Here is a 288,358-nt window from a genome sequence, read left to right on the forward strand (position 1 = left end):
AGCATGAGTCAGAGCATAGGTTACAGCACCCCTGGAAGTCAAGTCAAGTCAAGTCTACTTGTATAGCTCATTGTCTCAAAGCAGCTTAACAAAAATGTTAAGGGTTAAGGGCAGTGTTCGAATTGGGGGGGGGGGGGGGGATCCGGGACCCCCCATAAGGCATTAGGGACCCCCCATGACAAGTATAGATAGACGTAGGTGTCCCCCCAAGATTATTATAGTAAAATATATATGAATTACACATTAACCCCCCATTAGACTTGACTCAATTTGAGCACTGGTTAAGGGCCTTGCTCAAGGGCCCCAAGAGTGGCAGCTTGGCAATACCGGGGTATACTTGATCTTCCACTCTCTCGGTAACCACTGAGCTATCACTTTCCTCAATTTTGATAGGAAAAAAGTGCCTTTCCCCAAAATTATTACTAATGTATTTAGCATATCCTTTGATCATATGTGGGTTGAGGCTTTGACTTAGTGATCGGGCCAATCAGGTTCCAGGGTGATTGTTGCCCAGGGAACGTCATGGAGTAGCTGGGAAGAGGAAATGGCCTGTACGGGGCTTGGAGCTCTGTGGTCAGGGATACATGGCATTTCCTGTCAGTGTAAACACACACACACACAGGGTGGCTGCAGTGCGTGAGCAGTGAGCATGGCTGTGTTTAAGTGAGCAAGAGCAGCACGCCGAGGAGCGTTTGTGTTGTAGTTTCTTCTCTCCATGAAACGAAGCGCCGCTCTGCGTGCTGATGAACGCGGCGGTGGGTTGACGACGCGGGTGTGTGTTAGCGCGCTAACATGGACCTCGGCTCGATGCTCTACAACAGTCTCAAAGATGTAACATGGAGCACGACAACTCTGCCTCTGGACCGCCTGGTGAGCGCCTACAGACTGCCCCAGATTGTAAAACTGGACAACGGTAAGTTGGATTTATGAATAATAATAATTAATACATTAAAAAAAAACACTAAGTTTTTCAAGCCTCTGTACTGATGATTTTTCTTTCAAAATGGTTTTATGTGTTTTAAAAATAAATAATAAAACTCCGCAGCAGAGCAGCGCGTGGGTGGCAATGTTACTCAGATGGAATTCCAACTATTAGCCAGGCAGCTAGCGTTAGCATTAGCATGTAATCTGGCTAGTTTGGGAATATTGTTATTATTATCGACTACGCTTCCAGTGGTGAGCTATAACAGGGTATAATTTGGGGAACAGGGTCTTTTTTATTTTTGCTAGCTAACCCCTTTTTTATTCTTAAATAAATATATAAAAATGGTGCTAATACGTGTGAGCTAGCCTAGCTGCAAAGAGTCAGCTGTATGGCACTGAACTGCAGTTTTTGCAAGGAGTTTGTTAGCTACTGCAGGACAAACGCGACTGGTTAGCAAGGTGTGTGTGTGTGTGTGTGTGTGTGTGTGAAAAAATCAAATAAATGTTTAATCCATTGCCTGCTTCATATATAAAACCGAGCTAGCAAATCTTATATAAAGCTTTTCATACCTTATTCATTTAATTAGCATATTGTCTTGTGTATAGTTTTAGATTGTTGAATAAATAAATGGATATAGTTCACATAGTTTAAGGAAACAAAACACGTATTTACTTTAAATATGGTTACTTTTAGACTTGGTGGAGTGGTTGGTATATGCCCTCTGATCACTCTCTGTACATGTAATAGATTTTGGGATTAGCAAAATTTGGGACAGAGCTCATATAGTAAACACACTTTTTTTTACTCTTATGTGGACACACATTTACTGTTTAATGATTAACAAGGACCTGAGAGCACTGGCACCTCATTGTCCTTGACATATTTAGGCTTTGCTGATATCAGAGCTCATGAAGAATGTGTTTCTGGTGTGAAATATTACATACATGCTTGGTCTGCGTGTACGGTCAAACCCCCTGATAATTCACGGTTCGTAAAATTTGAGGGGTTCTCGTTTCGAACCTATCGAACAGCAAGTTGCAGATTATCTTAAAATTCAAAAAAAAAATAAAAAAAGTATTATTAAACGATAAACCCAACTCACTGGTGTAATGTCCAGATGAATTTCACTGAGGTGTAGAATAGGGGCTGTGTGAAAATTCTTACAGCATAAGAACGTAATGTGTTCTGAGGGACCACTTTGTATGTGGTTCTGTGCAATGAACTGGCATTATGTCTTGGGTGTATTACCCCAGCGTGACCCTGATCAGGATTCAGTAGTTAGTGAATCCGCCATTAATAACTGAAACATACGACGGTCATATTTAAGCAAGTTGGTATTGTTGTTTGGAAAAGGGGGCTTTTCAGACCACGCAGAAAATTCTACCGTATAGTGTTTAAAATATGAAAGGGAAATAAATGACGCATAAGCCTGTGTACAGGTCAGATTACTTGGTGCGTCTAAGAATCAATTATTTTTTCCATCCTTACCGACCAGCTAATGACTGTAATAAAGCCCCTAAAGGTACAGCGTTCGTGTGATATACTGCCAAGTACCTTTTTTGGTTAGGAGGTTAGGATAATGTCCTTAAATGCACTGTACAGTCTCTGTTCTTAATACTTTCCGGTGCTGATACGATACAGTGTCCCATTTCCATGTTGTTGTGGATAAAGTGATAGGACTGTCATTCTCTCCAGGGGAATCTGTGGAAGGGCTAAGAGAAAACGACTACCTCTTGATTCATTCGTGTCGGCAGTGGACCACGATCACCGCTCATAGCCTGGAGGAGGGCCATTATGTCATTGGGCCGAAAATCGAGATCCCGGTCCATTATGAGGGTGAGGCTGTGCTGCACTTTTATTTTTTTGATTTTTTTCTCAAACCCCCCCCTTGTTCTTCTCTGGCTGTGACTCTTAACTGTGCAATCCCTTCTTTCATGGAACGAGTTGCGATATGAAGCAATGTTTGTGGTGTAATATTCACAATAAGAAAAAAAAGCAATGAGATGATCTAAATGAGGAACCGGACCAGCAGGTTCTTCTACCTATCTATTTATCTACCCATTCATCCATCTACGGCATTTCCCATCAGTTTAGTGCTGGCAGGCAATTTTCTAATGGCTCTCACTGTATTGATGTAACTATTAGAAGGTTATTAAAGTACTTCAACGCTAAGGTAAGGCATCGAACGATTGCCGACGTATTCAGTTGTCTATAATTAAATGTGAAGAAAAAAGAGTTTAATATGTAGAGATAAAATCAACCCCGTTGTGATTTAAGCCCCAGTAATGCTGTATAACCTTTCACTCATGATAAATGTTGAATACTGGAATAAGTCTCTGTTGGCATCTGGCAGTGTTGATGTGTCCTTTGTATCCAATCTCTGTTTTGCCTTCCCTCAAAAAAATAAATAAATAAATCAACAAGGAGGAATGTTTTTGCAACTTGACCTGTCTGAGAGAAACGTCACTAAACATGCACTCAGTGTTGAGTTTATTCTTATCTTCACAAAGTCAATATTAATTGGATAACAGCAATCTAGAAGATACTTGCTCCATAAGTTCAAGTCTAGATGACTCTGCAGCAAAAACGTTAAACAATCAAGGACTACTTCAGAAAGCTATTGATTTGCTACCTCAGTTTGTGTGGACGTAGAAGGCAGAAAGGATTTATTTATGAATTGTATTGTTTATTGCGCAGGTCAATTCAAACTGCTGGAGCAGGACCGAGATATTAAAGAGCCGGTGCAGTATTTCAACAGCGTGGAGGAAGTGGCCAAAGCTTTTCCTGAACGAGTGTATGTCATGGAGGAAATAACATTCAATGTTAAGGTATGTTTGTTTGTTTTTTCTTTGCTTTCTTTCGGTTTTCTACCTACATGTTTTTATTCCCTTTGTTTTAACTTCTGTTAGCATAGTTTCTAATCACTTATCATTGAAATGCCAGAGGACATGTAATACTGTTCCTTATTGGGTTTGTTATTTATAATCTATTTCTTGTGCTCTATTAATCCCGATCTTGACCGGCAGCATTTTAACAACATGGCAAGTGGGCCATTGAATCGGAAACAAACTGTTCATTGTCTTTGGAGCTGAATTCACAATGCCATTGCCTTGTCCAGTCTGCATAGTCCCATTTGTCTTCGAGTGAAAGGTTATATTTGTGTTGTCTGTGGTTGCCTCTTAATTTCTGCTGATAGAAAAAATATTTTGAATGCCTACGTTTATGTAGATTCCGCTTGAAACGAAGTTTCCGTTTCTAATGCTAGCGTGTCTCTCTCCCCCCCCCCCCCCCCCACAGATGGCGTCAGGAGAATGCAACGAGGAAACCGAGGTGTACAACATCACCCTGAACACGGGAGACGAGTTGACGCTGATGGGTCAAGCTGAGATCCTGTACGCAAAAACCTCGAGAGAGAAATCACGCCTGAACACCATCTTCAGGCGCATCGGGAAGCTGAACTCGATCGCTCGTCCAGGGCGGGGCAAGATGCCGTGTCTCATCTGCATGAATCACCGCACGAACGAGAGTGTGAGCCTGCCATTCCAATGCCGTGGACGCTTCAGCACATGCTCGCCCTTGGAGCTGCAGATGCAGGAAGGCGAGCACAGCATTCGTGCCATCGTGGAGAAGACGCGGCTGCCCGTCAACGTGACTGTGCCCGCGTGTCCGCCGCGCAACCCGCATGACCTGCACCCGATCCGAGAGGGTCACAGATACAAGCTAGTCAATGTGCGTACCAAGACGGTGGTGGTGTGCTGTGTACTTCGCCCCAACGCTGTGCTGCCTGTACACTTTCCGTTGCATGTTGCCACAGCGATGCCTCGCTTGCTGGTACCCGAAGGCCTGCTGCACGGAGAGGCATGGCTGGAAAGTGTAGTCCATCGCTGGTTTGCGTACTGCCAGGAACAGTTCGATATCGACAACTACTCGAGAGCAGTTCGTGACGTGAGGGCTGACTGGCCTGAGGATTCCAAGAGTCCCAAGAAAGGCACCAGTGGAACCGGATGCAAGGTCGGGACTGGAAACGGAGGTGGAGTTGGCACCAATGGCTGCCCTGCACATCTGCCCAGTTCACTCAGCTCAGCCCGGGACGAGCTCACGCAGTCATTCCACCGACTATCCGTCTGTGTCTATGGGAACAATCTACATGGCAACAGCGAGGTGAATCTGCAGGGTTGCATTAGCCTCTACGGCGAGTTCGTGCCTCCGGAAGCACCAGATGCGGATTATACATTTCCAGAGCTGCTAGACAGTTCATCTGGTCCTTGTAAAGCGGATCTGCCGTACGAGGAACTGTGGTTGGACCACACACAGGCGCACAGTCCTGCGCACGAGCAGGAGGCGGTCCGAGGAAACGTTAGTATCTCCAGCTGCCCGCCTTGTCTGCCATACCCCACTGTGAGTTCCACAAGTGCTGCCTTCCTCAGTGCTGACATCAGTCTACCTCCACCCCCTGTGCCTCCAAAATCTGAAGCTGTGAGTAAAACTTCCTTGTTAAATAAAAAAAAAAAATAAATATGTAACCATGTAACATTAAATGTCCAGAACAATAGGCATGTGGACGTAACCTTGCGTCATGGTTTGTGACATTGTCCTGTATTAGAAATCTGTCGAAGGGACACTGGATTATAGTGGCATATAAAGAGTGATAATCTTGTTCCTGGTGCTTTGTGTTGTCAAAATACACATACAGATATTTATGATTAAAAGTGTCAACATTATGTTTGACCTTTAGTCGGTCATTTCGAGAAAAAACAAACAAACAGGTACTCGGCAAATTATTGCTTGAGGACACGTACCACCGTATCGTTAACATCGCAGGATGTTAGTGAAAGTAGGGAATAAAATATTAGGATGCACGCAGAGATGATTATATAACGACAAATGTTTTAGTTACCTTTTAATATTATGGGCATGTAATGTCGTCTTTTTTTCTCAGATGAAGCTAATAAGACTTAAAAATTAACTGTAAAACAAAACCTCGTTTATTGAACACTTTCCCCCAGGTGGAAAAAAATAAAGGAATGGTTTTACCTCTAGGTGTTACACAGAATGATGAGTAATATAATAAAATAAATAATTCCTCACATAAAGCACCATTTATTACATTTTTTTTACCTGGGGGAAAGGGTTTTGTTTTACAGTTAATTATTAAGTCTTCATCAGAGAAAGGCTGTTCTATAACAAAATGATAAAGAAAGAAAGATAGAAAGAAAGGTGGTTTATACGTCACATGTATTTTACAGTAGAGTGAAATTCTTACTTTACATGTTAGGAAGCTGGGGCCAGAGCACAGGGTCCACCATGTTACCCCTGAAGCACAGTTAAGGGCCTTGCTCAAGAGCCCCAAAAGCATCAGCTTGACGATATCCCGGGGCCTGAACCACAGACCTTCCGATCAGTAAACCAGAGCCTAATCTACATGATCAGATTAGTTTGTAGCTGTGAGATGCTTATAAGCATGTAGTTATAAGTAGTCTTATTGAACAGTTCAACAGCGCTGTGATAGAACTATATACCAAAGGTCATACATACCTCATAGAGCAAGTCCTCAACGTTCTCCAGCCAACAAGAGAAGAAAAGAACAACTCAGGAGAAGCTCCCTGGCATGTTAATGTAGTGAGTCTTTCAACATGGACTTATTTCCAAATATACTCATCCTGCCTTTCACTTTTCAGCCCTGGTTAGAATAAAGTTTCTCCTACGGATTTCTAGGTTCCTCCAGAAACCTGTTCCATCAAATGAGTTCATTCATGACACTTTGATAACAGCTTGAGTGTGCACTGGACACGCATGTTTAACCTAGAAGTTTTATTTACTGTGACTAGCAAAAAGTACACATTAAAACGAATTGATTTCAGAATCCATGATCTGTATCCTGAGCCATAAAAACATAGTAACATACTAAAAAAAAAAAAAAGTAAAGTGATTTATTAACAAGATAAACTGAAACAAGAGGAAAACCAAATGGAAACGACTATGTTTAGTTAGACTGTATCTACTAATACAATTTAATATTAAGAATAGATGGTCCACAGTAACACAATCATCTGGTCATAGCCAGTCATGGACCTCTGTGTATATGCAGATAGCGATTCATTTTAATGTGTTTTAGCTGCTCTGTAACATAGCATGCTCTGAAGTTAAAAAGAAAAGGCAGGGCTGTGTGTGTGTGTGTGGGGGGGGTATGGCTGGCTGGCTGGCTGGCTGGCTGGCTCCAGGGCTAGAACTGGTAAATGGCCAATAATAGACACAACAATATTCGCCAAGAAACCGCAAATTAGCCAGACTTTCTGATGTCCTCGTAAAGCCTTTTTTACACCATTAATGCCAGGGTGAGGGGTGAAGGATGGTGTTCTACTTATGGCAAAACTAAAAACAGAAATGTCACCTAGCAGCGTGCATACAATCGTAAGCGCAGCTTAAAGCATGTCGTCAGGCAGTAATAGAAACAGGCCAGTTGAGACCTGGATGAATGTGTGCAATGAACAGTCTATATGCAGAGTTTCATTAAAGTTCAACCAGGATCAGTGTTCAGACTTTTCAAACCGTTCCACACACCCCTTTTATCATGAAAAAGAACGCTATTGCTTAAAAGCTGTGAGATTTAATTTTCAACCAGTTATGACTTATTAACCCTGATCCCCATAGGTGAAGGAGGAGTGTCGGTTATTAAACGCTCCTCCAATTCCTCCGAGGAGTTCCAAACAGACAGCCCAGAGCTCCAGCAGCATCCCGGTGCCATATCCACCCACAAAACCACGGCAGCCAGATACGCGTTCCCCGAGCCCTACGCTGTCTTACTACTCTTCTGGTCTGCACAACATGTGAGTATTAATCACAACCAAACTGGAATGTATTTAAATTGTTTAATAATAAACTTTTTTATTTTGGTATTCATTTTTGCAGAGGAGGAGAGAGTGAGTCCTTAAAAGAGATGGAGGAGCAGAACAATGCATGTTACCCATGCAACTGGATTCGAACGGACGGCAACAAAAGCACCAAACCACCCCCCTGCCTAGGCCCCTCCACCGACACTGCTCTGTCACGTCTCTCCTGGCCAAACGACTTCTGCGGGCCTGATTTCCACAAAACCGAGGACTTCTCCTCAGTGCATTGCCGCAGTTACTCCAGCTACCCGAGGAAAAGGACCCCTGGAACCCCTAAGACTTGTCCCTCAGGCCTCTTTGACTTTGACAGAGGAGAGAGGAGCACTACAGCTACAAAGGCTCAACAGCCAGCCCAGTTTTGTACTAAATCAACTAGCTATACCCTGGATATGTATAGTGAAAAGCCCATTGAGGAATGCAACACTAAACAGAGCAGATCCTGCCCTATCTTGCCACCAAGAACCCCCAAACCCAGTGACTCAAAGAAAGACAAGGAATGTGCATCAGCAAACGTGGCATGCGACGACACTACACAACATCAGGTGGACAAAGGAAATCAGGGAACTCCACTGTCCTGTCCTTCTGCTGTAGAACTACAATGGCAACCACCAAACAACATCTCAGGCCTTTCCATAGAAGAGGTGTCCAAATCACTACGTTTTATTGGTATGTCAGAGGACGTGGTCGGGTTGTTTGTTCGAGAGAAAATCGATGGCAATTTGCTTTTGCAGTTAACAGAAGAGATTCTGTCTGAGGACTTTAAGCTGAGCAAACTCCAGGTCAAAAAACTCATGCAGTTTATCGGTGGCTGGAGGCCCAAAATGTAAAATTGAGCAAAGCAAAGAAAACAAAACCCCAAAACAATACGCTACATAACAGTACAGCCTTCAGTATTGCGGTCGACTGTTTTGTATCTATACGCTATGCACAGTCTGAAGCCTTGTAATGAATTTACTGGTTTGTAGAATATATATGTATGAATGGAATATAGGGTGCTTCGTGTATTAACTTCCTGCGTCTTGACCTGTACCCTTGTCTCTATGTAATCTCTTTCTCTGACCTTATGGTACCTGCACAACACACTTAATATTTTGCAAAACCAAAGCCTTTCAAAATATGAATATATTTTGTTTAAACCCAGCCCTGCCTTTTAGCCTGTTTGGATGAACATCTGTAGAAATGGTGACCTTTAATACAGTTCTCTATTTAGACAAAATAGCAGACACAACCGTAACACGTCTTGTATGCATTAGATTGGACGCAATTGCTGGAGGTATATGGATACACACGTAATTCAACAGGCTACTTTTGCAAAAAATATTTATTTAATGAATAACAACAGTAAAACACGAGTAATCTTTTTCAGCCAGGCATCAATAGTTTCTACATAACCAAGCATTTTTTTGCCATTTAAACACGTGATGCATGTCGGTAACCACCTCCACTCTCCATAAACATACCACATGCACAATGCAATGATGTAATGATACAGCATGAAAATGAGCCAGAAAAAAAATGCTGTATATGCAGGATGCAAACCTCTTAATTATAAGGTTATGAACAGCTCAGAGTTGAATCTCGGAGCAATTAGCATAAAAACATCAGAATTCCAACATGACGTGCCATCGCTAAATGCACTTTCGTATTTTTTTTTTTTTTAGATGTCTATCTGTTTCTCTGCACCCTTTATTTTCTTATGCTCTTTTATATAATGTTGACAAAAGCGAAACAGGAAGTTGCAACTAAACTTTGCCATCGCTGTCAATCGGATTACCTCACACTCTTTCAAGCTAACGACATTTCTTCCTGTAAATAATTAACATGTAGAACATGAAGGTTTTGTTCCTTTTGTTGAAATTCCTAATTAGTTTTTAGAGCTGGACAGTTGTGTAAAGTGTTTGGTTGTTCGTTAGAGATCGTGCGTCAGTGGCCAATCAGTTACAGCATTTTTAAGTTGGAAGTAAATCAGGATCATCATTCAGATATTCATTACAAACCTTCATTTTGCCCACAGTGCCATTTTTGTGTGGAACTCCAGTACCCTGATCTTTTCCTTCACCAACATAGAGACCAATTATTATACCTCAATAATAAAAAACATTCACTACAAAGGTGTACCACCACATTGTAATCACAAGATTGTTGTGACGGATTTCATCCAGAACTCTAGTATAACGGATCGAACTTGACACTACAGTATATGTAAAGCTCCTTACATCCAGGGTTCCCAGCCAGTGAAGGTCCTGCCAAGTATATTGGCATCTGTCGCCTGGTCAATAAGACAGTTCACCTGCTCTTCCACACTCAGGCCTGTCTCTCCAAGCCGAGCACGGATATTGTGTTCCTCGGTTCCTCGAGCCACCTCCAGCATGCCTTTAAACGCGGAGTCCTTCTCGAAGCCGAGACGCAGTTCCTCACTAATGGAGAAAATATCTGTTATTACTAAAATACTAAATTTTATTTTTAGGATGGCACATTCCAAATGCAATCAGTACAACATTCCTACCGCATGTTTGGGATTTTAATGCAAAAATGTAGCCTTTATAGTGCAATACTTTCTTTCGGCTTCTCCCATTAGGGGTCGCCACAGCAGATCATCCATATTCATGATCCGCATGTTTGATTTTACACGTTTTTACGCTGGATGCCCTTCCTAACGCAACCCTCCCCATTTATCCGGGCTTGGTACTAAGAGTGCACTGGCTTGTGCAAACCTAATGGCTGGGGTTGGTTCCCTGACCGGGGTTCGAACCCAGGCCGCAGCGGTGAGAGCGCCACATCCTAACCACTAGACCACCAGGGAACAGCCTTTATAGTGCAAAAAGGGTGCAAAAGGTATTTTAGAAGTTTGGGTTTACAGATGTTCCTGTGTGGTTCCCATAGTTACTTCTCATACAAATCTCTTAGTGTTTACTGCCAAAAATAGTACAGTTTTGGTACAATTATTTTCATCATTATGAGTCTGCTGTGCTGTGAAGGAAAGAATCTATAGTACTCCTTATTGGATTTACTGCTAAATGTGTAAAAGGATAAAGTCGACTGAAAAGTTCATTTTGGGGAAAAAAAAAAGTCATCTGGGATGTAAAGTGTCTGATGCTTCCCACTGAAATGAAATTACCTTTTGCATACAAAAGCTAAACGGTTAAATCCAATGTAGTGGACCATTAACCCAAGTGCTGTAACGGAGCCCGGCTTACCTGGTTATAACCGAGGGGTTAGCTCCCTCTAGCTTCCTGCGTGCAAAGTTGATCTTTTGTAGAGGGTACCAGTTGATCTCAGTGGTATCTACACTCTCAGTCCAGGTGCCTCCTTTCTTAAGCTGCTTTAGTGCAAAATTCTAAAGAAATTAGGAGAAAGAGACTTTTGAACCCGGGAAGTTTGGTAGTCAGATTTAGACGTGGCCAAGCCCACCCAGGAGTATTAAAGATTAGTGATCAGTATGGGGTAGTATACTGTAATTTGTTAACAATTTACTCTATTGTACTGTAAAAAAAAAACTGTGTGTATATATTATATAATATTATATAAACCCAGCTAGGAAGTATTATAGTATTAAAAAAAAAAAATCTATATACATACATACACACACACACATTCATTGGAAACTTTATTAGGTACACCTTACTATACCGGGTTGGACCCCCTTTTGCTTTCAGAACTGCCTTAATCGTTCGTGGCATAGATTCAACAAGGTACTGGAAACATTCCTCAGAGATTTTGGTCCATAATGACATGATAGCATCACGCAGTTGCTGCAGATTTGTCGGCTGCACATCCATGATGCGAATCTCCCCTTCCACCACATCCCAAAGGTGCTCTATTGGATTGAGACCTGGTGACTGTGGATTCCATTTGAGTACAGTGAACTCATTGTCATGTTCAAGAAACCAGTCTGAGATGATTTGCGCTTTATGACATGGCGCGTTATCCTGCTGGAAGTAGCCATCAGAAGATGGGTACACTGGTCATAAAGGGATGGACATGGTCAGCAACAATACTCAGGTAGGCTGTGGCGTTGACACGATGCTCATTTGGTACTAATGGGCCCAAAGTGTGAAAATATCCCCCACACCATTACACCACCACCACCACCAGCCTGAACCGTTGATGCAAGGCAGGATGGATCCATGCTTTCATGCTTTCATGACGCCAAATTCTGACCCTACCATCCGAATGTCGCAGCAGAAATTGAGACTCATCAGACCAGGCAACGTTTTTTCAATCTTCTATTGTCCAATTTTGGTGAGCCTGTGCGAATTGTAGCCTCAGTTTCCTGTTCTTAGCTGTCAGGAGTGGCACCCGGTGTGGTTTTCTGCTGCTGTAGCCCATCCACCTCAAGGTTCGACATGTTGTGCGTTCAGAGATGCTCTTCTGCATACCTCAGTTGTAATGAGTGGTTATTTGAGTTACTGTTGCCTTTCTATCAGCTCGAACCAGTCTGGCCATTCTCCTCTGGCATCAAGGCATTTGCACCCACGGAACTGCCGCTCACTGGATATTTTCTCTTTTTCTGACCATTCTCTGTAAACCCTAGAGATGGTTGTGTGTGAAAATCCCACTAGATCAGCAGTTTCTAAAATACTCAGATCAGCCCGTCTGGCACCAACAACCATGCCACGTTCACAGTCACTTAAATCACCTTTCTTCCCCATTCTGACGCTCGGTTTGAACTGCAGCAGGTTGTCTTGACCATGTCTACATGCCTAAATGCAGTTGCTGCCATGTGATTGGCTGTTTAGAAATTTGCGTTAACGGGCAGTTCGACAGGTGTACCTAATAAAGTGGCCGGTGAGTGTATATATACAAATTATAGTTTATACAGTACAATAGAGTAAATTCACAAATTACAGTATACTACCCCATACTGATCACCAATCTTTAATACTCCTGGGGCTTGGCCACGTCTCGACTTGCGAGATTTTCAAGCTACAATGGGGTCATTTAACGCATCTCCATCGTAAGCCAGGGACTTCCTGTATTCAGTTTGAATGCTACCCCAGTTTATATAGAGCGCTACATTGGAATGAGCATGATGATAGGAAGGAAAAATCAGCGGTGCTTGTGAGGATCAGCGTTCCCCGTTCACAGAATGTAATTTTTTTTTTTTTTTTACTTTTGCTCAGATGCACGTGACTTTCTCATACCTTCCAGTCCAGAGAAGGTTCTTTGACGAATACGTCCATGGTGTTGAGGAGGAGGTCAGGCTCATTCCTGAAAGCCCTAAGCGAGTGTACCATCACACTGTGGATCAGGCCTGACTCCGCCATGGGCTTCATCAGACTTATAAACTGACGCGTAAGCCGGAAAGGCATCAGCTCGGGCACTGGCAGAAACTGAAGATAAAAAAAACAAACGATGTTTCAGTTACACCTAATGCAGCATGTATGCAAACTTCTGGTTCCTGAAGGAAAATGCAATCAGGAGAAACGCAAGTAAAACTTGCAGCAAACCTGAGTAGCCGATCCAAAAGCATGTCCGAAATCAATGCCAATCATGCCACCCGTCTCAGTATTGATCATGAAGTTAGAGAGGTGCCGGTCTCCGATACCCAGCACCCACTGACTGATGCAGAGCAGTGCATGAGAGCTGGCAAAATGAGAGCGCAGGGAGAGGAAAGCCTCCGGTGTTGTACTCATCTTCACAAAGGCTCGTCTGGTAGGGACAGAACAATAAACAGCAGTTTTGTCACATACATATACATATTAGACTCACCCTAATACCCAGGTACTGTATAACAACAAGACTAGTCGGCTCTCCGCACGCCTCCCTCCATCTGAGCTCCTCGTTCTGTTTATTTTCCACACAATATAAATAGTCTTTAGAGAATAACAGAACTGTTATAGCAGCATACCTCAGCAGATCCTCTGGTACACTCTGCTCAATCCGTGTAAAGTTATTTACAGTGTCTCTGCGGCTGGCCTTTCTGTAGTAAAATGACATCACACACAATGTTATGCAGTCGGTCTTTCAGCAGACAGAAAGACCAAGGAGAACATTACGGCACCACTGGAGCAGGGAAACGAGCAATAACGTACTTGTAGGTTTCAGCGTATCGTCTCATTCCCTCAATCCTCCCAGCAATTTTACTGAGCCAAGAGTCGTAGATCTGCATGGGCCTGAAACGTGGTGCAAAAGAGCCAATACTGATCGTAAGTACATCAGGGAATTCGAGTGCAGTAGTAAATCCATCAATACGTGTTAATTAAACGAAACGTTTGCTGATGAATCCCATGTATAATAATCACGATGCCATTAATAGAGAGAGCATACATGGTTATGTTCTGCTGCTCTTTATCGGTTGCTTTGCTGGCCAGGAATTCTTTCAGTGTGCAGGTGTTTTCCATCCACTCTATCAACCCAATTCTGCAGACAAAAAAAAAATCAACAAACAAGATTTTTAAAAGGGGGATCAAAATCTCAAACACAAGATATGTTTCCCATTAATAATCAATTAATGCTTAAGGGAGCTTCCCATTCGTTTAAATTTTTTTTTAAAAAGATCCAGACATAGATCTCCTACCTGCTGGTTATTGGAACAACCTGGTAGGTACGGAGTGTCAGGCTGCGTTGTGAGCAGGCTGTGTCCTGGCTGAGAATGATGTTCATGACTCCAAAGAGCTGCTCGATACGCTGGTCCTGCCGCAGGTCCTCACCACCCTTCAACAGGAACGGATGGTCCCTTTCATCATTGCCTCGTATGATGAGACGTTTTGGACGGCGAATGGAAGTCATGACCTTTACCTTGAGTGCACAATAGAATTAAAATCGATACCGCTTAGCCGGCTCGGCCTCATGTTAACCTCGCACCAGAGCTGGATGTGGTCTAGAGGGGCTAAGAACTTTTTTCTTTCTAATCAATTTGCTGCTGTACTCTAGCAAATCTCTAAAAGTGGATTATTTGGAGTTTAATTTAATTGGAGCGCAGGGGGTCGATTCATATAACCTACGACTGGGAGTCAGGTTAAGTAAGTACACTTGATGAAATGCCCCTGGAGCTTGTCTAAATGAAGATTAAATTAGAAATTTTTCGCACACTCATCCGTTGCACGTCATCAACAGTGAGTAAGAAGCACGTGTAAAATACAATAGCTAGTGTAATAAAGATGAATGAGGTGGATCGCTTTCTCCATCATTGATTTTCTAATATGGCTTAAAAGTAAATAGACTAAGTGCCTATTCTCCAATCAAAGTAAAATAAATCAATTCAGGGATAAATCACCATGCCTATAGTGAACATATTAATGATTTCTCTATGCCAACTCAGATTTACACGTCATTACTATTTGTTAGCTGTTTTGTGCTTTTAGATTAGATTTTCTTTTCATGTTACCTGGTGTAATACCTTTAAGAGACCACGTGGGGGCATTATAAAGCATCCTGTAAATACAATTGAGCTCCATCATTCCTCTGACACATAATATGGATGATACACGAGACTTTCACTGGAATTCTTTATTAATTTTTTTTTTATTGTTAATAAATTGATCCCAAGCCTACCACTGAAATAAGCCCCTTATCCTTGAAAAGGATAAATGTGTTTACTTGAAATAATGCAATTTTCTTTTCCAAGTAAATGAGAAAACGTTAAAATGAAAAAAAACATACGTATGAAATATAGGTTTAAAAAAATAATAATGAAGACCACCATTTATAAGTACATACCCTTTCATCAAACCCTGTAATCTTCGCATGGTACTCAGGCAGAGGCTTGGATCTTCCATCATACTGTCCTAAATTTGGAGAAAAAGAAGTCTTTATATATATATATATTTATATTTATTTATACACACCCACACTCCCACACATTATATTGCCAGAAGTATACTCTCAACTGACTTCACATGCAAATGAACTTGAGTAACATCTGATTCTAAATCCATAGGGTTTAATATGATGTTGGCCCTTTGCAGCTTAAACAGCTTCAACTCTTCTGAGAAGGTTTTCCACAAGGTGTAGGAGTGTGTTAATGGGAATCTTTGACTATTTTTCCAGAAGTGCATTTGTGAGGTCAGACACTGATGTTGGACGAGAAGGTCTGGATCGCAGTCTCTGCTCTAATTCATCCCAAAGGTGTTCTATCGGGTTGAGGTCAGGACTCTATGAAGGCCAGTCATGTTCTTCCACCGTGCTTTGTGCACTGGTGGGCAGTCATGTTGGAACAGGAACGGGCCTTCCCCAAACTGTTCCCACAAAGTTGGGAGCATGAAATTGTCCAAAATGTCTTGGTATACTAAAGCATTAAGAGTTTCTTTCACTGGAACTAAGGGGCCGAGCCCAACATCATAATCCCTCCCTACACTAAACTTTACACTTGCACAATGCAGTCAGACAAGTACCGTTCTCCTTGCAACCACCAAACCCATACTCGTCCATCGGATTCCCAGACAGTAAAACGTGATTAGTCACTCCAGAGAACCCGTCTGCACTGCTCTAGAGTCCAGCGGCGGCGTGCTTTACTCCACTGCATCTGATGCTTTGCGTTGAACTTGGTGATGCACGGCATGGATGCGCCTGCTCGACCATTGAAACCCATTTTCTACACGCATTGAAACCAAAGCTCTCTACACGCTGTTCTTTAGCTAATCTGAAGGCCACATGAAGTTTGGAGGTCTGTAGCTATTGACTCTGCAGAAAGTTGGAGTGCACTATGTTGCCTTTCACTTTGTTATAATACCACTTCCAGTTGACTGTGGAATATTTATTTCGAGGAAATTTCACGACTGGAATTGCATGGGCGGCATCCTGTCACGGTCCATGCTGGAATTCACTGAGCTCCTGAGAAAGACCCGTTCTCACATTCTAACCATGGAAGTGATTGGAACACCTGAATTAAATTATTTGGATGGGTGAGTGAATACAATTGGCAATATAGTATAGTTTATATATATACAGTGAGGAAAATAAGTATTTGAACACCCTGCTATTTTGCAAGTTCTCCCACTTAGAAATCATGGAGGGGTCTGAAATTGTCATCGTAGGTGCATGTCCACTGTGAGAGACATAATCCAAAAAAAAAAAATCCAGAAATCACAATATATGATTTTTTAACTATTTATTTGTATGATACAGCTGCAAATAAGTATTTGAACACCTGAGAAAGTCAATGTTAATATTTGGTACAGTAACCTTTGTTTGCAATTACAGAGGTCAAATGTTTCCTGTAGTTTTTCACCAGGTTTGCACACACTGCAGGAGGGATTTTGGCCCACTCCTCCACACAAATCTTCTCTAGATCAGTCAGGTTTCTGGCCAGTCGCTGAGAAACACGGAGTTTAAGCTCCCTCCAAAGATTCTCTATTGGGTTAAGGTCTGGAGACTGGCTAGGCCACGCCAGAACCATGATATGCTTCTTACAGAGCCACTCCTTGTTTATCCTGGCTGTGTGCTTCGGGTCATTGTCATGTTGGAAGACCCAGCCTCGACCCATCTTCAATGCTCTAACTGAGGGAAGGAGGTTGTTCCCCAAAATCTCGCAATACATGGCCCCGGTCATTCTCTCCTTAATACAGTGCAGTTGCCCTGTCCCATGTGCAGAAAAACACCCCCAAAGCATGATGCTACCACCCCCATGCTTCACAGTAGGGATGGTGTTCTTGGGATGGTACTCATCATTCTTCTTCCTCCAAACACGTTCAGTGGAATTATGGCCCAAAAGTTCCATTTTGGTCTCATCTGACTACATGACTTTCTCCCATGACTCCTCTGGATCATCCAAATGGTCATTGGCAAACTTAAGACATGCCTGGACATGTGCTGGTTTAAGCAGGGGAACCTTCCGTGCCATGCATGATTTCAAACCATGACGTCTTAGTGTATTACCAACAGTAACCTTGGAAACGGTGGTCCCAGCTCTTTTCAGGTCATTGACCAGCTCCTCCCGTGTAGTTCTGGGCTGATTTCTCACCTTCCTTAGGATCATTGAGACCCCACGAGGTGAGATCTTGCATGGAGCCCCAGTCCGAGGGAGATTGACAGTCATGTTTAGCTTCTTCCATTTTCTAATGATTGCTCCAACAGTGGACCTTTTTTCACCAAGCTGCTTGGCAATTTCCTCGTAGCCCTTTCCAGCCTTGTGGAGGTGTACAATTTTGTCTCTAGTGTCTTTGGACAGCTCTTTGGTCTTGGCCATGTTAGTAGTTGGATTCTTACTGATTGTATGGGGTGGACAGGTGTCTTTATGCAGCTAACGACCTCAAACAGGTGCATCTAATTTAGGATAATAAATGTAGTGGAGGTGGACATTTTAAAGGCAGACTAACAGGTCTTTGAGGCTCAGAATTCTAGCTGATAGACAGGTGTTCAAATACTTATTTGCAGCTGTATCATACAAATAAATAGTTTAAAAATCATATTGTGATTTCTGGATTTTATTTTTTAGATTATGTCTCTCACAGTGGACATGCACCTACGATGACAATTTCAGACCCCTCCATGATTTCTAAGTGGGAGAACTTGCAAAATAGCAGGGTGTTCAAATACTTATTTTCCTCACTGTATATGATCCGGAAAAATTTCTAATTGCATATTAGAAATTTCTATTGCATATTTCATTAGAAGATCTTGAAAAGCCTGATAGATTTTTTCTAACCTGGCACCTCAATCTCGTTCCCGAGTGTGTCTGCGCTGAAGTTACTGAGCCAGGGTGAATACTCCTTCAGATTGCACGGCTCCTTCTGGAAACCTCTCATGGACAACGCCAGATTTTCCACTTTATTAATATATTCCTTATCCTTACGATTGTCATATAGCTTTAAACCATCCGAGCCAAAAAGCTTCTCCACTTCTTTGGAGAATTTCTTTTAAAAAACACAGACAACAACAGAAATTAAAGATTTCACCTTGTACTCGTACTCATACAATGAATTAACGATTGGGCTGAGAGCTGTAACTGAGAACCTGGGCGAATTTTTTCCGGAAGGATCCAATCTCTTTGTCTTTGGCGTTGCAGAGTGACATTTTCATTTCTTCATACAGTGTCCTCATCATTTTCTTGTCCATGCTGGGCTTCTCCAACTGACTCTTAACCTCATCCCACCAATCCTGCAAAAGAGAAATCATGGCATGGTGTTGGGTCAAAGATGAGAAGTGATGAAAAACTGCCTCTCTTGATTGCATTTGTTAAATTTCATGTAAAACTTGTTCAGTACTTTAAAGAGCATTTCAGGGTTGGTGAGCTGCTGAAGAGCATCAATAAACTTGTGAAAAACTCCTCCTCTATCCAGTGTTGTCTTGAGCCTAGAAAACGCACAAACGGTCACATAATGTGTTTCTTGTTGATGCATTTATTAAAGCACGAACAATCCAGTTCAACATACTTTGCAACAAACTCTTGATTCCTTTGACCAATAGCAGACTCTTCAAATGTGTAACCATCACTGCTTATCATGAAGGGGTAGATGATTGCTTGCGGGTAGTTTTTCGCGATCTCCTCTACCGCATGCTGCACCGCGACCGCCTCTGGCTTGTCCAACAGAGCCATCATCTGACTGATCCAGCCAATCAGCTGCCAGCAAGGCACGCTTTCCACCTATTTAAAGACAACGTGGCTACTGTTAGAACTTAGGCACGTTTAATGACAAACTATAATTGAGCCTAAAACAACAATTCAACACTTCTTTTTTTTTCTTCTGGGCTTTGTGTTAGTTTGTTGAGTCTACAGCTCTAAATGTGGTAGTGCTGTGGTAGCTCAGTAGATAAGATCAGAAGGTCATGGGTTTAAATCTCACAACCATTAACCCATTGCTGGGTGCTTGAGCAAGGCACCTAAACCTTAACTGCTCAGCTGTAAGACACTCTGGATACTCTGCCAATATCCAAAAATGTAAATGTCAATCTACCTCTTTGGTTATCAGGTCCAGGGTTTCAGCAGAGTAGAGCTCCACCAGCTGGAGTAAGCGAGGGAACTTGAGTCTGGCTTCCTCTGAATTGAGCTTTAATGCTTTTAGCATCATCTTTACCATGTGAGCAGGTAAACTCTGCATGTTCGGAGAACTGATCACTGCAAAAAAAAATACCATGAGCATTAGTATACAAGCTTTTATAAAAATAACAAATAACAAATAATTGGGAAAATGTCATTCTGTTGAATAGATACTGAATATCTGCCAGCAGGTGATCTGATTTTATACATGATCTAATACGAAACAATACCCTAAATTTTATAGCTTTTATATGGTTCATTAAACATGTATAGAAATGTAATGTTTTGGTATGCAATCCAAGATTTACTCTTTTCTTTTTGCTCTTCCTCCCTCAGTCTGCGGTCACAGAAGTTAGCAAGAGTCATGTAGGCCTCCACAATGCCTAATGTGTCTGCATGCTTTTGGCTGAATGACTGCTCCTCCTCCTCGGCCTTGTGTGCAGCACTGTGTAGGAGCTCTAGGGCACGTACCTGCAGGCCCTCCACCACCTAAAGTTTCAAAGAAGAAACAGATCAGAAGAACAAGAAATAATAAGAAATAAAATAATTATAAAATGTATACAGTATGTTTATTCATTTTTAGCAACAGCACACACTATTATACATATGTGGCCAATCATATGCAAACCCCTGGCTGTTCACATACTAGTGCCACATAGTCATAGGCAGACAATTGCCTTCAATTTCTGTATGTTAAAGCAAAGAAAAAAAATATCCTCAGTTGAATCATTTTACTTCACTGGCCCAGCATGACAATAAGTGTATTGATGCATTCATGTTTGGGGGGGCAGCACATTCTAAAATATTTCAGCTAAAACCAACAGTAAAAGCTACCTGGTCCCTGGAAGATGTCCGGGAAAGTTCTAGTACTCTCTGTGCTTTTTCTTCTCCGAGGACATCCAGAACAGAGGGACTGCGTTGCATAGCACCAGCCAAAAGACCAAAGGTGGTGCCCAAAAGAATCCTCTGGTCTCTAAACATCTTGCCAGTGAAGGCTTCACTTTGCTTCTCAATATCCTCTATACAACACAAACACATAAATCAAACTGAAGAGCTGTCTGTTATTTACCATCATATTTCCAGACTGGAAAAGCAGCATCCAGTTTGTTTAATACATTCGAAAGTCTGCTTAATTCAGAACAGTTTCTACCCAGCAATGGTACGGTCTTGAGCAGGGAGCTGATCTGCTCGGCGGCCCCCTGGCTCTGGCACCTTCGCTGGCTGAAACGGCTGAAACTGTGCACCCATCGCTGTAGTCGATTTTTCTCAGCCTTTGCCTCTCTATGAAGCTCTTTTAACAGTTTGGTTGCCACAGAGAAGTTGTTCTAGTGTGAAGGATCGTGGAAAGAAAAAAAAAGCAACATATCCGATACATAAAAGAAAATCAATGAATTCTTTCAAACAGTTTTGGTGGAAATATTGATGGTCCATTTTTTACAACATATAAATAAAAACATCTAAAATGAAGACCATGGTATGATTTTGAATTACCTGTTTCCAGGCACTATCTGCCATGCTCAATTTCATATTAAACTTGCACTCGTTTACTAGAGCCCCCAACTCTTCAGCTGTGCTCTCCTGCTCTGCTCCATCCACCTCCATACTGTGTGCAGGAGATGAGCACAGCTTCTCGTAGATCTTATCCAGGAAGAAACACCTGGAACATTAGATGATATATTACATTTCCCACACAAAACCCAGTATGAAGGCAAAGTTGTGACTGCAAATCTCATTGATTTTGTCCAATGCTGACTCACCGGGATGTAATGATGTCATCCCACACGTTCATTGGGTCAATTTTAGCATCGGGGTAACGGCTTGTCCATCTCTTGATCAGATTTTTTAAAGAACCCACAGACACTGGTACAGAGAAGAACATTAAGAGCTATGATAAGAGCTGCAGTCTAATATGTAAGCAACAGCCATCCAAATCAATCTTGATTACCAACAAATATGGATATATGGTTTTATTAAGTGTTCTTAGGCGGCTCACCCTCTCCTGTGACGTAATGCAGGAAGTCCTGAATTTCAGTGAGAGCTTGGACAGACTGGAGCATGGTCAGACGACTGCGATTCAGTAGAGGATCAATGCTGGAGTAGTTCTGCACAATACAATAGCATTTTGGATTTGGCTCATACATTTTTCTTAAATGTGTCTATCCAACCAAAGATAATCTAGCAGGCCAAGGTAAGAAGATTTTGTATCCCAATCTTGGAAATCCATATATATATCTGTTAAATAATTTAGCTGGGCCAACTTGAGTTGATTTTAATCTAAACGTTTTTGGCTGATCTTTACATTCCTGGTATCGGAAAAAAAAAAGAAAAAGGTAAAGCTCAATAAAAATCTCAATAATATTTATTGTGGAAACCAATGGGTGACCCTCATTGCTCATCAAACTCCTCTCTTGGATTATTCAAATCCAAAACTGACCTGCATGAAGACCTGCATGCAGTTGTTGGCATAATATTTAGCACGGTCATAATCCTCTTGCAAGATGTACAGAAGACTGAGTTCTTGACTGTAGTGCGTCTCCATCACCAGTTTCCGTTGTTCCACCTTCATGGCAGCATCCACAAAGCTTAGCAGTTTCTGGTCTCTCTTCCCCTGCTGCAGCTGCTTCAGCATGCTACGCATCATGTGCTGCAGGTAGGTTTCCTGTTGGAAATTCAGGATTCGTAGTTAGGTTATTTATGCCTGACAACATTATAAACCCTAAGGGTCTCGTTTATATGCATTGTGTGGAATAGGCTCCAGGTTGATTGTTATTTGTTATAAAATGTAAAAGTTTTTTGTGGGCACAAAAAAAAATGTCATTTAAAAGATGCACATGCAGGTCACATGTCAGTGTATAGTTGTCATAGGTGTGCACAAAACTGCTTAAGCAAATACAGATATTCCCCAAACAATGTGAGTGGCTTATCAAAAGGTACTTACAAAAGACTTTTGTTCTCTCATAATGGATTGAGAATTTTTTTGTGTTTGTCATTACTAACATGTAATGATTAACCTTAAGAAAATGCATGTTAAAAAAACCGGTGCATATTCACATCCTTATGAAGATTGTGGACCTTTAAAGCGCCAGTTGGATTCCACCTCATGTGGAGTTTGGACATTGGACCTCTTTAAATGTGTTTAAAGGCTCTGGCATGGAGAAGCTGGTGTTGGATCTATGATGATCTCGTATGTTGCACTATTTTATGAGTTGCTCAGTAGTTACTGGTTCCATAACCTCAAATGACTGTATAAGACTTTAGAAATGATATTACTCATAATCTTACATTCCAGTGCTCATGTTAGTTCTCACTCTCCAGTGTTCTGTATTGTTTAAAGATTTATTATCACACTTTTTATCACCCAAATGAGGATGGGTTCCTCTTTTAAATCGGGTTCCTCTCAAGGTTTCTTCCTCATAACATCTAAGGGAGTTTTTCCTTGCCACAGTCGCCCTGAGACAATGTCTGTTGTTAAAAGTACTATAGAAATAACCTTGACTTCAGTAAAAACGACATGGACTCGAAGGATTATCAGGTACCTGCATGCAGCAAATCATTTTAACATTTGCACATTTTTGCTTTGAAGTGTACAAATCTCTAAACTTTCAATAAATAAAAAAATGCAGGTCTCTTCCGTACCAGAATGTTTCGGATAATGAGTGTTTAGCTGTGACACAATGTGCAATTCAAAATTCCCAATCTGCTTTAGAACCTGCGCTTAGATAACATTCAGACAAATTTCACCTGATAAAATGGATCTTCCCACATCTTGTCCAGGTTAATGGGGGAGCTGTTGTCTATATTTACAGTAGCACAGTACTGTAAAGACTTCCACTCAGTCAGGTGATTGTAGGCCTCCAGAGCTGCTACTTCCCAGAAATCCTTCTCAGTGTCTGTAGGCTCACCATCCATCCACTCCTCTGTGTTCAGTGCCTGAGGCAAAGAAACACAGGCCCATGATTGTTAAAAGCAGACATTTAATATGACTAAGTTATCACAAAGAATGTGGGTGAAGTCTCTTATACATATCAGAGCATAGAATAAACCCTACTGCTGAAAATGTGCTTTGATCAGTATGTATGTATATATGTGTGTGTGTGTGTGTGTGTGTGTGTGTGTGTGCGTAGTCTTGGGGAAAAAAAAAAAAAACCTTCACATGTATTACTGATTTTCCTGAACTAAAACATGTTACTTCCACATTTATTTGCACATCCACTATTTGGCTACTATCCATTGTAAAAAGGGAGAAATAACACTGATCATCTCTTCACCTGTTAGTAGGTGGAATATTTTAGTCAGCAAGTGAACATTTTGTCCTCAAAGTTGACGTGTTAGAAGCAGGAAAAATGGGCAAGCATCAGAATTTGAGCGAGTTTGACATGGGACAAATTTTGACGGCTGGACGACTGGGTCAGAGCATATAAAAACCCTATTTTGGCAAAAATCCTTTTTTTTTTTTGCTGTTACACAATATGCAAATATTATTGCAAGAGATGAAGATAATGCCTACATATCATCAAATTTAGTCACTCATTTTAAGTATTTTTTTATATTCAGAATCATCTCCTTGACAGTGCATAATCATGTTCAATTCAGTTTTATTTATAAATCACTTTTACTAACTAATATGTTCACAAAGCAGTGGCAGATCCCTAGTGAGTAAGCCAGCCAGGACAGTGGCCAGGAAACTGAGAGGCAGTAACCACGAGAGAATTATATTATAATAGTTATATATATAAATGCAGAATAAGTATAGTTTTAGAACACTTGCCTGTTAAATGTGTTGAAAGGATGCTTAATATGAATAGACGTATAAAAAAAAGTTGTGACTATAATAATGAGTACACAGTTCTAATAGTTTAGTTTTTTTTATTAAATAAAGGAATGTACCACAAAAGTATGCAACCAAAACAGAACAAACAAACAGATATTTTACCTCATTGTAAAGCTTTACTGCCTCGGCAAAGTCTCCTTTTGCTTCTGACTGCAGTGCAGTGCATGTGATGGATTTTGTTCCCATCTTTCCACCAAAGATGCCCCTCACAACATCATAATCCCCCAAAGACCGATACAACCTGCCACACAAGAGCAATTCATTCCACTTCTAAAGATGACCATCATAAACAAATATGCTGTACTGACTTAAAAAACTGGAAAAGACAACACAGTGGGGGGGAAGCAGCTGAACTCACTTGGCTAAATGAATCCAGCGGTTTGTGTCCGGGGGAAGCTCCTTCCTGCCTCGTGACCGTTTGGATGGAGGTTCCTCGGGCACACTGGTGCTGTGTGAGAGGCTCTGTTCCAAGAGGAGGATGCCCATGGGCTGCTGCAGACTGGCCAAACAGCTGGCACTGACACTGGCAGGCTGCACATCCAGTAGAGCAGAGTGTTGGTAGCACATGTCCTGCACAGAAATCAAATATATATTTATTACATTTAAATAAATAATAATAAAAAAATGGTACATGATTCAAACTACACTAACATTTATCTACACATTACACATTGCAACTGTGTTTTTGTGTTTATAGACATCTCTTATACTATGAAAGAATACCTTAATGCTTTTTTTGACAACTATACTGTAAATACTATTCTTCTATATTTTATATATATATATATATATATATATATATATATATATATATATATATATATATATATATATATATATATATATAACAAATAACAATATAACATTATTGCCAAAAGTATTGGGTCCTGACCTTTCCTGCAATATGTAGTTCTTTTTCAAACTGGTACCATAAAGCTGGAGGCACTCAATTGTGTAGGACATCTTTGGATGCGCTATAATGCCCCTGTGCACAAAGTGAGCTTCTTGACCTCACCTACATCATTACCTGCCTTTCGTAACACCCTTGTGGCTGATGAACACAAATGTCCACAAGCTCACTCCAAAATCTAGTGGAACATCTTCCCAGAAGAGTGGAGGAGCAAATTGGGACTAAATGTGGAATGAAATGCTTAAAAATCACATACCAAACTTATGACCAGGTGACCCAATACTTTTGGCAATAAAGTGTATATATTCAGCAGTTATGCATCAATTAAATAAAACAATAAAATATATATATATATATAAACCACAAATTGTTACTTTATCAGTGCATTGCTTCAGTATTAATTACTCGTATGCTATACACAGGACATACAGTACACAGTTACAGTAACTAGAGATTTGATTTAAAAACCCATTTAACTAAATCTGTATTTATAGTTGCTGAAACTGACACAGATGCAGCCAAGTCTAATGCCCCACTTATAATATACTGAATTCATAATATCGTTATTTCTGTAGTGGAATGAGCACATAATTATACAGAATAAAATCCTGATGGAAACGAAATCAGACTGTCCACATACTTGCACACAAGCAATAAAAGGTGGAAAGTATGTAGTGCTTTTGTGCAGGAAGTTGTTCATGTCCTGTAATATATTTTTCAGGATTCCCTCCCTCTCTTTAGCAGGCTTGGATTGCTCCATCTCTACCAGCACCCCAGAAAACAGCGAGCTGAACAGCTGCTTGGCGAGGGTGGAGTCTCTCTGTGAAGTTGCAGTTGAAAGAAAGATGATCAGTTCCAAGCACATACAGAACTATTACTTAATGGGAAGCTTTATTTTGATTAAGGGTCTGATTAAGTTCTTACCTGTGCAAGGGCTTGTAAAGGTGCGATTAGACTGCCATACTGGATCTGAATGTCGGGCAGGTCTCCTACCCTGTAGCTACGATACAAGGTCACCTGAGCTTCTCTTTGTATTTTCTGGGTGGCCCTTTTTTCCTGAACAGCATAGAAAATATGAGCTGCAGTTAAAACGGTGCATAGTCACAAATAGCTGCAACAAATTAGTTTTCAGTTCTTATTTTTACCCTTTCAGTTCTTTGTGACTGGATTTCCCTCTTGGCAAACTTTCTGTTTTCTTTCTCTTTGTCCTTCAGGAACCGTCGTCTCAGTCTTAGGATATCAGCACGTCTTTCCCGTTCAGCTGTACGTAAATATACTTTTCTTTTACTGCAATATATACAATGCTATGGTACTCAAGTAAAGTCAGGAAGCTTTCATTGTCCTTTTAACCATATATAGCTGAGGCAGTTTACATTGAAATGAGACAACGTTTCTCCAGAACCCTGGTGCTACATAAAACAACATAGAGCTTCATAAAGGACACAGAGATAAGCACTAAAGTAAGTTGGCCTAACCACTAAAAGTGCATTGTGTGCAAACAGACAACACAAGACTGTGTAGAACAGATACACAAAACAGCACCGATCAGTATACCTAGTGTTTAATATGCTATACAGCACAATGTGCTAAAAAAAACAACAACCTAATAACCAGAGTATACCTGTAAACAAGAACACAAATTGTTGTGCATAACAGCAACAGCAGCAATGAAGAGGAAATTAAAACAGTTATAATACTTATAAGTATAAACATAATATGGGTGGTGCCCTAGACATGGATGTGTGTGAATTAAAATGAATATTGAGTGTGCGTTTGAGTTCAGATTTGCAAATATATATATAACTGACCTGTACTTCGACTGTCTGTCTCATCAGTAGGGTTTGTGAGTCGTTTAGAGCCAAATTTGGCACCTGTGGCTCGCCAGGCTGTGGGCCTCTCTGCTCTCTTCTTCTCGAACACCAGCAGAGACGATACAGAATCAGACAGGGAGTAATCTGCGAGTGTGTCCATACTACTTCCAGTTAACCAGTTATATGCTGAACGCCGACCTGTAAGCAAAAATCAACCATATTAGGGTTGGTAAGATTCAGCACTTCGCATTGGCAAGTTTTAACATATTTGCGTCTGTGATTATTGATATCATTATAATAAATGTGATTACTTTTATTATTTAGAAAGTGAACAATATGTTATATGTAGATTGATTTCTCAAGCATGTTCTCTCAGCACCACTGCTGCTACAGGAATATGAGGTATCACAAAACTACAGAGACGGAGGCGTGTTCTGAGAGTCACATAGAGTATAAACTAACATGGCAGAGGTAGAGCTGCGTCTTCCAGGAGCCTGAACAGGAAAAGAAAGTCTGGTTTTATTTCATATAATTTTTTTTTTTGCACTACAAAGGCCTGTTTGTGAAAGGGCCATGCAGAAGAATTCAGAATGCACTTAAGCACATTTAGGATTTTATGTCTGTCTGGACCAAACTGATTTGTATAGCATTATATTTTTTACATTGCATCGTTTTACATTAAATCACATTGTGTTAACTCAAATAAAAACTGCATCGTAATGGGTGAATCGTATCACATCGCATTGGTAGTTGCTTCAAATGTGTGTATAATATGTATATATGTGCGTGTATGTACAGTACAGACCAAAAGTTTGGACACACCTTCTCATTCAAAGAGTTTTCTTTATTTTCATGACTATGAAAATTGTAGAGTCACACTGAAGGCATCAAGGGCTATTTGACCAAGAAGGTGAGTGTTGGGCTGCTGTGCCAGATGACCTGGCCTCCACAGTCACCAGACCTGAACCCAATCGAGATGGTTTAGGGGTGAGCTGGACCGCAGAGTGAAGGCAAAAGGGCCAACAAGTGCTAAGCATCTCTCGGGGAACTTCAAGACTGTTGGAAGACCATTTCAGGTGACTACCTCTTGAAGCTCATCAAGAGAATGCCAAGAGTGTGCAAAGCAGTATTCAAAGCAAAAGGTGGCTACTTTGAAGAACCTAGAATATGACATTTTTCAGTTGTTTCACACTTTTTTGTTATGTATATAATTCCATATATAATTCCACGTGTTAATTCATAGTTTTGATGCCTTCAGTGTGAATAGTCATGAAAATAAAAAAAATCTTTAAATGAGAAGGTGTGTCCAAACTTTTGGTCTGTACTGTATATTATATATACATATACATATATACATATACATATATACATATACAGAAAGGTACATATGTTGTGTGTTCAGGAGACCAAGTGATAAGGGAGTAAGGCCAGGAACATTGGAGGTGGGTTTAAACTGTTTTATTATGGTGTGGATGGAAAGAGAAATGGTGTAGGGGTGATTATGAAGGAAGAGAACAGTAAGAGTGTAGTGGAGGTAAAGAGAGTTTGGGGTAATGAACGTAAAGCTGGAAGTTAAAGGGGTGAAGATAAATATCATCAGTGCTTATGCTCCACAAGTGGGTTGTGAGATGGAGGAGAAGGAAAAATTCTGAAATGAGTTAGATGAAGTGGTAGAAGGTGTACCTAGGAATGAAAATTGAAATTGGGGCAGACTTTAATGGGCATGTAGGTGAAGGAAACAGAGGTGATGAGGAGGTGATGGGTAGGTATGGTCTTAAGGAGAGGAATGTGGAAGGTCAGATGGTGGTAGATTTTGCAAAAAGGATGGAAATAGCAGTGGTGAACACTTATTTTAAGAAGGAGGAGGATCATAGAGTGACGTATAATAGTGGAGGAAGGTGCACACAGGTGGACATTGGAGACTGTAAGGTGTTGGCGGGGGACAGTGTAGCTAGACAGCATCGGATGGTGTTCTGTAGGATGGTTGTGTAGGAGAAGAAGAAGAGAAGGAGAGTAAAGACTGAAAGAAGAATAAGATGGAAACTGAAGGAGAAAGACTGTAGTGTGAGATTCAGGGAAGAGGTCAGACAGGGTCTCTGTGGTGGTGAAGAGGTGCTGGAATGATTGGACAACTACTGCAGAAGTGATCAGGGAGAAGTATTTAGTGTAAAACCTTAAGTAAAAAGCCAGAGTATAGCACATAAATGTAAACAATTCTATTTATATGTATATATCTAGATAAATAAAAGTATAAATAAATACATAACAAAACACACCACACCGATTAATTTTACAGTTGGATAAAACTGTAGAGCAAAGCACCTGCACCAGGAGCCTGAGTCTGGGAGAATTCCAAAGAGGCCTGGGTAGCTCGGATTTGGCCCTTCATGGCAGGCTGCATCTCAGCACTATCTGCCCGCTGTGTGCCTCCTGCCTGGCTCACCTGAGTCTCCATGAACATTGGAGTGAGCACTGTGCTCCTCAGACGCCAGTTAGAGTCAATCGTGTAATCCTGGATATTACACCAAAAACAATTGTAGACTGTAACAGAGAAATCATGTGGCAAAAAAAAACAAACAGCAATAGCAATACAGCAAGAAAATAAATAAATAATTTTTTGTCTAACATACCAGAAATTTGCACTCGGAAAGTGGGAACTCGAACATATTGCGTGTGTAGTCGGGACTCTGACTGGTCATTTCCAGCAGCAAGTCTGTAGCCAGGCTGAGGAAGCGTTTCTCGATTCGAGCTGAGTAGAGAGAGCTCAGCACCATCAGCAATCTCTCCAGTGTGGCAGGAGGTAAACGCTTCTCATGACTCCAAAAGTTTCGTACGTACAGCCTTAAAAACAACAACAACAAAAAACACGCATGCATAATGAATCAGTTGCTAATTTTAGAATGGTTAACTGGAGGTCATCATTGTATTAATACAGATAGTGTTGCCCCAGACTCACTGTAAGCCCTGGTTTTCATCAGTCAGCCCTTGTAGAAGTGTTTCTTTAGCCTCATTTAATACCTCCACACATGTGCTATCTTCTCTGCTCTCAGCATCACTGTAAACACACAATTACAACAACAGGACCCACAAAGCAACAGAGATTAAAACAAACAACAACAACAACAACAACAACAACAAAAACGCATGCAGAAAATTACAGAAGTCAATGAAGAGACGCCTGAGCCAGCAGTAGTCACCTGTAATTGTCCTGTATCCACATGAGAATGTCGTACATCGTCTCTCTGCATGCAGGGGAGGGGTGAGAAACAAAGGCACTGACTGCCCTCAAAATTTCCTTCATCTCCTCAGGCTTTAGAATGGACAGGATCTTATGTACAATGTCCAGACACACTCTCTGCCTTGCCTCATCTCTGAGAAAGCAGACGTATAACAATAATCAACTACTGTGAAAGAAATATAATTAAAGTTATAGAGGATACAGAGAGCCATGACCACTTGGTTGTTTATTTTCCTATAACCACAGATGATATTTAAAAAAATAAAAATACCACAGCATATTTTCTAAGATTTTTCTTTATTTGTTAATGACGCGTACACTGACCAGGCATCAATTTATGACCTTATAACGTTATGCCTGATGAGTAAATAATAAATAACACTGATTATCTCTTCATCATGGCACCTGTTAGTGGGAGCGATATATTAGGCAGCAAGTGAACATTGTGTCCACAGTGTAAGGATTTCAGCGAGTTTGACGAGGGCAAATTGTGACATCTAGACGACTGGGTCAGAGCATCTCCAAAACTGCAGCCCTGGTGGGATGTTTGTGCTCAGTATCTATTAAAAGTGCTCTAAGGAAGGAACAATGGTGAACCGTAAACCCAAAGGCTGGTCCGTGTGGTCCGATCCAACAGACGAGCTCCCGTAGCTCAGATTTCTGAAGATGATGTTAATGATCGACGGGTCAGAAATGTTTTTTCAGCAATACGGGGATCAACACAATATTGGGCTGGTGGTCATAATGTTATGCCTGATCAGTGTATGTTAGTTACATGGAATGTTGTGGATCATCCCAAAAACAATTCGGTTCCTGTTTTTTACAGTAAGTACAAACAGTGTGCCCTCACTTTCTCTTCAAGGCAATGAAACAGAAAAATTGAGAAATGGCAGAATATGGTGTCTTACAAAGCACTGACACTGGAGACTCCTTCTCTAATAATATTAGGTTCAGTATATCAATAATTATACATTTGAACTTTTTTTTTTTAATTAGATAATCTGCCATACAAGCCCGTTTTAATTAGGAATTACTGAAAATGCATTAAAAAAAAAAAAAAAAACAAAAAAAAAAACAGTGTAAATCTGTATTTAAAAAAAATTATAATAAATTTAAAACATACAGTACAGACCAAAAGTTTGGACACACCTTCTCATTCAAAGAGTTTTCTTTATTTTCATTACTATGAAAATTGTAGAGTCACACTGAAGGCATCAAGGGCTATTTGACCAAGAAGGAGAGTGATGGGGTGCTGCGCCAGATGACCTGGCCTCCACAGTCACCGGACCTGAACCCAATCGAGATGGTTTAGGGGTGAGCTGGACAGCAGAGTGAAGGCAAAAGCGCCAACAAGTGCGAAGCATCTCTGGGAACTCCTTCAAGACTGTTGGAAGACCATTTCAGGTGACTACCTCTTGAAGCTCATCAAGAGAATGCCAAGAGTGTGCAAAGCAGTAATCAAAGCAAAAGGTGGCTACTTTGAAGAACCTAGAATTTTACATTTTTCAGTTGTTTCACACTTTTTTGTTATGTATATAATTCCATATATAATTCCACATGTGTTAATTCATAGTTTTGATGCCTTCAGTGTGAATCTACAATTTTCATAGTCTTGAAAATAAAGAAAACTCTTTGAATGAGAAGGTGTGTCCAAACTTTTGGTCTGTATTGTACATCAGTGTACAAAAAAAAACAAACAATAAAAGCTCTGAGGGTTTATCAATGTAAGAACTAACACATTCATTTCTTCACATGAAAGGGCAATTCGAGGTGGAAAAAAACAACAAGAACATACAAAACTGTAATCTGAGTTCTGGACTAAAATCCAGACGAAGACAACGTTACTTGTGAAAATTACAAAGGGTCTCCATGCCACTGGTTACCTAATTACACAATGTAGCTACCTGTGGGACATCATCTGGGTGAAGCCCTTTGTCTTGAGATGCAGGAAAATATCAGGGATGAGATCGGCACGGCTGAGCACACAATCCAGGCAGTGTGTTTTCAGCACACCGTGTAGTTTTGGCAGCAGGTAAAAAACATGGGTCACGAATCTGTTGTAAATACACACACAATTTCCCATTGAAAATCAGATTTTTAAACTTGCATAGCTAGTCGCTAATGATGCATTAAATGTCCACCTCAACCTACCGATCCACTATTGGTGGGAAGTGCTTAGACAGTTTGCACAAACAAATAACAAATTTGTCATCCAGATCCTTTTTCTTCAAATCCATCAGTTTGGTCACAGCTGCATTCAACAACGGATCCTTGCTTTGCTACATAAACACACATCGAAAACACACAACAGGATTTAACTGCGTCCATACTTCAGCTTTACGGCATAAAAGATTTACGGCGAATGGATTTAACTCACGTTTTCCTTGTCGGTCATGTATTTCAGGATTAACCCGATGATCTCTGCTGCAGCAGAGTAGATCTCTTTATATCTGATAAAGGTCAGGTTGGTGGCCAGGGCCTGAAAATACCTGCCAATTCATATTGGTTGAAAAATTGATAATTGTTGACTTTTTAGATTGAGAAAAAATAAGCAGGAAAATGAGTGCGAAAAGAAGTAGTGACGAAATATATAAAAGTCTGTGTAGCATTAAAATGCATCTGAGAATTGTCCATACAGTTATTCATGACACAGAACAACATGAAGCTATTTCTATTTTCTCCATTACTTTCTATAAGAGCATAGAAATAAGAATAATATTGCTCTTAAAAGACACTAATTTTTATCTAAAGGTAAGTCTTATTTATATATTTAATTTAGAATTATTAATGTGTAAATGTGTAAAAGAATAAAAAATAATACACATTAACATTGAAAAATTAGTAACTAAACTAAAGCGTTATTGTCAGTGATGTAGCCAGTGATGTAACATCCAAAACAGTTCAGATCACACACAGAACCTAATATAATTTTTTTTTTAATACTGAAATCTGGTGGTGATAGTTGCCATTGCTGTTGTTGGCATGATGCTCACCAATGACCTCACATAAACTTTCTTTTGGCTTCTCCCGTTAGGGGTCGCCACAGCGGATCCGCCGCATGTTTGATTTGGCGCCCTTCCTAACGCAACCCTCCCCAATTAATCCTTGCTTGGGACCCGCACTGAAAGTGGCTGGGGTTGGTAACCTGACCGGGAATCAAACCCGGGCCACAGCGGTGACAGTGCCGCATCCTAACCACTAGACCACCCAATAGCCCTCCCAATATCTTCACTATATTACTCAGCCAAAACGGCCACATTTTTTGGGAGAACTGGGATTTCGCATATTTTGTTGGTAAATTGGTTACCAAACAGATGACATCATGTGCCATAACTCCATAACCAAGCAATCAAATCTTCCCACTGTGTTGAATGTTTTGATATGTGTCACTATAATACCCAGAATGCAACTTCCCACACTGAGCTGAATTTTATTACTATGTTACCTGTCTATGTTGTAGTTTTGAGAGTCAGCTAATTTTGTTGTTACACATATTGCACTTATGCTTATTTAGAGAGGGGTATTGGCCTCTTGCATTAAGAACTAGCATTGTTATGTCTAAAGCCTCTGAGAATTAATCATACAAATAATCTGAACAAAAATAACTGGGAGTAAAACAAAAAAAGTCTTGTACCTGTCATGTTCAATTCCACAGGTAGGGTCATAAGGAGGAAGATCATTAGCCAGCACTATGCCTAAGAGCTGCAACCCAACAGAGTTGTCTTTGCTGTTAGGGTCCTTTCCAGAGTAGTACCCAAATATCAAGCTGTTAGGAGAGAAAGAAAGCAAAGAATACACACTATCCTGGCAGTGAAGGAATAATTCATGAAAACCACTAACGTCAGAATACATGGTGGAACAAATCGTACAACGCTGTAGTGAGCGTGTAACGGTATTGTAAAGAAATGTTACCGAATGCGATCCTTTTTTACGTGCGGATCATAGTTAAAAACCAAGTTCCCTCACAAACATTAAGTGGCAGGCTGCAAGTTTGTTTAGTCTCCGCCTCGCACTTTGAGCACTGTCACCGTAGTTACTCACTCTATCCCAGACACATGATTTTTAGTTTGCATGTGCAAAAACTCATATTTTGATTGGTGCGTGAGTGAAATCGCACTTTTCGGCATTTTGTTTTTCGAGAGACTATGGATTCTTTTGCGTTTTATGTACAGCTCCAAGAAATTCATACAAATCCTGACAATCCTGACAATTTCACATATTCAGGAAGTAAATTAATAAAATATGGAAGAAATAAAGACATTTGTGAAAGTGGGCTAAAATAGATAGAATAAATAAGTAGAACATATCTTGAAAATTATATCTAGAAAATTAATTTCTTAAATGTAAAACACATATACACACACAAACTTGTTTATTACCCAAATTGGGTCTAACAAATGTTAAATATTTTATTTTTAATTTTTCCATTTGTTTCATTTTATTGAATCAATTGAAATTCTGCCAATTTAATTGATTACTCAATTTAATTAATATAATAAAAAAAATGCATTGCATTAATTTGATTTATTATATTATATTCAATTTATTTCATTTATTTAATTTCAAACAAGCAGGCATTTTATTTAAAAACGTTTTGAAAATGTAAAATGATGATATTTTCCAAATGTTAATAATGAACAGTGTTAAAAAAATGAAAAAAAAAAAGGAAAAATTTTTTTTTCATGTTTTGCATTTCTTCCCCCTAATTGATCCGAACTGTGACTTAAAAAACCGAGGTACGTACCGAACCGTGAGTTTTGAGTACCGTTACACCTTTACAATGTAGATAGATATTCTCTGCGTGATTTGCACTATATGCCATCATATAGATATTATATAATAGTATTTATCTATTTTACCTGCCAGAAGTAAAATTTAAATACAACTGAAAAGACAAAGGATTTAAAATGTGCTATTCCATACTTGTATGGTATGTGCAGACAGTCTTTCCAGCACTCCACTACGGTGCGGATAATCTCCAGATTGTGCCTGAATACTGCTCTTTTAGAATGAAAACAGTTTTTCATTAGAAACTCCATTAGACGATTGGCCAGAACCTCATCTCTGGTGTTTCCCTGAAAAACCATGAGAAAGACACCACCATAAAGCTGAACAGCATATAAAAAAGTAATGTAAAAAGTGATAGTCAACAGGCTTATGTTTTTCTAAAAATGAGACACAATCTCTAATCACTAGATTATATTTTTATCACACCCTTATTATTAGATTATCATCAACCGATTTTACCTATACTAATAGGCATTATCCTACTTGCCGATAACCAAGAAATGAACCGATGATTTTTAAAACGGATACTGGAAAAAAAACATAAGCACTACACCCGATGTAATTAGTACTGAACATATATATATACACAGTGAGGAAAATAAGTATTTGAACACCCTGCTATTTTGCAAGTTCTCCCACTTAGAAATCATGGAGGGGTCTAAAATTGTCATCGTAGGTGCATGTCCACTGTGAGAGACATAATCTAAAAAAAAAAAAATCCAGAAATCAGAATGTATGATTTTTTTACTATTTATTTGTATGATACAGCTGCAAATAAGTATTTGAACACCTGAGAAAGTCAATGTTAATATTTGGTACAGTAACCTTTTCGATTGAAATTACAGAGGTCAAACATTTCCTGTAGTTTTTCACCAGGTTTGCACACACTGCAGGAGGGATTTTGGCCCACTCCTCCACACAGATCTTCTCTAGATCAGTCAGGTTTCTGGCCTTTCGCTGAGAAACACGGAGTTTAAGCTGCCTCCAAAGATTCTCTATTGGGTTTAGGTCTGGAGACTGGCTAGGCCACGCCAGAACCTTGATATGCTTCTAACAGAGCCACTCCTTGGTTATCCTGGCTGTGTGCTTCGGGTCATTGTCATGTTGGAAGACCCAGCCTCGACCCATCTTCAATGCTCTAACTGAGGGAAGGAGGTTGTTCCCCAAAATCTTGCACTACATGGCCCTGGTCATCCTCTCCTTAATACAGTGCAGTCGCCCTGTCCCATGTGCAGAAAAACACCCCCAAAGCATGATGCGACCACCCCCATGCTTCACAGTAGGGATGGTGTCCTTGGGATGGTACTCATCATTCTTCTTCCTCCAAACACGTTTATTAGAATTATGACCCAAAAGTTCTATTTTGGTCTCATCTGACCACATGACTTTCTCCCATGACTCCTCTGGATCATCCTAATGGTCATTGGCAAACTTAAGACATGCCTGGACATGTGCTGGTTTAAGCAGGGGAACCTTCCGTGCCATGCATGATTTCAAAGCATGATGTCTTGGTGTATTACCTACAGTAACCTTGGAAACGGTGGTCCCAGCTCTTTTCAGGTCATTGACCAGCTCCTCCTGTGTAGTCCTGGGCTGATTTCTCACCTTCCTTAGGATCATTGAGACCCCACGAGGTGGGATCTTGCATGGAGCCCCAGTCCGAGGGAGATTGACAGTCATGTTTAGCTTCTTCCATTTTCTAATGATTGCGCCAACAGTGGACCTTTTTTCACCAAGCTGCTTGGCATTTCCCCGTAGCCCTTTCCAGCCTTGTGGGGTTTTTTCAATTTTGTCTCTAGTGTCTTTGGACAGCTCTTTGGTCTTGGCCATGTTAGTAGTTGGATTCTTACTGATTGTATGGGGTGGACAGGTGTCTTTATGCAGCTAACGACCTCAAACAGGTGCATCAAATTTAGGATAATAAATGTAGTGGAGGTGGACATTTTAAAGGCTGACTAACAGGTCTTTGAGGGTCAGAATTCTAGCTGATAGACAGGTGTTCAAATACTTATTTGCAGCTGTATCATACAAATAAATAGTTTAAAAATCATATATTGTGATTTCTGGATTTTTTTTTTTAGATTATGTCTCTCCCCTCTTCTAAGTGGGAGAACTTGCAAAATAGCTGGGTGTTCAAATACTTATTTTCCTCACTGTATATATATATATATATAATAAACAGTACTAAATCATGAAAATGTGTTAAAATGTAATAAATACGAATATATTATTTAAATATAATTATATCATTATTGAATTCTAAACAATAAATATAATATAGCGCTCTCTGTGCATTGTGCTCTCTCCGTGCAGCATGCGGTCTCACGTGTAAAAAGAGACAGCACATGGGGTCAGTAAACCGCCTCTAGAGGCCGCTCTTGTAGCGACACCGGACCTTCTCAGTAAAAACCGTTAGAAAACTATGGATTTTTTTCAATCAATCAGCAATTAATCAGCAAAACTGATGAATCAGTCAATCTCTATTCCATTACCAGAAACACATGTACACCTAGACATTCATGAGCTGCTGCAACATAAATGAGCAGAGAGACAGGTGTTTCTATTAGCAGTTGCACCTATGAATATATGTATAAAACATATGAATATGAAAATAAGAGTAATCTGAAAATAAAATCTGAAATATCTTTTTTTAAATCCCATTTTGTTCATTTAGGCCATTTTGAAAACTTACATACCTTCGGAGTGGCCAAACTGATCCAGGAGAGAAGAGTGACCACTATATCCACCACCATAAAGTGAATGCCCTCTCCACCATTGTTCCCAGAAACTACCAGCTGTAAGAGTGGACCCAGCCAATGCTTAGCGTAGGGTCGGAACACCTGTGCAGGAAAAATCAAACATGACAGTATATTAAGAGCAGAGAACTACCAAATAAATCAAAGTTAATCTTTAGACCGTTGTTTAAAATAGAATAAGAACAGTGACCTCCTCAGTATTGATAATGAGCTTGGCAATGAACAGTCTGATGTTCAGAGGAGTGGCTGGATTACCCAGTTTCCCATGCAGAAATTTCATCCAGGGAGGAAGATCACACAGTACCACCCCCTTCAAAAAAAAAAAAAACAGGTAACATTAAATTCTAGGTGATATTGAGTAAGGTTCAGTATTGTGAACAGATGTCTAAACTTTCTTTACACACTTCCTCTGCTTTAGGGGTGATGTTGTTTCTCTGCATGTGGCGGAACAGGGCGGTCATTGAAGCCATGCATTCGTGCTGGTTCAGCTCATCCATCTCCAACTCAACACTCTCGTCCTGAGATGGAACCTCCGCATGCCTCTAATGGAGACAACGGGGATATTACTTTGGAATCTTTCTCACAAGCATACACATATATAACATATAGACAGACTCTCTCGGTTTACCCTACCCTTGCTCTACTAGTGCTGCCTTGGCCCTGGGAGTTGTAAGAGAAGCTCTGCACCCCGGTTGAGAAGTCAAACTGACTCATCTCCTCACTGAGACTACTGTCAGCCATGTAGGACTGAGAAGAGAGGTATACTGTTGCATCTGGGAGAAGATGTACAATAATATCGTTGCATTACATAAATACACAAATATTCTAGTTGAATAAGGTGAGGTGTCAAAGTGGTTATATTTAGTATTAGGCAGCAATTCTTGACTCGACAGCTCACCTCCGTTTTCTCCGCTCACTTCCTTTCTGATCATGACATATTTCCTCTTCCTTTCAATGGGAAACTGAGAACACAAACACAAACGAATCCATATAAAAGATAAACAACTGAAAAGAATAACAATATAAATTTGCTGCTGTTATTGAGGGTATAAATTACTTACATCAATCTCTATGGGAAAATCGTATGTCCTCTGGGTGTCAATCAGGTTGGCAAAAATATACTGATTCTATGTACAGGGGGAAGGAAAACTTAGTCAGATAAAAATAAAAAATACAAGATATACGGAGTCTTTGATAAATACATGAAGTTACTTATACAATGATAATGCAATACTGTACCGAAACAATGGTTTAAGTATAAACTAGTCTAGCCAAGCTCCTATTAAATGGCTCAGGTGTACACACTAAGTAGCGAACATCCTGAGCCCACCTTTTCAGGTTTCTCAGTAAAAAGGAAGCCCTGGTAGAACTTGGTCTCGTTAAAGCTGCAGCTGATGACAGCGATGGCGCAGTTGTAAGCGGAACAGTGATACAGCCTCCTCAATTCAAGCAAAGCGCTCTCCCCTGCCATGTTCTCAGTGAAAGCTTCAAAACATGACCTGCAACACAAAGACAATGTAAATGCACCTTTAAATCATAAGGGCTGTAATAGTGGTGCAGCAGTAGCTCTGTGATAAACCTTTTATTCAAGTCATAAATTAGTTTAGCACTTAAAAACCCTAGAAAATGTTTTCTACCCTCCAGTGTTATATTATTATTGGTTTTGTGGTTTTTTTTTATTAATTATTATTTTAATCTGTTGTGAATTTCTGGGTTCATTTAATGGAAATAAGTTTTTCATATATTTTATTTTCAATTTTCCATTCAAGGAAAAGGGAGAAGAAGATTGAAGAGATTTCATTGATCACTTTCTCTTTCTTACCATAATAATATAATTATTATTAATTCTTCACTCACTTAAGTAGAGTCTTGGATAACTCATTCCCCTCTGACTTGACTGGGCCGCAGAAGGCCTGGTTGATGGCAGAGTCTTTAGAGTAAACCTCGTCTTTAGGCAGACGAGAGTAAAGCAACTCTAAAAGCTTACAGCAGCCGATCTTCATGATGATTTGAATCTCGAATGCAGACTCAAGGGACTGAGGCAAAGGAAAGTCATACAGAATTTCTGCTCATGGGTAGATCTTTGCTGTTTTGTAATGTTTACTTACGATTATAAAGGCGCTACTTACTTTCGTGAAGCGTGCCTGTAGACTAGTCATGATGTTAGCCACATTCGAGATAAAAAACTGAGACAGTGCATTAGTACTACAGTGAATGGCCAGTGGAACCAGCACTCTGTCCAGCAAGCCCAGCAGCATGGAGTTCTGAGAAACATCTTTATCTTGGAACATCTGGTAGACGGTGCAGAGAAGAACGTCACAACGTGGCCTGTTAGAATAGATTTACAGGCTGAAGGGGAGGATTTGAGACATACAAAACTCAGAATGAGAATGTAATTGTTTCTCTGCTTACTGTCGTGCAATTTTCTGGAAGCAGGTCTGAAAGAGGTCTTCCATGATGTGCTTTTTGTCACGACACAGTACTTTGGTCATCAGTTTCAACAGGAGAGGACTCTGAGATAGCTCCAAAGCATCTAAAAACTGAAATTAGGCATAAACATCTAAATGAGAAAATGTTAACCGTATAAATACAGACCTACACTATTAATTATATATCTCAATCATTTTAGGAAGTATTTAAAGAAAATACATGCAACATTTATCAAGAAATTTCCCCACTGTGGGACGAATAAAGGTATATCTTAAGCTGTCAAGAGTTACACACCTTTCCCACTAAAAATCTTTTTTTACATGGAAACCGTATCTTCATTGAGCTCATTTTGTGCATAGGGACACTGTCATGCTGGAACAGTTTCGGGTTTTGGAAATTGTAATGCCAAGACATTTAATATAAATGTGTCCCTCCAACTTTGTGGTATGGTTTTACAAGACCGGCGTCCACAGTGTACATACGTGCATATAAGACCCTCCCCCACCTTACAAACGAGTTACGGTTCGTACCATGAATTTGTTCGTAAATTACTGTGTTCGTTATTGACTACGCATATCTCCTAATGATGTAAGAGCTATAAATACTGTCAACAAACAATAAAATATATGAAAACAAATCGAAATACTGTATACAATATTTTGTATTAAGTAACAAAAAAGAAAAATTAATAAAAAAAGGAAAAGATTCTTTTAAAAAAGAAATCCCTTCGCCCTTATTCATGCGCATCATCTCCTCCGCATTGAATTTTTTCGACTCCAAACAATTTTCACTTTGAGGACAGGTTTGTTCGTATAATTTATTTGTTTGTTTATCTATTTCTGTTAAAACATTTAGTCTAATCTCTTTAGAATAAAATTTTTTTTAGCTTAACTGTACATGTAGACACCCCTACAAATTAGGGAATATACAGTATGAGGTCATTAAGGTGTTCACGTTTAACATGACACGCGTTTACCTTACGAACACAATCCATGTAATTGTTGCACTGGAGCGATCCACGTGGGAACTCGTCCGACTGCATGGGGAAATGAGCAGCTACTAAAGCCTCCAGAGCTCTCTGAAGCTCGTCCAAAGGACCACTGGGTAACGTAGTGAAGAATGGCAGCATGATCAGAGCCTGGCTCTGTGGGTTGCAAAAATGATATTTAAATGTGTTTTCAATATGAAATATAAACAGAATTTGACACAGGCATTTAAACATTATTACATAACGAATTCATTTAACTCACTACCTTTAGATTTAAAGGCAGAGCTGCATCTGTGATGAGGGTGGTAAAGGTAGAAAACACAGCTTCAAATGCTGGGTGACTAGTATTTGTGCTTACTGAAGAGTCAATCTGGACAACAAAGATTATACAAACTACATAAACCAGGAATCAATCAGGTATCATTAGTTTTCTGTACATATGTAAAGTGTCTAATGAGCATTGACACTTTACTGGTACCTGCAGAACTTTGGAAACCAGTGTAAAGGTTGAAGTTTTGCTCTCCGGTGAGGAGGACGGGCCCGTCCACCAGGGTTTCAGCAAGTTCCACTGCTTCAGTACTTGCTCTGCCAATCTCGAGCCTTGAGTCTTCCTGACAGAACGCTCACGGAAACTGTGGTCCAACATGCCATTGAGAAGGACACTAACCTGAGAAACAACAAATATCGCATTCCAACATACACTAAAAGACAGCGAATGATAAGGAAAATGAAGCCCAACAAAAGATTACTAGGTTGAGCTGAAGGGGTTGGGTTTCCTATTAATATCAAAGAGTTCAAACCACATACAACTCGTTCTACATTAGTATAACAAGTGGCCCAGCCATTTTTTTGCAAATAAACTGATAAAATGTACAAAAAATATATATAAAGATTTATAGCCTAACCATAATCTTATCCATTCAAGATTTAGACATGAGGTTATATGCAACAAGGAAACAAATAAGGCCTGATTTCACTAAGGGAAAGGGCCCCAACACCGAATTTCATTTATTTCATGAAGGAAATCTTACCATGGCAGGGTTCTGCGTGGCTGCAGTAAGCAGCAGAGGCACCGAGTGGTCCAGCTGCTGTAAAAGTTCTGCATTGGTGACGTTTTGGAAAAGGCTGTAGAAATATTCTCCATGGGAGAAGCTGAGAAAGTGAGGATTCAGGCTACCAGATAGAGGCACGGACAGAGTGATCGAGTTGAGCAGCAGACCCACCAGCTGCTCGGTCTGTGTCGTAAAAGAACAAGCATTTCATTCGTTTCATTATTGTAGATAAAATTATTATCTACACTATTATCTTAAAATTATAAACAAAAATTCTGAAAAAATGCTGTTTGGGTAGAAAAAATTAATTTAAGAAAATACAACCAACAAGCATGTTTACCTGATCACCCAGTGAGAAAGCCAGCTGCACAAGACCATTAGCCAGCTTTCTGCTACTGACATCCATGGAGGGAAGAGTCTTTCTGTTCTCACCAGGTGCAATGCCTTTGTATACAGCCATAAGAAGTCTAGAACCTAAAGAGCTGCTGTAAGCCAAATCCTGGACAAACCAAAAAAAAAACAAAAAAACAACAGATGCCAAGTGTAAAGGGATCAAAAGCACAAACAATCTGACTTGAAATCAAAGAAAAATGTAGGTTACCTGGGTGTGTAAAACAGAGCTGAGAATCCCACTCTGGTGAAGCTGTTTAGAGGCTGAGAGTACAAGTTCTAATTTGGCATAGCTGTTTTGAGTGTCTAGATCATAAAGATCTACATCACACAACTCCTCCACACTGTTTGGGCAAACATAAAAACAAAAAACAACTATTTATTCAATAAATCAAGTTTAAACTAAAGTAACATTAGTATTATAAGCAGTAGTAGTTGCACCAGACCATTGGGCAGTTATCTTCTGTCTAATGCCATTCTCCAGATTATTCCTGTAAGGTGTTGCGGCCAGAGCTTTCAGCAGTGGTACGCACACCTCTGGCAAACGAGTCATCACCTCCAAATCAGCCATGTTGAAACCAATAGAAGAGGGTTCACATACAGTCATGCTGACCAGTGTGAAAAAAGTGGCAGTGAAAAAGTCCTGCTCCAGCAGCTGAAAGGAGATTTCCACACAATGCATTAGACGATTTATGTCCCAGTATAGCCCAACAAAATGCACCATTTAGAAAAGCATCAGACCTTCCAGACGTCCTTCTGGCATTTCAGCAGCATGGTGGAGAACTCCAGCAGGCGCACTATGATGGTGCACTTGCTGTAGTTGTAGAGCTCTTTCTCACGAGGGCTAAAGTGTGACCAAGTCGAGTCATCTGATTTGAAGAAGGCCCTGGCAGCTTTCAGGTCGTGCAATGCCAGTTCTGTCAGGAAGAAACGGAGAGCTGGTAGGAAGCGGGACTCCTCACGTGAATCTGGAAAAAAATAAAAATAAGAAAAAATCTGAGACAAGTATTTTTAGTGAAGTAGTTAATAGTATAAGAACAGGTTTAACATAGCATTTTACACAGACTAGGCATAACATTATGACCTGTAAAGTGAATGACACTGATTATCATGGCACCTGTTAGTAGGTGGAATATTTTAGCAAGTGAACATTTTGTCCTCAAAGTAGACATGTTAGTAGCAGGAAAAATGGGCAAGCGTAAGCATTTGAGAGAGTTTGACAAGGGACAAATTGGGATGGATTGACGATGTTCCCGGTCTACAGTGGTCAGTGTCTATCAAAAGAGGACCAGGAAGGAACAGTGGTGAACCAGTTCCAATCCGACAGATGAACTACTGTAGTTTCATTTGCTAAAAAGGATTATGCTGTTAATGCTTGATGGGTCAGAACTGTTTTTGGCAGCAAAGGGGGACATTATTAGGGAAGTGGTCATGATGTAATGAATGATCGGTGTAATAAAGGCCATAAAGGTATGCCTGGTGGGTGTATATTATGAATTGTCCCAATGAATTGGCTATTTCTAAAGAAACAATGACCTTATACAATGATACATAAGTGCATCTTTGCTATTGTCATCTGACTATTGTCAGAGCTACAGAAAATTGCAGTATACCACATTAAATTAAGAACCTTAACAGCACTGGATTGTTCATTTAGCAGTTTTCTGATCATTATTTGTTCCTACAATCTATAATCTTGAACACTGGTAAGTATGGCTACTCAGGCCTACCCAGAATTCTTTGGGGCTGCATGAGCCGGAGGCTGGTGAAGGTGTTGTAGCAGTCAAGAACTGCCAGTAGAAGATCCATCCACTGTAGGGTGGCCCGAACGCTGAAAGGGGCTTCCACTTCTCTCAAAGTGGGTTGGTAGAGCAATCCTCCTCCTTCCAGACGTGTAATTAAAAAAATCTGACCCTCATTTTTTACTTGCTCCTCCAGCCACTGTGCTGCAGTAGTCTTACCTGAGCATGGGGGGGGGGGGGATTTATTAATACAAAAATCAATGTGAGTCTGATATCACACAATTACATACAACTCTTGGTCCTCAATTTGAGCAAGACTGGTAATTATATTATCAGTGTATGAGGAAGACAACCTGGCAGAAGTGGAACAAACTCGTAGAAAAGCTTAAGGCACTTGTGACGACATTCGGTCTGTGGACGTCCACATTGGGTCAGCAACCATGTGACCATTTCACTGAGACTCAGAGACTGATCAGGAGGGAAACCCCTGTGGACAGTACAAAAATGTTATCATCTGGGTTAGAGGTTTAGGCGATCAGTCATTATCGGACATACTCAGACACACGATCTCATACCGTACCTGGGTATGCGTCTCTTGATGTTCTGATTCAGCGAGTCTGCCTTTTGTTTGATTATCCTTTTAACATGGTCCAAAGCACTGCAGCACTGCTGTATAGTTCCTGTAAGGATTAAACCAAACATAAAATATGACACGTAATCAGATCAACTATATAAAGAAAAAAATTGCAACAAGCAAATCTCTTACCCAGTGATTTTTCATCGGAGTGTGCTAAAGCCAAGCTCTCCACAAATACCACCAACACTTCAAATACAAACTGCTGCACCAGAGAGTTTTCTTCTCTGAAGGAGAAAGAGTCAAAAACATAACATTTTATTCATTAGACTCACTATTATGCCTAAAATCCTTAAACCAGGTTCCTATACATGCCATTAGGTTCTCTATGGTCAGTGTGGGGACTCATTGTCCCAGTCACATTGAAGAATATACACACCTGAAGTGTCTGTAGATGTTGTTAAAAGCCAGTGCTGCTCCCAGTCGCTTGAATACGTTAGGGTGCAGCGCAAGACTATAAATGCGCTTGAACATGGACTTGATGTTGGCCGGACTCTTTTTCTGCTGCTCTGGGGTGGTCTGTTTGATCGACCACTTCACAAACTCTTGAATGCAGCGGCCACTAAAGTCCCTCAAGGTGCTGTCTAGTGGGTCCACCACTCCATCCTAGAGTTCAAAACCACCACAGACATCATTTAAAGGATACAATATACTTAAACAAATCAAATTACTTTCGTATTAATCAAAAATATCAGGATTATTTTATTTTCATAAAAATCCATTGGAAGGTTTGGATGGAACTGGCCCAAGGGGGAAAGTAGGTAAATTGTGTATTAACCCCAGACCCAAATTACTATGTAAAGAATAAAAACATGTACATGGACGATACAACATATAATTTAATAATTCATAGTTGTAAAAAAAAAAAAAAAAAAACAGACCCCTGTAAAGACCCTCGGTCTTTAGCTCTGTTGTAAAGAGAATGCAAAGTTAAAACTTTAGATAAAACTGTGGACTGCTGCATAATAGACAATCGTTGTACTAATGTAAAAAAAAAAATTCTTGCTGAAATGACTGACCTTCTGATTACAATTTTCAATTTGTTTATATGCAACGTCATCATACAAGTCTCTATAGAAGTTTCTATAGAAACAACTATGACAAATAATGTAGAAGAATGAGTGCCTTGAATATATTCTGTGCATCATAACAGCCACTGATACCTTTAAAGCATTTTCTCTTCAAATAAGATTTGACAACATTGATATTTACCAGAATGGCTTCCAGGACAGCGACTGTGTCCTGACTCTCAAACTTTTTGTTGTTGGTGAACCAGTGGATCAGCTGCATCACCAAAGGCTCAAAAAGCTGCCTAGTCACCTGAGAGAAGTGAGCAAGTACACACATTAATCCTAACACTATTTATTGGACAAAATCCACAAAAGATTAAAAAAATAAATAAATCGCTATAATGAGCTGTAAAATGTAGTTAATTCAAAGTGATATATTATGTTCGATCATGTGCTATTAGTACTCACCTGGTCGACATCACAAGCTAAGCGTAGTAGCACAGGGAAAACTCGTTTGTGCAGGTTGTACATGGGTGGACTCGACTTCACACCCTCTGCCATTTGAGCTCCTCTCCCCACCATATACACCACCAGACTGTGGAGAAGCTCACATGCCACCACCTAGACCCACATAGGGGAGAGTGATCTCAAGGAGTCATCAATGAATCCATAGAAGGCCATAAAAGGGTCTGTAATTCAGCTATTATCTAATCACGTTTATTTATGCCTGTTATGCTGCTCTCTGATTCAGAGTTTAGCTAAAGGACTAAAGGAAGAAGACGTTCATAAACCAGATTTTCCGAACTTCTTATCCATCTAGTCCACTATCTTATCCACAAGTCCACTTTCCTTTGTATATAATAACATTTATAATTATATATACTATGCAAAATGCACCCTTTAGCCATTAGCTTCTTGTCCTGACAATTTTCTATTTTACAAACTTTAAATACCCCTGTACAATATTATATGCTTATTATATGCATACAGACATACTTTAGTTTGCCTATCACTAGAGGTGAGTGCAAGCTCAGTGACTCTCGGCAGGAATGGGTCCAGGTAAATCACAGGCTTAATGTCCTTGAATGGTACCGCAAAGCTCAACCTTTTCTCGCTGTCCCATGCTACAAACTGTCTCATCATGTCCTCTGCAGAAATGGCTTAAAAAAAAAAGAAAACAAGCAGCAATCCACCATGATTACAATATTTGCAACAAAAACACCCTTTGAGACTTTTTCTAAATCAGCTCACCTGTAACCAAACTTCTGTTCAGCTGTCCTCCAAGATGGCCTAAAAGCCGCACTACACGTCGTCGTACTGCAGCGATGGGACTCTCTTCTCCCTAATACAACAGATTTACCACCAGATCAGCACTTTTAGTTTGCTCAAAAAATATTTAATGTATAATAAATGTATATGTTTTACAAGACCCTCTTACAGAGAGAGAAATTATGTAACTATAGTGTACCAACTTGTGAATGAATGGTGCTTGATTTAAGACTTGCAGTCTCGTTTACACGATTAGCTGTCACCAAAGCTACAAGCAGCGCCATCTTGAGAGAGAGAAATTTCAGCCCTATGCCATCCACCGGCTCGAAAGGGTGTTAAGAAACAGCCTCCAAGACCATAGACAGATCCCACTGAGGCACCATCCGCTTAGACATCGGCCTATTACGGCGTGCTCCTTTCATAAAACGACTAATAAAAGAGTTCCGACCCACAGGTTCGTTACCAAACCTGACATGACACGGAGAAATAGCTGCCAGATATACTTTTAAAAGTAGAAAAAGCTTTCCCATTATCCAGCAAATCCTGGAGAAAACACAATATGTCTCCCACAGAACACTGGAAAGAGACAATGTGACTATGGCCACACCACTCCTTAAAGACTCACCATTTGTTGTCATCAAGTGTGCAAGTAGGTAAGGCTCTGGCACTCTGAATAGTGTGTATAACCGATGGGGGTAAACCTGCCACACTCAAGTATCAGAACCAGTGACAAGCCCAGTTCCCTGACCCTGGCTAGGGTGGGGAAAAAAATCAAGCTTAGTGAAGGGAATGCATATAGAAGGACGTTTGGCCATGGGTGGGCTAAAGCATCCACACCCAACGGTGCATCTTTGTCTCTTAGAGAAAAGTACAGAGAACACTAAGCGTTTTCTCCTGAGGCAAAGAGATCTATGGCAGCCCGGCCATATCGCTGCCATATCTTCTCCACTTGGGTGTGCAGTTTTCATTCCCTGTACAGGGGGTTTCCCCTGGACAACAAATCTGCAACAAGATTGGACGAAGAGATGTGCTTCCTCTCTTCGGAACCACAAAGCACCGGGAGTAAAAGCCCTGACAGCTTTCCCCCTCCGGAACAACTCTGATCGCCTTTTTGCTCAAAAGAGAGTCGATCTCGGCCGTGAGGACGCTGGCCGACTCTCTTTCGGCCACCGAGACCAACATACCATTGAACCTGGGTGGTTTCATGGCGAATTGAAGCCTGTTCACCCACGGATGTACAGCGCATGTGCACCAATTGAGAAGGCAGGCAGAAAGGGAATCCCCATGTACACAACTCTGGTCGCACCTTGATGATGTCACGACTGTTACTGCGCTGGGCTCCGCCATACGAGCGAGCGCGCCCTCCAATGGTGACACTAGGGGGGTGCTTGATAATTTCTCGGTATTTTTGCACACTATCGCCCTCGGCTGGCTGCCTGGATGCAATGCTTTATTGTGCGACTGAACATATGTTGTGAGTGCTTGGTGACACTGAACAGTTTCCCTTGTTCCTTGAACTCAAGAAGAACTTTGGGAGAAAGCCCTTACGGAACTCAGAACTGGGCTGCGTTCCCTTCTCCTTCTCTTCGCAGGCGGAGAAAGAAGGATAGGGGAACATACATGTGTCAGGTTGCACGCTTCTTCTTCCACTCCTCGCGGTGGGGCGGACAAATTCTAGCCGCCACAGCTGCAAACGAATTCTCCCCCTACGGTCCCGAGCCGTCCGATCTCGAACACTGGCCAGTGTACTGCCTGCTGAGAGCCGGCCTCGCACTCACCAGTCTTCCTCTCGCAGCCACGGTTGCAGCAAAGCCCTGTCGTGCTGGCTGAAAGAGCGGTATCAGTGTCAGCTTGCGAGGTAAACAGAGGTTGAAAGCTTCGTCCTCCTGTTTCCTGGGAGTGCTGGTTTCTCTCATTTTCTCTCATTTAATCCGATTCGGATTAAGAGATCGTAGGCCACTGAAGACTCTACAGCTGGGGGTCCGGCCAATCCCAGCTCTCCCATCCCTTGAATCTCCAGCTTTTTTGCGGGAAGCTTACTTTTGAAAGGGCTAGACCAATGGCAAGACATTTCATTTATGCATGCCGGCATGGCAGGCAGGAGCTGTCTAGATTTGGGTTGAGCAGGCGGCAGCCTTTTCCCGTCATAAAGGTCCCTTTCAGCTCCCTCCGTGTTCTGGGCTGCGGGCCAAGCTAGGCCTAGCTTAGCCGCGGCTTGCTTGCATACCTCATGCAGGTTACCATCCACCTGTGTGGTTAAGCTGCTCGCGCTCTGGGCCTTCGACTGTTGGGCCTGGAAGGGACCACTGTCATTCTCATACTCCATTTCCAAGTCAAGGAGGTCGAACAGAGGTGGCATGACCGGCAATTCGGCCTCCATTCCGCCCAGCTCGTGGTAGCTCATGGCTGATGTTCAACAATGTTCAAGAAAGCCACAACACATTAGTCTGTCGATGTTCGCCTTGACGTGTGAAGCCTTTAGTTAGCTTGACGCTACTTAGTCCCAACCGTGTAATTTAATACCCGGCAGGTCGGAAAATGGAATAGCGTGCCTCGACACGAACACTATACCGGGTTTCGCGATGTTGCTTAGCACAGTCCTGTATGACTAGTCTCACGTTCGGCGGCAGAATCCAATGACGGTCCGTTCGGTGAACAGTTTAACCAAAAAAAAAAACAGCCGAAAACTGGATGTGCTGAAAGAGCTTAATGTAGTCCCTCACGGGAAGAAAGCGCAAATGATATTGTAAGGGGTCGACCTGAGGAATAAAGGCTGAGAAAAAAAAGCTCAATCTCAGGTCAACCTGTCTGTCAAGACAGACGTGGTGTCATAGGAGCTTCCGTAGTTGGTCACACCCAAAGCGATTCCCATAGTGAAACACAGAGCGAAGTTAGAAAAAGACGATTATTGACACCCTGCACATGGAAGGTAAGTCACAAGCTGGAGTCAGTGCTTCCAGAGCCTCCACATACAGACAACTGACGCATTCCTTGTGTCGCACTCCCACTCCTAAACAAGAGACAACGTCAGAGGTGTCTTATCTGGGCAAAGGACAAAAAGGACTGGACTGTTGCTCAGTGGGCCAAAGTCGTTTTTTCAGATAAAAGGGAATAAAATGTAGCATTTTCTTTGGAAATCAAGGTCCCAGAGTATGGAGGAAGAGAGGAGAGGCACAGAATCCAAATTGCTTGAGGTCCAGTGTAAAGTTTGCACAGTCAGTGATAGTTTGGGGAGTTGTGTCATCTGCTGGTGTTGGTCCACTGTGTTTTATCAAGTCCAAGGTCAGCACAGCCGTCTACCAGGAAGTTTTAAAGCACTTCATGCTTCCCTCTGCTGACCAGCTTTATGGATATGCTGATTTCATTTTCCAGCAGGATTTGGCACCTGCCCACACTGCCCAAAAGCACCAAAATTTGGTTAAATGACCATGGTGTTGGTGTGCTTGACTGGCCAGCAAACTCACCAGACCTGGCCCCATAGAGAATCAGTGGGATATTGTCAAGAGTAAAAAGGGGAAACAAGAGACACTCATCTCATCTTCCCCCACTTATCTGGGGCCGGGTCGCAATGGGCAAGAGTCTAAGCAGAGATGCCCAGACTTTCCTCTCCCTAGACACTTCTTCCAGCTCTTCCGGGGGGACACCGAGGCGTTCCCAGGCCAGCCGGGAGACATAGTCTCTCCAGCGTGCCCTAGGTCTTCCCCGGGGTCTCCTTCCAGTGGGACGCGCCCGGAACACCTTCCCAGGAAGGCGTCCAGAACAGATGCCCGAGCCACCTCAGCTGACCCCTCTCAATGTGGAGGAGCAGCGGCTCTACTCTGAGCTCCTCCCGAGTGACCGAGCTTCTCACCCTATCTCTAAGGGATCGCCCAGCCACCCTGCGGAGAAAAATCATTTTGGCCGCCTGTATCCGGGATCTTGTCCTTTCGGTCATGACCCAGAGCTCATGACTATAGGTGAGAGTAGAAACGTAGATTGACCGGTAAATCGAGAGTTTCGCCTTGCGGCTCAGCTCTTTCTTCACCACGACAGACCGGTACATCGACCGCATTACTGCAGAAGCTGCACCGATCCGTCTGTCAAACTCCCGTTCCATCCTTCCCTCACTCGTGAACAAAACCCCAACATCCTTAAACTCCTCCACTTGAGGCAGGAACTCTCCACCAACCTGAAGTGGGCAAGCCACCCTTTTCCGACTGATGACCATGGCCTCGGATTTGGAGGTGCTGATTCTCATCCCAGCCGCTTCACACTAGGCTGCAAACCGTCCCAGTGACTGCCAAAGGTCTTGGTTTGATGAAGCCAACACGACAACATCATCTGCAAAGAGCAGAGACGAAATCGCATTGTCACCAAACCGGACACCCTCCGGCCCCACCTAGAAATTCTGAACAAAAATTCTGAACAGAACCGGTGACAAAGGGCAGCCCTGCCGGAGTCCAACAAGCACCGGGAACAAGTCTGACTTACTGCCGGCAATGCGAACCAAGCTCCTGCTTCGGTCGTACAGGGACCGGACAGCCCTTAGTAAAGGACCCCGGACCCCATACTCCCGGAGCACCCTCCACAGGCCGCCGCGAGGGATACAGTCGAATGCCATCTCCAAATCCACAAAACACATGTGGACTGGTTGGGCAAACTCCCATGAACCCTCCAGCACCCTGTAGAGGGTATAGAGCTGGTCCAGTGTTCCACGGCCTGGACGAAAACCACACTGTTCCTCCTGAATCCGAGGTTCTACTATCGGCCATATTCTCCTCTCCAGTACCCTGGCATAGACTTTCCCAGGGAGGCTGAGAAGTGTGATCCCCCTATAGTTGGAACACACCCTCCGGTCCCCCTTTTTAAAAAGAGGGACCACCACCCCGGTCTGCCATCCCAGAGGCACTGTCACGCCACGTGATGCTGCAGAGGCGTGTCAGCCAAGACAGCCCCACAACATCCAGAGACTTGAGGTACTCGGGGCGGATCTCATCCACCCCTGGTGCCTTGCCACCGAGGAGTTTCTTGACTACCTCGGTGACTTCAGCTTGGGTGATGGACGAGTCCACCTCTGAGCCCTCAGCCTCTGCTTCCTCAATGGAAGACGTGACAGCGGGATTGAGGAGATCCTCGAAGTAATCCTTCCACCGTCCAACGACCTCCCCAGGTGAGGTCAACAGCTCCCCACCTCTACTGTAAACAGCATTGGTAGGGCACTGCTCCCTTCTCCTGAAGCGCCGGACGGTTTGCCAGAATCTCTTCGAGGCCAGCTGATAGTCCTTCTCCATGGCCTCACCGAACTCCTCCCAGGCCCAGGAGATCCTGGAGTTTTTGCCTCCACATCCACCCGGGCTGCAGTTCGCTTGGCCTGCCGGTACCCATCGGCTGCCTCAGGAGTCCCACAAGCCAACCAGGCCCGATAGGACTTCTTCTTCAGCTTGATGGCATCCCTGACTTCCGGTGTCCACCACCGGGTTCGGGGATTGCCGCCTCGACAGCGGCCGCTTCGACAATGGAGGTGGAGAACATGGTCCACTCGGACTCAATATCTCCAGCCTCCCTCGGGATCCGGTCGAAGCTCCGCCGGAGGTGGGAGTTGAAGATCTCTCTGACAGAAACCTCAGCCAAACGTTCCCAGCAGACCCTCACAGTACGCTTGGGTCTGCCGAGTCTGTCCAGCTTCCTCCCCTGCCATCGGATCCAACTCACCACCAGGTGGTGATCAGTTGACAGCTCCGCCCCTCTCTTTACCCGAGTGTCCAAGACATACGGCCGCAGGTCAGATGAAACGACCACAAAGTCGATCATCGACCTACGGCCTAGGGTGTCCTGGTGCCACGTGTACTGATGGACACCCTTATGCTTGAACATGGTGTTCGTTATGGACAAACTGTAACTAGCACAGAAGTCCAATAACTGAACACCGCTCGGGTTCAGATCAGGGGGGCCGTTCCTCCCAATCACGCCCCTCCAGGTGTCACTGTCGCTGCCCACGTGAGCATTGAAGTCTCCCAGTAGAACGACGGAGTCCCCAGTCGGAGCACTTTGCAGCACCCCTCCCAGAGATCTCAAGAAGGCCGGGTACTCTATACTGCCGTTTGGCCCGTAGGTACACACGACAGTGAGAGACCTATCCCCGACCCGTAGGTGCAGGGAAACGACCCTCTCATTCGCCGGGGTAAACTCCAACACATGGCGGCTGAGCTGGGGGGGCTATAAGCAAACCCACACCAGCCCGCCACCATGGGCAACTCAAGAGTGGTGAAGAGTCCATCCTCTCTCGAGGAGTGTGGTTCCAGAGCCCAAGCCGTGCGTAGAGGTGATCCCGACTATCTCTAGTCGGAACCTTTCAACCTCACACACAATCTCAGGCTCCTTCCCCGCCAGCGAGGTGACATTCCACGTCCCTAGAGCTAGCTTCCATGTCCAGGGATCGGGTTGTCGAGACCCCCACCTTCGACTGCCGCCCGATCCTCTTCGCACAAGAGACTAAAAAAATGCAGATAAGCTAAAGGCCACTGTCAAAGAAACCTGGGCTTCCATACCACCTCAGCAGTGCCACAGACTGATCACCTCCATGCCACACCAAATTGAGGCAGTAATTAAAGCAAAAGGAGCCTCTACCAAGTATTGAGTACATATAGAGTAAATGAACATACTTTCCAGAACTCCAACAATTCACTTTTTGATTGGTTTATTAAGTATTCAAATTTCTTAAGATTTGGCGGGATTTTGTTAAATGTGAGCTAAAATAATTAAAAGTAATAGAAATATACACTTGAAATAGATCAGTCTGTGTGTGATGAATCTATATAATATACAAGTTTCATTTCCTACATATAACAATGTATGTGACAAACATACATATGTGACTCTTAAAAAGGAGAAAATCCTGACAATTTTTGAGGAAGTGAATGAATAAAGGATAGAATGAATGAATAAAGGATAGAATGAATGAACTGTATACTGTACAGTATACAGTTGTACTCACTAAAAAATGTGGGTGTACTGTATTTCTACGAATTTACACAATTCATTTTGCTATATTCCTGCAAATGTTTTGTGTGTGTGGTAGGATGATTTATGCCTTAAACAATAAATTTTTTTTTTTAAAAGCATTTTTGGGGTGGCATCAGTTTATCGCGTTTTTTCGTTTATCGCAGGCGGTTTTGGAAGGCAACTGTATAAAAAATATTTATAAAAAAAAAGAAATATTTGACTTCTGAGCTATGTATATGTGTGACTGCTGAGACAAACACAATTACCATCGGCAAGTGTTTGGACTTCTGCAGAAGCCTCATCATAACTTTGCCGTATCCTTTTGCAGTGCCGGAAGACACAAATGTAATGTTCATACTGCTCTCCTCCTTATCTAATACAGGAGAGATATGAACACAAATGAAAAAAATAAATAAAAAGTAATACATCAAAATTAACATGACCACATAATATAGTTTGTGCTAAATTTAAAGCCTACACAATTTGTGTGTTCTCACCATTGCTGGTGCCTGTTTTTAGGTAGCCATCCAGATGAGGCAGTATGTCCACATAGTGTGGTTGGATGATGGAGAAAGGGATGTATGAGGACCATGCTTCCAGAGCGTCCAGTGCTACGGTGGCGAGAGGGGCGTGGCTTAAACCCAGCCGCAGAGCCGCCTGACACGTACATACACACAAATGCTTTGTTTTTTTCCCCAGGTTCATTTTTGCTCATTTTCTTTACAAGTAGAAATGCAAGAGTTATTTGGTTCTAACCTGTATTGCAGGGATGTATGCTTTGATGTCCAAAGCCACCATGTCAGGATGGAGTGACAGCACAAAAGTTAGACATGCAGCCAGAAGCTCATCTTTATACTGTTTTATGCGCATACACACCTGTGAAGAAAGCCAATTTGTTTATTTTTTAGACCAGGAAAATAGAAGAACAACAGAAGAGATGCTTAGTTTTAAAAATCCGATAAAAACTCAATTAGAATAATTCACTGCTATTGACAGAACAGGCATTACCAGTACATGCAGGTTTTAGATAACAAAAACAAAATGATGAGTCATAAAGTCCATTTGTATTGATGGACTTGTATTTTGTAGAAATTATCCTTTCTTTGCCTGATGAAAATTCTTCTAGGATTTAAGGCTTTGCTTAAATTGCAAACTGCTCTCTAATCACTATATACTTACATACCTGTGTTTTACCCTCAAGCACAACATAATCTCAAATGAGTCAAAATAAGATTTTACCACAAAACAATAAAGAAAAACACATGGCTCAGATAACTGCCTGTTAGTAATGAGTGCAATAATACTTTTTATGTCTTATCATTTGCTTGTATTTAGCAAAAATAAGTTCAGGAATTTATGATTAGTTTATGAAGTAAAGAATAAAAGAAAAAGAAAACACACCTCCTTGCCAAACTTTGAGACGAGTGCAAAACATGCACTTCCAGCCTGGGAGCAATCACTGGAGCTTTTGGGGCCTTGACCCTGAAAAAAACACAACAAAACAAGGATATATAGATACACATATGCAGATTTTAGATAAAGACACTGATCATGTGGGCTTGACTGGCTTAAATAACGTAATACATTGATAGATAATAGACCTAAATGTCGATATGCAAGTGCAATTCTGCATTTGGTTGAGGAAAGATTCACCTGAAAGTATTTGATCTTCCTGGCAACGACCATAGACAGAGACAGAAGCTTGTAGAAGCCGCTGACCAGAGGGAAGCGTATCGACTGAAGGATGAGCTCATGGCACAGAGGGAAAACCCACTGAGCAAAATATTCAGGGTTCTTTGATAGAAGTAATACACTGAAAATATACCAGACAAAATCACATTTATTAAAAAAAAAGAAAAAAGAAATATGAAGATGGCTCATAAGCAGCTTAAAATACTGCAGGCACATATTCTCAAAAAAAGCTCAAAATGAAAGTACCTGCAAAAGTCCACTAGATTTACAAAAGCGGTAAAATCTTTGGGCTTGTTGGGTATCAGGTTGCTTGTGGGATCAGAAGATGGTATGGATCCAGAGCCCACATCACTCTGTCCCTGGAAAATGTTTTAAATAACACATACCGTAAGATTTTTGTGTTAATCTGGAACCATTTTCATTTGACTTCATTGTGATCTTACCTCATCGTCTATGTTTAGTTTCTGCAAAGAGAGATCAAGCTTTTCCACAATCTTCATGATAGACTGCACTAGTGCATCATATAAGAGCATGTTTAAAGCTTTCAGGCTGTAGTTCCTGGTCAATGCGGCACCATCAAGAAATCCAGTGTCCTAAAATTAAAACGGTTTTAAAGTGTAATTTGCATTATAACCGTTAACCAATACAAATACAATTATTCTTCTTCTTTCGGCTTCTCCCATTAGGGGGCGCCACAGCAGATTATACATCTCCATATTACTCTGTTCTCTACATCTGCCTCTTTCAAACCAACTACCTGCATGTCTTCCCTCACCAAATCTATAAACCACCTCCTTGGTCTTCCTCTTTTCCTCCTTCCTCAGCGTTCTTCTACCGATATACGCCATGTCCCTCCTTTTCACATGTCCAAACCATCTCAATCGGGCCAATACAAATAAAATGACGTATGCTTAATTTATCATTTTTCACTTCTATACATAATGCACATTCACCCTTCAACAAATTTTACCTTTGGTTTCAATTTGGGACTCCCTGTATACACAAATTTTATGTACACAAATCATTTCCAGTATACATTTTTCATAATTGTAAAGCTTTCACAGTCAGAAAGCAGAAATCTGGAAATTGCATAAAATCAAGCCAGAGATAAAAGTGGCAATAAAACACCCTGAGAAAGCATAGGAGGAAAAAACAGCCTTAAAAGACAAGCGATTTTCTTTTGTGAAACACTGGAAAGTGCTTTAAATTATTAAAATACAAAGATGCAGAAACGCATAGGAAAACAACATTACAGTTAACATGTTGGAACAATGGTCATTATGAGAATGTTGGGAATGAGAGATCTGGGATATGCACGGGACAGTATTTAAAGTATGCTTACAGTAGCGGTTCTACAGGTAAGCAGGAGAGAAAAGGATGAGATTTGGAAATAATCTGTTTTGTCACTTGCAAATCTGCCGAGATAAATGATTCAATTCAAGGAAATCAAATGTCACCTTCATATTTTCACAGTCCAGGAGCCCCTTGAAAAGGTCCAGATAGTCCTTAGAAGATGGTACCTTCCACTTCCCAGAGCGCACCACTGTTGGCTCACTAGCTTCCTCTCCATTCCCGGCAGTAATCTGAGGAACACCTTCCTCCTTCACAAATCAGTACACGCTCGTCAGTGTCCCAGTTAAAAATAAAGAAATTAGTCATTTCAAAACGGACAAATCATGATCTTCAGAGAGATTAGATAACATTAGATGATAAAATTACCTCTACTTGGATAACTGGTTTTGAGCACACCCGAATCAATCCTTGGTGAACTGGGGAAAGAGAAAAATAAGTCAAGGAAGAAAGAGAGACCGTTTACATAGCAGGATTTCAGAGATGATCCTTACCCACAGAGCTGGTGAAACTCCAAAGGACAGGGCCCCTGGCTGCCATTGCAACAAGAACCTTGATGATCGAGCGACAAGTGGTGTATTGCATTCTCTGACTGTACTGGGGGAAGGTGTCTATCTGAACCACCAGAAGGCGCTCAAGCACCGATGTGTACACTTCAGGAATCTGAAAAAAGAAAAAGAAAAAACAAGAAATAAAATTCAACATTTTTGACAGAACAAGTCCCATGTAATCAAAATATAAATATAAATGCGAGTATACAAACAAACTCAAATCATTTTAAATACACGTGACTACTGACCATTTTTAATCTCACCAATAAAAAAAGAAATCAAGCACGTAATTAGAGAACAGTTTGTCTCTTACTTTGTCCAAGTGGATCAGAACACTGGCGATGGAGTCCAGGAAACTAGGCAGCTGGTATACATTATCATCATCACGATCCGACTCAATCAGGTACATCTGCTTACAACGCTGGATAAGCTCAACATACATCAGATCCACATCCTGAGGGCACACCACTTTACACGGCTACACCCACCCACGTGGAAAATAGTAGAAAGCAAATATCAAGGTTAAGCTACATTTAACGATAACGCGTTAAGCAGTTTAAGTAAACGATCAAACTGACATCGTGGTATTCATTTACAACACAAATAAAACCCACTGCGGCAAAAAGTCCATATCCTCGTATAGCAATGGAGAGTTCTTTGTTGGAGGAGTCCATTGTCCTGATAATAGAGCAAAACTTCTGCATGAAGAACTTTAGCTTGTCTTGATGCTGCTCAACATTTTCAGCGACCAGGATGGCAATCTACAGCATGAGCAAAAGTCAGTTTAACACACAAATTACACATTTAAAATCATATACAATATAAAACCACAATTTCAAAAAAGTTGGACTCCAAGAATAGTTGGAACAGGTTTACTACTGTGTCACATCCCTGCTCCTTTTAACAACACTGCTTATGTCTAGGAATTTAGGTAGATAGTTGCTGGAGATTAGGGAGAGCAATGTTGTCCCATTCATGTCTTATAGAGGATTCTACCTGTTTAACAGTCCTGGGTATTCTTTGTCATATTTTTCATTTCATGACGCACCAAACACTTTCAGTTGGTAAGGGGTCTGGACTGCGAACAGTTCAGTTTAACGTTCAGACTCTTCTACCACGAAGCCATGCTTTTTGGATAAATACAGTATGCGGTTTAGCATTTTCTAGTGTAAATACGCAAGGATTACCCTGATAGAATTTTTAACCGTCTTAATGGAAGCATATGTTGCTCTAAAACCTGTATATACCGTTTAGCAGTAATGTTGCCTTTCCGGATAAACTAAGTGCTGATATCACGCAAGATGATCCCTTTGCTCCTTAGGCATCAATGGTCATCATGACAGAGATTTACCCTGCATTTGTGAATGGCATTGTGAACATTTTCATTATAGATTTTTATTACTGTAGACAATTTCCGGCGATTGGTGAAACTCTAACCATCTTTACTTCTAAGAGACTTTACCTCTCCAAGAAATAGTTTTTATACCCAATCATGTTACTGGCCTGCTTCTAATAGACCTAATTAAATGGAAAAATGTTCTCCTGTTGTTTCTAGGTAGAAATAGAACTTTTACTAGTCTTCTATTGCCAACTTTTTTTTATTTTTTTAAAGTTTAAATATTTAACGTGTTAGACAGAGTGAGAGAGAGAGAGAGAGAGAGAGAGAGAGAGAGAGAGAGAGCGAGAGAGAGACAGAGAGAGAGAGAGACCTGTTTAAGAAAAGACTCCAGAGCAGAATAGCTTGTTTTCTTCATTTCAGAATTTATGTGTCCACAAAGTTTGGACATCACATCAAACACAGTCTTGTAGTGGTCCATTAAACAGCTGCTGAACTGGCCTGCATGCTTCGTAAAGAGTTTCAGTCCAGCTGCCAGGAAGCAGACAAACATACATACATACACACACAGTGAGTGGACCTTAAATATCAACATTATTCTTTTCAAAAACCAGACACCACATTGCAAATAGAAGTCATAGAATAACATGTATACACTGGGTGAGGGGCTTTTTTTTTTCCCATTTACACACATTCATTTTTCCACCTCACCTCCAACATTGTCACAGGACATACTTGCAAAAGAAATTGCTACCCACTACCATATAAATTAACTAAGAGATGCCTAATTGTGGTTAATTTTTCTATAATCGACTCGTACCCAGAGATTAATGGCAATTTGATTGACTACAATCATCCTGATTTCTCAAGGACACTATTAATGATTTGCTGTTAGGACCCAGAGCTGAATTTCTCCATTTTGTTGTGATTTCTGATCTCATTCTGATTTTTATTTTAAACAAAAACACTTGTAATATATATAAAAAATAAAAAAATAATCTAGCCTCTTACCAAAGGGGACTGCGTAGCGCTTCATTTCAGTCTTGAGGGGGTTAAGAAGAAGTATGAGAAAGAATTACTAAAAGCTGTACAAATAGATTTAAGATTTAATTTAAAAAACAAATCATCTTTACTCACCTGTGGGCAGATCGCCTTTAGTGCATAGTCAAAGATTTCTTTGGATGTGACAGGGTCTATTTTAGACAAATATTTGGGCTTAGATCCATTAGAATTGCTTGTGTATACATCTTTAAAGAACACTACACACACACACACACACACACACACACACACACACACACACACACACACACACACACACACACACACACACACACACACACACCTTCTTCCATTGATTTGGTAAAGTTCACCATCAGTGCTGTGATTCCCCTCAGGCATCCAGAGACAACAGGAAGCTTCGGCTCCTTGGTAGCAGAGGTCATCTAAAAAAGAAGAAATCTAAGCCATCTATTTATGTTCAGTGTCTTAATGTGCTTTGGTGTCATTAATACTGGAAGAGTCTTCTTTTACCTGTACTTTCAGTTCTCCAAGATAGGCCTTATACAGTTTGTCTGAATTGTTGACCATCTCTATCGGGTGCACTTCACCTAATACGCCAAGGAGTTCGTAAATGTTCCCCAGCACTGAAAAGACAAAAGGACAGCACAAAGAAAATGCTAGCAGGTTCTAGTACTCTATATGCCATGATAACTATATCTATTATATCTACAAATATCCATCCTGATACTATTTAAAAGTTGTTTGTGGCAATAACAAAGTGAGCTACACAAAGTCTAGAACGTTTTTTTGCAAGAGAAAAACAGTGGGGAAAAAATGTGCCCTGCTGATGGACAGAAAAAAGACCCCTGACTGAGTGGTGTAATAAACTCAAGAACATGCTCAGTTGTTGTTAAGAAGTTTTTTTATTTTTGCTATTTTTCCCTAACTTTTTCAATTCATTTTATTCTACACTGTAATTCCACTTTAAGGGGTGAAAAAGGGTTTTTTTTTTTTTGTTTGTTTGTTTTTTGCTTCCCCTCCCATCACAAAAAACATGCCATTTTAACATTTTATCAGAGGTGCGTAGACTTCATATCCATTGTACGTCTTAGTAGAAATCAGTCAAGTCAGGGGACCTTGATAAGACAAGAAAATATGTAGCAGTGACATTACAGTGTCTACACTGAAAATCCTCTTAACTTTATAAATCAAATTTAAAAAAAAGTCCATAATGTAACTACACTACGTTAAAATTTAAATTGTGTCTTAAAAATGGTTTTATTATTAAATGGGGAACTTATAGTTACACTAAACTAGACTACGCTTGAAGTGTTGGTTTTGTTGTAATAAACGTTGAAAAAAGAAAATGGTCTAACAATTAATATACGTAAAATAAAAGAATTGTTTAAATTTTTGATCTTCTGTTCAAAAATATTCACATATACTTCCATAAATATCAAGCAACTGCACAAAAACAATCCGGTTTAATCAATAAAATAATATCTTTATTATTCAGATGTGGCAAAATTATTGGCACTCTTTCAGTCAATCTTTTGTGCTACCTTTGAGTCTTCTCCTATAATACCTGATGAGGTTGGAGAATATATAGCAAGGGATTTGAGACTATTCCTCCATATAAATTCTCTCTTTCAAATTTCAGGGACCATTCTGGTGGACTCCCCACTGGTTTACTGTGGGGTTCAATTAAAAGGATTGTGGTGGCCATGGAAGGACCATTTTTGTGTTTATATTGATGCATATTCTGGATCCTAGGGGTACCAGTTTTTGACATGTATAGAAGCAGAATATGTTTACGAATATTTTGAGAACAAAACAACTTTTTACAGCCTTCTCTGCTCATATTTAGCAAGCGTGCTAATATCAGTGTAGGGGCTTTGTATTTGGAGTTACACTTATCATAAGTACTATAATATAACTTTTATCTCAACATTGCAACAGGAGAAAACTGTGTATTTGTAAAGCTTAACTTGCCTGTATCGGGTATCTTGTTTTTCTGACACAGCTCCCCATAAAACTTATTGAACATGTCTCCTAATTTGAAGTCCTGCGCAACACTTGAGTCCTTGGTTAGATAGAGCACCTAGTGAAATTCATAAAAATAGAAGAGTCTAAATGTCATTTTGAGGTAGAATTTACTTTGACGGTAGATCAAAATAAGGCAGAAGCGCAAACAGCTCAATATTCTGCGTTTAACGTCAAATAACAGGCCCTTACTCACCTTGATGAGCAGCTCTAAAACAGGTCCCCTACATTTCGCAGCTTTGTCTTTAGTGTAGACAACCAGGCAAGTGTCCTGTTCATGAATAAACAGAAAGACCTTCAATACCACATACATTGTGAAAATAGTAAAGGTGTATTCGTGTTTGTTCTCAAAAAAATTCCAGTCTGGTAAGAATCAAGCCCAATTTTTGGCAATGAATCCGAGAAACCTTTAGCTCAACGGCGTAGTTCTTCTCCCATCCTTTAACGTGGCCAGCCATCCTCTGCAGGAACGTCGCCATCAGATTGAGGACGTCCACCCTGGCATCCTGGAGCTAGCGATCAGAGATCGGAAGTGCAGAAATTAAAACACAGCCGCACTAATAAAGAAAAAAGGATACAGGTCATCTTTCAAAAAAGACTTACCATATCATTGCCTAGGGTCTTTCGGAGAAAAGTGAGCAGTCCTTCTTCTTTTGCAAACAACAAGGATGCCTGATAAGCTGTTTTGGGGAGGATGAGTGAATTGAGTGACTGGACACAGCTGATATAATGTTATGAAATCTAAATCAAATAAAAAATCGGTTTAACCATCCTTCGTCTACAAAAAAATAAATAAATAAATCACTACCAGAGTTTTTAATAACATTGGCTGGTCCTGCCACAGAATACATATCAGGCCAACCAGACGCCTCCTTGATGTATTGCATGATGGAAAAGTATGTGCCTGTAGTTCTCAGTATTGCAGACACCATTAATCCTGACCAAATCTTCAACTCTATTTGCAGAAATGCAGCCCCAAACTTGCAAGAAACCTCCACCATGCTTCACTGTTGCCTGCAAACACTCATTATAGTACCACTCTTCAGTCCTTTGGCAAACCAACCGCCTCCTGCTACAGCTAAAATCATTGCTTAGTCTCATTTCCATGTCGAGGTATTTTGGCCTCAATTTTTCCATGAAGACCACTTCTGGCCAGACTTCTCCAGACAGTAAAGGGGTGTACCTGGGTCCTACTGGTTTTCACCATGTCTTTGCTGATGGCACTGCTTGGAAGTAAACATGATCTGTCTTTCATCTGCTACATCAAGTTTCCTTGGTCGACTTTGAAAGATTTTGCTTTGAAATCTTTGCCTGGAAGAGACCTTGCTAATGCAGTGTGTTGTTGCTGTCTTGCAATGTATGCGTATGTCACGTGACTCTGATCCTACAAAATGCATCACTTTTGTGCAGGTGTACAAAGTGTGCAAGGGTAAGAATGGAAACCCAAAGGGTGATCACAACAAACATTGTTTCCATTTGGATTTCGCTTCTGTTCACTCACGTTGTATCATTTTGTAAATTGATCGAAATAAGCAAATATAAGCAAAATAAATGTAAATAATACCATTTTTTAAATAAAGAAATATGTACACACACACGTACACACACGTACACACACGTACACACACGTACACACACGTACACACACGTACACACACACACACACACACACACACACACACACACACACACACACACACACACACACACACACACACACACACACACAATACAAAGCTAGGTTTTGGAGCGACTCACCCAATTCCTTCTCGTTCTTGGTAACCATGCATTCCTGCACCAGGTCCCCGATAATATCATGACATGCGAGAGCAGCGTTTCTCGTTTCTGTGTCTCCAAGAAAAGTGTGAAGTTTGAGCAAAGAGCCCTGAACCCCACCAACAGCTGCGCTCTCGGAGGAAGACATGTCTCATAGTCAAAACCTTCAGTAAACCCCGCGCGCGCCGACAACACTTCAACACAACACCACGTGATCAGCTCCTCCACCACTTCCTGATGGGCGCAAGTACACGCCCCCTGCTGAACTAGAAGCGCTGCGATTGGCCATAATCTGGCACGAGCGCGGAGGTGCAGAAAGATTGTAACAATAGGACAAAAAACTATAAGAAAATTGTATAATAATATTAATAATAATTTAAATCTTAATTTATTTCACATTGTCTTTATATTTAACTTTCACTATCTAGCCAAGAATATTTAATATAATTCTTTGTTTAAATGTTGCTTTTATTCTGATATATAAACATAATTATTGTTAATGAACACAGGCTCGATTAGAAATGCCCCAAAAATGTTTTACAGTGTTTTCATGGATTACCCATCGAAAAACTTTATGAGTGACCTCGAGTAAATCATCGCCTAAATCACGTTTGCTTACATACAGTGCATTCAGAATGTATTCACAGGACTTCACACAGAGTTGTCCCATGGCCACTCCTTTGTTATCTTGGCGGTATGTTTATGGTAGTTATTCTGTTGGAAAATTACTGTCGCCCCAGTCTGAGGTGCTTCTTCAGGTGCCGTTTGGCAACCTCCAGGCAGGGTGCCATGTGCCATTTTCTGAGGAGTGGCTTCTATCTGGCCAGTCTACCATACAGGCGTGATTAGTGAAGTGCTGCAGAAATGGTTGTTCTTCTGAAAGGTTCTTCTCTCTCCACAGAGAATACACGTCTTGTATTCCCAGGTTAGGCTCTAGATGCACTGCCAATGAAGTATGAATATCATAAATAAATGAATAATTCCCTCAGCTTCTTTGCTATTGTAAAAGTGTACACGATTATGAGTGAACCTTTAGGCGATATATGTAGAACCCCAAGACATTTCTTTTCAGACAAGGTTCCTAGTGAAACCCAATAATAGCAGTTAACTATCCGATACACTTTTAAGGGACTGTAGATTTACGTCCAACTTTAAATGACTGAAGGTGAGGGCATTATTCTAGGTGGAGAGAACTGAGCTTTGCTTCATTAGTTGTAAAACAGAAAGATACATATGTGAGGAAAAAAACACTGCATTATGGGGAAGAGGTCGGGCAATGGTTAAGGCTATGGGTTACTAATGAGAAAGTGAGGGATTTTAAACCCCCTAAAGGTGCTGTATCATTATATTCTCTGTGCTCAGGCCCCAGCTTCGTAACAAGCTGAGATATGTGAAAACACATTTTTAATGTTAAATTACAATACATTAATTATGTTTCTAATAAGGAATAGAGAATGTATAAAATCAGCATTCACATTAAAAACACAAAATGATTTAAAATCCAGTCTATTGTAAAACCAAATTATTAGTTATAGTTCGGAATTTATGGGCTGGAACAGTGTCAGTTCTCATCCTTTAAACTCCAAGGGCCAGATTTATGTTTTCTGACATATTTCAGTAATAGTAGTTTCATGTAATTTACTATAAGAAAACTAAATAGCTTAGAGTCTATATCATAAACTGCATGATGAATCATTATACATAGATCCCCTCCTGCAAGGTTCTTAATCTAGAAGAAAGGAAGACCTGTTCTTTAAAAAGTGTATAGTATTTAAACTAAACATTACGTTTCTGTGGCTGATAATTGCAACCCGTTCACTTTTATCTTCCCTTTGTTTAACAGTGATTAGAGAAAAAAAAAAAGTGATTTAAATGTACCATTCACACAATGTTCACTCATCGTTCAGTGATGGCAGCCATGTTGTCACATGGCTATTATCGCAAGAATCTCTCCACCTCTTCAAACTGCTTAAAATAAAATGGTCATCTTCACATGGCACACAGTAGAATGGAGGATTCCATACCGATTGAGGATCCTCTACATTTCTAGTACTTGATCATGTTTCAAATTACAAGGGAAATGTTTTTTTTTAAGGAAACAACATAGTAGTGAACTACCAAATAAGTGCACTGGATGCTACAGTAATTTACTGGCAACATGGCTGAATCAAGACAGGTTAGTTAAGATAGATGTGGTGGCTCAGTGCCTAAGACTTTGCATTACAAATTAGAACGTGTTAAAAATCACTAAAATCCCTGCAACATCACCCGTGCCATGGATGTGTACATGTTCAAGACTCTTGTCCTTCATGACCCAGCTGTGCAGTCAAATGAGCAAATGTACTAGATTATATATTATACTGAGTAAGAGATTATATTTCTTTATTATAAGTATGTTTACATTTGTTTATTGTATTTATATGTTAGAACTTATTAACACAAAATCAATGGAACATTTTTGCTGAGTCATTATGCCTCCCATATCCCGTTCTCCATTTAAACCTGAATTATGCACACATTCTATGAGTTGGCACATATCATTTCTCTCAGTATGTCACGTTTACTTTTTGGGATTTTAAATCATTTGCTTTACTAACAATCTTTGGCTCACCATCCTATGGTCTGATGCCACAACCCTAACCTGTTTATTTGCATTTTCAAGCTTTTAAAAGAAAAAACTTAATTCAAGTCTTGAATGAAAATGTATTGCTTTGCAAATGCTCTTTTTTTTCTTAGTGATTGGTTTCAAATTAAATTATACAATTTTGATAAACTCTGATTTATTCAACATTATTGCATTTATAATATTAAATACAAACAAAAGTGACAATTAATCCTCGGACTATGATTAGTGTGTGTGACGTTTTCTGCAAAAGAGTAGATAATGTATGTATTGTATTTTGATGCTGGAATACTGGAATGCGATTTACAATCCACTTTGACATTTTGGGGAAAATCCATGGGATAAGTAGATCCCATGGATTACTGTAAAATGAGCAGGGCAAAGTAATCTAGCCATGATGCAATGAAAAAAGTCCCAGCTCTAGACCTTCAAATGTCGTGCATCTGTTTATCAATTTTTGACTTCAAGTGCTCCTTGTACGCCAAAATGTCTCTGTTCCATTTCTTGATGGTCTGGTTTTCACACACCCAAATTTCCTGAGCCACCTGGAATCAAACATTTCACAATCATTCCTACAGTTTGACAAAACAACATAAAAAAAAACTGCTAATTCATAAACTACCTGCTGGATGAGTCTGAAGTCGTGGCTGACCAGCATCATCCCTCCTTCAAACTCATTAATGGCTTCAGCCAGGGCGTCGATGGTCTCGATGTCCAGATGATTGGTAGGTTCATCCAGGAAGAGCATGTGGGGGTTCTGCCAGGCCAGCCAGGCGAAGCACACGCGACACTTCTGACCATCTGACAGATTCCTGATGGGACTCACCTGAAGAATAAATAATTTGTATAATTTATGTGTAATATAATGTCGAATTTATTATACATTATATAATGTATTATTTGTTTCAATATTGTTTATTATGGCTGTAACAAATGTAAGTGTTTCCTTCATTCTCTCACAAACAGATTCACACCTGCTGTTTACCAGTCAGGCCGTACCGGCCGATGATCTTTCTCATTTCTTCTTTTTCTTTGATATTTGGGTAACACTTCATCATGTATTCTAGAGGAGACAGGTCCAACTCCAGCTGTTCAGTCAGATGCTACAACACACATATGACCCAAATACTCAACAGTTGAACTATTATTAAAACTACAAATACTTATTGATTTAGTACCTGTTAACCCCTGTTTGCATGTCCCTGGCTATTATAATGTAAATAACTGCTTATCAAATTTAAACCACAGCATATATAGAGTCATGAAAGACCGCTTACAGTATTTCACTTACACTTAACATTTACATAAAAAATTCAGAGTATTGATGTTTTGAATGTGTAGGTTTCATAAATTTAGACCATTTAGAGCAGTTGTGTTCAAAGTAATTTAATTAAATACTTTGAACTCAATTAGTTCATACTGGTAATATTCAGATAACAATTGCAAAATGCTGCTCAGGAAAGTTTGAGATACTAAAAATAATGTATAATGATGCATAAAACACCTTTTCCTCCTGTAGAAAGCAGTTATAAAGAAAATGCTTAGCATGACTTTAATGTATTAAAGATAGTAATATTATAAGAATGAATTCAGTGCACGTTGTATACAGGCACACAGAATATAAACTCACGTTCATTACGTTCATATTTTGGGCTCTTCGGCTTGACTGTATTAAATATGCTTTATTAAAACGGTGTTCATTCAAATTTTTATTAATAAGAATGTTCCTTTTGAAGACAGCAAGTCTCACAGAATGAATTTCCAACCCCTGCCCAGTACGAAATCAAGAGGAAGTACGGCAACAAAATACACTCAAACACTGCTAGCAATGTAATGTTTTAAAATCCCAAAACAAATATTCTAGATACATTTCTTTCAAATTTAAATCACGCATTTTTAAGGACCTATGTTTGTTTTCAAGTACTGTATTTTCCGGACTTTAAGCCGCTACTTTTTTTCCACGCTTTCAACCCCGCGGCTTAAACAACGAAGCCGCTAATATATGGATTTTTCCTGGGTTTTCCCAGTTTCACAAACTTCAAGCCAAAAAACTGAACCCAATAAAATTAGACCAATCAAATTGCAGAACGGGTTTAAGGTGAACCAATTAAATTCTTTATATTAAATCAGGTGCGCTCCCACTGAATCGGGCCACACCACATAAATATGGATGAGGTTCCTCTGACGTTTTACCTGGCGCTCACTCGGACTGTCTACAGCAGGGGTGTCAAACTCAGGCCCGCGGGGCCAAATCTTCCATGTTTCCTCCCCGACACACTGCACCAACTCCGTGCCCAAGCTGCTCAAATCCTCTCTATGTTCACCAGCACATATCTGTGTGGGAAATTGTTCTCTTTAATGAAGATGAACTAAACACCACTCAGGAGTCTCACTGATGAATACCTTCACTCCATCCTGAGGATTTCCTCAGCTCAGAGACTAACTCCAGACATAATGCACTTGTATCTAAGAAGAGATGAAGGAATCTGTCTTCAACCAATCAGAGTAAATCAGAGTGTAAAAACTGAGCTTGAATAAATGATGTCTGCACTTTTTCTACTCTAAGGCATGAACTGTTAATGGTTGAATGATTGCTTTTTTTAATTGAAGGATATTATTATTATTTTTTGTTGTTTTGTTGTTGCCCTGTGAAAAAAGGAATTAGAAAGTCTAGAGAGAGAGAGAGAGAGAGAGAGAGAGAGAGAGAGAGAGAGAGACATAATAAGAAACGAATACCGCTGATTTGTGTTTTATTTCTAATTAAATTTCTCATGTGTTTATAATATTAAACTTTGGTTGTTCCAGATTTAATGTTTATGCAAAACTAAAGTTTGTTTCCATATGAAAAGGTTAAACATTACAGATCTGGAGAGACAGAAAACATGCACAATTGCAGTCAATTTTTCAATAAATATTGAGTTTGGCCCGCAACTTCGTCCCAGTTTTTAATTTTGGCCCGCTGTGAATTTGAGTTTGACACCCCTGGTCTACAGGAAATGTGAATCATTCTTCACGCTGAAAACAACTGGGCATTAAAACACACTTCACCTGTGTTCTAAGCTGCTTGGCATCGGGAGAGAAGATTCACCGATGGTGATTTTTAAACGCACGACGATGCCAAAAGAAAAACTCTCGAGAGAAATTGTTGTAAAAGGAGAGAGGAAGACAATGAACAATGACTTTCTTGGTAGGCTACTGTCTACCAAGTCTGACAGACAGACCACAAGACCACAAGCCGTACGGGTCGGGAAACACACCTCATCCACCCTCACCCTCAGCACTGGCGCCCCCTAGGGTTGTGTTCTGAGCCCCCTGCTTTACTCGATGTACACATACGACTGTGTGGCCACTTCCAACTCCACCACCATCATCAAGTTTGCTGACAACACTGTTGTGGTGGGCCTGATCTCCAACAACGATGAGACGGCCTACCTACAGGAGGCAATGGACTCTTTTATCTGTTGCGTTCAGGGAAACGCTTCCGAGCTTCTTCCCGCAGGCCATTAGGAGTTTAAATCAGGAAACACCCAGGATCTAAAAACTGGCCCACTCTCTCCATCATCACACTTCCTCTCTGTACATATCTCACCTTTCGCACCACGACACTTTAATCTCTGGACTTTATAAAGTGCACTTTATATTTAATTTCATTTTTATACCACACCATACTGCACACGGACACTTTACGGACCTTTACACCACACCACACCGCACACGGACACTTTACGGACCTTTACACCACACCATACCGCACACAGACAATCTACGGTCCTTTACACCACACCATACCGCACGCAGACCCACCACTAAAATTGTCTACTGTTTAGACTCTGTTACACATTGTTTACTGTTTACTGTTTCACTGTTTACTGCCATTTTTTTGTATATTCACATTTATAGATCTTTGTATATCTTTTATATCTTTATATTCTATATTTTATTTTATTTTATTATTTTATTTAGTTCTTTTATACCTCATACTTATTTATCTGCCCCATCCTATTCCCTCATGCCGGACCGTCGTAAAAGCATTTCACTGCATGTCGTACCCTGTATGTATCTGTATGTGATGAATAAAATTTGATTTGATTTGAGATACAAGCCGTTGTAACGCGTTGAGTCTGGGTGAAGGGAAAGCTCGCTAACTCCAGTTGCAACAGAAATCATATAAGCACAGACAGATTTCCAAAACTCGTGCTTTTTTTATTTTTCTTGGCAACAGCGTTACGGCTTAGTCAAAGAAACTTAGAAATGAGCATCAGAAAATAATAAGGACATATTCCTTGGTCTTGCACACATGCAGTAATACCGGAAAACTGTGGGCGGCAGGCTATTCCCAAAATGCCGCTCTGCTCTTAAAGGAGCCACAACATATATTTCAACTGTGTAACAGGCACTGTCGTTAAAGCCTGTGTAAAGTTCATTAGTTTTAGTGTAGACTGCGGCTTATTTATGTTCAAAATAAAAATCTTTGTAAAATTTAGTGGGTGCGGCTTATATTTGGGTGCGCTTGATAGTCCGGAAATTACGGTACTTTCCAGGCCTTGAATCTATGTATCTAAAATTCAATTACTTTCAAGAAGAGTGGGAACCCTGCTGTTATTAGAGCTTACTAACATGCATAGCTTACACATACAGTGAATTGAGCAACGGCTCACCCGGTGATACCTGCCAATCTTTACATGCGAGTGTTTCCTGATCATACCATCAGTTGGGAGTAGCTATAAAAAATAATATAAGCATTACAAGGTTTAAATACACTGGACCTTAAGTTAAAAAAAAAACAAATTTGCTAACTAAACTGTTAACAATTTTACTGTCAACTGACCTCTCCCATCAAAAGTTTCAGTAGTGTGGACTTTCCTGCTCCATTAGGACCCACCCGTGTGTCCAAGTCAATGCCAAACTCCAAGTTTTTATAAATGTAAGGCTTAGGAAAAAAAAGAATACAAAGTTAGCAGTACTTAAGGGACAAATTCAAGGCTCATTTCCATAAAAATTTATTTTATGAACAGCACAATTGTGCAAATTTAATATAACACTGTATATGAAATCGGCACATGAGTAGCCTTCTGCTACACCTGGTGTTTGGGGAGGGGCTAGAATGTTGTAAGGGTTGTGAACAATGTGGCATGCGTGGGCCTAAAATTATTAATTTCTGCTTCTCCCTAAGCATGTGTGTGTATAAAAAATTAACAGCTCACGTGTGCTCTTAGGCTGGGTTTTTGACATGCTGTAAGTGACATACTTCCAGCACTATTACAATTGCTTTGTTGTTTTTATTATCACCAGCTGCTTAACTGGTGTTTTATTCATTTATTTTGATACTGATTAACTGCTCAGGTGAACACAAATCCTTCTGTGTTTGTGCGACTAAGCCACTTGCTTTCAAGTGCTTCAATCTGTGTAATGCAATCTGCAAAAAAAATGTGTGTCCTAAAAATCGGCTGCTAATCAGCAGCTTCTAATATATATTAGAAATATACCGTATTTCTGATCAAATACACACAGTAAATGTTATTTAAAATACATTACTATTAGATATGAAACAGAAATCTGTTAATTTCACGATACAAAATACTGGTGTGATGAATTTCGAATCTGCATTGTAAGATTGTAGCTACCCATCTCTTATATAGTGCACTATATTTGGTGTCGGTGCACGCACAATGCACTCTGATTTCAAGAGTACATCCGATTTACTACACAGCGAGGAGATATGGCGCAAAAGACAATAATGAATGAGAAATGAATTAACATTTTGACCAACAGCCTCTCCTCTCTGACGTGGGATATTTACACTCATTTTCATTTCCTTCTTACTATACAGTGAACTCAACTGCCATGTGCTTTACAGAAATGATTGAATCAGTGAACAATTTGTGCAATAAGTCGAGCTTTAACTGTTCTGGCACACCAGCACACAGTAGCATCTGGAGCACAAAGTGTGAGATTTGGAAACCTAAGTGGCTTGAAACATGTGCATTTAACAGTCCAAAGAGTTGAGCTAATTGTAAGGCAGAATATCTTTCAGCTTCTCCCATTAGGGGTCGCCACACCGTATTCATGATCCGCATGATCGATTTGGCACGTTTTTACGCTGGATGCCTTCCCAACACTAAGAGTGCACTGGCTTGTGCAACCCTAATGACTGGGGTTGGTTCCCTGATCGGGGATCGAACCCGGGCCTCTGCGTTGAGAGCGCCGCATCCTAACCACTAGACCACCAGGGAACCCTATGACAAACCAAAATGTGCTACCTCTAAACATTTACACACTGCATTAACAGCATATACAGTTATTCTAAACCACTGTATACTTGCCTAGTTTTTGTCTCGAGACGTTAACATCTAAAAAAATGATTCAGAAGCACCTGAACTTCAGTAGGAATATGCCATAAAGACGCTTTTCTACTTTGTACAATTAAAAATGCAATCTTATCTATAATAATTAGGATGCCATAAAACAATTTATATAAAATAAACAAAAATAATGTTTGATAAATGGGAAAAGTACACCTTATAAATCCAAATTAAATGAAGTTTATTAGTTATTTGTGTAGATATCACCTTGTGAATCCTATATCACTATTTGATTTGCATCATGGACTAATATCATATCTTCACCTACCAGGTTACTATATACCACAATGGCTGACCTAGTACTAAAAAAAACAAAAACAAATGTGATACCATAATTAAGGTAAAAAATGATGAGTAAACTAGCTGGCAGCCACCAACTCCCGCTTCCTGGACTTCACACTTACTGTTTCATCGGAATATCTGAAACTGACATTCTGCACCATGATGACGGGAGGCGGGATCTTTCCACAGGGAGAAAAATAAAATGACAGAGTCTGAAAGAGGAAAGAAGAGAAGGTTCTAGGTTGATGTTCCAGCGGCAGGCTGCAAATACATTACCTCTAGCAACAATTGATCATTTTACTAAACTGTATGCTGGCTATTTTGGGAATTGGAATTACAGCACTTCTGGTCTCAGATGATCTTGCTTGATGATGAGGATGATTGTGGGTTCTTAACTACACTCAATTCCCATCGTCATGGATGTACAGTACATGAACAGGAATCTACATGCTACCGAGATCGACACTAAGATAAAACACTGGATGGAGGTACAGCTGAAATGGGAATTTTCATAAATATCATACGTCATATAGCTCTCACAGGCACTAGACGAAGATGAATTAAGTACTTCTCCACAACAACATGCAAATATTACGCTTATATGATGCTTAATTGCAAATAGAATGCTAAATATTACATTTAGTAACTGTAGGTGTGTATATGTGAGTGTGTGTGCCCACACACAACCTTATCTGTAACTACGCGTGAGGTCAGGCCTGAGGCCACCATCTTCTGCAACGTTTTCTCTTTGCTCTGAGCTTGACGAGCCAGCTTAGCCGAGCCGTGACCAAATCGAGCAATGTAGTTCTACATAGAAAAGGTGGCACAGAAAGGTTTGCTTCAGCTTTCTCATAGAGGAAAATAGTTACTTTCAGTAAATAACATTCCAATGAAACACTCTGAGAATGGAATTAGACTTCACCAACAAGAAAGACAGACATGTTAAAGTGAAAGTAACAACAGTAATACGAGAAGGAGCTGTAAACAGCGCAGCAGTGTTTTACCTTCATATGAGATATCTGGTCCTGCTCCCAGTTGTAGCGTTTCATCTGGTTCTCCTCAAGCTCTTCCCTGGTCTTCACGTATTGGTCATAATTGCCCTTTAATTGACATCAGATGACACAAAATGTTGAGGGCATAGTTTTAGCCTGTTATTTGGTTCAAATGGATGGCATTCTACAGTCAAGTTGTAACCACTTAAACCATAAAGGCAAGCACTTTAGAAAAGTGACTTCGCGATGTTACAGGTTAGTTTTAGTACATTTGAGTACATTGAGCACAAAACCCATATATTGTCATTACATCTAAAATGAGTCAGAGACAAGGAAGGTAGTGTACATATTAGCCCTTTCCTTTTAATATCTTCCATTGTATTCACTGTGAACCGAAATATTTCGCTTCACCTGAGTAGAATGTGTATATGTGGGCATGTATATATACACACAGTATATACAGGTGCATCTCAGTAAATTAGAAAGTCGTGGAAAAGTTCATTTATTTCAGTAATTCAACTTAAATTGTGAAACTTGTGTATTAAATCAATTCAAAGCACACAGACTGAAACAACTGGACAACTGTCAGATCAGCAGTCTTCCCCATGATTGTGTAGCCTAGTGAACCAAACTGAGAGACCATTTTGAATGCTCAGGAAACCTTTGCAGGTGTTTTGAGTTGATTAGCTGATTGGCATTTCACGGTCTAATTTGTGGAGATTTTAAATTGGTGGGGTTTTTGTTAAATGTGAGCCAAAATCATCACAATTAAAAGAACAAAAAGACTAAAACCACTTCAGTCTGTGTGCATTGAATTTATTTAATAGACAAGTTTCACAATTTAAATAGATTTACTGAAGTAAATCAACTTTTCCATGCCATTTTAATTTATTGAGATGCACCTCTATGCACGGTTTGTTATGTACTGTGGATTTATCGTATCATTTTCTGCTTAGTCACTATTTATTACAGTCTCTGACCTCGGACTGAAGCACTACAGGAATGCACAAGATACACCAATAATGCTAAAAATCATGCATTAAAACGATGAGTGAAAGAGCTTGCAGTCACCAACACTTCCTTTCATGGACATAGTAGCTAAGCATCGTACGATTGTTTGAAAGAGGTGCATCAAAAGTGCATAGAAAACACTTACTGTGTAGTATCTAAGTTTTCTTTGATGTAGATGTATGATGTTGGTGCAAACACCATTCAGGAAGTCCTGAGAGTGTGAAATGAGGACAAGAATTCACTTAAACCTGGAACAAAATATTCCCATAAAAATGAAGCAGTTACAGTTGTGATCCATGTGCACTGCCGGCATTTAGGAATTAGCCAAAGTTCTCTTTCAAACATTTGTTTGGTATCTCACTATAGGAATCGCCTCGGGCGTGACCAATCCTGGAAGCATCAATCACACCACGTCTGTCGGCTGACAGACCAATTATTACAGTGATGCGGGAGTCCCGCCTCCCTATATACACCGCTGCTGGCGGTCCCTGCCTCATTCTCATTCTCTTCCCCTAAAAGCTTCCTTTTAGGAAGCTATCCTCAGCAGATCCTCTGGGGGCGGTCGCTTAACTGTTCACAGACAGGCCGTTAAAGTACGTCTCCGAGCGCGGCTGCTTCTTGAGGAGAATATCCACTGTCAAAGCGGATATTCCCTTCTGCTGTTTCTTTCCTTATTTTCTTTTCACATCGCGTCAAGCGAGTATTAGAATATCGTTCGAGACCCGTTTCGAGAAGCACGTCGTGGTGATCTTGTTGTTTACTTTTTTTCCTGTGATTGCACCTCCGTTATGGCGACCGCAAGTTCATCTGGGTGCACGGCGGGGAAAGTTCAATCCCGACCGTGTGCATGCGGGTCTACGATCTCGGCAAAAGACTCTCATCCCCTGTGCATCGTGTGCTTAGGAGTTCGGCACGCTCAAACCATGCTCGCTAACCCCGAGTGCTGCCCGCACTGCGCTCTTTTCCCGTCAAGGATTCGGGAGCGCCGCCTGCGAGTCGCGGCCGCGAATAAAGGGGACCCATGTCTCTCTCCGCTGCCCGCAGAGAGGGACGAAGCTGCTTCGCAAGCACAGTGCAGCTGGGGAGAGTTGATGGATGAGGTTTCTCCTGTCCTTCCTTCACTCTTCTAATCTTACTCTCTACTGGATAACAAGGGTGAGGGAGAGGAAGATGATGAGGTTGCTCATTTTTTGGAGGAAGATTTGGAGGACGACGAGGAGGATGCTATCCTTCCTCCTGATCTTCTCTCCAGGCCTGGAAGTGCTACGGGCCCTTCCCCCATGCCAGGTGAGCTGGACCTCGTGGAGGTGTGTAGGAGAGCAGCCAAGAAACTTTCCATCGAATGGCCATCTCAGCAGGTGCATCAGGACGCTGAGAGGGATTTATATGATGGGAAGAGGCTGCCATCGCACACTTCCCCAGTTAAGCAGCTGATTCCTGCTGTACCGGTGTGTGTCACAGAAATGCATAGTTTTTGGGACAAGCCCTTCTCGCATAGAGTGCCCGTTAAGGGTTTCTCTAGACTGGAGGTGCACGATATGGAGGCTTTGGGGATGTACAACCCCCACCTCCACCCAAATCGACGAGCTGCTCTATCCTCCTCCTCCCCTTCTCTGCCAGGACGTACAGAAAGGCTGTCCGCCTTCCTTTTCCAGAAGATCTACCGCTCCTCGGCCCTAGCGGTTAGAGCTCTGAATGCCACCTTAATGCTCACGGCTTACCAGGCAGAGCTCATGGAGGAAATGGGGAGGCAGATTGATGCTGGGTCACCAGATTCAGCCTTGTGGAAAGAAATCTGCGTCATTGCGGATCTCAACCTATGTTCTTCTAGAGGAGCGGTCCAGAGCTGCGGCCGCAGCATGGGCCTCGCTGTGGTAGGCGAAAGAGCCCTGTGGTTGGGGTTGACGGGCTTATCGGAGAGGGAGAAGGTGGAGTTCCTTGATGCCCCGATAGAGCCGAAAGCCCTTTTCGGGGCTGCGGTGGCGAATATGCGCCAGCAATGCGACCTTCGCAAGAAGGACGGTGAAGCTTTTGAGGCATGCCTCCCAAGAAAGCCTCCTGCTCGCCCTCCCCAACCCACACGTTCATATTTCGCCCCTGCGCCCAGGGAGAGACAGCCTGGTTTCGGGGCCCCTAGGCAACCCCCACCCCAGCAGTCAATGCGAGGGGGGGCTCGCCAGAAAAAGCCCCAGCCCAGGAACAAGACCTCTTTTGCAGCGGCAGCTGCTAGGCATCGCCCAGCGGACCCTCAGGGAGGGAAGAAAAGGCGGGCGACCTAACCTGTGGTCTGATTTTGGGTCAAAAGAGAGGCGGCAGCACTCTCGGAGTTTCTGTAGCACCCCTCGACTCATCTCAGGAGTCTTGTCCTCCCCCTTCAGCGAAAAGGCGTTGGGGAGCGTTTCAAAGACTGTGTTCGACGAACAAGTTTCCTCCGGTTGGAGTGTTGGCACCAGTTCCCCCAGTGCCCGGAAAGTTACTTTTCTCCTCTCCACCCGCGGTGTTATGCAAGAGAAAGAGCAGAATGTTCCATGTTTCATCCAGGCAGTGGGCCGAGGGCACAGATGTGTGTAATAAAGGTGCCGCGAGAAGACAGCCAGCTCGGCTTTTATTCCCGGTACTTTGTCGTTCCCAAGAAAGGGGGGGGGGGTCTCCGTCCCATTCTGGATTTACGGAACCTCAACGAACACCTCAAAAAGTACAAGTTCAAGATGCACACATTGAAAGCTATGCAGAGTGTTATTCGTCCCAGAGACTGGTTTACGTCAGTGGATCTGAAGGACGCGTATTACCACATAAGCATTTATCCGGCACACAGGAAATTCCTACGCTTTGCCTATCAGGGCACAGCCTACGAATATTTGGCGGTTCCGTTCGGGCTAGCTTTAGCTCCGCGGATCTTTACCAAATGTGTCGAAGCTGCACTGTCTCCGTTGAGAACGACGGGTTTAAGAGTGTCAGCGTATTTGGACGATCTCCTCCTCTGCGCTCCGTCACGGCAGCAAGCGGAGGTGGATACGGGGGTGCTTCTGTCTCACCTGACTGGCTTAGGTTTCAGAATAAACGAGACAAAAAGCTGCTTGGTGCCCACACAGGAAATAATATACCTGGGTCTCATATTGAACTCAGACCTGTATCAGGTTTTTTCAATCAGAAGAACGCATCAGGTCGATTCGCAGTTGTCTCTCTCTTTTTCAGAGAGGAAGGACAGTTCCATTCAGACTCTGTTTACGCCTGCTGGGGCTGATGGCTTCGTCAGTGTCTGTCATACCTCTGGGACTGTTGCGAATGAGAGAGTTTTAGTGCTGGGTTACGGCACAGCGCTTATGTCCGAAGCGCCACCTCAATCGCAGGGTGATGGTGACGTCACTGTGCTTATGGGCTCTCCATTACTGGAAAAATCGCGATTTTCTCGAGTCGGGAACCCCGCTGGGGGCTGTTTCCCTGAGAAAAGTAGTGACAATGGATGCGTCACTCGCAGGTTGGGGTGCGATGTGCGAAGGCAGGATGGCGAAAGGGAAATGGCCTTTCTCTTCGGTGCGCGCACATAAACTTTCTGGAGCTGTTAACTGTGTTTCTAGCTTTGAAACATTTCATGCAGTTTCTTCGGAGTCACCACGTATTGGTCAGATCAGACAACACGATGGCAGTGGCGTACATAAATCGCCAGGGCGGAATGCGCTCTCCTCGTCTTCACCGTCTAGCACGAGATCTCATGGTGTGGGGCATGGAGCATTTCCTGTCGCTGCGAACTACTCATGTGCCCGGAGTGCTGAATGCGGGGGCGGATCTCTTGTCCAGGGGAAATCCCCTGTATGGGGAGTGGTCTCTCCATCCTCAGGTGGTGAACCTGTTATGGGAGAGATTTGGCCGGGCCGTCGTAGATCTCTTCGCCTCGCATGAAAACACTCATTGCCCTCTGTTCTTTTCTCTGGCGAGAAACAGTGCACCTATGGGTGTGGATGCGTTAGCACACCCGTGGCCAAACGTTCTGCTTTACGCATTTCCTCCACTAAGTCTGATCGTGCCGACTCTACAAAGAGTAAGAAAAGGCGGTCACTCTGTCCTACTAATCGCTCCGAACTGGCCAGGGAAAGTGTGGCTGACGGAGCCAACTCCTGCACGATCGACCCTGGCCTCTCCTGTTGCGCAGGGATCTCCTCTCGCAAGCGCGCGGAGAGATTTTTCACCCGACACCTGACAGAGTGGCTCTCTGGGCCTGGCCCGTGAGAGTATGAATCTTAGTTTAGCTGGTTTGCCTCCGAGGGTGATTGAGACGATTCAGAATGCGAGAGCAGCTTCGACGCACTCTGCATATGATAGGAAATGGAATGTGTTTGAACTATGGTGTGCTCAGAGACATATCGTCCCTTTTCACTGTTCTGTGGCAGATGTGTTGTGCTTTTTGCAGGAACTTTTGGATAAGGGCAGGGCTTTTTCAACTGTTAAGGTTTATCTCGCCGCTGTTTCTGCATGCCACATAGGGATTGACGGTAATGCTATCGGTCATCACCCGCTCGTGTGCAGGTTTATGAAGGGGGCGCGGCGCCTGAGCACGTTCTCAAAGCCGCTGGTTCTGCCATGGGATCTGTCCGTGGTCCTGAGCACGCTCTCTCAGTCTCCCTTTGAGCCGATAGGGAGTATTGATTTAAAGCTCCTGTCGCTTAAGGTTGCTTTGTTATTGGCTCTTTCTACCGCGAAGCGGGTTAGTGAACTTCATGCTTTGTCTGTTCATAACTCCTGTATGCGGTTTGCTTTGGATTTCTCGCGAGTGGCTCTCAAGACTAATCCGGCTTTTATCCCTAAGGTGAGCGAGTCAGCTTTCGCCTGCAGACAGGTGGATTTAATGGCTTTTCATCCGCCTCCTTTTTCCTCAGCGGAGGAGGAGCGGCTTCACTGTCTGTGTCCTGTCCATGCGTTACGTCACTATGTTGACAGGACGAAGGGATTGAGACGGAGTAATCAGCTGTTTGTTTCATGGGCTGATTCCCGTGAGGGAAGTCCCATTTCCCGGCAGCGCCTGTCCCATTGGCTCGTGGAGGCTATTATAATGAGTTATAATAGAGTGGGTCTTAACCCTCCGGAAGGACTGAGGGCTCATAGTACCCGAGGCTTGGCCACTTCCTGGGCGCTTTTTAAGGGTGTTTCGATTCAGGACATCTGTGCGGCAGCATGCTGGGCTTCGCCGCACACTTTTGTCCGTTTTTATAGGCTGGATGTCACGGAGCCTTTGCTGGCTCATTCCGACCTAAGTGTGTAATACATATATGTATATATATTGTATGTGTGTATATGTATGTATGTATATATATATATATATATATATATATATATATATATATATATATATATATATATATATATATATATATATATATATTTAATGACAACAGATGATGGTAACATCGTGGATCGGTTGTTTGTCATTTCTCTCACTTTCCACTCTCTTCAGTGAGAGGGGTTATCTCTTTTTATCACATCACTGAGTTGGTTGACACCTGCTTCGGACAGCATATCTGCAATACGGGAGTTGTCTATATCCCATAGTGAGATACCGAACGAATGTTTGAAAGAGAACTTTAGGTTACTTACGTAACCCCGGTTCTCTGATAACAGGAGTGAGGTATCTCACCACACTTCCCTCCTTGCAGTGCACGGAGAAGAGATATGTGAGAATGAGGCAGGGACCGCCAGCAGCGGTGTATATAGGGAGGCGGGACTCCCGCATCACTGTCGTGATTGGTCTGTCAGCCGACAGACGTGGTGTGATTGATGCTTCCAGGATTGGTCATGCCCGAGGCGATTCCCATAGTGAGATACCTCACTCCTGTTATCAGAGAACCGGGGTTACGTAAGTAACCTAAAGTTATCTACACATTTAACCCAATCCACATAGCTAAAAGCCTCAACTACGTACGATTTGAGTTCCTCCTCCAGCCACACACAGGCGTCCAGGTCAAGGTGGTTTGTAGGTTCATCCAGTAAAAGCATGAAAGGTTTAATGAACAGCGCTCTGACAGGGTGTAGAAAAGAAGAAGGAACCAATATTAGTACAAGAGATCTCGTTAAACACACTGAGCATGCACACATTGTACCTAGCCAGCGAGACGCGCATCCTCCAACCACCGCTGAAGTCTTTAAACTTTTTGTGCTGCATGGCTGAGGTAAAGCCCAGACCAAAGAGAATGCGTGATGCTCGAACCTCAGCTTTATCTGCATCCAGCTCTTACAAGCGCTCATAGATCTCCATCAGCTTCTCGCACTCTGCTACAGAATGTTAACAAGAACGAAAAGTTTGCTGTGAGAGACTGCACGATCAACACGCCTCACGTATGATCATTCCTAGTAGTATTTCAATTAATATACACAGTAGATAATAATAAATGCTGATATAGTATTTTATTTTATTTATTTATTTTTTCATTCTGCCCAAGCTATTCTGGAAGGATGTCTTTTTTGACAATCAATTAATCAGACCATTTTTCTTTTCTTAGATTAATCGATTGATCAGATTTATTTATTTATTTAAGATGTTTTGCTTAATATAACTACATATATACATACATTTATATAAAACCCTAATTCATGGTATTTATGTACAAAAGTGTGCTTAAAAATGCAAAAGCCACATACTGAGATCTTTAATTTAGACATTTTACAGCTAATAGCGGCTGCTCGTTGAGGAGTGCATGGGCGATTTCTCTAATCTAATCTATTCGTTGACATTATCGATTATTAGCGATTTGATCGATTCGTTGTTGCAGCAGCACTAGCCTATACACATAGTCACCCCTTATAAACCTATAAATCGTATAAATAGTTACACATTATAAATAGCATGCTAGATCTACAAAGTAATACAAATATTGCACACCAAATCTCATTTGCTTATACAGTTTTTCTCTCCTCCTGCCTGTCACTGTACAGACTTCTTTTACGCCTAAATCAGGGCATGATAACGTAAACAAATTCTGCCGATTCAGCAATGACAAGAGCTGACTGTAAATTTCTATAACACCATTGTCACGACTCAATGTATAATTTTTTAGCATTTTCAACAAAGAATTCCATGCACAACAATATGTGAAATTTCATTCCACATAGATTGTAAGGATCTAATACTGAAATTGCACACATCAGTATTCAGGCCTTAGGCTTTACTACATATTCATGTGCTTGACAGAATCTGCATTACAGCTACACACATGGGATAGAGCTTGGCTAAAACAGCCAGATGTCCAAGTTATTCATGATTTTGAGTCCTGATTAAGCCTTGCACAACATTTGCTCGAGCGAGGTGCAGCTCCGATGTGTGAGTTTGATGTATCAACAGTGTCATGGTAAAATGTTCCTTTACGTCAATCTCACAATCAAATCTTTGCAGAGGTGTTATGAAATGAGGATCGTACCATTTTGGTTATATGAGGCTGCTCAATGTCGGCTTTCACATAGAACTACCGGTTTTCTCCCAAGTTAAATTACAGTTTTTTATGATAATGCTGTGGAAAAACATGCAAAAAAAAGAAGCTTTTAATAAATATGTTTAATATGTTTGTGCATAAATTCAACGACACCTGCGACAGATTAAAGTTTCACTTGAAATGACCCGTGGCGACACCGGAGCATCTTAGCGCAGGGGAATTAAATATTTAACGATGTCTGGGAAATTCAGACACAGGCAATTTAGTTTAATTAATTTGATTCGCCGACATGTGAACTGCAAATCCTGTCTGCGGTCTGACCTTTCTGCAGTTATTTAATAGTTCTATTATTTTTGGGTTTATCGATCCAGAATGTTTTTATTTTAATTTTCATTTATATCTTTGTGTGATGTTCTGTATACCATGGCTATAAAATGATACGAGGAATCGTTTTATGACTACCTGCCGTTTTATGACTACCCGCCCCTTCCCAATTAAACTATATGCCAGGACTTGACAATTCTGATTCTTTTATGCAAATCCTTACTTTAGAACATCCCTAGTATTCACTATGAAATCTTATTTGTTATTTTGTTTTATGTCAGTGAAAAAAGCATCTTAATTAGACTTTAATATATGTCACATACACCATAAGCCTGTCTCTTTCTCTAGTACATATGACTCACAGTCCTCATGAGCAAGTCTTTCTGCCTCCTTCTCCAGCTGGTTTCTTTGCTCATCCACCTTCATCACACACTGTAGCGCTGTCTTCTCACTGGGAGCCATCTCACGTGTCAGATGATAAATGTCTATGTGCTCTGGGATGGGGATCTCTTGATGTCCGATAGCAGAAAGGAGCATTGATTTACCTGTCAAATGTGGCATTAGAAAAATAAACTGCTAATCATTTGTACTACATCCAGTCAAGTGTACCAACTGTTGATTCTCCCTTATCATGAAATTCAGATTTTTCTTACGTTAGCCTAAATAAAATAAAAAATCAGAATCTTTAGCATATAAAGTAATACCACAGACTGTGGTGTTTGTATTAGCAACTTATGTTTAGTGTCAATTACAAGAATATAATCCACACCTGTGCCATTTAGACCGATGAGACCGTAGCGTCTGCCCGAGTTCAGTTCCAGGCTTGTGTCGCTCAGCAGCTCCTGCCCATGGAATGTGAGCGAAAGACTGCTGATGTGAACGTCTGTACTGTTGGGGTGCGATGCCAAGACACCAGTTACCGCCCGAGCCTCTGTCTTCCTTAGCTCAAACTCATCAAGCTCTGTAGCCAGAGCAGAAACATCTGTCAAGGGCACAGCATGACTGAGAACAGGACTGACTTTATAGAAAAAAATACATGACAAATCGGTGTTTTATCTGAAAATGTCTCTCCAGCTTTAAATGCTGGTATATTGTATGATGCTGCAGGGTCATATCAGTGTGCTCTGTACCAGTTACTGTATAAATATTGTACATTATCACCATTGCGCCATGTCCGTTACATCAGAAGCATTTTTAATCAGTTGAATGGAATGCAATAAACACACCTCCGTTTGTCTCTCCATTCGGAACTGCTCCGTTTTCCTCGGGTTGCTCGATTTCCTCGTGCTTTTTGACCCGCTGGCGAGCTTTGGCTACCTCTTTCTTCTTAGCAGCCTTCTTCTTAGCAAGGTCTGAGGGCATGGCTACAGAGCTCTGGGGGTTGAAGGGTAACAAGGCACATTAATGACATTAAGATGTGATAAAATATATATAAGTGCAGATGTGACCTTCACATCCATATGTGCTACTTCTCCAATCTGTTCTAGAATATCTCTATATGCACTAGAATTATTATACAGGTTCCCATTTTTGGCAGTAAGATGTTAAAAACTGTCCCAGTGTGACTGTGTTCACACAGTAAGATCTATAAAGGTATATTTTGCCACAATGGATGTTCCATGTGCACATGGTTCAGGTTTTCACTTTTCTTTCCATATATGAGGTGGTATCAGACTAGTTTTGTAACACGCCAACAGAGGGCAGCACAAAGCTGCACGCACAGTCACAGGGAGCACCTGACGTGTTTCTCACCAGAAAAAACATGATCTCACCCTACTCGCCGGATTTGGCTCCTGCGGGCTTCGTCCTCTTCCAGAAGATGGTTCCAGCTCAAAGGTCGCTGTTTTGACACCATTGCGGAGATCCAGCATGAACATTAGAAGGTGCTTGACACGTTTCAAAAAGTAGACTTCCAGGACACATTGCAGAAGTGGCAGGAATGCTGGGAGTGCTGTATTGTTGTGCAAGGTGACTATTTTGAGGGTGATAGTGTGTAAACGTAGATAGATCAAGTTTTTGATACCACCTCATAGTGTATATTTCTCATTATGCTAATCATTATATTTACCTTCCAGTCCTAAAAATATATATCCTGAATATCCTGAAAAAACTATATAATAATATTACCCATGAGCCATGAATAGACAATTATTCTTAGGAAGTAAACAAGCCAATTTCCAGAACTTCCTTTGCACAGTTTAATGACTGCGGTGTACAGACATGGCCATGTCCCTTATTTAAAACACAAACAGTTCTGTTCCTGATTCTCATATCCAGCATGTAGCTAGAGTTGCAAAATGAACAAATATCATTTATCCAAAGCAGTCAACAAGGAAAAGAAAAGAAATAAAAGTTGCTGGGTTTAAACTCAGTGATATATTAAGGGGATTGGTAAGAAAGGAGATCCTAAGAGGTGTTGCTGTTTCTATAAATTAAGAGGAGCCAATTAAAGTATTTGGTCATCTTACAAATGTTGTCCTTGAACCCAGCCATTAGGGTTGCACAAGCCAGTGCACTCTTAGTGCCAGTCCCAAGCCTGGATAAATGGAGAGGGTTGCATTAGGAAGAGCATCCAGAGTAAAACATGTGCCAAATTAAATATACGCATCACGAAAGAGAAATTTATACCGGATCGGTCGAGGCCTGAGTTACCAACGATCACCATACGTATTGTTAGCCAACAGGGTACCAGTAAAAATTAGGCTACTGTTGGCCGAAGGAGGAGAAGGAGAGGAGGAAGACGTCTACAGAGACAGCAGGAAAAGGAGAAGTGGAGGAGATTGGAGGTTAGAATTGGTACTTTAAATGTTGGTACTATGACTGGTAAAGAGAGAGAGGTAGCTGATATGATGGAGAGGAGAAAGGTAGATATGTTGTGTGTTCAGGAGACCAAGTGAAAAGGGAGTAATGCCAGGAACAGGTGGGTTTAAACTGTTCTTTCATGGTGTAGATGGAAAGAGAACAGAAAGAGATTGTGTAGGGGTGATTCTGAAGGAAGAGTACAGTAAGAGTGTAGTGGAGGTGAAGAGAGTTTCTGATAGGGTGATCAATGTGAAACTGGAAGTTTAAGGTGTGATGATAAATATCATCAGTGCTTATGCAGAAGTGATAAGGGAGACAGCTAGGAAGGTACTTGGTGTGACATCTGGAAATAGAAGGGAAGACAAAGAGACATAGTGGTGGAATAAGGAAGTACAGGATAGCGTAAGGAGAAAGAGGTTGGCAAAACAGAATTGGGATCGACAAAATGATGAGGAAAGTAGGCAGGAGTACAAGGAGATGTGGCAGCAGGTAAAGAGGATGAAGAGTGGAAAGTCAGTTGGACCAGATGACATACCGGTAGAAGTGTAGAGATGTTTAGGAGAGATGGCAGTGGATTTTTCAATAAGATCGTTTAACAAGATTTTGGAAGGTGAGAGGATGCCTGAGGAATGGAGAAGGAGTGTGCTGGTACCGATCTTTAAGAATAAGGGAGATGTGCAGACCTGCAGTAACTACAAGGGGAATAAAGTTGATCAGATCAGTCACACCATGAAGTTATGGGAAAGAGTAGTGGAAACCAGGCTGAGAGAAGAGGTGACCATTTGTGAGCAACGGTATGGTTTCATAGCAAGGAAGAGCACCACAGATGCATTATTTGCTTTGAGAATGTTGATGAAGAAGTATAGAGAAGGTCAGAAGGAATTGTATTGTGTGTTTGTGGATTTAGAGAAAGCAAACAACAGGGTGCCGAGAGAGAAGTTGTGGTATTGTATGAGGAAGTCAGGTGTAGCATAGAAGTAAGTAAGGGTGGTGCAGGATATGTATGAGGACAGTGTGACAGCAGTGAAGTGTGCAGTAGGAACAACAGACTGGCTCAAGGTGGAGGTTGGACTGCATCAAGAATCGGCTCTAAGCCCTTTCCTGTTTGCAGTGGTGATGGACAGGTTTACGGACGAGGTCAGACAGGAGTCTCCATGGACTATGATATTTGGGGATGATATTGTGATTTGTGGTGAGAGTAGGGAGCAGGTTGAGAAGATCCTGGAGAGGTGGAGGTATGCACTGTAAAGAAGGGGAATGAAAGTCAGTAGGAGTAAGACAGAGTAAATGTGTGTGAATGAGAGGGAGGGCAGTGGAGGGGTGTGGCTGCAGGGAGAAAAGGTGGAGAAGGTGGAGGAGTTCGGGTACCTGGGGTCAACGGTGTAAAGTAATGGAGAGTGTGTTAGAGAAGTGAAGAAAAGAGTGCAAGCAGGGTGGAGTGGGTGGAGAAGAGTGGCAGGAGTGATTTGTGATAGAAGGGGATCTGCGAGAGTGAAATGGAAAGTTTATAGGACTGTGGTGAGACCTGCGATGTTGTATGGTTTAGAGACAGTAGCATTAAATTAAAGACAGGAGATGGAGCTGGAGGTAGCAGAGCTGAAGATGCTGAGATTTTTGTTGGGAGTGACGAGAATGGACAGAATTATAAATTAGTGTATTAGAGGGACAGCGCATGTAGGACGTTTTGGAGACAAGGTGAGGGAGGCGAGATTGAGATGGTTTGGACATGTGCATGATCTGCTGTGGCAACCCCTAATGGGAGAAGCCGAAAGAAGAAAAAGAAGAAGAAGACAAATGTTATCCTTGAGCTAGCATGTACCATGAGGCAGATTCAGGACATGCTGGAGAGATTCTATCTCTCAGCTTGCTTGGGGTCATCCAGGAATCACGCAGGAGGAGCTGGTATGTGTGGCTGGGGATAGAGGAATCCTCCTCTAAGGAGAATAGCAAAATGTGAATTTGTGGCAGAATGAACAGCAGTGTCAGTGGATGTAATACACATACAATTCGTTCTTCAACAACTGTGTGTGGATCGGCTATTCATTATTTGCTTTCTAACTCACTGAATCTAGATCAATCTACTGTATACCCCGAGCAGCCTGTTAAACTTTTTAGTGACCACAACGTTGAGTCTAATCTCTCCAAAAATGCTCCTTTCGTCACCTCAAGGGTATCGTACCAGGACTAAACCCGAACTGTCTTTCAGCTTTTTTCAAGCTCAGATACCGAGCGCAAAGAATGTATCGAGTTTAATAACGATTTGGACCGTATTCAGATTATGATTTATTTCCGACGTAGTCATCTCTAACCACGTGAGTCCTGAAAGTGCTGACGAGCAGAAAGTCACTGTCCTCGATACCTATTTAGTACACATGCTGGCTAAGATTTGTTTGTTGATTCTGTAATGGGCATATTTATAGTTAGGTCTGATTTAGCACACACTTAACATTTGGATTGTGCACAGAAAGACACACTGGAGCACAATCTGTGTGGGTGTTTGTGTGTGTGTGTGTGTGTGTGTGTGTGTGTGTGTGTGTGTGTGTGTGTGTGTGTGTGTGTGTATATATATGAGTGAGGGCCTTGTTTTTGGGAGGAATGTTTTCCCATGCATAGCAAAGTGAGCAGCATCCTGACCAACTTATGATATCCCACAATGCATTTCTTTAACCTAGGGGACATTGCATTCACATACTGCACTTTAGAGGGTGTAGGAATCAGGGAGCATGATACTATTTTGGACACAATGTTATATGTGTTGCGCATTTACTAAGCTAGCCAATAAATTGTGTCAACACTGTAACAGCAGCCAGTAGCAATTAAGCATTAGTTCTAACAAATAATGATGACATATATCAACAATATTTATTATGCATGCACGCCATAATCGCTATAAGGTTGCATGCACAGACCGGCGTGTTACCACCAGGAACATCATGATAGCAAGTGGCTCCTATAAGTAGCACATCTAGCAGATATCCTCATTTAAAATATATATCATTTAAAAAATGTATAGAAATCTAATAAAATGGTGTGAACTAAACATTGAAATCTTTGCTGTTGTATCATCTTGCATGAACTACACCGCTCATATATCACAATGTTCACTGAAATCAACACAAAAATAAAGAGATGTCAACTCGTAAACTATTTATATATCGTTTTACATACCGAGCAAATAATGATCCGGGTGAAGTAGTGTCCTTATAACGAGGTTGTTAATGACAGTTATACAGTGTCTATAAGACCTGCTGTAGCTTAGCTGAGAGCAGCAGCAGGCCGTATTAGGACATGAGCAAACCTCCTCCTCTGTCAGGGAGGAGCACATGTGATCTCTACATGGATGCAAACCCTCCATTTCTCTATAAATCACACGTTCTCAATGATCAGGTGTTTCAAAAGTGATAGTGGACCACACTTATTATCCACTTGGGCTTATTCCACAGACATATGTCATTTTGCAATCCTAGTCATTTTTATGAACTTTTCACCTTCCCTTGAATAGGAATTTCCTGAGAAATTTGCAATCGTTATGGGAATTATATTGGTTCTAATGGTCTCTATGCTGTCTTCAAGTCTGTAAATATTTACATGCTGTAAAATTGCCAATTCCCTTCACTAGAAGAGGTTTAAATCTGAAGTTGTTAAGGTTTTCGTTGGGAGTGATGAGGATGGACAGGATTAGAAATGAGTTTAGAGGGACAGCCCATGTAGGACGTTTTGGTGACAAGGTGAGGGAGGCGAGATTAAGATGATTTGGACATGTGAAGAGGAGGGACATGAGTTATATTGGTAAAGGAATGCTGAGGATGGAGCCATCAGGAAGGAGGAAAAAAGGAAGGCCAAGGAGGAGGTTTATGGATGTGGTGAGGGAAAACATGCAGGTAGTTGGTGTGAAAGAGGCAGATGTAGAGGACAGGGGGGTATGGAGACGGATGATCTGCTGTGGCGACCCCTAATGGGAGCAGCCAAAAGAAGAAGAAGAAGAAAAGGAAGAAGAAAAAGAAGAAGAAGAAGAAGAGGCTCAAATCTGTCCCACTATGACATGGCCAATTGTGAGCTTCACAAAGGCAAATTTAAACCCCCACTTAACATCTTCAGAATGAACTAATACACAGAATGAACTCCAGACCTCTTCACTGAGCATCACAAATGCTCTTGTGGTTGAATGATCATAAATAATCAAAGTCATGCTCCAAAATCGAGTGGAAAGTCTTCCTTCCAAGAAGAGTGAAGGAGCGATACAAATTGATTCAATCTGAAATGGAATGTTCAAGAAGCATACGGGTGTCATGGTCAGGTGTGTACACATTCATGGCCATATTGGTGGCTTGTTATGTCTAGTGAACATCATTACGGACCACATCTTGTAGCTCTTATCCCAGCCAACATGTCCATGTGGGCCCCACATGGGTTTTATCTGGGTTATATGGGCATCATGTGGGCATGGGGTCAGAGTGGGCACTTTGATGGGCTGAATGTGGGCCTCAGTTAGGTTGCCCATTTTGTTTATTCAAGGGCCTTGTATGGGCCACATTTGGGCTATATTTATCTATATTTCTCAAAAGAAATCTATCATTCAATTATTCAATTGATGATAAATTCAATTCATATGTTTTTTGCGTGTTTTATAACATCAACAGATTTGAAAAAATTATATATTAACAATAACATGATATGACCTTAAAAAAAAAGAAAAAAAAAAAAAGAATAGGTTGTGCAGCTCACAGAGTCTCCCATTGGCTCCTGTGCTCCCGCCTTCTCATTCTGAAGAAACAGTCATCACTCACTACACTGGAGAACCTGACCTGACCTGACGAACCTGACCTGACCTGACCTGGAGAACCTGACCTGACTTGACCTGACCTGGAGAACCTGACCTGACCTGACCTGACCTGACCTGGAGAACCTGACCTGACTTGACCTGACCTGGAGAACCTGACCTGACCTGACCTGACCTGGATAACCTGACCTCTCTGTCACGGTAAGAAATTATATTTTGTTTTAAATAAATCACATTTTACTGTTGTTTTTATTTAATGTTTACTTCTGAAAGATTTGTGGTAATTAAAGTTACAGGCACGATATAAAGAAGGTAAGTGTGGAGAGTTTACTGGTTTACCTCAGAGATAAACACCTGTGGAAAACTGAACATTCTTAACGATTAGCAGATAACTAGGAAATTGTCTACTAAAATGTGGAAATAACGACTTTTCAAACCATTTTCACCCGTGTTTTCTCCATATAGTGTCCTCATGATAACAGGAGGGTGAAACAGTAAAAGCACTGTGGAGTCTCTTTCTCTTTACTACCTTTATACCATGTGTACATACAATACACAGAGAAAAGCTCTGAGGAAATTGTGACAACACTTAACATTATTTTAATGTGATTTAGGTGAAATAGGTAGAGGTGATAAAAAACGTTCATTTTTATATCATTTCTAAACATTAATAAAAACATGATACGTTATGATTACGGTAAAGATAAGGTAAATTTGCGCCGTTCAGAAAGTCAGTCAGAAAACACCCCCCACCCCCCGCCCCACCCACGCTCTCGGCTCCGAGGCTTCACGCATGCGCATGGACACCACGAACTGAGATGTGTTTGACTTGAAGCTGTGCAATGCAGACCTACTAATTCGAGAGCAGACAACTCCGAATTCTTTCTGATCACTTTCACGGTATTTTTTTATCTTAAGCACGCTTCGGTTTATGCAGTCAAGTCGAACACTTGCTGTGTTAGCGCCATTAAGCTTTTCAAAGACAAAACATCATTATAAGTAACTTAAACTAATGTTACTGTGGTCAGTTCATATTCACGGTCCAAAGTGAACCAGTATGAATTTAATAATCAACCTTTGTTCAAGGCCCTACTAATTATTCTAAACATTAATCACAAAAAAAGCCTGAAATTCACCATATTGATGCATTAAAACTTTTGCATGGTATTGTGTCATTTTAACATCATTTACTCAGATCAGGTAACAGGCAAAATGGTGGATTAGAAGGTGTTTACAACCTTGTGATTTTTAGTCTTTTTTATTTAATTTTTTTTTAGTTCTGATAGTCTTATGCTCATGTAACTTGCATGCTTTATACATGTTTGATACAGTAGCATGTTCTACTTTATATACATTTTTTTGCTTTACAGGTAGCCTGAAGCAGAACCATTTGCTGAAAACTGTCAGTAAGAAAGAGCTGGAGACGGCGCTTGGTAAATGGTTCACCAATGCAAGAGACAAAGAAGGCAACCGTGCTTTGAGAGCCCAGCAGGACCATGATCGGAGGGCAGTACAGCCAGAAGTGTAAGTCATATAACCTATAGCTAGGGCTGCACAATTAATAATATTTTATCCCAATCACTGTTTTTGCCTCTCTATAATTAAAGGAATACTCCACCCTGAAATGAAAAAATATCTTATAAATTACTTATCCTAAGGCATCCTATACGGTGGCTGAGAGAGCTCAACACGCTGCAACTGAAGAAAACACATGCAAATAGGAAAAAAACACCAGCAAATTAAAAAAAACAACGTTATCAGTTTGACAACACATGTGCTGTAAACCCCCACAATGCAACCAAACACAGAAACACGCTGCAAATCCTCACAACACAACCAAACACGCTGCAAATCCTCACAACACAACCAAACACGCTGCAAATCCTCACAACACAACCAAACACGCTGCAAATCCTCACAACACAACCAAACACAGAAACACGCTGCAAATCCTCACAACACAACCATAAACGCTGCAAATCCTCACAACACAACCAAACACAGAAACACGCTGCAAATCCTCACAACACAACCAAACACAGAAACACGCTGCAAATCCTCACAACACAACCAAACACAGAAACACGCTGCAAATCCTCACAACACAACCAAACACAGAAACACGCTGCAAATCCTCACAACACAACCAAACACAGAAACACGCTGCAAATCCTCAGAACACAACCATAAACGCTGCAAATCCTCACAAGACAACCAAACACAAACACGCTGCAAATCCTCACAACACAACCAAACACAGAAACACGCTGCAAATCCTCACAACACAACCAAACACAGAAACACGCTGCAAATCCTCACAACACAACCATAAACGCTGCAAATCCTCACAAGACAACCAAACACAAACACGCTGCAAATCCTCACAACACAACCAAACACAGAAACACGCTGCAAATCCTCACAACACAACCAAACACAGAAACACGCTACAAATCCTCACAACACAACCAAACACAGAAACACGCTGCAAATCCTCACAACACAACCATAAACGCTGCAAATCCTCACAACACAACCAAACACAGAAACACGCTGCAAATCCTCACAACACAACCAAACACAGAAACACGCTGCAAATCCTCACAACACAACCAAACACAGAAACACGCTGCAAATCCTCACAACACAACCATAAACGCTGCAAATCCTCACAAGACAACCAAACACAAACACGCTGCAAATCCTAACAACACAACCAAACACCGAAACACGCTGCAAATCCTCACAACACAACCAAACACAGAAACACGCTGCAAATCCTCACAACACAACCAAACACAGAAACACGCTGCAAATCCTCACAACACAACCAAACACAGAAACACGCTGCAAATCCTCACAACACAACCAAACACAGAAACACGCTGCAAACCCTCACAACACAACCAAACACAGAAACACGCTGCAAATCCTCACAACACAACCAAACACAGAAACACGCTGCAAATCCTCACAACACAACCAAACACGCTGCAAATCCTCACAACACAACCAAACACAGAAACATGCTGCAAATCCTCACAACACAACCAAACACAGAAACACGCTGCAAATCCTCACAACACAACCATAAATGCTGCAAATCGTCACAACACAACCAAACACAGAAACACGCTGCAAATCCTCACGACACAACCAAACACAGAAACACGCTGCAAATCCTCACGACACAACCAAACACAAACACGCTGCAAATCCTCACGACACAACCAAACACAGAAACACGCTGCAAATCCTCACAACACAACCAAACACAGAAACACGCTGCAAATCCTCACAACACAACCAAACACAGAAACACGCTGCAAATCCTCACAACACAACCAAACACGCTGCAAATCCTCACAACACAACCATAGACGCTGCAAATCCTCACAACACAACCAAACACAGAAACACGCTGCAAATCCTCACAACACAACCAAACACAGAAACACGCTGCAAATCCTCACAACACAACCATAAACGCTGCAAATCCTCACAAGACAACCAAACACAAACACGCTGAAAATTCTCACAACACAACCAAACACAGAAACACGCTGCAAATCCTCACAACACAACCAAACACAGAAACACGCTGCAAATCCTCACAACACAACCAAACACGCTGCAAATTCTCACAACACAACCAAACACAGAAACACGCTGCAAATCCTCACAACACAACCATAAACGCTGCAAATCCTCACAACACAACCAAACACAGAAACACGCTGCAAATCCTCACAACACAACCAAACACAGAAACACGCTGCAAATCCTCACAACACAACCAAACACAGAAACACGCTGCAAATCCTCACAACACAACCAAACACAGAAACACGCTGCAAATCCTCACAACACAACCAAACACAAAAACACGCTGCAAATCCTCACAACACAACCAAACACAGAAACACGCTGCAAATCCTCACAACACAACCATAAATGCTGCAAATCCTCACAACACAACCAAACACAGAAACACGCTGCAAATCCTCACGACACAACCAAACACGCTGCAAATCCTCACGACACAACCAAACACAGAAACACGCTGCAAATCCTCACAACACAACCAAACACAGAAACACGCTGCAAATCCTCACAACACAACCAAACACAGAAACACGCTGCAAATCCTCACAACACAACCAAACACGCTGCAAATCCTCACAACACAACCAAACACAGAAACATGCTGCAAATCCTCACAACACAACCAAACACAGAAACACGCTGCAAATCCTCACAACACAACCAAACACGCTGCAAATCCTCACAACACAACCAAACACAGAAACACGCTGCAAATCCTCACAACACAACCAAACACAGAAACACGCTGCAAATCCTCACAACACAACCAAACACAGAAACACGCTGCAAATCCTCACAACACAACCATAAATGCTGCAAATCCTCACAACACAACCAAACACAGAAACACGCTGCAAATCCTCACGACACAACCAACACAACCAAACACAGAAACACGCAAATCCTCACAACACAACCAAACACAGAAACACGCTGCAAATCCTCACAACACAACCAAACACAGAAACACGCTGCAAATCCTCACAACACAACCATAAACGCTGCAAATCCTCACAAGACAACCAAACACAAACACGCTGCAAATTCTCACAACACAACCAAACACAGAAACACGCTGCAAATCCTCACAACACAACCAAACACAGAAACACGCTGCAAATCCTCACAACACAACCAAACACAGAAACACGCTGCAAATCCTCACAACACAACCATAAATGCTGCAAACCCTCACAACACAACCAAACACAGAAACACGCTGCAAATCCTCACAACACAACCAAACACAGAAACAGGCTGCAAATCCTCACAACACAACCAAACACGCTGCAAATCCTCACAACACAACCAAACACAAACACGCTGCAAATCCTCAGAACACAACCAAACACGCTGCAAATCCTCACAACACAACCATAAACGCTGCAAATCCTCACAACACAACCAAACACAGAAACATGCTGCAAATCCTCACAACACAACCAAACACAGAAACACGCTGCAAATCCTCACAACACAACCAAACACAGAAACACGCTGCAAATCCTCACAACACAACCATAAACGCTGCAAATCCTCACAAGACAACCAAACACAAACACGCTGCAAATCCTCACAACACAACCAAACACAGAAACACGCTGCAAATCCTCACAACACAACCAAACACAGAAACACGCTGCAAATCCTCACAACACAACCATAAACGCTGCAAATCCTCACAAGACAACCAAACACAAACACGCTGCAAATCCTAACAACACAACCAAACACCGAAACACGCTGCAAATCCTCACAACACAACCAAACACAGAAACACGCTGCAAATCCTCACAACACAACCAAACACAGAAACACGCTGCAAATCCTCACAACACAACCAAACACAGAAACACGCTGCAAATCCTCACAACACAACCAAACACAGAAACACGCTGCAAACCCTCACAACACAACCAAACACAGAAACACGCTGCAAACCCTCACAACACAACCAAACACAGAAACACGCTGCAAATCCTCACAACACAACCAAACACGCTGCAAATCCTCACAACACAACCAAACACAGAAACATGCTGCAAATCCTCACAACACAACCAAACACAGAAACACGCTGCAAATCCTCACAACACAACCATAAATGCTGCAAATCCTCACAACACAACCAAACACAGAAACACGCTGCAAATCCTCACGACACAACCAAACACAGAAACACGCTGCAAATCCTCACGACACAACCAAACACAGAAACACGCTGCAAATCCTCACGACACAACCAAACACAGAAACACGCTGCAAATCCTCACAACACAACCAAACACAGAAACACGCTGCAAATCCTCACAACACAACCAAACACAGAAACACGCTGCAAATCCTCACAACACAACCAAACACGCTGCAAATCCTCACAACACAACCAAACACAGAAACACGCTGCAAATCCTCACAACACAACCAAACACAGAAACACGCTGCAAATCCTCACAACACAACCATAGACGCTGCAAATCCTCACAACACAACCAAACACAGAAACACGCTGCAAATCCTCACAACACAACCAAACACAGAAACACGCTGCAAATCCTCACAACACAACCAAACACAGAAACACGCTGCAAATCCTCACAACACAACCAAACACAGAAACACGCTGCAAATCCTCACAACACAACCAAACACAGAAACACGCTGCAAATCCTCACAACACAACCATAAACGCTGCAAATCCTCACAAGACAACCAAACACAAACACGCTGAAAATTCTCACAACACAACCAAACACAGAAACACGCTGCAAATCCTCACAACACAACCAAACACAGAAACACGCTGCAAATCCTCACAACACAACCAAACACAGAAACACGCTGCAAATCCTCACAACACAACCATAAATGCTGCAAACCCTCACAACACAACCAAACACAGAAACACGCTGCAAATCCTCACAACACAACCAAACACAGAAACAGGCTGCAAATCCTCACAACACAACCAAACACGCTGCTAATCCTCACAACACAACCAAACACAAACACGCTGCAAATCCTCAGAACACAACCAAACACGCTGCAAATCCTCACAACACAACAATAAACGCTGCAAATCCTCACAACACAACCAAACACAGAAACATGCTGCAAATCCTCACAACACAACCAAACACAGAAACACACTGCAAATCCTCACAACACAACCAAACAGGCTGCAAATCCTCACAACACAACCAAACAGGCTGCAAATCCTCACAACACAACCAAACACAGAAACAGGCTGCAAATCCTCACAACACAACCAAATAGCACAGATCACAAAATAAATGTTTCAAGGTGACCACGACAAGTGACAAACCCGTCTGGGACTGCTTATTGTTCGATGTCTATTCGTCAGTGGTGTTGATGTGTGTCGATGACCTGAAATGTGAGTTGTTTGTTTATTTTAACATTGTTTGTTTATGATTCCTTGGCCTTTTGGATATTATTATCCTAAATAATCTGATGAAATACACAATTAACTGTAAAACGTTATTATGTTAACTGGCAAAGCCAAGGAATCATGATCAGGATGTTAAAATAAACAAAAAACTCACCTTTTAGATCATCAACACCACCACTGATCAATAGACATTGAACAAGCAGTCCCGGGGTCGTCACTTGTTGGGGTCCCCATGAAACATTCATTTTGTGATCTGTGCTATTTGGTTGTGTTGTGAGGATTTGCAGCCTGTTTCTGTGTTTGGTTGTGTTGTGAGGATTTGCAGGACGTTTCTGTATTTAGTTGCGTTGTGAGGATTTGCAGCAGGTGTTGTTTAACTGATGAAGATGTTTCCTTAATTTGCCGGTGTTTTTTCTATTTGCATATGTTTCCTTCAGTTGCAGAGCGTTGAACTTTCTGGGCCACCGTGATCCTAGGTGTGACATCTTTCAGCTGATCAGAATCATTGTTCTAATCACTGGCTTTTGGCAATAGCCAAATATTCGTTTAAGAGTCAAGTTCAGACACAAGGTTGATATTTTAATTGTTACATTCATAAGTTTTGGATTCCATGACTGTTCCTCCGGCATAATTTATTACTGTGTGAGGCAGAGGTGGAAACAATTCACTGATGAGATTCTAGGATATGTCTTAATTGATGCATGTTTTTTCAGAAGCTGCTGTGAATGGTTGTATTTTAAAATTTAATAAATTGCCTTTTCTGTCTTTTCTTTCTTTACTGTTTTGTAGGTGTGCAGCCGAGGAATCTGCATAGACCCACCAGTGAACTATTCTACATTAGTAATTCTGTTATTCCTGTTTCCTTTTTTTTTTACTTGAATTAATTTAAAATAAATGTGATTTACACATTCTGAGTTGTAGTCATTTATTTTTCACAGTTCAATTACTCAACCATGTAATTTTAAACATATAGCAGCACATAAAATCAACTAATATTAGTTCTTTGTTTGGTCAGGCACAGTTTTACATTGTAACTTAGGTTTGAATGGTTTTTCAGTGGATTTTCCATAGTAAGATTAAGTACACATTAAGTTCACCCACAGAAATCAATGATGAAATTAATAAATGGGACCCAATTCTCACCCACTGTGGTCCCATAAGGGGCCCACATGTAGCCCACATTGGCCCCTTTTTTAAAACCTATTTGGGACCCAAATGGGCCCATATAAAGAACAGCTATATAGGCCCCACTTAGAGCCCACCATGGACCCATCAGTCGCCCTTCTGGGCTAACACACATGGGGCCCATGTGGAGCCGATGGACACATTTTTCTGGGCCCCATTTGGGTTGCCAGTGCAGGGCTTAAGTGCCAGCCCATCAAAAACCCACATGGGGCCCACATGACAATGTTGGCTGGGATGTTGGTGTCTGCTGGACACTAATGAAGCGTCCATATACCAATACATTTCTACAATTCAATGGTGTAAGTGTGATGATTTAATGATGCAGACAAACATGCTACATAATCGTTTGATAATAGTTTTACCCAATTCTAATGTTTAAGGGTTGACAGCTGATGAATTGGCATGATATTAGCTATTAAAATTGTGTCATTAGAATTTCTATGATGTTTTTATTTGTATTTTTTCTGTTTTTTTTGTTGTATGTAAACTTAATAGGCATTTTATCAGAGAAACTGTCTTACATATTGATACATGCATGAGGACACTGGTTGTAGCCTATGTGAATCATTCATTTTTATTACCTGATTTATCCTGGTTTGGAGGATTGTAGATCTGGCAGTTTAGCCTGAAACAAAACTTGTTTTTCCTGAAAACTTGGTAATTGTGAGAGTAGTCATGTGGATTGGAAAGTGCACCACAGTACCAAACTCGATACTACCTGTCACAGTTCCCATATTTCCGTGTACTAGAACGATGCCACAGTTGCCAATATCCCAGACTCATATTTTCAAACAGTGGCAAAAAGTGCTTCACGCAAAAAGTGCTTCACATTACCAATTTTATACATAATAAATAATAATAATGATGCATGAAATACACAGGTCAGTTTAATAGTTTCTCTGATTTAATGTACAGTAAGTTAAAATTGCAAGTGTATTGCACTCCTCTGTCACTTTTCCATGTAATATTAACAAAACAATGAACAAATTGTATTCCACAGAATTAAGTAAGTCGGTAACCAGTGCCGGAAACAATCCCACTCAGAGTACAACCACAGCAAACATGTCCATGGTGAAAATGTAGAAACAATCAATCGTTGCCAGTCCACCAACATAGATGTTTGGGGATGTGGGAGGAAATTCATAAACCCTGAGGGAACCTGTATAGACATGGGATGAGCATGAACCAAAATTGTGTCACCCCAGGATGAAACTGGAGACTGTGTCTTTCAACAGTAATAACTAAATAATTACAAAGCATTAAATGTAAAAAGAAAAAAACGAAAGTCTAAAAATGAAATAATTTTCACTGGTACACTGTAGTGTGGTAGTTGGACGCTGTAGTTATTTATTTACTGTAATTACTTTATAATAACTACAACATCTATGACGGTGTATTAAAAAATAATTCTAAAAAAAAATAATTATAATAAATAAAATATTTTTTTCCTGAGAGGCATACTGAATTAAAACTGAGCACGGAACCTTTGTGTTCGTTTCTTGTTTCTGGAGGTCTACTGTACGCGCACCGTCCTTGTTTTTCTTTTTTTCTCTCTCTTCAAGTCGTCTAACATCGCCTCTGATTTAGAGTTTTTACACCGGCCCTACTTTTATTGCTTGTTTTAGTTGGATTGTAGCTTAGATAAAGACTCGGACACAGAGATCGAGATGATGTGATGAGTTAACGGTACATAATTACGACTGAAAAGCTGTTACTGGCTTCGAGAGAGAGAGAGAAAGAGAGAGAGAGAGAGAGAGAGAGAGAGAGAGAGAGAACGAACGACTTCTGGAATGATTTTCAATCGGAAATTAAGAAAAGATGGTTGGGACTGAATACTGGGTATTGTATATAAAAACAAGGAGTGGATAGCTGGAATTGCTTTCTTGATGCAGCTAAAGAAAATCGGTACTTGTATTTACTGTGTAGTTATTTGAGTTTAATAACTCATTGAGTGAGTGTTGAGACTCGACGCCAGTGTGTGTGTGTGTGTGTGTGTGTGTGTGTGTGTGTGTGTGTTTACTCGTGTAACTTGCAGAAGCAGCGACGTGTATTTGCTACTTCTCCGTTTATGGGTGTTTCAAATCAGGAAGAAGAGAGACACGTCTTTACTAAGGGATCCATGTTTTAAAAAGATTGAATAAGAAACTACACACTGGTTGTGTATCATGTCTACATGATGTAATGGTTCTTATTTAGGAATACAAGATGTTGCCTTATTTCCAGTTCATCTCATTCACAAGGCAGTTCTCAGTACAGTGACTTGAGTGCCTGGGAGAGCCTTAGCTGCCCCCCCTCTCTGTCATCCAGACTACTCCAGAGGATCCATTCTTAGAGCTTGACTGTCAATCATGCGTCTGTCTCCGTTCCTCACCATCTTCCGGCCTGCCCTGCCTCTCATCCTGGGTCTTTCTCTGGGCTGCAGTCTCAGCCTGCTTATGGTGTCCTGGACGCAGGGGGACACGGATGAAGTGTGCAGTGATCCTCTGCGTCTCGGACTTCTTCAGGGCACCCGTGTCGGAGAGCCCCAGAGGGCGGACGAAGGGGCCAGGAACGAGGATTTCCAACCTCGCATTGTTCCCTACCATAAAGATCCCAGCAAGCCTCATAAGAAAGTGCTCAGGTGAGTAAAGCTATGTGAGAAGTCATTGTGTGGATTTGTCTTTTTTTTCCTTTTCGTTTCTTTTTTTTTCTTGTAAGACCAACTGGATTACCGAACGTAATCAGAGGTTGAAAGAAACAGCTACTGAACATCAATTTTAGAAAGCATGAGGAAAAGCAGAACCTGAAGGAAGTTAATAATAAAGTTGCAGGCCGATGTTTACGGTGTTACAGAAGCTCGGTCATATTTTTGTGCCAGAATTGCATAATTTTTTGTTGTTGTTATTTCTGCAGTCGTTAGAACTTGAAATTTCTCCTTCTACTGTAAAAACTGCACTTGAAATCGGATAATGTCTGAACACAGAATGTTTACGCAGGTCATTCTGTGAAGTAGTTCTCTTTCACTGCTCAATGTTTGAACAAGACCCCTAACCCTCGCCTGCTCAGTGGCTTCCTGTCTAGTGTAGTACCATATTTGCCAAAACAGCAATTAAAAAACCCTGGACCACAAAAAAACATGTGAGAACTTAAAGGAGTGTATACTGCATGGAGAGGTGGCAAAAGTACACACATCCTTTACTTAAGTAGAAGTACGGATTCTCATGTTTTAAAATACTCGGGTAAAAGTTGAAGTACTGATTAAACATTTTTACTTAAGTGAAAGTAAAGAAGTCTTGGCTCTGACATGTACTTAAGTAAAAAATATTTATTACTGCTACCTGTTTTAGCTGTTAACTGGACCTTACATCATAGATGGATGGATGGATGGATGGATGGATGGATGGATGGATGGATGGATGGATGGATGGATGGATGGATGGATGGATGGATGGATGGATGGATGGATGGATGGATGGATGGATGGATGGATGGATGGATGGATGGATGGATGGATGGATGGATGGATGGATGGATGGATGGATGGATGGATGGATGGATGGATGGATGGATGGATGGATGGATGGATGGATGGATGGATGGATGGATGGATGGATGGATGGATGGATGGATGGATGGATGGATGGATGGATGGATGGATGGATGGATGGATGGATGGATGGATGGATGGATGGATGGATGGATGGATGGATGGATGGATGGATGGATGGATGGATGGATGGATGGATGGATGGATGGATGGATGGATGGATGGATGGATGGATGGATGGATGGATGGATGGATGGATGGATGGATGGATGGATGGATGGATGGATGTGATAGCCTAGTGGGTTAATGTCAGTATCCCCACGAGGATGAGTTCGAGAGTTTGATTTCTGGTTGCTGTGTTGGTAAATAAAACTTCTGGACCTTGTCCCCTCTGAAATCATTTCAATTCTGTCCTTCCCTGATAGTTCAGTGGGTTAAATCAGGTTTCTTGCTTTTGGTGGGGTTCAGGGTTCGAATCCTGCTTTCTGTCTGCCAGTCACGATCAGGATTCACTTCCTACATTTTTCTTTAGCGATATATTTTTGTTTTTAATGGGTTGAAAATAAAGATAGACCTGCTGTAAATAAGCTTCCTAGCCTGTCCTCACTAATGGTTCAATGGGTTAAGGTTGGTATCTCGCTGGTGGTGGGAATCATGGTTCGAGTCCTGCTTTCTTCCTGTTATTTACAATGTGGGTTCAACTTGTGCTACTTACATCTGTATTCGCTTCCTACATCTTTCTTTAGCGTTAAATTCTTGTGTTGATGGTTTGTAAAGAATGATAGACCTGCTCTAATCAAGCTTCCCATCCTATTTTTTTCTTTTGGCTTAGTGGGTTAATGCTGGTGCCTCGCTAATGGTGTAAATCAGGGTTCGAATCCTGCTTTGTGTCTCCTAGTCACGTCATGGTTTTGCTTCCTATGTTTGTCTTTAGCATTATATTCTTGTGTTGATGGTTTGAAAGAAAAGACAGACCTGCTCTAAACAACCGTCGCAGCCAGTCCTTCCCGATGGTTCAGTGGGTTAAGACTGGTATTTCGCTGTTGGTGGGGTTCAGGGTTCGAATCCTGCTTTCTGTGTTTCTGTCTGGTCTGAATTTCTTGCTTTGAAGCATGAAACGAAGGATAAACCCCCCAAAAAAAAGAAGGCTTGTTGTGGGACTTGATGGCTTTGTGATAAAAGCCTTGCCTCTGAGCTCAGAGGTTGCTGGTTCGAATCTGGCTTGTCCCCACACTGGGTAATCTGTGTGGAAAGTAGTGTCTGGTGAGCAATGAGGTAGTTGGCTGTGAATACTGGCTGCTTCACAGCCTCAGAAAAAGTGAGGGTGATAGGTTTTTGGCAGAATTTTTCCCTATATATGCAAAACTAAGTCGATACTTTTTTGGACGTTTTTGCTTCATAACCCCCTGTTTTCAGCTACTCAGACACCGGGGGGGGGCAGATGCCCGGATATTGCCCCCCTGCTTCAGTTTACACCCTCCGAAACCACATGCAACCTTCCACGCAGCCATTTCTGACACCTCCCTTACTACAGCCACCGGAACCTTCCACACTCTTAACTTTGAGCCCTGGCCGGGGTTTGAACCGGCAACCTCTCAACCCAGAGGTAAAGCTCTTCCAATTGAGCCACAGGATCACCTGCAAGAACCTGATTTTTAGGACCTTTTTTGGTTCTTCTTAAAAACTTTTTAAAGAATTTAAAGGAAAGCTAAGGGGTAGGAATCGAACCGGGTGAGTCAGATAGCAGCGACCACTTCACTGACCATTACACCAACACAGGAGAGGCAAACAAGCCTTTGCTTATTGGACTCTTGGCTTTTCTATAGTTAGGAGACCAGTGTTTTCTCTTAGATCATGATGGTAGAGGGTCAGAACTTCTCCTTCCTGTACATTCTCTCATTAACTCGAAGTCTATGAGAAGTGACTCAGGTACAAGAACCACATCTCCAACACCTGCACCACTGATATACCATGATTTACCAGCAACCAATTTTAATGATCTTTCATTGTTCTGTTTTAAAAAACTTCTTATAATGTTCAATATGAAACTAGAGGTAAGAATCGAACCAGGGAGGTCTTTCATCATAGATCACTAATGGCATTACTTCACAACTCAAACCTTTGTTGGACATATAAATAATCAGAAAAGACAGAGACAAAGACAAAGAGACACAGACACAGCTTTAGAAAGAGTGAGAAACAAATAGAAAGACAGCAAGAGAGAGACATATACAGTGAGACAGAGACAATTAGATAGAGAAAATAGAGAGACAAAGATAGCGAGATATAGCCACTTCCTGTTGGAAGTGTTTATCCCGAGTGACTCTTAATGATCTCATTTACTAAATGAGCAGTAGTGAGTTAAAGGCTTGCTCAGGTGCCCAAAACTGGCAGCTTGGAGGTGTTAAACATGTATCATATGTACAGCATGTGATTAAATATAAAGGCTATATCAGTGCAGAGACGTGTGGACATCATTTAGAGCCTTTGCTATGTTTCCACACGGACAGTTAATGAGGTGATACCGGAGAAAATGCACTCTTCAAGTCAAGTCAGGAAGCTTTTATATGTATAAAATTATAGACATTTTACAGATTTAAATGATGTATTGTTTTTATCTGCACGATCAATAAAGACAGTAATTTAAGTTTGTGTCTCCATTATGAGGGAAAAACCCACAAAACGCCACCCAGAGGGTAAATTGTGAGAATCATGGCAGATTTTGGTGTTTGACTTGAGACTCAGAAATAAAACAAAAGTTTACTGATTAAAAATATTGTTATCTGAAGTTAATTTATTTATTTTATATCTAAGTAAAGAAAGGAAAAAATTTCGTGCCGTTTAAAACAATTTTTATTTTGACAGCCAAATATATATATATATAAATACAAAACTAATAAAAAAAATTTGTTACCTAATGAATGTGTCCAGGCTGAAGATCCACATATAGAACACAAGCAGAGAAAAGATGATGATCAGGAATGTGTCTGTTCTCAGTCATGTTTACATCACTGACTCCCTCTGTCTCATCCACATTAACCCCAAACTTCTTACTGACTTCTGTGGTGAGTGAGAGTCAGGACTTTATACACCAGTGGATTAAACGCGCAATGACAGGAAATCGGTTGTTCTGCTGAAATCGGCACGCAGTGAAAATAAAAAAATAATATTTCACCAAATCAATGGATTAAAACTAAAGTAACGAGTCTGTTTTTGAAAATGTAAGAAGTAAAAAGTACAGATATTTGTGTAAAAATGTAATGAGTAAAAGTAAAAAGTTGTCTGAAAAATAAATAGTGGAGTAAAGTACTAACCCTCGCCTGCTCAGTGGCTTCCTGTCTAGTGTAGTACCATATTTGCCAAAACAGCAATTAAAAACCCCTGGACCACAAAAAAAACACGTGAGAACTTAAAGGAGTGTATACTGCATGCAGAGGTGGCAAAAGTACACAAATCCTTTACTTAAGTAGAAGTACAGATTCTCATGTTTTAAAATACTCGGGTAAAAGTTGAAGTACTGATTAAACTTTTTTACTTAAGTGAAAGTAAAGAAGTCTTGGCTCTGACATGTAAGTAAAAAGTATTTATTACTGCTACCTGTTTTAGCTGTTAACTGGACCTCACATGATAGATAGATAGATAGATAGATAGATAGATAGATAGATAGATAGATAGATAGATAGATAGATAGATAGATAGATGGATAGATGGATGGATGGATAGATGGATGGATGGAATAGCCTAGTGGGTTAATGTCAGTATCCCCACAAGGATGAGTTCAAGAGTTTGATTCCTGGTTGCTGTGTTGGTAAATAAAACTTCTGGACCTTGTCCACTTTGAAAACATTTCAATTCTGTCCTTTCCTGATGGTTCAGTGGGTTAAATCAGGTTTCTTGCTTTTGGTGGGGTTCAGGGTTCGAATCCTGCTTTGTGTCTCCTAGTCACGTCATGGTTTTGCTTCCTATGTTTGTCTTTAGCATTATATTCTTGTGTTGATGGTTTGAAAGAAAAGACAGACCTGCTCTAAACAACCGTCGCAGCCAGTGCTTCCCGATGGTTCAGTGGGTTAAGACTGGTATTTCGCTGTTGGTGGGGTTCAGGGTTCGAATCCTGCTTTCTGTGTTTCTGTCTGGTCTGAATTTCTTGCTTTGAAGCATGAAACGAAGGATAAACCCCCCAAAAAAAGAAGGCTTGATGTGGGACTTGATGGCTTTGTGATGAAAGCCTTGCCTCTGAGCTCAGAGGTTGCTGGTTCAAATCTGGCTTGTCCCCACACTGAGTAATCTGTGTGGAAAGTAGTGTCTGGTGAGCAATGAGGTAGTTGACCCTCAACAAAGGCTGTGAATACTGGCTGCTTCACAGCCTCAGAAAAAGTGAGGGTGATAGGTTTTTGGCAGAATTTTTTTCCTATATATGCAAAACTAAGTCGATACTTTTTTGGACGTTTTTGCTTCATAACCCCCTGTTTTCAGCGACTCAGACACTGGGGGGGGGCAGATGCCCGGATATTGCCCCCCTGTTTCAGGATAAGCCCTCCGAAACCACATCCAACCTTCCACGCAGCCAGTTCTGACACCTCCCTTACTACAGCCACCGGAACCTTCCACACTATCAACTTTGAGCCCTGGCCGGGGTTTGAACCGGCAACCTCTCAACCCAGAGGTAAAGCTCTTCCAATCGAGCCACAGGATCTCCTGCAAGAACCTGATTTTTAGGACCTTTTTTGGTTCTTTTTTAAAACTTTTTTAAAACTTTTTAAACAAGTTAAAGGAAAGCTAATCGGTAGGAATCGAACCAGGTGAGTCAGATAGCAGCGACCACTTCACTGACCATTACACCAACACAGGAGAGGCAAACAAGCCTTTGCTTATTGGACTCTTGGCTTTTCTATAGTTAGGAGACCAGTGTTTTCTCTTAGATCATGATTATAGAGGGTCAGAACTTCTCCTTCCTGTACATTCTCTCATTAACTCGAAGTCTATGAGAAGTGACTCAGGTACAAGAACCACATCTCCAACACCTGCACCACTGATATACCATGATTTGCCAGCAACCAATTTTAATGATCTTTCATTGTTCTGTTTTTAAAAACTTCTTATAATGTTCAATATGAAACTAGAGGTAAGAATCGAACCAGGGAGGTATTTCGTCATAGATTACTAATGGCATTACTTCACAACTCAAAACTTTGGTAGACATGTAAATAAGCAGGAAAGACAGAGACAAAGACAAAGAGACACAGACACAGCTTTAGAAAGAGTGAGAAACAAATAGAAAGACAGCAAGAGAGAGACATATACAGTGAGACAGAGACAATTAGATAGAGAAAATAGAGAGACAAAGATAGCGAGATATAGCCACTTCCTGTTGGAAGTGTTTATCCCGAGTGACTCTTAATGATCTCATTTACTAAATGAGCAGTAGTGAGTTAAAGGCTTGCTCAGGTGCCCAAAACTGGCAGCTTGGAGGTGTTAAACATGTATCATATGTACAGCATGTGATTAAATATAAAGGCTATATCAGTGCAGAGACGTGTGGACATCATTTAGAGCCTTTGCTATGTTTCCACACGGACAGTTAATGAGGTGATACCGGAGAAAATGCACTCTTCAAGTCAAGTCAGGAAGCTTTTATATGTATAAAATTATAGACATTTTACAGATTTAAATGATGTATTGTTTTTATCTGCACAATCAATAAAGACAGTAATTTAAGTTTGTGTCTCCATTATGAGGGAAAAACCCACAAAACGCCACCCAGAGGGTAAATTGTGAGAATCATGGCAGATTTTGGTGTTTGACTTGAGACTCAGAAATAAAACAAAAGTTTACTGATTAAAAATATTGTTATCTGAAGTTAATTTATTTATTTTATATCTAAGTAAAGAAAGGAAAAAATTTCGTGCCGTTTAAAACAATTTTTATTTTGACAGCCAAATATATATATATATATAAATACAAAACTAATAAAAAAAATTTGTTACCTAATGAATGTGTCCAGGCTGAAGATCCACATATAGAACACAAGCAGAGAAAAGATGATGATCAGGAATGTGTCTGTTCTCAGTCATGTTTACATCACTGACTCCCTCTGTCTCATCCACATTAACCCCAAACTTCTTACTGACTTCTGTGGTGAGTGAGAGTCAGGACTTTATACACCAGTGGATTAAACGCGCAATGACAGGAAATCGGTTGTTCTGCTGAAATCGGCACGCAGTGAAAATAAAAAAATAATATTTCACCAAATCAATGGATTAAAACTAAAGTAACGAGTCTGTTTTTGAAAATGTAAGAAGTAAAAAGTACAGATATTTGTGTAAAAATGTAATGAGTAAAAGTAAAAAGTTGTCTGAAAAATAAATAGTGGAGTAAAGTACTAACCCTCGCCTGCTCAGTGGCTTCCTGTCTAGTGTAGTACCATATTTGCCAAAACAGCAATTAAAAACCCCTGGACCACAAAAAAAACACGTGAGAACTTAAAGGAGTGTATACTGCATGCAGAGGTGGCAAAAGTACACAAATCCTTTACTTAAGTAGAAGTACAGATTCTCATGTTTTAAAATACTCGGGTAAAAGTTGAAGTACTGATTAAACTTTTTTACTTAAGTGAAAGTAAAGAAGTCTTGGCTCTGACATGTAAGTAAAAAGTATTTATTACTGCTACCTGTTTTAGCTGTTAACTGGACCTCACATGATAGATAGATAGATAGATAGATAGATAGATAGATAGATAGATAGATAGATAGATAGATAGATAGATAGATAGATAGATAGATAGATAGATAGATAGATAGATAGATAGATAGATAGATAGATAGATAGATAGATAGATAGATAGATAGATAGATAGATAGATAGATAGATAGATAGATAGATAGATAGATAGATAGATAGATAGATGGATGGATGGATGGATGGATGGAATAGCCTAGTGGGTTAATGTCAGTATCCCCACAAGGATGAGTTCAAGAGTTTGATTCCTGGTTGCTGTGTTGGTAAATAAAACTTCTGGACCTTGTCCACTTTGAAAACATTTCAATTCTGTCCTTTCCTGATGGTTCAGTGGGTTAAATCAGGTTTCTTGCTTTTGGTGGGGTTCAGGGTTCGAATCCTGCTTTGTGTCTCCTAGTCACGTCATGGTTTTGCTTCCTATGTTTGTCTTTAGCATTATATTCTTGTGTTGATGGTTTGAAAGAAAAGACAGACCTGCTCTAAACAACCGTCGCAGCCAGTGCTTCCCGATGGTTCAGTGGGTTAAGACTGGTATTTCGCTGTTGGTGGGGTTCAGGGTTCGAATCCTGCTTTCTGTGTTTCTGTCTGGTCTGAATTTCTTGCTTTGAAGCATGAAACGAAGGATAAACCCCCCAAAAAAAGAAGGCTTGATGTGGGACTTGATGGCTTTGTGATAAAAGCCTTGCCTCTGAGCTCAGAGGTTGCTGGTTCAAATCTGGCTTGTCCCCACACTGAGTAATCTGTGTGGAAAGTAGTGTCTGGTGAGCAATGAGGTAGTTGACCCTCAACAAAGGCTGTGAATACTGGCTGCTTCACAGCCTCAGAAAAAGTGAGGGTGATAGGTTTTTGGCAGAATTTTTTTCCTATATATGCAAAACTAAGTCGATACTTTTTTGAACGTTTTTGCTTCATAACCCCCTGTTTTCAGCGACTCAGACACTGGGGGGGGCAGATGCCCGGATATTGCCCCCCTGTTTCAGGATACGCCCTCCGAAACCACATCCAACCTTCCACGCAGCCAGTTCTGACACCTCCCTTACTACAGCCACCGGAACCTTCCACACTATCAACTTTGAGCCCTGGCCGGGGTTTGAACCGGCAACCTCTCAACCCAGAGGTAAAGCTCTTCCAATCGAGCCACAGGATCTCCTGCAAGAACCTGATTTTTAGGACCTTTTTTGGTTCTTTTTTAAAACTTTTTAAACAAGTTAAAGGAAAGCTAATCGGTAGGAATCGAACCAGGTGAGTCAGATAGCAGCGACCACTTCACTGACCATTACACCAACACAGGAGAGGCAAACAAGCCTTTGCTTATTGGACTCTTGGCTTTTCTATAGTTAGGAGACCAGTGTTTTCTCTTAGATCATGATTATAGAGGGTCAGAACTTCTCCTTCCTGTACATTCTCTCATTAACTCGAAGTCTATGAGAAGTGACTCAGGTACAAGAACCACATCTCCAACACCTGCACCACTGATATACCATGATTTGCCAGCAACCAATTTTAATGATCTTTCATTGTTCTGTTTTTAAAAACTTCTTATAATGTTCAATATGAAACTAGAGGTAAGAATCGAACCAGGGAGGTATTTCGTCATAGATTACTAATGGCATTACTTCACAACTCAAAACTTTGGTAGACATGTAAATAAGCAGGAAAGACAGAGACAAAGACAAAGAGACACAGACACAGCTTTAGAAAGAGTGAGAAACAAATAGAAAGACAGCAAGAGAGAGACATATACAGTGAGACAGAGACAATTAGATAGAGAAAATAGAGAGACAAAGATAGCGAGATATAGCCACTTCCTGTTGGAAGTGTTTATCCCGAGTGACTCTTAATGATCTCATTTACTAAATGAGCAGTAGTGAGTTAAAGGCTTGCTCAGGTGCCCAAAACTGGCAGCTTGGAGGTGTTAAACATGTATCATATGTACAGCATGTGATTAAATATAAAGGCTATATCAGTGCAGAGACGTGTGGACATCATTTAGAGCCTTTGCTATGTTTCCACACGGACAGTTAATGAGGTGATACCGGAGAAAATGCACTCTTCAAGTCAAGTCAGGAAGCTTTTATATGTATAAAATTATAGACATTTTACAGATTTAAATGATGTATTGTTTTTATCTGCACGATCAATAAAGACAGTAATTTAAGTTTGTGTCGCCATTATGAGGGAAAAACCCACAAAACGCCACCAAGAGGGTAAATTGTGAGAATCATGGCGGATTTTGGTGTTTGACTTGAGACTCAGAAATAAAACAAAAGTTTACTGATTAAAAATATTGTTATCTGAAGTTAATTTATTTATTTTATATCTAAGTAAAGAAAGGAAAACATTTCGTGCCGTTTAAAATAATTTTTATTTTGACAGCCAAATATATATATATATAAATACAAAACTAATAAAAAATGTTGTTACCTAATGAATGTGTCCAGGCTGAAGATCCACATATAGAACACAAGCAGAGAAAAGATGATGATGATCAGGAATGTGTCTGTTCTCAGTCATGTTTACATCACTGACTCCCTCTGTCTCATCCACATTAACCCCAAACTTCTTACTGACTTCTGTGGTGAGTGAGAGTCAGGACTTTATACACCAGTGGATTGAACGCGCAATGACAGGAAATCGGTTGTTCTGCTGAAATCGGCACGCAGTAAAAATAAAAAAATAATATTTCACCAAATCAATGGATTAAAATTAAAGTAGAAAATGTAAGAAGTAAAAAGTACAGATATTTGTGTAAAAAATTTAATGAGTAAAAGTAAAAAGTTGTCTGAAAAATAAATAGTGGAGTAAAGTATTGATACCGGAAAAATCTACTTAAGTACAGTAACGAAGTATTTGTACTCCGTTACTTCCCACCTCTGACTGCATGTGAATGTACCATGATGTAAAGCTAAATATCGGAGGCTAATCTCAAAAAATGCCTTGATGTCCCCAGAACTCGTTTTCAGAAGTAAATGGAGAAAAACACAGATAATATGCATTATTTTAAACAATCAGGCAGTGGTTTAAATAATAAGATATTTATTTTACATTAAGCTTTCATCATAGACACGTTTCCTAAACCAAGTGTGAGCATTCTGTGTAATATTTCTGAGGTGTGAAGTAGAGCACTGCTGCTCTGGAGTGCAGAAAAATACAGCTACTGTTCAAATTCCTTTCCCAGGTATGTAGAATTTCAAGCGTCAGACTTCTGAAATTTATGATTTCTTCATACAGGACCCGTTATATCCACACTGAACTTGGCATCCGTGAGCGCCTCCTGGTGGGCATCCTGACCTCGCGTGCCACCTTGAACACGCTGGCCGTGGCGGTGAACCGTACAGTAGCCCATCGCTTCCACCGCACCTTTTTTTTCACCGGCCTTCGCAGTGCAAAGCTGCCTCACGGCATGACCGTGGTGGCTCACGGAGACGACCGACCCGTCTGGCTCATGTACGAAACCATCCGTCACCTGCATCAGCACCATGGCAACGAATATGAGTGGTTCTATCTGGCCCAGGACGACACATACACACAGGCAGAGCGCATCATGAACCTAGTGGGGCATTTGAGTTCGGGGCAGGATCTTTATATGGGCCGGGCTGAAGAGTTTATCGGCGGGGAAGAGCGAGCTCGCTATTGCCACGGCGGCTATGGATACCTGTTGTCACGGAGCCTCCTGGCCCGGCTACAGCCACACCTCGACTCTTGCCGCAACGATATTTTGAGCGTCAGGCCTGATGAGTGGCTGGGCCGCTGCATTATCGACTTCCTGGGACTGAGCTGCATGGAAAAGCACCAGGTGAAACTCAATTCCTCTTGAAATCTTGACACATATTGTTCTAACATTCGTTTCCTATCATGTAATTTTTCCACTGAAAAGCAGAAACTGTTGCAACATGGTTACTAGTCATTTCCTGAGTATAACAGCTTATGTTCAGATGTGTCAATCCGACATGAGACATATTAACTGGAAGAATGCTGTTCTCAATGTTCTCAGTTTGATGCCAATGTTATGGCCATTGCGGCATATTTACCACTTCTTTTTTACTGTGATGTTCTGTGAATTTCCTGTTCTATAAATATACTGTATATAAGATAATCAAACTCTTCTGGCATCAGATTTGACAATCTGACAGCACTGATTATTCCATCCATATCTATACTGTAGCAGTGTGTTAACTCACAGCGGTTGGTAGAACATTATTTCATGAATAAATAACATTTTCCGTTTATATCTCCTGGGCTTTTAGGAGATGACCTACTATTACTTTGAGCTGCAGAAAAACGCAGACCCCGAGCGAGAGGACAGCATCCAGTTTAAGAACGCCTTCAGTGTGCACCCAGTCTCAGAGCCAGCTCTCATGTATCGCTTACACAAACGCTACAGTCAGATTGAGCTGGAATGGACCTACGCCCAAATACAGCAGCTACAGGTGTGCAGCTTGCATTATTAAAACACATGCTGATCAGAAGGTTGTGAGTTTTAATCCTAGCAACAAGGCTGCTTTCGTGAGTCCCATGTGCAAGACCTATACGTATCAACTCTTTAGTTGTTAGTATTTATCTCAACGCTAAGTTGCTTACCATCCAAGGAGTAGCTCAGTGGTTAAGATGTTGGACTTCTGATTAGAGGGTTCATGATGTGAATAAAAACGACATAGGATTATTTAAATATTGCTAAGAAAGCATGCTCGACCCGTGCACATTAAACTCTACTTTTCTGCTGTGAATAGCACTTGCATTTTTGTCCTTTTTTTTTTCCTCTCCACATGCCTCGTCTAGCCCAGATAACACTCTGAGCACGCATAGGGTTAGCTAAGCATGTATAGTGGCATTCATTAGATACAACTCTGCCATTAGTCTGGAAATTGGAGTTTTACTGTATAAAGAAAAGATCAGATGGGGAAAATAGCTTCATTCTATTTTAATGGTTTCTTAGTTTAGCTTATTCTGATCTTTCCACACTTTCTCAACACTTTCTCTTCTCCTGTCTGTATCTTAATGGCTAATGAAAGAGCCATGGTTGTTTTCAAGATTCCACTGCTTGGCTGTGGTGGCAAATAGTCCCCAGGGGCAGTCAGGGGCATCCTGCCTAAAACAACCTTTTGAATGTAATCCATAGAGAACAGAAAGAGAGACACTATTGAAATATTCAAATGTATTTATTAACTATAGATTTGAAGTCAGTTCCTGAATCTTTATTAATGCTGTGTCTACTCTGTCACAGGTTCAAATCAGCAATCTGAGCGAGCTCACTCCGGACGGCAAAGCAGGAGCCACTTGGCCTATTGGCGTCAACCCGCCTTTCCATCCCAAGACTCGATTCGAAGTAATCAACTGGGAGTATTTTACAGAAGAGCACATCTTCTCCTGCGCCGACAGCTCCCCAAAGTGTGAGCTCCGTGGAGTTGATCGTGCAGATGTCAACTCCATTTTGGAGACTGCTGTGGAACGTTTAAACAAGCGCTACCAACCACAGCTGCGTTTCCGAAAGCAGCGTTTGTTGAACGGCTACCGCCGCTTTGACCCCACACGTGGCATGGAGTATATTTTGGACCTGGCACTTCAGGCCTTCACACAAAAAGGCCACAGTCAGGTGATCGCCAAGCGTGTGGGCTTGCTAAGGCCACTCAGTGCCATAGAGATCATTCCAATGCCTTATGTAACCGAAGCAACGAGAGTACAGGTCATCCTTCCGGTGACAGCGCGGGATCAGGACTTTGTAGGCAACTTTTTGGACACGTATGTAATGAACACTTTGGACACACGGGACAATGCTTTGTTGACCTTTCTTTTTGTGTATGACCCCTTCGATGCACAGAGGGTCAGCCAGACTGATGTCTTCGCTAGCGTGAAATCTATGATTAGCGAGGTGGAGAAACGCTACAGCGACGTGAAGATCCCATGGATCAGTGTCAAAACAGAGGTTCCCTCACAGGTCAAACTGATGGACATCATCTCCAAGAAGCATCCGGTGGACACGCTTTTCTTCCTAGCCAGCGTCTGGACCGAGGTCACCGGTGACTTCCTAAACCGCTGCCGCATGAACGCCATCAGTAACTGGCAGGTCTTCTTCCCTGTTCATTTCCAGGAATACAGCCCAGCTCTAGTGTATCGTGACCAGCAACCTTCTGCAGCATCGTCGCTTTCCTCAGAGACGCTCCGAGACGGGCGATTTGACCGGCACGCTTTTGAGGAGGCCTGTTTTTACAATGCAGATTACATGGCCACCCGTACCAAAATGGCCACTGACATCATGGACAATGAAGAGTTGCTGGAGAGCATGGATGTTTACGAGATTTTTGTGCGCTACTCAAGCCTACACGTCTTCCGGGCAGTGGAACCAGCTCTGATCCAGAAATATGTGCGGCGAGCCTGCAACCCCCGTTTCAGTGAAGACATCTACCATCGTTGTGTGCTGAGTAATTTAGAGGGGCTGGCTTCACGATCACACTTAGCTATGGCTCTGTTTGAACAAGAGCAGGCAAACAGCACCTAGGACATGTGGCTGGAAAGGGAGGTAGACATGGCTAATGTGGAATGACATTCTGCCAATGTAACTGGCCTTACTGGACATTAGTCTGCAAACTGTGAAAGCCAAACCTTAGTCCATGATGAACTTGTTGAACATACAGTATGTCTGAGAATATAAAATGCAAGACTGTTTCAATAAAACAAATCCACTTAAAGCAACAACACTGATTAATGGTATCTTATTCAGTAAGTCTGGACATCAGATTATTTCTTAAAGACTAATTAATAATATATATATATATATATATATATATATATATATATATATATATATATATATATATATATATATATATATATATATATATATATAAAAATAGAGGTGTAGCGGTAAACAAAATTCACAGGTGGTTACGTACCTCGGTTTTTAAGTCAAGGTTCGGTTCAATTTTGGAATTTTTTAAAACAATTTTAAATAAAATACCTGCTAGTTTAAATAATATATAAATAATATTTGATAATATTTGATAAAACATTAAATAGAATAAATCAAATGAATACAAATGCATTTTTTATTATATTGATTAAATTGAGTAATCAATTAAATTGGCACAAATTAAATTGATTAAAATAAATTAAATGAATGCAAAAATGTTTTTACATTTACATGTTTTGTATAAAAAATTAATTTGTTAGAACCCATTTGGGTAATACAGATGTATATTTAAGTGTGTTTGTGTTTTACATTTAATATGTATTTTTCTAAAGATAGAATCTACTTAACTGTACTACTTATTTCAGGATACTTTAACAAATGTCTTCATTTATTCATATGCAGAATTATCAGGATTTTCTCCTTTTAAGAGAAATTCTTGAAGCTGGACATAAAACACTAAAGAATCCATATTTCTATCGCTAACCACTTTTTGGTAAGGGGCTAACACTAATGGTGGATTCTTTAGCGTTTTCATGCATGCGCAAAAAAATCGTATTTCCAGTACAGAGTAAGTGGCCACAGTGGCATTGCGCTAACTGTAGTGTATTTTCTATACCCCTGGCATTGTTGTGTTTTCAAGCTTAATGATAATTAAAATGCGCTTTAATTTATACTTATCTCCTGTAATTTATACACTTTAAGACTTTACGGCAGCGCAAATCTATGAAAAGTGCATGTAGTGGCTTCTGAAGCTGCATTTTATCTTTTAGAAGTGACTGCAAATTCTGAGACTTTCTAGCATTTACCTTCTCTGCCAGGTCTCGAAAGGGCTTGTGAGGTGAAGTTTATTGTTTGTGTTCCTTCTGAAAGTATTTGAGAGGAATTTAGCTCCTTCCAGACGCTGATGTCGTCATGTCTGTGATACATATCCAGACACGGTTAACTAAGGTACTTTACTTCTGAGGTGTATTTGAAAATATATATTGAAAATATCCTGTAAAAGCAGACATTATATTATTTTACAGATCGATTGTAAGTTGCTGGACAAACTATTTTTTTCTTTAAAGAAGATTTTTTTGAACTTTTAAAGAAGAGAAAAGAGAAACCACAAAACAGCCCTTTGCCCTGAAGAAGTTCCTGTGGAAAAAACGTATTAAATCAGCTTAATCTATAATCTATAAAAGCTAAACCAGCAAAAAAAAAAAAAACTTCATCTTATCAACAGTTTCACACCATACAAATCCATATAGAAACAATAATATGATATATTATAACAAGGCAAAGCTGTGATTTGCCTTGCACTCAAACTTATGTTACACCCTTAAACCAATTTAAATAGATGATTTAAAGGCCTGTGGTAAAAAAAGATTAAAGATAAAAGGGTGTTTAAACAGCTCTGAAATCACTATAAACAAAAATCTGCAATAAAATTCGGATGCAGTAGCATTATATTTTCCCTTCATTTGACTACGAGACCAAAACCTGTTCCAGTATGACAATGCCCCTGTGCACAAACCCAGCTGGTTTACATTGGTTGGAGTGGAAGTTCTTGAGTGGCCTGCCATAGAGCTTTGCCCTCAACCCTACTGAACCCCTATGAGATGGTTTGGAATGCTGACTGCATCCCAGGCCTCCTCATCCTGGATCAGAACCTGACTTACTAACACCCTTGTGGATAAAAAAAGCAAAAATCTCCACCATAAAATGTTGTGAAACATCTGCCCAGAAGAGTGGAGGTTATTTTACCAGCAAATGTGGAATAAGATGTTGAAAAAAAATCAATCTTAAAGTCAAAATTTGGTTTATATAAAGTGTAGGTTAACAAAGGAGTCTGTTAAATTAAACAATAATAAATCAATAAAATGTGAAGATAACAAATTGGCATCTTCAAACCTTGTGCAACAATTCAGACATAATATCTGATCACGCACATGCAGCCAAAACAAAAATAAAACTGAGCAAATCAAAATAGTCCCTTATGGTTTTCTGGAAGCTTGTAGATATATATATATATATATATATATATATATATATATATATATATATATATATATATATATATATATATATATAAGATATAAGCTGGAACAAGGCGAGTTATTAAGAATGCCTCGGACTGAGAGGTAATAAAAAAATCAACCTCATATTTCCCCTCACGCTATGTTTCAAAAGTTAAACAGAGACTTTAATCTGGACAGTGTTGGTCACATGACCACAGATTCACTCTTACTGATACAGAGTAAGATAATAAAGTGCAGGGATAGGCTTTAAATTCGCCGCTGAAGGAACAGTCTGTACTAGAGGAGGCTTAAAGAGGACACATGAGTTATGCAGCACTATTACCTCAAGTCCCATCTTTTCTCTAGCCGAGGCATAAATTCAGCCCACATACTGCATGTGTAGAGGGAGAAAATGCTTCAAGGAGTAGAGGGAGAGTTAGAAACAGCTGAAGGGGGGCTGAGGTGAAAGCCTGATGTTTACAGGACTCTTTCAGCTTGCCTGTCTGCCTGCCTTCTGCTCTCTAGTTTCTTTCATTTCCTGTAATAAAGAGAAGGGCCACCTGAAATCAGGCAGGTCAGAAGAAGGGAATGAAAAGGCTCCTTTTATAACAGAGGGGCTAAAGCTTCTTAAGGCACAGTCAGGCCAGTATACAAGAGACCACCTGTTTCCCTTTGGTGCTCTGAGGCAGAGAAACACAACGATACATCTGTCTGAGCAAAACCCAGGCATGACAAAGACGTATTGTCTGCTTATTTCCCTATCAGTATAAGACTATTTTGGTGTGCCGCTAAGTTCACTGTAAGGAGTTGTTCAACTGTTTATTTAGACGTTTAAAAATGGGAGAGAACCAGTGTGTATATGGATAAACGAAAGTATCACTTTGCACATGCAGCAAATGTGCAAAGTCAATAAACATTTGTATTCTGTAAAATATCGAACGTGATAATAAATACAAATTTAAAGTAACTTCCTAAAAATTAATGAGTTTTAACTATAAAACCAACATATAAACATCCCCGTATTAGGCCAAGAATGTGTACCGCAACAAATGTGGTCTTTAGGAGCACATGCTATAGCATTAACATATGTCTTCACTGATACTAAGGAGCCCAAACCTGTTTTATCATGATGATGCTACTGTGTACAAAGCAAGCTTCATGAAGAAATGGCTTGCCAAGGTTGGTTTTAAAGAGCAAGAGGGTCCTTAACAGAGCCCTGATTTTAACACCAGTCCACCCCACAGCCCAGACCTTAAACACCCTCGGGTTTAACTGGAACACAGACTACACCCCAGAGAATCCCCAGACCTGTTCATAAAATCCAGTCAAAAACCTTTCCAAAAGAGTGGAGGTTACTTTAACAGCAAATGTTTACCAACTCCATGCTAATGCCTGTGGTTTTGGAATGGAGAACCTTTTCAATTCATTCAGGTGAAATAAAGTCTATCCATGTTGGGATCAACTAGGTTTTTGTTTTATTTTTTTTTACATTTATTATTATTAGTTTAATGTAATTTTTAAGATTGACGGTTTAAAATTTATGTCCAAAACTGGTCAAAATGGTTTTTGAAAAAAAACTTAAATTTGAAAGCAAAAAAAAGATTTGATTTAAAAACTGTATATCCCTGTTTATTGTATTGTTTATTGTTATTGTATGTTAGACAGTAATCTTACACAATGTTGCCTAATCAGCACTATACTGTTCCTTGTAACCTTGAATCTATTTAAGTTTGAACTTTTGTTCATGTTTTAATGTGTATCTCAGCATCATTCCAAGTCTTCATGTGGCTTTGCTTAGAATTCATGGGTTTTATTTATGGTGTTAGTTTCCATAGTTTTTATTTTGCACTTAACCAAACACTCTTGACTTTGCATCTGTCTTCACTTTAATCACATCTAAATTATAAAGCATTTTACATCTATTATAGCCCTTATGTTGTGTATTTCTGTTTAATGTACATTACTGCTGAATGAATCCTTACTTTTAATATTACTTTATCCTTGTAAGGTTTATGACGGATCCAAATTGTGTAACTGGGTAATAAGCAAAGGCCACACCATTTTAAAATTAAACAATTTAACACATATTTTCTACTTGCTTATGGCTCAGAAGTATACAAAATTGCCCCTCTACCATTATCTCTGTGATCAGGTCATTGGCAGATGAATTTGCAATTTTTAATTCACATAAAAGATACTCATGTCAAAAGAATATTTCATTTAACACATGATTTAAAAATTAGCATGTACTTACAGTGAGGAAAATAAGTATTTGAACACCCTGCTATTTTGCAAGTTCTCCCACTTAGAAATCATGGAGGGGTCTGAAATTGTCATCGTAGGTGCATGTCCACTGTGAGAGACATAATCTAAAAAAAAAAAAAAATCCAGAAATCACAATGTATGATTTTTAAACTATTTATTTGTATGATACAGCTGCAAATAAGTATTTGAACACCTGTCTATCAGCTAGAATTCTGACCCTCAAAGACCTGTTAGTCTGCCTTTAAAATGTCCACCTCCACTACATTTATTATCCTAAATTAGATGCACCTGTTTGAGGTCGTTAGCTGCATAAAGACACCTGTCCACCCCATACAATCAGTAAGAATCCAACTACTAACATGGTCAAGACCAAAGAGCTGTCCAAAGACACTAGAGACAAAATTGTACACCTCCACAAGGCTGGAAAGGGCTACGGGGAAATTGCCAAGCAGCTTGGTGAAAAAAGGTTCACTGTTGGAGCAATCATTAGAAAATGGAAGAAGCTAAACATGACTGTCAATCTCCCTCGGACTGGGGCTCCATGCAAGATCTCACCTCGTGGGGTCTCAATGATCCTAAGGAAGGTAAGAAATCATCCCAGAACTAAACGGGAGGAGCTGGTCAATGACCTGAAAAGAGCTGGGACCACCGTTTCCAAGGTTACTGTTGGTTACCGTCATGGTTTGAAATCATGCATGGCACGGAAGGTTCCCCTGCTTAAACCAGCACATGTCCAGGCACGTCTTGAGTTTGCCAATGTCTATTTGGATGATCCAGAGGAGTCATGGGAGAAAGTCATGTGGTCAGATGAGACCAAAATAGAACTTTTGGTTCAGAATTCCACTAAACGTGTTTGGAGGAAGAAGAATGATGACTACCATCCCAAAAACACCATCCCTACTGTGAAGCATGAGGGTGGTAGCATCATGCTTTGCGGGTGTTTTTCTGCACATGGGACAGGGCGACTGCACTGTATTAAGGAGAGGATGACCGGGGCCATGTATTGCGAAATTTTGGGGAACAACCTCCTTCCCTCAGTTAGAGCATTGGAGATGGGTCGAGGCTGGGTCTTCCAACATGACAATGACCCGAAGCACACAGCCAGGATAACCAAGGAGTGGCTCTGTAAGAAGCATATCAAGGTTCTGGGGTGGCCTAGCCAGTCTCCAGACCTAAAACCAATAGAGAATCTTTAGAGGGAGCTCAAAGCTCAAAAGATCTGTGTGGAGGAGTGGGCCAAAATCCCTCCTGCAGTGTGTGCAAACCTGGTGAAAAACTACAGGAAACGTTTGACCTCTGTAATTTGCAAGCAAAGGCTACTGTACCAAATATTAACATTGATTTTCTCAGGTGTTTAAATACTTATTTGCAGCTGTATCATACAAATAGAAAGAAAGTTTCTTTTCGGCTTCTCCCGTTAGGGGTCGCCACAGCGGATCCTCCGCACGTTTGATTTGGCACATGTTTTACGCTGGATGCCCTTCCTAACGCAACCCTCCCCAATTTATCCGGGCTTGGGACCGGCACTAAGAGTGGCTGGGGATGGTTCCCTGACCGGGAATCGAACCCGGGTCGCAGCGGTGGGAGCGCTGCATCTTAACCACTAGACCACCAGGGGACCTAGCTGTATCATACAAATAAATAGTAAAAAAAATCATACATTGTAATTTCTGGGTTTTTTTTTTTTTTAGTTTATGTCTCTCACAGTAGACATGCACCTACGATGACAATTTCAGACCCCTCCATGATTTCTAAGTGTGAGAACTTGCAAAATAGCAGGGTGTTCAAATACTTATTTTTCTCACTGTATATATAGAATTCACATAAAATTATGTTTGCATTTGAGAGACATCACCCGATGGTTTTTTTATTAGAGTCTCAATCAGTGTCACATATTTTTCCATCCTGATCCACTGTGACAAAGCTGCTCCAAGTGGCGTTCACCGTCCAAGTGAGCTTCTTGGGGAAATCGTTGCACTCCATGATCCTCTTTATCTGTGGTCCAACAAAGACGTCAAGTTTGACTTTCGCCTTAACAGCTAGTACTTAAAGCCTGCCCGCTCCTAGAACTGAGACAAATTGAGTCATAAGACCCAATTCAAAATTCCAGATGTCCACTAATAGTTTCCACTAGTGCACCTTAGTGTTTCTGCGGTTTCTGCTGGATGCTTATAGCCTCTTGAAGGCAATTAAGAAAAACGCTGTGTGTTTTAACTCCATTTGAATGGCTGTGGATTTGGAAAGGAGAATATTTTGAATTCTCTCATGTTAAATCTGACAACAGTTTAGCTTTGCTTAGTTTAGCTACTTTAATAATTACTTATTTTAATATTAGAACATATTAGGCATCACTGACTTTATCAAATATCAAGATAGTAAATGTACGTGTGACTGTACAAAGCTTGTACCCTGAAGTTTAAAGGATTTTTTTTTTCATGGAGGAATAGTCTTAGATCACTTGCCAACAAGACCTTCTGAATTACTGATTTTGTCATATATTTTTGTCAACTAATATGTATTAAATTATTTCCAATAGTCTATTGTCTTCATTTAAAGGTTTTTCTCTCGGGTGCGCTGAGGCAGGAAGCAATGCCAAAGAGTGAAAGTTTACACTAGAGTTTCTATCCAATCAGATTTCAGCTGTTACATCAATTATTAGCAAAAAAAATAAAAAAATCCAAGGTCATTTTATGGGGTTTATATTGATGCTTCGGTTAGAGATGATGTATGTGGAGGTACAGCTGTGGCTGCAGTGAAAGGAGACTTGTTGAAATCTATTCATGAACTTTCTTGCTTTAGTAATGGCATTCATTCACATTACATGAGATACCTGTCTGTGATGCAGCGCTCTGTTATACTGTGTTTCTGTATAATTCTTAGTTTAATAATTAGTTTCTGATCGTTTCTATAGCTGTGAAACGACCTAATAATAATATCACCTCTTGATGGTATTAAGAGGTGGATTGATTCAGGTAGGACACCACTGAAGGAAAGGTGTGTGAAATGCACAGCTCATCACTAATCCAAAATTATAAGGCATTATAGAAGACTCGAGGTTGTTATAGAAGCTCTTATAGAAACTCCCACAGCTGGCAAATGGAGGTAGCACAAAGTATTTACTTAAAGGGTGCCAATATCTGTGTCACACATATTTTCTGACCAATAGATGAAAAAAAAAAAAACAATGCCCTGAGGTATCGTTAACCCTTAAATAGCAATCCTAATCCTATCCATTTTCTATACTTCTTTTGGCAAGAGCAATTAGTAAATAATATCATAGGAACAAAAAAGGTTATATTAATATTAGGGTTATTCATAAAGAAATGTAATACTGCACAATTACAAGTGCTGTATTTGTTTTTCATAATGAATCTGGATTTTTTTTATAATTTATTTTTACATCTCAATCTCAGTTGAAACACACACACAAACACACACACACACAGAAATAAGTCACAGCAGTCTTAGGACTCGGTTTCTCTTACAAACTTTGGCAAGCGCTTTTTATTTACATCCACACTTGTGATACTAGTTTCTTTCTGTTGAAAGTGGAACGATGAAAACGTACACAGGACGAGTGAGAAAACATAGTCATAGTGTAGCATCAAAAACATCTCACTGCATGTGTACTGAAAGTTCATTAACACTTGACTAGAAAAGCACTCAGTTAGTACATAGTGTGCATCCATTGTATACAAAATTGCTGTGTTGACATCAGACTTAAAAGACAGGCCACAGCTGGCATCGAGAGCTGGTGGAAGTTGATGTGAGCGAATAATGGCATGCAGGAGTGAAACACTGAAACACTGTCTTCGGAAAAATCTCACAAAATGTTAGCGTATATATATATATATATATATATATATATATATATATATATATATATATATATATATATATATATATATATATATATATATATATAATAAAATGAATGCGATTTTGACCATTTTTACTTTTTGTCCGCATTAAATTGCTATTTGTATATCTGGATGTGGTCTTAACCTACCAATGCAACACTCACCAACATGTCAATGTCACTGCTGTGGTTAAAAAAATGGCCAGATTAATATATATGTTAACAATCGATAAAAAAACACAAGTGACTCAGTTTTGAACACTATCACTCAACCAGATGAGTCAATAATGACAGCCAGCAGGCTAAAGAATGAAAAAAAAAAAAAAAAAAAAAGAAAATTCGTAGCAATTAAGCTGAAACATAGTGTGGTCTGTCATACAATGGATGCAATGTTCAGGAGATTCAGTAGGGGGTGCTCTAGTCATAATGAACTACACAGAACCTGGATGCATCTTGGTAGAAATCTGTTGTGTGCTTCTATTTTTCATACTAAAACCACTAGGTCTTTTATAAAGACAAGACAACAACAATACAGAAGACTTATTTAAAAAAAAAACAACAACAAAAGAAAACTAGCTGACCAGAAGAGTCATCTTTTGTCCTTTTTTTGTAGCTTTGACCCATTCTTTCTGGGTCGGTGTTCTTCTGAAATCAGTCTGAAAAATGTATGAAAGTAGAAAAATCTGTCCATGCAGCATGCATAGGCTTTAACAACGTGGATGCTGAGTGTCAGCGATCGTTTTGACTGAGGCTGCACAGAATGTGTGAACACTCCTTCTATGAGATGTTTGGTGTGTCAAGTTCAGGCATTTGTACCTAGTTTTTACCTTCTAACTGGGCTGAGAACCAACACACATACACACACAGCCACTGGGAAGCGAAGACAAAATTACACCAGTAATACAGTACACAACATATCAACTAACAAAAAAAAAAAAAAACGAGTACAGGTCAGCATTTCCTTCTTTTCTCCGCTTAGTTTCAAGTGAATCATATTTAACGACCATGATTACCAACTTAGTGCAAAAAATAAGTTGTGGTTTAAAAAAAAAAAAAGTTTTTATCTTTTTAATTCACTCTAAACATAAAATTCAACAGTTTCTACAGCATTCACTCAGTGCCCTTCATCGTGAAATGACATAATAAATACCTAAAGTCAAAGCTCTTGAGACAGCTGGTAGAAATTCAACATGAAAGCCATAAAACAGACAAAATATCAGTTCTGTTCACACTTCCATATAACACAGCTTTTTTTTTTAGTAAACACAGCTTTTGGACCCACTGAAATTATGTCAAAGAAATTTTTAAAAAGTCATGTGACAATCCTGACCTATAGTATTGTTTTTTTCTTATTAAAGCATACAAGCAATGCTGTCATATTTCTTTCTTTTAAAAGAAATGTTGCTTCATAAAGGGTGGGCTTCATTCTTTCCACAAAACCTTCATCTTGAGACTTCACAAGACAGTATTTTCAAAACACTTCCAATTCATATACTTCAAGTATGCGTTGCTTTTTAAACGAACTTCAGTCGAATGGTCAGTGGGAGAAAGCAGATTTTCACACATGGACTGCTGGCCAGCAGCATAGCTCACTATACCGTACTTCATATATAGGTATAGGCAAAAATAATGGACCCAAACCCCAAATGGGACAATCTGACATTTTGACATCTTAACAACTAATCATTGGCCCAGAATAAAGAAAATTTACTTCAACATTTTTTTGTACGCAAAGTAAAAATCATGATGTTTGTTGTAAGATTCAACACTTGTCTTTGGTTCACACAATTTTTCAAACTGCTCATCAAATGCTTGAAGTTTATCAATGTTAAATGTTTTTTCTGTAAAAAGTTGTCAAAAGGTTTACTCACAAGCCTTACTCACAAGTAATCAAAGGGAAATGCTATCCCATAGCAAGTTACTTTATCAACATTTCTCCTAATTTCCTGACCAATGATTAGTTGTTAAGACCGTTAAATGTTTCACATGTTGCGATTTATGGCTTGGCTTATTTTTCCACCCTGGAGAATATACTTCTCCCTGCTAACACTACATCGATTTGTTTGCGAGAACTTGCTTACATAATATCAGTCATATGTGGCACGTTCCATATCGTCGTGACTCTACAATTTGTTTGGATATCGTGTGCTTCTATAACTTCTGGTCTTAGGGGGTTTTTTTTGGTTATGATTTAAATAGTCTCCACCTTTTGACTGTGCCAATACTGTTGTAAATGTCAAGCAACAAAAATAGATGGAACGCTCTCTACATTAAAATGAGGCATTCGCTACTTTTAAGATATCTGTTCGTGAGAAATCGGCTGCAGATCGCTTTCCTCTTTCTGTTTTACGTTGTACAACCTCGAATGAAGAAGTTGGGGGATCACAAGACTTGATTACAATCAACCTAAAAGATCAAATCATAATATCCTTTCTACTTCATAAGTGTGTAACAAATCAGAGCAGCATTTTATACTTAATGGGATCCAAACATTATAAATACTGATTATAACAACAACAAAAAAAAAACCTGCACTTTACATTATGTATTTAGTGTTTAGTACAAAGCAATTCTCACATATGTACAAACTGTCACACCTTAACTACCTACATCAGACTTACTGTATGGTACTTAGCAAGAAAAACTCTGTGCTAGTAACCTAGTGATTAGCGTTAACTATCTTCGAGCATAGTGGGAAAATCTGATTACTGTGCAGCAGGTTCTGTGTAATTAGATCAAATGGATTTGAGTAAAAGTCTCCTTTGGAAATGAATAATACTTTACAGTAAATACAGAGCACGGAGTCCTAAATGTAGCTAATTTAGTCCATAAATAGTAGCTACAAATGTTCAGGGATGGACAGATTGAGTATTTTATTCACACGTGTCCAGCAGTAATTCTGACTGACTTCCAAACGAAATGCGCGTCACGTTGGTGCGATGTTCTCTGATGCTTCTGAGGCACAATGCCTGTAGGACTCTCTATTGGTAAAACTTCTAACTTCTTTTTTTTTACTATGCAAATCAATGAGTGTACAAGGATGACAGGCTATTTTTTCCAAACAGGTACATCCTAACACTACCAAAACTGAGTAAAGTCCGACAAAAAGCTTTCATTCAAATCGTTCATATTATTTATCATGCTTACTACATACAGCTACCTAAAGTTTTTATTTATATTTTTTATGAACATAAAGGAAATAAAGACACTAACCAGTGATATCACAAGTTTTTTTTCCTTTCAATATTAGTGAAATGGTAGCTCAGTGGTTAAGATACTTTTCCTTGAAAGCTTTACATTTTTTACGTTTTAATGTTTTTAACAGCATGGCCCTTAATGCTCAACTGCTCAATTGTATAAATAATATAATTGTATGTTGCTCTGGATAAAATGTCCTAAAAATAACAACGGAGAAAATACTACATTTCATAGTTGCCTTTCAGGCGAGGACGCAAACACACTGTCCAACACTGGAACATTTCAATTATAGTATTACAGTATCATAAACTTAAGCTAATCTCAAATTATAAAATTTTTTTTTTTTTTTTAGCCCAAATAGTTTTCTGCAGTTTGTAGTTGGACCATTGAATATAGAGTCTTAATCGGTACATCCCTGTAGTGACACAACCACTACTTCTTTAACCAGTAATTCATAGCAACGGTGGCTAGACAATTCTAATATAGGCAGGTAAATCGTTTGTACATATACAAGAGTTACAGTCTATCAAGCAGCAGCTTACTGAATAACTCTTTACCCAACTAATATGACCTATTTACACAGAGCAATAATACTGACAGCAGTATAAAACGGCCACAAACACTTGTGTATATTTAAAGGCATTCCGTTGGCCTAATCGCGATGTTTCCACATGAGAAACTTGTGTTTCATCTCTGCGCTACATAACACTTGTGTCACATTTGAAAGATCGGCATTAAGGGATCGGAAATACGGGCGAGGTGGGTTGATGTGAAATATTCGTATGAAGCAGAGCACCGTGACTGGCTGAGGCAGAAACAGAAGGGGTCCTCGGAATGGCTGTGTGTAATTAGGGCCTTGGGTCACAGTGAGAACTAAAACACATAGGGGACACACGCCCACACAAACACACCCACACACATGCACTCACTGTAGAAAACTATGTGACAATAATGAGGACGTTTGTGCGGCTTAGACTGTAGAAGTGTTGTCAAAGTGGGAGCTGGTGTCTGGGGTCAATCTAGGTATTCCTCAGAGCCAGGGCTTGTTCCAGCTCTTGCCTTCTCTGTTGAATCTGCAAGAAGAAAATAAGGGAATAAGAAGCGAGTTTTCTTTGAAGAAAGGAGAATGATGAAGGAATGAAAATAAGCCTCCAAAACTCACTTGCACTTGTTTTGCGAGGAACACAGAGAAATAATCAGCAAGGGCATTTTTACATTATATTCTTTGTCCCCCAGACACATATGTTAAAATTATAGCATAATAAGTATGAAACATTTCATAGCTCTAGTCGACTTGGAATGACAGGTGAGAATAATATCATTTTTTTTGTATTCAAGCTACTGTGATGAGTGATGTGAATTATATTTAAAGTTTTAGATTAAACAAATAAATGTTTCAATGCTCAAAGGAAAAGCATAACTCATTTAAATGTATGAAACACAGCTTTATTTTTGATGTGCCAAACCATGTTGTTTTTAATATCACACTTTCAATGGAGAAGGAACCTGTGGTTGAGAAGACTACCCCAGGTTGACGAGTAGTCATTTTATTTGCTGTTTTACCTTGCAGTAGAAGTAACGACTGACAGCCTCTTGAGACCAGGGCTGGTAGTAAAACTCCGCCCTCCTCTCCTCCTCAGGATTCCCAACAACGTCCGTCATTATCTGTGACCAAACAGAATGTAAAAGGGTATAAGTGAAGCTCTACGACCATCCTGAGCAAGTGGAATGTGATCAATATTAGTAGTAGTATTCAGGATCAGTACAGTTCTTCTTTGTAAAAACCAATGAAGCTAGGTGAAAGGATATGTTTACAGTGTTACATCCCAAGCACCGAATTGAACAAATGATTCAAATATAGTTCTCACAGATCAGTACTTTGTAATTTTCGATACAAAAGTACATTCAAAAGCGAGTATTTATTTATTTTTACTCAAGTAGAAATGTAAAAGGAGTACTTTTACCTTTCATGGAAAAACATTTAAGCAAGGGATTTCTTACTCCTGCTGTACATTTAGAATGAATTTAGTAGCATAATATAATAATTCTCCTAATATTTTGGCGGTATTTCTTAACAGCCACTGTCTATACAGAATACAGTAAGAATGTAAGTAAAAAAATCACCATTAAAATCTTTGAACTCCATATCTAAATATGAACTTTGGCTCTGTGTGCAATTACTGAAAACATTGAAATAAAAATTTTTTATTTTTTTTTTAAAACATACTTGCTTACTAGTAGAAAAAACTTTGAATACAATGCAATTATAAGGTTTATTAAACATCAAAATTCATATAAAATGCTGATACATTTAACAAGTCCAATGTGGTCATGTATCTAATTCTTTCTTATTATGATGATGCATTAGATAACTAAAATTGTTTTTTATTAAGTTCTTAAATACAATAACTGTTAATGGTTATGAAGCTTAAAAGGTTAGAAAGTCTAAATATAAAAGTGCTGAATTTCTCATTAGGTTCAAATCAAACATTTTGGACAGTGTCACTAGTCTGTTTCATGATAAGCAAAGTTTGAGTTCATGCAGATTGGAAAAAAAATCTGAACTCACCTTGAGATCTCTGCTCTGGGATTTCAGCCAGTCCTGAATGTAACCTTTGGGATCACGAGAGAAACTGAGCATGAAGTCTCTCTGAATCTTCAGCTGGTTGATGGACTCAATAGTCTCATGGATCTGTAACAGGTTAGGATCAGACCAGACCAGAGTTTTTACATTTCCTGTAAGTTCTATAGTGCTGATCATGTGAATGTGGGATTGTGTTGTTGTGTTGCTTACTTTGTTGTCAAGAGAGGCAATTTCTTGCTGATTGGCTGTTGAAAGCAAGAAGTTGCTCATTTGGGCTTTGAGTGGATCCTCTACTTCGACATCGATATCGTAGCAGGCTGTTTTCTTCTGGTCATTTGGGTCCACACTGTAAACACCAAGACAAATATCTTTTTAAATCTTAATATAATTCTATAGCCATAACTTTCATAGACACTGCAAAAAAATAAAAAATAAAATCCAAAATAAAATTTTTTTTGTCACATACACAGTCCTACAGAGTACGACATGTAGTTACATGCTTTTTTACGACTGTCCAACATGTAAATAGAAATTTTATATATATATATATATATATATATATATATATATATATATATATATATATATATATATAAAAATACAGTGTATATGTATATATACATATACACTGCCCATCCAAAAAAGATGTTGAACTGCCTTTAGCTTTGATTACGGCATTGCTTCGATAAGCTTCTCCAATGTTACAACATTTATTTCTGTCCAGAGTTGCAGTAGTTCTTGTATTGATGATGGGAGAGTCGGACCATTGCGCAAAGTCTTCTCCAGCACATTCCAAAAATTCTCAAATGGTTTTAAGGTTTGGACTCTGTGGTGGCCAATCCATGTTTAAAAAAGAGGTCTCATGCCCCCTGAACCACTCTTTCACAATGAATCCTAGCATTGTCATCTTGGAATATGCCCATGCCATTAATGGAATAAACTGGTCATTCAGTATATTAAGGTAGTCAGCTGACCTCATTCTTTGGGCACATAATGTTGCTGAACCGAGACCTGAAAAACTGCAGCAACCCCAGATCATAGCACTGCCCCCACAGGCTTGTACGGTAGGCACTAGGAATGATGCATCAGTTCATCCGCCTCTCTTTTTTACCCCATCACTCTGAAACAGGGTAAATCCGGACTCATCAGACCACATGACCTTTTTCCAGAGTCCAATCTTTATGCTCGCTTGCAAACTACAGCCTTTTTTTTTTCTTCAGATTAGCCTCACTGATAAGTGGTTTTCTTAAGGCTACACAACGCCAATTACAATCTTTCAAGATTTATTTCCGACCACATTTCTTCCTCGAAGATGATGGTTCCCCACTATCCTTCGCGTTTTAGATTCTGGAGTGTAGCGATGGGATTGTTGTGCTCATTGGGTAAAGCACTAATGTTAAGAAAAGACGCATGGAGTGCTGTGTTCCAGTTCATTCCTAAGGTGTTCAGTGAGGTTGAAGTTATAACTCTGTGCAGAACACTTGAGTTCTACCACTCCTATCTTGGCAAACCAGGTCTTTATAAAAATTCAAATTGTGCACAGGGGCACTGTCATGCTGGAACAGGTTTGGTGACCATTGAGGTCAATGTAATGATACAGCAAAGATATTCTATCTAATTGTGTGACTTTAAATCGACAAGTTGTAGAACTTTTGGCCATATAGTGTTTTAAGGCCGACCGTTAACAACAGAAGTCTATATGACTGACCTGATGATGTGGTTTATGACGATGGGGTCCGGGGGAAGCAGCAGGTTAGTCAGGCGTTGAGGGATCTCGGAGAACTTCAGCCGAGGGCAGTCAAAAATCTGCAAAAACACATTTTCATTACAATGGATAATAAGAATAGCAAGATAAGATGAGGTATTGCATCATCTATTTAAACCTCCAAGAAATGTGACACAATTTGTTAATTAACTAATTATTTAGTTAAATTAAAACAAATGATATGAGTCCAGATTTAATAAACCATAAGTAAATTTAGCAATCCAAAATTTTATTAACTGGTAATCTTTTTTAATAATACTGGTATTATTATTATTATTATTATTATTATTATTATTATTATTTTATTATTTAAACTGTAGTGATATACACTTGCATGTTTACAGTTTGGACAACTGTAATGGTTTACCTGAATGCAGTTGTTTAGATACATTATTGTTTCTATAGCAAACGTGTATTCACAAGACCTCGAAATATTTAAACTATTTTTTTAAGAAACAAAAGAAATATATAATAATTTCACATGGTGAAGTCATGGAGTAATCTCGGGTGTGAGTATTTTGTAAAATATTAATTTAAATCTAATGCTCTAATAGCTGAATCAGCACACATCTCCAAAAGCACACTCTTAAATCTAGTGAATAATTTCCAGAAGTTCAAAAAAAACACATATGAAGCTTATGTTCTAGGGTCCAAAAACTTTTGTCCATATAGTTTGTTAATAGTAATATAGTGTATGTGCTTTTTTCACATGAACTAAAACAAAAACTGTACTGGAGCTCAGACCGAATCTGTCTGCTAAAAGAGCTTAAAGTGAAATTTATATCTATTAGTTACACTCTTTACCTGCTGAAAGTATTTGTCACAGTTGATGTACTCTTTGTCATGGGAGTCCTGCAGCTTGTTGGTTTTGATGTACTGCCACAGGGCCTGGATGATACATGAGCGTGTCTGAGTGTGGATACCCAAGAGCCGAGCAAGCCGTGGATCCAACTTAAACTGAGGAGGCTGCACACAAGGAAACATTCATTATAAATAAACATACAAATGTATATTAAGGTCTTATTGATTTTCAGGGAATCTAAATTGAAATCATAGAACACGCTAATATGTGAATTGAATGTAAATGAACTGCATTTCATTTGAGAATAGATATAATGTAAGATATATACTGAGCCTAACCTGGTAATCCAGCATTAACAGCAGAGTGCAGCGTACATTGACATCGCCTGGCCTTTTCACCTGAAAGCCATCAGTCTCCTGAGTAGTGGGTGTGCGATGCCACTAGGATACAAAAAAAGTGGTTTCAGCATGGGTTTGTACACACATTCACTTATACATAAGCATAGGAATGGAGAAAAATCTAAACACATAAGCCTCATAAAAAATAGCACTGTAAAAATGACGTTATGTCAACAAGCATAATTCATGACACACATAAACATGAGAGAAATATTGTCCCTGATCTACACTACTGTACATACATAACTCATGTATAGCCTAACTTGCTCTAATCCATCCTAGTGGAACTTCATGCTGCATTTACATTAATGAAATGGAAAGTAATAACTGTTTTTTTTTAAGACACACTGTTTGGACTGTGTGCAAGGCTGAATCTTACCTGAGCCCCGCTGCTCAGCAGCTGAAAAGAAAAACACTTGAAGCTCCTTGAGATTTTCTTACGCAGCTACACTCTCTAAGCATGCACCACATGCTCCTTACTAACTCCCAGTGGCCATTTTGCTAATTACGCTTATTAAATAATACTTTATTTAATGTATAAGAATCACTTCAAATAAATAACACTTAATGCACTTGATACTCTTATGGATTACATATTTGTGTGAAATTCAGTCCATAATTATACAAAGTGAAGCTCTTGGACTTGGAGTGTGTTTTTTTTTTTTTTACATTAAATGTGTTTCTCTTCAGGCATTAATCCAAAGACATGCTTTTAATTAATCCTTATATATCTCGTTATGTTGGATGTACTCAAATCTATGCTGAACACCCCCCCACAAAAAAATATATATAATATACAATTATTACCCTATTGTCCTAAATGAGAAGTGGGCTACAGTATGTCCAATAGATGTATGTGGACACCTAACCATCACACCTATACGTGGTTCACCACAAAGTTGGAAGAAAAAAATGCACAGAATGTCTTTATAAGTAGCGTTAAAACTTCTCTTAACTGGAACTCAGCAGCCCAAATAGGATCCAGCATCACAATGTCTCTCTGCACAAAGCAAACTTCACTGTCATAGTTTGCTGAAGTTGGAATAGAAGAAATCAACTGTCCAGCAAAAAAGTTTGACCTGAGCTATGACCTGAATTAAGGGATTCACAGCGGTTTAAAAAAAAAGTTGGTCCCAATTGAATCACACTTTCCAGTGACACAATTGATTGGTAAAACCCTGGAGGTTTATCTTATTCTAGGTTTCGAAAGGAAATTGTCTCTCACTGCACCACAGACCTCCTCACCAACACCACTGGCTAATCTCATTAATGCTCTGGTGACTTAAAAAAAAAATAATAATAAATCTTCACAGCCATGGTTCAAAACTAGTAAAAACTCTTTCTAAAAAGAGAAGAGTTTGTTATAACAGCAATATGAGATTATATATTGATTGGGAAGTTCGGAACGCACATGTGGATGTGATGGCTATGTATCCATATATATTTATTTTAGCTATATAACTATGAGTTGAGATAACATCCAGAAATGAGACTATTATTTTGTATATATGAGCAAATATATGTTGTGAGGTAAAACATGGCAAAATGAAGGTAGTTAAGGCAAACTAAATGCTAACTTGTGCACATGTATAGGCTTCACATCCAATGTATTGTTGCTATCCAACACTTATGCTAGCTGGCTAACAACCCCAAATTTGAGGTATTTGATTAACTAGCAACTTTGTGTAAGAGACACAATATAATTAATCACAGAAACTAAAAGAAATATTCACGTTTTCCAAGCTACTGATTTGGACCAGCAAAGCTTTACAAATTATTCTGATATATTCATACACATTAACTTCATTCCAAAATCGCTCTGCCTGTAACAAGTCTTTCTTAAAACAAAGTTGCCTACATCTGTAATTGAATGTGTCAGAATGTGTGAAAAGGAAAGCAACTATACTGAGTAAGCATGACAAATCTGCTTAATAACAATAAATACATATTAAACATTCAATTCTTCAGGAAAATATAGATCCTTTATGAGTACAGCAGACTGAATGATCACCTCCACTAGATGGTTGTCAGGTCCGTAGAGATCTTTATCCAGCTCAATCACCAGGCTCTTAAAGAAGGATGAAAACTTCCTTTTCAATTTTCCTGGCTGGAAAGAGACAAGAAAGTATATTCTAATGAGCTGTGTGTTTGTACGTTGAATCGGAAGCACATATTTGATCTTTTTCTCAGTATAAAACGTAGTTGTGTGGGATTATTTTTTTTAACAATGATATCGTTCTATTTAAACCAAACCAAAGAGCCATTCTACTGTATAAAACTGTCATCGCTGACATTTGTGTGGTTACAGAGCACAATTTTGCTTAAACATTTGGCTAGACATTCAGGCATTTGGCTGCATCTTTTTTGGTAAACCCATCACCCACCTCACTATCCAAACCAAACAAGAAACCGCTGGAGCAATTCGCTGGCCATCGCGGAAACTATATTCTGAGACTAAACAATATAATTGTTTATGGCCCAAAAGAACAAAATGAAATTTTAGAGCATAGATTTTTTTTGTCTGTTTTCAAAAGTAAAACAACATCATGCTTTATTCTATATTCGGTGTATGATATAGAGGCATGATAAAATAAAAAAAATAAAAAAAAGTGAAAGGCAGAGCAGAAAGAAAGTCAGATGAGTCCAATTGTTAATGTTTGCACAGGAGAAGTAGAGTGACCTCATTGGTAAGTGGAGCATATTGCAGTGGCGGAAACTTGGAGTCGACCCAAATAATTTTAACCTCACCATGCTAAAACACACATAGCTGCCATTTAAAGGCTATGAGGTCACTCCTGACAAAAGCACATGAGCTGCAATTCTCGGCTTTTTTAGTTCCTCTAGCGCTCTTGTTGACATTGGCATATTGACCAGTGAATCTGAACAGGTCTATGCTTAGCACTGGAACGACTTCATAGAAAAACTATGTGCAAGAACCTATTATTAATGTACAATACACAGAAACTGGTATAAATATCTTGGAAATTATCTAGCATGAGCACTGAATCATTCAGAGTCAATAAAAAACATGATGATTTGGCAGATATGAATGCATCAGTGTTTATTACACTGCCTTTTCTGTCTATCAACATATATAGGCACGTAGGGGCACATCACTAGGATTCCAACCAAAAACTCTTGGAACAAGCTTGAACTATTTATTCCAGTATATGATTCATTTTCCAATTAGGAAACATAGAGATCTTCTGCTAATGTCATTTAACTGGATACTAAAGTTTCCTATAGAAGTGCCTTCTTTTGTGACTAAGATCATGTGCTCCAACTTTCTCATCAATGGTATGACTAAATCATCTCCTGGGGTTCATCCAGGGTTTACTGTGCTCTCCCTTTTGCATCTCTCACAAGTTTATAACACGGCATGTCGTAACATTATAAACAGAGTACCTTATATTTGACAATCAGACCTCAGCTAGATGGATAGTCAGGATTTTTAAATGAACTGGTCAAAATCTTCTCCTTTACTTCTAAAGAGCCAATTATATCAGTCTTCACTGCACTTTACCTGTCAGATACTTTAAAAAGGAATTGGGTATTAAATAAATATTTTAAAAGAGAGTTATTCAGAACACTCAAGGACATCTGGACAAACGGATTTCTATTATAAAATAAGAAATCTGCCCAAAAGCATTTTCCTTCTATCTGACAAGAATGAACCTCATTCTGCCTTTGCAATTTTTTTTTTTACTCTCTGAAAGAACATTCATGAAACTATCCATAAAAATTGTGAGCGGATGATGACATGACCGTTATTTTAAAATTTACTTTTGGTCATGTCTTCCCACTTGCTTTGGTCTGTATACTCCTGTCTCTTGGCGTATATTAAGAAAAATGCAGACTTCAAGATGTTTTTCTCACTCTATTGTTTTTTTTTCCACCATAAACAGCTCACATAGAACTGGAGACTAGTTGAAGCACATTATAATATTTCATATATTCCGATCTCTGGTGGTCTAGTGGTTAGGATGCGGCGCGCTCACCGCTGGGGCCTGGGTTTGATCCCCGATCAGGGAACCAACCCCAGCCATTGGGTTGCACAAGCCAATACACTCTTAGTGCCGGTCCCAAGCCCAGATAAATGGGGAGGGATGCGTTAGGAAGGGCATCCAGCGTAAAAACACGTGCCAAATCGAACATGCGGATGATCCGCTGTGGCGACCCCTAATAGGAGAAGCCGAAAGAAAGTTTTTTTATACTCTAGTCATAAAAGCACATTGTGGCAACAGTCTTTAAGTTTAAAAACTCATTCAAATGATTTAAGTGACACTTATTTTGGCCTTTTGGTTCCTGGCACATGATTAAGGAATAACCTACTGCTACACAATTTACAAATCTGACTAATGCCAGAATCAGTGCATTATCACCCATCTTGCCTTTGAATGATATCTAACTGCTGAGCTTTTGCAGTGTGTGCTGTACTTGCTGAACAGCTGAGAAAATAATTGCCATCTGTTGGGAAAACCACCTCACCCTCTTTCCAGTACCTGCATTCAAATGGAGCTCTCAAGAGCTGGATTAATGGTGCTGATGGTATTGTTATGAATCAAAAATACTGTAGAATTGATGCATAACGATTAATACCTTTCTGTAATGAGTTAATGAGTTTCTGTAGAACTTTCTATATTTATGCTTTGTAATCAACTTAGAACACTTAGAGAGACCTGACTCTCAGCTGATCTTCGAAGCATGGCGGAAACCAGTGCAGAGCTGTAAAGTAAAGTTACTTGAAAACTAAGGTCCTTTCTATAAGGTTTATACAGCAGAGTCTGTCAGTGCACGTCTCAGAAAGCGCCAACGAGTCTACATTTTTCACACGGAACACAGCTGATCAACATTCTAAGACAAATATGTTTAAAGCCAAAGCTGTCGACCGCCTGGAGGCCCCCTGTAGACTACAATGAGAATCTCTATGGGCTCATCACTAATGATCTCTTTGTAATCTGCTGATGCCAGTAAACATCTGTACCCCACCTGCTACTGGAGAGACTGGTGATGCTACTGGTGATGTGTGTGAGAGCGTGAACATATATATATATATATATATGTTCCACAAATCCACCGACTCACATCATCAAGTAACTTTCCCTCCACCCGCAGTTCCCAGGATGCAATGCTACCGTCTGAATCTTCTGCGTCGGGCTTGGCTGGGTTGAAGGTGTTGGAAATGTAGAGTCGCAGTTTGCGCTTTTGCTGTGAACAAAAAATACATTTAGAAAGAGGCACCGTGCCAAACGTTAACACTACATTGCATTGACTGAAATCTATTAGGGTTTCTGAGGAGACTGAAAACAAGTGGTCTGCTTTTACTTAAAGAATATGAACAGGAATATAGCATTGCCTTGGTCTGAAATCTGAAAGTGTGTTTTGCTATATTGATATATCATTATACAGATATAGCATTAAGCACAAGAATACTAAAACCTGTTCCAGGGAAAAACCCATCCAAAGATAATAGATATACTGACATCCAAGACACTGCAATGAGGGTGGAGTAAACTATATGTAGTTATCATGACTAACCTTCATGGGTCGTTTCAGTGCTTCTTGGATATCCACCCGCTTGCGCATTATGGTTTGGTCCAGTTTGCGCTCAAAGGCCAGCAGGTCCATGTAAGCCTGGGACTCTGGGACTAACTCACGAATCTAAGAGGTAGAAAAAATTTCATGATCTTTAAGAAAAGAAAACACACTGTGCTGTTAATTAAACCATTATATTAGTGATCTGATACATAGCAAGCAGAAATGGGAAAAAAAACCCATTATCAACAAGCTCATAACTGGGCATAGAGTAGACAGCTAATATAAGTTAACCTAAAAATTGGCCAAATGCTTCTTCTCATGGTCAATCTTTCATAAGCACGCTTATCCGTCAGCACGTCTGCCCGTTCGCTCTGTGTGTCAGTCTGTGATTCATATAAATGCTGAAATGATCGCTGCAGTAGTGTTTAATGGTATGCTGTTAAGTGTTTGCTTTCTGCCAAGAATCCACAGCAAACCCTCCAGTGCCACATTATCATGCACACACACAGATGGTTGGAGGACGTGTGTGCCAAAAGCTTCACTCCATACTGGGCACAGACCCATGGATTCAGACACTGCACCAATCTCGCTTTCTCCCTCTTTCTCACTCTCTCTCTTTTGCACTATCTTTCTTGATCTCTCTCGCTCTCTCCGGAGACGGCAAGAAAGAAGAGAAGTGAGTACTCGGACTATGAGTAATGCGACTGGCGTCTCTGTTTCTGGCCTATCTATCTATACAGGTCTGATATAAACTCCTACACTCACGCTCACTCACAGCAATGAGTAAGACACATAGCCATAACCCCTGTGGTCTATCTTTAAAACACACATACACACAGGTTTTTCTTTTTAATCACTCACGTTTGGTTAAACTAATAAAAGGATAAAAGATTTAAAACGGAGAATGAGAGTGCGTGTAGAGCGAAAGCTTACGCTGGTGAACACACACCTGCAGCTTGCACTGGGAGTTTGAGTCTCCATCACATTATTTGGGTTACAGCTCTCTCGATACACCTGTGGACTCCTGACTCTCTGCCCTGAATATAAATGTCATTTTGGAGAACGCACCGTCCCGGCTTTCAAGTTTGAATCATGTTCGGCTACGTATACACAGCTGCCCCTTAACCCTTTTTTCTGGCTCTTTTGTGCCAATGATTAGTAGCTATCACATAACCTGTCTCTATAAAGATCAACATCACAAAATCGCACGCGAACACAGCGTCTCAGGCATGCTGAGTAGACTAGCACTCCCTCACACAAGTATGCTCACAGACACAGACACATACACACACACACACCACAGAAATAATGTCAAGCTTAGGGAACTCACCCTTTGTGGAAGAATCTTATCAGCCATTTTCCTCCTCTTGGTGCTGCAGAAAAGAGAGAGAAAGGAGAGACAGAGAGAAGGACACAACGAGGGGGGGGGGGGGGGATGAGATGTTACTATGGAGACCGATAGTGTAGCACCCGGGACATCTGCTAAAATTCTGGAGCTGGCCCAGGATGCAAAAATGCTGGTGCTGTTTGTGTGTGTGTGTGCGTGTTTGTGTATATGTGCGTTAGTGATTCCAGCCCAGATGGTGTCCGCCAACATGGGCGCAGAGACGGCTGGCGGGGCGACACCGACAGCTTCACAACGTGGAACCTGGCAAACACTTCTTACACAGGACCTTGAGCGAAATTAGGTGTGAGTTCATCGCTTCACTCGGGTGTATGTGTTTAATTCCGCTACCGACATGAGGGCCAAACATTGTTTCCTTCCCTTTCTACTTCACTATTTCATTGTGAAAAAAAAAATCATTTTGGCGCTCCCAAAATATAACAACACGCTTCTCCTTGCTCTGTAAGGATAGTTTTAAAAGACATTACACACACACACACACACACACACACACACACACACACACACACACACACACACACACACACACACACACACACACACACACACACACGTGCACACACATATGCATTCAAACAGGAACATTGTGAGAACACCAAATCACCTAAAAAATGCTTGAAGTGGCCACTTCATTCAGAAGAGCCCTTGTTCTTAAAAACACAGTTGAGCAGATCTTCTATAAGAAAGTCTATATCAGAGATGTGTTTTTAACCTATGGCCTTTTCCCAAGGTCTTAAAAAATAATTGAAGGTCATTTAAAGTGACTCAAAAGAGAGAGCTTATGTGTAGTGAACGCTATATGTAATTGCACACTACAGGAAACAGGTCAAGTGTAGTCAAGTGTGCTATAGTTTAATCTAAAACTATTTCCCATCATGCCATGCAGCAGATCATGCACATCCATGCATAAACACTCTGTAACAGGATAATTGGTGCAGGTATAATAAGGTCCTCTGTGTTTAAATGAAAAGTATTTCATGTTTTTTATTTTATTATTATTTGAAATAAAACTCTGCTCTACTTTACTTCCTGGGTGAGGTGCAAAATGCTTGTTAGGGAGGTTTTAAACGAATCTGCTATCACACAAACCTTGGGTGGGGAAATTGGTGGGGGTGGGGTTGTTGTAAGGATCAGTGGGGAAGGTTTGGGACATGGGTGGGTCAAAAATAGAAAAACGCACGAGTATCTATCATGCAGCAGAATCAATTCCTACTTTGATCCGAGTGTGGGATCTGATTGGGCTTCTCTCATGTCCATCTGCCTTCCTGGCATCTCACTGGCTCCAGGAATTCCCGCTGGCTTCCTACGGGTCGACGGAATTTGAATGGGACTTCATTAGAAAGTACTTGACTTTTGTTTATTTTTACGTCTGGTTGAGAAAACCTCTAAAGGCGTGAATAGTGTTTAGTGATCAACACAAGTAGGAGCACATGGCCCAACAGACAATCCTTTACAAAGACAAACAAAAACATAAAAATACAATATTTTTGAACTGGAACCCTGTGTAGATATTAACAACACATTTGCTTGGGTGTTTTACATCTTGCAACTGATTCTGTGTTAATATTATAACAATATGACATAATATTTTACATAGTTATTAGTATAATAACATGGCTCACACACCTACTACTCAAGCTCAGACAATCAGGATAAGTGACTCAGGGGAAAAACAACAAATGCAGGATATGTAGGTGTTCCTGGACCATTGCCTTTGTACAATAAATAGAAAATGGCATATAAAAGACATAACACCAAATGAATTACCCAAGCAATAGACAAAATAGAGTGGCGCTCTTGGTGGCTGTCATCTTGCATGAAACCAATGCATGCTTGTATGTTTCTCATATACAACATTCTATGTGGCAACATAAAAAAAAAATTCTAATCTAAATATTAGTGCAGTATGGGTTATAATGAAATGTTGCTATGGTAACATCTCAGAAGAAGTGATATTCCTCTGCTGTTTTTAGTTAAATAATTTCCTGGCACTGTAGCCTAAAAGACATTGTTTTAAATATAGAAGAATACTGTACTCAGATTTGTGAAGGTTTTTTTTCATTTTCTTTTATCCCCCTGTTATTTTGTTGCAACAAACAATACGTATGTTAAGTAGTTCATGCTCCAATTTGTTTCCTGGTTGCTCGGTAAACACTTTTATACAATTTTAACCAATTTCTTATCTTTGTGCGCTCGTAAAAAGCACATATTCACCAAGGTTCAGTTTAAGTGCACTAAAAGTATGGGATATCTGTTTAAAATCTGACAACCAATCAGAAATAAATTTACACTCATACACTCTGGATTCTACTAGAGTGCAGACTGTACTAATGTATGCTCACGTAACACCGATTTGTCTTGGCTAAAAGACAGAATAAGTATGAGTAGATTAAATAAACCAAGGGAGAACAAGTGGCAAAGAAGAGGGAGAAAGGGTAAGACGTCCAGAGTGAGTCAAATGATAAATAATCAAATGACAGCTAATACAGTCCCAAGATTAGCAGACACTCTAACATGATAAAGTATAGACAGCTGGAAAAATAACTCATCAGTGTTTAAACAATAGAATACAATAGAAAACTACATAAACTATCCAAAAACTGTTAACTATCCACGGGGTGGATAAAAGGAGTGACAGACCACGTTATAACAGATGGTAAAAGATTTTTGGCTTTGAATGGAGAGGTAAAAGATAAATCATAAAGAATTTTCACCAAATAAATACTGCTTGGGAATGCTTAAGAAGGATGGAACTAGAGGACCTGAGTGCACACGAAAGTGATGGAGATGAAATTGGAAGACTAAACCATGTAAGGCTTTGAAAGTTGTAAGCACATGTCAATATTCAGTACAAGAAAAAAACAGTTAAATGTGGAGAAATCTCGAGTCGCTTATTAATAAGTTTATATTTTTATGTTTCAAACAGGTTGAATATTATATTACTGTGGATAGTATATTAATGTAGACTCGTTAGTGAGGTGTTCATTTCTACATGTTTATCAGGTGAACAACTTGTGAAACAGTGATACAAACGAAACAAAACATAAATCAGTGTGAACGAGTGACAATCAATATTGACGCCATTATAATTTTTGGGAACTAGCAGGACTTTTATTGGTAATAAGTAATGGTATTTTATTCATTTCAGCTTTGGTGGACACAAATAGTTCCTAATCTATCATATAAGGTGTTGTACTGTGTGAAATATTATGCTAGCATGTTTGGACTGCAAATTAATTCTGATTGATTTCCCTGCCTTGATCTGACTGCCTTTATCCTATGTTTTCTCTTCTAATGACCCTATCCACATGGTACACATGTTTACTGAATGGTTTAATTTAAATCATATAATATTGCCTGAACAGTCATCCCAACCCAAGCAATGATCTACTGTAGATTTTGGATTTACATATTAGACATTATTCTTTACTACCATAATTTAAACACCAATTGAGGAAAAATAATTGAAAAGAAATATGCTTAATGATCCAGCTCAATTCCATAGTCTGTACAATCTATGCCATGGTGCACTGAAGCTGATTTAGGAGCTTGTGGGGACCCAGCAAGCACCTAATTCCCTTTTAATTGAATTCAAGTTTTTATATTGACATCTGTCTCTAGATATACTGTAACCAAAAAAAATGTCTTCATCTGCTGTGCTGTGCCATATCCTGTCAATTATCTTATGACTACTACAATTATAACTTCATGGATGTACACTCTGAATGTATTCGTTCTGTTGGTTATTATTTATATACTAACTAAAGCAGTACATATTGAATTCACCTCAGCGTTTTGGAACCTTGTAATTCAATACATTAGATAATGATATGAATAATTAACAATATGTTTGTGGGAGTTTTTGTACAAATAATCCATATAAATCCTAATCCATATAAAACCTAATTCTAAAGTGAATTTATTCCATTCTAAACAAATCACGGATGGGTAGGAAACAGTGAAGTAATTCTGAGGTTGCCACTGTGCATATGGGCTAGCATGAGTTAGAACGAAATGACTGCTGTCTCATACAGCTTCCAGTTCCCAATCATAAAACTGTGCTCATTTTCATTATTATAACAACAGTTTCAGTCAGTCGCTTTATTAAGAAGTGACTGCCTAAACGTCCGTGAGGCTGCGTGAAATGAGATGTGATTAAAAACTAAATAGTACTTGGACAAAACTGGATACTCTGCTAATGAAATATCTTCATGCTTCATACAAAATAAAAAAATAGAAGCTAAAAATATAAAAAAAAATCTAATTCCCACTTCCCTCCATGTTCTACGACTGGAAACGAAACACACACTCGTACACACAAAAAAACTAAACAAAACTATGAGCTAATTGGTAACAAATATAACCTTGTAGTACTTTATAAACTACTTTTTATATATGATTTTTGGCTAATTTAACAATCAACAATATATTTTAAATTGAAAGCACTATGCAAAAATTATTAATTTAAGTCCTTCTCATCACACATGCTGTCATGAAGCAGTTATGGCAGTTTCCACACTGAGACAAAGCATGCAAGCTACAGCCAACCCAGGAAATGGCATTGGAAATTTAGACATAATACATTTTTTTTTCTTAAAATCATAACTATGGCTTCGCTCGTCGTTTATACTGTTGGACCTGAGTGTTGTTATAAAATAGACCAGACTATTATGTCTACTCTGAGCGTACACATAGCTGCAAGCGACACTTAAATCCCAACATTCTATGCTCTGCCAGTACTTACTTGCTGTAAAAGTTCCAGATGCAATATCCCTGCCACGCCACCAGAGGGAACAACCACCTGAATATTGAGCTTGCCCAGGTCATAGGTCATTTCCTGTTTTGAGCATTCCTAAACTATGTTCACACTAACAACTTTGCAAAGTATTGTTAATCTCATGTTGCATACCAAGCTGTTTGTTTTTTTTGCTCTATGCATATCGACCTCGCTATTATCCCCTTCGTCCACGCTTCTAGGTTTCTTGTGTATTGGACTTGTTTTACTCGCTGACTGCTTTACTGTGTTTTGATGCTCTGCTTGTTTTCATTACCACGTTTTTGGATTACTCCACCTACACCACCTGCCTCTGCTGCATCATTACACTTGCATGGAAAATAAAGTGCTAATACTTACATATTTAACTGGGGTCTTGCTAACTAATTGCACAATTATTTCCAGGACAACCTGTGCAGACACCACATCGGTATTGGAATAAGCCTTCACTGACTAACTCCTGCAGTCACAGCAACAGCCTACAGTTTCAAGCCTACAATCACACTAGAAGTCATAGAGACATCTTACACTATGTTGTGTATTATGCCCATCTTATAGGTGTATTCAACTGAATAGTGGAAGTAATGACACTCACTTCCTGTTCCTGTTTTGTACCGCTTGCTGCTGCTGTTGCTGCTGCTGTTGTTGGATATGTTGTTGTGAGGGGGCAGGACGTTTGCGATTGGTCTCCATTGGTGGATTGGTGAGCCCAGGCCGAACAGTGGAGTTTCCATACGGTGGGCCTGGAGGACCCATTGGCGCCCCCTGATGGGGCATCCTTGGTCCTGATGGCATCCCGGGACGCTACAGGGAGGGGGGGGGGGGAATTTGTAATTAGAGACATTAAGGGAAATACAATTTATAGCATTTCTTCCTCAAAGAAAGCTAGCATTTTATATACCGTATTTTCCGGACTATAAGCCGCTACTTTTTCCCACGCTTTGAACCCTGCGGCTTAAACAATGAAGCGGCTAATTTATGGATTTTTCCTGGGTTTTTCCCGGTTTCACAAACTTCAAGCCAAAAAACTGAGCCCCATAACATTAGACCAATTAAATTGCCGAACGGGTTCAGGTGAACCAATGAAACTCTTTATATTAAATCAGATGCGCTCCCACTGAATCGGGCCGCACCACATCATAAATATGGATGATGCTCCTCTGACGTTTGACCTGCCACTCACTCAGACTGTCTACAGGAAATGCGAATCATTCGTCACGCTGAAAACAACCGGGCATGAAAAAACGGACTTCACCTGTGTTCTGAGCTGCACGGCATCGGGAGAAAAGCTTCACCGATGGTGATTTTTAAACGCACAACGATGCCAAAAGAAAAACAAGACAAGAAATTGTTGAGAAAGGAAGGAGGAAGACAGTGAACAATGACTTTCTTGGTAGGCTACTGTTTAGATATAAGTCGTGTAACAGACACTGTCTTTTGTTAAAGCCTGTGTAAAGTTCATTTGATTCAGTGTAGGCACCTGCGGCTTATAGATAGGTGCGGCGTATTTATGTTCAAAATAAAAATCTTTGTCAAATTCAGTGTGTGCGGCTGATATTTGGGTGCGCTTAATAGTCCAGAAATTACAGTAGCCATCTGTACAGTGTACAAACTAGAGACTGCAAGAGACTGCTGCCAAATCCCACACTGATCATGAAATACTACTGCTGATATATAAAATCATTGAATGGCCTCGTGCCATAGTGTCTGAGCAAATTTGTTTCCAGTGCATTATGATCCAGCATGCCTACACTATTCAAAAGGTGCAGGCTATTTGTTGGTACCTCAAATAGTATAGACTACAGCAGGGAGCAGCCATTTCTCTGCTACAATTGTTTAGGACTAGAGTTTTTTTGGACAGTTTAAGCGCTCATCAGTGAAGAGTTCACTGAACAGAACAGCTTAACAACATTAAAACTATAATAAATGGGCATTTGTTACCACCCAAATGAGGATAGGTTCCCTTCTGCATCTGGTTCCTTTTCAAGCATCGTTCCTCATACCATCTTTTCTGTGCCACTGTCACCACTGACTGGCTCATTAGGCATACACTTATAGGCACTAAACTTACAGACACAATAAAATTTTTAAATCTGTTTACTTCTGTAAAGCTGCATACATGATACATGATAAATTATGTGTATCAACATCAAATGTGTTTATGTAAAAAATAGCATTGTAGATATGTTAAATCCATTGTCCAGCATTTCTGTGAAATACCCCATGCCAATACTTAGTATCAGATTATTGATTGAACAATTTCATTTCTGACTCACAAAACTGCATTTATCAAAGTTTTCTGCAAATATAGTATAAGGTTAATTAACTATTCTTGTGTTGAGGAAATGATTCTTAGTGTTTGCTAACACTCCCCAAAGACAATAATGCATGAACTTGTAGCAGATACCAGTAAAAGGCAAATGTCTATCTGTAAAACAAAGCGTGTGCTGTTCCCCTGCACAGCTGAACCAATAAAGAACCAAGAGCCCTTACAAAGTAAAAAGGGTCTTAACACCAATCCACCTGTGTCAGCCACTCAACTAGAAACAGCTGGTGTTTGTGGGTCGGAGTAAATGTGTAAAACAGCCCACGTCTCAAAGGTTCTCTTTGTGCAATTGGATTTCATCTAAACTAATTCCATATATTTGTAAAGACAGAAAGTCTGAGGCAGGACTGACTTCCTTTAGAGCTATTCACTGTTCAAACTTAATTCTTGCATGGGATAAAATGACTACTTACAAGACGTGTATTGAATTTAAACCAGTCATTCAGTCAACCAAATCTTTTATTGACAGATTCCTATTAAAAAACCATTACCAGCAGCCCGTAGCCGTACATATTTGTGGGGTGTGATAACATCGATAAGGACATCAGCCAAAAAAAAAAAAAAAAAAGACAAATAATCATGCTTGACTTATATTATAGGCTGCTATCTAGTAAACTTTCAGGGTAAGCACGTAGCTGACTGTTAAGAGATGACAAGATGCAATCTTCCAGCATAGTTATTTTTCTCATCCTCTGCATGAGAAGCAAGGTTACCATAGTGCACATTTTTCTGATTTTCTGATGCATGGATGCTGTCAACTCCATAATCCCCCTTTTTCCTCTCTCAATCTTCACAATATATCTTAGACAACTGAACTGTGTTCATCATAGGCAGACCTACTCTTGTTTGATTTAATTCTGATTTTATCTTGGTGTATGTGCAGTATTTTTAAACTACTCTGAAGCTATGACCCTGTCATTACCTTACCTGTCCACTGCTCCTCTCTGAGGCAACCTGTTGCTGCCCGTGTTAAATTCTATCACCTATTGGTCACCTAAAATAAAATTTCAGTATCTAAACAGATGCGGTATATTGTGTCCTATGGACAGACCACTTTAAAAGCCTGTGAACTACTTACAGTCAAAATAACACTAGGTTTTTCATTAAACAAACTGTTGGAAAATGTTGAGTGACAACAACCAACCATAACATCGCAGCATTCGGAGTGTATATGATTAAAATTCAGTCATAATATTTACAAGAACGTAATAACAGGACCACATTCGAAAATACCATCTTAGGACCTCTTTGATTTCGAAGTACATCACCTCCAGCGAACCACAATATAGCCATGGAATCTCAAGTAGGCCATTAAAACAGAAAGTAACACCTCCTCCAATCAACCAACATTCACTAACATCTATTTTACCATTCAAGGCATTGCTTTGGTGCTACAAGGTGAAGGACTGTTGCTTTGACCCTGTGGCCTTAATGTGGGAAGGACTGTTCTGTTTAGCTATGCAGGAAGTGTTCCTATTGAACCCTGGGAGCGAAGGAATGTGCTCTGAATGTACGAGTGTCACCCTTATCTCCTGATCTTAATGCTTGGGTTTAGTGCTCGCTGTCATAGTGTTAGCATTTGGGGATGAAGGTGGGGCAGGTGGGCAATTGTCTACACTGAAGTGACAACAAGGTGACACGGGTGACACTTTTCACAGGAGCCGTTTCTTTGATGACACACCGGATCCTGTTCCCCTTCCATCTGTTTTAAAATGTGTTGCTTTGTGCCCGGTACTGTGTGTGGGTGAGTGTTTTTTCCTTTCTAGAATCTAGCAAGCTTCTGGATCATTGCAAAATAAGAGCAAATTAAGCAGGGAGGCTTGGAGATGCAGAGACAAACACTGTTGTTCAACTCTGACAGTAAACTGGACAAACACATAAAAAAATTTAAGCATTAACTTTAGACACATTTAATGCTCTGACATTCAGAAGATTTTCTAAATGGACATCCAGTTCTCATAGAATGCGGCAATGCTTTTGTAATTCCTCAAGGCGTTCGCATGGCAGTTCACTGTTACAAACGCAAATTATTACTTATTATAATTTTGTATTAGATGTTGAGGAGATCAGATGGTGAGAATATAGCTATGTTGGAGCTGTGCTTTGCATCAGCCTACTCCTTTTTTTGTTTCTGCACAATCTCGGTCCTTGCTGTCTGATCGGCAGCCAGTTGTTGCTGCCACTCAATGCTTTGGAACAGGTGCCTGACCATTCTGGTCTTTGCAGTGCTGCTTTTATTATCCGTTTCAAATAAAGATCAACAACCAGACTAAGTTAGGAATAATCCACCAGCTAGCTAAATGGAGCAAATAACAGTTCGGGACTCGTTGTCAAAAAAGAGTTGAGTCCCCCGCTTGGTGTCGACGTATTTCTGAACAATGAATGAAAAGGTTGTCAAAACAAACAGAAAACAAACCAACTATCAATTTCGTTCTAATAAAGTGGAGTGGTGGCAAACAGATAAACAAGCGTCCCTAAACTTAACTTAACTTGAACTTAAAGGTGCTCTTAAATAAGTACTCATTTTCACTACCTACCTATGTCTAATTGTTGACACAATAAGAAGAAGAAGAATCATAAAAATATTAATGACAATTATTTTCCATGATATACAGTGGAACCTCGATACTCGTGACTTTTAATTTGGGACTGGACTAAGAGTAACTCGCAAAAAATCTCGAAAGTTCGGAGTAACATTTCAAAAGTTTGTACTAATTTACAGAACAGTACATGTACAATTTCCCTTTGAAAAAGGAACCATCAAAAAAAGAGAGTCAAAACCTCGTAATTTTTTTGGTACTCGCGAGGGGTCATAGAACGAGTATTGAGGTTGCACTATATATCATTTTCCTCATACACATAATAATTATAATTAATTAATTATAGTAGTATAATATTCATATATTATAAAAATTATTATTATAGTAAAATCATTATAATTACCGTAGGTATTTGTAAATACGAGAGGTATGGTAAAAACAGATGACCACTGTACTGTTTGCACCAGGTTGCACACATGCACTTTATGTGGCAAGGGTTTTTCTTACTATTCATTGGCCCTGTGTTTTCTGTTTCTGTGAGTGTTGTTTTATGTTGTTTTGTGTAGCACCTGGGTCCTGGAGGAACGTTGTTTCATTTCACTGTGTACTGCATCAGCTATATATGGTTGAAATGACAATAAAAGCTTCTTGACTTGACTTGATTTGAGCAATCAGAGTGCAGGTTGCAATATGAAGTGGATGATTTTTGTACCATACATAAATAAATGTACTGGTAGAATGTTGTACATGAAAATATAAGACATTATATTTATATGTACATTTATATATAAGACATTTCCCGCATCTTTTGGAGCAAAAATTATTATAAGACACGGTCTTATTTTCGGGGAAATGCGAATCAACAAAATTCTCTAAGACACCAAAAGCAGTTCGTTTACACAACATATATGTGTATAACCATTTCTAGGACCTTTATCCTGAAAAGTATAGTGCGAGATCACACTAGTCTATGAGGTTCTTGCTAGAAAAAAGCTATACCAAATGAAGTGTGAGATTTGATTAGATTGAAGAAAAAAATAAAATAAAATAAATAAATAAATAAATAATAATAAATAAATAAATATATATATATATATATATATATATATATATATATATATATATATATATATATATATATATATATTTATATATAATGTTTCATATAGACATCCACTTTGTCTATGTCAGCACCAGTATCTCAGTATGTTATCCAATGGACAAATGTGTACAGTAGTGTGGCGACCTTCACTGCATGTGTGTTTGACTAAGTGCGCATTATGTCGGTTCTCATCATCATGCTTCATACAAGTGAAATGTGATCCGCCTTAATCTTCAGCTCCTAATGAAAATTGTGCTGTAATGCAGTTCCTGACAATCCACTTCTGAATACAAGTGCACTTATTTGCAAGGAGTTTAAATACATAATGCTCTGACATAAAGGGTTCTTTGTGGGTTCTTTAGATGGCTGATGGTTCTAAGTTTCTTAGTAGTTTCAATTGGAGCATTTTGTGAAAAGAAAATTCTCATTGTGAACCCTAAAAGTGTACCACTTGCACAGTCTTAAGCAAAGTGTCCTACAAGAACCTGTGTTACTGAGATGTTTTAATCGAATACAAATTCAAACCGGCGTTTCAAAAATCACTGAGAATGAAGTTTTCTCACTGGTTTGTTAGCGAGCCACAGTGTTTTGAGCTGTAGAAAGGCTGACAGCATTTGTGCCATCAATCAACTGAATGACAGACTACTGCAGTCTGCAATCCAGGCGATAAACAACTTCCAGCGTCTAGCATGGTCATGTCTCTCTCAGGTTCTTGTTTTTGTCATTATTCAAGAGCTGAGCTGATGGCTGGTTTAATGTACCTCCCAAGAACAAAAAAAGGTCCTCACTCATGTTGAGTTACATTTCTTTCTGTGCAAATGCCACAAACTGAGCAAATGGAACAAATGTCAAGCCTGAAATTCACGTGGGCCCAAGCTGAATGTTGCAATGGCACATATTGAGAAGAAAGAAAAAAAAAAACGACAGCCATTTACTGGCTGCTTTTTTACCTCTGATTCAGAGATGCTGAATTCTTGCTTCTCTAATAGGAATATGAACACCTTATTTGCAATAAACAGATAATGAGCTCTAAAATGAATGCAAATACAGGTATAAAAAGAAGTGTTGCTCACCAGAAAAGGTTCACAGAATATGTGTTTGTGACTACAGGAGAGCAAGAATGATGCTTGCAACAACACCGAAAAAAGGTTTTTACTTTCACATGTGCAAGTAGCCAGATTTAAATATCACAAAACAATTTATTTATTATTGCGACCATGAGCTGCCATTAACACTATGCAATTTGTCGAAGATGGCGTGGTTTACACTAGGGTGCTAGTATTAGGATTTGTTTTTTTTATATTGCAAGCAGACATAGAAAAAAGAACTGTGCAAGCAGGATTTAATAAAAAAAATGACAGGTATGGCAGTGATGGCATTTCTGTATTTATTTCTAGTGTTTCCAGGCGCATCTTCAATCAAATTTCCTGTTAATGTTTTTATCAGATATTAACATTTACAGCATTTAAAAAGCTGATAAAGACAGTGTGACAACCCTATATTATATGTACCAGGTCAAGTACAAGTCCAGAACTTTACACAAAATTAGTTTTAAAATGTATCGTCCTTTAGGCAAGAGATCAACCGAGAACGTGTTCAATAAGTTGCTTCACTTATGTACTCTCCCTAGACGTCATGCATCTAGTGGTTGAGTACACAACAGTCATGTGGCCCACAGTGCTTATGTAGTGCTAGGCTTTAGGTCGAAATGAATGGGAAAGCCTGCTACCACCAAAGTGAAATGACCCTCAGGTCATCTTTATTTATCCCCAAAGTTAAACAGTAAGGGCCGGTCTGTCATTAACCAACACACTGTTTGTATCTACTTTGAGACAGGGAAAGCAAGAGAACAATCATAAACGTTAGAAAACAACTCTGTCTGTCTGTCATGACTAATACTTTTTAGATAAATGATTTCCAACATCATCATGGCAAAACAAAGCAGTTGTGACAGGAGGAGAGTTTGGAATGAGAAATACTGAAAGATCAAACCAGCCATGAATACATAAATAAAACAACAACAACAAAAAAAAAAAAACAACGATCTACAAGCTGGCCTTTTATTCCCCTCGTTTTACACTGAAACCACATTATTACTGGATATGAGACATTTTTTCAGAATTTCACAAATAATAGAGCTAACAGGAACTAAACAAGCCACTCTTGTTCGATTCACACTAGATTCTTTTCAAATCTTCACTTCATTGTGAACCTTGATATGCACACTCTGTTCCTCACCTTGGAAACAAGGCTAAACCTCCACATTCTTCCAACTCCAAACATTTTCCTCCAAAGTGGAGATAACAACAATAGCGCTCCAGTGAATTTGGTTATACTCGTATGAATAGAGAAGGCTTCAGTATGCTGGTGTGATTATAGATCTCGGAAAGCAATAAAAAAAAAAACAAGTGCTTGTGAGATCTGGTACATATGGATGAAGATAAGTAGAGAGCTGAGATAAAGGTGAGAGGCGAAAGGTAGACAGCGAGCGCGAGAGCAGGAGAGGTGACGAGATGAGCGGAAACATTTGGTCAGGAAGAATGAGAGCCTTGTCAAGGTTAATTAGTCTGCGGAGACGTATGCAATTGTTTCCATCGTTCATCATCTAAACTCAGCTTCTAGTTTGCTTCTCTCTTCACTGCCTGCTGCCTACACACTCAATGGTTTTATTATCCATGCAGGGCCAGAGCTATATTACTATATTAGTATACTGGCTTGCAAAAAAAAGTAACAGCTTATTAAATAACACTGAAACTCAACCGAGTGGCTGAGGAGAGTTATATATATGCGCTTACTACAATAGAACCGCAACATTGATGGAAACAGACAACACAGAGATCTCAATACACACTACAATGTAATCTAAAAGCATCTAAAATCCAACCAAAAAAGGACAAATGAGTCCTATTCCTGGTCTTTTTAGCTGGTCTGGATGAATGAGTGGGTATTACAACTGCAGCCTGAATTAAACTAGACATATGCAAATAAAGAAATAGAAGGAACATGCTTTATAGTCATGCATTTCGCCTCCATACTTCTTACGTCAATTACAGAATGCTGATGTATTAAAGCTTTTATGTTTTGGAAGATCTGGTTTGGTGAAATTCATATATTTTATGTTCTCCTAGTCACAGTACAAGCGCATATGAGTTGTATTAGGTACATAACAAAAGCACACATTTCAGTGACTTTGAAGATCTTCTCTATTTCTTCTTCTGTATTTAATGCTACTTGCATTGAGGAAAGTAATGAAGTTCCAAGCCGAAACGTAACACAAGATATCTCGAAATGTGTCCGTTTCACTCTGCAGGACATGTTGAAATACATATTCCAGACGCCTGAATGTTATTCGTGCAGCCATTCATGTGGTCAGAGGAGTTAAAATAAGGTCGAGTCAACGTATACAGGCTGAAGGAAAGCGTTGTTCTGAATGGAAACACTCGTCATTATAGGCTCTGCATCCGTCCTTTATTGACTAAAGGCTAGCTCCAGCCTTTCCCCCTCCTTTTTTCACGGCTCTCTCTTACATTTCTGTACACAAACGCATGCTTGCCTCGCTCGTTTTCCTTCCCATTGACTTCCCTTTTTCTGTGCTTTAAAAAGAAAGAGCAGCGTGCAACTGGGAGCCTGAGGACTGGAAATAACCTTCACATTAACGGCTATCCCGGCTATTACACACATAAACGATTGGCGCTGCATTCTCACACACATGCACACACACACATGCGTATATATACACACACACACACACACACACACACACACACACACACACACACACACACACACACACACACACAGTGTACTCACCACTCCATGGACGAGGAACTCGAACAGTTTGCTCTTGGTGGCTTTGCGTGCCCCGCCAGCCGTCTCCTCCGAAGCCATTTCCCTACAGCTCCACTTTGCACTCCCTCGCTCTGCCTCTCTTCTGTCTCTCCTCCTATTTCTTTTGTCTTTCCCTCTCTTCCTCAGCTCTCTCTTCCTCTTCACCCTCTGTTCACCTCCTCGCCCCCCTCCCACCTCCCCCTCCTCCTCCTTCTCCCTTGCTCCTCACTTCCTTTGCTTTTTGCCCTCCTCTCCTTAACTCCTGCTCCTCTCAGTCTCTCCTCTTCTGTTAAGTTGGAACATGCGCTCTCTCTTCTCTCTCTCTCTCTCCCTCACTCTCTTTTACTCTCTCATACACAGACACACTGAAACACACACACATATACACACACACTCGTGTTTGGTTGAGTTGTCTTTCAGTGGCCCGGCTCATAGGGAATGTGGGGGGTTGAGAGTTGGGGGTCTTTCAGGGGGGCTCCTGCTGGCCCACCATGCCTACCACAAATACCCCCCCCTCCCACACACACACACACACAACCACCACCACCACCACACACACACACACACACACACACACACACACACACACACACACACACACACAGTCTATCTCACATACACATGCTATCACAGACTCCAGCAGCTGTTGCATTCCACCAGCTATGATAAGGAAACACTGCTATGGCGTTCTTTATCCCTATTCAGCTTCTTAAACACACACACCTCACAAACCCATGTTGTTCATTCAGTTTAATGCTTAACCCATTCACAGGCTGTTCATTTGATGGAAAACTATGAAAACCATAATCAACCTATATTATCCCCCCTCAACCCATATTTTGGATTCTTTTCATAAAGCAGTACATCTCAAAGCATTTCATTCCTCTTATAGAACAGCAGAATGTCAACTAAATTTGAACTCATATCACATAATTCATAAATGCCACTCAATTTATAAATACCATGAGACAAATGAGTTCCTGTTATTGCTTGTATTTTAGCAGGTACACATGGCCAAACTATTACCAGCTTCCCTTTTTTTTTTTCTCTGCCTGGGACAAACCACAGAAAGCAGTCCAAAAGCAGGAAACTCCAACTTGGAAATGCACTTCTGTACTTTCAAATGAGTCACGCTGATCAAAAAACAAACAGTTTAACAAAGATCAGCTTGTTGAATCTATAATTTCGTCTGCTCCTCAGACAACCTATAAAAATTTACATCAATATTTCATTTATAACGCTAATGTTATCACTACATTCGCTACACTGTTGCTCACAAAAGATGTTTTTTCCCACTTTGTTGCTTGACATGATGTAGAGTCCACCATAGTAGTCCTTGAGAATGTGCAGTTACTATAGAAACAATGAGGTATTAAAACGGCCACATTATTGTAAACCTTTTGTTTGAATTGCAGCTAAAACAAGTCAGAGTCAGAGCCATGTCATACCTGTAAGAGTCGTTAAAGTGTTCGGTGTTCAGTAACCTGTATCCTAATTTGCATAAGATGAGTGATTGACCAAATAATGAAATAGTTCCTGAATGTCTGGGGAACTTTTTTCTGCCGCAAAAATCGTCTTACACTCCGACACCCTTATTACACGTTGTAGATCAGTATGTAAAGCTGTTAGTGCTAGGACTGGTCTTCTTAACCATTTTGCAGTCAGCAACCTTTTTCAGGTTCAAACTTTCAAGATTTGCAGTTACACCACACAATGAAATTCTATGACCTCTATAAATCTTCCCAACGACCTCTGACATAATTCATAAAGAATATAAGGAAAACACAAGTCACAAATTACTAATGTAGAAAACTACAGCAGTGCAAATTGCAAGAAAGAATATATATATATATATATATATATATATATATATATATACATACACACACACACACACACACACACACACAACAGGAAAACACAAGTCACAAATTACTAATGTAGAAAACTACAGCAGTGCAAATTGCAAGAAAGAATATATATATATATATATATATATATATATATATATATATACATACACACACACACACACACACACACACACACAACAGGAAAACACAAGTCACAAATTACTAATGTAGAAAACTACAGCAGTGCAAATTGCAAGAAAGAATATATATATATATATATATATATATATATATATATATATATATATATATATATATATATATATATATATATATGTATATATATATATAAATATATATATATATATATATATATATATATATATATATATATATAAATATATATATACATACACACACACACACACACACACACACAATAATAATAATAATAATAATACAAATAAAATACGCTCAGCCCTTCACAAATGTGAATAACATCATGAAATAATACTAATGTCTTCCATGTTATCATTGCACACTGTTATTACTATCTTATTATTATTATTATTCCATGATGTTATTCAAATTTGTGAAGGGGTAAAAGTATTTTATGTGTATTATTATTATTATTATTATTATTATTATTATTATTATTATTATTATTATTGTGTGTGTTAAAACTCTTCAGATGTATTTCTTATAAACTTTTTTTTTTTTTTTTTTATAAAATCTTTATTTCTATATTAGATTCATTATTTATAAGTCATCAATATTTTGGCAATTGAATGTTCTCACTGGTCTTTCACTGAATTTTGCACGCTTTTTCTTATTTAATTCCGATTCTATTTGATTTTATTAAAAGACCCTCTTGTTTTTATGTTATGTGTGTTTGGATTCAACCCACTCAAATCTAATCACCAGACTGGTTCAAACCTAAAAAATAAATATAGTAACACGGTGGACTGAAATTTCAGCAGATTTATACACATTTTTTAATCGCAGATGCCCTAGCCTATATTGGCCTATATTGCCTATATTGACCCCATACGCAGAAATCATTAGAAAGAATGTAGCTATTTATAATTATTCAGGTAAGTGTTTTGTTTAATAGTATCAACCACATCTCCTTTCATTTTTTTTATGATACATTTTTTCTAAATGATACACGTGGTTTTGAGAAGCACCCAGTCAACGGAACTGGAGGTGGCATTTTGAGAGAATGGATGTGATCTGAAGTTGGAATGTGGAGTTGTTACTATTTAACACGTCTGTGGTAAAAGCTTTGCTTGTCTAAAGCACAGTGTTTCTGTTTCCCCAGTCCTGAATAACACCCATGTGGAACAGTATAATGAACAGAACTGAAGTATGAACTCTAAAGAACTGTCAGTGCTCAGCTTCAGTTTTTCATTGCTAAGTCGGTCATTACCTTGAATGTGACGACATTTTACAATCTTATTGCGCCCTTGACACCTCTCTGACTGGGCTGAATTATTCATGAGTGCATTTGAAATGGATTTCTGGTAGCTCTTTAACTGGTCTCACTCTCGGGTTAAACATCAACTTTAGGTGACATGCTATGTAATAAAATCAGTCGCAAGTAATGATGCAAGCATACAACTCAATGCATTTCACAAACTGTCATATTACTACTGTTACTATGTCACCATCTTCACATTGAGACCTATATCCTGTTATTCTAAATTTATCTGCCATATTATTAAGGACACTATTGCAGCCATTTTTTTACCCTTAAAATAATCAACCCTGTTTTGGTTTATACTAGACCTAGTAAAATGATCTTATACTGTACATATACAGTTACTGACTAGCCCATCTGTTGCTATACTCAATTTGTCAGCCCTTCTCAACTCCATCTGTTAATAGCAAGACAGCACCACTGAACAGATGTTATTTGGGTCTCAGTACATCAGTAAAACTATACTGTGTATGTATTAGATAGAACTGCATCAGGCACAGTCTGAGGCATAGCTGGGTTTTCTGCTTTTTTTTTTTTTTAGCAAAACATGGTGCTGGCTAAACAGCTACCATGCTAACTTAACACATATTTACTGTATACCACAGCTTCCATAACTCATAAAGGTCATGCTGTGATATTAGAAGGTAACCGATTAAGTTAGTAAAACAGCTATACACAATAACGGTTATACTGTCAGTTTTTTTTTGGTTTGTGAAGTTCATACAGTTCCAACTACCTGAAAATACGACAAAAAATACAGCGCCTTTTATTTTTGTGAATTAACGGCACCAAATACTCTGAAAAGTCAAAGCGGATAAAAATTGTTAACTAAACAATATGCAACAATTGTTTGGTATTTCATTAAATTTAGCATTTATCCAGACATATCTATAAGGATGTTCTTTTTACGTTGTGTCCTAATTTCAGCTGAGATGATTAATGTAAAAAAAGTCATTTAGTGGCTGCCAACTCGCGTTACAATCCTTTTACTAGTCTTAAAACGATGCAACGCTGTATTGTAGAATGTACTTTTTATTATATTTTAGGAACATCTTCCATAAGTCTATACTAACGCCTACAGACTCAAAATGTGACGTATAGTTATTAAATAATAAAACCTAATATATTTACTAAATATGACCATTTATGCCCAGTAGACATTCATATAACACAGGTAACATCCAGGGTCATGGTCACTGAGGAAAATTAATTAACTGGTCTGAAAGCGAGAGAATTGACTCAACAGCTCCATCTGTTGAGAAGAAATGACTTACAAGATGTGCAGACTCTGGCTGTAAAACAGGTATCAAATACAGATTTTTAAGATGCAGTCACTTATTGTGGAAGACTTGTATTATTGGAAGGTAAAACAAACTTTTTAAAATCTTTAAAGTGTAATTCATAAATACACAATTTATAAATATACAATATAAAGATTATATTTCATATGCTTAGTTTATTATATTAAGGTCGATAGATGTTAAAAATGTATATCGGCCAAATATTCTTGTACAAATGCTTATTTTCATGTCTTTTCTTTCTTTAATGAAGCTGTATAAATGTATCAATGCTATCTTTCATATAATAAAGTAATGCATTGCATAGGTAAATGTTCATAGATTATATAGCACATAACGACAAACAGTTACCTTGATTAGGACAGTTCCGTATTTTTGCATATATATATATATATATATATATATATATATATATATATATATATATATATATATATATATATATATATATATATATATATATATATATATATATATTCTGTATTTGATCTTATACCAATAGAAAGCTTTTTGAGTTCTATAAAGCTTTCTGATATATCAAATTAGCTGATACACAAGCTGCCTTGAGACCAACTCCTTCCAAAAGGACTGTCCGTGAATGAAATGTGCTGTGTGTCTTAGTACCCCCTGCTGGTGCCCTTCTGTCTCTCTCTCACCCATTGACTGGAAGGATGAGGGGGTGGGGATTTACAACCCAAGCTGCAGTGCTCCATCCATCCTACAGAGGTCTGTACATGAGCTAGTCTAATTCCCTTTTTTTTTTTTTAAACCTTTCCAATAAGACGATACCCTAAGGGCTATATTTAAGCAGCATGCTGTCAGCATCCTCTAATGATGATAAGATGATAACCAAGGAGGCAGCATAATCCATCCCGTCTAGATGTTAGTTGTGTTAGATATAATGAGAGCTCTAGACCACAGGTTCCCAACTCTTGACCCGCTTGCATGACTTCACTGTATCCTGCCACTGTTCTACTACCTTTTCGGGGAGGTGGTAGCTCAGTGTTTAAAGCATTGTACTTTTTTATCAGAAGGTCACGGGTTTAAATCCCACCACCATCAAGCTGCCACTGCTGACCCTTGAGAAAGGCCCTTAACCCGCCACTGCTCAGTTGTAAGTCGCTCTGGATGAGGGCGTCTGCTAAATGCCATAAATGTAAATGTTCCAATGGGACGCCGCATTGTGTTAAGGTGAATCCCCTGAAATGACGCAAGTTTCTATTTTCAGTTACAATGCACCATTGAAATACTGCTAATGATTTTATCGCCTTGTTTTAGAGATTTTAGAGTAATTTTTTTCCTCATATTTGCTCTTTTACCAAAACACTATGTAGATCATGTCAGAGGCTTTTCTTATTTTTTATTACTTTTTGGAACTGCCCCCTTCTAGGATAAAAAAAAATGCTGGTGAAAGTACTTTTAAGGATTCCCACAGGATTAGATGTAAAATGAGGTTGAAGGGGAAAATGGCAGCAGCCTTAAAGAGCATGTATTAACCAAAGCAATACTGATACTTTTATAATACATCATACATAATCATCACATATGCATTATGGCAAAGTGAAATTCTTACTTTGTATATCCCAGCTTATTAGGAACTGGGGTCAGAGAGCAGGTCAGTCATGATACAGCACCCCTAAAGTAAAGAGAGTTAAGGGCCTTGCTCAAGGGCCCAACAGTAGCAGGTAGGCAATGTGGGAGCTTGAACCACCGACCCTCCAATCAGTAGCCCAGAGACATAACCAATGACAAGTTAATATACAGTTAATAACTAGTTAATATATTTAAAAAAGCCCTTATTAAATGTTTAAAGCTAAATAAACATTACTATGCTGCACCTTGCTTAAATTACATTGCACCTAAGGAAATGAGGCGAGAAAATGGTTAATAGTGATAGAAATACAATTGACCAGACACCAGTATGACAATGGTAATTAATTATTTGATAGTAATATTTATAGCTATTTAACAAAACATTTTGTATTGTTGCTTTACAACATGCAGTCCCCTCAAAAAGTATTGGAACTAGGGAGGTGGAAGCTCAGTGTTTAAGGCATTGGACTTTGGATTGGAAGATGACAGGTATAAATCAGACCACCACTAAGCTGCCACTGCTGGGCCCTTGAGCAAGGCCCTTAACCCTCCCCTGCTCAGTTATGTCACTATGGATAAGGGCGTCTGCCAAATGCCATTAATGTAAATGTAAATGTGTCAGCATAGCCAGTTCTTAATATTTTGCTATAACTTTAACACATATGGATTGAAGTTTAAACGTTATATTTATAAATGACACTAGACCAGAATTTCAGCTTTCATTTATTAATATTTAAACATATTTAAAACATGCCACTTAATTTTTTAACTGAGCAAAAGATTAGGAACACCGAGTTCTAGAGTAAATTAAACAAGAATTTATTGTGGCTGCATATGAGAATTTACTCAATCTGGTGACCCACTAACATCACCGAAGTGTTTCTCTAATGAGATGCTTTTCTGAACTTGTACCACAGCTTTTTTTTGTTGTTTTGGGATAAAATGCTGTTGTTTTGTTTTGGTGACTGATTTGGCCAGTCTAAAACTTTTCACTTCTTCCTCTGATGAAGTACTTTTTGTATTCTTAGAGTGCATTTTACCTCAACGTCTCGCTGCATGATACATTTCTCCACACCTGTCAGTTACACGTTCCAACATTTATAATTGCTTGAGAGATGGGGCAACATTTTTTTTTTAACTCATCTGAATGTAGTTATCAAAAAATAAAAGCCTAAATTCAAAAAATTGTCTCTTTTGATTTCAAATTAAAATGCCTTCACTGTATAGCAAAGACAAATATTTTTCCTTTGCTATTCCACTGCTTTTGGAGGGGACTTTATACAGCATTGTGCAAAAGTCATAAGCAACATCTATTTAATGCTTCATTTTTCTTTTTCATTAATTTTGCAATAGTAATTACATGTTATAGACTTTTTAGACAAAAATTAGACCTGGCTGCTATATAGCTCCAAAAGAATATGCTTAGATTTTATCTATTTAAAAAAATAAATACATTTAAATATCCTGTTGAGATGAATAAAATATCTATCTAACTAGATAGACTAAATATTAAAACATTTTTTTATGAAACTTTATGAATTGTACTTGAGCTTACTCATACATTTGGGTACTTATTGTTTACAGCTTTATTATAATTTTTTATATTATTATAAATGAATTAGATTAATTTTTAAAGATATCTTTCCTTTACGTGCACCTACAACACAAATATGTTACACCTACACCTTTATTAACTAAACGCCCTTTCAAAGCAATGTAAGATTTTTCTGTCCTTCACTCGCTCTCAGTCTAATGCATCACCAGTGCTCTTTGACTGTTATATGATCAGCATCTCCCGAATCCACGTTTTTAAAGCTTTTGTTCATAGTGATGTATATTTCTATTTGAAAAACAAACAGTAACGTCTGCACACAAACAGGTACAAAAAATCCTTCAATCTGTGTGTTAAAAGGTCACCCTGAATCTTTATGGATTAACAATAAGTCACTACACTGACGCCATCCACCTCTATCGCGCTCTCTTTTGCTGCACCAGGGTGGATGAATGGGATATTGAGCGTTTCCGCTCGTAAAAATGGGTCAGCCACAGAGAAAGCCAGACAGTCTGTCTCAGAAGCGATCAACAAGCTGTGGTGAAAGTGGAACCCAGTCACCCCTCCCAACCCACACTGTATGGTGAGATCTGCAGCCCTTGCTTTCCACAACGCAGCTCTTATTGAAGTCAAGGCTTTAACGAAGCCGGGGGGAAATTATACTATGCTTTCAGTAGCTTGCTGTGAACAAATTGTGGGGCGTCGATTTAATTATTATTTTCCAAACTCTAAATGAAACGTCACATAATTATACATTAAAAAACGTCTCTCTTTTGTGCCATGTCTGGATCCAATGTTTAAAATGACTTACTGAAGCTATACCAGTAAGAATTCAGAGTAAATAAAGCTACAAAAGAATAAAATACTTTGAAGCACTGTGATGCTGTTTATACAGTCAGCTTCAGAAATATTGGAAGATTTTGTTGGTAATTAGCTTATTCATGATGCAAATATGAAAAAACCTGAAGTAATCCAGAATGATTCCAGTCAGCCACTGCACCTAAATGGATCACATCAAATAACTGTCTGCACCAGATTTATTCACATCTTAGTTTGGTCTAAATGTATTATTCCCTAAGTGTTTTTAATTTTTTTATTTTAACTGAAATCTGCACTTGCATTCGCTTCCTCTTCAACATCCTGACACTTTGGAAAATGATCAAAACATTTGAATGTAACTAATCTAAACAAATTTCACACAAACTGGCAACTCCAAATTGTTTACTAAACGAAATGTAACTATAGGCTCCAATTTATATTTTACACTAATTGAGCCAATTGAGTTTTTAGGAACTGTTTATGTGGTCATTCATGACTTTTATCAACAGGGGAAAATGACAGAATGCAAAAATAAAATGAGAGCAAAATTTGTTGACCTTTACGAACCATGCAGTGTTTATAAAAAATAGATATGTGCTACAAAAGTTAAAGTTTTATATACAAAAAGAACGAGTTTTCACACCATCTGGGATAAATCTGGGATTATTGTGCTTAAGAATCACTTTTGAGGATTTGCAGAACAAACAGAATTTAGCCTTCACCAAAAATACATATCTATTATAAGATACGACCTCCATGGCAAAAAAAACTCAATAAAATATATAGCTATTCTTAAAATGTGCTAAAAACTGTTATATAAACCCTTACATTTATCTAACCATAAACTTATGAACCTGGTGCTCTATAGATTCCTAGAACGTCTGAGTTCTGCAGTCAGGAAAGACCAAAAGAACCAGATTTGCTTTGACTCAAAGGCCCTGGGAACCTTGTAAGGCCACATGGTATCATGAACTACAAAGTAGCATGAGATTTTAAAATTAAAATCCGGCTTCCACTGCCAAGAAGCAATAACAGGGTTGTGGTTGGATCATTCAGGAGCACAGTGATCCAAAAGACACGTCCAAATCCGCAGAAAAAAATGGTTCAATGACCGCACAATCAAACTGCAGACATGGGCATTCCAGTTGCCTGACCTAAACCCCATTAAAAACCTGTGGGGTAGTTAAAGATGAGAGATGAACACAGAACTCTGATGAATGTGGAAAAATTCAATAACATTTTCCAATCTTTTTAAACATTACAGGAGGCGTTTGAGTGCAGTTGTGTGGAAAAAGGGTTTTTGTACAAAATAATGAAGCGGTGACAGTAATATAAATAAAAATAATTTTTTTTTTACCTCAATTTAAGGTTAGATTTCTCTCAAGTTACTTGTCAGAGTGAGCAAATTTACCTATTCTTTTGTTACCAGTGAATATTTGACAAAACAAATTTACAGCAAAAAAGCATTTCTATAAATGATTTAGAATATAAAATGAAAATTGTATATTATTGTATAAATAGAAGCATGCCAAACACAACAGTGGCAAGGAAAAGTGTGGCAATTATTTAGTTGACTAAATATGTATTCATATAAAGTTAAAACACCTATAAAATAATAAAAAATACTAGCAATACTACATATACCCAGGTATTACCTGATGCTTTCTGGTTACATAAGCAGCCTGTAAAAAAATCTGTACTGACGAAAGTTTCCAGGCCTACAAAGAACTGGCTTTTCTCTCAAGCTGCCAAAATATTCCAGGCCAGCTAAATACGGAAGTTTAGCATTGTCCACTTCTCTCTGAAAGGAACCTCTGACACAAAAGCCCAGACTGTTCAATGCAGCGACCCTGTGTTTGAAGCTCATTTATTCCAGTCGAGAGAAAAAAAAAAAAAAAGATTAAGAACATTTATATCAAACCTAAACCTGAATTCAGGAGACCTGAGTGTGATCTTTCTTATTTAAAAATGTGAACAAAAAAGCATTTGCTTCTTTCAAGTCGAATTCTAACAAATGGCAAAAAAAGCTGGAAAAAAAACGGATTTTGGAAACAACAAAGAGCCCTGCGAATAAGGCCACAGGAGAATTTAATTTCTCACAGTTTGGAAGCCTAGACTGAGCTTTACCAAAAAAAGAAAAAGAAAAGAAAAGGCGCATTCAATAATCATCTCTCGGCTGTGCCTACCCTCTTGCTAAGCCTTCTTAATGCACTTGAGGTGTGAAAGAGGGGAAAAAAATGTGGGTCCTTGAATACTAATGAGACATTTTCTATTTCTTTCTTTTTTCTCCATGCCCTGCCAAACTGACAGATTGGGAGCCAGTGAGGCAAACTAGTGTGATCCTTTTCAGGTGTTGCGGGCCCCTCTGGGACTGTCTCTGTAAAATACACAAAGCCCCGGTCTCAAAGACGCTTCTGGGGCTGGATACAACAGACCTGTACTTTCACATCAGCTTGCCCTGATCCATTTGTGCTAAACTGTCCGTGGTATAATCGAAAGCCTGAATAGCTATGCACAGTCAGGTTCAAGTGTGTCATGTTCATGTTCACACCATGTTGCTTAGATTATAAAAAGTATTATTGTTTATAGCACAAACTTGTCTTATATTTCTTATAAGTGGCATATAAGACAATTCAGAAAGTAAACAAAAACACTTTAGATTTTATGAAGATTCAGTTCTAGCATGCAACTATACAAAATTTGTGCGTGGGGCAATTGTGTGACTATATATAGCGTAATTTTTGGACTATAAAGCGCACCCATATATAACCCGCTACCGCTGAATTAGACAAAGATTTTTATTTTAAACATAAATAAGCCGCACCTGTCTATAAGCCTGTATACATTGAAACTAATGAACTTTACACAGGCTTTAACGAAAGTCAGTGACTGTTACACGGTGTAACGAGTGAAATATGTTGTGGCTCCTTTAAGAGCAGAGCAGCATTTTTCCGGTATTACTGCATGTGTGCAAGACCTAGGAATATGTCCTTATTATTTTCTGATGCTCATTTCTAAGTTTCTTTGACTAACCCATGGCTGTTGCCAAGAAAAAGAAAAAAGCATGTGTTTTGGAAACCGGTCTGTGCTTATATGATTTCTGTTGCAACTGGAGTTAGCAAGCTCTCCCTTCACCCAGACTCAACACGTTACAACGGCTTCTATCTAAACAGTAGCCGACCAAGAAAGTCATTGTTTACAGCCTCCTTACTTTTACAACTATTTCTCTCTGGAGTTTACCTTTTGGCATCGTCGGCCGTTTAAAAAAAAAAGTTTTTTCTCCCGATGCCGTGCAGCTCAGAACACAGTTTTTCCGTTTCCGTTCGAAAATTTCATTGGTCTAATGTTATGGGGTTCAGTTTTTTGGCTTGAAGTTTGTGAACCCGGGAAAAACCCAGGAAAAATTCATAAATAAGCCGCTTCGTTGTTTAAGGGTTCAAAACGTGGGAAAAAAGTAGCGGCTTATAGTCCGAAAAATACGGTATATATAAAATAGTGAACAGTGCTGATATTGTTACATATGCTACCCGGACACTTTCTAAGGAACACAATCGCATAGCATTAAAATATCAAGCAGATACCGGACAAGAGAGCCAGGTAATGTTCAAACACCACAAATAAAAATTTCATCTTTAACTGTGGCATGGTTTTAGTAAAAGATTGGCTGCTTCAAATATTTTAGGAATGGAATCTTTTAAGTTTTGTTTAAAGAAAAAAAATTTCTGGAAAATAAAAAATCTAAATCCAGTGAGTAGCCAAACTGGTTCATACTGACAGGAAGGCTAAAACAACACAAAATAATCACTCTTTATATCCCCGATGAGCTGTATCAGATGTTGCCCACATTCAGTTTTACTCCTGGCAGCCAAGAACAAAAGCACACTGGTCCTTTTCCCCATTCTGTAGGTTTGTTTAATTAAAGCCTCTGACCTGGGTCTACATAATGCCATGCAAATGGGCAGTTGGCTATGAATATGTAAATATAAATCATGCACTTTTTTGAAAATGATGTGAAATGGAACTGTGAATGGAATAATATCCACTGCAGACAAAGTAAAATGCAGATTAGTCAAGATATTTACAGCACATAATAAAATATTTATGCTTTCTACATGGGAGTAGTTACACAAAAGATATGAATCTGGATTATATTGAAACAATAGATGAACAAGATGATCTAAGCCTGCTGGAATCCAGCATGTACTCATAAACACCTCTATTAAAACACTTATAGAGATGTTCTGCTAGTATGAACAGCATAGAAATGTGATCTGCCCATTATCTGTCTTCTGAAAGCAGCAGACAAAGAGAGAATATTGGCTGCGTAATTCCATGCGAAAAAGAGCTCATGCACTCGATGTGTCTTTAACCTTCAGCGAAAGAGGCAGTGCAGGCGCCGCACATTCCACTGGGGTTGTTAGATGTTAATAATAATAAAAAAAAAAAAGTCCAAATAGAATCTAAGTGTAGAACTGAGTCTAATAATTATAGATCACAAGCACAATTCATGGCTCTGTGAACGGTGTACCAGAATTTGCTTCTAGTTAACTATTAAATACAATTGCTGTATCAGCAGCTTGCAATACAGTATCATGCAAAGTGCAGTGATCTCATGTTACACATTTCATTCTTTCAACTTATTTTTGAAATATACCATATGACATTGGATTTCTATTTGGAAATATATTCATGAAAAATAAAAAAAACTGAATTAACTTTCTTTGCATACACATTAAACCCCTACACATTTTCGGAGCGATTTCGCCCCATGCTTCTTCGCGGGTTTGCTCGAGGTTGATTAGGCTGTTTAGACAAAAATAGACCAAATACTGCCACAGATTCTTACTGGGATTGTGGACTTTGACGGGGCCACTGTAAAAGATTTACCTTCTTGCTTTTGAGCCATCCTAATACTCCTCTCCTCCCTTGAGCTTGGGATTATATTTCTGCTAAAAGATACTGTACAATACCTATCAAACTTTAAATATTCTGCAGACTGAAGCAGACCCTCATGCAGTATTTCCCTATATTTTGCTGCATAAATTTTTTCGATCATTTCTAACAAGATGTTAGTCACTACTAATGATAAGATATCCCCACAGCATGATGTAGCCACCACCATGCTTCAAGCTTCATGGGTTGAGGCATGGAAAACTTCTCTCTATATAAAAAAAAATCTTTATATTGGTTTCATCTGACCACAAAATATTTTCACACATTGCAGCTGGTATGCTCTCATAATTTCTGTTACGCTTTGAGTGTCTTTGATGGTATTTATTAGAAAAACAGCTCCTTGCTGGTCTAATCCAAGCCAGTGCAATGCTCTTGATACGGTGCACCATCACAACACTATCAACATGCACTAGACTCTGTAGCTCCATTAACGTGATTGGTGGCCTGTGACGTATGTGTTTTGTTGTTTTTGTTCTCTCTCCCTCTCTCTGTCTCTGTTTCTATACTGCCAGTAGGAAGCAATAGCCACCACCTGTCATCAACGATTGGCTGTAATTTCTGATTGGAGGGTGTGAGGGACTGGGGGCTGGGCATCTTTACAACTAGCAAATGTGTCAGCGTACGATGAACTGTTTGTATTCTGTCTTCTTATGGGATTATGTTAAATTTAAGATGTTAATTTGGGACAGAGTTGAGTAGAGAGAGGGTGCTGTTTTTCTTTTGGATTTGTTTTCTCCTGTCTATGTTAGTAATGGAGTTTGGGTATTTTGATGTTTGTTTTTTATTGGTCTTTTGGTGGGTTAGTTTTTTTATTTGTTATTAGGTAGAAGTATTAGGTTTATTCTGGCCTTAGCTTCATCTCAATGTCACTTAACACTTCCCTGCATAAGCTTAATAAATATGTTATACTTATAATTTAGTTTTTTATTTTTAGGTTGATTACTGCTTTTATTGCTGACGCACACACACAAACTCCATTTTCATTCTGTTACGTGACCTACCCTCTCCTAGACTTGATACGGGAACGTAACATGGCCTCTCTGTATCTTATCTTAAAAGCCTCTTTCTTGTTTGAGTTTTGAGAGGTGTACTTTTCTTAACACTGGCTGGCTGATGTGATGCAAACTTCTGCTTCCTGATTATTGATCCAACTGTGCTCACTGGGATATTCAAACGCTTTTATATTATTCTTTATCCTAATAATTTTCCTAGATTCACTGCAAGTTCAATAAAGTTTTTATCCATCAAATGTGACAGGAACATTAATTATTAATTGGAGGACTTTAATAGTAAGGTTCATGGGTACAATTTCTTTTACCAGTGTGAAGCAGGTTTCAGTGCAGGGGCTAAAGCTGCAGAACAGATATTTCATTTTTTTCCCTTATATTTTCCAACCCAAATCCAATGTCACCTTACAATAATTTTGATTCAATGTATAAAAAAAAAAAGTCAAACCGAATGAAATTCAAATATATTAATAATCAAGGATCTGAATTCTCCAGGATCTGAATTCTGTAGCTGCTGTATATGACAGGAACGTATATTCTACAATAAACATTTAAGGTTTTGTGACATTAAAGACTAACTGTGGACTTCATTGTCGTTATGGTCTTGCAATAAAAATCTTTTTTCCACTATCTCAGGCACCGCGCATTCCTGCGATGCACTTTTGCAGAAGTGATGCGAGTTAGATTTAAATCCAGCCTATTCAGCTTTTCTGATGAGACGCTACACCAGAGACACACTACTTACGCAAGTCAGAATTCATGGTTCACTGTGACATCCTGTTCAGTGTTCACTTTTGTTTATAGATTGTACATTTAAGGGTGAAATTGTGTAATGACCAGAACGTTCCTTCGGCATTGCTCCCTCTTTTCAGGAGAATGTCTCCAGATGGTGTCACAGTCTAATTTGCATGTTAATCTAACTGGCACGCTCATCTGCATAGCAAAAATTATTACATGATGGAGGACAATTTTCTAAAAATGTTTAGAACCCAATAGAATGTTGCTTTATACGAATAATGTGGATTATTGGGACACACGACTTGTGTGATTCTTCCCTTAATCTGTTACCACAAGCGTGCAGGCACACAATTGTCTTTGGATGCGATAAAATATAATTTTCCCTTGAACAAGGAGACTGAAACTTGTTCCAGCATGACAAAGCTCCTGTAAATAAGCCAGCTTCATGAACATATGGTTTACATGACTTAGAGTGGAAGATCTTGAGTGGCTTACTATAGAGCTCTAACTTCAACCCTACTGAATTAATTGGAACACTGACTAAACTTAAAATCCTTGTGGATGAATGAGCACAAATCTCCACAAGCACACTCCAACATCAACTGGAGCATCTTCCTGAAAGAGTGGAAGTTATTGTCACAGCAAATGTAAAGGCATGTTCAAAAAGCACATACGAATCGTATGATCATCAGTTCAAATCATCTGCTTTTACTAGCAAGAAGAGAGTTTATAACAGCCAAGAATAGAGTTTAAAGCAAAATGCATAAATGAATGAACAATCAGAGATCCGTCCACGGGAACATCAGCTTGTGCAAGTGCAAATCAGGCATGCTTCATAAACGGGTAACTAACCCTGCTCTTTCATCTTGAATATCTAGCAAATGTGATCTGGTAAACGTCTGATTAAAATGTCACAAGATAGGCCACCATTTTTTTTAAATATTAAACTCTGTCAACCCTCTCAGCAAAACATATCACTGCGATACCAATTACAGAAGTACAGTGGAACCCAACATATACCAACAATAACGGACAGTGAGAGTGTGGAAGTTTAAATAGGAGCTGTTGATGATGCTAAACGAGCACCATATGTGCACGATTAAAGCCGGGCGCTTTAGAGAAAGCGGCCGAGAAAACACCTGACACGCTGAAGGGGGCCAAAGGGGGCGTGGCAGGTGGATTCCTGACAGATAAACATGTACTGTATGTATTTTTATAGCATGCCTTCATCAAACAAAACGCGGCAACGCTGTTGTGTAAAATAAACCTTCAAAAACACGTGCATGCACATTGTCATTTATTAACGCACATCATGTACATAAAGAAATTTCAAGCACGTTAGTATATTGCCACCATTTTGATTTTCGTTTATCTCGATCATCGGTCACCTCTATGCTTTTTGGCGACCCCCTAGGACATTGACATAACCGGGTTCCACTGTATTATTATTATTCAGAGCTATTATATCGTACACACTACACACATCCATGACCATATTAAATCACTTCATTACTTCACAAACTGTTTACATGCTGTTTTTTGCACAAACCATTTTGTTTACATTTTGTCTAATTACAATGTTTACTCCTGGAGTGTTTAAAGGCTCTGGCATGGAGAAGCTGGTGCTGGATCTGTGATGATCACAAATGTTAAGCTCAGTAGCTCCTAGTTTTATAACCATAATGACTGTATAAGACTGTAGAAAGAACATTACTTATAATCTTATACTCCAGTACTCATGTTAGTTCTCACTCTCCAGTGTTCTGTACTGTTGAAAGATTTATGATCAAACTCTTGATGTCACCCAAATGAGGATGGGTTCCCCTTTTGAGTCTGGTTCCTCTCAAGGTTTCTTCCTCATAACATCTAAGGGAGTTTTTCCTTGCCACAGTCGCCACGGCTGCTCATCAGGGATAAATACACACCATTCACCTCAACTGTTGATTTCTGTAAAGCTGCTTTGAGACAATGTCTGTTGTGAAAAACGCTATAGAAATAAGCTTGACTTGACTTGACTCCTGTACTCAGTTCTCTTTTACACACCGCACTGTGTAATTATACAGCAGGTTTACTGGCGGCACTATTTTGTGTTTTGTGTATTTGTCCTATTCTGTCTTGTGTTGTCTTGCACTGTTTACACCAGGTTGCACACTTTATGTGGCGAGGACACTTACTCATGTAGCTTTTATGTTGTCTATGTAGCACCAGGGTCCTGGAGGAACGTTGTTTCATTGCATAAAGCTAACAAAACGATAGTTTTTTTTACAGCTGCAGGTTATCCAGGGTGAGAAATACAAACAAGAGACAACATTGATTTCCACCATTTCCCACATAATAAAAAATAAAAGGAAATGTTTAATGGCTATAACAAAGTGCGTTCATATGGCAGAAATTAAATACAAGTGTTCCGTGAAGTCAAACACACAGACTGTGAGTTATCTTACCGTGAAGTTACTGCAATTGTCGTCAATGACCAATGTTTACAGAAAAAGCGTGACACAAATGCACATTATTTACCTTTGGAGAGGTCTAACTGACATAAGATGAAAAGGTCCAGATTTAGTGTCTAGAGTTATATACACCTCCACTCTTCTGAGAAGGCTTTCCACTAGATTTTGCAGCATAGCTGGAGGGATTTGTGCCCATTATCTACAAGAGCATTAGTGGGGCACTAATCACTAGTCAGGCACTAATGTTAGGTAAGGAAGTCTGGTGTGCAGTCAGTGTTCCAGTTCATCCTAAAGGTATTTCTGTTATTTGAGTTGAGGTCATGGTTTCATATAGACAATTCAAAATGTTCCACTTGACACACTAAGTCTTCATGGAGTTAGGGATGTGATGAAACAGGTTCGGGTTTCTTGGTTCCAGTGAAATGAAATTGCAATTCTACAGGACACACAACTTTCATACAGGATACACAACCGTGTGCTTTCAACTTTGTGGTTTGTAGTGGTCAGGCACTTTTTTGCCGTCTAGCTAAATTCTTGCAAACTTTTGCTTTGGTTCGGTTGCCATGTAGCTATATGCTTGCAACATCACCCCTTGTTCCCATTTTAGATTAGTTTAATTAATCGAATAGAGTTTCATTACTTGCTAGTGAGTGTCATAAGGGTAGGGTTTCCTTGTGATAATATTTCAGGCCATACTCCTTCACCTTTCCAAGAGACAAACAAGCAATAGATTATTCAGTTTAATTAATCAAATGTTAATTAATATATAGTGTCTGTTAAGTTCATTTTAATCGATCAAACATCCCTGATCAAGCAAAATCTGGAAAAAAACTATTTAGCAGCTTGACCAGTGTTTCGGCAGCTAATAGCCGATAGTCAGACCGAGCTGGATGTTTTAGCAGGGTAGAGTTATATAAGTACCATAAAATGCTCAGCACTGGGGATTTTGCAGTGAGAGATGAGGTCAGAGAAAGAGTAAAATGGATGGATGAGTAATCCCACCACTCCAGCAAACCTTGTATGTTTGTAAGAGGGGGTATAGAAGAGAAGGCACAGGTGCCAGGCCTGTTGCATACATTACAGCATTGTTTAAGGATTTGTGATCAAGATTGTATAAAGGTCCTGAGGATTGCATCTGGTTCATGCAGATCGGAAAAGTTACGAATGGTTAATATTGGGGGGGGGGGCGTGGCTTGCATGCCTTTTTTTTTTCTTTTTTTTTAAGACTTGAAACGACAAAAAATGGCCAACCGTGTGTTCCCTTTTCTCTCTGTCTGTTTTTTTTTTCACATAATCATGATAGAGCATAGTGTCCAAATGAGCGTGCGTTTAATGTGTTACGCACTTGACATGATGCAGAAGATGATGCAGGATGAAAGGATGAGGACAGGCACTCTATCGGTGACACTAGTGCATGCCTGCTAGTGTACGACTAGACAAGCCGCAGAGCTGCTCTACATTCCCGTTTCCTGTAGCCTAATTACATACAGAACGGGATTACAGGCGCTCGAGCCGACCAGTGTGTATGAACACCTCCGTACAGGAAACGCAACACTCCTTTTTTTCCTTTCTGCAGCTTAGATTTGTTTTTCCATTTTGTTCCCCCATTTTCAGCTCAGAAACTAGATCCAGTGTAGAAAAAGCAAAAAACTCAGCAGCGCACTGATCTGGCAAAGCGCCTCGGGGATCAGCGTGGGCACAGGGCTGGCACACGCACACACTCATATACACACACACACACACACACACACACACACACGCACGCACTTTCCGAATGCACAACAGGCATGCCACATGTTTGGTTCCATCGTATAGAAAAAGCCCAAACCAATGCATTTCCTACCTTTTTCTCCATGGCAGTGACGGCAGTGAAGAGACGGCGGATGGGAACGTGTGTGTGTGTGTGTGCGTGTGTGCACGCGCGCGCGTGCGTGCGTGTGTGTGTGTGTGTATATGTGCGTGCGCGCGCGTTCTCCGGAGCTTTTCTTACTCGTTCGCAATTTTCTTTTCCTTTTTCTCCCCCCCCCCTTTCTTTTCCTTCTCTGTCCCCTCTTCCGCGCTGTACCGGGTGCACGCTGAAGCGCTCAACGACCCCGAGATGCCAGAGCGCACGCGCGAAACATCCGCGCTCAACTCGGCAACAACGACGTCCACGGGGATGCACACAATCAGCACTTTATACATCCAGGAAACCGAAATACATAAAACCCCGAGATTACCAACTCACACATCAACTGTCATCTGACATTATAGAATAAATGCAACTTTATTGTAATTTTATAGCACAAGTACACAGAAACGTTATGCAGTTTAGCATCTGCCATAAGAGCACATAGGAGCAAGTGTGTCTGACAAGTGCTAAAAATATGTAAATGAATGTACAGAAAATAAATATAAAGGCTCTGTATAGAAGTATGGGCTATATGAATTTATAATGTGTTTAATGTGTATTTATAAACATGGCAAAACATTATGACCACCTGCATAATATTGTGTTAGTCCCCATTTTGCTGCCAAAACAGCTCTGACCTGGCAAGCCATATACTACACTAGACCCCTGAAGGTGTGCTGTGGTATCTATAACGCCAAGATGTTAGCAGCAGATCCTTCAAATCCTGTAAGCTACATAGGGCCTCAGTGGAGCAGATTTGTTTGTCCAGCACATCCCACAGTTGCTCTGTTGGGAATTTGGGAGGCCAAGTGAACACCTCACTTGTTGTGCTTCTCAAGGCAATGGTGCATTATCCTGCTGAAAGAGGCCACCGCCATCAAGTACTATACAGTCTTTCTATTAAAGGGTGTACATTGTCTGCAACAATGCTTTGGTAGGTGGTACGTGTCAAAATAACATCTGCATGGATAGCCAGACCCAAGGTTTCCCAGCAGAACATTGTCCAAAGCATCACACCGCACCTTCTTCCCATAGTGCATCCTGGTGCCATGTGTTCCACAGGATATCCACGTGATGTAAAAGAAAATGTGATTCATCAGACCAGGCCAGCTTTTTCAATCACAACCAGGAGTATCAAACGCATATCGAGTGAGGGCAGCGGCAACTTCTGTTTGTTCACGAAGTGCTCTGTGTGTTTGTGTTGTCTGTCAGATAGTTTGTCAAAAAAAACTAAATAAAAAATTAAAGCAAGCTAAAAGTTTAAGCACACTTTTTAGCTGTGCACTCCTCTCTGCCCCCGCTAAATTATGGAGGGGTGGGGGGGATATACATACAACTTGTGTGTCACTTGCTTGGGAGCGGAGCATGCGAAGTTGGTTCTTGAGGGAGCCAACTGTGGTCACTGTGTTCTGTTAAAAGCTTCTTCTGTATTGTTTAAAGACTATAATCACACTCTTGATATCACCCAAATGAGGATGGGTTCCCCTTTTGAGTCTGGTTTCTCTCAGAGGTTTCTTCCTCATAACATCTAAGGGAGTTTTTCCTTGCCACAGTCGCCATGGCTTGCTCATCACTATACGGGACTTACTGAGGATCAGGACTTAAAGGGGTGCGCAGCACCACTCTATCCGGTGCACACCCTGTCCCGGCCCTCTCAGGAACCTGGTCCGTTAACCCTGCCACCCTCGGTGCTTCAGTGCACAGCCAGCCCCAGCCTCCTCTCTTTGAGATCGGTTTGCATCCTGGGCCGGTTGAATGAGGCAGCAGACACCCTGTCGAGGCAGGGGTTGAAACCCGGGGAATGGCGGCTCCACCCCGAAAGTGGTGGAGCAGATTTGGGAGAAATTCAGAAGAGCCCACGTGGATCTGTTTGCGTCTCAATAGACATCGCACTGTCCCCTCTGGTTCTCCCTAACTCCTCCAACCCCGCTGGGGCTGGACGCCATGGCTCAGACGTGGCCGAGGCAGAGTCTGTATGCCTTCCCCCCCATCTTGCTGCTTCCAGGAGTTCTGGAGACAGTTCGCCGGGACGGAGTCCGTCTCCTCCTGGTAGCTCCAAGGTGGCCGAGCAAACCATGGTTCTCGGACCTGGTTGCTCTCCTCGAGCACCCTCAATAGGAGATTCCTCTGAGGAGGGATTTCCTTTCCCAGCTCGGGGGTGCCATATTTCACCTGTGGCCCCTGAGAGGGCACAGCTCCGAGGTTCTGGTCTCTCCACCAAGGTGGTAAAGACCATTCTCAACTCCAGAGCTCCCTCCACGAGGAGGTCGTATGCCACCAGGTGGCATCTGTTCTGCTTATGGTGTGAGCACCACCAGCTGGATTTAGTTAATTGCCTGGTTGGTTCAGTGCTGGATTTCCTCCAGGGACAGTTCACCGTCCACCCTAAAAGTCTACGTGTCCAACATTTCGGCTTATCATGCCCCCGTGGCTGGGCAATCTCTGGGCAGAAGGGTTAAATCCCCAAAGTGCCCTCGGTCATCCCACGACCCGTAAGATTACAGGCATTCTATCCTCCTCCATTCCAGGCCCCAGACCAGGAGAAACTGAATCAACTCTGTCCAGTGCACGTCCTTCTCCCTTACATAGTATAGTATAGTATTGTTTAAAGACTATAATCACACTTTTGATATCACCTAAATGAGGATGGGTTCCCCTTTTGAGTCTGGTTTCTCTCAAGGTTTCTTCCTAATGACAGCTAAGGGAGTTTTTCCTTGCCACAGTTGCCACGGCTTGCTCATCAGGGATGGATGCACACCATTTACCTTAACTGTTGATTTCTCTAAAGCTGCTTTGAGACAATGTTTGTTGTGAAAAGCACTACAGAAATAAACTTGACTAGAGTAGCGGGAGAAAAAAATGAATGACTTGACTAGACTTACAAAAGCTGCCGCTGCCCTTATTCGATATGTGTTTTATACTCCTGGTTGTGACGTCACCCCACCGGTGATGGCTAGCATAAAATTTTTGACTGATTACACAAATTATTTCAGAGCGTGAACACTCGGGCGTGTTCCCAAAGCGTTTCGACGCAGCGTCTTGTTCCTTCAGGGAACTAGGGTTACATACGTAACCTAGAAACGTTCTACACTAATACCTGTGGATGGAGCTGTTTTACTCTGCACTGGTATGTACACTGGGGTACACTGGGGTGTACATTTTACACCACAAATTCCCCAAATTCAGTTCACAAAAAAAAGCTGATTTGACCAATGATTGTCCAAGTGCTATCAAAAGTAAGTAGAAGAAAGTATAAAAATCCACTGCCTTTTATGCCTTGTTGGATTAAAACAAACTTACAAAAACCTTGAACTTATTTACAGCTATAAAAGAATTTAGGTAAAATAATGATATTCATAGTAAAGTCAACTTGGAAACAAGAAGTGGGACACATTATTGGCATAATATTGGGAGCAGAAACATATTTAGCAAGGACATTGATGAATGAATGCGCTTAAATTACTCACATGCTACAAACTGGTAAAAAATAATTCAAGATAATTTTTTAAATACAGTGAAAGATTCATGCTTCTTACTAGGAAGTCCGTGTAGGATCTGTATGCCTATTAACAATCAATGTGATGAAGAAATTTTTCATTCTGGTGAAAGGTTCTCAACATGTGGAAACATTATTGTGGATAGAAAGCATGCAGTAAAGATTAAGAACTATGTGGAAAAAATGTGAAAACGAGTTCCTCATTCAGCTTAGTGGTGCCAAGATGCTCAAAATCTTCTCCAGGGACATATAGGTATTCATGAAGTCTGTATGTGGCCACCTTTTGGAAGGTTAATATGACCAGTGAATCTGTGCTTACCAAACAAATTGTTTTGTCCGTTTGGTCGACGCCCCAGGAATTAATCAACTCACCTTAAAGTTCACAAAGACATATTTTCACCTGCACTTCCACCAGCTTCCTTTGTTAAAAAAAATTAAATCTTCTGATCATCAGCCATAACATTAAAACCACCCAGATAATATCGTGCCCATTCAAAACAGCTCTGACCCAGAAAGCTATGGCCTCCACAAGACCTCTGAAAGCACCAATCTGATAACAGAGATCTGTTCATTCCTGTAATTTATAAGGAGGGCCCTCCATGAAACACAAACCTACTGAGGCTTGATCAGATTGAGATCTGAGGAATTTGAAGGCCAAGCCAACACTTTGAACTCTTTCTTATGTTCAGGAATGGTTTGTGGAACAATCAATGCAGTGCATTATCCTGCTGAAAGGTGCCACTGCCATATGTACACTTGATCTATAACAATGAATTTTTAAGCGATCTATGTAGGTGATACATCTCACATTCATGAATGACAGGATACAAAGTTTCCCATCAGAACATTACTCAAAGCATCACACTGTTAATAATTCTGGCTTGCCTACTTCACATAGTGGAGCCTGGTGCCATTTCTTACACAGGTAACAGTGTATGAACTTGGCCTCCACATCAGAATCAGGCCTCTTTCTTCTGTTGCACCCTGGCCAAGCTCTGATGCTCCCATGCTCATTGTAGGTGCGTTTGACGTTAAACAGGGGTCAGAATAATCACTTTGATCAGAGGCTATGTAGTATGTGGCTATGCAGTAAGAATTATCCTTACAGGTTTTTGCTACAGTAGCTCTTTTGTAGGATTGGACAAGACAATCTGACCTTCGCTTCCCTGTTGTTTCACCTGGTTGTTCTTCATTGGACTACTTATAGTAGGTACTTACCACCCCATACAAAAACACCACACAAGACCTGCTGTTCCAACTTGCCCCATTTTTAAGTTGCTCAGACTTTTACACTGAACCATTTTTCCACCTCCAACACAAGTACTGACTGTTCATTTAGTGTCTAATATATACATTTCTACTGACAGGTGCAACTAACAAGATTATCAATATTCATTACTTCACCGGTCAGTGGTTTAAATGCTAAGGTTGATCAGTGTACATTTTCATCTTATGAATAATTTTTTTTTTTTTTATATTATATGAATTAAAAAAACAAAAAAACCCCCAGTATTTTATACTATTAGATAAAGATTTACAGGATATTGGTTTATGCTAACAAATTGAGCAAAAAAAAAAAAAAAAAAAAGAAGTATTATTTAAAGCATATACAAAAATACTGCCACACTTGTTTTACTAAAAAAACAAACAAAAAGTAACGAACGAACAGTGAATCAAATTTCGGTATTCCACAGAGTAATAATCAATAGAAATTTTTAGAATACATTCCTGTTAACCTCCTGAATCTGGTTGGTCATTTTGTACATCAGCATGCAAATGTACTAAACTACAATGTACTAAAAGTATGATTTTCAGGTACTTAACACACCCTGTGGTATTAATGTGTAACTATTTTTATAGTTATATCTTAATCACAAAAACTTATACAGTTGACAATCTACAAATATCAAACTACTTTTCTTTATATTTACATTATAATGGTGCAGCTTTTAGTCCAAAGATTATTGGAATAAGTCTCAGGTGTCAATATTGTTTAACAGTTTCCATTATGGTTTCCTTGCAACATTATTCCTTGTAAATTTAAGACAGAGATTAAATGAGACGCCTGTGATCAATGTCCCACAGCATTAAATGCAAACAACAGAAAAAAAAAATGTTCTTCAAATTTACATGTAACTGCTGGGTTTGCTTTGAATTATTCTCTGATAACAGACTGACACAAACGATTTACTCCTTATTTAATGAACTTCCCTGCTTCGGTTCAGTCTATTAAAGTGTTAAATGACCTGCTATTGGCCTCTGATCAAGGCTGTGTCTCCTTACTTGTGTTGGAATAAAGGGAACAGCTCTCTTTTGGTGTTCTGCAAGGATCTGTCATAGGCCCACTGCTTTTTTCTTTATATATGCTGCATCTGGGTGAAATTGTACATAAACATGGTATTTCATTGCTATGCTGACGATGCACAGTTGTATGTTTCAGCAAAACCAAATGAGTGAGATCAGCTTAACAATGTTAAAGAGTCTGTGAAGGACATTAGACGATAAAAACGACCCAAACGCAAAAAAAAAATATTTTTGAATATATTTTGAAATTTATTTCCAAATATACAAAAAAAAAGGTAAAAAAAAATAATTTGCTAAAATATATTTCAAAATATATATTTTTTTATCGTTTGGGTTGTTTTTGTCTGTATATTCTCTATAAATCTAGGTGTGCCTGATGTTGGATTAACAGCTGGAGGGCTGGGGACACATGAGGAGGTCTGACTTTCTCTGAAATTAGTCAGACTTGCAACCAACATTGGAACAGCAAATTGAATCGCAAGCTTTACATTGAAACCTATGCTGAAATCCTTAATGAGAAAACAGTGGTTACTGAGCAAAGTGTACTCGTGTCGTGTCTACAGACTTAAAAATGTAATTAAAAAGAGGCAGAATCAACATGTGCCCAGTTTTATTTGATGTGGTTACAGTGAACTGAAAAACGACCATTAGTGTGGATGCATCACAGTTTTAATCAATCCTGAACGTCAAAGTAATCAATAGCCTCCTCTCTAGAGTTCCTCCGCCAAGCATTTCTACTGTCAGCCCTGGGGAGGAAAAAAAAAAAAAAAGTCAACAAAGAAGAAAAATATAAATAAATAAAATACATTAGAAAAGTTCCAGCTTTACAAATTTCATTTGCATTTTGCACCTTTAAATGTGATCCATAATAGCAACAAAATTGGAATAAAAACAAACATTTTAGGGGAAACAAACAAAAATGCACTAACCTACTTACTTGTGTGTGTACACCCTTTATAATAGCAATTAAATAATTGAAGAATAAAAGACATTTAAGAGCAAAAATCTTACCCAAATATACAGTTGTAAAATTTAACCCAAATTAAAAAAATATAATTAAATAATTTACATTTAATTGGTTGCAAGATCACATCAAAAGTGGAAAATTGATCAGTCATGATTTGTCTTGGTTTCATTTGTGCATCGCAAAAACCTGTAATAAGCGATTATTTGAATGATGTCTATTAAGAGCTAATGCATTTATCTTCTCCCAGTCTTGAAATCTAAAACTCAGCACATAGCAATTGTGTGTGTGTGTGTGTGTGTGTGTGTGTGTGTGTGTGTGTGTGTGTGTGTGTGTATATCCACATACTTGCTGCTGTATTGTTTGATATGGGCAATGGGTGGTGGGGCCCGGGTCGCAGTCTCTCTCTCGATCAGAGCAGTCAGAGTGGAGGTAGGGCATGCAGATTTCCCCCTGCACACATTTCAATAAGAGCAGAGCAAAAACTGTTACAAACATGTCTGAATCCACAATCATATTTCCATCAGGAGAATCTATAAAATGAATTGCTGTGCTTTGGGATGCAGTGGTACGTCGTTAGAAGATGGACCGTTAATCTGCCAAATACACTGTATATGAGAAATCGATAATCTATTTAATGCAATTGCTCTGATTGGCCACCAGAGGTCTCAACCTGCACAACTCAGAGTTAAAACAAAATCACAATGATGCCAAATTTATTTTATACAATTTTAAATGTTTAAACTTTTAGTAAAAAAGATTGTATGCATTTTTCTAGGATTTTTACAGACAAAATGCCCATTGTTTAAGATTCAGAAATAATACACAAGACTGTCCATTCATAATTTTTCTTCATTTAAATTTTGTTCAGACTATTCTAAGAATCAAAAATCATGAAATCAGTATTTTCAATCGACTTTAGATAATCTTGTAAGTCACAAAATCTGCTAAATGTGTCTATAACATGCATATGTTAATATGCTTTTAATATTATAGTAATTTCTAAATAATACCATTAAATACATAATAGACAATTAATATTAGAGCTAGAGCTTTCTACAGTTTTCCTTACAGTTCTCTGACCCTGAATCTAACACTAGTAAATCTTGTTACTTTAAGGCTGGATAATAAAGATGCTGATTATTAATAAGCTGTTTCACGTTACTGAAAAAGGTTATAAAAAAAAAAAAAAAAAGTGAATTAAAGAGAAAACACACAAAACCGTAAAAGGGAACTGGTTTTCCAAAACAGCAAATCATTTTCAGACCTGAAAGCTGTGATGACAACATTGCGTTTTGGCTCGCCATCATAGCTGACGCTCTCTAATCCATACACCTCGGCCAGCTCGTGAACAATTCTCCGCTGATCTCGCTTCATGGGTGGGAAACTGTGACTCCTCTTTGGCTGTTTACCCTGAAAAGCAATAAACCAACCAACAACAAGACCTGAAATAAAAGCTTTAAGACTTTAATGCAAGTCTCAGTGAAAAGGACTTTTACCTTGTTTGCTAGTTCCACCAGATTCCTGATTTCCTCTTCCACCTCACTGACAAACTTGAAGTCCCTTCTACATAAGAACAACCATAAAAAAAAATATATTTGGCATTTAAATGATAAAAGACCGATGAACTGATGAAATCTTTGTATCGGTGCTATTTAAGTGGATAGCAAGCGTGTGTACATTATATATACAGCGTGTTTACACAATCGGATGGCTTTTTTTCATTAACCAGACTTCCTTCTTCTTTCGGCTGCTCCCGTTAAGGGTCGCCACAGCGGATCATCCGTCTCCATACTATTCCTCTACATTTGTCTCTTTCCAACCAACTACCTGCATGTCTTCCCTCACCACATCCATAAACCTCCTTCTTGGTCTTCCTCTTTTCCTCCTTCCTGCCGGCTCCATCCTCAGCATTCTCCTACTGATATACCCCATGTCCCTCCTCTGCACATGTCCAAACCATCTCAATCTCGCCTCCCTCACCTTGTCTCCAAAACATCCTACATGCGCTGTCCCTCTAATAAACTCATTTCTAATCCTGTCCATCGTCGTCACTCCCAACGAAAACCTCAACATCTTCAGCTCTGCTACCTCCAGCTTCACCTCCTGTCTTTTACTCAATGCCACTGTCTCTAAATCATACAACATCGCAGGTCTCAACACAGTCCTATAAACTTTCCCTTTCCCTCTCGCAAATACTCTTCTATTACAAAATCACTCCTGCCACTCTTCTCCACCCACTCCACCCTGCCTGCACTCTTTTCTTCACTTCTCTAACACACTCTCCATTACTTTGCACCTTGCTTCTCTCAGCCTGGCTTCCACTACTCTTTCCCATAACTTCATGGTGTGACTGATCAACTTTATTCCCCTGTAGTTACTGCAGGTCTGCACATCTCCCTTACTCTTAAAGATCGGTACCAGCACACTCCTTCTCCATTCCTCAGGCATCCTCTCACCTTTCAGAATCTTATTAAACAATCTGGTTAAAAACGCCACTGCATCTCTCCTAAACATCTCCATGCTTCTACAGGTATGTCATCTGGTCCAACCGACTTTCCACTCTTGATCCTTTTAATCACTGCTCTCACTTTCTCCTTACTAATCCTATCCACTTCCTGCTTCACCATCTCCACACCATCCAACCTTCTTTCTCTCTCTTTTTCCTCGTTCATCAGCTGCTCAAAATACTCCCTCCACCTTCTCAACACACTCTCCTCACTAGTCAACACCTTTCCATCTGCATCCTTTATTGCTCTAACTTGCAGCACATTCTTCCCAGCTCGGTCCCTCTGCCTGGCCAATTGGTATAAACATTATTTTCTCCTTCCTTAGTGTCCAACTTCTCATACAGCTCCTCATATGTGCTTTCGCCATACCCTTTTGCCAAACCTAATCGCACCACATCGCTTTGTTTCCTTTCCATATGTCACAAGTACCCTTCTAGATGTCTCCCTCAACACTTCTGCAGTAGTTGCCCAATCATCCAGCATCTCTTCACCACCACTGAGCCCCTGTCTGACCTCTTCCCTGAATCTCACACTACAGTCTTCCTCATTCAGTTTCCACCATATTTTTTTTTTCTATGTTATTCTGCACTCTCCCACTTCCAATGCTCCTTACTCCCTTCCCTCTTGGTCTTCTGAACACACGTCAACCTTTCTTAATCTCAAACCGCTCCATCATATCAGCTACCTCTTCCCCTTTACCAGTCATAATACTAAGAGTGCACTGCCTTGTGCAACCCTATTGGCTGGGTTATTCACCAGACTTCCGCTGAATGTGTATAGAATCCAAATCAATCTCTAGTTAAAGATGTGAGGGGAATCAAACCTGGCATCATCTTTGAGAGAATCGCTGTATTTGCACGTGGAGGATTTATTGAATGGATCGACTGTTGGATCGACCTGGAGTGCCTCCGCAAGTCGTCTGTTAGGAAACAACATAAAATATCATCCTCAGGAGGACATTCGACCAGATGTAGACACATGGCTTCTACTGTGAAGGAGAAATTATGGCATTAAGGACATTAATACTCGTGTGACAAAAGAATGCTCACCGATTTCTTTCCAGGGTAGCGCACTCCTGATCACATTCTAGCCTTTAAAACACGGAAATCAGAAATATTAGTTAGATGGAATGTTGTGATACTGCAAACAAAGGTCGGGTGAAAAGACAAAAAACAGGTAGTCAAAGATCACCTGGCCTGTTTCTGGTTCTTCTTGGTAAGCTGGGCAATGTTCACAGACTCTCCTAACTGCATATCTGACAACTTACTCGCCATGGCAATAGCTGCATATCTGAAAAAGAGATGAATCATGAATGCATTGGATGCATCACTGACTAGAAAGTAGCAAGAATAGCTGGTTGCAGTAAAAAAAAATAAAAAATAAAAATATATATACAGTGGGTACGAAAAGTATTCAGACCCCCTTACATTTTTCACTCTGTTATATTGCAGCCATTTGCTAAAATCATTTAAGTTCATTCTTCTTCCTCATGAATGTACACACAGCTCCCCATATTGACAGAAAAACACAGAATTGTTGACATTGTTGCAGATTTATTAAAAAAGAAAAACTGAAATATCACATAGTCCTAAGTATTCAGACCCTTTGCTGTGACACTCATATATTTAACTCAGGTGCTTTCCATTTCTTCTGATCATCCTTGAGATGGTTCTACACCTTCATTTGAGTCCAGCTGTGTTTGATTATACTGATTGGACTTGAATAGGAAAGCCACACACCTGTCTATATAAAGACCTTCCAGATCACAATGCATGTCAGAGCAAATGAGAATCATGAGGTCAAAGGAACTGCCTGAAGAGCTCAGAGACAGAATTGTGGCAAGGCACAGATCTGGCCAAGGTTACAAAAAGATTTCTGCTGCACTTAAGGTTCCTAAGAGCACAGTGGCCTCCATAATCCTCAAATGGAAGACGTTTGGGACGACCAGAACCCTTCCTAGAGCTGGCCGTCCGGCCAAACTGAGCTATCGGGGGAGAAGAGCCTTGGTGAGAGAGGTAAAGAAGAACCCAAAGATCACTGTGGCTGAGCTCCAGAGATGCAGTCAGGAGATGGGAGAAAGTTGTAGAAAGTCAACCATCACTGCAGCCCTCCACCAGTCGGGGCTTTATGGCAGAGTGGCCCGACGGAAGCCTCTCCTCAGTGTAAGACACATGAAAGCCTGCATGGAGTTTGCTAAAAAACACCTGAAGGACTCCAAGATGGTAAGAAATAAGATTCTCTGGTCTGATGAGACCAAAATAGAAATTTTTGGCCTTAAATTCTAAGCGGTATGTGTGGAGAAAACCAGGCACTGCTCATCACCTGTCCAATACAGTCCCAACAGTGAAGCATGGTGGTGGCATCATCATGCTGTGGGGGTGTTTTTTAGCTGCAGGGACAGGACGACTGGTTGCAATCGAGGGAAAGATAAATGCGGTCAAGTACAGGGATATCCTGGACAAAAACCTTCTCCAGAGTGCTCTGGACCTCAGACTGGGCCAAAGGTTTACCTTCCAACAGGACAATGACCCTAAGCACACAGCTAAAATAACGAAGGAGTGGCTTCACAACAACTCCGTGACTGTTCTTGAATGGCCCAGCCAGAGCCCTGACTTAAACCCAATTGAGCATCTCTGGAGAGACCTAAAAATGGCTGTCCACCAACGTTTACCATCCAACCTGACAGAACTGGAGAGGATCTGCAAGGAGGAATGGCAGAGGATCCCCAAATCCAGGTGTGAAAGACTTGTTGCATCTTTCCCAAGAAGACTCCTGGCTGTATTAGATCAAAAGGGGGCTTCTACTAAATACTGAGCAAAGGGTCTGAATACTTAGGACCATGTGATTTTTCAGTTTTTCTTTTTTAATAAATCTGCAACAGTGTCAACAATTCTGTGTTTTTCTGTCAGTATGGGGAGCTGTGTGTACATTCATGAGAAGAAGAATGGACCATAAATGATTTTAGCAAATGGCTGCAATATAACAAAGAGTGAAAAATTTAAGGGGGTCTAAATACTTTCCGTACCCACTGTATATAAAAAAAAAGAAAAAAATAAGTTTCTTCTATAGCTTTTTTGATAAAAAAAAAAAGTTCAGCTACTGTATACAAGCTTCACAGTGCAACACTACTGCTGTTACATTGTTATAAAGAAAGGTTTACATCGCTCTGGTTTGATCACTGTGCCACTTCATGCAAGCACCGTATGCAATTTCACTTTGTTTCTTGCAGAATTAATATTTGATGCTCGCTCTAAGACACAGAAAGGAAGCAAGTGTGAAATAGATTTTTTTTCTTCCCTTTTGGAGCTTGTGTAAAGCAGACTATCTAAATAAATCAGTTTTCTCTCGCTCTTCAGTTCTCTTGTACAGATGTGTTAAAAAAAAAAAAAAAGAAATTGTATTGCTCATTAATATTCCTAATAATAATAATAATATCAAATAGTATTTGTATGACAATTGTCCATTAGGATTCAGTTCGTTTTACAAAAACATTAAGATTAAACATAAAATCATATACTGTTTTAATTGTGGGTAACGTAGGGCATACGTAGGTAATTAATGTAATTGTAAGTGGGATTGTAAAATTTACCATGAATATCTTATTGTACTATAATAAGACTTTTAAAGTACAGAGTAAACTCTGTATACGCTGAAATCCTGACCTCTGAGAGGAGCAGGCTGCCTCAGTACAGGGTATAGTCTCCTTCCTGCGTCCACATTCGCACTGCATTGCCACCTAGAGGAAAAAACAGACTAAAGTGTGACTACTGTGATTATTAAGAGTGCATTTTAGTGCAAATTAGTGATCAGAAAAAAAAAAAAAAGTGTGTAAAGGTCGATTCTTTTTTTTTTTTTTTTTTATTGTTTACTCATTTGACCCTTCTACTTTGATCGTTACCAAAAACACATCATTAACAATCCAACATAAAAGATAATGTGGAAAGAGGTTAATACCCTGGCAGTGCAGGTAGAGTGGGGGCAGGGGGTGCCAGGGTGGCATGGAGAGTTACAGGGGTGCCCACACTCGGATCTAGGGTGTGGGCAAGGCTGCTTACAGTCTCCTTCAGTTTGGCACTCTCCTCGATGGCATATTCTTTTGCAGTGGTGAAAGCCACAGGACAACAATTTATTACAGACCAGACCACATGAGATCTCCTGGAGGTGACATGGGATATTACTTCTTTGCTGGAGAGGAAACAACAGAGCAGAAAAAAAGAGGGAAAGAATAATGACTGATGTCTTCTTTTTGCTTTGTTAAAAATATAATAACAAAAATCCACTATAGAGCATTTAAAAATGCTAGTCATAGTGATGAGACTAAAAGTATTGTATTGTGTCTTGGACAGACATCTTGGAGCTGGCTGTATTGTGCATTGAACTGCTTTGTCATTTTAGCATGCATAATTAGAATTCTGTGCTACCTCGTGGTTGCCCATGCACCACTTCTTGGTGAGGTAGGTACAGGGAGGGCATTTCTCCTCGCTGTGACAGGAGTGCATAACTGTAAAAAAGAATTTAAGTGGGTACATGTACAATCAGGTGGCAAAAGAAAAGAATAGACATTTGTTCTTAATTCTCCTATGTAAGGTCTTTCCAGTGCTCATCTGTATACTCTGCTCAAAATCCTCTTCACCTTGATAGAATACTCAAAAGACCGGATTACAAAATCCTACAATTCATGCTAACACGGTCGTTTTTGAACAACATAATGTTTTTTGTCTAAGGAAATTCAGTAGTTGAGCCCTTTCCATAAATCAGCGTAACTTTATTGTGTAGGTACTATGAATTTTTTGCCTGAGAGTTGCTGATTTCTATGTTTTGTTTCGAACATGACATCATCGAAAAAAAGGTCAATCAAGCAAAGCTTACTCTTTAAGAATATATTGCCAAATGTTTGCGGACACCTGGTCATTAGTACGTTTTGAGCATCACATTCCAAAATTAGTCCCAAATTTGCTCTTATAAAGTCCCTCCACCCTTCTGAGGTGATGTTTAATTAGATTTTGTAATGTGCTTGTGGACATTTGTGTTCCTCAGCCACAAGGGTGTATGTAAAGTCCGGTACTGATGTAGGTGAGGAGGCCTGGGGTGCAGTGTTTTAATTAATCCCAAAGGTGTTTAGGGATGAGATCAGAGCTCTATAGCAGGCCACTTAAGATTTTCCTCTCCAAACCATGTAAACCATATCTTAATGGAGTTCGCTTTGTGCATCACATGCTAAAACTGGTTTGGGTTTCCAAGTTCAAGTAAGTGCAAAATTTTATTATACCGCATCCAAACACATCCTATACAATTGTGTGCCTCTGGCTTTGTGGTAACAGTTTGGAGAAGAACCAAATATTGCAGGAAAGGTCAGGTGTCTCAATACTTGTCCATATAGTGCATTTCCTTCATCTTTAAATAATACATTCAGCAAAACAAAAGACTGAATGAGTGAGCCCTCCAATAATGTTTGATCACTGAACAGCAGTCAGTGTGACAAGGGTACCTGGGTGATCACAGTCATGCTGGCGTGTGCAGGGGTTTTTGCACTCTGGAGGTTTGGTACCACAGGGGATGGGTGGGAACATCACAGTTTCACCACAGTAGCAGGCCAGCTCATCAAAACCTATACAAAGTAAGCAAATATCATGGCTGCCTTTTCTTGTACCCAAAATAGCTTCATGTTTGAACAGGGAGGAAATTGCTTATAGAACATGTATCAGTAAGGACTCACTGGTTTGCCAGCAGGGCTGGCAGTTTCCTCTGTGACACACCTCCTGACACCGGTGGAGGCCACAATTGAGCTTGTAGCCACAGATAATTGTGCATTTATGCTCAGTGTCCTGATTTGGGAAAAAAAAAAAAAAAAAAAAAAAAGAATGAATCTGCTGCTGTTAAATGTTGTCAAATTGAACTGTTTCAGAAGTTACCTACCACACAACATATCTCTCCACACTTGTGTCTGCCACACAAGCGCTTCTTGTTGCAACGTCTCTCACAGGTAAACAACAACTCGTCTAGTAGTGGAGGAAACATTCATATTTTAGGATCATTGAGAAAAATGACGAAATATTTAGTTTATAGACTGACTGCATTCAGATGATTATACCAGAAACACATCCATTCCTCACCTTCACTGTGAATCAAAGCACATGGTACCTCCTGCAACAGGGAAAATATGCTGGAATTATAGTATTTCCAGCTCTAGTAAGTCCATTAAAATGCATTTAGGCAATAGCTGAAAGACTAACCTTGGTTTTAATGCCACATTTGCACTTAATGGTGGAGGTGAGAGCACACGGACCACATTTGTCTTCATGGCAAAGTTTATCACACAGATGAATAGTGTCTGTAAGGGTTCGGGTTAAAAGGAGACAAGGAAGAAAAGAAAAAAAAAGAAAAGAATTTCCAACTACAATTGAAAACTATTAAATGAGAACAATGACCGTTGTTATCCAGCATCTCGTCGATACGATATTTCTCTTGCATAGCACTTTAAGCAGAATGGGTACAATACTCGTCAAATCTAACTTATATTCTGCACTGGATAATCATGTTTTAAACTCGTTTTATATATTCATTCATTCATTCATTCATTAATTTTCGCAGGGTCGCAGGGGCAGCAGTCTAAGCAGGCCCCCGCCTTCGACTGCTCCCCAATCCTCACAGCACCGTCCCTTACGGTCCCTGCTGCAGGTGGTGAGCCCACGGGAAGGCGGCCCCACGTCACTCCAACGTCACGGACCTTGATATTTCCCTCGTAAGGGACCCACGGAGCATAGAGGGTTAAGGGCCTTGCTCAAGGGCCCAAGAGTTTTATATATAATTTATTAAATACTACTAAGAATTACAATGATCTGAAAATATGATTTATAGTTGGGGGAAGAGATGCAAAACAAAACCTGCTTTTTATTAAAGCCGTTTATTATTATTAGTAATTTGTGAATTTTATTAGATTTTTTTTATTAAATTGATTAAATACAATTAAATAAATGGAAAAATCTAATTACTTTACATTTGTTAGACTCCATTTGTGTTTTACATTTAATGTTTAAATTTCTAAAAGATTTAATCTACTTAACTGTTCTACTTATTTCAGTATACTTTAACAAATGTCTTCATTCCTTCCACCTTTTATTCATTTACTCCCTCGATATGTGGAATATTAAGGAAAAAAATCATTAAAAGAGAAACTCTTAAATACAGAAAACGCTAAAGAATCCATTAAAGATCCTAAAGGTTTTTTATAGCCACTTCCTAGCTTACTTTTTTTTTTTCTGTTTTTATACCCCTGGCAAGTTTAATAATAAAAAATGCGTTTAAAGTGTGAGGTGGAGACCACACACACACCTACACACCTACGTCACCGCAAGGCAGGGGCTTGCTGCACATCTTTCCACAAGATGGAATAGGGTCAGTGCAACACCGTCTCTCTGGATAGCCCAGCTCCAGGAGTTTGGCTATGGCTGTCTGTCCACAGGGGCAGCGAAACACCAGAATGGGCAAGCGAGGACATGGCTGGCACCTGCCTGGGTGGCACACCTGCTGGCAGTGGTGGGCTTGGCATTCCAGAATCCTGGAGGAAAGGTTATTTTTCAATGATTTTTTCTCAAAACAGCTACTTTCAAAATTCACTTTATCTTCTCACATATCTTTAATTGTATATATTAAAAACAAAAGAGGAGCACATTAACAAAAATGGAAACTGACTTGCCACATGGCTTGTTGCAGGAGAAATATCCAAATCCGTCGAAGCTAGCCGATTCGGTACCACATGCCTCCTCCCTTTGCATCGCCCCGCAGTAACACACTACATAACACACAGAGGAAACAAGAATGGCTCCAGCAGCACATGAACTATGAAAAACATATGCTGGTGCTAGTTTTAGAAATGAATTAAAGATTCAGTGGTTTGTTTCATAATTAAAAAAAAAATGTGGAAAAAGAGGTTTGTAGACACCTGAGCATAAAATCCCTAAGACACAAAGCCACAAAGTTGTAAGACTACTAGAACTGTATGTTGCAGCAAAAAGTCATATCCCAGCAACGTAATGCCGTTTCCTTAACACGTTTTTCTATAATAGGCGTAGCAAAATTCAAGTGGTCTACACAAACCCTTACACTGACCCAAATGAACACCTTGAGAATGGTCAAATACTAGCTGCACCCCAGGTCTCTTAACCCAACCTCACTAAAGCTCTTTGGAAGAATGAGCACAAATACCCACAGAAATGCTCTTCTAGTGAGTACACTTACCCTGCTGGACCTGGAGCTGGCAGGGCTGACAAAGGCCCTGGTGACAAATCTGTGTACAGTGGTGCTTCTTGCAGTTTAACTGAGCGCCACATTCCTGGTCACAGCACAAAGCTCCTGTCTGACTGCAGCGCACTTGCTTACTACACACACGGAAAAACACTCAGAGGAGGTACGACGTATATGATTGTTCGGTGACAGATTGCTTGACATGTATTACCTGATTCTTCCACAAACACAAGATTTGGTGGTAAATGCTGGACACTGTGGACAAGGGCCTGGGTGGCATAAACTGCACAGAAAGAAACTCGGATTACTCATCAGCAGTATTACAGTTTCAAGTAATCCTATATTATACTCCTGCTTCATGTAGAAACTTATTAATGCAGCACTGATTTGAGTTCATGACTTTGAGTGGGCTTCAGTGAATTATTGGATAATCTGCTGCTTAGGTTTAAGTTGGAATTAAATATAAAATGTACATGTTGCAGCGGTGATTGCAGTCTCCACTACTCCTCTTCTTCCCACATACTTCACCACAGCTGTGTGGAATCTCTCGGTGCTGATACTCCGGATTGGTCACCTTCCCTGACAAGTCAAACAGCGACAGGAAACGATGGGTAATCCTTAAAGATGATGCTTTAACACCCAAAATTTAAAGACGGTTATAGAAGTCGCTTCCTACCACAGAAACAGATGTAAGACGTTGGGAATTTTAACGCCACATTTTGGCAAGCAGGACAACGCCAGCCTTTGCCAGTCTCTGTAAAACAAACATTTAGTTTACAGCATGTTTATTATCAGTGGTAGACAAACATTTGATCATAGCTAAAGACGCTTTTCCCCCCTGTATGTGAATACTGTACCGTCTGCCTGTGAGGCAGGGGAACGAGCCCACTTCTTGATGCAGTTCAGGTGAAAGACGTGAAAGCAGCTCTGACAGCTCCAAACGGGAGCCATGACACGAATCACATCACAGCACACCATGCACTCGTACTTCTCTTCGGTCAATTGCTCAATGAGGCACCCTGAATACACATACACCAAATATTCTGATATTATAATTGTTATGGCAGAAAAAAAAAAAAAGATCGCTATTCAGCCCTGTATAGATTCATCTTGCACACAAGTTTTCTACAAAGGAAAGATTTACAGATAAGAATTGATTGGTATTTAGCTAAATTAAATTAAAAGGAACAATACAGGAAATATGAATAAGCCCACCTATACAAGTACAGTTTAATCTAGATTCCACTGCCACAACTACAAATAATTGCTCAGAATGTGTAAAAAAAAAAAAAAATTTAACTTCACCAGTTTGGGTCTCTTTGTTCTTGGGTGGCTCTACACGTTTCACTGGCCCAGTCCTCCTCTCAGTATGCCCTCCTCTCTTTTGTCCTTGCTCTTGAAATTGGGGTTTCCTCCACTGGTCTTTGCCACTTGCTCCACCTCTCCGATTAAGCTCCTCTTTGCTTCCTCTGGCCTTGTCTTCTCTTGGTTTCTCCTCGTCCATATCCACTTGTGGTGGATCTCTCTCTCTCCAGTTCCCTTGGCTGCTAGCATGCAAGGTAGGCCCCTTCTTCCTTGGGTAACCTTGTCTTTCTCCTCCTCCTGCTCTAAATCCTCTGTTGTTCCTATGCCCATGTTCTAGTTCAGTGGGCACTACACTGGCTATATAATCAACCTCTGCTGCAGGATTGTCCTGATTGCCCTCTTTATGTCTGGGTAATGGCTTTCTTGCATCTCTGCCTCTCCTGGGCATTGGTGGCCAGGTTTCTCTGGGTTCATGTTGGAACTTGCCCATGTAGGGTTCTTCATGGTTTTTTTGCTGATCCTCCCCATCTGTGGATCTGTACGCAGGTGAGGTCATTGGTTGCTGGCCAACATACGCGCCATTATCCTGGACTGTGGAGCCATTATCACCTTTATTTCTTGGCCATCTTGGACCATGGAACCAACGTTCACCATTACCCCGACCTCCCCTCCCTCCTCTCCCTCTTCCCCGACCTCCCCTTGTTTCACATCTGGTAGAGGAGTTGTTGTGTGGTGTGTCTGCAGCTGCATGGTCAGAGAAATCATTCTGCTCTTCTGGATATGTGGCTTGATTTAAATGTCCTGAACTTGCATGCGCTCTACCTTGACCTCCACGTTTTCGATTGTGGCCTGACCGTGAATGACCCCTTCGGGATGCTGACTGGCTGGGCCTCGTGGATGCATAATCAGGATTATCTTTGCCTGGTAACAATGGGGAATAATGATCATTATAGTTGCCAATCATATAATTCACTAACTGTCAATTCAAATGGTTCATAACAGATTCTAGTATTAAACAATATTTCCATATAATGTTGCTGATTATCAGTTTCACACTGAATAGTCAATGATCACCACTGTTCATAAGAAGCATAAAATGACTGCTATTGTTCAATCACTACTAATTTACTTTGTTCCTCACTGATCTTTTTAGCTGTATGTATTTAAATTAATAAAATACTTATTAAAGCAATAGCCTTCTGTCTACTACTTACAGTCTACATTCTTGACATAAATTCTAATATTATGTAAATGATTTGGGGATCCATGACCAAAGATGATTTTAAAATATGTAAAGTACTATTCTAAATTCTTAGACACACCTTATCCTTCAGTGTTTAACATTGTACATCAATACTGAAAACATCAATTTTAGATAAAATGCCTGCTTGGTTAAACTATATTTAAATTTATATTTTATAAAAAAAAAAATATATACAAATAAAACAGAATAAATCAAATTATGCAATACACTATTATATTGATTATATCTATCTATCTAAAAAATATTTAATCACATGATTGTCATGAGTTGACTCGTGATTAATCGCGACTTAATGGCACATCATCGGTTCTAAATATTCATAAAATTTATAATTTAAAAAAGTTTTAATACTCTAATCAAAATGGGCATGGACAAATATGGATGCTTTATTCAAATGTATGTGTATTATTAGTGAAACCACACTCAACATAGAGCATGAGGACAAAATATTCTTTTAAACGTTTAAATGTAATTATGTTTTTTTTTAAATTATGTAAATCATCGAGACACCAAACAGCACCTTTGCTATGTTTCCACACGGACAGTTTTAATTGCTGGCACATTTTGGACTTGGCACATCAGTAAAACCAATGTTTTATGATTGAAAATAATTGCTTGTTGTTTTTTTGGTTAAATGAAGCACATCTTGAATAAACATGTATTGCGTTAAAGGCTTTAATTTCGCCTCATATATTTAATTAGATTTCTTAATAAAAATGGTCAACCAGAAAGCTGTATTAATTGCATGTTAATAAAATTAGTGTTGTTAAAATTTAGCACAGCCCTAATGCATATTCATATATTATATTATATATATATATACAATAAACATTTTTTTTTACAGTTCTGATAAAATTGTTAGTGTTTTAATGATATTCTTCCAACTTCATGAATGTAAGCGGTTCATGATCATAAAAGATCAGGACGTCAGAATGAATCTGCAAATGATCACATGACGTCATCTCGGGACCTTTTACCTTTTTATAGCTACCTTCCCCTTAAAAGGTTAATCTGTTAGATTGTTGCTTGTGGCTAAAGTACACTGGTCAGGGTAAAGCCTGAATAATTTACACAACAGGCTGCTTCTTATACACACTACGACAAGCCAGAATGTATTATATCCACCTCATTAAAACAATTATTAAACTTTTATTCATCCGATTCACATTCCGATCTAACACAAACCCTGCTGTACGCCGGACAGGGAATAAGTTAGCTAACACACTAAATAACCAACCAGCTAATTGAATTTATTTTAGCTGTTTATGTGTGGCTGCTAGTTTAGTGTGACAGGGGGTAAGCAGCTAACACGCGAGACCCACACGTCCAGACAGAGTAGCCGGCTAACCTGCTAGCTACAAACACTATTAGCATGCTACGCGCCTCACTGTTAGCATCACAACAAACTAGCATGCTGAAAATAGCGGACAAAGTTAACGGATTAGTTAGATATTTACCTGTCTCTGAGGTTTCAGCCATTCGGATACATGAAAAGAAAACAAAGGTATTTGTTCTCTAAATATTTCTGCAGCGTCTCCTCTACCGGCTGTCAAACGCAAATGAAGTGCCTGTCGCTAGCTAACAGTAAACAGGGCTAAAAGTCATTCGCTAGTCGCGTTCAACCAATCAGAGAAGACGACGGAGCTCGTTACGTCATCACCACCGAAAAAGACCTCGAGACCAAAAGTTCTTGGAACTTCCTAAAGGGGTTCCATAATTCCCTTTATCATTCTGTTCAAAGTTTATTTTATTATTAATGGCCTTGTTTTGATTGTCATTATTAAATATGATTTCTATATTTTCTATGTCTATATTGCACTGGACTGCTGATATTGCACTGACTGCCTTCACAAACTCTCTATACTGCATTGAGAATGTAAACACTTGAGAGAGAGAAGATAAACGGTATTTTGATTCCTCTGTATGTCTGCACATATAGTGGTGTTGACAAATAAAAACCTTGAACCTTGAATTTTAAATTTTTCAATATAAATGTTTACATATTTACATCTAATCTATCAGTGGTGGACAGTAACGAAGTAAATGTAATTCTTTACTGTAGATAAGGAGCCTTATATGAAGTATTTTCATTTGGGGAGATTTTAACTTTGACTTTGACTTTAGACTTTGACTTTAACACTACATTTCAGTCATCCTCATTTTATGATATCATTCATGCCTTTTTTTTATTTATGTGTTTATAAAAATTTAACTGGTCAAGCATGTAGCAATCCACCAATCAGGACAGATCGAGGGCTCTTGCTCAAGTCAAGTCAAGTCAAGTCAAGTTTATTTCTATAGCGCTTTTCACAACAGACAATGTCCCAAAGCAGCTTTACAGAATTAAACAGTTAAGGTGAATGGTGTGTGTTTATCCCTGATGAGCAGCCTGGGCGACTGTGGCAAGGAAAAACTCCCTTAGATGTTATGAGGAAGAAACCTTGAGAGGAACCATCCTCATTTGAGTGACATCAAGACTGTGTTTATAAATCTTAAAACAATACAGAACACTGGAGAGTGAGAACTAACATGAGCACTGAAGTGTAAGACTATGAGTAATGATCTTTCTACAGTCTTTTACAGTCATCTGTGGTTATAAAACTAGGAGCTACTGAGCAACTCATAAAATAGCTCAACATTCGCGATCGTCATAGATCATATGTGTCAAACTTAAGGCCCGTGGGCCACATCTGGCCCGATGTACAATTATATCCGGCCCGCAAGGTAATTGTATATAGATCTATTATTATTGTTATTAATGGCCCGGTAATATGAAGCGCTGATAACCCACAAACTACAGATCCCATAATGCAGCGCTTCAGCTGCTTTACTAAACGCTAGGCTACCTGGGAACATTCCAGCATCAATCAAGTCAAGCTGCTGTTGATGTATTTAACCCTATTGTACAGTTATTGTGAAGCCCCTCACAATGGCAAAGAGAAAAGTTGATTCTGAAAACAGAGCCTTTCAAAAACCGACGGGATTCTGAGTATATGTTTACTGACACTGCCGGTAAACACGTGTGTCTTATATGTACAACGAATGTGGCTGTAATTAAGGAATTGAATTTAAGACAGCACTATGAGACAAAACATCAGGAGAAGCTGAAAAACCTGAATGCAGAGCAGAAGATACAGAAAGTAGAAAAGTTAAAGAAGAATCTGACATTTCAGCAGACGTTTTTCACCAGAGCATGGAAGATGTGAAGATGCTGTGAAAGCAAGTTTTATTGTGGCAGAGGAGAAATCAAAGGCAAATCAGCCCGGCCATTTACCAAGGGAGAGTTTCTGAAGGAGATTAGGAGATATTTTTAATATCAATAATAGCAAAATATTAAATAAAGTTTACGTTTATATTTTTTAATGGAATAAGAGCAAAGAAATCTTACTGTTTTTATTTGTTTTTATGTTAATGTTTACTTAAATGCACAAGGTTTTTTTTCGCAGCATGTTCATATTTCTAAATTGTATAATTTTGACAGGATATATTTTTATGGAGAGCAAAATATTTTAGGTTATTTAAAGCTGAAGTTCATTTATTTTTTATTCATATTTATGTTAAAAAAACATTAAGTTTTAGTGTGTTTATCCTGTTTGGCCCGTGACCTAAAGTGTGCTTTAAGTTTTGGCCCCCTGTGGAATTGAGTTTGACACCCCTGATCTACAGGGAAATAAATTTGATCAGTCACACAATGAAGTTATGGGAAAGAGTAGTGAAAGCCAGGCTGAGAAAAGATTGTCGTATTGTATAAGGAAGTCAGGTGTGTCAGAGAAGTATGTGAGGGTGGTGCAGGACATGTATGAGGACAGTGTGACAGCAGTGAAGTGTGCAGTAAGAACGACAAACTGATTCAAGGTGGAGGTGGGACTGCATCTAGGATCAGCTCTGAGCCCTTTCCTGTTTGCATTGGTGACGGACAGTTCGACGGACGAGGTCAGACAGGAGTCTTTATGGACTATGATGTTTGCAGATGATATTGTTATTTGTGGTGAGAGTATGGAGCAGGTTGAGAAGAGCCTGGAGAGGTGGAGGTACGTGCTGGAGAGAAGGGGAATAAAAGTCAGTAGGAGTAAGACAGAGTACATGTGTGTGAATTAGAGGGAGGACTGTGGAGTGATGTGGTTGCAGGGAGAAGAGGTGGAGAAGGTGAAGGAGTTCAGGTACCTGCGATCAACAGAGCAAAGTAATGAAAAGTGTTAGATAAGTGAAGAAAAGAGTGCAGGCAGGGTGGAGGGGGTGGAGACGAGTGGCAGGAGTGATTAATGATAGAAGAGGATCTGCAAGAATGAAAGGGAAAGTTTATAGGTCTGTGGTGAGACCTGCGATGTTGTATGGTTTAGAGACAGTGGCATTGAGTTAAAGACAGGAGGTGGAGCTGGAGGTAGCAGAGCTGAAGATGTTGAGGTTTTTGTTGGGAGTGATGAGGATGGACAGGATTAGAAATGAGTTTAGAGGGACAGCACATGTAGGATGTCTTGGAGACAAGGTGAGGGAGGCGAGATTGAGATGGGACATGTGCAGAGGAGGGACATGGGGAATATCGGTTGGAGAATGCTGAGGATGGAGCCACTAGGAAGATGGAAAAGAGGAAGACCAAGGAGGTTTATGTATGTGGTGAGGGAAGACATGCAGGTAGTTGGTGTGAAAGAGGCAGATGTAAAGGACAGGGGGGTATGGAGTCTGATGATCTGATGTGGTGACCCCTAATGGGAGCAGCCGAAAGAAGAAGAAGAAGATTTGAAATCGTTGAAAAGAAGGTTTTGGGCTCATTATAATTTCAATATCAATCAGTGTTTAACACATTAATATCATTCTATTACTAGATCGTTGTCCTGAGAGTAACATTAAAGTCTTTCACATAAACTGAGTTGATTATGCAAGAGTCTTGTGACAAAAATCGTAATAAGGCAATATAGTAATAATAAATCATAGTACTTTGGATACTTAAGTGCATCTGAAGGCAAACACTTTTGTACATTTACTCAACTAAAGGGGAGCATTTACTTTTGTACTTTTGTAGTTTACTTTTTTTTTGTACCAATACTTTAACTCAAGTACATTGTGTTTGAACTTCATGCACCCCACTGTACATTATACAGACAAAAGTATGGGACACTTCATTTTCCAGAGATATGTGGTTCTTCATCAGTCTGTTACTACAAAGATTAAAGGCACACAATTATATGAAATGTTATTGGATGCGGTATCATTTAATTTTCCCTTCACATGAACCAAGAGACCCAAACCTTTGGGGCATGACAACGCCCCTGAGCACAAAGCGAGCTCAATGAATATAGGGTTTACATGGGTTTGAGGAAAAGATCTTTTGTGGCATGCTTTAGAGCTCTGTGCTCCTCAACCTTATTTAACACTGTTAGATTATATCATGCCCAAACTATAATAGGATCAATTTAATAAGATAGATAACTGATGTGATATACAATTCTTGTCCTAGTTGATGTCAGACAAGAAACACACAGCACATATTATTGCACATATGTTCTCAAATCATGAGTTAAACTTATTGCTTATTTGGTCAAAAGAACAAGACAGGGAAAACCAGAGATGTGTTGGCCTAATGCTCTTGTTGCCAAATACGCACAAATTTGCACAACCTCGCTCCAAAATCTACTAGAACATCTTCCCAGAATAGTGGAGGTTTTTATAACAGCAAATGGACAAAAAGCATGTAGGAATCCTATAGTCAGGCATCCACGAAATGTTGTTCATATAGTTTACTTGATTGTCTTTATTCAATTGCTTTTGTCATTGGATTTGGATGGTTGCAGAGAGAGAAAGAGAGAGTTCAATAGTTCACAAACAAAAAAGAGTGGTTCAACAATTTTACAAAAAGCCTTTTACACATGAGTGCAATTGAATTTTTAAAGCTATGGATTGTTCTTTTGGAAATAGTTTGGCAAACACAGCAAAACCCTCAAATAGGTTGAAAGTAAAAAAAAAAAAAAAAAAAAAAAAGGGGAAACACCCTTTTTTTTTGCCCCTTTGTCTTCCTCTTCCAGATATTCTCTCTAATTAATATTAAGACCCAGCACAATTATTATCATGTCCCATTCAGTAATAATGACTACAAAATTATAAAAAATATATAAATAAAGATGTTTGGCGGCTTGGATCTGAGTATGTTTTCCTCACATCTAAATGCCACGCCCTGTGTTTGTAGTTTGCTCTCTATCTGCTTTTCTCTGCACACATTTGCACACATGTAGTTTAATGTGTAGGTTTGCTTATGTCTTAGTTGTGTGTCGCCTCTTATACATGTATGTACGTTCGCATAAGTTTTATGAAGCACCTTGGTCCTGGAGCAACAATGTTTAATGCACTGTGTACTGCACTAAACTGTATATATATGGAATGTGATGAAAAGCCCTTGATGTGATTTGGCATTGTTTCCTCCAGGAACTCTGTTTTTTTTCTCCAGTCCAAACACATGCATTGTGGGTTGAGTGGCGTTTAGTCCATAATGGGTGTGCAATTGTGCCCTGTGATTGTTTGACATCCCATCCAAGGTGTCCCCTGTCTTTTTTTTAGGTTTGATAAGCTTTACCTGTGAGAGAAGTCTGGACTGATCTTATTACTCTGCTGTAGAAATAAACAAATGAAACCTTTGAACTCATATGACGTGAGAATTCTAGTAAGAAGTACATTTAATGAATTTTATGCTGGATTTGAAAAACTTTTAAACTCATTATTGACACAAATTGTCTGCATTTAATGGCTAACCAGGATAAAGTCTGACTTTCTTTTTATGAAAAACTTGGCACATGCACCACTGTGAAATTCTTTCCTCACAAATCTCAGAAATGTTAGGAAGCTAGGGTCAGAGCCCTGGGAGCACAGAGGGTTAAGGGCCTTGCTGAAGAGCCCAAAATAGTCAGCTTAGCAATCACCAGGGCTTGAACCCTCAACCTTCTGATGAGTAACCCAGAGTTTTAACCACGGAGCTACCACTTCCCCCACCCCATGCTCTGAAAAAACACAGATGGCATGGAATTGGTAAAAAGGATGCTGCAGCTTGGTGTATCATTTTCCAAAAGCTCCATCTGGAAAAAATTTGTTGTAAAGAAAATAATGATTACTGACTTGTTAGTTTGACCTCAGCCTTGGTAAAGTGCTTGGAAAGATAGACTGACTCCAGTTTGCGTATATAATTGTCTTAATTGTAAAGTGACTACAAGCTAATAAAAAGAAGTGCTAATAGAGCATGTACTTGTAAACTATTGCAGAGACTATTTAATCTAATGAAACCTGTGCTGAACCTGAATTTAATGCCCGACAGTAATCTATAAAGTTGCTATTCTAATATATAGAGTTTTGTGGAATAGTGTAAGAAAATCTAATTTAGTATTTCCAAGAAGACAGAGCAGGATTTTTGGCTCTAGAAGGAATTGTTGAATGCAGGATTATTTATAACTAAATCCTATCTGGAAGAAGCTTAGATTTTCTTTGAAGTCATCATTTTTTTGTTTTATATAATGCTATCCTGGAGTGCCTTGTAAATCTGTTTGAAAATCTGACAGATTTGTTGAAGAATGGATTTGCTAGAGTTGACAGGTCATGCTTGGAAGATCACAGGAGTTATGTAACCCTCTTTATTTCATTTATGTTTAGTCTGTAATAAGATAAGCAGAAGTCAGATTTCTGATTTAGCACATGTTCTATACTTGGAGTACCAGATTCCTTCTCTGGGTAGGAGATTTATAATAGTGATGTATATATTAACCTGGTACAAAAATCCTTTTGTGTCTGCCGAACACTGTATAGCCAAAGAATGAATGATGTAAGGTAATTTATGTGTACTGGGATGACTGGGATGTGTAATGTGCAAATTCCTTGTTTCATATGAATTCTTTTACAAACCAAATATATGTATTTTAACTCAAACCCTGAAGATGTAATTCTCAAAAGTGAGACATTTTCACAGCTTAACCCACATTATATTTTTAATTAGAACATTCACTACAGGTACAAAAGTATTGGGACACCTGACTTTTTCAGCTATATGTGATTCTTCCTCAAACAGTTACAACAAAGTTGGAGGCACACAATATATAAAATCTCCATCTTTTCCTCAATAAGAATGATGCATTTATATATATTTTTTTAATAATAATTAACAAGTCTATCTTTAACTTTTAACTGAAGGAAAAAAAAGGGAAAACACAAACTCACTGAAGATTACATAATATGTGAGTGAGAAAATAAAACTAGAGATGCAAATAGAGATACACAGTAACTAAGACTAATTAAAAACTTGTAGTAACAATCCGTTCATTTGAATCCATATATTTGTTTAAAAGCCAAAAATTATAATAATTCAAGGCAACAATCATAAATTTATTTAAGTTTGAAAAAATTGCAAAAAATATATATATTTTTAAAAGTTTATTGCTTATAATTCTGATACACTTAATTCTTCTCTTTTAATGGTCCAGAGGCTGCTAAATAAAATCATATATAAAAGCAGATTCCATGGTATTGGTGAAAATTGACCCATTGCCATATAATTGTTATTAGCTATTCTAATAACAACAGGTGTCCCAAAAGTCTCCATATACAACCATAGATACCAGCATCATGTTGATTTGTACCTTCATAAGCTTCACCTCATTGATGTCCAGTTCATGGTTGGTGCTCAGCACTTCTAGTCTTTCCGAATTTGTTAATATGGCAACAGTTTCATGTGTTTGCAATGTTTTTTGTTAATATCCCTCCCAAGCATGTCACTGCTTCCTGGTGCAGCCACGAGATCAAGTTAAGTTTTTTTTTCTCTTTTGTCAAAAGCCATTTTTAAAGGCTACCTAAAAGAGATATCAAATATATAAACTAGGTATAAACCATTTTTAAAGACATTTTGTTTAAGTGTTTATTTACACTATAGGACTTTTGGTACCCCTGTACTACAAGGTACAATAAACTTTCTTTCGGCTTCTCCCGTTAGGGGTCGCCACAGCAGATCCTCCGCACGTTTGATTTGGCATATGTTTTACGCTGGATGCCCTTCCTAACGCAACCCTCCCCAATTTATCCCCTTCCTAACGCAACCCTCCCCAATTTATCCGGGCTTGGGACCGGCACTGAGAGTGGCTGGGGATGGTTCCCTGACCGGGGATCGAACCCGGGTCGCAACAGTGAGAGGGCTGCATCTTAACCACCAGGGGACCTTACTACAAGGTACAATATGAAGACAAAATGTAGCTAAGATAGGAACATTTATAATGCTTAACTTTTATTCACATCAGATGTTATGACTGAGAAGATTATAGCAAATATCTAAATTTCTTTTTTCACACTATTTTTGGTTGATTTTTGCCTAATGATTTGGATTGTTGTCTTGTAGGGTATATTTAATGTCCTAAATTTTATATGAAAATGTACTTAATATGTAGATAAATGTAAGATATTTTTGTACTATTTTCCCCCCTTCAGATCCCATGAGTGCACATTTTTAGAGTAAACAGCAAAGACAAGCGTTGTTTAAACAACTTTATTGAGTTTAAAATGCAATCAAAATGACAGTAGTTATAGAGGAGCACACAGAGTTACAGCATCAACTAGTCCAGCAGCTCTCAAAGAACTGTTATTGGGGGGAAAGTCCAGAATCTGAGAGCTGTTAAAAGTAACGTTCTCCTCATCTGTCAAGCATTCATTAATTCACTTTTAAAATCACTCACACGCACACACATACAAACCCAGCCACCCACACACACTCAAAGAAAATCATTAAAATCAGTCCAGTGATTCAGAAAAAAAGTAAACAAAAACCCAAAAGAAAACCCCCCACCCCCCAAAACAAAAAAAAAAAGGCCAACGTGTCTTTCTTGAATTCCCATACATCATTTTCTTTATTGAAATGTGATGGTTCTGGTGTACTATTATCTGCATCGGTTTATGATTTGCATCTGTAACATATAGTAAAAATTTTTTTTTTGTCCCTCCTTTTCCTCTGTAATTCACACAATCATTTTCTAACTGAACCTGAGTTTATTATGCAGTTTCAGAAGACATTTGTCTTAATCTGTGCCTGTGTATGTGTGTGTTTGTGTGTGTGTGTGTGTGTGTGTGTGTGTGAAGGGAAAAAATAAGGAACAGTAGTTGTGATGCAGTGATTATGGGTCTTTGGTCTTTAAAACAGTAAAACATTTGCAACAGGAACAATAATGAATTGCTGTAATTATAGATATGACTGTAGAGCAAGAACCAACTTCTTAAAATTGTAATGACAATCACATAATAGTATTGAAATGATTGAAGAAAAAAATAAAAAGATTCGAGTTTAGTATTTATTTGTGTCTATGCTACATTAATAGAAATCTATTTCTCTGATCCTATATGGACAATGCATGAATCGCAGGATGAACCTAAAGAATGCTATATGTAGTCTTCATTCCATTAAAAAGACCTCACTCTATTCATATAATAAGAACACAGCTGATAACATTTACACACTGTTATAGATTTATAGAGTAATTACATATGGACAGATATCAAATATATATTCTCATTTATGTGGTCACGTACACTGGCATGACTATTGCATGTACCGCGTTTAAGCAATTGAACAGGATTTAGTCAGAGCTAGCAGTAGGATGGGAGGAGTTTCTATGGGGAAAAAATGAAACTGTTGGAAAACTATCAAAAAGATATAAAAGAAACAACATTTTGCTGAAAACCAACCTCTATTTTGACACACACAGGATACAAAAATCCACAAGCGCCTGTCTTGTAACTTTGCGTTAGTAACCCCAGAAAACAAACAAAAAAAAAATGTACATTAAAAAAAAAGTTTTGTGCAAAAAAATTATAAAGTGAGTATGAATCATAGGCATGGAAAAGTTAAGCAACACTGTTGGATTTAGTGAGCAAACGTTTCCCAATTGTAGCAAAAAATGTAAATGATGATTTGATATGAGTATAACTGCCTTTAAAGCAACGACCCTTCACTAAATTCCTCCAAAACATCAAATAAAACCTGAATAAATGCAACAATAAAAAGCAATAAAAAAACCCCTTAAAGATATATAAAGACCAAAACCAATTTTTCCAAACCATAAACTGGTGATAAACTGCTCTGAATTTTAAAACAGTTTCAAAAAGAGTTTCGTCTTGTGGTAAAAAAAAAAAAAAAAAAAAAAAAAAAAAATGCATCTAATAAGAATCCAAATCTGTTCCAGTGGGATCAGGGCTTCGGGTGCCGTTTCTAGATCAGATCTAGAGCTCAGCATACAGTTTGGACAGTTTTAATGATCCAGAATCAGACATTTGTCAGTTTTCTCATGACTCATGTAATCATCAATCTTTAGGAATCTGAATCTGTGCTACTAATCATCAGCCAACCGGCTACTGCTCTTGATTTTATATCCACATTGTTGTTTTTATTTCCAGTTTGGACGATCGATGAGAGCGGGGCATTTCAGTTCTTACATGGATGTGTATTGTGAATGAGAAGGAAGCAGGGCAGTGTATGGGGGAACAAGGTCAAAGATTAAGACCTCAGCACTGCTCAGCCTCGATAAAGCCCTCTTTCTCCTGGCCAACGGGCTCAACCTCAGCGTATGCGGGATACCCAGAACCACGGCGGAACTTCATAGCAGGCCACCGGCTCGGTCGTCTCTACAAATCCAACAAAACAAACAAACAAACAATAATAATGTGTTAATCCATGTTATTTGTGTTCTTGTGTTGAAAAGGGGAAAACTGAATTCCACATTCTCTAGAAAGCATTCAAGACACATCGAGTCTAACAGTCTAGGTACTCGGGTCCAAATCTCTCTGGTTGCAAGAACCAGAAAGATTGCTATAATGCTGATATGATTATGCTTCCAACAGCATGCTCATGAATCATGATCCACTGGAATAAACTTTGTCAGGATTATCAATCGCAGAATATGAAGTGTTCACTGGCCTTAACAACAAATCATTGGTCAAGAAATGAGCAAGCGGCTTGTTATAGAATATCTTTCCCTTCCATTTTTTCAACTGTTTACGCATTATCCATGGTGTTCCATTCAGTGCTGATGGCTTCAAACAGTTGATCAGTTGTTGAAAAAATTTTCCAAGTTTGATTGTAAGAGCGAATCTGGACTTCTAGCCTGATAGACTTTTTGGTGGTCTTTGCAGTGTGACACCATTTCCTCCATGTTTTCACTACAGTAAAAACCTATTGTACGAGCAACTAATAGTACGAGCAAACGGAGATACGAGCGACCACATTTCGAAGGTACGAGCAAACCCACGCTGCCGGTTCCCCGCTTTCGGCCGAGGGAAACATCAGTCCTTTAGTTGATGACGTATCGCTCGGTCGCTCTTGTTGTTCAGTGCAGCAAAAACTTAACTTTTTTAGTGTTATATCTTAATTTCACTAGAAATCTTAAAAAATGTCTGGGAAAAAGAAAGTAAATAGAATTACCATTGAAACCAAGAAGGATATAGTGGAAAAGTACGAGCGTGGTGTACGTCTCACACTCGCAATCAACCACTATCACATGGGTAAGTGTTAAATTATGTTTACAGTACGGTAATTTGCGGTGTATTTGTTTGTTAAAATAGCCTACAAATACTTTTTTAATTCAGAAATAAGCGATCGAATGAGATCTCGGAACGGATTAAATCGCTTTTATATTCATTCTTATGGGGAAAATTTGTTCGAACGTACAAACAAATGGACCTACGTGCAATTTTCAAGAACGAATTATGCTCGTCCAACGGGGTTTTACTGTATTGTATTTCTCAGGTAGTGCGGCACAATACCATTCTGTGTTTTATAGAAATGGCTGATGTGGTTATAAAGATGAATAAATAAATATCACTCAAAATATCACAGCTTTGCAATGCAACAAAAATAATTGTTCCTTACTCCACTAAATTCTGCTGAACCACTGAAACGTTCCATATTCTACCGAGTGCCTTGTTTAAATCTTGCACATTTTCTGACCAATGATACAGCTTGATATATAAATTTTTTTTTTACGTTTTTAAACTTTTACCATGCCACATTTTCTAGCCAATGAGTGCACTTTTTGCAATAGACAAGCAAAACAAACAAAACCCCAACAAGTTTTCCTATTAATTATCCAAGTCTTGAATACCACTGGTTGAAGAAATGCAGTTATAAAATTCGATGTAATGGTTTACACCCCTAAAAATATAGTTTCATCCAAATAATTTTTCATGTAGAAAAGTTTAACAATTCCCAAATCAAAGAACGCTTAAGAAATTTTTTTTCGCACAAGGGTTTGCCTATTTCTGAAGTTAGCAATAGGCAAACCCTTGGATTTAGAGAAGTAGCTTAGTGTAGAGAAGCTTAGTGGTTAAGGCATTGGACTTTGGATCTGAAGGTTGTTAGTTCAAATAATCAACAGCCTGGTACTCAACAGAAACTGAACGCATTTTCTGTTTTCTGTGCAAAAGAAAACAGACCCAGGGGTAAATATACACACAATGAATCAAACAGGGAAGTGAGAATATCTGTGAATAAAAAGACATGTAAACCAATGACAAGAAGGGGGTGGAGACAAACAAAAACAAACAAACATGAGGATGAAATCAAAGGTGAGAGTACATAAGTGTGCTAGATCTTGCGTGATTCACTCAGCATTGGGGGAGTTTAATCTCCTACAATTAGGAACTCAATATTTTTAATTGAGTCTACTCAACCTCTGATTAATCGTTTATAGTGTTTGTAATTTGATAATGAAAACTCAAAATTAATTCGTCAAAGTATCCCCCCCCCCCCCACACACACACACATACACACACACCTCGATGAAGAAGAGGCTGGCAGCTGAACTGGGACGGTGGTAGATGTAAACGGTCACCAGCACCACAGCCACTATGACCAACATCAGCATGAGCATGGCCAGGATCAGGCCTGTGTGAAGATTATGTTTGTTGCTGGTTGATTCCCGCTCCGCCATGCTGTGTGCTGCTTCTGCTGAAAACACAAACAGACACAAGAAACATCCTTGGAAGCGGTGGAGGCTGGTGTAGTCTATTACACAACAAACATGTTTGCAAATGACCTCATAGAACACAAACATTATATGAGCTGTTCACTATTACTAGTATTAAAACAATGTAATGCAAATGTTTCTTTTGTTCAGACACACACATGATTTCTCACACAATATCTATACATACTTAAGCTGATTAATTTCTGTATAAACTGTGCAATTTTTCTTTTTAACAGAAGGGAGCAGTGTCCATCCATGTAAATTTTCTCCCTTCCTCAACACAACTAGCAGATACATAGTTTTTTGGCAATGCTCAAATTATGAGGAAAAGATCAATTTGATGCATCTAATACAAAATTGCTGGCATGTGTCACTGTCTCTGATATGTTTTTAGTACACTCTGTCAACTAATATTTTACAATGGAATGTCCTGATTTTGTTATGTTTATATAATTAGGCCTTGTCCTCTCTGTGATCTTCCTGAATGTAAAATATTATATACAATCCGTTGCATCAAACTATATCGAGGTTTAACGCTTTGCACCATATGAACCCGTACCTAGAATGGTTGTAAATACAAAACAAGAAATTACTCATAGAAACGCAGGAACATTTGGGGGCTGCACATCTGCTTTATATAAGCACTAATATATATAACAGATGTTAGTGATAAAACCCATGCGCTAAACAGAACAAGTCTCATAACAAGGGCAGCCTACAATCCATCATTGCATTTTCAAAAATATATATAAATATAATATTTAAATATCAAAACAGATCAACCGTGCTACTTTAATGCCCTTACATTTAGCACTCTGTAATATACAGCTAACATATGTATGGTATTTAAAAGGTACAATAGTTGTTCCCTCATTGTGCCTGTAGGTGGCACTGCGGTTTGTAATAAGTTGTGTTCTTCCAATAAATAGAAAAAAGCTAAATATGCATGCAAATCGGCTGTGTTATTAAATGTGGCTTACCCTTGAATGTATTTTACACTAATGCTAACAACATGTATCCTCCAGACACTGCACAATTTCACCGATATTTATTTATTCACCTTTATGACCACATTACCCATGTCTTAGCCATTTTACATTAGTTCACAATCAAATCCTGCACTGGTTATAAAACTACTAGTAACACATAAAGCACAGAACGATCTCGTGCCACACAACCTGAGAAAACCTTTGGTCTATTACGATCTGCCAAGTCCAGTTAGATCAAAGGGTGCAGTCTATTTGTTGGTATCTTAAATAGTGAAGACTGCCGCAGTGAGCAGACCTCTATTTTATAAAGCGCCACAGTTATGGAACAGAATTCCAATTAATGTTTCTGGACTCAGTCTCAGTGTTTGTCTAGGTTGAACACATATTTATTCTAATAGAGTTTTCTTAGTAAAAAAGAAGATCTGGAGTGATCATGGTCATAGAGTGTTTTGGTGAACTGGAATATGTATGCTATTGTCGCCCCCAGTCTTACACGTTCACTCAGGTTTGTTGACAGTGGAATGGCTGATAGCCTTAAATCCCAGAGCTCATATCTGTGTTTTCTGAATCTACCTTTTTGGTTATGCCGTCATAGGTAGTCTTGCTGGAGTCTGTACTTGCACTATGATCCTTATCTATTACAATAAGGATACCTACTATTTCATATAAAATATTTTCTTCTCACCATCGTGTCCCCTTTTACTCTCAGGACCTGCCTGATCCATCCTGATGTTCCACTTCTGAATTGTAGGAACTAATCAGTTATACTAAAATGTATATTCAGACTCAATTCTGTAAATAGATTTTAAATATAAGCAGCTTTGGGAAAATGCCTATTGTTAAAAGCCCTGTACAAATACAACTGAAATGAATTTGATTCTGAGGTCAGTTTTGTAGTGGATCAACTCAAAATAAACACTTCAGAAAGGTGTATAGTTTGGAGGCCTTAAGGAGACATAGCCTACTTCTCTGATTCATGCATTTTTAAGAGTAAAACCATATAAACTGTAACACAGTATAAATACATCATGAAGAGGTGGCAGTTCTCATCTGTATGCATGTTGTTACAATGTATTTATATGGTGTTAGGGTCATAGCTTGAAGCTGTATTGTAATGGCAGACATGAGATAGATGGAAATCCCCCATTAGGTTATGCCCTCTGGGTGGGACAGACATGATCTCTATCCCCTGTCAATCACAGTGATGCTAGCCAATTATAGCATCTGTTAGATCATGTATGTGGAAAAAAATTAGTAGTGCGGCCATCAAAGTGTGTTAGGCTGCAATGTAATCGTCCCAGTGACTTTTAATTCACAAAATAGATTTGTCCATAAATGATATTATAAAGTGTTCAAGAATGAGGATACAGATGTGTTGTTGTTGTTTTACATATTTACATATGTACACATTTTTACATATGCTTAAGATATGCATATGCTTAAGACATATGCTTAAAACTTAAAAAAAAAAAAAAAGGCAAACTTGATAAGAAGATCTCAAAAATGGACTGGAAAAAATTATTGGCACCTTGTCAAAATTGTAAGAAATGATTGCTTTTCAAGCATGTGATGCTCCTGTAATTTGTTTTTAGAAGTTACAAGTAACAGGTGTGGGCAATATATGGAGAAAAAAAAGAAGTGTACAGAGTTGTCTGTGGATTTGAGAGGAACAATTGTGGAAAAACATGGACAATCTCAAGGCTACAAGTCCATCTCCATCTCCTTAATGTTCCTGTGTCTACTGTGCACAATATCATCAAGAGGTTTACAGCCCATGGCTGGACAGATGAGAACCCTGATTAACTTCCTAACAAATTCAAGCTGATCTGCAGAAACAGGGTACAACAGTGTCAGCTCGCACCATCTATCGCCATCTGAATGAAAAGGGACGCTATGGTAGGAGACCTGGGAGAACGTACTGTAGACAGATGAGACAAATGTAGAGCTTTTTGGTAAATGACATCATGGAACTGCTTACAGAAAAAGAAATATGGTGGATGTTCAAAGATGTTTCGCGGTTGCTTTGGTGCTTCTGGCACTGGATGGCTTGACTGTGTGAACCGTATCATGAAATCTGTTGATTACCAAAGCTGTGTCTCCACCAGAGGTCATAAGTCTTCCAGCAGAACAATGACCCAAAACACACTTCAAAAAGCACTCAGAAATGGTTTCAAACAAAGCGCTGGAGAGTTCTGAAATGGGCAAAAAAGAGTCCAGATCTAAATTCTTTAGAACCTCTGTGGAGAGATCTCAAAACAGAGGTTGGGAGAAGGCATCCTTCAAATCTCAATAACCTAGCAGTTTGCAAAAAAGAGGGGTTCAAAATTCCAGTAGAGAGGTGTAAGAAGCTTATTCATGGTTACGGGAAGCGATTGATTTTAGTTATTTTTTCTAAAAAGGGGTGCCACAAAATATTAAGTTAAGGGTGCCAATAATTTTGTCCAGTAATCTGTGTTGAATTGTATCAGATTTGACTTTTAGTCTGAGTTTTTTGTGTTGTTCCAATGCAAACAACAAAAAAAACCAACAACAATATATGAATACCAAAACATTTGCAACTGCAACAATTTTCCGAGACAAGGGTTGCATTTTCTGACAGAATTGCAAGAGTGCCGATATTTTTGGCCATGACTGTATGTATACAGTTACACTGTAAAAATACACTGTTCAATCTCTCTTTATATAGAAAAGATACAGAACTGAGCCGGTGATGTATCATCGTCATGTTTGTTGTGTGATTATCAAATATTACATATTGAAATGATCTTTGTGCACTGATCTAAAATGTCAAACTTCAAAGTGCTACAATCTTTTCATAGCATGGCTCCACCCCCTCCTCCTCTTGTTGGACCAACAAGACACACATCCAAACTGAACAAATGTCTTGTGCGTTTCGTTCACAACCGGTAAATCTTTATTCGTCCAATCATTCAAGAACTTGCACTTGAAAATGTTCTTTCAATAACTCAAACCTAGAACATGCTGCTACTCAGCCACAAAAGCACATGATTTACATGGGGGGGATTTCAAGTGAATGACAAAGTAGTCGAGTACCGGGAAGTAAGTGAGAAAGAGAACAATAAGTTCACTGAAAAAAAACAGTGATTCATACATGACTTCAACTATAACACAGCACACTGCTCTGTGACAGCAGCGGTTTGAAATGCTGAGGTTGTCTGACTTCATGTGTGTTGGGAGAATAATTAGCCTTCTCCTTTGTCCTGTTGGTAGCTGTCATGTAACAGAGGAGAGCTGACTGTTGGCCAGGAATGTTCCAAAACCAAATAATACAAAAATTGGTTCCCTGGTGGTCTAGTGGTTAGGATGCGGCGCTCTCACCGCTGTGGCCCGGGTTTGATCCCCGGTCAAGGAACCAACCCCAGCCATTAGGGTTGCACAAGCCTTAGTGCCGGTCCCAAGCCCAGATAATTGGGGAGGGTTGCGTTAGGAAGGGCATCCAGCGTAAAAACATGCCAAATCAAACATGCGGATGGTCCGCTGTGGTGACCCCTAATGGGAGAAGCTGAAAGAACGTTTTTTAAGAAATTGAATTTAATTATTGAACGATAATAAGTAAACATCTGTAATAACAATTCTGTTATTTTTACCTATTAGACTTAGTTTCCACACAGCATCTTCAATGCGATGTGTCAAACATCTTTTATTCTCTTGACACACACACACACACACACACACACACACACACACACACACAGACACACACACACACACACAAAAAAAAACCCCACACAGACTCAACTGCAAAGCTGGCAGAAGCGCACTGGCCTTTTTTAAAAGGAAATATTATCTATTTAGTCTGTATTTCAACAGTCTGAACAAACGAGATTTGAACTTTTAACTCCAGTATAATGTCTTAATACATGCCCCTCAACACACACACACACAAGCATACAAATAATACAGTATACAAGCATGTACATGTGCCTTTTTATTCTAACACACTCCACACCAAAGTCCAACTCCATCCCGAGCTTTGATAACACATACGTTTAATAAAACAGATTTGCATTTCTCCCTTGGTTTACCCAGTTGCAGGGTCACTCCCGTCGTAATCCATCATGAATCTGAAAAGCTATTTGTGCATTGTAGCAATTCGGAAAACTCCCAAGCAAACAGAATAAATTAAAGCGCGAATATAAATGAAAAGCAGTCAGCTGAATGGCCGGGGAATAATCAGGATCATTAATATATGAGTGCTGTATAATTCAGCTGAATAAATAAGTGATGAGCAAGGCCATGCTGGCTTCCCAAGTGTACAAGCTGCTTATCTCTGTCCCCTTTCGTCCTGTTCTCATTTGAGGAAACATCTGAGTGAAGGAAGAACAAGTTAATCACAAGGTTATGTTTGTGAGTGTGCATATTTTCGGTTCGCGCATATATTGCTTGATGAACGGAAGATGAAGATGTGAAGATGTTGCTAGACAGTATTAGTATCGCTAATGCACACACACTTTAATAGGGACATGGGTATCCCTGCCTTCATGCAATTATCCAATCAGCCTATCATGTGGCATGAACACACACACACAGACAGAGGTCTAGGCTGATTGATCCATGAGGACATGCAGGTGTAATTATACAGAGCTATTTTAACCTGCCTCACAAATAAAGCCTTCCAGCCACAGTGTAGATAAGTGACCTTTAAACAGAGCTAATGGAATTGGACAGGCTTTTATTGAGGGCAAGGAATAAAAGCGTAGAAATGGGGGCAGAAAGAAACGTGGCGACAAAAAGATTTTGGTTCGTAAGAAATTACGAGTACATTTATTATCAGAACAGCAAGAGTTATGTTTCATGTTAACTCACCTCCTCTTTTATCATTTTTGACATGCTCCTTTTGTTTCTATGCAACCTTCCCTTAGCATAAATACCAGCTTTACACACTCTTGGTCATCCAGGCAATTAGTTTCTCTAAGCATTCAATTGAAATACTTTGCCATGCCTCTTGTAAAGCTTGCCATAGGTATTCTTCACTAGTTGGACATTTCTTTCTGAACTTAGTCAGACCTCAGTTAATCCCAAAGCAGTTCGATTGGATTTAGGTGCAGTGACTGGGAGGCCATTCCTCTCAAACCACCCCTTACAGAGTTTGGTCATATGTTTCTTGTTGTATTGTGGGTTCCAGATGGAATTACACTGTGTTAAAGTATGGAATGGTAGCCATGTGAGTTCAGTATTTCTTTCACCTGGAAAAAGTCTCCAACCTTCTTTTCCCTGCTTCAAAACAACCCAAACCATTAAGCTTCCACCTCAGTGTTTGACTGTCGGGATAAGGCAGGTCTTCTAACATCTTTCCTGTTCTCCATCTTACATAAGTTTTTTTGTTAGTGCCAAAAAAGTCAGGTTTGGACTTAGCACAGAATTTTCTTCTAGTCATTCACTGTCCAATTCTTGTGTGTTTTTGCCTTTTATATAGTTTGTTACATATAAGGAGGAAAAAACATGTATGAGTCTTTAAAATGCTAAAAGACTAGGTGTCTTCAAACTTTGGAAAGGCACTGTATATGTGAGTGTTTATATAAGCGGGTGAAATCTCCCTCCCCTGTCTGTCGGCTTTGTAGTGCCTGTTGAACAGCTCTTACAGTTAATTTCTTTCCATCCATGATAAAACACACACGCACGCACACGCACACGCACACACACATAATATTTACTACACTACAGACTCAATTCTTCTACAAAACGCGACCATCTGCATGCTTACTGTATATAATACGTCTGATGTCAACAAGACACCCTGATGTGCCGAGGTAAACAACACAAATGATCGTCACAGCTAGGTGTTAGCTGCAGTGTCTTAAGTTAGTAAATTGAAGCAAACGAGTTTATACATCTTTTTCAATCCTGGTCACTGCATTGCATTTCCAGACATGCAGCTGTGCCAGATTGATTTTGCCAGAGCCTTTCTCACGAGAACTAAAAACAAAAACAGCCAGTAAAGTGGAACTGGGACACAGCTGATGCTAGAAGAAACCTGTTCCTTGGAAACTAGTATTTCCATCCGTCTGCTCTAAAAAAAAAAAAAAAAAAAAAAAAAAAGGTCAATTTTCTGAAAGAAAAAAACATTGATATGGAAAGAACAGACAGGCAAAGAAAAAAATAAAAAAAGGTCAATTTTCTGAAAGAAAAAAACATTGATATGGAAAGAACAGACAGGCAGACAAATAGATCGCTTATATGGCCAAATGTTTGTGGACATAACCCATACACGGTTCTTCCTCAAACTGTTGCCACAAAGCAGGAGGCTCATGGTTGTCCTAATCATTTCTTTTCACTAGAACTTACACGTTCCAGCATGACAATGCTCCTCTATACAAAAAGTGCGTTCTGCAGACATGACTCGTCAAGGCTACAGTGGAAGAACAAGAGTGTTCGGCACAGAGCCCTGACCTCAGCCACACTGAACACCTTTGAGATGGAATGCAACAGTACATCAGTGCCAGACCTCACTAATGATCTTGTGGCTGGATAAGTAAAGCCATGCTCCAAAATCGAGTCTTCCTATGAGTGTGGAAGTAATTATGTGGAGGGGGAATAAATCGGGAATTAAATGTACAATACTTGGCCATATAGTGTTGATAACAGGGCTGTAACATATCTATATATCTATATATGTTCAGTGCTCCACATAACCTTTATCAAAATTCAAAACAAATCTGGATATGTCTCGAAATACTAGATCTGACAGTTCTCCAAACTCTGCTACAGCACTTCAGTTTTTAATTGATCTCGACTACAGGTGTGTACAATACTATATCCTTAATATTCTTCTTAACTGTTATATTTTCAATGTTCCTGCCTATGAAACTTTTCTCTTTTCCGTAATATATAAACAACTGCTGCAACGCTGACCAGGCTTTAACTAAGGATGCTATAACTGCATCATGCTGTGTATCATCATTATAGATTTTGGTGGTCCATCAAGATTCACATCTGACCACTCTCCTGTGTTTCTATCCACATTATGAAAGGACAGGTGGGTTAATTCCTCGGGCCCTCTTGACAAGACAGGGCTATGCATCAAGTACATCAAGATAAATCTGTCGTGGTGCAAATGTGAACTTTCAACTCGTTTTGGAATTTCTCCCGATTGGTGTCCTTGCCACAGGGCTACTTCAGATAAAATCTCACTTGTTCACTCTCTTTTTTTCCCCTATTCATATTCATTTATATTTAAAATGTGTGTTTTGGTGTGTTTTTTGGACAGAAAATAATAATCTTATTTGGTGTTTTACAGTACTTTTGTGTATAGGGAATCTATGATCTGGGGTTTAGTTTGTTGTCCACTACTCTGATGTACAGTATATTACAATTTTGACCAATATACCTGTGTGCATTATCCATAACGTATAACATCAGCTTGACATCTTACTCATCCACATTCTTCATGTGACCTACAACTTGACCTACAACTTAACAAGAGAAGAAACCTTCTAAAACCTAAGTGATTAAAAAGCAAAGGATGGATAGATAAAATAACAAAGAATAGCTGGGCAAACATTACTAACATAAGACAACTACAACAGATGGATAACTTGTGCAATCACACTCTCTGCCATTCTTTTGACTTCATCTGTCAGTTTAACATTTACAATTTTGGTGTTTGACACCCTTATCCAGAGCAACTTGCAGTAATATCATTCATAAAACTGGTTAAGCGCTATGCTTAAAGGTCCAGCAATGGCAGCTTGATAATACTTGGATTTAAACTCATTACCTTCTGATCACTTGTTCACTAAGCTAACTTCTACCCATGCACCAATCAATAGATGCCATTTTCTAAAACTAGCGATTCCTCTATGGCAATTTCCCAATGGAAAGTTTTTAAATTTCAATTAGTGCTTTTGCCTACAAGCGATAAATCCCTGGAAAATGATATTTGCCATTATTACTGGTTAGCCATTCACACCTTTTGGACATTAAAATAAAATAAGGAGCAAATATATAGTAAATGATGAAATGCTGTAGAATCTAGGTAATTACATTAAGAACCTGTATAACCTGCATTTATTTATACATGTATGTTTATTTGGAAAACAGTATTATTACAGCCCTTTTAATACATACACTATTATATAGAAAAAGTCAGCTGTAATTAACTGGGTAGAGTAATCCATGCTGTAGAGCTCTAATACAATTAAAGCTATTGAGAAATGGCTGTTGTGAAAGCGCAGTCAGTACAGGGTGTGCTTATTTATGAGCAAACCACCAGCAGACTCAGAGAACGCAGCATAAGCAAAGAGAAGCCAGAGATAAATAATCGTTTGACATGGGAGTCCTCCCAAATCCATTGCTTAGGTAGATGTTAGAGTTTGTCTAATGGGAATGTCATAGTAAATGTGAACCTGTGAATCCAGGGAAAATATTATTGCATAAGCCTGGACATTACTAATTACAGCACTATGTAAAACTGTGTGGTAATTAAAAAACACAGTGCTATTAACTTCTTAAAATCAAATTGAACAGAAGTTGATTAATTTTCTATAACTGCCTCTCTGAAAATAGGTCTGCTGCAAGGTTTATATTAATGGGTCCATGTTATCGTTTTGATAGATTTATTGCTTACTTACCATAGAGGTCAACAAAATGTGAAGTAAAGAACACTCAACAGGGTGATGTCATATATGGCTAGACGTGAAGCATCCGGAAGTGAATTTACATATACCTTAAGAGCACAGTGTGTGTTTCCTCTTAAGCCACAATAAACTGCCAACAATTACACTTCTTAATTTATCAATGACCAACAGCCTCTGCTGTTTTATATCTACACATAACATTCCAAAAAGTCTGTGACACAGGGTGATTTGTGTTATAATTAGAAGTATTGCGAAAATGTATTCGGTAATCTCTCTCTCTCTCTCTCTCTCTCTCTCTCTCTCTCTCTCTCGCTCGCTCTCTCTCTCTCTCTCTCTCTCTCTCGCTCTCTCTCTCATGCAGACAATAAGACAAAAATATATATATAACATCCACAGCTTGTCATCTGCACTTGTCCTATATATTCCACTGTGAACTGACAACCCAGACTGTTACATAAACTTCTCCTGGCAGAAAGCTTCAGCAAATCAATGATGGTATGTTTTTTCTTTTATGGCAGTTGGCAGACAACCAGAGCAACTTATAATTATCTAATTTATACAACTGAGCAGTTGAGTTTAAGGGCCTTGCTCACCAGCCCAACAGTGGCAGGTTAGTGGAGCTGGGATTTGAACTCATAACCTTTTGGATGTGCTGAACAGATAAGTCTGACACGAGGGGGACCTAGACAATACTAAACAAGTGGCTGTGTATAATATTACCTGTTGTATATAAGGAAGATATCAAATACATGAAAACCACCAAAACTTCCACACTTTTAGATAATTTCAGTTGTCTGAAATAGCATATAACATAGACATGGTACTTCTGTTCATTCATTAAACCTCACATTGTCCAGTAAACCATATTTCTAAATCAATTCATCAAAGCTTTAACAAAGCAATAAAAAGAAATTGGCTCGGTCTTAGTACCAAAGGCTTGATAATTTCTCCTCTAGGTGTCCTAACACGCTGTGTTTATTGAAGCTTAAAGCTATGGGGTGATTAATCGACAAAGATTAATTAACTGATCGTCCTAGAAGAACCTAATTAATCAGCACACTTCTTCTGTTTGGATGTCAGTGTCACCGATAAATTTGCACTTAGATAAAAATTTCAATCTCTTTCAGCCTTCCCGTCATGTCCTTTTGTAGTTTGTTCTGATTTCCGGTTGGTCACCTGAAGCCGCAAAAAGCAATAAACATCACCTTAGTTAAAGTGCTAAAACTTCCCAGATTTCCCTCGCTGCTTTATTTACAGACGCATAGGACGCATAGAACTTTACATTCAAGCTAATGCGATTTAACACTGAATTAGCACTTTTTTTATTTGAAGCTTAAACTGCTTTACTCAAAAAACTTTACATATGGCTGAGGTGAAAAGAAGTGAAGAAATAAATATGGAAAAGAAAGACATTGTTTAAGATGTATGTCAAGAATTATTTTTGAAAATGACTTTCTTTAAAATGATCATATACACTATACAGACAAAAGTTTGTGGACACCTAACCATAACATATTTCACATTTAGTCCCGATAATAACCTCCACTCTTTTGGGAAGATGTTCGACTAGATTTTGGAGTGTGCTTGTGGAGATTTGTGCTCATTCAACCACAGGGACATTTGTAAAGTCAGCTACTATTCCAATTCATCCCGAAGGTGTTCAGTAAGGTTGAGGTCTGAGCTCTATTGCAGGCCAAGCTATATCTTTCACTTCAACCCATGTAAACCATTGGCTTTGTGCGTACTGGAACAGGTTTGGGTCTACTAACTCAAGTGTTGGTAAAATTTTATGATACAGCATCCAAGGAACATCCTATAAAATTGTGTGCCTTCACTTTTGTGGTAACAGTCTGGGAAGGAACTACATACTGCTAGAAAATTCAGATGTCCATCTAAGTGTCCCACATTTGTCACACATTTGGTATTTTGGCATTAGGTCACGTTAAAGGGAGCAACGTAATCTGGCAAAAGTATGCGATCATTTAAAACTTGAAATGATTGCATATAGGTAATATTAGATCAATTTGCCCACAAGTGAGATTCTTGTGTTGTTTACAAGCCTACATGCAGTCTGATGAAAGACGAAGAGAAAAAAGTAACTGTATTTACTAATAAAATTATTATTATTATTTTTTTTAATACTTTGGATTCAACAAAAAAAAATAAATCACTGTTATACGCAAGGTACTGGTGCCACCAGCTTTTCTTTGCTATGGCATAGCTTTAGTCGTTCGAAAGCAAAAACCCACACAAGCAGTCTCTTTATTTTGCATGAACATACAGTACACCTCTATAGCTGTCTAAATGCATAGCAAATGTAGACTCTACATTTGGTTATTCTATGTAGGTGTATCAGAATAAATGTACATTAAAACACGAATTTAGTTGGTGGGTTTTTTTAACAATCAGGTCTGACTCTAAGAATAACTGTGAGACAAGAATAAAAATATGTCCATTAGTAAAAAAAAAGACAGACTGAATGCTTATTTTGGCTCCACTCCCAGAAAAAACAGTTCTGTTAGCTTCCAGGATGCTTCTTCTGAAAAATACTGACCACGGGCCAAATCGAAACCACATGAGGACAGACAAAACTTTTTCTAAGCAAAAAAAGAAAAACACAGAGAAAAACAGTAGAAAGCGCAAGAATGTTGAGGAAAATAGAGATAGAGGGAGAAGTAGTAAAAGCAAGAACTGCAAGGAAAAAAAAAATAAGAGTGTGAGCAAGAAAAGAGTGAGCGAGCGAGAGTTTGATATGAATTCCACAATCTCAGGAAATGAGCCGGCTCGACGCCTCAGCAAGGAATGGAAAAGAGATTGAGGCTGAAATTCAGGATTCGTCAGAAGAACGCACCCACACACGGGCACACGCACGCACACGCACGCACGCACACACACGCACGCACACACACACACACACACACACACACACACACACACACACACACACACACACACACACACACACACACACACACAATGCTCCACTCTAAGCATTACAATGTAAAGATATTGTTTTGTTATGTGACACACTGTATATTTATCACACAAGGTGACATCCTACCTCTATTGTCTTTGAGAGGGAGGGCAATCTTGGTGTCATCTGTGCACAGCAAAAAAAAACAAACAAGAGAGGCAGAGAGAGTGACAGAATAAGAGCAATGTAAAAAAGAAAAGTGGCAGCTTTTTTTTTTTTTATGAATCCTGATCAATCAATACATAGTACACACAAAATACTATTTACAGTGTAAAAAATACAATAGAGTTTTTTCTATAATTCTTTAATTTAATATATATATGGAACATATACCCATAAAGAGCACTGGCATCATGTTTTTAGAAACTGCGCTTTGTTTACTCTTTTACCTGTGCAGCAATATGAGTGCAAGTCAGCCATGAAAATTGAAATGAATAACCTCGGCACGTCATTTAACTCGCTCGAGATCAATTCTGTTGCTCGAAATCAATTTCATTCCTTGCTGCGTGCTGTTTTCCTCAACCTCTCTCGATTCCATGTGTGTGAGCTATTTACATAAAGTGGGATGAAAATTGCCTTAGCGTGTGCGTGTATGTGTGTCCGTATGCACGAGTGTGTGTGCCAGGAACAGAAGGTCTTGAGTTACTGTAGCTGTGATTTCTGAATTGAGAGATAAGAAGCTTTTGACTATAAATTGACTAAAAATGATGGAAAATATTTATTCTTGGTGACAAGAAGAAAATATGAACTAAGGATAAAACCTGTAAAGAGATAAAAAAAAATCAAGAGAACGAATAAGTGTGTGTGTGTCTGTGTAAGATAGAGAGAGAGGAGTGGGGTCTTATATCATTTCAACAGCTCTCCAATCTTACCTGCACTAGATCTAGATCTACACCTCTTCTGATCTGTCCATTGTGTAATCGTTCTCTGTGTGTGCGAGCAAGGCAAGCCGCTTACGGCAATCAGAGCTCATTAATTCTGGTCCAAATGATCTATCAGAATCATGAACGGATAAGAGGCTGGTCGCTTGGACGCCCTCGCACATCAGGACCACACTCGAGCAATCAGAATAACGCTTCGAGGCCCTGTGCTTCTCTGATGGATTTAGACCAAAGTAAAACCAAAATGGTAGACGTGTTTATGATCAATCGGAGGCTCACTTACCTATCGACTGCGCTTGCTTTGATGAGTAAATTAGATCCCAACTTGTCTAAATATAATTAACGAGTCTACGTGGACTTTCTTGATTACGAAATCCTTAACAGCCAAAAAGGCTCTCTACATTCATTATTGCGTCTCAAACCAGACTACATCCAGTGCCACAATGCTGTCACTGGCAGTGAGTTTAGTTTATCATCAGGAGAGGTGTAAAGATTTACAGGAGATGGGTCTGAGACATGAAATCAATGCAACCAGACTAACATCTTTTTTAGTTTATAGGTAGTGTGTGCTTCTGTCTCATTCGTTGTTCCCCAGCGCTTTTGCTAAACCTGTTAGTCCCAAAGAAAGAGGCGTGGCCTCACTGCCAGTCACTTTCAATAAAGGTGTGAGCTATTATTTCCTGAGTTATTATTTTTTTCACAAATGGGATACTCGAACAAACACTTCTGCATTATCACCAACTAATGCTGAGTAACAATATAACAGCACCGTCCCAGGCATCATCACATCACATCCCAAACGTTTTAAATTGCATCGTATTAAATACTGTAGTTATTAAAGGATTATTAGATGTGTCTGTCAAATCAGAGAATGTTGTCAACACACAGTCTCCTTTATTCAGAGCGATCGATTTGTGACAGAATACACATAAGCAGCTGAGGGTTAAAGGTCAATGGACAGCACAATGATTCTGGGCCCAAACCTTAACTACCGAACCAGTTATAATTCATTCAAATCCAAGCGAACCTCAGCTACTCAATGAATGTTGTGTTAACTAGTTCAATTAACAAGCTACAGAGTAAAGAACTTCCCTATACTGTGTTTATATGTTTGGGAGGTTTTTGCTAACAAGTAAAACCACAAAGAACAAATTCATTTTTTCAATCACAGTTTTATAATCACATAGTTGACGAAACGTTTCACTGTTTTGCATAAAATGAATGTGGAGGATTTGGTTAATTATTACTTTAGGTTAGGATTTAGCAATAAGGAACTTTTGTCTTTTGGTGCATCAGCACAGAGTTCTAATTAGTAAACGGACACTGCGGCGGGTATGTATGAAACCTAATTAATTCAGAAGAAAAAATTAGACAGACACCGATAAAATTGACTCCTTTGTGCAGTTTGAAATGGCGACCAGTGGTCGACTCCGAGGATATCGATGGTTACATCTGCATGCTATTCGAAATGTATACGTTGTTTCGTAATAGACTAAGAGGATGATAATAAAATTCATTGATCCTGAAGTAGTTAATCACCTGTGTGTCAGTACTTCAGTCGAGGTCGACTTAATTCTCGTAACTCTCGTAAAAAAAATTTTTAAAAACGCTGTTGTATGGAACAACCATCCCCACTCACACAGTTGTTATTTTCATGTATGAACACATTAGTCATTTAAACCACAGCATCCCTGACCTGGACAATGCTTTGATAAATGAATGAATTAATGTTAATCAATACAGCTTTTCTTTTTCCTGCAATTTCAAATATTCCTGCCTGTTCCGCCCACTCCTGACGAACACACTTCAGTCTATAAATGTTGTACACATTTAGAAAGCAATTTAAAACCCGTCTGATTTGTAGAAAAAGAGGGAGTTGTTATAAAGAGAGAGAGAGAGAGAGAGAGAGAGAGAGAGAGGGAGAGAGAGAGAGAGAGAGAGAGAGAGAGAGAGAGAGAGATTATTTTCCCTGATGAATTCAGTTTCTCTTACCCTCTGTAGGCATGCTGGTGGGCGGATGTGATGTAGACTGGGTGGAATCCGCCTCTGTAATAGCTCTGTTCTTTGTGAATGCTTTGGTTACTGATGTGGTGGTAGACGATTCGAACTGAGTGGTGTTGATGTCACACATGTTGTCCTTAGTCTAAAAGCATGGATAATGAACACAAATGCATATCAACACAGCGCATACACATCAGAATAAATTGACCAATTGACAAGGTAGTAATAAGCTAGCACAAAATTAGCAGTGGTTATAGAAAGATAGAGAGAGAGAGAGAGGGAGGGAGGGAGAGAGAGAGAGAGAGAGAGAGAGAGAGAGAGAGAGAGAGAGAGAGAGAGAGAAAATAATAAAGTGAAAAAAAAAAAACCAGAGGGAGGGGGTTTTCTATTAAACTACAAATTATAACATCCATCATATGGTCACAGCCACAAGCCACACACACACACACACACACACACACACACACACACACACACACACACACACACACACACACACACACACACACACACACACACACACACACACACACACACACACACACACACACCTCATCTGGACAGCTGTTGTCTACCCAGTCCTGCCGATGGCGATCAAAGCCACTGGAGCATCTGAAATGAGAAAAAAAACATCATTAGCATCACTAACGATATACGTTAACCATTTACTTCATACGGCATCAAAACCAATAACGTTGTTAATCAGGGGATTAAAGTCATTAGAGTGACTGATTATTAAAATACTGAATTTTCTCACAATAAGCAGCAACCTGCTGTTCTGTTCAATGCAAATACTTATTTGTCACACAGACATGTGCCTTTGTTTTAACTTCTAATTCTGAAGTCTTTCCTCTGGCCTTGTTATTGGTCTGGTTCTGGATAGTTTAATAATTTGTATAATTTATAAACCTTAACATTCCTTTCTATTATTTATATTAATGCTTTGCATGATTCATTGTTTATTGTTCAGTTATGATTTTTTTAAATAATTCACACACTTCCTTTACACACTTCTTAGAACAGGTTTACAAGCAGAAAAAGCCTTTAAGTATTTGGTTTTATATACACATTTATAACTATAGAACAGCTCTGAAGAAAAAACCTGCTCTAAAGTCCTGAAAAATCTGGAAATACTCTAGTATGCCTAAATCAAACACAAAATCACATTAATACAAATTTCATGCTGATTTCTTTTTCTACTACTATCAAATACAACTTACAGTATATGCTGTCATTAAAATGAAAACAGAAGTGGGAGTCCTAACTTACTGCCTTGGTTAGTGTGAGTGTCTGTATAATTGAAGAAACTCTGTGCTGAGGCGAAAAATATTGGAATATTTAATGAATGCTATAAACAAAAGGACAATAATCCATGTTTCTCAGTTGAGCTCTGACAGCCTAATGAGAATGTTTTCAATTTATGGTATGAACCATAGCTGGAGAGGCTGTGTGTGTGTGAGAGTCGGAACACCCTACAATAAGTAGGGCAGCGGCTACTCACATGGAAAGGAGAACCCTCAAGAAATGTACTCAGCCACAGACAGAGTGAACAAAACTCAGTAAAAACCTCTGGATGAAACCTAAGACAGTCATACCTACTACACCATCCCAGAAAAACATGGTGAAACGGTAAAACCCTGACTTCTACCTCCTAACCAGTTCTATTTATGCGAATAGCAGCCTATATGGCTCTCAAAACCTTAGTTCGTGAAACGTAATGGTGAAATCCCACTCAGGCTTCTGTTCATCGAATAAATTCTCAGTTCAAGCTACAAACATTTTTTTTAAACCACTGAACTAGCATTTTTTTGTTAATGGTGGAAATGGGTATTCAGCAATTAGATCTTTTCAAAGTACAGTACTATACATGTTGGGAAATATGGCCTGATGATGGACATGGAGCTGGATATATGTGGAGTAAAATGTTGCCAGTCGAAGTATTTAACTCTACAGAAAGAGCACCCCAGTGGCTACATTGTCAGATGGCCTTGTGTCCAGATTTCGACCACAAAAGCAGAATACACTTGTTATTACTGACACGCGGCAAGAAAAATAAACTGTCAAAGTGTTTGCCTTTGACTCGCATGCCGAAATGGACACTCTGCCGGCCAGGATGCTTGGGATTCCTAACTTCCCAGGCTGTCACAGCCATTACTTTTATAGCCTTGTTCCTTCTGCTTTGACCCATTTTTCAATCTTTGCACACTAACTATGTACTTTAATCATTTCTCTCTTTTTGTCAAGCACTCCCTCTCTTCCCTTTGATATAACAGAGTTTGAAGGTGGATGTTTGTACTTGTGCGAATAGTCACTGGAGCTATTACATGACACAAGTCTTTTGTTAGGGTATTGTGTTAAATGCCAGCCAGGCATTATATCAAATGTTTGGCTAATGCTTTAGTTAGATTCGTCCCCTGTGGTCATTTTTCGCTCTACCGCATAAATCCTGTTTACATAAAAGGGGAAAAAAAAGAATCTTCAGATCAAGCCACTGAGGTAAGTAAGATGGATTATGTCTGTCTGTCTGTCTGTCTGTCTGTCTGTCTGTCTGTCTGTCTGTCTGTCTGTCTGTCTGTCCGTCGGTCGGTCCGTCTTTATCTATCTATCTATCCATCCATCCATCCATCCATCCATCCATCCATCCATCCATCCATCCATCTATCTATCTATCTATCTATCTATCTATCTATCTATCTATCTATCTATCTATCTATCTATCTATCTATCTATCTATCTATCTATCTATCTATCTTTCTATCTGGCATCTACCATAAGAGATAGCTGTCTTAAAATCTGGCATCAGCTCACCTGCTCCCATAGGATTTCTTTCTGCTTTCAAAGACTTATGGCTCAATCCTGCACAGCTCGGTGGATAAATACCTAATTGCAATTCCACCACATTGTGTTGTTTGCATATCAATGCATGCAAATGCACAAAGCTTTTATGCTGGAATTTAATATGACGTTGAGGGGAAAAGCAGTTGAAGTGATGACAGTGAAGTGATGACAGCATACAAATATGATTATGTGGTGCCCATCGGTCCAGAAATCCCACAGAAGCATTTTTAACAGGTTGCAAATAAATATATTTAGCTACCAATTGAACAACTGGTTTATTTCTTCCTCTTTACTAGGTAAAATGCTGCTCAATTAGGTTAAAGTTGGCTTGGCCAGTCCAAAACCTTGCACATTTTCTCCCAAAGTCTTTTGTTGTATTGGCAATGTACTTTGGGTAATTGTCATTTAACTGCCAAAAGCAATCAAAGCTATTGATTGTTTAAACAATGATTCTAATAAATCAGGTCACAACTGAGCAATAACTTGCCACTCACATGTTTTGATTGCATGATAATTGCATGGCCTTGAACAGATGGTCCCATGTTCTACAATAACAATCCTGGTCTTAATACCAGGAAGTCAGAAATACTGATCTGTCAACTCACATTTATATTCTATTATATAAAATACATAATATTATATTTATATATTATCTCAAACTCTATCTCGATTGTCTTCATCATATAGCAAAATATATATATAAAAAAAATAGCTTTCTTGTTTCCCTTACTTTTGGAGGGGACTGTAAATGTGATCCTGCAGAACCCTCAAAAAATGTGAGGTGTTTTATTTTGTTCATCATATTCAAAATACTAATCAAAAGTATGTTTTAAAAGAATGATGTTCCCCTGCCCAGTACAGTATAGCCCCAGAGAATCAGTGCTAAAGAGTGTTTCACCAGGACTGTTCTGGAGTCTTGTAGTGGCCCAGAACCTCGCTTGTTATTTAAATTTATTACCTTTCTGGAAACACACACACACACCAGTGTTTCCCACTTTCTTAGCCGAAGTGTTTATCAGGTGTATCTTTTGCTATTTTGTTGATATTAGGATGCATTTGCAAGCAATGACTAATCATCCCACGTTTCTTGTTACTCTGGATCCCAGCCGAGTTAGATTTTTTGTGCAAAAGTATTAGGACACCTGACTTTTCCAGCCATGACTGTTACCCCATGGTTGAAGGCACACAATTGTATAGGATGTCTTTCGATGTGGTTGCATTACATTTCCATTCACTTAAACTTGGAGACCCAAACTTGTTCAATACATCAGCCCCAGACTTCAGTTGTGGCAGAATAATAGTAATATGGGGGCTAAATGTAGAATGGGTTTTTAAAAAGCACATAAAAATCTTATGGTCAGGTGTCCATAAACCTTTGTTCATATAATGTAGATGGTTTGGAAACAACTGAGAGATGAAAAGAGACTCCTGTTAAACTCACCTTAATCACAGTAATGTAAAATATTGAGATGAATAAATGTGCCCCAAAATCCATTTAGCAGCTAAATAAATAATAAATAAAAAAAATAAAATAAAACATAAATAAGTAAATAGGGGGTTTGCAAAAAACTGTGGTACAGAAACCTATGTAAAAAGTACACACAAAAACACCTCATAGCACAAAAAAACTTTTTCCTATTCTTTAATTAACAGTCCGGACTGAAATATCTTTCATTATATCGACCTCCGGATAAATAAAATCAGTCGTTAATCTCTCATCTTAATTACACAACATCTTATATTGAGTACAGTGCAAAAATACTTCAATCTTTCCCAAATCTATCCTTTTTTTTTTTATATTAGGATCATAAGCACAGATATTCACGTCTACAAAGATGAAAAGATTTCTTTCCGATAATGGTGCTCATTAATGAACTTTAAATTGGATTTCATTAGACTGCTCGCATGCTGAGAGAATAGGCGGCCTGCAGAACAGCAGCTGAATGTTAATGAGTGAATCTGTGCACAGTAGGACACTAACACACACTGTGCTCTTCTGTAGTGTTGGTTAAGTGGTCTTACTTTTAAGAAATAATTTACACGATAGAGTAATACACATTTCTGCGATTTCAAAAGCAATTACAAATAAAATACAATTATAAAATTCAACAAAGCAGGCATGTGTAACATTTTCCAAGTCTTTATGATCAACAGCATGGGTTTGCTCATAAATCTGCCAGAGACCATCCAGTTTTCTTCTATATCTGGTTGTTGTGGTCAATTGATTATGTGATTCAAAGAAGAAAGAAATAGTATTAAATGCAGCAACACCATCTTAGGCATAAAATTATGTATGGTAGTAATTAATGTTCGATCTCAAAAGTGTGAAATTTGCATGAGATCAAGAGAAACTGGGGTGGTGGCCGGTAACAAAATACTTTTACTTAGTTACTTCATTTGACCAAATTTTTCAGGTATTTTTTGTATATCACAGAATTACAATTTTGGGAAATGTTGACTATTAATTCAATACATTTTATGGTGTAATTTCTTACTTTTCGCCCCATCACATTTCAGAACTACATGCTGTTCTTCGCTAAGTTGAAGCCAATATATACATTGTGATAAATGTTAACCTGGCATGAGACCACAAGGGTCCTCTTAATGTGAGCTAGTGCTGAGTCATTCATGAACGATTCATTCATTTTGAACGAGTCTTTAATCTGAAGAACGAGTAGTCTCAAAAAGGTGATTCCTTAATTTTATACTAGACGAACAAACTACACATGAACAAAGCATCGAAAATCTCTGTAGGTCGTGTACGAAAAACAGAATTGAGTATTTTGCCTCTCGACTCTTCTACTACGAGTTATTTTCTATTTTGTCACATGACTCCCATAGACGCTATGCAGTTATATATACAGTGAGGAAAATAAGTATTTGAACACCCTGCTATTTTGCAAGTTCTCCCACTTAGAAATCATGGAGGGGTCTGAAATTGTCATCGTAGGTGCATGTCCACTGTGAGAGACATAATCTAAAAAAAAAAAATTCAGAAATCACAATATATGATTTTGTAACTATTTATTTGTATGATACAGCTTCAAATAAGTATTTGAACACCTGAGAAAGTCAATGTTAATATTTGGTACAGTAGCCTTTGTTTGCAGTTACAGAGGTCAAACGTTTCCTGTAGTTTTTTACCAGGTTTGCACACACTGCAGGAGGGATTTTGGCCCACTCCTCCACACAGATCTTCTCTAGATCAGTCAGGTTTCTGGCCTGTCGCTGAGAAACACGGAGTTTGAGCTCCCTCTAAAGATTCTCTACTGGGTTTAGGTCTGGAGACTGGCTAGGCCACGCCTGAACCTTGATATGCTTCTTACAGAGCCACTCCTTGGTTATCCTGGCTGTGTGCTTCGAGTCATTGTTATGTTGAAAGACCCAGCCTCGACCCATCTTCAATGCTCTAACTGAGGGAAGGAGGTTGTTCCCCAAAATCTCGCAATACATGGCCCCGGTCATCCTCTCCTTAATACAGTGCAGTCGCCCTGCCCCATGTGCAGAAAAACACCCCCAAAGCATGATGCTACCAGCCCCATGCTTCACAGTAGGGATGGTGTTCTTGGGATGGTACTCATCATTTTTCTTCCTCCAAACACATTTAGTGGAACTATGACCCAAAAGTTCTATTTTGGTCTCATCTGACCACATGACTTTCTCCCATGACTCCTCTGGATCATCCAAATGGTCATTGGCAAACTTAAGACGAGCCTGGACATGTGCTGGTTTAAGCAGGGGAACCTTCCGTGCCATGCGTGATTTCAAACCATGACGTCTTAGTGTATTACCAACAGTAACCTTGGAAACGGTGGTCCCAGCTCTTTTCAGGTCATTGACCAGCTCCTCCCGTGTAGTTCTGGGCTGATTTTTCACCTTCCTTAGGATCATTGAGACCCCACGAGGTGAGATCTTGCATGGAGCCCCAGTCCGAGGGAGATTGACAGTCATGTTTAGCTTCTTCCATTTTCTAATGATTGCTCCAACAGTGGACCTTTTTTCACCAAGCTGCTTGGCAATTTCCCCGTAGCCCTTTCCAGCCTTGTGGAGGTGTACAATTTTGTCTCTAGTGTCTTTGGACAGCTCTTTGGTCTTGGCCATGTTAGTAGTTGGATTCTTACTGATTGTATGGGGTGGACAGGGGTCTTTATGCAGCTAACAACCTCAAACAGGTGCATCTAATTTAGGATAATAAATGTAGTGGAGGTGGACATTTTAAAGACAGACTAACAGGTCTTTGAGGGTCAGAATTCTAGCTGATAGACAGGTGTTCAAATACTTATTTGCAGCTGTATCATACAAATAAATAGTTTTAAAATCATACATTGTGATTTCTGTATTTTTTTTTTTTAGATTATGTCTCTCACAGTGGACATGCACCTACGATGACAATTTCAGACCACTCCATGATTTCTAAGTGGGAGAACTTGCAAAATAGCAGGGTGTTCAAATACTTATTTTCCTCACTGTACATATATATATTAATTATTGGAACTATAGTCAAAGTTTGCATATGTAGACGTTGGGGGATCTGCTTATTGAAAACCTACAAATTTTAGGTGGATAAAAATGGAAGGAGCGGTATGATCTAAATTACTCCACAAAAAGATGCGTTTATTTTGATGAATGAGATTTAAAGAACCAAGTGGCTAATATGATCTGATCTCCCCATCAATTCTGTGAGCCTATATAAACAGATAACTCTCTCATTAAAAGATATATATAATAAAAATATTCAGTATTCTTCAATATAGTTCTCATATAGTAGATCAAGTTTTTTTTTTTTTTTTTTTTTTTAAAGCAAATACTTTTGTACTTTTATTGAAAAAATAAATGTACAGGAAGTTTTTGTTTTCTTTTACTCGAGTAATATTTAATATGTACTTAATTATAACTTACTAAATAGTGCTAAAGTACTAAAAGTACTACATATTTAATATTGTACTTAATACTTAATATTTAATAGTAATATTTGATTTGTACTTTTACTCAGGTACAGGGCTGTGTACTTCATCCACCACTGTAAATTAATAATAATAACCAGGAGCATGACTGATTTTGTGTTTGCCCTAGTAAAAACTAAACATAGCAGCTGTTCTATATTAGTCATTCATTAATTTGTTTATTTTAATTCCAGCTTCTTTAACTCCAGCCTTCCTCATACCTTGCACTGCACTGATAATTGCCATATGCCTTGTCATAAATAAAACCTCCTCTGGATGAATCAGAGTAAAAATATTCCTGAGAAGCCCATAAAAGATAAACAAGTAGCACATTTTACCAGTTAAGACTGACTCACAAAACAGATTTCTTCATCTTAATTTTATATTCTTGGATACAAACAGACAAACTGGCTGAAAGGGGGATGTGGTGACAGTGTTATAATATGAGCTGCAACTAAAAAAAGATTCAAATCAGAATGCTGCTCACCTCAATGATATTGTAAGAAAATGTCTATGAAGTACTTCTGGTGTGGATTCCTATAAATCTTAACCAGACATGTATTAGTGATATGTGTGGCGGGCGGTCGGGGCCAGCAAACCCTTCTCTGCTGGCCTAAACACTATCAGCACAGACCTACATTTACAACCTAAAATTCTAATATTTGTTTCATGAAATTGTATTAATTTATTCCCAACAGTTTATTCTCTTCATTTCGTAGCGTTTCTCTTGGCTGCACTGCTTCCAGTACGTGTATGTGGATGTTAGATTTTATTGTCCAATCAGATTTCAGCCTCTATGTGCTGCCATGTCAATCTAATCTGCCCAGGGCCTTCAGAGTCAGTACTGCTGGCTCTTCACAAATGGGTTGGGTTTAAAATAATTATTTGACGCATCTAGATGTAAATATCTGTTAAGAAAAATAATAATAATAATAGCAGCAAAAACAAAAGAAGTGTCCTTGCTGTTCCATTACTTCAGGAGGGTACTTTGTATGTGATATGCTACAGCCTACATACATGCCAGTTCACAATCCTACTAAACATTAGGAGTGAAATGTGTGAGACAGACTGAGAGGCAGAGGAACAGAAGGGAAAAAGGAAGAGGATGACAAAGGAGAGTACATTAGGGGAGATGAGAAGAAAGTTAAAGAGCAGAGAGTATATACAGTGGGTACGGAAAGTATTCAGACACCCTTAAATTTTTCACTCTTTTTTATTTTGCAGCCATTTGCTAAAATCATTTAAGTTCATTTCTTTTCCTCATGAATGTACACACAGCACCCTATATTGACAGAAAAACACAGAATTGTTGACATTGTTGCAGATTTATTAAAAAAGAAAAACTGAAATATCACATGGTCCTAAGTATTCAGACCCTTTGCTCAGTATTTAGTAGAAGCAGCCATTTGATCTAATACAGCCAGGAGTCTTTTTGGGAAAGATGCAACAAGTTTTTCACACCTGGATTCAGGGATCCTCTGCCATTCCTCCTTGCAGATCCTCTCCAGTTCTGTCAGGTTGGACGGTAAACGTTGGTGGACAGCTATTTTTAGGTCTCTCCAGAGATGCTCAATTGGGTTTAAGTCATTGCTCTGGCTGGGGCATTCAAGAACAGTCACGGAGTTGTTGTGAAGCCACTCCATCGTTATTTTAGCTGTGTGCTTAGGGTCATTGTCTTGTTGGAAGGTAAACCTTCAGCCCAGTCTGAGGTCCAAAGCACTCTGGAGAAGGTTTTCGTCCAGGATATCCCTGTGCTTGGCCGCATTCATCTTTCCCTTGATTGCAACCAGTCGTCCTGTCCCTGCAGCTGAAAAACGCCCCCACAGCATGATGCTGCCATCACCATGCTTCATTGTTGAGACTGTACTGGACAGGTGATGAGCAGTGCCTGGTTTTCTCCACACATACCGCTTAGAATTAAGGCCAAAAAGTTCTATCTTGGTCTCATCAGACCAGAGAATCTTATTTCTCACCATCTTGGAGAACTCCATGCGGGTTTTCATGTGTCCTGCACTGAGGAGAGGCTTCCGTCGGGACACTCTGCTATAAAGCCCCACTGGTGAAGGGCTGCAGTGATGGTTGACTTTCTACAACTTTCTCCCATCTCCCGACTGCATCTCTGGAGCTCAGCCACAGTGATCTTTGGGTTCTTCTTTACCTCTCTCACCAAGGCTCTTCTCCCCCGATAGCTCAGTTTGGCCGGTCGGCCAGCTCTAGGAATGGTTCTGGTCGTCCCAAACGTCTTCCATTTGAGGATTATGGAGGCCACTGTGCTCTTAGGAACCTTAAGTGCAGCAGAAATTTTTTTGGAACCTTGGCCAGATCTGTGCCTTGCCACAATTCTGTCTCTGAGCTCTTCAGGCAGTTCCTTTGACCTTAATGATTCTCATTTGCTCTGACATGCATTGTGATCTGGAAGGTCTTATATAAACAGGTGTGTGGCTTTCCTAATCAAGTCCAATCAGTATAATCAAAAATTTCTGGACTCAAATGAAGGTGTAGAACCATCTCAAGGATGATCAGAAGAAATGGAAAGCACCTGAGTTAAATATATGAGTGTCACAGCAAAGGGTCTGAATACTTAGGACCATGTGATATTTCAGTTTTTCTTTTTTAATAAATCTGCAAAAAGGTCAACAATTCTGTGTTTTTCTGTCAGTATGGGGAGCTGTGTGTACATTCATGAGGAAGAAGAATGAACTTAAATGATTTTAGCAAATGGCTGCAATATAACAAAGAGTGAAAAATTTAAGGGGGTCTGAATACTTTCCGTACCCACTGTATATATACACACACACACACACACACACACACACACACACACACACACACACACACACACACACACACACACACACACACACACACACACACACACAGAATAAAAAGCACAAGAGCCTCTCAGTCAGTCTTTTTGATACTGAGTGGTTTTTATTTTCTCAGTGTTGCCCTGCTCTTATGTCAGGCCTGTGATGGAGTGAGTGTGAAAAGGTCTGGGGTGGAGAGGTGAAGGAGCACACATGAGTCAACAGGAAATGAGACTGACTCTCTCCCGCCCCCAGCAGAGTCAAGGGCAAATAACTAACTGAAGTGAAGTATGACACACTAGCCCACACTTCGCACCGAGGTTTAACGCAAAAAAGCTAGAAACAAACTTGATCTCTTTTCAGACTTACCGGTTAAGTCGGTGACACCAGCTACAGTTGAAATTGATGTCAGCCGCAATGCAGGCGGAACAGCTTCTAAACTGGAGGCATGCTGTGGGGTCAGATAATAACTTTTTAAGATTTAACTTATCGTCCAATTGGCAGTGCTCATTGATCACATGACAGATAACAACCTGGAAGGCTCAAGGATAGTTCAGTGACATGTAAAGCCATTACATCTTTGCAAACTGCTGCTCATACACAATAATGGCATAACACAGTAAGACAAGTTAAGATGGGGGCCTGATTTATTACATATCTAATACATGAGCTAACAAACCTGAGATTGTCAGGTATGGCTTTGATTAACAGTGTATAGAGAAAGGCCATAAAAATAGTAACCTGGGACTCAGATCCTCAGACTGAACCCACATTTTATGAAGTTTATCAGACCAAATGGGCTTTCGATACAGCTTCTGAGATGCAGTTTGCACCAGTAAAATGATATATACTGGCCAGTCACACTTGCCTAATGGTTGTTCATTTTGTTTGGACTATTTTCTTTGAACATAATGAAGGATAGAACCTTGTATTTTATATATATATCATATATACATCAATTCATGTGTATTATTCAAAAGTTTTTCAGAAAGATTTTCATCAGTAAATTATATTACAATCAACAAAATAGAAAAGCTTTAAAAAAAACTCATTGTGTTGAAGTGATTGTAAATCTGGAGTTTTTGTCCAGAAAATAGAACAAAAAGTACTAATGACTGAAGCCATTTTAAGAAAAAATACATAAATCATCCTAAAGGTAGCCTATATTGCAGCCTGCAACTAACAAATGAAAAGGCCATAAAGCTGATGATGACTAATAAAAATGAAAAAGTTCATAATTTGATAATAATTGATTCTTTTATAAACGTGCACATTTTCTTATTTTATAAATACAAATGGATTCAATAGATCACGGATGAATATAAAACCCATGTTTAAACTGAAGTGAAATAAAGAGGGTGTGAAGAAGTCTGGCTATGAATCTCACGTCCCACTGAAAATCAAAATATTTATGAAATAATAGTTTAGAAATGAAAAGAATAGACCAGTGTGATGACTCTGATTACTAAAAAGACAAATCATGCGTCCAGCTGCATCCATGTGGCTGTTTGTCAAAGTGTTATTGTGTGAGCGTTCCTTACTTGGGAGCGGCATCATTTCCACAGCTGTGCTGTTTGTGATTTTGGTCTTGAGTAACTCCACACGGTGATACTCATAGATAGTCTTCCTTCGAACATCTGCACACAAAAACACACACTCCTTAAGTACCATAAAACTAAACACAACAGCAAAACTAGAAGAGAGATTAATGCTTTTCGGATTTCAGGCCACCGCCTCCATAGTCTGTTTATTCTCCACTTAAAATTCATCATATTTAGTTGTTTGTTGTTGTTTAGTTGTTTGTCTTTCAGAGGAAGAGAAACAAGATAAATAATTGTGCTTTGAATTGTAAGTCTTAAACTGTGTTGTTTTGAGACACACATACACACACACACACACACACACACACACACACACACACACACACACACACACACACACACACACACACACACACATTTAGCTCAAGCACTGATCAAACTATCAGTATTACAATGTAGAGTAAACCAAACAAGATGAAATGCAAACAGATTGTTTGTGACACATTTTTTCATTTGTCAAAATCAGGCCATATTTGAATCAATAAACTACACTAGGACAAAAATCCTTTACGAACATTTGGGGCCATAAAGGCTTTCATTTGTCTGCTCCTGCATATAATTGCCGCATATTGGTGCATTACTGAATAAATATTAATTACATTTTTCCTTAACTCACATTAAGAAAAGAAAAATACAACAATCCCTTCAACACAGACACACAGCAATGTATCGCTATAATTTTTTTTTTTATGTATATATGGCTTGCAACTTTTCTTGGACCAGTAGGGTTTCCTCTCTTGCCTGTAGAGAAGAACTCTCCTGGGGCAGCACACATCCTAAGCAAAGCTCGAAAGACAGGAAGAGATCAGCACATCACTACAGTGATACTGGATAAATACTAAGATCAGTTTCTTTCTTTTTCGCATTTAAATTTTATTTAACCAGATCTGTAACTGTAGTAAAAGCATGTAGTACGTGAAGGATAATCCACAACTAGGCATGTGTCATGTTAGTAAGCAATTCGAGTGCAACGATTCTTTAATACAATTCACACATACACAAATACAATACAACACAACAAAACCAAACACAAAATGAACTGACAATAAATCAAAGACCCAAAAAAGTTCGAAATGTGCAATAAGGGTAGAAGACAAGAGATAAAAGGTGTGGTGAACAGTGTGACTATACACACTATACATCTGTCTTTTCCAGCCATTTGTGGATCTTCACCGAACTGTTATTGTTTACTGAGGCACAGAATTGTATCGGATGTCATTGGATGTGGTAGAATACATTTCTCTTCACTTGAACTAGGAGACCCAAACCTGTTCAAACATGACAATGCCCCTGTGCACAAATTACCTGACTTTACTAATGCCCTTTGTAGCTAAATGAGCACAATTCTCCACAAGTACACTCCAAACTCTAGTGGAACATCTTTCCAGGAGAGTTGAGGTTATTATAATAGCAAACAGGGACTAAAAGTGGAATGATATGTAGGAAAAAAATACATATGAATCTTATGATTAGGTGTTCACAAACATTTGTCTCTATAGTGTACCTACTATATATACATTTTTCTCTGAGAAATTGTGACATTTTGATGGAGTGTGAAATCATGTTACATTTATAGCTCTGACCTCAGACAAGCTGTCAAAGTGATTTTGCCATATTAAGGTGGCCATTTTTTCCCTTATATTTTCACAGTGATTTACTATATTTTATCACCTAAACCATAAAGAACACTGTGTAATCAGTGGCGGACATTAATGAAGTAAATCTATCTATCTGTTTTTTGCATATCTGTATTGTACTCCATTTGGAGAGACTTTTACTTCAACTACAATACATTTTAATTCATTTTCCTCATCTACTTTCATCAATCAGTCACTCCTTTTTATTTATAAGTGTATAAAAACTTATCAGGTCCAGCACACAGCAAGCAACTAATCAGGGTAGAGTGTGCACTCTTTTTTAAACTTGTTTTGATTGCTGCTAGGCAGTGGCAGATTTACTGTAGGCATAGGTGACATGGGCATCTTGCCGGGAGGAGGTAAGGGGTGTCGACCCAAAAAAAAGGAGGTAAGGGGTGTCGACCCTTTTTCTCTCTGTTCATTTGCACAGTCGTGTCAATTATTATATTATATCACAGTGAATGAACCTGGTCAGGACTCGGAGTGCGCACCCACTGCCCCGGAGAGGTTCCCTCACTCAGACACTCTGAAAAGAAAGGCGGGGGATGGGTGATGTCACATCTGTAAGAAGAGCTGAATAAAATGAAAAATTATGGATGACAAAAAAATGGTCTAAACCCGCAGGAACCTATTTCAGAAAAAATAGGAAGGCAGTAGTGGGGAAACGTGCAAAAGATAAAGGTGTACATGCAACTCATCTTGTTATGAGGATAGTAAAGGCTAATGCATTTAATGAAATAGGCTAATAACTGTATATCACAGGTTATTCTGTGTTGCCTGCTGTGCTTTTACACACAGAGCAACACTATTTATTTTAGCTGCATGACATTATAATTTATACTATGTAGTTTACCATAATGTGCATAACAATTAAAGCCAAGCTGGACTAGTTGAATTGTAGTTAAACGGCACTTATAAATGCTACTTTTAATTGAGGTGACGTCATAAAGGTTTTCTGTGATTGTACTGAATATGTCCTGAAATCAGTAAGGGGGAAACTCCGCTGCATCTTAAAAGGGTTATTTAAAAGACACTTATTATAAAAATATAGATGTTGCATTAATCTTATGTCTACAATCAGACAAGGAGTTTTATGGTTCTTGGTTCTGAGATATTTCATAAATTATGCACAATGAAATTTGTATTTATTTGTGCAATAAATGCATTTAGGGTGATATTGATACAAGAAAGTGAGTTCTCAGAAATGTATAAAAATTTTTGGACTGCTCTGAAAATATGTTTTACTCATCCAGTGACGGTAGCTGAAGCAGAGAGGAGCTTAAAGCTGAAACTAATCAATGGGGGAGACGTACTTCCTCCACCACTGTGTGTAATATTATAGATATTTGTAGCTTTGTAGATTTACTATTCAAAAAAGGGCTATAAATAGTTTGCTCATGCTTTCAAAACTTTAGAGAAGTCAGAAATCTTTCAGAAAATTAATAGATGAGAGAAAAGAAAGGACCTGTTACTTAGCCGGCATTCATTGCCAAGGCAGATATGCAATTGTGCGTGTGTGTGTGCGTGCATGTTTGTGTACACATGTCTCCTGCTGATTGTTTTAGTGCAGGAAATTGTTCAGTGAAGTGTGTTCTGTAGGTTAAAAGCCTTTTCCGGTAGGTAATTACCTGGCCAGCCTGTGTGGCGTCACATGCCTCCTGAGTACCATGCTGACATTTTGCCTGCAGTAGTGTGTGTGTGTGTGTGTGTGTGTGTGTGTGTGTGTGTGTGTGTGTGTGTGTGTGTGTGTGTGTGTGTGTGTATATATATGTGTATTTATTTCTGTCAGTGGTTTGCAGCTTAATAACCTTCCATTCCCTAATTAGAAATAGCAGATGAAGCCAAAGCATTTATACAATCCTATCTTTTCATTCTATTCCATTACCACCGAGCTGTCACTTTAGCGCTGCCGAACATGCTTCATCAATCTCTCTCTCTCTCTCTCTCTCTCTCTCTCTCTCTCTCTCTCTCTCTCTCTCTCTCTCTCTCTCTCTTTTACACACACACACACACACACACACACACACACACACACACACACACACACACACACACACACACACACACACACACACACACACACACACACACACACACACACACACACACACTCTCTCACTTGACTGGGCATAACTGTGACAAGCCAGAAGACAGACAGGCTGAGGCCAGAGGATGCAAATGCTGCCCTTTAACAGCTGGCAAAACACACACACACATGCACGCCTATGCATGCAACCACACTTACACACATCACTCTGGTAAATATTAAACTGCAATCCATACTTTTCCATCAACTAGTTCGGTAACATGTCCTCTCTTGTCATTCCCTCCCAAGACGCCTTAATTGTCAGCTGCTTTCTCCAGTGCGCCTTAGTTCCTGGTCCCTGCTGATCCTCAAAGAACTTTTCAGCTTTGTAGCTACAATGACTTTAGCGTCCCCCCAATCCTTTCTTCAGAAAAATCCCATTTGGAGAAATGGGTATGTGAAAACCCGTAATGCGTCGTCTCTAATCTCTACTTCTATCATGTGGTGGCAGCACAACGCATAACATCACACAGATACAGGTCAAAAGCTTCACTTAATGCTTACATCAAATGGAAAAATAATCGCATTGCCTATAGCATAGCTGTTGATGCCTGGGTTTATCATACACAACATTCGAAAGAGCTTACACAAAAACGGTGCACTTAAAAAAAAAATAAAACAGTTATCAAGCGGCATTTCTGTGTGGCAAGAGAGAGGTCAGGGGGAAAAACCACATGGATTTGAGCTAACAGGAAGACTATGACACAAAATATACACTGTTTCGTTTTGTTTTTTACAATCGCTGTAAGCAAATAAAGCATCTCAAAATACACAATAAATCTTATAGTAAACGAGCTGCAACAGCTAAGAAAAACACTGGGTCACAATCAGGGAAAATAAAATCTGGTGCTACATGTGCATGTAAGCACAGGCTCAACCAAACTATTATGTCTTGTTTAAAAGCAAATAACTAAAAATGTACACATGTATTTGCTTTTATAACCACATGAAACTAAGAGTTTTATTGTACAACCAAAAAAACCTCATATAACAGTCAAATTATTAAGTTGTAAGTTGTATTCTATGACCTCTTCAAAATAAGCTCATCCTGAACATCCTTTGAAGGTATTGTTCTGCTGTAATGTTGTAGAAGAGTTATACTTTATAATATACCTATACAGTTGCACGCAGGCGTAAATGGGTTTACGTTTGGAATTCATTCAAGGTTTCTTCCTCCAGTCATTTGTCAAGGTAGTTTCCCTTTGCAACGTTCACCTGTGGCTTCCTGATTAAGGATTAAAATAGAAATCTACATTTGTTTTTTGTTTTTTGCACTGTGTGACAATTTGTTATTACAAGCTCAATGATTAATTGAACTGATGCTGGTAAGTTATTAGTGAAGACAGCTTGACCTAGATGAAGACCAAACTGCTATGTTTACATTTACAGTGTTTATTATTATATGCATGATATCATTGCACTTTGCTCCAGACCAGCTCAATGTACTGGTTGACGCAGCACGATCAGTCATTGTAGTCTATTCTATTGCAATTATTTAACTGTGTTACATTGTTACTGTATTGCAACTAGTATTTCTTACATTTCTTGTATATATATCTTGTATATATTCTTCTATATATTTCTTGTATTTCTTGCAAGATTAAACAATATATTTGTTTGCTACCTTCGAGCATGAGAAACTAAGAATCACATTGGATAAGCAAAAAATTCATATAATGGTAGAGTAAAGTTCTTAAGGCCACCCTGTGTTTATCCTATCAACCTTATTCACAATAAGTGTAGGTATACTTGTGTGGCTATGGGCTGCACCATTGTCCTGGAAAAACATTGTTTTGTTTACTGTGTACTGTTCCAGACGTATATGGTTGAAATTACAATAATTTATGCCATTTGGCAGACACTCTTATCCAGAGGGACTTTCAAAAGTGCTTTGAAGCCTCTATAAATAATAATCCCAATTCTAAAAGTTGGGAAAAACATAATATGTAAATGAAAACAGATTGCAATGATTTGCAAGCCACAAAAAAAACATATATTATTAACAACAGAAGATAGAAACTATCAAAATGTTTAAACTGTGGAAATGTAAATTTTTGTGAAAAAAATAATTAAGTCACCAATTTGATGACCGCAGCAGTTGGAATGGGGACAACAAAAGTCTGGAAAAGTAAATGTTACCAGAGAAACAGCTGGAGGAACATTTTAAAACTAATTTTGTTAATTGGCAACAGGACAGTATAATGATTGGATATAAAAGAGTATCTTAGAGAGACAAAATCTCTCAGAGATTCACCAATTTATCGTGTCCAAATATCGTGGAAAAATGTAAGAATAATGTTCCTCAACATTAAATTGTAATAAATATAGACTAAACATATCATCATCTACAGCACATAATATCATCAAAAGATTTTGAGAATCTGGAAAAATCTCTGAAAAGGGACATGGGTTAAAATCATAATAATAATAATCATAATTCCATCTGTAATAGAAATTACTGCATGGGCCTAGAAACACCTCCAGAAATCATTGTCTGTGAACACAGTTTGCTGTGTCATCTACAAATGCAGGTTTAAGCTTTATCATGTAAAGAAAATTCCATATGTGAACATGATCCTCAAAACCCATTGTTTTCTGTGGGCCAAAGCTAAAAGTTTTAGGAAACCATGGACGCTGACTCCGCCGGGCTAAATAAAAGAAGGACAGGGACCTGTAATTAGTGCATAGTTCAAATGCCTGCTGCTCTGATGGTATAGGGTGTATTAGTGACTATAGAAAAGGCGCTATCACATCTGGAAGGAATCATCAACGCTGAAAGGTATATACAGGTTTTAAAACAAGAAATGCTCCTATCCAGATGCAAGAGCCTGCATATATCAGCAAGACAATGCTAAACAGCATACTGTATCTATTACAAGAGCATGACTTTGTAGTAAAGGCCTGCCTTCATCACTTCGAAACTGTTCGAAAGGAATATAAAAGGAAAGTCACTAAATTAAGTACCCCTGAGAGGTAGGTTTTTCATTCCATTACATAGGTTTCAAAACAGAGAAGAGTCCTAAAGCAGTTATTGTGATGCTGTGAAAAGATGTTGTGACCAGTCGAGCAATAGCAGAGGATCAGAGATTGCTTGGTGCAGTGCGGGGTGAGATAAGTGTTCTGGGGTAAGTGGGTGCTAGTCTGTTTTTCCTGTGCAGGTGTCAGCAAAGCATCAGTGTTTTAAATCTGATGCGGGCAGCTGCATGAAGTTATTTAAGGGGTGGTGTGAAAAAAGCCACTTGACCTGACTTGATCCCTCTAAACCTGCTTATTTCACTTGCAAAATTGGCCTTTGTGTTTCGCGCTGTTAATACTCGTGATGACTGACACGACACAGATCCATACAAGTCAGAACTTGTCTCAAAGCATCAAATTCTGACACAATATTAGAACTGCACCGCACTCTACATACTAACAAAGCCTTATTTTCTTACAGCGCTCAGCTACATTGTTATGGCAGGCCATTGCAAGAGCCAGATTAGTTTTTAACGAGAAGCAATGAAGTGTTAATGGTTGGCCATGCTGCACTGTCCTGTTTTCAAACACAGCCGCTGCACCTCAGCCAAACACAACATAATGCCACCACGTTCTGCTCATCGAAGCTGTTGATGGAGCGCAAGCAAGCGGTTTAAATAAACATGTGCAATTATCTCTATAAACCTCCAATAAAACTGTTTATAGCACAGCATGAAATAATCTGCACTCTGTACACACTCCTTGTTGCACAACAAATGGATTGCCCTACTGTATGCTTTGCATAAGAGTCAGATATCCTTGCAGAAAGCAGCCTGTGTCAGCATTATTACAGTATGCTGTTTTGCTGAGCAGTTCCCCTGAGACAGCATATGCTACAGCCTGACTGCACAGCATATTTTCATAGTTTTAGTACTGCACTGTTTCCAAATTTACTTTATACTTTCACACGCAAATCGGCCGAACTCGAAAGTAACATTTTGGATTGAGTACATAAAAAATAAAAAATAAATAAATTCTAGTTTCAGAGCTGAGCCCAGCATACTTTTTTTCTGCATATTTATTTAGTTTAAGACTTAAGAATTACTACAAAAAGATGTTTTAAGGGTCTGCTTTACGTGCCAGCATCAATAAATTCTAATAACAGCAGGGTGGAGTGTCTCGACTTCTTGAAGCCATGTTTAAGTGCATAATCCACATCTGCATGACAAAAAAATGGTTTGTGGGAATGTTTACATATATTTAAGAATCTGCAGGGTAGATAAACATAATAGAGGTCTACAGAATATCTATAATGCCAGTTTCCAGTGGAAAAAATGTATGCCATCCATTATGTACAGCCAATTTTCTTTCCCGGAATTCTTAAATTCACCAGAAATATAATTTTTTTATACGGCATTAAACATCACATTAAATAACATTTATCTCTGTGCAGTGCTATTAGACGTCACTGTATATAATTACAAGTGATGCATTTTAATAAAACACAAAGTTTCAAATGTTAATTTGATTAAATATATAAAAATTGTATACATATATAGATTATATATATATATATATCAAGAGTTACATTGCAGAGTTTATTTCCAAACTTTACCAAACAAATATATAAATGTACAGATGTTTACACCTTTTACACACTCTTGGAATCCAGACAGTTTGTTTCTCCAAACATTTGGCTGAAATAATTTGCCATGCCAAAGATGCTCTTCACTTGATGGATATTTCTTTCTGACCTTGCAAGCCAGTTCATCCCAGAGCAGTTCAATAGGATTTAGGTCAAAAGACTGGGCAGCCAATTTCATAATAGATAATTCTATTTAGACAATTGGACTGAAGGGGAAATTGAAATGATTTCAAAATAATTTCATTAACTACATACTTGTGATCATGCTACATTCTATTTGTATTTAAGACAAAATATAAAAAGTGAAAAAATAACTAATTATATTTATACACATTGACTGCTAGAACAAAACACAAATATTTCACCACTGCTTGGACTTGGATTTACTAGGATAAGAATACACCACTTGACAGAGCCTGAGGGGAATGTATTAAATGTGCTGTTATATGACTTACTTGGAATTTGTTGAATCCTGTGAACCACCACAAAGGCGTCAGAGAGGCCAACCTTCACTGGATGGTTCACAGAGCTGATCTGAGCGATCTGAATAGGAACCTGAGCAGAACAAAATAAAAAAATACATCTAATACATATGTATAAATGTAAACATATATAATCAAAACTTCCAGATGATTCAGTACTTAATACAACTTTTTATGTTGAAAGCTGACAGTGTTTCTGTTCCAAACATAGTATTTTAAAATTAGTATCTCAATAAGTACCCAAATGGCCTCTAGAACTGTGTTTTTGCTAAAATTTGTGATGAATTAGGTTAGATCTTAAATTCATACACACAGATAATGTACTGTGATGACATTACATTAATTTGAATGAATAAATCGTTTTTAGGAGTATGATAAAAAAAAAAAAAAGAGAATATATATATATATATATATATATATATATATATATATATATATATATATATATATACACACACATACATATATATATATGTATATATATATATATATATATATATATATATATATATATATATAGAGAGAGAGAGAGAGAGAGAGAGAGAGAGAGAGAGAGAGAGAGAGAGAGAGAAAGAGAAAGAGAAAAACGTCTCTAGGTTACGTAACCCTAGTTCCTTGAGAGAATGAGACGCTGCGTCAAAACGCTTGGGAACCGGCTGCTTGTCCATGCTCTGAATAATGTGTGTAATCAGTCAAAATCAGAGGCAGGGTGTCACCGGCGGGGTCAGCTAGGTCAAAGGACAGAGGTGCCAGGAGTGGCAAAATGGTCAAGGTTGTAAAACCTGACAAAGGTGAGTGGGGTGGACCAGCCCGCAGTGTGCAGAGGTCTTGGAGGCTGCCACACTCCGGGTTGAGTGCGCTCTGACCCCGAATCGAGCGGGAAGACCAAAGGACCCGCAAGAGGATGCAAAAGCATCTGCTGAGAGTCCGCTTATGAGCAGGAAGGCCTCTCCTCGGAGGTCAGAAGCAAATGAACGTGTTCCGACTTCCTCCAAGGACCGGACAGGGCACAGTAGGTTCAATCTATCCTGGTTCAATGTTCAAAGGTTCAATGTCTGGAGCCTGACAGGTCGTGGGACGAAAGAGGGCACCTAGGGGACGTAACCCACTTTAGGGTGCAGAAAGGCACTGGCCATGCCAGGAGGGCCGGAGATCATCTACTCTCTTCAGAGAGCAGACAGCCAGCAAGAATGCAGTCTTAATAGGTTTGACTGGGTTGAATTGGTACTGAGCGCACCACACAGTGAACAGATGCAATCTCGTGGCATACGACCTCTGCGACATCTCTAGAGACGTGTCTAAACCTCTCCCTGATCTGCTCCACCACGTGGTGGAGGTGCCCGGGTCTGGACCCCTGCCTCGACAGGGTGTCCACTGCTTCGTTTAACCAGCCTGGGATGTAAGCTGCTCTCAAGCATCAGAGGTACAGCCAGCATCTCTAGGCTGTTGATGTGCCATAGTAGATGGGGACTCTCCCATAGACCTCATGACCACTTCCCACCCCGTGAGGGACACATCCGTTGTTAACACTATGCGAAGACCGAGGACTCCCAGAACAGGGTCTTGAGATAGAAACCGATCTTTCCAAACATCTAAGCAGTCTCTGAAACTGCCTGACAGTGAGTGAGTAAGCATTTTACAACTGGAGCATCATTAGAGAGCAATTCATCTGAAGTAGATCTAAGATAGAGCCGATTGCCACCGTTGCCTTGCTCTACAGTGCGCAGGACCTAACAAGACACGTCTGGCAGAACTATCCAGGCTCTTCTTAAAGGTGGGGCAGTGCCCTGACGCAGCTCTAGTGACGAGACCTCCTAGTCCGCAACGACACCGGGCAGAAACCAAGGAGGGAGGGAGCTAAAGCTGGCTGTGCCCTGAAACACATTCGTGGCAGGGTTAACGAGCCAGGTCCCAGAAAAAAATGGGCACAGAGGAAGGCGGTGCTACACGCCCTCAGGTCATCCCCCAGCAGGTCCGGTCAGGACCTCTTGGTCGAAGCCCTCTTATTAAAAATTATGGTCCTGAGATATGTCACCTCATGGGGCTTCAGACCAGAGAGCCACGTGGGATCCCCTACAGGGGGAAAGCGCCTAGCCTTTGTCTCTGCACTTCCCAGCGGGGTTGTGGTTTGGGCTGTGCCTGCTGAGCAGCCCCAATACAGACTGTGAGGTCAGGAGCAATGCTTATCGGCTGGCCAAGCTACAGTATATCCAGCTTTTCTAGGGCACGTGTCACAACCTCAAGGAGCTCCTTGCTTCCAGGTTCACAGCATGTTTAAAATACAACAATTTAGCCAACAATTATACAGTAAATTAGTTGAGTTCCTTATGTTTTCCTTAAATGATTTCCTAATTATGTTTCTGCAACAGGTTTCTGGGCAAGAGAAAAGAGCAGGTGGCTTTGAAAAACTTTTTTTTTAGCTTCCATTGGCCTGGTTGGCCTGGAAACATCTATTTATTGTTTCGCTGTCAATTTCATTTTCGACTTTTTATTAAGTCCCATCGAGCAGAGGGTTTGACACTGGGAAAGCAACAAAAAAAAGTAATAAATTATGTAACATGAAAAGAAGTAAAATGCCCAGGTACTAGACAAGATATTGAATCTGTCAATTAGGACATGAATTCATATATTAGAATTAATTAGCTTAATTTATTCACAAATAAGTATATTTTTCACAATCTTAAAATTTGAATTATTTTTTTTTCCTGTCCCTTGGCTAAAAACCTTTTCAGTCAGTGCTTTTACATCCAATAAAGATATGGTGTCTGCTCTGGAGAAAGAGATACTATAAAGGTGCATGGGACGAATGAGCAGATAGGTCGCATTGCATGTCATGCCATAACAGGGGTAAGACCAGTGGCTTTACTGCTTTACCAGCTACAGCAGAGAGGAATTTGTATTGAATTATGCAGACAAGACAAGAGAAGCACAGAGAAAGAGGAAGTATGAGACCGCATGAGTGAGAGAAAAGATTCAGAGGGGATATAATGTAAATGAGAGATGACAAGACTGATGGGTATCAGAGAGAACAAAGACACAAAACAATTGCTAAAAATAAAAACAAATTAGAGAATAAATGGAGAAAACTATCCGACCTCCTTGTAGGCGAAGATAATTCTGCCATCACTGTGTAGCGTGGCCTGAAATGTGAAGCTGCCCAGATTGTACGAGTCCTGAAGGTGAACGTGGTCCCACTGAACCACCAGTGCAGTGCCTGCAACCACACACAGCAATATATACATTCAAACTCCCGCAAAGTGCATAAAACCTAGCTCATTATATATGAACATATCTTTTAACCATAAGCACAAGTCTATTCAATAATACAAGACCATTAGCACAAATGGTGCATGGAAAAGACTGACTGTAAGCCTACTAGAAGCACGGTTAATGTACTGTATGTACAAATGTCACCTATACGTATGTCGTCGTAACCGTGTAATGTGTTCAGGGCTCCGAACAATACAAACAGTTTAAAATATAGACATAATGAATGCATGTTGATTATTTAATGATATTTATGTCGAGCACATTCAATTCTTACATCATTTATAGAATAATATTATTATATTTTCAGTATGACTGACTATATTTATATAATCAAAAGCAGTGAGACGCGATGAGACAGTGAGAGATGATGTATTGATTATCTGTCTGCGAGTGCTTGTGTGTGAGAGTGTGTGTGTTTTTGTGCAGGGACACTACAAAATAAACAGGCCACAAATCTTACCATTGTCAAAATAAATGACAGTTGAGTTTCTTGACAGACTGGGGTCAAAGTTCGCCATGAGCGGGGCAATGTACTGTGTGGCTGTCAGCATTCTGTGTACCACATCTCCCGTGTAAATGAACCCTGCAGCGCAAAAAGTAAAAAAAAAGTTAAATCAGTAAACATTGACCATTAAGCATTATAAATGATCCTGCATTAAGAAAAATGCAGACATTGCATTTACGGGGATAAACCTTATTCCAGTTCCCAAGTGGCATCTCTGAATGCTGAGAGGCATTTCCTTACCCCTCATGTTTATCTGAGTGCTTATCTGAGTGCTGTGCTTTTGCATGATTCAGTCCTGCGTGTGTGTGAACAGCAGATAAAGCCATGTGCAGCACTTAAAGCCAGTGAGCTATGCATGCGGTTCCTCACGCCAATGCAGCAAATGTGAAATGCACTTAAAAATACTAACGTGATTCCTCTCAGAGATTGTTAGATATGCATGAGTTTGTTTTTAGGTTCAGGACAAACCAGTAATTACCTAAATCCGTGTTATAAGAATGCTAGTGCAACAGCTACTACACATGTATCAGCACAACAGGTCAAGTCAAGTCAATTCAAGATTATTTCTATAGCCCTTTTCAGAATGGACATTGCCTCAAAGCAGCTTTACAGAATTTACCGCCTCATCAAGGTGAATGACAACAACAACAACAACAACAGCATCTACTACTGCTAGCACTGCTGTTGTTGCTGCAATAACTACTATATAGCTACTACTACCTCCACTATTGGGAACACAACTATTTACAGTGCATATTACTATTACTACTACTACTACTACTACTACTACTACTACTACTACTACTACTACTACTAATACTATTACTACAGGTGCTGCCGCTACAACAAACACTACTGCTAAATCCTTTCACATTATTTCTGCCAACAGTATATAACAACAACGTCTACCACTACAAATACTTCTAATCCTTTACCTACTTCTTCCACTACAACTAATAGTACTTACCTCCACCACTCATACTAAAATTTCTACCCGTATTACTTTCCCGGCTGTTATCATATTTATTAATGCTGGTATCTTCTAATAACTACTATTACATAAATCTCTATTATAACAACTACAACAAGAGATACCACTGATATTTTTAGAACTAGTATTTTAACCAACACGACTAATACAACAACTACTATAATAATACTATTACTACAAATATAGCTACTATTACAATCACTAGTATTGCATCCTCTTGGACAAATTTTACCACAACTTATAATTTTACTGCTTGCACAACTGCAACAAATATACTCGTATTGCTATTATTGTTACTTCTACTGGTATTGCTTTCACTTCTACTATTACTGTTGTTAGTACTAACTCAACAACAACAACTATTACTACTACAACTGCTCACAATGGCTACTACTCCATTCATTAGTAATAACTAATGCTACAACAACACCTTTAACTTTTACACACATCTACTATTAATACAACTATAACAAGAACAAATACTTTTACTACTACTTTCACCAATCTCAGTAATACATTATCTATAAGCATACTACTACTACTACTACTACTACTACTACTACTACTACTGATACTACTACTACTACTACAACTACTACTACTACTACTACTACTACTACTACTGATACTACTACTACTACTACTAAAACTACTACTACTAAAACTACTAATACTACTACTACTGATACTACTACTGATACTACTACTGATACTACTACTACAACTACTACTACTACTACTACTGATACTACTACTACTACTACTACTACTACTGATACTACTACTACTACTACTGATACTACTACTACTACTACAACTACTACTACTGATACGACTACTACTACTACAACTACTACTACTACTACTACTACTACTACTGATACTACTACTACTGATACTACTACTACTACTACTACTGATACTACTACTACTACTACTACTGATACTACTACTACTACAACTACTTCTACTGATACTACTGTACTACTACTACTACTACTACTAATACTACTGTACTACTACTACTACAACTACTACTACTGATACTACTACTACAACTACTACTACTGATACTACTGTACTACTACTACTACTACTACTACTAATACTACTGTACTACTACTACTACAACTACTGATACTACTGTATTACTACTACTACTACTACTAATACTACTGTACTACTACTACTACTGATACTACTACTACTACTACTACAACTACAACAACTACTACTACTACTACAACTACTTCTACTGATACTACTGTACTACTACTACTCAAGTCAATTCAAGTCAAGAGGCTTTTAATTTTACTATACACAGTGGTACACAGTACACAGTAAAAATGAAACAACGTTCCTCTGGAACCCTGGTGCTACACTAAACAACAAAACAACAACAGCACATAGCTACAACACAAACATACAACACAACAACACAAACATGCTGATACTACTACTACTACTACAACAACTACTACTACTACTGATACTACTGTACTACTACTACTTCTGCTACTACTGATACTACTACTGATACTACTGTACTACTACTACTACTACTAATACTAATACTACTACAACTACAACTACTACTGATACTACTACTACTACTACAACTACAACTACTACTGATACTACTACTACTACTACTACTACTACTACTGATACTACTTCTACTACTAAAACTACTACTACTGATACTACTGTACTACTACTACTACTACTACTACTACTACTACTACTACTGCTGATACTACTACTACTACAACTACTACTACTACTACTACTGATACTACTACTACTACTACTACGATTACTACTACTACTACTACTACTACTACTACTACTGATACTACTACTACTGATACTACTAGTACTACAACTACTACTACTACTGATACTACTACTACTACTACTACTACTACTACTACTGATACTACTACTACTACTACTACTACTACTACTGATACTACTACTACTGATACTACTACTACTACTACTACTACTACTGATACTACTACTACTACTACTACTACTACAACTACTACTACTACTACTACTACTACTACTACAACTACTACTACTGATACTACTGTACTACTACTACTAATACTACTGTACTACTACTACTACAACTACTACTACTGATACTACTGTACTACTACTACTACTACTACTAATACTACTACTACTACTGATACTACTACTACTACTACTACTACTACTACTACTGATACTACTACTACTGATACTACTACTACTACTACTACTACTACTGATACTACTACTACTACTACTACTACTACAACTACTACTACTACTACTACTACTACTACTACAACTACTACTACTGATACTTCTGTACTACTACTACTAATACTACTGTACTACTACTACTACAACTACTACTACTGATACTACTGTACTACTACTACTACTACTACTAATACTACTACTACTACTGATACTACTACTACTACTACTACTACTACAACTACTACTACTACTACTAATACTACTACTGATACTACTACTACAACTACTTCTACTGATACTACTGTACTACTACTACTCAAGTTAAGTCAAGTCAAGAGGCTTTTATTTTTACTATACACAGTGGTACACAGTACACAGTAAAAACGAAACAACGTTCCTCCGGAACCCTGGTGCTACACTAAACAACAAAACAACAACAGCATAGAGCTACAACACAAACATACAACACAACAACACAAACATGCTGATACTACTACTACTACTACAACTACTACTACTACTGATACTACTGTACTACTACTACTAATACTACTGCTACTACTGATACTACTACTGATACTACTGTACTACTACTACTACTACTACTACTACTGATACTACTACTGATACTACTGTACTACTACTACTACTAATACTACTACTACAACTACAACTACTACTACTACTGATACTACTACTACTACTACTACTACTACTACTACTACTACTACTACTACTACTACTGATACTACTACTACTACTAAAACTACTACTACTGATACTACTGTACTACTACTACTACTACTACTACTACTGCTGATACTACTACTACTACTACTACTACTGATACTACTGTACTCCTACTACTACAACTTCTACCATTACTACTACTAACCACTAGTAAGAGGAGAATAGTAGTAACTACTTCTCTGATACTATCACTATTATTAGTGCTAGCACTACTACTACTAATACTACAACTGCTTCAAATACTACTACTACTATATTGCATTTACAATAGCAGCATTTGGCATATTGCAACAACTACTAACTATAGCTACTACTTCCACTATTGGTCGAATCATCAACATCCACAACAACTTTAACTACTACTACCACCACTACCACTAACTTCTAATACCTTTACAGTTACTTCCATTATATCATAACAACAACAAAAACACAGCGAGAATTGCTATTACTACACACTACTAATACTACTGTAATAACTACAACTACTAACTATAGCTACTTCTTTTACTATTAGTCACAACACCCTTTACTACTACAACAACAAGATGAGCTACTACTAATAGTGAACTACTACTAATAAGTTTACGTCCATTACAAACATTTAATACATAAAGTACACAAGTAAACAAGAGTAATAGAATTTGAAAATAGATATTTTTATCAATCAGGGTTGCCTCATTGCATCAACACAAGATGCACAATTATGCAATTCCACAGATATTCACAACCGTCGTACCAGATAGCATGCTGACAGAATGACAAGCCCATGTTACAATTATTTATTCAAACTGGTGTAAATGTCAGCCCACACATCCCCACGCTCTGCTGGAAGAATTCCGTTGTCTAGTACAAAGACTATATTTGTCCAATTACACTTTCTTTCCCCATGTCTCAAGCCTGGCAGACGGACAGAACTAATTAGCTGTAACTAATTAGCTGTATAATCTGTAAACGTGATTCCCATTCAGGAAATTTCCCTCATCATTCAGTAAAGCACACACACATACACAAGGAGACTAGGCCCGTCACATTTATGAGATTTGGTCTGATTAACTACCGTCCTTAGAGTTGCAATTAATAACTTCATTGTGTAATATTTAAGAACTTATCAAATCAACAGTAGTGTAATAATGCACACGTGCACGCTTTTATCAGCTCAACAGAAATTGAATGTCTAAATTTAAGATTATAATAGAAATTTGAAGACATATAAGCAATAGCTAAAAATGTAAAAATAGCTCAAAATGTATTTAAAACATAAATACACATGTTTTTGGACAAAACTACAAAAAGAATTATATTACTGTCAGTATTAATGCACTTGAATTATAACACTTGTATTCATTTAAGTGTTTGGGTTATACTGTCAGTGTGAATTATAACACTTGTATTCATTTAAGTGTTTGGGTTAACGCATGTACCACAGCTTTTACTGTAGCAGTAGAGTCACTGCTGCATTTTACTGTGTTCAGGGCAAATCAGAGTTATAAGTAGTTCAACGATCGAAAATCTTTTACTGAGACATCAAAATATACATATAAATGTTCTATTTGTAGATTTGTACAATGGATGCTATTTCCAAAAGAACTGGATATAAATTATGATTCTGTGCCAAACAATTCAAACGCTGACAAGTTTCTCTTGACGCATTTCAGTCAGAGTTGTACTATATGTAAATAAAATAAACATAATACAGAAGGCAGATTTTTCTTCAGATATGCCACGCACAAGTCAGCTCAATAAAAAAAAGCTAATGAAACCGGTACATAAGTGTGCCTTCCAAACAAAATATAAAGCACATCTGGTCTAATCGCACATCGAGATTATTATGATAGTTTCTAAAATAACAAATTAATAACTAAAGTGCTTAAATGTCTATGAGCAAATCTTTTCCCCTTCAGTCTCTTTTTTCATTTCAGGACCAAAATAAGTCACAAAGTATGAAATTTGAAATATGAGATTTATGTGAGCCACTTCTCCAGATATTTTATTCCTGATGCTTTCTTGTAGATGATTCAGTCAACATAAAAAAATGTGATGATTGACTTAAGTTGTGATTTCACCAAACGTGCTGTTTGGTTTTGGTTTTGGTTTTGCCAGGATGTGGGGATCTTGGAAATGTTTGCTTTAGCATAATCACTGCTTTGGCAGCAGGTAAACAAAGCAAAAACCTACCCAAAAATTCTTTGTACGTTTAAACTCTGCCATGGAGATTGAAAGATTGATGAACTAAATTTGTCCAAATACATATGTGCAAACTACTAGTGGTTAAGATGCAGCGCTCTCACCGCTGCGACCCGGGTTCGATTCCCGGTCAGGGAACCATCCCCAGCCACTCTCAGTGCCGGTCCCAAGCCCGGATAAATTGGGGAGGGTTGCGTTAGGAAGGGCATCCAGCGTAAAACATATGCCAAAATCAAAACGTGCGGAGGATCCGCTGTGGCGACCCCTAACGGGAGAAGCCGAAAGAAACTTACTTTTTTTTTTACATATGTGCAAACTACACACAAATACTACACTGACGCACCAGTATTTATACTCAACAGCAAAACCTATGCTGCGTACAGGCACTAAATGTGTTGGGTCCTAACTTTTACATATATACATTTAATGAGAAGAAAAAAAGATTACACTTGTGTAACTAGAGTTACACTAACAAACAGGCACAAACACGACAATCATAAAAAATTTAATATACAGTAGTTCTCTCTTTTTTGGAACTTTTTGGAATTTAACCTGCTCCTTACTAGACACTGGACTGAAACACACATACTGTATACATACGGTGCACAGGAATGTTCCTTAGACCCTTAGTTCCTTAGTGTGCAAATTACAACTTTTATAATTTGATTTCATAAGCTGCCATAGACAATTCATAAGAACAAAAAGCAAGAAGAAGAAAAGTAGGAAAAAAGAAGAAGAAGAAAAAAAGAAGGAAGAAGAACAAGTAAAAGAAAAGGTAAACTAAACTTGGGCATGTTACTGTAAATGTTTGGACATCTTTGACATTTTATGTGATTTGATACAAATAGTAGCATCACTCATCCAATGTCTACTGTGGTCTATAATCATATACAGTTTACTTCTGGTGGTGTGAACTAAAATAGGGGGTGGTACCGTATTACAGTATTTCTAATTTTCCCCCACAAGTCAATGACCATTATTTTGTTGATGGAGACCAGAGAAATAGTATAGAGGCTGTCAAACTTGATGCATGTTGTGTCTTCTGTCCAATATAAGGCAGTTGTCAATAACAGAGTCAATAGCGTACAGTCGTCCACATTCAGTCTAGCAGCTTGAGTGAACAGGTTTGGATGTATCTTTATTCAGCTCTGTTTGATAGAACAAGAATGTTTCCATGGCCATTAACCAGGGTTGCCAGAATTCAACATTTCCCGCTCAGCTACATTTCAAAATCCACACAAAAGCAGCCCAGGAAAACAAGCCCACACCAGTAAATCCAGCCACTGGAATAAGGAGACATATAGGACATATTTTGTTAGTCTTTTTCAGACCTTGCATGGGAAACCACGGTGTGCACACCTGATATGACACACTGATATACTGATATTGTCCACTTCATAATCCCTACTTTCTCTCTTTCAAATCATTGCATTATATCTTAAAGGAAAATTAGATTTATATATCACAAAAGTACTGCCTGCACTTACATCTCATCCAATTATGCAGAAATCCTATTAGATTTAAATTAGTTCATTTTGATAATTTGCTATAAGAATCTCATTATTTCCAAATGAACCCAATTTGGAGTACATTTGACAACCCCTGATTAACTGTCCTGTCCAGTAGATCTGCCGTCTAGATGAAATGTCTAGAAAGCCAAGCAACTTAATGAAACATGAGCTTCTATCTGTCAAACAGCAGCTTTTCTTATATCGTTGGTCAATCAAAAAAGATAATTAGTTTTGCAATGGAATTTAAAATGTATGGTGAGCTGAATGAGGACATTCTGAAGATTGACAGCTGATATAATAGCTCTGTATGAGTGCATTTAGGCAACTTTATTACAATTCCTAGCTGAACGAAGGAATTAATTCTAAGAACTAAAAGAAGGTTGCTGGTACAATAGTTGTTACTCTTTTTTGCTTCCTAGTTCCTCATCTCTTTCCGTGCTTTTTTCCCCACGTATTCTCTCAAATATATCATCGCAATCCAGCATTTCTGCGTAGTGCAGGGCTGATCATCTAGTTCCCTTTGATCTTCATTTCTCTCTCCTTGTGTACATTTTGCTCTGTTCTTTCTTTTGATTTTTCTCGGTTAGCAATTCCTTTTTTCTCTCAAAGCCACAGAAGAAAAATATAACAAATTCAAACAAACTATCAAACATAGAATATATCATGCTGTTGATGGTGTAGGAAGAAAATGTGTTAGTAATAGGATTTAAAATTCATATTCCAGCTAAAGCAAAATAATAAGGACAATTTCAAGAGAGGTAAAAAGGTAAATAAAGAAATACGAATAGTATTTCCTTACATAGTGAGAGAGTGTGACAGAGAGAGAGAGAGAGAGAGAGAAAGAAAGAAAGAAAGAAAGAAAGAAAGAAAGAAAGAAAGAAAGAAAGAAAGAAAGAAAGAAAGAAAGAAAGAAAGAAAGAGGTAAAGTGGTAGCTCAGGGGTTAAGACATTGAAATGTTTGAAAGATTGGAAGATCCTTCAAATCCCATCACCAGCAAGCAAGTCACTTAACCACCAACTGCTTAAATAATATGTAAGTCACATTGGATAAGGGTTTCTGCCAAATGCTGTAAATTTAAATGCAATGTGAGAGAAAAGATAAAGTAAAGCTGATTGCCATTATTATAATAGTCTAAGAAAAGAATGCATTAAAACTCTTCTCTGTAAACACACAGGGGGGTGGAATAAACCATCTCTGAGTCAGTGAGTCTTCAAATGAACTGCACCACTTATCTAAAAACGAATAAAAAATTTTTTCTGTATTCTTCCATTTAGTCCTCTCTAAAACAATTTTCTTCCTGATAATATTCTCGTTATCCTATCATAAGGATATTTTTTCTGCTACCGTAATTTCCGGTCAATCTTTGTCACTGAATTTGACAAAGATTTTTATTTTAAACATAAATAAGCCGCACCTGTCTATAAGCCGCAGTGTCTACATTAAAACTAATGAACTTTACACAGGCTTTAACAAAAGACTGTTGAAATAAGAAATATGTTGCGCTTCCTTTAGGAGCATAGCGGTATTTTGGGAATAGCCTGACGCCGCATTTTTCCGCTATTACTGCATGTGTGGAGACCGAGGAATATGTCCTTATTATTTTCTGATGCTCAGTTCTAAGTGACTTTGACTTACCCATAACGCTGTTGCCAAGAATAATAAAAAAAGCACGAGTTTTGGAAACCTGTCTGTGCTTATATGATTTCTGTTGTAACTGGAGTTAGTGAGCTCTCCCATGACCCAGACTCAATGCGTTACAACGGCTTGTTTCTAAACAGTAGCCTACCAAGAAAGTCATTGTTCACTGTCTTCCTCCTTCCTTTCACAACAATTTCTTTCGGGAGTTTATATTTCATGCCGTGAAATGATGCCGTGCAGCTCAGAACACAGGTGAGGTGCGTTTTTTTGTTTCCATTCGGAAATTTCATTGGTCTTATGTTATGGGGTTCAGTTTTTTGGCCTGGAGTTTGTGAAACCGGGAAAAACCCAGGAAAAAATTCATAAATAAGCCGCTTCGTTGTTTAAGCCGCGGGGTTCAAAACGTGTGAAAAAGTAGCGGCTTATAGTCCGAAAAATATGGTAATTAAATTTCAGCTGCAAAACTGTTGGCCCCCGTAAGAGAAAGGGTGAGAAAAAATGTGTTACAAACATTAGACAATATGATTCAAATGAGAAAAACCACTTACTTTTGCTCGAACAAGAATCCTTGTCATAAGAACTTATGAATAACTATTTCCTCTGACCATTTACTGTTTCCTAAGTTTTGAAATCAGACAAGACAATCTTTTTCAGATCTCCGGATTTGAACCCCACTGAAACCTGTTGGTGGTGGATTTGCTAAATCTAAAAATACAAATCAATTTGAAATGTTCTGCATGGTAGATAATTTATGATCCCTATACAAGTGACTCCAATCTTCCAGAGGACGCTCAGTTAGTTAATAAGGAGATGCACATACAGTGAGGAAAATAAGTATTTGAACACCCTGCTATTTTGCAAGTTCTCCCACTTAGAAATCATGGAGGGGTCTGAAATTGTCATAGTAGGTGCATGTCCACTGTGAGAGACATAATCTAAAAAAAAAAATCCAGAAATCACAATATATGATTTTTAAACTATTTATTTGTATGATACAGCTGCAAATAAGTATTTGAACACCTGTCTATCAGCTAGAATTCTGACCCTCAAAGACCTGTTAGTCTGCCTTTAAAATGTCCACCTCCACTACATTTATTATCCTAAATTAGATGCACCTGTTTGAGGTCGTTAGCTGCATAAAGACACCTGTCCACCCCATACAATCAGTAAGAATCCAACTACTAACATGGCCAAGACCAAAGAGCTGTCCAAAGACACTAGAGACAAAATTGTACATCTCCACAAGGCTGGAAAGGGCTACGGGGAAATTGCCAAGCAGCTTGGTGAAAAAAGGTCCACTGTTGGAGCAATCATTAGAAAATGGAAGAAGCTAAACATGACTGTCAATCTCCATCGGACTGGGGCTCCATGCAAGATCTCAGCTCGTGGGGTCTCAATGATCCTAAGGAAGGTAAGAAATCAGCCCAGAACTACACGGGAGGAGCTGATCAATGACCTGTAAAGAGTTTCCAAGGTTACTGTTGGTAATACACTAAGACGTCATGGTTTGAAATCATGCATGGCACGGAAGGTTCCCCTGCTTAAACCAGCACATGTCCAGGCACGTCTTAAGTTTGCAAATGACCATTTGGATAATCCAGAGGAGTCATGGGAGAAAGTCATGTGGTCAGATGAGACCAAAATAGAACTTTTGGGTCATAATTCCACTAAACGTGTTTGGAGGAAGAAGAATGATGAGTATCATCCCAAGAACACCATCCCTACTGTGAAGCATGGGGGTGGTAGCATCATGCTTTGGGGGTGTTTTTCTGCACATGGGACAGGGCGACTGCACTGTATTCAGGAGAGGATGACCGGGGCCATGTATTGCGAGATTTTGGGGAACAACCTCCTTCCCTCAGTTAGAGCATTGAAGATAGGTCGAGGCTGGGTCTTCCAACATGACAATGACCCGAAGCACACAGCCAGGATAACCAAGGAGTGGCTCTGTAAGAAGCATATCAAGGTTCTGGCATGGCCTAGCCAGTCTCCAGACCTAAACCCAATAGAGAATCCTTGGAGGGAGCTCAAACTCCGTGTTTCTCAGCGACAGGCCAGAAACCTGACTGATCTAGAGAAGATCTGTGTGGAGGAGTGGGCCAAAATCCCTCCTGCAGTGTGTGCAAACCTGGTGAAAAACTACAGAAAACGTTTGACCTCTGTAATTGCAAACAAAGGCTACTGTACCAAATATTAACATTAACTTTCTCAGGTGTTCAAATACTTATTTGCAGCTGTATCATACAAATAAATAGTTAAAAAATCATACATTGTGATTTCTGGATTTTTTTTTTTAGATTATGTCTCTCACAGTGGACATGCACCTACGATGACAATTTCAGACCCCCCCATGATTTCTAAGTGGAAGAACTTGCAAAATAGCAGGGTGTTCAAATACTTATTTTCCTCACTGTAAATCTGTAGCTAGTACCATTATTGAAGGTTAATCTTCTGAAAATATACAGTGTCCCACATTTTGCAAGTGCAAGTATTTTAGTTTGTTATGTTCACATATAATTTTTAACGTAATTTTCCTCACAGCATCTCTGGAGTTGACTGTAACTATCTACATTGTTCTACTCCAGGATGTACATAGCACCTTCACCTTCCAAAAGCTTAAATAATTTAAATAAATCCATAATCTACATAAGCAATATTCAAAAAAAGAAATACTTGTAGAAAAAATAGGATTGGATAAATTTGTTTTGTTATATTTTTTTTATTGCGAGTGTACAATTTGAGAAGTAAGCTTTTGAAGTACCGACATTTTTGTCATTGGCAAAGTCTGTTGCGTCGATACAGCCTCACTTCCTTTTGTTACTTTCTGTTCTTTTAAAAATTCTGTCCAAGTCTGCCAAATTTAATATAAATCTATTACAATATGTAGGTGAAATAAAACATATTGAAAGAAAATATCCAAAGATACGAGAAAATCTAACTCGTCTCAACCCAAGGATCCGAGGAACATGTGGTTTTGAAATTTTGGACACATGGTTTAAAGATTATAACTACGAAAATACTTTTAAACTCTCCTCAAATTGTACCTGATGGTGCTGCTGGAGCATTTGAAGCACTGGGCCAATTGTTGGCCTTATTTTTCTTTAGATATTCCCCATCAGGTGCTCTAAATTTCACATTATACAAGAATAAAAAGAAAAAGTACAATAAATAGTGGGTCTCTACACACTTTCATTGCTTGACCCCATCAAAATCAAACCATATAACCATAAATGTTTACAATGCTGTTAATGAAATGTCGGATTTATTAAAAAAAAAGTAGCATGTCCGGTGTTGTCTATGACCACTTAGAGTTTCCTCGCTTTTGGAATCAAACAAAAAGACCTGAAGCTTTGTGGTGTGAATTAAAAAAGACAGTAGAACAAGTTTACAAATCTAAGAATATAAATGAATTTGAAATGTTCTGCATGGTGGAGGCTTTATGATTCTAATCTTTTTAAAGATTACAATAAGAAACTCCAGGGACAGTTTTATAAAGTTTTTATAGAAATACACACAAATCTAAAACCAGTTTTCCTTTTAGAAAAGATTCTACAAGAAAGACGCTTCCACATGATCGACCAGCCTTGCTGTTTGAGTCTGGTTCTTATTTATGATCAAGTGCTTCACTAACTAGTGATCATTGTTACCTTGTCTACCACAGAGCCCTAAAAAGGCAAGGGATGATCCAAAACACATGCTGTTACCACGTGAAACGTTTGTGTGCACGTTTGTAATAGCTGTGTGTGAGGGTTGATTTTTTTTTTTTTTTTGTATATCAAAATAATAATAGAGATGGACCTTCCAAGCAAAATTACAAATTGGATTTTTCAAATATTATCTGAATGATAATAAGAGCTCTAAATCTTTAAACTGGTCATCCAGCTATGTAGGAAAGTTCTATAAACATGGGGATGCATGAGGTTTTTGGTCACCTGCTTTTTGAGCATCCCATTCCACATAGTCCTTATTTGCTGCAATAATAACTGCAACTATTCTAACAAAATGTTCCACTAGATTTTGGAGTGTACCTGAGGAGATTTGTGCTCATTCAGCGACAAGTGTGTTAAAGTCAGATACTGATGTAGAACAAGAAATCCTGAGGTGCAGTCAGCATTCCAAATCATTGTATTTTTTAAAGGGTTAAGATCAGAGCTCTAAAGCAGGCCATTTAAGATCTGCCACTGCAACTTATATAAGCTTATATGGAGGTGGCTTGGTTCACAGAGGCATTGTAATGCTGGAACAACTGTGGGTCTCCTAGCTCAATCAAATTCAATGCTACCGTATCCAAAGACATCCTATTAAATTGGTACATTTTGGTACAAAACATCCTTTATGGTAACAGTTGGGAGAAAAAAACACATATAGATGGGAAAGTCAGGTGCCCCAATATGTTTTTCCATATATATGCAAATGCACTTATTTAATCTGCACAACGCTACTGTTTGCACTTCTGATAGATTGTAAACTGCATTTCTTTGCTGAGTACCTGTACTGTGCAATGACAAAGAAGGAGCTGCTGAGAGAACATAACAAATGCTGCTGCTGGTGTTAAGAGACTATTTAACCTTGCGCCACATTTCCAATATATCAGACAAGCTCTTTGTTCTTAAACAACATCATTACTCCAATGAAGGCCAGGTGTCACTAAGATGGAGCTAAACATATGGTAGATTAGGAAGAAGTAGACATGGTATCAAACTTCTGTCCTCCATCCACTCTTCGCAAAGTTATTAGTTTCACGATCATCCATTTTCCACTTCAGCACTGTCACTGTTTATGCTAGCCTGGGTGTCCTAAATGCTTTAACTGCTGACACGTCTCTTATTTGAGCTTCAATGTTTTAAATAATCAGGTATTCTTTTCACCAGGGATCATCACGTGACATTATTGTGCTGTGTCTTCACCACTTTATTACAATTTGTGCATTTTTATACTATATATTTTTTAGATGAACTAAAAGACCAGAAGACACAAGCTTACTCACTTCCTTTATTTTATACACTTATCAAAATTTCAATTTCAAAACCACATAGGCATTTTTCAAGATCTGATATCTCTCTTCACAAACTTGAAAAAGCACAAACCAAGATCGTTTTATTACCATTATAATTTCACACATTGAAATTTTAAAATCCAACTGTGAATCTTACACCAACTAACAGGAAACTGCTACTAACAAGATAAAAAAACCAACAGAATTTAGTATTTTCTACTCTTAGAACAAATATAAACAAATGTTTCCTTCTTCCATAAATTTAAACAAACTCAAGCATATCCTGCACAGCTTTAATCATGTTTTTACACTAACATAAGGAATCATAAATTGATGCTATTAACAGTATGTTGGGTCTAGTAAAATATATTTTAAAGATGATGTGGAGGTGTTACCACCACCAATAAAGTGAGTTGTGCCTTATTAATTAGCAGATTCTCTATTGTTTTACTTGCCACAGAAACCACAGTCCCAACTTTGGTGTTTCTATTAAGTTATAAGTACAAAGCAAGTGAATTCACAGAACACAGTTCATCTAGATACATTTTATGTAAAGCAAATGTAACTGCTACCAGAAACATATACATACTGCTATAAAGCATGAGACATATGAAGTCAACATGTATATTGCAACAAGGATCATTACCAGAAAAAAACAAGTTTAACAGACTGAAAATGCTAAAATTGTGTGTCAACTATGAAAAAAATGCTCAGTAGAAACTATAAATCCATTCAGGTTTGCCCTCTGGGTCAACCTTACAGTCTGAGATGCTCTGTCCATGGCTCACAGAGCAATTGTGAAATCTTTCATACAGTTTATACAGGCCATAAGCTTTAGAACAGGGGTCTCCAATCTTTTCCAAAAAGGGCCGGTGTGGGTGCAGGTTTTTATTCCAACCAAGCGAGTCCACACCAAATTCTACCTGTTCAAATCTAATGATCTTCATTGTAAATGACTATCAGGTGTGACCATTGATTGGTTGGAATGAAAACCTGCACCCACACTGGCCCTTTCTGGAAAAGATTGGAGACCCCTGCTTTAGAATATTAAAGCTTTAAATGCCATCATAGCCATCAACACCCAGTGATGCAGGACCAAAGCCAGATTTGTCAGAGTTTCAGTTTGAGATACAGGATTTTAAAGACCAACACAGAGAGAGACTCTGTGTTGGTCAGAGTGTTGGTTAGGGAGTCTGCATATTCCTACCTTACTAGCAGACATACAAACACAAAACAGTTTGCATAAGGCAGCTTAGCCTTCGGCTAAGGCACAAAAACTGTAGAAGATGATGTTAATATAAGCAATATACGAAAAAAAGCCACAAAGTTGTATCACCAAACAGCTTTATTATTGTTAGAGCCTTGACACAGATAAACTCATACACACAATCTCTTTATTACAATGAATTCAAATAAATGTAATTTACAGCGGGCAGAATTCGAGATCTAACAACTTATATATACAATAAGTAACAAAAAAAACAACTATTATTTAGATCTATTCAGTCAGTTTACCTCAAATATGTGGCTTCTACTAGCACATTAATACACAAGAGTGTATTCACCAAATAATTCAATCTGTTTTTCATACCTCAGGCTCAGTGGTATAAACAAACATATCCAAGTTAAAACCTATTTATTATATATTCATGTAGCATGTCCTATGTTGTCACAGAGCTTTTTCGATTTTCAGTTCAGTTCTGTTCTCACCTCATGCATAACACAAAAATGGGACAAATGCTGCTCTAGAAAATATGCTTAGCTTTTTTAAAAGCATAATCACAGATAAACAGGCCAATCCAAACTCCATAGCACTAACTGTCCTATAGCCCTGTACCTCCTACCTACACACACACACACACACACACACACACACACACACACACACACACACACACACACACACACACACACATCCACACACGGTTTCTATATAGGCACAGCATACTGTATATGTTAAAATCGCCTACTTCCTGTTTTAGTCACAAACCTTTTAGGTTTAATTTTATATTAGATATTACCTAATCAAACTCTTTAACTACTAATGAATACAGTTATTCAATCAGCCAATCATGTGGCATCATAAAAATGCTTACAATTATGCGCATATAGCTTAAGAGCTTCAATGTGGTAACCAATCAGATTGCTGTCATTTTTGGTGGCGCTGATTTTGGTGGTTTAATATTTCATAAGGGGCTTCATAAGGAGGAAGCTGGGGTAAGCTATAATACAGTGCCCCTGGAGCACAAAGGGGTTGAGGGCCTTTCTCAAAAGCCCAAGAATGGAAGCTTAGTGATGCTGGAACTGGAACCCCTTGAATTTCTAATCAATAACCGAGAGCCTTAACCACTATGCTACCACTTCCATTCTACCACTTCATCAACTGCTGATCTTTTGTGTGTTTTCACACACAATATTCTTCAGAACTCATCACAGAATAAAGCAAGAGCAAAATGTGTTGAGTTGAAAGAAGAATTGGCAGACTGGTTTGAGATTACAGGAAGACAACATCAGGTTCCATTCCTGTTTGGAACCTAGACAGGTTAAAACTGGAAAAAACTTTACCTGGCCTTTTCCCTAATCTTCAGAAGCTCAACTTGGTGAATCCAGGTGTCTGTACTAACATGTTGAGTATAAATTACAGCCTAACCACTTTATATTTTTCGGCTTATTTTTATGCCACAAGTGGTCTCCATTCTTTTGCATATACACCCTTTTGTACATTAGTTTACAATAGAAGGACACACTTCTAAAAACATAGGCCATGTTGACACAAATACGTTTTAATTCAAAAATGCGTATATTTCTTTCTATTTTGGCCTTCCATTTATATGTTCTGTCCACATTTCACACTGTTTCCAGTCATCGACAACACTCTCCAAAGTAGATAAGTTGAAAATGCCAGTTTCGTGTCAAAGTGTGGACTGTAAAAATAGAAACGTTCTTAGTCATGCGACGGTGCCTGTCCTCGATACGTTTTACTCATGCGCAGTAAGCGTTTTTAGACGTTTCAGTGTGTATGAGAAACTTTGGGAAATGTTTAAAAATGATAGTGTGAACGTAGCTGTAATGAGATTTTTTTTTTTGTGACCAGTGGATTAGAAAAAAAAAAATCTTTAAAATGATAAAAAGAAGTTTTGAGAATGTGAGTATTTGCAACAATCAATTTGTCTAATTTCCAGACAAACTGGAAAAGTAGGTGGTTTTTGGTGATGCTTAATAACAAAGTGCACTCTCGAGGAAGAGTGCCAACCAGTTAGCTTCATCTTTGTGGCTTTGTATTATTTACATTGTTTCTGCTAATAAACTCCAAGTTCATGTTCGTATCCACACACACACACACACACACACACACACACACACACACACACACACACACACACACACACACACACACACACACCTACACATACACATAGGAAGCTGGTTAACTCACCGCCAGTTGCTACAGTGATCTCCCTGAGAAAATGTCCATAAAAGGGGAAATCAAAAGACAGGTTGACCCGCTGTGTAAACAAAAACACATATTATCATCAGCATAGGGATATTATGTCTGGTGACACTGAGACATTGACATTAGAGGAAAGGTGGTAGGGCAGTCAAAAACAACAATCAACAGTAAATATACAGCAGTGGATTAAATCTGTGGTCAGCCTGAGTAAGTAAATAAATAAGCAAAGCATAGACTTTAATGTTGTACCTAGGCTCAGTCTGTGTGATTGTGGCTGCTTTTATTTAGAGAGGCTAATGTTCTGCTGTGGTCTCAAAATCATTTCCCCTATTACGATAAAACAGAGCATGTTGACACACAAGGCTTTTTGTAATTTTCTATCCACTCAATTTGTTCCCACATATACACAGGCAGAACAACAAAGCAAGCGAGCCATGCTATCCCTCAGGGAATGCTAATGTTAATGTTACACATGTGTGTATTGGTGGTCAATGTGATTGTGTGACCTCTGAACAGCGGTGAGATTTGCTTGTGTATGGGTGTGAAGGCGTACCGCTGCCTGTCTGTGAGTATTGGACAGGATTCCATGAATCTTCACTTTCTCCTTGTCCATCTGATCAATGTTCACCCATAATTCTTTGCTCATGGGATCGTTAGGATTATAGGTCTTCGATGTGTAGTAGTTGTGATCTGTATCTTCCTGCAGAAAGAGACAAAACTGTAGTCAGTCTGTATCATATAACCATTGTATTCAAAGCTGTATCTCAATATCTGGACATGAAACATGAGTGGATATTATTTTATCATTTTGCAGGTGCTCCAGCTAATCTAATTCATGTCAGACTGTAATTAGAGCTTTATAAACCTGATAATATGCGATATCCTCGCCACACGGCACGTTAATGCAAGGTATATGATTTTCTCTTTTTCCAATACTGATACCAGACAAATGACCCTTACTCACATAACTGTAATTGAGGAGGTTTTTTTTGTGCTCTTGTACTTTTTAAGTTTTACTTAAATGCTTTCTTTGTAGTATTGCACTTAATTACATTTTACATAAACATACCCATTTGTTAGTAAAAAAAAAAAATAATTATTAATAAAAATAATGCAAGGGGGGAAAAAAATCGCACCCCGGAAAACTACTGCACTGATCGAATGATGGGCAGAAAACAAACGCGCTAAACTCAAAAGAAACAAATATGGAGAGTGACAAGACAAACCGCTGTCTAAATTTAAGCGAACACTTTGGCTTCAAATGCAAAATAGGCAACAGTTTTATTACACAGCTTAAGCTGTTTTCCAGTGTAAGCTGTTTAAGGTATGTTTAATTTTGTCGATTTTTTTGTTATTGCACTTTAATCTGTAAAGGTATTCCTTCAATTAGAAACAACTAGTTTGAGATTGATATACCCTTGTCCTTTTTTGAATGACACTAGAATCCCCCACCCCACCTATGCTGTTGGTACATTCTTCTTCTTCTTCTTCTTCTTCTTTCGGCTGCTCCCATTAGGGGTCGCCACAGCGGATCATCCGTCTCCATACCACCCTGTCCGATACATCTGCCTCTTTCACACCAACCACCTGCATGTCTTCCCTCACCACATCCATGAACCTCCTCCTTGGCCTTCCTCTTTTCCTCCTACCTGGTGGCTCCATCTTCAGCATTTTTCTACCAATATAATTCGTGTCCCTTCTCTGCACATGTCCAAACCATCTCAATCTCGCCTCCCTCACCTTGTCACCAAAACATCCTACATGTGCTGTCCCTGTAATAAACTGTTGGTACATTCTAAATAGGTAAATTTTAAATGAGCTAATTTTTACTTTTACTGAAGTAGATTTTTAGACCCGGAATCTTTACTTGTACTTAAGTAAAATTTTTATTGAAGTAACAATACTTTTAAACGAGTAAAATATTTGATTACACTTTTCACCTTTGACTGACACAGATACTAAACCATTGAGCTGATATTGAATCTGATGGTTTTAACAAGCTTAAAATTGTTAAGCTATTTTAGTAACTGGAACACTGGAAAAAAACAAAACTTGCATAACTTACATAACATTCCCACAAACATTGTGTTGCATATTTTATAAGTATAATTCACCATTTATATTAATTATATAATTATATACTATATAAAATGTCGGCAAGCAGAAATAATAAAATAATAAAAAATAAACAAACTAACAAAAAAAACCCACCAAATACCCAATATATATCAAGTCTCTTTATATGTAAAAGGTACAATCACTTCATTCATCACTTCAAAAACTTTAATCATATCTGTCAACAGAGCATGTTTCCAGTAGTGCTGCTGAACAGAGAGCAATTACCATGGTAACTCTTATTCAGTGTTTTTATGATAAACTCAAACACAGCTGCAAGTCAGTGCAAAAAAAAAAAAAAAAAAGATACCAGCATGTCAGCTGTCATTTCACAGTTTATTGTTCAGCTCGTTTCGGGGATACTATGGTGTTCACTTTCGCATAGCTTTGTAGGATTCTGGCTTCTAGGGAGGATGAAAACACTACAAAAATGATTCAATTTGCAATCCTTGACTTGACTTTCTAGACTATACAAAGGTGATATGTAACCTTTTCCAGGATTATTATCTTTAACATCTCAGAAATGATTAAAGCTGCATGCATGAAAATGACTTTTGTGAATCCAGATAAACAAAAACTACTCTGCACTGTTCAATATTGTTTCACAGTTGGAGAACATAAAGCAATATTGTGGTGTTATATGGGATTGTCATATATATTAAACTGCATTGAAATACCATATGTGTAACATTAATATTTTGGACATTACCAACATTTTGGCAAATTTTACAATTGTAATGCTCAGGGTTGGGCAAACACTTAGCATAGATGATATATACAATCATACTCAGTTGTAATGTAACATAATAACAGGCAATATATTGTACTGCAATGGATTATAATGTAATGCAATCAAATGTAAATGTATATTAATGTAATACAATGTTGTGCAATGCAACGTAACGTAACATGTCGTGATGTAATGCAACGTCATGTATTGTAATGTAATGTTATACAATGTCATGTATAGTAATGTAATGCACTGTAATATAAGGCAGTGTAAATAATTGTAATGTAATGAAATGTAATGTATTGTAAACTTATGCAGTGTAAGTTAATACAACTATAAACAGACACTAGCAAAAAACACTAATCAAATTATAGAGAGACAAAGGAGATGCCTCATTACATATGAGACTTTGCTTACTTCAGCAGATTTTAATATTTTCCTGAGCTCGAGCTAGAAGCACTTGTCCTCAAGTCTGACACTGCAGTCTCGCAATTTGTAGATATTCAGATGCACATAAAGAGCTACAGAGCTGAAAGCACTGTTGCATGAGAAGGACACCACAGATTACAATTTGTCATCATTCTTGCTTTTTCTGGATTGATGAACTAGTCTGGATGCTAATATGTTCCCATATCGTCGATATATAGTAGCATATTCGGTATATAAATATTAAACAAATAACACAATGGGTAGACGAGAGAAGAATAGACCTTTTGAAGGCTTATATAAATTACATTTCTTACGTGTATATATAAGCAAGTATGGCTTTTAAGTTATTTTCAAACAACATAGCCATGAAAGTGTAAGGTACTGTTTATAAAAGCTGTGCATTTCTTTTTATCTCCAAATGACAGTTAAAATCAGTTCTTTGTAGGCTAAGTTTCTGAGGCTAAGTGCATATAAGCAGTTGCATACATACAATATAAACATTACATATGGTGTGTAATTCCATGTCCTGAAATGACATACCATTTAAGTTATTTACTCAGGAAGCTGGATTCTTTATGAGATACTCAGCTGCACAGTTAGCATCTGTGTACATCACTACATACTTCCTTGTTGCATGCAATCACTCACTCTCACACACCAACATACACTCCCACTTCTTTCTCTCAGTGCAACATAAACAGCATTTCTATTTGAACATTTTATCAGTTGTTTTCTGTGACGCTAAAAGACTACGGCATTGATTAACAGCAGCTGGAGCCTCTGGAAGCTGCATTGCTGGCAACAAACTCAAAGACTCCAGCTGGATTGTCTTTTGTCTCCTTTCCAATATGCACACAGACAGGGGGACAATGTTAGGAAAATATGGGAATAGAATGATGAAAGTAGGGCATAGCAGTGGGATGAAATAATGCAAGAAGGCATAGATAGGATAGAGAAGCGAGGAGGTGAAGGAAAAAGAAAAGTGTGTGCCATTCTAGTCCTAATATTGGATACTACATCAGGATGTAATAAAATAATTTCAAATAAACAAAACAAATCTGGAGCCAAGTAGCAAAGAAATGGAGACATAAAAGCGTAAGAAAATAGGCATTGAGCAAAAAGGAAGGCACATCTAGCAGAAACTGCTCAGATGCCTCAGAGGAAGAAACAACAAAAAAGAAAAACCTAATTAAAGTGCTTCTTGAAACAGCATTTGAGAGCTATATAGTGGCAAACAGCCCAAGATATCCATTTGTATAAGAGAGATTGGCAATGACAGTGTTATTGTATTAGGTGGATTGCTGACCCCTTTAGTACACACACTTTAGGGGACTGGTTGCTCAGTGGTTAAGGTGCTGGGTTACTGTTTGAAAGGTCAGGGGTTCAAGACCTGGTATCACCAAGCTGCAACTTTTGGGCCCTTGAGCAAGGCCCTTATCTCCCTGGATCATGACTGACCCTGTGCTCTGAACCAAACTTTTAAACAAGCTGTGAAAAATATTTTGCTTTAATGTACGTGACAAATAAAGGCTATACTCTTCTCATATATATATATATATTATAATTTTTTTTTTTTTTTTACTCTCTGCCTACTGGTTTTGTTAAATGTGTACTTTGAGCATGACAACATGATTAACATAATATATATTATTTATTATTTTCCAACACACTACAAACATGTTAAAAACGATTCTGGCATCAAAATAAAATGCTGTATATTTACACTCAGCTGCTGGAAGTTGGGACGTGTTATTCTTGTCAGTTTATGTGCTGGAAGATTTAAACACAGCTTTAAAATGATGAAACGATGAGCCTGCATCACATGGACACATGGACAGTGGGAGATCCTGCTGTGATGGTTATGTACTGTGGTGACTTAAAGGCTGACAGCAGACAACAAAAGATGAGCTAACAAGCCATAACTCACATGTTATTTATTAGAAGACAACAGCAGCATGCCTAGTAAGAAGCCGGCCTCTTTGAAGGATTGCTGGCACTATGAAGAGGAATTTGTTGTTATGTTATTGAGTTGAAGGTTTGGCAGGTGAAACGCTTTAAACATGCGTGTTAAAACAGATCTGATTTACAAGGTTCTTCAGATGACTATTTAAAACATGAGGGATTATATGTGGGAATACACATTGGCCATCAGTCATGGTGAACATTTCAGGCACCAGGGCAAAGAAAACAAAAAAAAACATATATATTAATTATTCAAAACAATGCTCAAGGGGTTTGTTATAATCCACTTTCATTTATAACTACTTTGCATGGACAGAAGGGTTTGGATTTCGAAAACAAATACTTAAAAGCCTATGATTGGATTATGATTAATATGTTTCACCTGGCAGCAATTTTTTTATCCCTAAAGTCTAGCTTCTGGTTTCTTGAACAACCATATCAGAAGCATATCCTTTGGTCATGGAAAATATGTTACTGTGTTTCAGAAGAAACAAATTACTGGCCTGTATTCAGCAAAGAGAACAACTAAGGAGATTGCTGATATCACTGGAATTTGTTTAGGAAATGTCCAGCACATGATTAAAACCTGAAAGGATTGAAGGAAATTTACGGGAAGAAATGCAGTTAAAAATCTTTATCAGAGACGCTTTGTCAAGTCACGTCGCAAAAATTCAACAGGAGAACACACGATAATGTTTGATTGTAAAAGTAAAAGCATTTTCACATGCACAAGATTAACACCAAACAGCCATGTGACCACAAGACAGTTACTAATAGAAATAAAGAACTTTATTTTGCTAGGGAACAAAGTTTAAACTGTCGACAACAAAATCTTCTGGTCTGATGGATCCAGATTTCAAAGCATTTCATGTAAATAAATGCAATGTTGTTGTATAAGGTTGCCAAAGCAATGCTCTGACAAATGCATGCAAAAAAGTGGTAAAACTAAATATCAATGTGTGACGTTTTATTGGCCCTCCAGTGAATATGCTCAGTTCATATCTGGTTGTCTATCAGTCTGTTATTATTCATGTATATCAATCTGGATCTGTGTCTGTATTTAGATTTGAACTGGAAGTAGGTGTGGCCTACATTTCTAAAAAAAAAGCAACTGTTTTTCATATTATAAAAAGTACTTAATATTAATCGAAGCAACTTTTATTATAGCACCCATATGATTTTTGACAGTGGAAGGCCAAAAGAAAATGCAAGATAGTTAAAAAAATTTATTATATTTTGTAAAAATATGAATAGAAATACGCATGTTGGTCTTTGCACAGCACAAGGTCTGCATGACCTTTCTGGACTGGTTACTTTACTGGGAAGCGACAGAAAAATGTTTAAAAAAAAGGAAATGTTCAACCGAAATCACATTTGCACAAGAGCCACAGTGAGGATTGAGCAGCCCCGAGACAGCTCAGTTTGATCATCCCAAACAGTGCAAACAGGAATTTAAAGTAGCTTAGCAAATTTCCTTGCCTCTGCTGAAAGCAACAGACATGCTCTTGCACTCAATTCATGGTCAGTGAAACTTCAAGGACAGGAGAAATCTGCTGTTTAAATGTCAATCTGGAGCTTCCCAACGGCAAATTATTATGCATACAAATTTACATTAAAACAACCCCAAAAAAATGAATAGTGTTCATCCAATTTGTAATTAGATCTGTTTAGAACACATTATTATAATTATGACTAATGTCATTTCTTTGGTTACATCCTTAGAGTTTACATTTTCTTTCAGAAATGTCAGCTTGAGGATACATCAAACCACTAGCTTTAGTCACTCACATTTCCTTATTCTACTGTAGTTTTAAATCTATATCAAACAGCATAATCTGCTAACTGTTTTGCAAAATATGAGGTTAATTATGTTTCATTCATTAATCTTTTCCTACAGTCAACAGGAACTGATAAAAAGCCCTATCTATAGCCAACCACCTGGCAGATGCAACCAGGTTCTGCGCTAAAGTTTCCTAAAACTTTATAAGAGCTCATGAACAACTAGCTGCAAAAAAGAGGTAACTGCACATGTTCCCCAAATGCAAACACAACTGTAAACAATCATAAACAAACATACTATTATTTTAAAATAAGGATTATTTAAGACAGGGATGTACAATTTTACAATAACAAATTTTTTTTTGTTACAGGATACATTTTTTCTCTTACTGTATTAATGGAAATGTTTAATTCTTGATTAAACATTCTTAATTCTTAATTCTTGATTTATTGTAAACTTTCCCACCGGGTTCCCTGGTGGTCTAGTGGTTAGGATGCAGCGCTCTCACCGCTGCAGCCCGGGTTCGATCCCCGGTCAGGGAACCAACCCCAGCCATTAGGGTTGCACAAGCCTTAGTGCCGGTCCGAAGCCCAGATAAATGGGGGGGTTGTGTTAGGAAGGGCATCCAGCGTAAAAACGTGCCAAATTGAACATGCGGATCATGAATACGGATAATCCGCTGTGGCGACCCCTAATGGGAGAAGCCGAAAGAAAGTTTTTTATTGTAAACTTACCCACCCTTCCCCTTTGAATAGAGAGCTGACTACCACAGACTAATTTATCTTAGTAAGTTAATATTAAAGTTGAACACTATAGATTATGATTCTGCTTTGGTTTTGTTGGAGTTGATCAAACTGTTCATCACCTGAGATCGTTCAAGCATGACAAACTAGGTTTGTGTACATCCTTCTGGCCTTCTCATTATAGCGTGTGCCTTAAAGCCTCTGCACTCTAATTCCAAATTCAGCACTTGTCCTTATCTCACAGAAGCAGTAATGAGAGACAACAGAAGAAAAGGTGGACTGCAAAACAGCTAGGCGAAAGAGTGGAAAGCAGAAGAACATAAAACAAAGAGGAGGGGAGTGTCAAAACAAATAACAGAGTAAATATATAAAAACAGTCCAAAAAAACATAAATGAACCGATGGCAAATCTGTCAGGGTTTCGAGGTCACTCTCGGAAGGACAAGTGTTGGGCTATGGGTCAGCCAGATCTCCATGTGAAAGACTTTGCTTAGTTGTCTGACTTATCAGGAAAAAAGGAGAAGGAAAACAACAGAAAAACATGACAAAAAATATATGCACAAAAAAACACTGGGCGAAACCAGTGGACATTTGCATTACTTACAGTATGACTCAACCACTGAATTCAGTTCAAAAAGGCTTATTCAATTGTTGAATTTTATTTAAATTTGACAGTAAAGTACACTGATGGCAATTGCCAAGTATACAATTTACCATGTCCATACTACCTATTAGGAATGTGCATCTTTGAGGCCGATTCGCATCTCGATGAATAGCCAATGATACGAAAACATTAAAAATACATATAAAGCAGCTATAGATTTAATGTGATACGATTTACACCTATTGTGATGCAAAATAGTCCTTTTAATTTAATTTAACTTGCGATTCAATGCAAAACGATGCAGCGGAAAAAAATAATATGATGTTATACACGTGTTACAGACGGTTTACTTTAACTTCTTTGGTTCAGACAGATAGCAAATCATAAATTTTTTTAAGTGCCAACCAACATCTAACAAATGGCCCTTTCACAAAAAGGTGTTTGTAGTACAAAAAAAAAGATTTTCTATTTTGTCTACAGCAGCTCTACCTCTGCCATATTAATCTCCATTGTATGTGACTCCCAGGACAGGCCTCGGTCTCCATAGTGTAGTGATACGTCATATTCATGTAGCAGCAGTGGTGCTGAGAGAACGCAGTTGAGAAACAGTTTAGCAAGAAAAAATCAATATACATATAAAATATTGGTCACAAATGATTATTACTGTCACTTTCTAAACTGTAGTTCTTCCCCAAACTGTTTATGCTCTGACTTAGTCATGTAGCTTTTCCAACTTAGCCCAGTTAAAGTCAGTTAGATCATTACAATTGTTCTTTATTTTGCTGCCAATCACCACAATTTTAATAACTGACTGTTCGCTTGCTGCCTCATATATACACCACCTCTTGAATCGTGCTATTGTAATTAGATTATCATTCATGTTCAAATTATCGGTCGTGATAATAATGTTAGAAAAAAATACAAAAAAATAAAAATCAAATGTACATACGTATTCACAGCCTTTGCTCAATACTTTGTTAAAACACCATTGGCACCAATTACAGCTTTTATTGAGTCTTTTTGAGTATAATGCTACAAGCTTGGCACACCTAATTATGGGAAGTTTTTCCCATTCTTATTTGCAGAACACCTCTAGCTTCATCAGGTTGGCCATTTAAGGACATCAAAGGTCCTGTAGCCACTCCTTTGATACCCTGGTTTTGTTGTCCTGTTGAAAGATGGAATATTACACTAGTCTGATGTCCATAGGGCTCTGAAGCAGGTTTTAATCAAGGATCTCTCTGTACATTGCTGCATCCACTTTTCCCTCAATACTGACTAGTCTTCAATTCCTACCACTGAAAAACATTCCAACAACAGGATGCTTCCACCACCATGCTTCACTGTAGGGATGGTATTGGCCACCTGATGAGTGGTGCCTGGTTTCCTCCAGATGCTTGGCATTCAGGCAAAAGAGTTTAATCTTTTTTTCTAATTGTCTTAGAGTCCTTCAGGTGCCTTTTTGCAAACTTTTGAGGACTGTGTGTGAATGCTATGTGTGTATCTGTGTGTCTGTCACTACAGTATTATTTGCTCTTTTTACTATACAACATGCACATACAATTTTATATCGCACATTTCTATGTACATTAAAAGTTTTTTCCCCAGGCTATCCACTTTCTAAACACTTACACTGGCTCAGGTGATCGGTACCAGTAAACAAATTAATGTGCATTATGTGCAAATACATTTATGTGCAATATGTATTGCAAACACATATGCGCAATATGCATATGCCTTCAAATCAAACGTTTGAACAATGTCTCAAAGTGTAATAAATGTTGTATATATGCAGAATAATTGGCTCTTGTACATCAAAATATTTAAAAAAAAGCAGTGTACACCTGAGATCATGGCTGCATTATCACCATGGGTGAGCCAAATCCATGCTCATGTTATGATTATATTGGTTATATGATGATGATGATGATGATGATGATGATGATCCTATTTTATTCTATTCAAAATAATATAGACTTTGAAACTCAGGTGGAATTAGCAGGCCAACTGGATTCTGTTTAAAAACCCTTTCATTAAAAAAAAAATTACAAAATGTCTGTGTACTGAAGCAGACAATCCAAAGAATCTCTAAGGTCCTTATTATAAACAATGCACACACAGCTCATCCAAACCATTCTCACCTTCACATTCTGTCTATGATCCATGCACACACACACACACACACACACACACACACACACACACACACACTCACACACACTCACACACACTCACACACACTCACACACACACACAGTAAAATCCTGTCTAATTCACCCTCCACTGAGCCAGAAAACTCTTTCTACCTAGCCATACACAAACAGCTCTGACCACATGAGGTTTGATAATAAGCATGGAAGGCGACAGGAGACAACAGCTTTTTTAACACCACCTAGTTCTTTTCTAAGTCAAAGTCATTTTCATTATCATATGAGATAGTGAGCTCATTTGGTGCTACATTACACGTACACACACATAAAAATTAAGCACATTACTCAAAAACATTAAACTCGAACATTAAAAAGTTTCATAACGCTGTAGAGCAAATTGCTTTGGGTGCAGGGCCACTTTGCCATCTACCCTGATGGGAAAGACTCATTAAATCACATTCAACTGCTTTATAGCTCTTTGCCTATTGAGCTCAGTTTCCTCTAGTCTTTCGAAAGCCTCTCACTCTGACAGCCTCTTCTTCCAACTGGCTCTGCTACTCCATTTGTCCACCATCTCTCAAGTTAAAGCATAATCCTCAAATGAAAATTGTAATTCTAGTAATGACAGGACTTTTTATTCACAATTTTTCAGTTGTTTCATTATTTCTGTTCTCTCAGGGCTCTTTTTCATTCAGAAGACAAATACTGAACAGTTGTCAGGGATACAGAAGGAAAAGCTCATTAGCTGATTAATTAATCAACAAGTAAACTGAACACTTCTGTAGATATAACTTGCTTCTTAGCATTCTTTTTACGTAGACCATGTCTGCATACTGTAAATTGTGTGTACATAAAATGCTAGATAATTGGAAACAGTATCAAAAAGAAAACTACATCATGAACTGTGAACTGTATTTTGCCTAAAATGGTCTTAATCATTAGTGTACAATGTTAGCTATCTATACAATCAGCATGGGTTGTAGTTTGCTTTATAACTGATTAGTCATCTGGCTAATCCAAATCAGGGCAACATATAATAAATAGTAAAAGAAATGACAGTATTAATGACAGTATTCACTGCCAGCCTTTACCTAATAACAATGGTATATATATATATATATATATATATATATATATATATATATATATATATATATATATATATATATATATATATATATATATGACTATCCATAATACAGGCCTCATACTGTTACCTCTACAGTTCCTCAACCTACTGCTCCCAATTTTTTTATTTTTATTCCACTTTATTGCAATACTGATATGCACCATACCTTTCCATGTATTATAGAACAGTTATAATTTATAATAATGCTATTAGCATACTGGTTAAATGCTAACTCAATTTTTTTGTCGCTATACTTGTACTCTGACAGTGACCATACAGTTGAACTGACCCAAACCATATCCTTTATTTTCAACCAACCTATATTTTTTTTGGTTCCCAAAATTGGGTCCAAGGCCCTTGACGTCTATTAATTCTTTTTATTTCAATATGTTACAGTGGTGGAAAGCACATTTCATTATTATGAAACCATATTACATGTAGCTTGTACAGTTTATTGGCCAGCCTGACTGGACTCTTGGATCAAATGAGTTTAACTCAAAACTCAATAACTGGAAAAAAGTACCTATATTTGTGCTGAGGTGGATTGTGGAATTTATTTTAAAATTTAAAGAAGGTGGATTGTGGAATTTATTTTAAAATTTAAAGGAGTCCTTTTAAGCAACTTTGTTTTATTACAGTGCTGCTTTGCTATTGCTGTTTGCTATAACTCCTTAACACTTACAAAAATAAATAAAGTAAAATAAATAAACAAATAAAAGCTTACTGCTATCTGGGAGCTGTTATCTGCTTCAGTGTCGACCAGTGATCCAGGTAAATCCTGTGACTCTGATGTCTCGTGGCTGGCTTTGTTGCTGGTCATTCTGGGCTCAGACAGCCACCGTCTCTTCCTGAGCACTTCCACTGTAATGTCATCATCGTATGCCGGCCCTTGAATCATTGAATAATAAGAATCTCCTGCAAAGAACAATAACATTGCATCAAGTCAAGTGGATGAATAATACATTCACAGAGATACTAAAAGAATATATAGGAATATGTGAATCCCTTCAACAATAGGTAGATTTAATACTTATCCTCTTTGGCTAATGTCACTTTTTGATAAAGCATATAATAGTTTTTCTCTTAATAAGATGACAGAAAGTCTTGCTTATGATGCACATAAAGATGTTATTTGAGTCTGGATAGCAACTTTATTTTCAAGATTTTATATGTACAAAAAAAGTGCTAGCACTAGCATTGCTGTTTTTGTGCCACACTTTTATGACTACTTCTTCTTCTTCCTTCGGCTTTTCCCATTAGGAGTCGCCATAGCGGATCATCCGTTTCCATACCCCCCTGTCCTCTACATCTGCCTCTTTCAAACCAACTACCTGCATGTCTTCCCTCACCACATCCATAAACCTTCTCCTTGGCCTTCTTATTTTTCTCCTTCCTAGTGGCTCCATCCTCAGCACCCTCCTACTGATATACCCCATGTCTCTCCTCTGCACATGTCCAAATCATCTCAATCTCGCCTCCCTCACCTTGTCTCCAAAATGTCCTACATGCGCTGTCCCTCTAATAAACTCAATCTTCTAATCCTGTCTATCCTCGTCACTCCCAACGAAAACCTCAACAGCTCTGCTACCTCCAGCTCCACCTCCTGTCTTTTAGTCAATGCCACTGTCTCTAAACCATACAACATCGCAGGTCTCACCACAGTCCTATAAACTTTCCATTTCACTCTCGCAGATCCCCTTCTATCACAAATCACTCCTGCCACTCTTCTCCATCCACTCCACCCTGCCTGCACTCTTTTCTTCACTTCCCTAACACACTCTTCATTACTTTGCACTGTTGATCCCAGGTACCTGAGCTCCTCCACCTTCACCACCTCTTCTCCCTACAACCGCACTACTCCTCTCCCCTCCCTCTCATTTACACACATGTACTCTGTCTTACTCCTATTGACTTTCATTCCCCTTTTCTCCAGTGTGTACCTCCACCTCTCCAGGCTCTTCTCAACCTGCTCCCCACTCTCACCACAAGTCACAATATCATCCGCAAACATCATAGTCCATGGAGACTCCTGTCTGACCTCGTCCGTCAACCTGTCCATCACCACTGCAAACAGGAAAGGGCACAGAGCCGATCCTTGATGCAGTCCAACCTTCACCTTGAACCAGTCTGTCGTTCCTACTGCACACTTGACTGCTGTCACACTGTCCTCATACATGTCCTGGACCACCCTCACATACTTCTCTGACACACCTGACACCAGCATACTCCTTCTCCTTTCCTCAGGCATCCTCTCACCTTCCAAAATCCTGTTAAACAATCTGATTAAAAACTCCACTGCCATCTCTTCTAAAAAACAAGCTATTATGACTACTAAATAACTAAAATTTCAAGATCTTACTGAACCTTTATGTCTGCTGAGCAACTGCAAATGTAAAAATTAACAGTATAACTAATCGGGGTGCCTTTGTTAAAGCTTTGTCCGCTTTTGATGTTTATAAATGAACAGCACAAAATTCGAATTATTTGTCTTTACAAGCCGAGCAATCAGTCTTTGTTATTAAGCACTGTGCTCTGAATGATAAGTGGTTCAATGAAGGCAAACAAGTATTCTTAGCAAATAATAAACACATGCACCGTCCACTTGCACTTGTCTTTGTTAATGCTCTCATCATTGTAATTAGATGTGTCTCTGAGGCTCATTAAATTTAAGCATGAGTCAGCAATTCACTAAATTACTCAAGTACGTATTACGTCTCACATGATCAGGATCCTCATTCGTTGCACCCCAGCAAATTTTAAAGAACCATTACTATTTAATTTTTGTAGTTCCATTAAAACTCCAATTAAATGAAACAGGAAGGTAAATGACCTGCTTGTGGCATGACTAGTCAAGGATGCAAAAGACAGCAATAGGCGGCTAGAGCAATAGTTAATCAGTTTGATTTGATTGTTAATTTGCTGATTTAAAGCAAGTTGTAAATAGTTCTAACCACAGAGCAACTGAAAAGAATGAGCTGAACAGAAACCAAACACAGCTCACTTTAGAATGTGCCAGTCATTATGATAACGAAAATCATTTCAACATGTGAACCAACATTATAATCTTATAAATGCTAGGGAAAGGTTTACTGGAACTTTCAGACACAAATTCCTCAAAAGATTCGCACAATACTGACAAATGTCTTTAGTCATGGGCAGTGCCAGTTTTAGGCAATTACATTAGGGTGGTCTGGTACAAATAATAGGTGGGCAATCAGTAGTAGTGGCCCCAAAACCTAATCCAATTCTTCCAATAACTAATATTTCCAAAATTAAAATTTTTTTTTATTTAAAATACTTCGAAAACGTAAAAAACCATAACTGTATCTTAACTTTAAAAAAAAGTTCCTAATTAAAACGATATCCTAAATCAACTTATCAAGCATTTTTTCGGTACAAAATCAGTACATTCTATACATTTTTTATATAAATTCTATACATTATTTTATATATTTTGATCAGTTATATTTCCCATCCATCCATCCATCCATCCATCTACAAAATTAGTCTTATGTTTTCCTTGGCAAAAAATAATTTAAAAAATTCATCCATGTCTAAGTTTGTTATGGATTTCTCATGGGCCAAGATCTTAAAATTTTACTTTCTTTTATGTAACTTAGTGTGAGAATGAGGGTTTAGGATTCTTGACAGTGAGTAGAACTTAATCCATGGGCGTGTGCGCTACCAGGTAAGATTAAATAAGCAGAATACATTGTCAATAGTAACCAAACAATATTTGGGATATTTACTAATATTGTCTGGGTTAAATCGTCACTACTGAAATTGCTAATCGCCTAAACTGGATCTGAAACAGCCAGGAGATGGGTCTGTTTTGGGCCACTTATTGAGGACTGAGGAGGAGCAGTGCATGTTGAGAGTAAACTGAAACTAGCCGTAGCCTCTGATGTGCTAGCAGCAGCATCGCTACAGACACACTAGGCTTGCTGATAAGTAAAAAAAAGGGATACATTACACACATTGTAGAAGCAGTTATATAAAGTGTAATAAAATGTAATTTCAGTTCAACGAGCATTCGTTAGCTGATCAAAATCTGAAAAAAGTAAACAAACTTTAAAAAAAGCCAGTATGAAGCTAAAGTGTGTCGAACTGAAAGTAGTGTGAGGAAAGTGGTAAAAGACTATTTTGTGCTGCTGGAGCAGGGCTTTGGGTTGGTTGTGGCTGCCCATCCAATCAGATGTTAGACCTCATGCTGGTATTTTCTGGGTTCTTTTTCCCATTTCATAAAATATGAAATAAAACTTAGATTGGGCAGGCAAGACCACCACTGCCACCAGCCCTGGTCAGGGGTAAACTGCTAGTGTATAAGTTCACTCCATTGTGGTGGGAAACATTCTGTGGTGTTATGAAGCAAAATAAATTCAACATGCTGACCGCATACGTCAGCCAAATCACTGCAGGAACAAATATTGTGTGTACTGGGTTAGCCTTTAGATTAGGCCTTTAATAAAACAATACCGGGTTAAAACAAACATGGCAGCCATGTTTACCTGAAGTAAAACCAAACAAAGTTTTGATTCCTATATACAAGCTCATATTTCTCCGAAATAATCCTTTTCTCTGTTATTTCACTCCTCTCTTTCCCCTGATGTTGCTTTTGACTCTTTGACAAATCACTTTCACTCCTTCAGTCTCTCCCTGTTGTCCATTTTGCTCTTCAACGGCTTCCCTGTCTTTCCCTCTCTAGGCTAGATAGGTATGCTAATGGAGTCACCACATGAAACAAAAAACAATACAAAACTGCTCTTTCTAATTGAGTTAATCGTCAAACAAGGCCAAGGATTCGTTAAAAAGTAATAATCTTTTTCTAAAATCATTGTCACTTTGTTTGAATAGTTTATAGAGATAAAAAATTAGTGTGTGTGTGTTTATGTGTAAGTGACTGAGATCTTCTACATCTCTTCCATTTAGTTGTTATTAAGCTAATATTTCTGTGTGGTAACACCCAAAAGGTCAAACTTTCAAAGTAAAAACATTCCCATAACCACCATATAATTTTTTTTAATAGTTCGTAATTAAAGTTCAATATTTTTATAGTTACAGTTCAATGATAGAATTTTCTTGGCACAGGACATATTCTATGCCTGTACCTCATAAACCATTTCACACCAAACTGTGTTAACATATTTATTGCATAAATTCAAATGTTCTCCTTCAAAAATGGCATATTTTTTCTTTAATGGGTAGCATGACACATTTTTCTTGTAATTAGCTTGTCAGCTCTCAAAACACGTATTTGGATTTGCATGTTGCCAATTACCATGCTGGGCCTTCGTTGTTTATAGGTGTCCGAAGCAGTCCCTGAAGCCAAGCTTCTACACCTAAATAGAACTGAATTTGTTCTGGCTCTCTATCCAACACTCATTTAATAGCCCGAAAAAAGACCCTAAACATTGTTGCTCATAGATCTGTCCCTCTGCTGCAATATACTTTTTTAAATGTACCACATTTCACAATGCTCTGAGATAAACCGGCTCCATTCGTCATTCCGTGCCTTTTCTGGCCTCTTTACAGGGTAATGAGAGAGTGTGGGAATCGTGCACTTGACTGGGCTTCATTTATACCCATGACATTAAAGGTCCACTCCATCATTTCGCAACCAACACTTCATTTTGGCTTCAGATCACATTAGCAATCTATAAACTGGTAAGCAACCAGAACGAAGAGCTGCGATTTGCTATGTTGTAGAGTTTTCTCCAGTGTCCATCGTGTAAGTTTGATGTCTTTATCTCATTTATTATACAGTACCACACTTATTTATTTAGGTTTTGTTTATTATATTTTATAGCTATTAATATTTATAATATAGTAAATGGAGTGTTATGTTATGTGGCTTTTCAGAAAACAAAGAATTAACATTAGCAAGAATTAGGCATCCTTCTTTTCTCATGATATGAAAACAATGTACTTCGCTTGTTCCACATAGTCAGAAAATGAGAACAGGACACAATGAATGAAAAAGAAATAATAGTGAGCTGGGAAGTTCTTTCAAAAGGCCAGTTTATCACTTAAAAAAAAATCCAATCAACACTAGAGAAGGTAGCTTGTACTGTACTGTAGCTTGCTAGACTTTGCAGCAGCGATAAGTCATGCACCATTTGCCAAAACTAATGACGTACTTTGAATTCAGAAAATAACAAAACTTTTATTCATTCATTCAAATCCCTGAAAAAAATAGACTCATTTCCCAGAGCTACAGTGCTTTTTTCCTCCAGGATACTCTTTTAAAGACTAGGATGACTAAGAATGTGAGCAAGTCGCCTCAGTGCCAAAGGCTTCCTCTAAAGCCTATTAATTCAAAAGCAAAGCTGAAGGTGAAATAAGACTCGCAGAGGTGACTGTCACTGACTCCAATTGAAGTGCAGCAACAATCGCAGTTTTCAGATGCCATGCTGTGAAAAGCCCCACAGCGGGAATGGATTTACTCCTTTCCTCTCCTTTCCTTCCACCCCAGTGTCTCACTCTTTTCTCCTTTCTTATCAAAGTAGGCTTCTTTCGCTCTTCTTTTGAATTGGTAATTCTATTGTTCTTAAGACAAAAAACTATACTGCCTTTTTTGTCTCTTTGGCTTTGTGGTTTTATAAACTAATTCAGCTCGGGAAATACAATGACTCATGCTGGGAAAAAAACCTTACACAGATAATAAAGCTAATAATGTAAATACAACATAGAAATAATTAAAAGGAACAGAAAAGAAGAACTATGGGCAGATATTCTGGGTTGCTTGAAGCCATCGACACCATACTTCTGGACCAGTCAAAAAAAAATGTGAATGTGTGCATGTTAGTGGTTTAATGTAAAGCCATTATGTGTATCTGTATCTGTTTACTTGGAACTCTGAGGAGCTCTGACAATTTCCCAATCTCAGCTACATCAACAAATTAAATTAATTGATTTAATATTTTTTAAATTTGTTTTTAAATGCTTACAATATTTTCTAATTAATGAATGTAACAAGTGAAGATGCCAGGCCTGAACACTTTCTTTGTGTGCCTCTCACTTTCTGCATCTATCGACTCTTTCTCAGGTCGCTGACTCAGTGCTACACAGAACCCCATGTGCGACTGATCATCAGATTCCTCAGTCCATGAACTCCATATCAATCTTTAGAAACACCAGTCATATTACTAAAAAGACTGCAAGTGTAATCAAATTTTTCACAATAACACGATGAAACTAATGAAACTGCCAGCAGTTTCATTTATTTCACAACCCTCACTGGAAGAATGCAAATAGTCTGTGATATATGATAACATTTACCATTATGTTACACTTACCTTTCATAAATAAAGTATTCAATGTCCATAAATCTATATAACTAAATAATATTCCACTTAGTAAAAAGTTTTCGGAAACAATCTTAGTTTTACATCTCACAAAAGTGAGTACACCCTTCACATCATTCAGAAACCATTTTATTATATGTTCTAAAGGCAAATACTATAAAAAATTAAGCTTGTAGCAGCTTGTATAGCACTATAGATTTACAGTCCTCTGAAAGGGAGGGCATCATGTTCTGCTTCAGAATGTCACAGTACATGTTGGAATACAAGTTACCCTTAATTAACTGCAACTCCACAATACCAGCAGCACTTATGCAGCCCCAGACCATTTAGCTACCACCACCAGGGCATCACCACACATGCTGGACACCATCTGAGCTAAATAAGTTTATCTTATTAGACCCCAGGACATAGTTCCAGTAATTCAAACTCTTGTCTCCAGCAAACTGTTTGCAGGCTTCCTTGTGAGACAGCTTCAGAAGAGGCTTCCTTCTCGGACGACGGCAATGCAAACCGACTTGTTGCAGTAATCGATATATGGTCTAAGCACTGACAAGCGGACCTTCCTCTTCTGCAACCTCTAAAGCAATGCTGCAGCACTCATGCGTCTGTTTTTTTAAAACAGTTCTGCACCTGACACACAGGACTTAACTTCTCTGATCGACCCTTGCAAAGGCCTGTTCCGAGTGGAACCCATCTTGGAAAACCTCTCTATGACTCTGGCCACTGTACTGTAACTCAGTTTCAGAATGTTACAGATCTTCTTATAGCCTCAGCCATTTTTGTGGAAAACAACAATTGTAATTCTCAAATCTTTAGAGAGTTCTTTGCCATGAGGTGCCATGTTAAACCTCCAGTGGTCAGGGTGAGAGAATTGTACTCACACCAAGTTTTACCTGCTCTAATACAAGATACACAAATTTGTACGGTCCTGTCAAGCAGACAAAAACATGATGAATATGCATGTGGTTTTGCATGGTTACACGACTTACAGCTGTTTTCACTTAGGGTGTACTTACCTTTGTTGCGAGCTATTTGAACAGTAATGGTTGTATGTTGAGTTATTTTTAGAGGACCATAAATCTATACTGCAATACAAGCTGCACATAGACTATTCTCAAATATATCCAAGTTTTATTTCTATAGTATTGTCACTCGAGAAGAAATAATAAAACGGTTGCTGAAATCTGAGGGTGTACTCACTTTTGTAAGATACTGTATATATTGAAATTATTTTTCAAAACATCTTTTCAGTTGGAGAAGGCATACAGCCTTGACATAACCACAATTTATGACCAAATATTTTGATCAAATACACCACATCCACATGTATCCCTTGGCTTCTCCATCCATAAAAAATCCATAAAAAGTAACCTGGCATATAACTTAAAAAGGACATATTTGCAAGTAAAAATACAATACATAAACACCTGACCATAATATTGATTATTGATAATATTGTGATTAATGGGGTTCCATTCCACATTATTCTACCATTTGTTTTGCTGTTTTGGGGTGTGATTGTGGAGATTTGTGCTCATTTAGCCACAAGGGTGTTAGTAAAGTCAGATACTGATGTAGCATGAGGAGTCCTGTGGTGCACTCAGTGTTGAAATTCATCCCAAAGGTGCTTAGTATGGTTGAGGTCAGAGTCAAAGTCAAGTGACCCAGTATTTTGCTATTATAACATTTACCCAATATGAGATTATTCAAACAAATCCTGAGGTATTTTCAATTGCTTTTATCAAGAGCGTTACCTTTTCTTAATCTGCAATTTTGCCTCCTTATTGCAATAAATATTTAAAAGCAAAATGATTTGCCAATAGAACAAATCCATTTGAAGTTCGAGAGTCTTAATATTTGGCTTACTGTAATCCTATAACAGGTAATATTGATACATTTGACTATATTTCATATATTTTATTGCTAAGATGTCTTTTTTTTTATGTTACTGATTTGTACTATTTTTTTTTATCTCCTTCACTGACCTCTTGTTCCTTTTCTGCACACTCCTTCTACAACCTTCCTTTATTTCTTGCTAGCCTATCAGTTTCCAAGGGCTCATCCAATTCCCTTTACATGCTTGAATTCAAACTGCATTAAGTTTTTTTTTCTCACAGTGGCTCATTGCACCATCATAACTCTTAAAGAGGCTGTTTAAACTATCACACTTTTCAGACCATTCAAATGGAATGGGAGGTGACCCCCAAAAGGACGTTTATCCTTCCTCTACAGCCAGGAATTAACACCGATGAGCTGCTTCTGGCTCCATGTCTGTGTCTGTATCTGATCTGTTGCCATTATCAACCTCTGTGACCCAGAGCTTTACCTGGCACACTTCCCAAGAATTTTCCTCTGTCAGATTTTGTTTCCAAGACTTTGTCTTTATAAATCCTTAGACAATTACCAGCCCTGATCTTTGCTGAATCTCTTTTAAGCTGTGAGATTTCCCCTTAATCAGACCCAGAGAACTTTCCTAAATTAGTTTCAGACAGTAAATCTTCTCTGGAGTTGATTTTAGACCACCCTTTTTTAAAGTGTTATTTCTTAAATGACAGGCCCCTTGTGTACCGATTTCTATCCTCCAGTTCCATGTCTAGTCAGTGAGTTTTATTTTTACATATGACACAAACACATCATAATGGTCCATGATCCAGAATCTAGCTTTTACTCCGCATCAGTTTTCAACTTTTTTATTTTTACTTGGCATTACACATGATGGGTCAGCTTTCAACAAGGTCAACTTTAGCCCCCAGGCTTATTTCTCTCTGTAAAAAGAACTAGAACCTTTAAACTTTTCATGTCTCAGTTTAAGTAATGGGCCCTCATCCTGTCATGTCTCTATGTCTGTTACTGTTTTTGCCTCAAATTATTCATGTTGTTTTGATTTTAACTCTATCACAAGGTTTTCCTATGGGTAAATCCAGTGTCTATGTCTCTGGTCTTGGTCTACACTCATAGCCTGGTCTTTGGCTGTGGTCACGCCCTGGATTATGGGTATATCAAAATCAGTATCAGGTTTATTAGCTAAGTATGCCTGAGCATACAATAAATTTGTTTCTGGTTTAG

At 39.0% G+C, this 288,358-nt stretch overlaps 8 protein-coding genes and 3 long non-coding RNA genes across 28 annotated transcripts in view; 6 read left to right on the forward strand and 5 right to left on the reverse strand.

The window, feature by feature from the left end:
* The first annotated feature begins 494 nt into the window (after positions 1-494).
* Positions 495-8,955, forward strand: garem (GRB2 associated, regulator of MAPK1). The gene is made up of 6 exons (XM_083541979.1): positions 495-913; positions 2,621-2,761; positions 3,623-3,753; positions 4,223-5,401; positions 7,577-7,752; positions 7,835-8,955. The coding sequence occupies exons 1-6, from the start codon at positions 793-795 to the stop codon at positions 8,640-8,642; spliced, it is 2,556 nt and encodes an 851-aa protein (XP_083398105.1). The 5' UTR covers positions 495-792; the 3' UTR covers positions 8,643-8,955.
* Positions 8,956-9,165: 210 nt separating this feature from the next.
* LOC310726468 lies at positions 9,166-9,784 on the forward strand. The gene is made up of 2 exons (XR_014533771.1): positions 9,166-9,723; positions 9,754-9,784. It is a non-coding gene; the product is annotated as an uncharacterized lncRNA (long non-coding RNA).
* Positions 9,518-64,542, reverse strand: prkdc (protein kinase, DNA-activated, catalytic subunit). Its single transcript, XM_083541909.1, has 86 exons — positions 64,298-64,542; positions 63,143-63,219; positions 62,947-63,051; positions 62,736-62,810; positions 62,489-62,597; positions 61,028-61,140; positions 60,840-60,939; positions 60,632-60,687; positions 60,506-60,536; positions 59,868-60,025; positions 58,773-58,919; positions 58,472-58,636; positions 58,102-58,270; positions 57,977-58,026; positions 57,715-57,858; positions 56,701-56,850; positions 56,504-56,616; positions 56,219-56,378; positions 55,967-56,047; positions 55,322-55,441; positions 55,063-55,222; positions 54,832-54,938; positions 47,567-47,657; positions 47,312-47,475; positions 46,784-46,936; positions 46,518-46,625; positions 45,685-45,911; positions 45,438-45,532; positions 45,252-45,351; positions 45,025-45,158; positions 44,660-44,890; positions 43,671-43,897; positions 43,376-43,584; positions 43,141-43,273; positions 42,880-43,038; positions 42,519-42,722; positions 41,966-42,154; positions 41,753-41,857; positions 41,476-41,643; positions 40,482-40,609; positions 40,199-40,397; positions 39,927-40,105; positions 39,400-39,568; positions 39,131-39,196; positions 38,968-39,031; positions 38,703-38,842; positions 38,474-38,611; positions 38,260-38,379; positions 38,010-38,153; positions 35,449-35,600; positions 34,160-34,291; positions 32,903-33,014; positions 32,677-32,804; positions 32,430-32,579; positions 30,485-30,658; positions 30,244-30,342; positions 29,918-30,128; positions 29,610-29,799; positions 27,285-27,485; positions 26,622-26,737; positions 26,401-26,532; positions 26,117-26,296; positions 24,925-25,136; positions 24,669-24,807; positions 23,477-23,665; positions 22,170-22,394; positions 21,729-21,837; positions 21,493-21,595; positions 21,227-21,392; positions 20,886-21,060; positions 20,570-20,754; positions 20,044-20,224; positions 19,653-19,813; positions 19,131-19,342; positions 18,963-19,050; positions 18,712-18,855; positions 18,404-18,611; positions 15,478-15,545; positions 14,336-14,556; positions 14,086-14,178; positions 13,851-13,931; positions 13,667-13,738; positions 13,266-13,467; positions 12,960-13,148; positions 11,013-11,152; positions 9,518-10,232 (listed from the first exon to the last, which is right to left on the reverse strand). Exons 1-86 carry the CDS (start codon positions 64,461-64,463, stop codon positions 10,028-10,030), a joined length of 12,345 nt encoding a protein of 4,114 aa, XP_083398035.1. The 5' UTR covers positions 64,464-64,542; the 3' UTR covers positions 9,518-10,027.
* A 1,835-nt stretch (positions 64,543-66,377) lies between these two features.
* Positions 66,378-89,424, reverse strand: abcf2b (ATP-binding cassette, sub-family F (GCN20), member 2b). The gene is given in 17 exon segments (XM_083541995.1): positions 66,378-67,483; positions 67,561-67,764; positions 67,913-68,041; positions 71,597-71,659; positions 71,767-71,868; positions 73,705-73,794; positions 74,270-74,389; positions 74,587-74,682; positions 75,731-75,823; positions 75,827-75,833; positions 81,500-81,595; positions 81,678-81,808; positions 81,812-81,849; positions 83,690-83,872; positions 84,097-84,309; positions 84,554-84,701; positions 89,298-89,424. Coding segments are annotated over 16 exon segments (1,818 nt in total). The 5' UTR covers positions 84,690-84,701; positions 89,298-89,424; the 3' UTR covers positions 66,378-67,366.
* Positions 89,425-90,503: 1,079 nt separating this feature from the next.
* Positions 90,504-98,832, forward strand: LOC310726467. Of its 2 annotated transcripts, none has more exons than XR_014533769.1 (3): positions 90,504-91,110; positions 92,280-92,433; positions 98,714-98,832. It is a non-coding gene; the product is annotated as an uncharacterized lncRNA (long non-coding RNA). The 2 variants fall into 2 exon arrangements; XR_014533770.1 differs by having other exon boundaries at positions 92,284-92,433.
* A 1,779-nt stretch (positions 98,833-100,611) lies between these two features.
* Positions 100,612-116,063, forward strand: chpf2 (chondroitin polymerizing factor 2). The gene is made up of 5 exons (XM_083541980.1): positions 100,612-101,014; positions 101,145-101,729; positions 112,602-113,166; positions 113,618-113,800; positions 114,595-116,063. The coding sequence occupies exons 2-5, from the start codon at positions 101,458-101,460 to the stop codon at positions 115,864-115,866; spliced, it is 2,292 nt and encodes a 763-aa protein (XP_083398106.1). The 5' UTR covers positions 100,612-101,014; positions 101,145-101,457; the 3' UTR covers positions 115,867-116,063.
* A 7,950-nt stretch (positions 116,064-124,013) lies between these two features.
* On the reverse strand, positions 124,014-174,550 carry smarcd3b (SWI/SNF related BAF chromatin remodeling complex subunit D3b). 13 transcript variants are annotated; one of them, XR_014533759.1, is made up of 15 exons: positions 174,248-174,493; positions 145,461-145,669; positions 141,305-141,394; positions 140,017-140,059; positions 138,687-138,809; positions 138,234-138,356; positions 135,160-135,255; positions 133,089-133,190; positions 132,753-132,914; positions 131,892-131,989; positions 130,394-130,529; positions 130,169-130,291; positions 129,163-129,264; positions 124,449-128,672; positions 124,014-124,380 (listed from the first exon to the last, which is right to left on the reverse strand). XR_014533759.1 is itself a non-coding variant. In XM_083542006.1 (15 exons), exons 1-15 carry the CDS (start codon positions 174,257-174,259, stop codon positions 128,619-128,621), a joined length of 1,494 nt encoding a protein of 497 aa, XP_083398132.1. In that variant the 5' UTR covers positions 174,260-174,501; the 3' UTR covers positions 124,014-128,618. The 13 variants fall into 13 exon arrangements, 12 of the variants coding, with proteins under 12 accessions (XP_083398132.1, XP_083398129.1, XP_083398126.1 ...); XM_083542006.1 differs by adding an exon at positions 133,528-133,548 and having other exon boundaries at positions 124,014-128,672; positions 174,248-174,501; XM_083542003.1 differs by lacking the exon at positions 174,248-174,493 and adding exons at positions 133,528-133,548; positions 154,644-155,058 and having other exon boundaries at positions 124,014-128,672.
* LOC310726469 lies at positions 144,024-148,921 on the forward strand. Its single transcript, XR_014533772.1, has 3 exons — positions 144,024-145,767; positions 146,455-146,645; positions 146,706-148,921. It is a non-coding gene; the product is annotated as an uncharacterized lncRNA (long non-coding RNA).
* A 6,138-nt stretch (positions 174,551-180,688) lies between the features above and the next one.
* Positions 180,689-196,011, reverse strand: nfx1 (nuclear transcription factor, X-box binding 1). Its single transcript, XM_083541976.1, has 24 exons — positions 195,840-196,011; positions 193,119-194,039; positions 192,671-192,832; positions 192,490-192,567; positions 192,287-192,392; positions 192,025-192,096; positions 191,808-191,947; positions 191,262-191,361; positions 190,910-191,127; positions 189,803-189,900; positions 189,683-189,713; positions 189,486-189,568; positions 189,286-189,394; positions 189,058-189,177; positions 187,991-188,070; positions 187,524-187,754; positions 187,232-187,305; positions 184,761-184,859; positions 184,619-184,660; positions 184,393-184,488; positions 182,559-182,625; positions 182,327-182,472; positions 181,408-181,512; positions 180,689-180,841 (listed from the first exon to the last, which is right to left on the reverse strand). The coding sequence occupies exons 1-24, from the start codon at positions 195,859-195,861 to the stop codon at positions 180,769-180,771; spliced, it is 3,273 nt and encodes a 1,090-aa protein (XP_083398102.1). The 5' UTR covers positions 195,862-196,011; the 3' UTR covers positions 180,689-180,768.
* Positions 196,012-203,873: 7,862 nt separating this feature from the next.
* Positions 203,874-288,358, reverse strand: part of plxdc2b (plexin domain containing 2b) — a 138,231-nt gene continuing 53,746 nt past the window's right edge. The window contains exons 2-14 of one of the 5 annotated variants that reach the window (XM_083542009.1): positions 278,713-278,903; positions 266,901-267,047; positions 266,333-266,402; positions 248,519-248,641; positions 247,884-248,002; positions 244,762-244,861; positions 235,924-236,019; positions 234,752-234,833; positions 224,346-224,406; positions 223,786-223,936; positions 221,000-221,038; positions 208,161-208,333; positions 203,874-206,013 (exon numbers count right to left, since the gene is read on the reverse strand). In XM_083542009.1, coding sequence (XP_083398135.1) covers positions 205,894-206,013; positions 208,161-208,333; positions 221,000-221,038; positions 223,786-223,936; positions 224,346-224,406; positions 234,752-234,833; positions 235,924-236,019; positions 244,762-244,861; positions 247,884-248,002; positions 248,519-248,641; positions 266,333-266,402; positions 266,901-267,047; positions 278,713-278,903 — 1,472 coding nt within the window. In that variant the 3' untranslated portion in view covers positions 203,874-205,893. The remainder of the gene's footprint in view (positions 206,014-208,160; positions 208,334-220,999; positions 221,039-223,785; positions 223,937-224,345; positions 224,407-234,751; positions 234,834-235,923; positions 236,020-244,761; positions 244,862-247,883; positions 248,003-248,518; positions 248,642-266,332; positions 266,403-266,900; positions 267,048-278,712; positions 278,904-288,358) is intronic. The other 4 variants (XM_083542010.1, XM_083542011.1, XM_083542013.1 and 1 more) reach the window with 4 other exon arrangements.
* Positions 247,613-288,358, forward strand: part of LOC310726600 (uncharacterized protein) — a gene marked incomplete at its 3' end in the record, with an annotated part of 58,772 nt that continues 18,026 nt past the window's right edge. Inside the window, exon 1 of the mRNA XM_083542353.1 lies at positions 247,613-247,618. The remainder of the gene's footprint in view (positions 247,619-288,358) is intronic.

Source organism: Silurus aristotelis (genome assembly GCF_946808225.1).
Source record: "Silurus aristotelis genome assembly, chromosome: 5".
NCBI lineage: Eukaryota > Metazoa > Chordata > Actinopteri > Siluriformes > Siluridae > Silurus > Silurus aristotelis.

What these genes read in the sequence shown, in the direction of transcription:
- garem (XM_083541979.1), top strand. Translation starts at nt 793, where the DNA reads ATGGACCTCGGCTCGATGCTCTACAACAGTCTCAAAGATGTAACATGG. An exon ending in GATCCCGGTCCATTATGAGG is followed by an intron (nt 2,762 to 3,622) that starts GTGAGGCTGTGC and finishes TTTATTGCGCAG; the next exon opens with GTCAATTCAAACTGCTGGAG. An exon ending in TCTTCTGGTCTGCACAACAT is followed by an intron (nt 7,753 to 7,834) that starts GTGAGTATTAAT and finishes TCATTTTTGCAG; the next exon opens with AGGAGGAGAGAGTGAGTCCT.
- prkdc (XM_083541909.1), bottom strand. Translation starts at nt 64,463, where the DNA reads ATGTCTTCCTCCGAGAGCGCAGCTGTTGGTGGGGTTCAGGGCTCTTTG. An exon ending in GTTTGTTCCACTTCTGCCAG is followed by an intron (nt 44,891 to 45,024) that starts GTTGTCTTCCTC and finishes CCCCATGCTCAG; the next exon opens with GTAAGACTACTGCAGCACAG. An exon ending in GTACCAGAGGATCTGCTGAG is followed by an intron (nt 13,468 to 13,666) that starts GTATGCTGCTAT and finishes TGTCCCTACCAG; the next exon opens with ACGAGCCTTTGTGAAGATGA.
- chpf2 (XM_083541980.1), top strand. Translation starts at nt 101,458, where the DNA reads ATGCGTCTGTCTCCGTTCCTCACCATCTTCCGGCCTGCCCTGCCTCTC. An exon ending in CCTCATAAGAAAGTGCTCAG is followed by an intron (nt 101,730 to 112,601) that starts GTGAGTAAAGCT and finishes TTCTTCATACAG; the next exon opens with GACCCGTTATATCCACACTG. An exon ending in GCTGCATGGAAAAGCACCAG is followed by an intron (nt 113,167 to 113,617) that starts GTGAAACTCAAT and finishes CTGGGCTTTTAG; the next exon opens with GAGATGACCTACTATTACTT.
- smarcd3b (XM_083541997.1), bottom strand. Translation starts at nt 154,721, where the DNA reads ATGGCTTCGGAGGAGACGGCTGGCGGGGCACGCAAAGCCACCAAGAGC. An exon ending in TGTTAATGCTGGATTACCAG is followed by an intron (nt 132,915 to 133,088) that starts GTTAGGCTCAGT and finishes CCTTGTGTGCAG; the next exon opens with CCTCCTCAGTTTAAGTTGGA. An exon ending in GTCGTTACTTCTACTGCAAG is followed by an intron (nt 128,673 to 129,162) that starts GTAAAACAGCAA and finishes TTCTTCTTGCAG; the next exon opens with ATTCAACAGAGAAGGCAAGA.
- nfx1 (XM_083541976.1), bottom strand. Translation starts at nt 195,861, where the DNA reads ATGGCTGAAACCTCAGAGACAG. An exon ending in GGCTGAAACCTCAGAGACAG is followed by an intron (nt 194,040 to 195,839) that starts GTAAATATCTAA and finishes CATTGTTACCAG; the next exon opens with GCAAAGATAATCCTGATTAT. An exon ending in TGTGTTTGTGGAAGAATCAG is followed by an intron (nt 191,948 to 192,024) that starts GTAATACATGTC and finishes CCGTGTGTGTAG; the next exon opens with TAAGCAAGTGCGCTGCAGTC.